At 41.3% G+C, this 248,566-nt stretch overlaps 1 protein-coding gene and 1 pseudogene across 2 annotated transcripts; one reads left to right on the forward strand and one right to left on the reverse strand.

Annotated features, from left to right (window-relative positions):
- The first annotated feature begins 248 nt into the window (after window positions 1-248).
- TTC27 (tetratricopeptide repeat domain 27) lies at window positions 249-197,026 on the forward strand. Of its 2 annotated transcripts, XM_030557129.1 has the most exons (20): window positions 249-500; window positions 3,677-3,857; window positions 8,943-9,072; window positions 30,327-30,467; window positions 42,136-42,238; window positions 52,262-52,426; window positions 55,567-55,703; window positions 60,023-60,135; window positions 75,686-75,752; window positions 113,836-113,949; window positions 137,553-137,648; window positions 141,334-141,456; window positions 151,968-152,195; window positions 167,217-167,315; window positions 169,172-169,224; window positions 170,393-170,558; window positions 176,682-176,879; window positions 182,076-182,187; window positions 192,515-192,615; window positions 196,342-197,026. In XM_030557129.1, exons 1-20 carry the CDS (start codon window positions 413-415, stop codon window positions 196,462-196,464), a joined length of 2,538 nt encoding a protein of 845 aa, XP_030412989.1. In that variant the 5' UTR covers window positions 249-412; the 3' UTR covers window positions 196,465-197,026. The 2 variants fall into 2 exon arrangements, with proteins under 2 accessions (XP_030412989.1, XP_030412990.1); XM_030557130.1 differs by lacking the exon at window positions 196,342-197,026 and having other exon boundaries at window positions 192,463-192,609.
- LOC115649532 lies at window positions 106,835-106,953 on the reverse strand (annotated as a pseudogene).
- Window positions 197,027-248,566: the final 51,540 nt, after the last annotated feature.

A 248,566-nucleotide genomic window follows, 5' to 3' on the forward strand; every position in this document is an offset into this window, starting at 1 on the left:
CCTCTCCGTGAGGCGGTTCGATCTCCGCGCGCGAGCGGAGCGAGACCCACGGCATTCTAAACGAGGTGCGCATGCGCCACTCTCCCGCGCCGGGGAAGTGGCAGAAGGAAGAAGACGCCTCGCGCGGCATCTCACAGTGACACTCCCTCGACTGCTCAGCAATATGGCGCGCGTGCGCACTCCATCGCCCCCTCAGTGCGCGAGCTAGAAGCAGTTGGGTCCACTGCGCGTGCGCCAACGCTCTCCGCCCAACGTGCTTCGCGACGCTGTCATGGCGGCTTCCTGAGGCCGGTCGCAGCACATGGGTTGGGAGCTCGGTGTCTGCGGTCAGTGAGGGAGCAGCGCCGCAGTCTGGCTGGTGGGGGGCCAAAGAGTGAGTGCGAGGCGGCGACAGCAGCAGCAGCAGTAGAGGATGTGGGCGCTGGAGCGGGCGCTCCTGAGGGGCTTCCCCAGCGCCGCGGAGTCCCAGTGGGGGAAGCAGAGCGAGTTGGCCGCGGCAGGTGAGAGGCTGGGCCGGGGTCCCCGAGGCTGCGGCGAAGCCGGCCCAGTGAGACGTGCAGATGGTGCCGCCTGTTGGGGATGCTGTAACTGCTCGCTCTGCGGAGTGAACCCGGCCCCAGGTGCTCACCGGGCCGCTTTAGGGCGCCGTGCAGGGGACCGGGGGTTGTTACTTGTAACAACTCAACATACATCTGAGCAGGGCGTTACCAGTGGGGAATGGCACCTTGTTGCCCTCGAACAGAAGGGTCAGGTAGCATCGCGTCACAGAGTCTGTCTACTGCCACACGGTGCGCGCTCAGCTCGGGTTCCGTGGCTGTGAAGACAGCTGCCTTGGTTAGTAGCTGTAGTTAAGCCTACAGGGCTGCGTCTGCACGGCAAAGTGAAAGTATGATTGTAGCCGGGGCAAACATATTTGTGTTAGCCTTAATTTAGCTAGCATGGGTATCTATAGGAGTGTAGACATGGTGGCACAGCCTAGCAACCTGAGTATGTTCCCAGGGACCCTGGAGGGCTTGTGCTCTGATTGCTAGCTCGGGTTGAAGCCTGTGCTGGTATGGCTTTGCTACTGTTCTTATCCGTGGTAGTAGACTAGAGTTAGCATAGGTATGTCTGTTTCTGCTACAATCACAGGTTCACTTTGCACTGTAGATGTCTCCTAGAAGGAGTTTGTGGTTGAACTTGAACAACTAACTGGAGTTAACAAGCTGAGTTGCTGTGTCTTCACTGCTATTTTAATCCAAGTATGGTAGCTTGAGTTAGAGCACTTCTTTTTTTGCCATGCTGACATACCCAACATGACATAATTTAGCTTGTGTCAACCAGGGCTGACTGTACTTGATGCTACAATTACTACTAAGATAGAGAGTGTGTCTACGTTACAATTAAACACCATTGGCTGGCCTGTCTTAACTGATGGGTTTGCATGGCTATAAAGCTGCATCATAGACAGCCTGGCTCAGTCTGAAGCCTTGGCTTTGAGACCCTCCTGAGCCCGCCTGCAGTTTTAAAGCCTTTCAGCCCAAGCCTTGCAAGTCCAACTCAGCTGACACGGGCTAGCCAGGCATGTTTAATTGCAGTGTAGAGGTACTCAGCCATTGAGGATATTGGGGATTTACTGATTATTGTTTAACTGCACTAAAAATTCTTGGTTTGACTTTAACATGACAAGTTACTGGCATTGGCAAATTGAAATTGGTAATAACATGAAACTCTTTTTTATTGCAGGGAAGGAGAGCAAAACATTGGTACATGCTAGTTATTCCATATTTTTATCAGTCATGTAACTAATTGCAATAAAAGGTACTTTTCTTGAGAGGGTCTGATGAGGCTGTAAGTGACCATTTTTCTTCTAACACACTCAATGGCTTTTTAAATGCAATCTTTCATTCTTCGTGAGGAGACTCTTCTGTATTTCAAGCACAAACAAGCATTTGCCCTCTCAAGCCAGTCATCCACCTATTGAAATACTTAAGTGTCAGTGGGGAGAGAGACTTTTGAGCTTTGACTAACAGGTGGTGGATTTTGAAAGAGAATGATACTGATCCAGATGACCCTTGTCTGTTTTACTCAAAGAATGTTCTTATACCAATTCCATCACAGTAATATCCAAGCACCTTCCAGTTTTTTATTCAGTGATGTGACCAAAATCTGTCATGTGATTTCTCTATTATCTTCTCTCTGGTGAGAGAATTGTGTGAGAGAATGCTGCTGTGTTTGTTTTGTAGAGACAGTAATGTTGAAGTGCACCTTGTATGTGGAACAGAAGGTGGGAAAGTTTGTAATGGTACTTAGTTCCTGGGGGAGTTCATTTTTACCTTCAAACTAGCCATTGAGAAAGCTCTGTCTGTTGCACATTTGTGCTTCACCCTTACTGTAGAGAGTCCTGTGGTGTTTCAGGAGTGGAGTTGTCAACCATGGTCTTCACCCTGGAGCTTTATGTGATCTTTTAGATATGCTGGGTCCAGTCCATTGAGCACCTTGAAGATAAGGTCCAAGATCTTGAACTTGATTTGCTTTTATATAATAATTCAGTTTATAGAATGAAGGAGAGGTTTGATGTACTCACAGTAGTAGCTTATGTTATTGAAACGGATGTATCCAGGATGGGTTTCTTCATTGTTGGTCACACTATCACATTCCTTCCTTAAACAAGGGATAGGCTGTTCTGGTGAGTGGCAACAGTTGCTCACGACCCTTTCATCAGCCAGGAAGTACATGGGTCAAATTCACAAATCTTGGGTCAAGACAGAGTACTTACAGAGGTCCAGCGCTTCTTGAGGATTGAATGTACTGACCTGCAGGAAAACACGCATGCTATTTGTTGTCCATCATAAGGGAAATAGACCCATGCTGTTTGAGAAGCCTTCCTACTTTTCAGCAATGTAGGATGATAGCTTTTTGCAGTGCTTCACTGGGAATAGAATTAAGCCTAGCCTGAACATTTCTGAAAATCCCATTCCGTGTACAAACTTCTTGATAAGTGGTAAAGTTACCATGCTAAATAATTTCCTTATCTATATAAGAATTTATCTTGCTCATTCCTTGTGAATATCTTTGGCAGCTACAGGAAAGGGTGTGTGACATAGGCTGTTAGATGGAAACTTATTCTTTGAACTCCTTTTATAAGAGTGTGTTGAACTAATCCTTTCTCATTCCTTGTCAGAAAATTTTCTCATGATCTCTGAAAAGGTCTTCTAGCCTGTGATATGGAGCTAGTGTCTCAGTGAGTTACCTATGGCATTTAAGACATTTTTGCACTACAAGTGCTGGTCTCACTTAAGACCATTAAGATCTTTCTATTTATTTTTAATGTGTACATCCTGTACATGTAAAATATTTTCAGGTCTTTTGCCTGAAACTTGAGGTTTCCTTAGTGGTGGTGAAAAATATGATTGTTTATGCTTGAACTCCATAGAGCAGTTCATATTTTCATTGGAAAAGGTAGCACTGATTTGTAAAATTCAGCTTGAACATTAAGATCTCAGCCTGCCGGGAGTGTTCTGTTTTGAAGAGGGTGTATTTGCATTTAATGTCAGGTGAATAGAGATTCTTTTTTCCTAGGATGAATAGGGAATGTTTAAAGTTTTGGTTTGGATCAGTCTTATGTGCCTTAAAACATCTATTGTTTTCTATCTTGCTGTCATCGCACTCTGATTTTTATTTTTTTTAATTCCAGGAAGTGAATCCTTGCTGCAATTGCATTTCGAAGGGAACTATGAGGCCATTTTATTAAGTGAAGTGATCCAGGATGTTTTCACTACACTCACGATGACAGAGGAGAATATTGACACCTACTTGGAGAAGCTGGTAGTAGCATACCTGGACTGTTCTGTTGCAGATGCTGATAACGTGGAAAGGTGGTAATCATTCATTTATTATATGTGAGGCTAGAAGAGGTTGTTAGTTTTATTAGAGGTCATTTTATCTTCTATAAAAGTTGACTGTATGGGACCTCTAAAATTTTTGTTCCAGGAGGACAGATGTCAGAGATGAAACCCAAGAAATCTATTTAGAAACAGAAAAATAAATAATGAGTTAATTTCTTTCATTATATTATATTTCAACATAGTGGGTTCAGGTGGTGTTGTTTTTTTGAAGTCACATCCATTGTTGGCAGCGTTTTTGTCTGAAGCTACTGGAGTCAAGAAGTTAATCAGTTTTAAATTAATCTCACCTTTTCTCTGCGTCCACAAACAATTGATCATTCTTTGTAATTCTGTAAACATCAGATTACATACATGTCAATAATTAAAGTTCCGCAAAACATGACATAACACAGTGTTTACATTATGCAGTGTGAGTCACACTGTGAAAATATTTTTATCCTTTTAAAATGACAGATCTTAACTCAAGGACTATTTCCTATGAGTAAGAACTATTTTCTCCTCCTGACTTTCTATAAAGCATTTACAGCACTTCCACTGTACAGTACTTTCAAGTCCTCTTTCTAACACTAGATGTTAATATGTCTGGATTTAATGTTTGCAGTTCGTCACATAAATAATATATAGTTTAAGGATTTCTAATTGAATGGAGTTGTGAAAGTGGGGCTTTTTTTTTGCTGTTCGTTTGTTTTAGTTTGTTTTTTTAGAGAAAGTGGTAGCAAGGAGAGCAGACCCAGCCCAGTTGGTGTGGTGGGGAGTAGGGGCAGGGTAGGAACCATCTATATTTATAATGTGTACAATAGATAAGGTTAAGATTTTGTCGTTATTTTTAGTAAAAATCACGGACAGGTCACAGGCAATAAACAAAAATGCACCTAAGGCCATGACCTGTCTGTGACTTCTAAAAATTATGGGGGGAAATGCGGGTATGAGAGCCCATGCCCCACTATGGGTAGGGCCCTACCAAATTCATGGCCATGGAAAACATATCATGGACCACGAAATCTGATCTCTCTCACGCACACGTATGCATGCACCTGGTCTTGTGTGCTTTTACCCTATACACCTCTACCCCGATATAACACGGTCTTCGGGAGACAAAAAAATCTCACCGTGTTATAGGTAAGACTGCATTACATCAAACTTGCTTTCCCCCCTCGTTCCTTTTTCCCTGACCGGCCCCTCCAGTGACCCCCAGGATCCCTCCCCCATCCAACCCCCCTGTCCCCTGACTGCTCTGACCCTATCCACCCCTCCCCGCCCCCTGACAGGCACTCACTGGCAGTGGCGGGAAGCGGAGCAGCCCCTCCCCAGTCCGCTCCACCCTGCCAGCTCCCAGCCACAGCGCTCCGCTTTCTGCCGTCGGTGAGTGCGGAGAGGTTGGGGAAAGGATGCCCCCCCTGCACTCACCTGCAGCGAGAAGCGGAAAGACGTGGCCCCAGCCTGCTCTGCTTTCCTTGCCCTGGCCTCAGCCGTGTCGCTGGTGGGTGGCTGAGGAAAGATCCTGCACTCATCTGCGGCGGGAAGCGGATCACCACGGCTGGCAGCTGGTGGAGTGGAGCTGGCTAAGGCTGGGCTGCTCCGCTTCCTGCCACCGGTGAGTGTGGGGAGGTTGGGGAAAGGACGCCCTCTGCACTCACCGGTGGCAGCACAGGGGCACCAACATGAGAGCTGCACTGACAACGGAGAAGCAAGTTGTGATTGCACTATAGAAGCTTGTGATGCCAGATTGATTTCTGACTGACTGGTAATAATTTGGAGTCAGAAAATCCACCATGGCAGTTGGCATGCAAGTGTGCAGGGCTGTTAATTGCCTCCTAATACACAGGACTGTGACTCTGTGAAATGTGCAGGATATAGTGGATAGTTTTGCCGTAATGGGGTTTCCAAACTGCAATGTGGCAATAAATGGCATGCATATCCCTATTTTAGCACCAGACCACAAAGTACACAAACAGAACTACTCTTCTATGGTAATGCAAGTGTTAATAGGTTACCAGGGACACTTTACCAATATCAATGTGGGCTGATCAGGGAAGGTGCATCATACGCACATCTTTAAGAACACAAGACTGTTCAGAAAGCTTCAAGCAGTGATTTTCTTTCCTGACCAGCAGATTATAATTGGTAATGTTGAAATGTGACGACTGCAGTACATGTAGGAATATAATATTTTCAGCGCACCTATTAATTTTGTTTGAGACTGATTTCATTAGTTGTGTGACACTGCAGTAGCGGGTAATTGGTTCCTTTCAGAACTGCTGAGCACTTGGCCACATATGTTGTGAATTAATAAAGATTAATTATGTTCTAAATAATAGAATTTTATTCTGTAACAAAATCAGTGCAAAAAAACCCCATGTAATTTTAAAACATTAAAAGCTTAAGTTCTTTTCTATGAATGTGTTAAGGGGAAAGAACATTCATGTCCATTTCAGCCACGTATACACCAACCTTAGCTTTCACAGGTTAATGTATGTGAAGCTGTGATTGTCTTTAATGTCCCTCAGCGTAGAGTGGTAGGGATACTGCGTGACCTCCAATGCCACATGGAATGTTGAGGTGGGATATTGTGTTCTCAATGGGCTGTGAGGGAGGTGAGCCTGAGACTGACTGTTTGAACCTTTACAGGTCCACCAGAGTCTGCAGCATCTGTGTTTGCTGCCTGCGAAACCCTATTATGTCCTCGTGCATTTCCCTCTCCTTTTCCTTCTGGGACTTCTGGCCTTTTTCCTCTCCACTCTTCCCTTCTCCAGGCTATCTGCGATATTCACCTTCCATGCCCTGTGTTCACAGTCCAGTGTAGCACTGGTTCGCAGATTCTTATTGAACATGTCATCCCGAGTCCTCTTCTTTCACCTCCTTATTTGGCATAGGCATTCTGAGGGTGTGGAGGGGGAGACCCTGAAGTCCACGATGGCAGGAGCTGCAGATAAAATACACAGAGATACCATTGTAATTGTACAATGCCAGAAAGAGAAATGTAAGATGCTGAACTCTCTCTGCTTACTCTGTTAAAGTTTTAAGCATTACCATTTCACTTCTGCTTGGGATTCCTTGTGCAGCACAGTCACAGCAACAGCCATCGTGAGTATGGCCTGCGGGTGGTTAAGAAAATGAGGAGGGAATTGCTCAGTTGCATGAATTTCATTGTATAGGACAACGCCACTGAATATTGGCACCATTTTCCTCAGGCAGTGGTGATTTTTGCTGATATCTCACTCCTGAGAGTAACAGGGAGCAAGCATAGTTACTGCTGGCGTCCCAAAGTCACCCCAGCCCATATGCTGCTAGTCTGCGTACTGCAATGGTGCCTGCCGAAGTTATCGCTGAGCAGCTTGGGAAAGTGTCCTACTGCAGAGGACAAAATAAGGCAACCCTCTCTAGAAACCTTTTGCAGAGGATTGCAGGGTACTTCCGTGAAAGTGTCATCAAGCTCTCTCAGGAGGATTCAAGGGATATCCCTGTGTACATAAACAAATTGCTTTGCATGGACTCTCACAGCGAACTCTATAGGGGAATGAAAAACAGATCGCAACTCTGCCTCTCTTGGTTGTACCATTTCTTCTTCTAGGACAAGTAAATGAATGAAAAGTAAAAAGTTGTTCCCTGCTATTTTGGGAGTGCCACTCCTGTAACTGAAACTTTATCTACACACTTACCCTGCATTGGGCTTGGCTGTGTTGGACCAGCCGAACTGAAGTGGAGTCAAAAACAGGTCCTGGCTTGCTGCCCTGCTGAGTCCTTCGGTCATCTGTTCCCCCATACTCCTCCTCCTTATTCCTCTTCCACATCCTCCTTCTTGCTGTTCACGGCAGGGGCCTGTGACTTGGGCTTCTTGGAGATATCCATGGTGTGTGTGTGTGTGTGTGTGTGGGGCGAGTATCTCCACTGAATATGGCATGCAGCTCATTGTAAAAGCAACAAGCCTGTGGCTCAGCACCAGATTAACTGTTAGCCTGCCAGGCATTCTTGTATGCCTGCCACAGCTCCTTGGCTCTCACAGGACACTGCTCTTGGTCCCTGTTGTATCCCTTCTCCTGCTTCCCCCAAGGAATCTGTTCATAGATGTTGACGTTTCTAAGGCTGATTCAGAGCTGTGCCTACACAGCCACTTCTCCCTGCAGGCCCAGGAGATGCAAAAATCTATCTCCTCCAGGCAGGAGCGCATTAGGAGCATGTAGGTGGCATGGTCAGCTGGCCAGCTGCATTCAACAATGGAGAGCTGCTAAATGCACTTGTCAAGCGGGGCAATCTGGAATAGGCATTTCAAAAATGTGTGTGATTTTTAAAGGTGAGGAGTGACGACTCTGGTCTACATGACCCTTTGGCAGTGGAGTACAGAAGGGTGACCAGAGTGGTCAGCATGGGACACTGTGGGACAGCTTCTGAAGAATAGTGAGGTTTGATGTAAGTAACACGGTGTCTGCACCATGCTGCTTTGACCTAAGTACATTGGTCATGGCTCTGTGTCACTGAGGGAGGTGGTGTTCGTCTGTTGGCATAATGGGGCTCTTACATCAATGGGAAATACATTTAAGTGTAGACATACTCACAACCAGGTCAACATAACTTTGTGGTGTAGACCAGCCCATAAGAATGGCCATACTGGATCACACCCAAGGTCTATGTAGTCTAGTTTTCTGTCTCTGTGTGGCAAGTACCAAATGCTACAGAGGAAGGTGTAAGATCCTGTAGTGTGCAGATGTGGATTAATCTGCTCTCCACAGTAGGCCTTACCCTGGTCTCTGATAATTAGAAATTGGCTTAAGCAACGAAGCACAGGACTTAATATTGCTTCTAAAATACTTTGGTATTAATTATGACAACTCTGAATATTCTTGATATCCCTATAATATCCATATTCTTATTATTTTCCCCACACAGCTCTACAGTCTTGGATACTGAACTTCTTCATCTTTGTTTTTCTTTCAGTAAGAAATAGCAAATTTTAAGGCTTCAAAGTTTTTTTTTAATTGGTATGAGACTAAATCTGTTCTAATATGTTGTTTGATGAAAAATATCATCAGTTAATTGCTTTGATTATCTGTCTTGCAGACAAAGGTTGATATTTCTGCTTGGTGTGGGCAGCTTGCAGCTCTTTGTTCAGAGCAATTGGACTGGACCTCCTGTTCACTTACAGCCTCAGGACTTTTTGCCATCTTCATTATTACACCAGTTCTGTGAGGTATGGTTACATTTCAAAAAGCTGTATTTTGGTTAATTATTGTCACTTCTATTCACTGATCGCACATCTCCTGAAACAAGCATACACAGGTGTCCTAAACAAATACAGGCAATGTGAATTAATAGAAATTTACTATCTGTAAGTGGACTTCTGAAACTGAAGCAATTCCCCAAATTCTGTTGCTGCAGCTAGGGTAAATGTGAGAGTGTCATGGGGTTTTCTCATTTCTCTGCATGAGCGTCTTCCAAGTATAGTCTTAAGAGAGTATTTCAGAGTGGACACTTCATTGTCTGGCAAATATGAGGTACAGAAATGTTGCATTCAAAGAACCTGTGGCAACTTATGCCTTGCAAACTCCCGAGAATCGGACTTCAGTTTCTCTGAGATTGTGGCTTTCTGCAAAGATCTGATATATTTCCAAAGCATTCGTATTTTCTGTATTAAAACATTCTTCTTAACCTTTTTAACTCCCAGGTAATCCCAGCGATTCTCCACAAGCACCTATTTTAGTGGGCTTCCATGGCCATGCATTAGACTAAGGCACTGGCTTCAAAAGTGCAGTCATAAACTTTGGGAAAGGGGTAATGTCACTTTTGAGCACCTTCAAAGCTGCCATCTGGTGTTCTCACACAGAATAGCATGGGATTTCCCCTCCCCAATTCATAATATTCTATTCCAAACATCTCAAACTGGTCAGACTGCAGAACAAAATGTTACCTAAAAAAAAAATCAGTTTCAACAGAACAGCCAGAGGCAGTGTCTAGGGCAGGGGTGACCAAACTTACTGACCCTCTGAGCCACATACTATAATCTTCAGAAGTTCTCAGGGCTTCAGCCCGCCGGGACTTGTAGCTTAAGCCCCACTCCTGCTGAAGCCCCAAGCCCCGACAGGCATCTCCTGCGGGGCTGAAGCCGCAAGAGCCCCCTGCCCTAGTCTGGTAGGTGGAGGATGGAGGGCTCTATGAACTGTACTTTAAGTGCAAATGAGCCACATGCAGCTCGCGAGCTGTGTTTGGCCACCCCTGGTCTAGGTCATCTCTCTAATTTATTTGGGATGTGGCAGAGGCTTTAATTGCAATATAGTATATTCGTAATTGCTGTGAGAGTATTTAGCCTACAGTGTTTTGATCCGGTTAAAATGATTAACAAAGAAGCTGTTTCTCAAGGACTGTCAACAAGATTGTCCAACAGAAGGGAAACGGAATGCTTGATGTTCCTGAAACATGCTGAGCATCTATAGCTGAGGTGGATTTCAACAGTTGTGGATGCTCAGCACCTTTTCAGGACCAAACCCTTAAAACATAGGGTTATCATTAAGCATTTTTATATTACTGAGACAAATGGATTTTTAAAGTTAGAACTGGTCGATAATTCTATTTACTTTAGAATCTTTTTCTTCATATACAACAAAGTAATAACTTTTTGAAGTATTATATTTTAGACGTATGTAGTTAGACTGAAGTGTAATTGCCACTTTCTCACCAAGACTTCTCTATATCTCTCTTCTTGTACTAATAGAAGTTAGTGTCTGCAAAGATCTCCTTATAGGAATACAATAGCTGATGCTGTTAGTTAAATCTTGGACAAATAAAAATATACATCATCATAGTATTTTGTGGCTCTTACAGCAGCTGACGTAACCATTGCTTAAAACAGATCAGGGAGCTGCTTTGTTTGCACTACTTTGTGATATCAGTTCTTGCATGGAGAAAACAGAACTTGGGACAAGAATAGTTGTATTATAGCTAGTGTAATTATAGACACTATTCTTAGTGTGTGACAAATACTTATCCTAGTGAGTCATTGTGTGTGTCTGTCCCTAATGAATAGGAATGGGCCAGTGCTGGCTGCTCATCTTCTTAGCTCTTGCTTCTGGCAGGATCACAGCAAAGAGGAGCAGTGCAGCCAGCACTAATGAGTGCTTCTGTATCTGTGGTTCAGCATAGTTTCTTTAGTATTAACTCTGTCCTAGAATATTGGACTCAAAGCAACAGAGAGACGCTAACTTCTTCACCCTCTCAGTGGCCTTCAGGGAAGGGTCTAGAGGATTCACATCTTAGTGCTCCCTGTGGTCTTGACTGGAAGTGGGACAAAACGTGTTTGCTTTTGCTTAGATTTTCTCCTTCCCCACTTTCAACAACAGGACTACAGTGTGAGAATGAATGAAGATAGGGGTGGAGTTGTGGGCCGACTAAAGAAGGAGAAGAAGCTGACTACTGACAGCCTCCTAACTAGTCAAAAACAATGTTAAAATTTGGCTCTTCTCCCCTTCTCCAAAAAATGGTCCAGGGACCTTACGCTGTCAGGCAACTCAGCACACAATGGACCCAAAAGCCAAGAAGGGAATCCATGCTGGACTTGTAACTTAGCCTGTATGAAGCTGGAGAGCTCCCACCAACCACTGCCAGCTTAAGCTGTCTTCTAGACAGTAGGTGCTCTAACTTTTTCTCCCCAAGGCATAATTCCTTTCAGTAACTGAGAGGGTTAGCAGAGTTTTCACCTTAGTAGCGCAATATTATATCTGCTTGTGCCTTTGCTGCAACAGCGTGTTAGGCGTTAGTTGCTATTTTGTAAGTTATGTTTAGCAACTTGTTGAGACATTAAGGAACTAAAAGTGGACATCATGGTTACTGTGTACCCTCAGGCAGCCACAACCATACAAGAATAACATTAAGAGTAAGACACATGGTCTGAAAGTACTGATAAATGTACTTAAGCCAGTGTTTATTCAAACCATGGGTTGCAACCCAGTACTGGGTCACGGCATGTAAGGCACTGGGTTGCCTTGCTCTGTTCAGCGCTGCTGACTGGGATGTTAAAAGTCCCGTCAGCGGTGCTGCCCAGCTAAGGCAGGCTAATGCCTACCTTTTCCGACACTGTGCTGTGCCCTGGAAGTGGCCAGCAGCAGGTCCTGCTTCTAGGCGGGAGACCACGGGGCTCCATGCACAGCCCCTGCCCCGAGCACCAACTCTGCACTCCCATTGGCCGGGGACTGATCAACGAGAACAGGGGGCGGGCGGTGCCTGCGGGTGAGACTCGCGCAAAGCCACTTGCATGCCTCCGCCTAGGAGCTGGACCTGTTGCTGGCCGCTTCTGGGGAGCAGCGCGGTCTGCGGTGCCAGGACAGGCAGGAAGCCTGCCTCTGCACCCCGGCTGCACCGCTGACTGGGAGCTACCCAAGGTAAGACTGCTCCCCAGCCCTGAGCCCAAACCCAGAGCCTTTCCTGTACCCCAAACCTCTCATCCCTGGCCCCAGCCCAGAGCCCTGATTCCCTCCCGCACCCCTGCCCCAGCCCTGAGTCCAAACTTGGAGCCCCACCCCCACCCTGAATCCCTCATCCCTGGCCCCACCCTGAAGCCTTCACCTCCACACCCCAACCCTCTGGCCCAGCCCTGAGCCCCTCCCGCACCCCAGACTCCTTATTTCCAGCTCCTTTGGGTTGTGGGGATCAACAACTTTCTTCAGCTGGGTTCCCAGAAAAAAAATTTGAAAATCACTGTACTAAGCTACTTATTTGAGAAAATAATGAAACATAACAAATAGCAAGACTTGACTGAATTTAAAACGTGCAATATCTGCACTGAGAGCCTCCTGGAATAAAACTGAATTAACTTTATCTTTTGAAGGAATGCTCTTTGCTTCTGACAAATCCTCACTGTTACCCATGGTTTTAATTAGACTTAATTGAAACTCTGATATTAGTGGGCTGAGTGATTTATCAAATTGGACTTTTCACCACCACAAGGTCCATTTCTATTTAAGTATTGTCTGCTAATTTTACATCCATACCTGACTTGCTTTGGATATAGAATTATATTATGAAAAAGATTAAAGCAATATAAATAACTGTGATTAAAAACTACAGTATCAAGGAGATGATTTAATGAGCATGATGAAAATAGAATATTAGAAAAATATACGTACAAGATTGTGTAATTTAAAAAAATCATTCTTTACTTCATGTTCTACTGGGAAGCTAATTACATTTGCGTGGTGAGGTTAGCCTGTTATAGTGTAGTCTGCTGGTATGTATTTCTAAGTATATTTAAATTCAAGTATGGTATTTTTATATTAAAAGCAGACCTATTATTTTGGAGTATGTTAAAGGTGACCTGACCCTCGCCACAAAAAAAAATTTTGTTTTTGCGTTTTTTCAGTTTGCTGATCTCCAATATATAAAGAGAGCCTGAAATTTCCTGACTGTATTTAACATTAGAAGTTCAGATCTTGTTTGGGGTTCAAGAGACCACAGTGAAATTAGGAGGATTATGACTTTGGAAGCTGAGGACGTGAAAACTTATTGAGAGAGGAAAGGATGTTCAAAGTATTTAAAACTAATTCATTTCGACATTTTTGCCATTTGTAAGAGACTATTTTAGGCTGCCTTTATACATCAAAAAGAAGGCACAAACTGCTCCTTTTTTTTTTTTTTTAAACCTTTTTGGCTTCAGTAAACTTGATTTGATATCTTAATATAAATTCTAAGAGTTAGTACATATGGGCACTATTGTGTAAGATGGATTTTAACAACTGATTTAGCATCCAGCAGCAACTAATATTGATTTGCCTTTGTCCGCTTCTTAGAGTACGGTATATACTCGATCATAAGCTTGTTCGTTTATAAGCTTACCACCCCAGATGGATAAGTAAAAATGGAACATTTTTATAACCTGTTCATAAGTCGATCCTATAATTCACGAGTCAGCAAACTTTGGCTCCCAGGCCATCAGGCTAAGCCGCTGGTGGGCCAACATGGTTTGTTTATCTTGAGCGTCTGCAGGCAAGGAGGTAAACCTAAGTAAACAAAGTGTCTTGGTACGCCAGCTGCTTATCCTGATGGACCGAAACAACAAATGGTGGGGAAATATTTTTTTTGGGGAGAAACACATGACCCCACCCCTAGCCTAGGACCCATACTCTCTCCCCATCCCATCCCTTCCCACCTTATCTGGGGAGGATGACTCTGGCATGGCCGCAGCGTGCTCCAGCGGTCTGGGCCGGCATGGTCGCAGCCTGCTCTGAGGGGCGGGGCCAAGGGGCATGGTTGCAGCCTGCTAGCCCCGGAGCTGCAGCTGCTTTGGAGACTGGGGGGAGAGCATCGTGGCCAGAAGCGGAGAGACTCTGGCTCTCCCTCTTCTCTTCTGGCTGTGCTGCCTCTTCTTGCTCCTTCTGTTGGGGGGAGGGGCTATGTCCCGTCTCTCCCCCTCTATACCCATTCATAAGCTGACCCCCTTCTCTGGTGCTTCCCTTTTTTATTAAAAAAATTCGGCTTATGAACCAATATATACAGTACTTTTTTAACCTCCTTGGAAGGATTGTAAAGTCCAGCATTTGTGTCATAGATCAACTAATACAGAGGTCTCCAAACTGGGGGCATGCTCGCTAAGGGGGTGTGGCTTGGTTCTGGGCCAGCCCCCATGAGGGATGGAAAGGGAGTGCTAGCCAGCACCTCCCCCAGCCTCAACCCCCTTACCTCTGTCCATTTCCCCCACTCCCGGAGCCTAGACAGTTTAAATACAAAACAAAAACTTCCGATTTCTATTCTTTTTTTCTCAGTATTCTTAAACTTTCTAACCTATCCAGATATTAGTAGTTAATTGTCCTGTTATAGATTACAACAAGAAATATGAGGGAAAACAGAAGAAATACTCTATCAATTAACAAAATAAAAGCCCAATTGAGATGTTTTGTTTCTCTCTGAATCCATTGTTTTTCCACCCTGAATATGCAAACTCAGAGAGAGATCAATAAAGAATGCTGCTGATTTTCTCTGTCTGTGCTAAGAAACCGTAGCCCATGCTTCCTTCACCTACCACTATAACTGCTGCAATGCTTTCTCCTACACCACTTCAAGTCCGAACTTTCCATACTTAAATGTGCTGCTGCCTGTTTCAAGAATAAAGAAACATAATCATGTCATGTTATCTTAAATACCATAATAGGCCTTCCTTTTCCCCACCTCTGCATCTCATTCATTTCAGAAGCATGTTCAAAACTACCCTTCTTGTTTTCAAAGCTCTATGTGAGCTTGGTCTTAACTTTATGCTGTTTGGTTTATGCCTACTCCTAGCCAGCAGCAACCTCTCAAGGTATTTCTAATTATAATTGTACTATGAATGCGCTGATAACTGAGTCTGACCATAATTATTTCTGTCCCGTGATAAATCAGGTGAAAGAACAAATTGTGAATACTCCTTTTTAGATTAGCTACAGGTCCTTACAGATGCCTTGCATGAGCAGTGCGTTCATGAGGGTGCATACATTTATTCTTCCCCTCTGAATTAATCCAATTCCCACTTAGATTATAGGTAAATTAAAGAATAATCCTGTGGGATCTTTAACAGAATTGAATTATGGTTTGATGCTTATGAGTATAGTTATTGAGATGGTTTATAACTTCCAAATGGAGGAACAGCTGACAGTTTAGTAGTAGGTATGTGTTCCATTTCCCTGAAGTGATCTCAGAATGCACAACAACCATTAAGGAACTTGAATGCTTAAATAATCTTCCCAATATTGCCTCAGGTTTTGTATGCGAAATAGTGAAAACTGACAAATAATGACTCTGAATAAAAAAAAACAGGAAAAAAAAGCACATCTAAATTTTTGAACTGAACTTTCTGGGATCAAAAACTTTGGGTGGGGGAAAGAGGTGGCCTCTATGGTAAAAAGTTTTCAATCTGTGGCCCTGATCCTGCAAAGACTTAACCTGTAGTGTAGAAAAGCTCTATATCTGTGTAAGTTATATCACTCCGTGGTGTAAATAAGCCACTGCCCTGAGTGACATAAATTGCACCAACTGAAGCATCAGTGTGGACATTGCTATGTCAGTGGCAGAGCTTCTCCCGCCAATCTAGCTACCGCCTCTCGCAGAATTAGTTTTAATATCCTGACAGGAGAGCTCTTGCCTGTTGGCTTGGAGCGTCTTCGTCAGATGCGCTGCAGCGACACAGCTACATTGGTGCAGCTGCGCCACTGTAGTGCTTGTAGTGTAGATTAGTGCTTAGTCCACATAAACTGTTAATTTAGTTAAAATTAGCGGACCGGTGAAAGGCTAGGAGGAATTATTTATTTTAAACACCCTGGGGCTTAGACGATCAGTTAGTTTGCAGCAAGCTAGGGTGTAAAACTAGGCTGGTGCTAGCCTTCTTTGAAATGGAAGTATGTTAAAGAGCACTTTTAGAGAACTTTTAGTGTGAGCAATAAGGTCTATATGGCCATTTGGATTTACACCTCCACTTGCCACGAACTAAGTATTCTTGTAGACAAGCCATAGGGCAGTGGTCCCCAACCTTTTCGTCTGGCGGGTACCAGACGAAGGACCGTGGTGGCGGTGGAGCATCCGCCGAAATGCCGCCGAATTTCTGTGGCGTTTCAGCGGCGACGCCTCTCGATGACGTCGCCTGTCGGCAGCAAGTGGCATCATCGAGAGGCGTTGCCGCCGAAATACCACAGAAATTCGGCAGCATTTCGGCAGATGCTCGACCGCCGGCCAGGACGCGGGCGCATTTAGATGCCGGCGCCCGCGGGCCCCGCGGTGGGGACCCCTGCCATAGGGTGTTTAAAACAAATAACAATTCCTGCTGGCTTTTCTCCTGTCAGTTCATTTTTATATCACTTTTAAATTAACGAGAAACTCTCTTTTAGCTAATGGGACTTTCATAAAAGCTTTGGGAATCCCTATCCTCACACATTCAAATTGGCACTTCCTTTCTTGAATCCTTTTATACATCGTCAGACTGTTCCCTTTGCTGGAAAGTATTAGTATAATTTCACTAAGAGACCAATGAATCAATTCATAAGTCCTGTGAAAAAATGCTAGTGTACCTCACAACACGATGACCCCAAATGCCACATTAGGGACCCCCTTCCATGGCATTATTAATTCAGTCTATTGTTATATAATAAGCTTCATTCTCTTCCCACGCCACATGCAAGCTTATTTCCATCAGGTTTGAGTTAGTCTAATCCAGTGGTTCCCAAACTTTAACAACCCATGAACCCCTTTCACTAAAATGTCAAGTCTCATGAACCCCCTCCTAAAAATAAATGTTTCCAGGGATTTTCTCCTTTACCTGAGTAAATTATAAAAGCAGTGATCTTGGAAATGTAAAATTTGTTCTTATGACATGCTAATTACTCACTTATTAATTATTTATCATTACAGTATTTCTATTACATTATGAAAACGGCAACACTGTTCCAAGATCTCACTTTCGTAGCTTTTATCACTTTGAATAAGCCTGTTGTAAGACGAGGCTCCTATATTTCATCAAGGAGTATCAGATTTGAAACAGCATGAAGGTATTTAAGAAGCCAACTCAGTGTTCCTCCTCCACTAACTTTCAGATCTTGAGCAGTCCAGGCAAACAACGCGCATTACAACAAAACTTGTTCTTCATAATTTAAAAAACAATAATAGCTGCATATTTAATTTTAAAAACAGCAAAAAATATCCACCTCCCTTTCCTATAAGGAGTCTTGGTGTTTAAATCTCTTTAGTGTGATAGATATGCTTGCTTTGATCTGCTTAGCTCTTGGAAGTCCAGGGGCTCTGGGCTGCTGGTTTCCTGTGGCCCTGGGGTCCCTATGGACAGCTCTGTCAGCCATGACGGATTTTTTCCCTGAGAACTCCTTGTAACATTTCTTGAACCTCCAGGATTCACGAACTCCAGTTTGAGAACCATTGGTCAAACCTATCCAGAAAGTACAGGGAGTCAGAAGTATGGCCAAGTCAACTGAGCTGCCTGGAGAATTTCATGGAACCCAGTGTTCTGAAAGTTGAACCCCTGAAATTGTTATAACTACCTCTCCTGTTCAGGCAGATGTGGGGAAGTAGGTGTTAAGCCAGGCTGCCTTGAGAGCACTGCAGGAGGCAAAACATCTGCTGAAGCTGGCTACAAGCTCCCTTTTTGCTATGCATGTTCAGGAGGAAGGAGGCTCTTAGTAGGGCTCTCTGAAGAATATTGCTGCAGACAATGACTGGGTAGCTAGAGAGTGAAGTTAGGCCTCCTAGAGAACTTGACAAAATATTAATTATCAAAAATGTCCATATGTGAAGTGTTCCAGGCAGCCCAGCAAACCAGCATATAATTTTAGCTCACCCTCTGTTCCCTGGCTGTAACCTAGACTCCACTGCTGACTCCCTTACCTTGGCTGTTTGGCTCCAGAGGAGCACAATGTAAGGAGCATATGCTATAATACAATTAACTCTTTTTTTCAGGAACTACAATAGGCATAGGAAGTAGTGTCCAGCCTGAATTTGATCTTAGTTACAGAAAGACTACTAATTTATGGCTTGTAGAAATGAATGCATAATCAGCTGTGCTTCAGAGATTTTTTTTTTTTTTTAATATTTAGAATGCCTTCTGAAGTATACTTTGTTTTTCCACTTGTGAGTTCATGAATTGTTGAATGGAGCTATTAGTAGGGAGTTTTGTGCTTAGCAGAGAGTTTTTTGAGCAAGTCACTGAAAGTACTCTCCAGTATGTGTTTCAGTTTCTGTATTCTAGCAAATTGCTTGTCATCAGTACAGTCCTTTTAGGTTTTGGTTGCGGGTCTATTGGAAACTAAAAAACAAACAGTAAAAATTGGGGCAAAAAACAATGTGCAGAGGGAAAGCACAAGAGTGTGTTGGTGGAGGGAAAAAGGTAAAAGGGAGAAAGACGCATACTGCTCTTGCATGCCTTTTAGGTCTAATAAATCTAGACTACAACCTTGAGGATTTTTAAAGTAGTAAAAAATAAAACTATTTTGCTTTGAGTTCTGTAACCAAAATCATAGTGTACTTATTATATTTTGGTGGGGATTTGACTCTTTGCCCCCCACCCCCACCCCCCAGGTCACTCAGACAAGATTTTTTTTCTCTGTGTGTGAGATGACTGGGATGTGTGTGTGTTTGCTTCCTTTCCAAAGGCTGTGGAAGGGAGCTAGTAAGGAGCTGACATGAGATAGGAATTGCCAAATGGCATCAGTCCATTGTTTCATCTACTCCAGTGTCTTGCATCTGACAGTGGCCAGTTCCAGATGCTTTACAGGAAGTGCAAAAAACATTACAGAAGGCAATTTGTACAGTAATCTGCTATGGGGTCTTGCTAGTCTCCATCAGTTAGTTGCAGCCGTGGCCTGCAAGTTTATTATTCCTTAACCCTATCTACTGTAGATTGTTATCCATAGTTAGGGCCCTGCCAAATTCACGGACATGAAAAATGCATCACGGACTGTGAAAGTTGGTCTCCCCCTGTGAAAGCTGGTCTTTTTTGTGCTTTTACCCTATACCAGGAGTGGGCAACCTATGGCATGGGTGCCAGAGGCGGCACACAAACTGATTTTCAGTGGCACTGTCACTGCCCGGGTCCTAGCCACCAGTCTGGGGGGCTCTGCATTTTAAGTCAATTTTAAATGAAGCTTCTTAAACATTTTAAAAGCCTTATTTGCTTTATATACAACAATAGTTTAGTTATGTATTATAGACTTATAGAAAGAGACCTTCTGAAAAGGTTAAAATGTATTACTGGCACATGAAACCTTAAATTAGAGTGAAGAAATGAAGACTCGGTACACCACTTCTGAAAGGTTGCCGACCCCTGCCTTATACTATACAGGGTGGATTTGATTTAATCAAATTGATTTAAATCACTAGTCAGGAAAATTCAATTTAATCATGGATTTCTAAATAAAAGTGCGTTCTTGTTGGTGATTATAACCTTAATATATATTCTTCACAACTCAGAGATAGATGTAGGTTTCATTTTTAGAAGGTACACACTATACATTTTTAAAGTGAGATTTATTTTGAGAACTTTTCAGATTAGTTTTACAGCTGTATCAGAAAATGAATAATAGTTTGGTTACTTCATTTACCAAAGGTAATTGAAGCAGATATTTATGAAGTCATTGGGAGGTGAGCTATCTCCAGTTCAACAGGTTAATCATTAAGATTGTATTTGGAGGATTTTCTTGCCATGCAGTATTAGTAGGAGAACATCACCAGACAGACATTTAAATTGTTTTATTTAACTGAACAACATTCTGTTTTCTGGATTTTTTTCTTCAACAGCAAACATATAATATTTTAACAAAACAAGCATATGAATTTTTGAATTTAGTTAAACATTCAGTTTTTTAAAATCAGGTTTGTTTTTGTTAAAATTGTTTTTAACTAAAATAGTTAAATGAAATATTTAAAAAAAAAATTAAATAGACTATGTCAGCCAGGTCAACATGAGAAACTTAAAATATTGGCCTCTGCAGCTAACTCAATCGTCTTCACCTTCATTTTCCTGTTTGTTCATAATCTGGGGAAAAAAACAAAAAAACAAGCTTTCCTGCTTTTTCAGGTTCCAAATGATTTCTCAATTTGGAATGAATTAGTCCAAAGGAAGAAAATATTCTTTCTACACTAACAGAAGAAGCTACTGCTGTTAAAAGTGAGATTATCACTTCAGCGATCTGTGAATCCAAGTGCTTAAGTGACTTCCACCAGTTCACTGGTGTGACTTTCTTTAAAACATCATCAGCAAACATATATTTCTTGAATGGTTCACCCTTAGCTTTGAAGTTCATTATAGTTGGCATTATGGAGGGATGATTGCTGGGTGCCCATGTCATAGCCAACTCCTCTTCTTCAGCAGTTCAAGTTTGACCCAGCTACTGAGTATTGAGAATATTTGCAAGAAAATGAGCTGAAGATAATGCTTGTAATTTAACTCTGTCATTGAATGTTTTTCTCTTTTAAGATCTCACTCAGTTCCTTCCAAATGTCAACAGCGTCAGCAGTAAAACAGCAATTTCCCTGCATTTTGTTCCAGGCTACAGAAATAGGCTTCAGGGTACTCAGCATGTTTTCAGCATTTCTCTTAAACCCTTGTGTTGAGAACTTTGGCTGTGATAGTGCCATCTATTTTTTCATGATTTTGCTTACAAACTGTCACCAGATTAGGTCAGTTCTTGATATAGTGCTCAAAACAGTCCACTACTGAGTTCCATTGCACGTCTTGTGGGAGAGTTAGCTTGGTTCCTCCCCACATTTTTCAGAGCAGCTGCTGCAAAGTGGTTGTTATGGAAGCATTTTGCAATTTCGAAAACATTAGCCTTTATTTCTGGAACGCGGAAGTCTTTGGCTAGGAAGTGCATCAAATGAGCACTGCAACTGTATGGTATTAGCTTGGGACTCTCTGCTAAATAATTTTTTCTCATCTTGGATATATTTGCAGCATTGTCTGTGACTAAGCTGCATACTAGACATTTGAATTTTTTCCCCTACAGTTTGTTATAGCTTTCACTGCTACTTCTTGTAAGTATTCTGCTGTGTGTGCATTTCTTGATGTATTAATTGTTTCTGTAAGGAAGACATTCCCTTCTCCTGTTGTCACACAAGCACATACAACAGGATCATTGTGGACATTGCTCCACCCGTCAAGACTCAGGTTAACAATTTCACCCTCTAGACCTTTTGCACACTGCTCGATTTCTCTTTCATACACTTTATCCAGCAATTTGCCTGCATCATCTGCTCTGTTAGATGGACTTTATCCTGGTTTTAATGACTGAACCATGTTAATGAAGTGTGCGTTCTCAGTCATACGGAAAGGAGAGTTTGTTGCATAAACAAACCTGGCAATTTTTCCATCAATTCTCTCTTTTTGTAATCTGCTGGTTCTTTTCACAAACATATCTATGATTGTTTCTGGATGACAGAGATTTTTTTTTTTCTTTTTGCTACAGGTGATATACTGTGGCTGTGTGATATACATGATGTGACTGAAACACTGATTGGCAGATAACTCTGAAACTATAGAAAATTATGGTGATTTTGAAGATGGATAGTCTTCAGAATCCTGTATGTTGAGGATGGAGTCTCCTAAACAAAATAAGTCAATGCAGTTATTTAATTATTATTACCGTATTGCTCATTTAGTATTACTCATTGCATTCACTGACACTCAGTACTACTTTAAAGGTGAAATTGTAAAAGGAAGATCTGTCTATTTCAGCTATTTATTTTTTATCACAACTGCATAGAGTAACAACTATATTTTTTGCTCAAACATGAGAATTCAAATATAGTCCAGAAGGAAGAAGTATGAAATAAAAAAGTTTACCAAGCTGAAGATCCTGCATTTTCAGACATGTTCCTTTCATCATCTTCAATGAAACTTCCTCCTAAGCAGGAACACTTCTCACAAAGTTGTTTCATTTGGGCAACCAGGCCTTGCATTTCTTTGCTGCACTGTTTGCATTTTGCACGCATGCCTGTCTTACTAACAGGTCGAGGAACTTGATTAAAATATTCCCAAACTTGGTCTATTTTACAGCCTGTTGCCATTATAGGTTTTCCTTTCTAGTCAGAGAATGGTATGGTAGATCTCAAATCAATGAAGACTACACTCAAAAAGACCTCAAGACTTCTGGAATATGCTGCTCAAACAGTTTCACTTTTGTTTCTACTGCCCGTGCCTCCCTTCTCACATTTATCTCCAGACTTCTCCTTGTCCAGATCTATTCAGCCCCCAACAATCTTCTATTCCTTGAACTTTTTGAAACTTGGCACTTTTAGAGAGAGATAAGGGATTGACTCTGTGTACACAAATTTGCAGAGGGACAATAAGGTTGAGGTCTGTTGTTTCTCACCTCTATTTATTTATTTATTTATTTATGTATTAATTTATTTATTTATTTGTGTATGTATTTATAACATTTTTGCTATTAACAAGAATGTTATCTCTGGAGACACAAACCCCCAGTTTGATTACTGCAAAACTAACCATCTCTGATGGTATCTTCTAGTCTGAGCACTGAGTCCCATTGGTAGATAGAAAGGTTAACCTAAATAATGTATACAGAAGCCCCTTGAACCCCTAAGAGTGAGTCCCTAATCCATGAACTATTGGAACTCATTTACAAAACTTTTTTTAAACATTACATGAATATATTGTCTCATACTATAGAATTAGAATTTATAATCCCTATTCCATTATGAGATATCTGAGCTATCATGTATCTTAATTAAAACGATCTTAGGTTTTTTCCTCAAAAAGCATTTTATCAAAAACAGATTTAAATAAAATCCATTTTTTTAAAATCATTGATTTTTATCCACCCTGTACTATACAGATTTCACAGAGGAGACCAGTGTCTCTCAGATTGGGGGTCCTGGACCCAAAGGAAGTTGCAGGGGGATCGCAGGGTTATTTTAGGAGGGGTCAGGTATTGCCACCCTTACTTCTGTGCTGCCTTCAGAGTTGGTGGCTGGAATGTGGCAGCTATTGGCCAGGTGCTCAGCTCTGAAGGCTGCGCCCCTCCATCAGGCAGCAGCACAGAAGGAAGAGTGGCAATACCATACCATGCCATCCTTCTGCGCTGCTGCTGGCGGCAGCTCTGCCTTCAGAGCTAGGCTCCTGGCCAACAGCCACCGCTCTCCAGCTGCCCAGCTCTGAAGGCAGCGCTGGCACCAGCAGCAGCACAGAAGTAGGAGTAGCAGTACCGCAACTTCCCCTACAGTAACTTTGCGACCACCCCACCACCGCAACTCGTTTTTGGATCAGGATCCCTATAGTTAAAACACTGTGAAATTGACCAAAATGGACACTGACACTAGCAGTTCTTATGCTGGCTTTTTTTTATATTTGATGTGTTTTCTGAAACCCCCTCCTGCTGTAGATTAAAGCTTTAAAATGCAATCTCTAATGGCTCAAACACTAGAAGGCAAATAAAAACTCAAAATATATATATATATATTTTTAAAACCTCATGATTTCTAGCCAAATCTTAAGATGGAGGAGGGGGGGGTGAGGGACGCTTGAGTCATTACTTTTGAATGCTTGATGTTGGTATGGAGATTAATGGAAGGAGGAGGCACACATCAGAGCCCTAGGGGGGCTCCTGTTAGGGCCTTAGTGGGCTCTAGGTGATCGCTACTTCCTACCACCCAACACAGATGTAATGAGGTTGAATAGTGTCTGCAAAAGAGAAACTAACAACTAATTATTCCTTAAGAAAGATTTTTAATGACTTATGACTATAAAGGCAGCACAGACAGAATGTGCCTGATGACTTTGTGCCTAATGACTTTGTGTACTGTAACCATCCCCAACGAACACAAGTTCATATGCAATACTAATACATTGATCAACTTTATTTTAGTAACCTTAACCTGTTTATAACTTTAATCAATTTATAAACTTTTATTGACTTCTATGATAACTTGATGGTATCTTATACTGAAGACAGGCACAGCAGCTTGCAAAGCTACTATGATTTATAAACTACTAACTTTACCAACGCTGTACCTGTTTCCAGCAAGGCACAAAACATATACAGTTACTATATATTGATTAAACCTATAGTATTAATACAGACTTAAGATTAACCAGCTCGAGCATCACCAGACTGTTTTAGTTCATATCTCACCCTGCGTTCGTTCAAAGATATGTTACCTTTCAGTTGACCATTTCCTGCGCTGGCCAGGCACAAATAGTCAGTGAAGCACAAGTCCCTTCGGTTCAGGGGGTGTATGTGAGCCTCACAAAGAGCGGTTTCTTTTAGGTCAACACACACACACACACACACACACACACACGCGCCTCTGCATCTTATTTATACGGTATTTGCTGGCCGTGCTTCAAAACAAGTCAACCAGTCAAGGTGGCCAAATATTCCAGGGTGGCATTTGTGGTTATTTTGAACTTATGAACTGTGCACCAGTGCTCAGCTCATCTCATCTCTTCTCTATGCGGCTAATAGTGGTTAATTTGCTAGACTTAAAAATGCTTGAATCAGCTTAAAGAGGTATTTGGTTGCAGAGCATAGTAACCACAAGTCTGTATTTACCTTGACAGTATTTCCTTTTTAGTCTGTAAAGCTTCCTAGATAGATTTTGCTTATGCTTGCAGGATTTTACTGTACTCTCTTCTTACTGCTTCCGGAAGTTTGAGACCTAACAGTACTTAGCCTGAGACTACTTGACAAAGCTTATGCACATTAATCAGAGTTGGCAGTATTGTAAATATCTAACCTTTTTTTGTATCTTACTAAGCTCTCATCCTCATTGATATCTTGTAGCAGTAACTTCTGTTGGTTTGGGTTTTATTCCTAAACGCAGTCTGGAGAGCAGGTTTAGAGGATCAGCTGTTGGCTTAGGTTTCTGGACATGAAAAAATGGACTCTCCATGTGGTGGTGGTTGCATGGAGGAGGGCATGACATTCTGAGAGCAACTTAAAAAGAAAAATTGCTATGGCTTTCTGGAAATTGCTATGGCTTTCTAGACCCAACTCTAAGTGTGGGACAGCATTACCACCCATCTCTACCCCTCTTGGTTGTCCTTGTGACACTGCTTTAACTGGGCAGATGTGTCTTTTATTGTGCTAGTGGCTTTGAAATGTGAACTTGTGCCTAATGGATTGCTGCAGCAAATAATTGTACTGTAGATTGCTGCGACATATCAAGGGTCAGAGAACTTGTCTTTATCAAAATAGACGTCTGGTTTGCTGATAGAAGGTGGGTATGCTGTGTGCTTCTTAGTACTTTATTTTATTGTATCTTTAAGCATAGGAAAAATTTAAAAAAGAAAAAAAAAGTTTAAAATCAGCACTGAATTTGTGGGTGTATGCATAAATTAGTTTCCTAATGAATCCCTGGTGCTACTCTTTAGCACAATGGTCCCCAAACTTTTCAGAGTTGCACCCCCCCCTTATCGCTGTCTTTGCCCCCCCAACTGGGGCCAGGAGCAGAGTCAAGGCTCCAGGGGGAGGGGAGCGTAGACAGAGGTAAATGTTCCGAGGATGGGGCCACAGCTGGGGTGCAGGAGTGGCACCAGGAGCCAGAGCCCCGGACATGGGACTGGCAGACAAGGCTAGGAGCAGAGCTGCGTGGCGCTCCCTCCCCAGCCTCCATGGTGGGTTGTCATGCGGCCCCAGCCATGCCCCCGAATGATCCTCTGCGCCCCCCTACGAGGGTATGCCCCAAAGTTTGGGGACCTCTGCTTTAGCATATTACCTTTTTCATAAAATGAGATCAGTTACGGATGTTGGTAAAGTTCTTCCTTTGAGTGGGCCTGGGGTTAGGTTTTTGGTGCAGGTCTTAACTTATTTCCTTTACTGTTTTACTCACAAGTGGTTCATCAGATCATCATAGACTTCATTTTCATGAATGAATTGAAACCACTATGCTGATGTCATGTAAAAATTCCTCTCGGTATCAAACAGTTTGATAACCTGCAGCAGTGGCTGCAGGATACAAGGCTAAATTATCTAAATATATATAAATGAATTACAGCACTATCCAGAAAAATCAGGGAGGGAAAAAAGCAAGCTTTATTATGGCAAGGATTTGACTCCACTAAAAAGTGAACAACTTCAGTTAGCAAGTTTTTTCTTGAGTGAAAATTGACAGTCAAGGCGTTGATTATTGTTTAGATGCAGATAACTTTACTTCATTTGGGAACAAATTAATATTTAAACAGCCATATATATTGCTCAGCTAATATTGCATCAGGGCTTGAATAATGCCCACTCACCCAAGATGGCTAAGAATCTTTCTCAGATGAGAGATTCTCCAGAGGTTGAAGGCAAAGCTATTACTTTTGGGGGAAAAAAAGTACATAACTTTTGTTTGCTAAAGAAAGCTTCCAAACATAAAGCAAGAGTAAACTGATGGAGTGACATGAAGACAGATATCTCCAGCTGCCTTTGTAAAGGGAGAAGGCTGTCATTAGTTGGAGGGATGCATGGACTCTGGGTTAAGAGCAGGATGCATTGTGGGGGACGGCACTCATAGCCCATTAAGCAGAGGAGACATTCTGGAGGGCAGTCCCTTTAGCGGGAGCCATAGAACATAATTTTCCAAGTAGAGGGTTCTGCATGTGCATGAGGGACTGTGCTGACACTATCCCCATGAGAGGACTCTGTGTTGGGGGAGGGAGGAGATAACATGCACTAACTATTAGAGAAACACCCAGCATTAAGTTATTTGGACAATGTAAGGATACACTAAATTGACTTATTTGGGTGACTATAAGGTGACTTAATTAAATTATTGGAGGCAATTTTGGTTAGTTTGTTTGGTGGGCAGCATCGTTAATTGACATGGGATTTATGTGCTGTTAATTGGAGATGCAGACTTTACCCAGAAGTGAACTGGAGTCTTTAAGCCCAATCTAGCAGGGATACCCAATCAGCAGGAGATGAAGCAAGAAGGGGCAGGCCTTGGGGTGGGGTTGTGGCTTGAGAGTGTACGTCAGCCTGGTGAGCAGACTTTATCCTCTGGTCAGTGTGATATTCCCCTCTGGTGTTGTCTGGACCAGTGATCTGCTAGGCCACTCCAATCCTTGACTCTGGGAGCCAGCCTTACCCTGCTTTGCTGTGAGAACCCACATTCCTGGGCTGTTCACGCACAGCCTCTGGCATGTAACCTGCTCCCAGCTGCTTGCAACCGAATGATGCTAGCCCAGGGGTCAGCAACCTATGGCAAGCGTGCCAAAGACGGCACACGAGCCAATTTTTAATGGCACGCTGGAGCCTGCCGGGACTCCAGCATGCCACTAAAAATCCTGCGCAGCCCGGCGCGCTCTCCTCTGCCCTCCACTTCCCCTGCAGGGGCAGGGAGCAGAAGCATAGCTGTGTGCACAGGGTGGGCAAATGGCCCCACTCTCCCGGCACGGCAAGCTGCGGGGTCCGCGCTCCCGGGCCGGAACGCAGAGGCGAGCGCAGCAAGCTGCTGGCCCCTCCCCCACCTTCTCTCCTCCCCTGGAGCCCTGCCGCCGCGCGCAGCGCTCTGGGGATTGGGGCTGCGCGCTCCCGCGGGGCAGCGTTTGGCTCCGCGAGGAGGCAGATACACTCCCTGCTCAACCAGTAGGGTGGGGCTGTGTGCTCCCACAGAGCAGCTTATCTAGCTCTGTGTGGAGCCTCATGGTAAGGGGCCCAGGGCTGGGGGGGTTGGATAAGGGGTGGGGGCAGTTAGGGGACAGGGAGCAGGGTGGGTTGGATGGGGGGGTGGGATCCCGGGGGGTGGTTGGGGCGGGGAGGGTTGGATGGAGCATAGGAGTCCCGGGGTTTGTGAGGGGGCAGGGGGTGAATTAGGAGTCAGGGCAGGCAGGGGACTGGGAGCAAGGAGGGTGGGAGGTCTCTGTAGGGGGTGGTCAAGGGACGAGCTCGGGGGGTTGTATGAGTTGGGAGTTCTGGGCTCCTGTCAGGAGGCAGGGGTGTGGAAAGGGGTTGAGGCAGGCAGGGAGTGGGGGGGTTGGATGGGTCGGGAGTTCTGGGAGTCCTGTCAGGAGACAGGGAGTGGTTGGATAGGCATGGGAGTCCCGGGGGTCTGGCTGGGGTTGGGGGTATGGAAGAGGGTCGGGGCAGTCAGGGGACAGGTAGGAGGTAGAGTCCAGTCTGGGGACAAGGAACAGGGAGGCTTAGATAGAGGGTGGGGTCCTGGGGGGCAGTTGGGGACAGGGGTCCCAGGAGAGGGTAGTCAGGAGACAAGGAGCAGTGGGGTTGAGAGTTTTTAGGGGGGCAGTCACCCAGCACTCTCCCCTGAGTCCTGATCCTCGACCCCCCCCACACACACACACCACGCCCTGAGCCCCGCACCCTCCCAGGCCCCTGCTCTGAGCCCTGTACCTCCCTCATACGTGCTCAGCCCTCTACTTGACTCCTTCATCCCCTCCCCCCCACCCGCAGCCCTAGCCCTGATTCTGGCACCCCCACCCATACCCAGCGCCCCCTCTGCCCTGACATCTACACCCCCTCACATACCCAGCCCTGACTCCAGCCCTCTGCCCCCGGCTCTCTGGGTCCTGGCCGCCAGCCCCGCACAGCCCACTGCTGGTCTGGGGTTCTGGCTGACGGACCCTTGCCAGCCGAGGTCCCGGCCGCAGAACCCGCTCAGCCCGCTGCCAGCCTAGGTGAACAGAACCCCAGACCAGCAGCGGGCTGAGCGAGCCGGCAGCATAAGATCAACATTTTAATTTCATTTTAAATGAAGCGTCTTAAACATTTTGAAAACCCTGTTTATTTTACAATACAACACTAGTTTAGTTATATAATATATAGACTTATAGAGAGAGACCTTGTAAAAAACGTTAAAATGTATTACCGGCATGAGAAACCTTAAATTAGAGTGAATAAATGAAGACTTGACACACCGCTTCTGAAAGGTTGCCTACCCCTGTGCTAGCCAATAACCGAATGACGCTAGCTCTGGTCCCAGACACAAGCCTAGGAACCTCTGTCTTGCAGTGTCCAGTTATACTTGCTGAATGCTGTAAGCTTATATAAGTTTGTCAATTTAACAAAGAAATTGATATGTACCAGGCTTGTTATCCCAAGGAGAGTCTCTGATCCACTTCAAACCAAATATGCTGCTTTAGGTAGAAGAAACAAATTGATTTATTAACTATAAAGGCAGATTTTAAGTGATTATAAGTCAAAGCATAATGAGTCAGATTTGGTCAAATGAAATAAAAGCAAAACACATTCTAAGCTGATCTTAACACTTTCAGTGTCTTTAAAAACTTAAATGCTTCTCACCACAGGCTGGCTGGTTACTTTTCAGTCAGGCTCTCCCCTTTGATCAGTGTTTCAGTTGCTTGGTGGTGGTGTTTGTAGATGTAAGTGGAAGAGAGAGAGAGCATGGCAAAATGTCTCTCCCTTTTATCATGTCCTTTCTTTCCTCTTGGCTTTGCCCTCCTTACCCCTCCCCCCCTTCAGAGTCAGGTGAGCATTACCTCATTGCAATTCCAAACTGCCCAAAGGAAGGAGTGACTCCCAAGAGGGTCCAACAGATTCTTTTGTTGCTGCCTAAGCCAGTGTCCATTGTTCCTATGAGGCTGGGATGGGTTTGTCCTATCCATGCCCTGACAAGGTGTGAACTGCGTCTCTGTTCTTGGAGAGTTTTTGCATGGGTGTGCTTTAAGGCTTAAGCCATGAGGATACATTTTCAGCCTCATAATTGTATACATGAAATTATAACCTATAACCTTACTATAACATTACTGTAACAGTTACTATAACATTACTATAACAACCATGCTCAGTGCATTATGAGCCTTCCGAAGACACCCAACATGGCAAACTTTGCATTGGATACCACACAGTTATTTTATAAAAATGAACATGGGAATGTAGGCTGTTCCCCCGAGGTACAGAGCATCACAGTGAGGTGCTGAGTAATCGTTTTACAGCCCTGTAATACATTATTTTCTATTTAAGTGCTTTAATATTGTCTGGTGCTGATATTATTATTTGTTCTTTCTTTTTTCAGCCCAAAGCATTGTGTACAGCTGTTCTGAGTATGCTGGTTCTGGATGGTGAATCAGTCTATAATCTGACTTCTCTTCCTATCTTGTTGATGTTAGCCAGAGTGATTCTTGTGCATTCGAGACATAAACTTGCTGCTATTCAGGTATGAAATACGTGGAAAGAGTTATGGTGGTTGCCAGACATGGATTGGTTCTCATTTTTCTTCCAGTGTCTCGTTCTGTCTACTATTTTCTTCTCTTCCATTTCGTTTGTCTTCCCTCTTTTTTATTGCCTGTTCTGCTTTCAGAGATGACTTACTCTAAAAGAACAGTTCTACAAAACAAAGCAGTGACTACAATAGTGAGGGAATTAAAATCAAGGTTTATCTTTTCTAAAAGATAAGTTATGTACATTGAATTTCTAATAGCTAAGCCAGAGAAATGACTACTGGGGCTTTTTCCCTTGTGAGGGATGAAGGCAGCTCTTTTTCATGAAGATAATTTCAGTGTTAGAATTTGCTCTTTTTCTTACATATGTAATTAGAATAACATGAGTGTAAATGTACAGTAGTATGTATAGTTCTAACATACTGTAACCTTTGTTTCTCAAACTTTTACATACTGTAAAGTTATTTTAAAAACTGCTAATCTTTGTAAGCCAGTGCAGCACATTCTCTGGCTGTTCCCATTTTAGAAAGGATAAGAAATTCCTCTCCTTGAGTTCTGAATTTTCAGCTAGATCCTCACCCTGCCAGCACATTAGGAGTACTAAACAACTATGGGGACCATATCCCTATCCGCTCCCCTTTCTGATTTAACATGAAAGACAGAGAGGTTTCCCTGAGTTCCTCCTTAAAAAAAAGTTTTCTGACTATTTTGCTCCTTTGCGTTAGCTTAAAAGCAGTCTGATTGGCAGAGGGCAATTCTGGAGCCGAGGAGACCCTTAGCAGCAGTGACTTCCCTCCAATGCATTGCAGTTGAGCAGGCCCTGGCTTGAGGTCAGAAGGCTTCCTTAGTCCATCTTGGTGCTTGCGCAGGCAAACCCCTACTTCCAGCTGAATCTTCATAGGGGCCTGAGTTAAACAGTGTGAGAGATGTTCCTGGTTGTTTTGAACTTCTGGAAGCCAGGCTCTCTCTTGTTTTTCCTCTCTCACTCCGGATGAATGCTGTTCAGCTCCAGCAATTAGGTCAGCCAGAAGGGGAGAAAATGTACCTGGTGTACAAACAGGCGCAGTGAGGGACCTCCTCCTGTCCAAAGGCTTGTTTACACTATTAAAAGTGATAAAACCAAGTTTTAATGCTAGTTCAGGAGCAGCAGCTGCTGAAAACCATTTTCTGCAAGTTTCCTAATGTGACCCAGCCATTCTTTCTCATGTAAGTTTAAATCCAATGAAAAACTCTCAATATTTCAGTTCTATAATATTCATGTAAATAGGCTTAGAATTGGATAAAATTCTGAGAAATCTACCTTTTAAAACATTAATATAGCCCTGTTTTTCACAAATTCTACATGAAAGACTAAATACTTGTCAAATTTTAAAATAATTCAAAAGAAAATCCTGAAACCATCCCCCCAAAATTAAACGTAATAAAATAAGTGCCATGCACAGCTCAACTGACTTATCTGAAATTTTTACAAAAATGTTCTTTTCGACTCTGAGACCTCTGTGTGGCAAACTGTAGGCCAGAGGAAATTTTTATCACTGAGCTTATAAACCCCAGATATATCCTCAGCTACAGGGTTGTGAATAGAATAGTATTCATTTCCTAACACAGTCATGTTTAAATTGCCTTTGGGTTTCTAAACAAAGTGATTGCGGGGGAGGAGGGGAAGGATTTGACCTCTTTTACAAGGTCTCCTGTTTGTGAGCCATTGCTTTGTTCAGCTTGATATCATAAGTCATATTTCATTGCAGTTTAAAATAGACAGTATTTTGTACACTTTGATGGCTCCTCTCAAGGCAGATTATAATCAACTGCATGGAAATTGGTTTAGATTTTTTTCCCTAGACGCTGTGTGTGTAGTCCTTTTAGGTTGATGTACACTTACGTGTGAACAGAAGTGTGTATATATAAATACTTTCTTGGCATTTATAGACAGTAGCATATTATAACAGTTGCTTACACACACACACACACACACACACACACACACACACACACACACACACACACACACACACACACACACACACACACACACACACACACACGGTGAAATAACCAAAATTAACAAATCTGGAAAACATTAAGGGCTTAGTGCCATTCTGTATAGAGATTCATATATATTTATGGATAGTAACCTTACTGTTATATCTTATTTGCAAAATTACACTACTTGTGAACTCTAGCATGCACATTCTACCAGTGCAAGCGGAGTGGGGTAAGTTAAATTGGGGTAGATTTTTGTATTGCTTATATGTGCACAACTTTAATCAGTTATAATTCTCCTTTGAGCTATGGTCTGAGATAGCCGTAGAACCTTGTCCATCCCTTGTATTACAATTTTGTTTGCCTCAGTTAGGTTTCGAAAGCAAATACTTCATCTTTGTCAGCTGTTCTTTATTATAAAGAAAGCCATTCATGCTTCCTTTCTGTGGCTTCCAAAAAGCTTCTAAAGCCTCATCCAGATTCCATTAAAGTCAGTGGAAAGGCCTCTGCTGAAATCAGTGAGAGTTGGATAGCTCAGAGAGAGAACTGCTTCCTGCTACACATAATGGTAAACCATAATTGAATTTGCATGTATGTGTTCATTTGTATAAAAATTCCTCAGGTTTATTTAAAAAAAGATGCTATGCACACAACATGCATACCTAACTCCAAATCACAAATACAATGAAATGAAAAGCTAAGACGCAATCAGTATGTACCCTCTACTCCTCCACCCACAAACATACCTTACCACTATTGCACCTGTTGTACACTACAGTCGTCAACCTTAATTCTGCTCCTGTTAGGGATGCTAGCTTCCGACCTCAGTATTCTGCAATATATATGCAGATAGGCGTGGCAGATCTTTGTTTGTTTGTTTATTTTATTTAAATGTTTATTTTATTTTTTCCCTAAATTTAACAATTTTTATCTGTTAAAAAAATCTATTTGTAAGTATTTTTATTTTTTTTCAGTTGGGGGGTAGTTTTGACAGTGGGGCTGCAGGGGGCTTCCTGCAGTGCATTGTGGCACTTGACACTGAATCCTTGCAGGCACAAGGTGAGAGGAAGGCTGTGGTCCTGGCAGAGAAGACAACACCCCCATTCTCCCCACATGCCCTCCCAGCTAGGGCCATGAGGAGGACGACGACAAGCTTCTGGCCGGGAAGGAAGCCACTCCATTGCTGAATGGCTCTTACTGGAAAAGGAGCCATTCAACAGAGGGGTTGCCTCCTCCGCAGCCAAGGATGATGATGACAGATCATTGCAGTTCTGCCTGGAGGTCTCTGCTCGGCCAGGACTCCCATCTTCCCCGTACCTTGTGTCTGCAGGGATCCAGTGTCACGGGCCCCACTCACCAGTCAGGTGTGTGTGAGCGCCATCCTTGGCCAGGAACTGTTCGGAAGGAGAGTGTCCTTCCCTGGAGCCAGGGGCTTGTTACCCTCCTTGCAGTTCTGGCTGGGGGTCTCTGCTCTGCCCTGCCAGGTCCACAGGCTCCCCACACACCTTGTGCCTGCGCAGATTGGGTATCACAGGCCTGAGATACACAGGGAGTCCTCTGCAGCTCCACTGTCAGGACCTGCTCAGTCTCTGCTGTGACAGCAGGGCTGCAGGGGGCTCCCTGCACAGCCACAGGGCTGCGGACACCCAGTCCCTGTCGGTGCACTGATTATTACCAAGTGATATTTTGTGTCAGCTGAAATTGACACTTACTCGTATGATCAGCAGGAAGGGCCAATGCAGTGATGTCCTCCTGATCTGGCCCCAACTTCTTTGTGCCCTTCCTTCCCATCCATATAAACTTCCTCCTTCTCCCCACCAGTTAAAAGGGAGCCCTTAAAGAGGCAACACACCTTTTCTTCCAGCTGGCCAGGCACAGCCCTCCCTTCTCTCTCCCCACATGAAGATTGTGGTGAGCACAGTTTTGGGGAAAACATAAACCAGACGCATAGACACAAAAAGCTTTACTTCACACTACCAGTCCAGATGCTGATTATTGTTCACTGGAATTAATCCATAAATTCTCACTGTCCTCCTACCTTCCACAGAAGAAAACTGTGTTGTCAAATTTTGATTTCAGATAATAAATAAGACTTTAGAGGAGCTGAACTGTAAAGAAACAAAGACCCAATTTTCATGATTTTTTTGAATGCTCGAGTTTGTCAATATTGCACAGAATCATAGAATAATATTTTTGACTACAAATCAGATACTTTTTTTTTGCAGTGAATTTCGTATGTAGATTTACAGAGCAAACCAGACACTTACCTTTATATTTTGTGGGCTTGTTTTAGATGATATACTGAAGATATTAAAATCTACCCAATTGTTGTAGGTTGTGCCTGATGACTCTTATAAGTAAATGAAATTATTTCTTTAAAAGCTACTCTATTTCTCGTAGTGCAAAAAGCTGCATTAATATATCATTGTGGTTGAAAAGAAGAAAATTCAGTTATGACTCCTACAGCAACCGTAACTGCTTCCATATATACGTACAGTAGCACCTCAGAGTTGCGAACACCAGAGTTAAGAACTGACCAGTCGACAACACACATTTGGAACCAGAAGTACACAATCAGACAGCAGCAGAGACCAAAAAAAAAGCAAGTACAGTATAGTACTGCATTAAATGTAAACTATTAAAAAAGTAAAGGGAAAGAAGCATTATTCTTCTGCATAGTAAAGTTTCAAAGCTGTATTAAGTCAGTGTTCAGTTGTAAACTTTGCAAAGAACAATCATAAGATTTTGTTCAGAGTTGCAAACAAGCATTTTCGAGGTTTCGTAACTCTGAGGTTCTACTGTAGTACATTTTGTCTGTCTCAAATTCAAGATTGCTTTAATATTTCTTTGTATTGATTTTATAAAACTATTAACAAGTGTGCTTAGTCTCACAACTCACGATGTAATTCAGTATGCAATGTGACTTATAAATGTTGCAAGTTTTTAATGTTCACACGTTTATATGCTCATACATTGAAATAAACTTTTTAATGTGCAGAGTTCAAAATATACAGAAGCTGGCCTTGCTTTTTCTCCTAGGTGATGCACATTCTTTGTTAACTTGAAATTTATTTCAAACACATTTAATTTTAAACTGAATTTCTCTGAATATGTCAAAGATACTTGGCCTTATTATTGAGGATAAACTTCATAAACTGGTCTGAAGTTTTAAAAATAGGCTGTGTCAAAGTTATCTGTGCACAGTAAAAATGCAAAGCTGCTTGGCACAAAAAAACATGATCTCTTCATGTTCTGGAGACTTGAAAGCAAAGAATTAAAATTAAAGTTTGCTTGTCCTTACTAACCTCAGGCATTTAAACATGGTCAGCCTGCGCCGCTCCGCCCCACCCCCAAACAAAAATAAAAATAAAAAAATTGCTAGTTTGAGTTAAAAATAATATTTTCAAAAATAATACATTTTGGGTTCTTTGTATTTACCTTCTGGCTTCTTAGTGTGCACTCACTTCACATTTTCAAGCTAAGGCAGGAAACCTTTTTTTAAAAAGCAAAAGGTGAGATTCTCATGTAAATGCCTGATTCCATGACCCGAGGTTCTAAGAGAAACACCAAATACAACCTGTGATAAAACTGCACTGTAATTTGCAGAGAAAAATGTGGAGTTTAGGTAACAAGAATGTTTGTTTGTTTCAGTTTTACAAGTATCTCATATTATTGACTACAAGTGAAAATGCAGTGTTGTAGCTGTGTTGGTCCCAGGATATTAGAGAGATGAGGTGAGTGAGGTAATATCTTTTATTGGACCAACTTCTATTGGTGGGAAAGAGAAGCTTTCCAGCTACTCAGAACTCTTCCTCAGGTCTGGGAAAGATGCATAGAATGTCACAGTTAACTACAAGATCAGACAGATAGATAGTTTAACATAAGTAGTTAGCACATATTCTAGGGGACCATTCAAGGTGATGTGGCTGATTAACACCCACCCCCCCCACCCCAAAACAAAAAATGAGTTACGGATTGTTGTTGTAATAAGCCCTAAATACAGTGTCTTTATTAAGACCATGATTTATAAATTTAAATTCCCATGCTTGTCTTTTGAAAGTGTTGCGTAGGTTTCCTCTGAGAATGAGGAAATGATAGGTCAGATCTAGAATGATCACTTTGGGAAAAGTGTTCACACACAGGTGGTGTAGTTTTTTGTTTTTTTTTTTCTTCTTTCCTGTGAGAGTTCATTCAAGAGCTCATGACTTTTCTGGTTTCACCCATATAGTTGTTGTGGCATTTAGTGCTCTGGATATGTTATAATAGGCATGTGAAAATGTCTCACATGCTATCTCTCATCTTTCCTTCATAGGAATGTATTGAAGTCTCAGAGTTTGGCTACACTTGCAGGTGTGCAGCGCTGGGAGTTACAGCTGTCTTCGTACAGCTGTGTAGGGAAAGCGCTGGAGTGTGGCCACACTGACAGCTACCAGCACTGCAGTGTGGCCACATTTGCAGCATTTGCAGCGGTGTTGGGAGTGCTGCGTTATGGGCAGCTATCCCACAGAGCACCTCGTCCCATTTTAGCGCCACTTTGGCGTTGTGGGAAGGGGGCGGAGGAGGCAGGTCATTCTGCTTCCTGTACCAACGCCCCATGATGCATCACTTCACATCCCAGCAATCTCTGTTTTTCCTTCCACGTTTGGCGCCATCTTGATTCTCTCAACGGTTTCTGTGCAGCGCGATTTCTGTGGGAAATGGAGCTTGAACTGCTGAGGAGTATGCTGACGAGTCTCGCCAGCACATCACTTTTGGCAGTTGAGCTATTCCTTAGGATACAAAGTGATGAGGAGTCTGACAATGATAGCAAGTTGCCTGACGCGTATGACACTAAATTGCTTCTGGCATTCATGGAAATGCTCAGCACCGTGGAAAGTCGCTTTTGGACTCGGGAAACAAGCGCTGAGTGGTGGAATCACATCGTCATGGAAGTCTGGAATGGGAGCAGTGGCTGCAGAACTTTCAGATGAGAAAAGCCACTTTCATGGGACTGTGTGCTGAACTTGCCCCCACCCTGCGGCGCAAGGACATGAGATTGAGAGCTGCCCTGACGGTGGAGAAGCGGGTGGCTATTGCAATCTGGAAGCTGGCAACTCCAGACAGCTACCAATCGGTCGGGAACCAGTTTGGAGTGGGAAAGTCGACTGTTGGAATCGTGTTGATGCAAGTTTGCAGGGCCATTAATCACACCCTGCTAAGAAGAACCGTGACTCTGGGGAACATGCAGGACATTGTGGATGGTTTTGCACAAATGGGTTTCCCTAACTGTGGAGGGGCAATAGATGGGACGCATATTCCTATTCTGGCACCACCCCACCTAGCATCCGAGTACGTTAATCGGAAGGGGTATTTCTCTATGGTTCTCCCGGCGCTTGTGGAACACTGTGGGCGTTTCACTGACATTAACGCAGGCTGGCCCAGAAAGGTGCATGATGCATGCATCTTTCGAACACTGGCCTGTTCAGGAAGCTGCAGGCCGGGACTTTTTTCCCAGACCAGAAGATCACAGGAGGGGACGCTGAAATGCCCATTGTGATCCTTGGAGCTCCCTCACCCGTTAATGCCTTGGCTCATGAAACCGTATACAGGGAAACTTGTCAGGAGCAAGGACTGGTTCAACTATAGGCTGAGCCAGTGCCGAATGACTGTGGAGTGTGCTTTTGGCCGTTTAAAGGGGCGTTGGTGATCTCTGTATGGGAAGCTAGACTTGGGGGAATCAGCATTCCCCCGGTTATATCCGCGTGCTGTACTCTCCATAATATTTGTGACAGGAAGGGTGAAAGATTCAGTCAGGCATGGACCTCCGAGGTTCAACGCCTGGAGGCTGAATTTGCACAGCCAGAGAGCAGGGCTACTAGAGAGGCCCAGCACAGGGCTTCAAGGATTAGGGATGCCTTGAGGGAGGAATTTGAGGCTGAAAACCAATAGTAATGTTTGGTGCCTTACATGAGAGCAAAGTGCAGTGGTTACAATGTTAGTAGGAATCTGTTTTTCCTAAGCTGATTTGCAGTGCCTGTTTCTTTCCTGGGCTAAAATATCTTTGTCTTTTTGCAATAATAAAGACTGTTTTCAAAGCCAAGAATTCATTTACTGAAAAGAAAATAACTTTATTGACAGACACCCAACATTTTGGGAACCTAAAAGGGCAGGGGGGTTGGGTAGGATGGGGAACTGTACAGTCACAGGTTTGAATATGTCCTGTCTGGAGTGCTGTGCAATGACTGCTGCACTTCAGGATGCTTATACTGCCTGGTGATGGGGGTTGAGTGCAGAGGGTAAGGGTCGTAGTTCTCAGGGCTGGTTGGTGAATGTACAGGTGTTGGAGGCAGCTGGTGGTAGTAAGAACCTGGATGCTGGGAAAGGGGGTTTAGAGCTGACATTGGGGCACAAGGGAAAGAGCTTTGGGACGGGGGGAGGGGCCGGCGCGGTAGTGCTCTGCCTGCATGGCTACGAGCGCCTGGATAGAGTCCGCTTGGCACGCCAGGATGCTTATCAGCTGCTTTGTGCTTTTCTTCCTGGCCGCTGCGTTTTTCTGGCGGATCCTGCTTTCCCTTTCCCTCTAGTCCTGCACTTTTTGATTCTCTGTGGCAGAGTGCTCCATAACTGCTTGCAGCAGGTCTTCTTTGCTTTTTCTCGGCTTCTTCCGGAGGTTTTGGAGTCTTTGAGCTGTTGATAACACGGGCAGCCAAGAACTCAAAGTTGCTTGTGGAAAGGCAAAAAAGGCAACACTTAACAGAGGCAGCATTGTTTATATCTCAGACAGTTATTCCCACATAGTGAAGGAGTAACATTCTTCACAGTAGCATGATTTTCCCATACCAAAGAGAGCACACATAACCCACGGGAGCCCTGAAATGGTGAGTATGGGGGACTGATTGCTTCAGGGCTGTACTGTCCTCGGGGTTTCTGTGCGTTGGGGAAAGCAAACAGCTGCAGGGGGCACCTACACTGAACACTCTCCCAACATTTTCCACAGGAGTTGATCCTGGAACATATCTCATTGCTGCGGGTCAGCTGGGAAGAGCGGGAGGGTCCTCTACAGCAATGCGGATTCCACCCTGGCCCCTATGCAGCTTTCCTGTGTGCAGCCATGGTCCCCCCACCCCTCACAGCACAATGGCACGGACGCATTAGCCTGACTGGGTCAAGGACCACGGTGGCTCTCCCAATAAACTTGCACAAGCGCATTGCCCACGCTCTGGCTGAAACTTGAAGAGATTACCGAGGCCGATTACTGCGACGTGATAGACCACATCAATGCGCTATTCCACATCTAGACATGCTTGCAGAACCCTCCCTCCTCTCCCCCAAAATTTTCATCCTGAAAATAAAAGCCGCTTGCTGGGAACCCGCTCCTCTGTTTGTCCTCTACCACTTCCTCCTGACTTGAGAAGAGCTTCTGGCTGCATGCCACCAGGGACTCCGGGGTGTCTCCCCCCACCCCAGTACCCTCACTCTCGGTTTCGTCCTCTCCCACTCTTCTCCCCGCCCCCCCCCCACTCTGAAGTGTCCATCATGGTCCTTGGATTGGTGGTGGGGTCACCCCCAAGTATCGCGTCCAGCTCTTTGTAAAAACGGCAGGTCATGGGGGCAGCGCCGGAGCGGCGGTTTCCCTCGTGGGCTTTGCAATAGGCACTCCACAGCTCCTTCACTTTAACCCTGCACTGCAGCGTGTCCCGTTTATGGCCCCTTTCCAGCATGGCCTTTGATACCTGCCCAAAGGTATCGTAATTCCTACGGCTGGAGCGCAGCTGGGACTGCACAGCTTTCTCCTCGCAAACACTGATGAGGTCCAGCAACTCGCCATTGCTCCATGCTGGGGCTCATTTGGTGTGTGGAGGCATAGTCACCTGGAAAGATTCACTGATTGCACTCCACACCTGGCTGAGCAAACAGGAAGGGGATTTTTAAAATTCTCGGGGCATTTAAAGGGCGGGTCACCTGAGGCCAGGGCAGTAGAGTTCGAACTGATGAGCAGAGTGGCTGAAGAGGCATTCTGGGGTACCTCCGAATACCTCTGAAGGCCAATAACAGCGCTTTTGGTGGCCACACTGGCGGAGCAGTGCTGCATCACCAGCGCTGCAGTTACTCCCCAGGCCAAAGTGGAGTACATGAAGCGCTGTAGCCAGGGAGATGCAGCACTGTATGTGCCTTGCAAGTGTGGATGGTGAGTGAGTTGCAGCGCTGTAAAGCCACCACTAGTGCTGCAACTCTTCAGTATAGCCAAGCCCTCAGTATTTTTTAGTGTAGGTGTAACGACAGCCAGTATGTGTAGAGTAGATAAGGGTATGGCTACACTTGACATTTCAAAGCGCTGCCGCGGCAGCGCTGTGGGAGCACTGCGGCGGCAGCGCTTTGAAGTGTGAGTGTAGTCGGAGCGCCAGCGCTGGGAGAGAGCTCTTCCAGCGCTGCACGTAAACCACAACTCTTATGGGTGTAGCTTGCAGCGCTGGGAGCCGCGCTTCCAGCGCTGCAGCACTGATTACACTGAGGCTTTACAGCGCTGTATCTTGCAGCGCTCAGGGGGGTGTTTTTTCACACCCCTGAGTGTGAAAGTTGCAGCGTTGTAAAGTGCCAGTGTAGCCATGGCCTAAGACAACGTTGTTTGTCTGGCTTGTATCTGTAGGATTGAGATCTAGCCCGTGTGTTTGATGTAGATTGGATTTTCTGACTCACGTTGGCCTGCCAGAGCCTGGATTTAATTACTCTCAGGATAGGCTTCAAAGATTAGAATGTGGTTTATTTGTTGCAGCGTAGAAAGAAGTACACATGGTTTTCTGTTACTGGACAACCTCAGGAGAGAATTCCTTTATCTCCCTTCCGTATATTAATGGTTATCTATTTATGAATACTAAACTGCACTTTCAGCCATATTAAATTAGCTTGTCTTTTGTTGAGTGTGCTCAGAATGATCTTAATATGAAATCCTAAAATGTCTGATTCTGACAGTTCCTTTACGTATGTGGTGGTGAGATGTGCATGTTCCTTGAATCAAGGAATAGATATCTTGTCAAGGTGTGCTTTAAGTTCTAACATGTAGAAGAAGAAAAACCTTCACTGCCAGTCTTCAACCTGTTGGTTCAGAGCTGTGTCCGAAGAGACAAATGGTTGAAATTTTAAACTACAACCCTTAAAACAGCAAGGAGAAAGAGAGGCAAGGCTGTAGGGAATTCAAATGACAACTAATTGAATTCTCCCTTTTTATTGGGTGACACCTTTTCTCCATTTTATATCAAAAAGCTGTGCGGCATTTGTATTGAACTAGAAATCTGTCATAAAGATACAGTGATAATTGTGTTATCTGTGAGACAGCTTCAAACTTTTAGCACTCCCCTTTTCAGAAGAAAGGAGAAAATGTTTGGAAAGGAGCATTGTTGATTGAAGCCATCATCTGAGGGGAATACGAGAGGGAAAAATTATTAACTGTTAAGTGACTGAGCACCCATCTATATAGTAAGACTTTTTTTTTCTTTTGACTCTTTATTCAGCCTTGATATAATTTGAATCTACACTTTAGGAAACTTCCTACCTTAATCTAATCTCAAATAGATCAGATTTGGTATTGAATTTTTATAAAGCAACTGTATTTGTGTTTTTGAAATTATTTTTTAAAAATCTGTTTATAAAAGAAAATCAGTTGTATTTATCATTCATTTCAAATATTCTTATTCCCCATTTTAGACATTGCCTTGGTGGACTTTGCGATATGTGAATATTCACCAGCAATTGCTAGAGGAGCGATCACCTGAGCTCTTTGTTCTTGCCAAGAGTTGTGTAGAACAAGGTAAGTTTCAAATTATTTGATTATGTTCGCATATAAAACCAATCATTTATCAGAAGAGTTTTGTAGATGTGTCACAGTTTGCAGCATTGTGCCTATCAGGTGCTTTTGTAACTGCAGAAGGTAGAAAGGCACTTCTTAAATTTACGTTGGTTTAACAATTACTTCTTGTTGGTGGATGCTCTGTTGGTTAAGGCTCTGTAATCCTGAATACACTCTATCTGCTTGGAAACAAAAAAAAAACGTGTTTCAGTGGTATGCCACTGTTAATATGTATCAAATTGACTTGCAAGCGTTACGCCTGTCTTGTCTCTTATTTAACAAGGCTCATTTGAGTTTCAAATGTGAATTCTGGTTTTGTGCAGCTTTGTAAGAGACACTGAGCAATTTTCTACTGCTCCTCCTCACCGAATGTCAGAATTCTTATCAACTTGAACCAGAAATATTCGGTACATGGTGTCCAATTCCAAAGATGTGCTAGGTTATGTTGCAGAAAAAGGGCATTATTTTTAAATTGAATTTTGAAGTGAATATTGATGCTGAGGAAAGCAGACAAATAGTCTTAGAATTAAACATAAATAAAATACCATTGATTTTTAAGACATTGAGTTTATTTGTTAGCTAAAGATTTTTTGCTGTAACTGTGAAAGCCTAAAATTACATTTTCAACAGTGTTTAAGACATTTTTCTTTCCCACTTAGACATGCACTGGCATGTATAGATTTTACCCTTGCCAAAAAAGGTACAGACAATTTTAAATTCCCTATTTTACAGGATGGACTTTTTTTTGTTTGTAATGAAAGGTTATTTCCTGGGGTTTGAACCTGCTGTAGGATCAAGGCATGACAGTGATGCCCAGAATACCAAATAGTAGTTTGGTGCCTTGCAAAATCACCATATGAATAGCAAAAACTTGTAAAATACAATGGTAAGATTGAGCATAGAATTATATTGGGCCCAATCCTGTGAATTGGTGAGTGATCTCCACTGCCATTGGGCTGCTCCACCATTGGGTCCATCTACTAAATTCTGTAATGTTTATCTTTCTCTGTTCAAGAGCTTTAAACAAATTTCCACACAGTTGTATTGTATGAGTGTGGGAAAACTTCATTTATGGACTATAAACCATTTAACTTCAGTAATTTAGATGTTTAATTGACCAAGTGTCTTTAATCCATAACATTGGGAAACTTGCTATGTAATCACACTCTTCAGAAGAAAGGAATTCTAGGACACCTTTACTTTCATCACATGAAATTAAATTAGCTGACATGCTGACATACAGGCCAAGGAAATCTTGGACATTAACTGACATCAAGATAAACAACTCTGATTTGAGCTCCTAATATCCTAATTAGCAAATGTATAATCATTTTAGCAAATTCTATTTTTAAGGTAAAAATCAGATGTACTGATCAGTGTCGTAATTGAGCACTTCAGAAAAAAAATTAAACCTAATCAACCTGTTGCTTAAAAAAATTCTATAAAATCAGACCTTTGACATGTGCTGCAAAGCCAGTCTTTCTCTCTCCACTCCACCACCCCACCCCGCCTTCTTCAAAGGGAAGAATTGTGAAGATGGTGGATTGTTGGAGAGAGTTGTTTTGCCTGATTTGCTGGTGAGAGGGGAGTGGGGTGGACTAGATTAAATGAAAATGTTGCTACTTAGTTATAAAGGACTGGGGTTTTGCTATTTCTTTTTTTTATCTTCAGGACTCCTAGTTTGGATGGATAGCTGCTTCTTAAAAACTCTGTATAAAATTGACTAAATGTCAGACAGGTGGCTGCTGATGTTTGTTGTTCAGGTTAGGAAGGGGAAGGTGGAGGGATTCCAAAAGCTTTTTCATTATTATAGAGAATGCAAATGACCCATTTGTAATACTCTGCAGTGATTGTTGCTTTGAATACAAGAGCTGTATAGATGACTAATCAGTGAGAGGAAACAGTGTCAGCATCAGTCTATATGCCAACAGTTATTCAGTTGCACTTGAGACTGTAGTTTATCATTTATTTGGCTGAACATTTCTATGATGACTTCGCTGGAGAGTACAAAGAACGTTAAAAATAAAGTATTCTTGCTTGTCTGAAACTCTTACTCAAAGAATCAAGGTAGCAGGAAAAACAAAACCTTGTAATATGGAGTATTTTGTCAGACAGCGATTTTGAGTACAAATGTCCCCCGACTTACGCAATCATTCTGTTCTGGAAAGCCTTGCATAACTCAAATTTTGCCTAAGTTGGAAACATATACCCATACATTACGCAAAAATTTCTGCAACTTGAAAATCCTATTTCTGGCTTATGGAACATTTTCCATAAGTGCGAATTTGCGTAAGTTGAGTCTTGCCTAACCTGGGCAGCATCTGTAGTTAGCATATGTGTTGCCTTAGAAATTCTTAAAAATAAGATTTTAGAGCAAACCTAAAAATAGGATGCTATGATTGAGGCACACTAAGGTTGTATCTGCACTGGTGTGCATACACTAGTATGGGTTGTGTTCATGCAGGCTTGAGCAAGCAAAACCCACACCAAAAGTCTACATTTGCTCTGCTAGATATGCATATAATGCTGTGTACCCATGTGCATCCACACTGCTGCTCTGGGTACACAAGTTTAGAGCTTTTTCAGGGACGGTATGCGAAGTTTCTTGGAATCACATGGAGACACTGTAGGAACCAGTTTTGGGTGTGTTGTTGGTACTATGTTGCAGTCCTTCTTGGACCCATATGTGGAACACATTTCTGCCTTGCCTTCACACATATGCTGATAACAGTTCTGGATCATGTTGCCCTTACTTCTGTTTCTGCAAAACTGGGTTGTAGTCATGGATCTATTGGATAAGCTGTTCCTATTCCTTATTGCAGGTCAAATGTTTATGCAGTGGAGTAGGTGCTTGGCAAGATGCTGGATGGCATTTCATCATTTTTTGCCGAAATCAAAGACAGATGCTTGTAATAACAATTCATTTTTGGCACAGTGGACAGATATGCTGAATGCCACTGTTGCCTTTGGTGTACCATCATTTCTGGTGCAGGAGAACTAGCACAGTGTGGTGGGATTGCATCATCCTGCAAGCTTGGAAGCAGCTGCAGTAGCTTCAGAGCTTCCACATGAGGAAACAGACCTTCATGGAGCTGTGTGAGACTCTTGCACAACCCTCCAGCACCAGGACACTTGATTGAAGGAAGCCATATTGGTACAGAAGCAGGTTGTTATTGCCCTGTGGAAGTTGGCCGTCCCAGACGGCTACATGTCCATTGGAGTTGGAAAGTTCACTGCAAGGCTTGTGAGGTGATTAACACTGTGGTTTACCTACTGGTGGTTGGCATAAGAAACGATTCAGAAATAATAGCTAGTTTTCAAAGGATGGGGTCCCCAAACTGTATTGAGGCCATCAATAGCACTCGTGTATCCATCGTTTGTCACAAGGAACAAGTGAATATGTGAACCACAAGGTTACTATTCCATCATTATGCAAGGTTTGGTGTACTACAGAGGCAGGTGCATGATTACTAACCTGTGGAAAACTCAGGAAAGTTTCATGATGCTAGGGTGCCGAGATCTCTCTTGTACTTTAAGGGGGAAACGGGGACTTTGTTCCCCAGAAATGATATTGTTATAAGCAGTGTATCTGTGCCACTTGTTGGTTTTGGGGGAACCCCACATACCACTTCTGCTAGGATTCATGAATCTGTACCCTGACATCAGGAATCCTGGAGAAAAAGAAATTAAATTTAAAGCTCTGTAGGTGCAGGATGCTCATGGAGTGAGCATTTGATAGGCTGAAGGCTCATTAGTGCTGTGTATGAATCTGCCTGGATGACAGTGTGGCCTGCTTCACACTGCACCACAGTTACGAGGCTAAAGGCACATATTTCTGCACCAAGTGAACTCAGGATGCTTCGGTTTGCAAACTCAATACAGTCAGCAGCATCGTATACCTGTGCATACTGATGCTGGGTCCAGGCATGCAAGGGAAAATAGGGACGCCATGTGTGTATACATCCTGGCAGCGCAGGGAAACAAAGGATGACATGGAACTTTTGCTGCTGCTAAGGGCTACCTTTATAGCCTTCCTGTAAAGCTGCTTTAACATAAGAACAGCCATACTGGGTCAGACCAGTGGTCCATCTAGCCCAGTATCCTGTTTTCTGACAGTGGCCAATGCCAGGTGCCTCAGAGGGAGTGAACAGAATAGGTAATTCTCAAGTGATCCATCCCCTGTTGCCCATTTCCAGCTTCTGGCAAACACAGGCTAGGGACACTTCAGAGCATGGTTTTGCATCCCTGCCCATCCTGGCTAATAGCCACTGATAGACCTATCCTCCATTTACTTATCTATTTCTTTTTTGAACCCTTGACCTTTACAACATCCCCTGGAAAAGAGTTACACAAGTTGACTGTACAATAACTCCTCACTTAACTACAACGTTATGTTCCTGAAAAATATGACTTCATACAAAATGATGTTAAGCAAATCTAATTTCCCCTTAAGAATTAATGTAAATGGAGGGAGTTAGGTTCTAGGGAAATTTTTTTCATCAGACAAAAGACATTATATACATATACAGTATACATTTTAAACAAACAGTTTAATATTGTACACAGCAATGAATGATTGTGAAGCTTGGTTGAGGTCCTGGAGTAAGAGGGTAAAATATTTCCCAAGGAATGCCTTGCTGCTAAATGATGAACTAGCACTCGGCTGAGCCCTCAAGGGTTAATACACTGTTAATGTTGCCTCACACTCTACAAGGCAGCATGGACTCAGGCAGGAGGTAAGAAACACACAAGATGCAGGGCAGTAGCTGCAAACACTTCCCTGCAAAAACTGAACATCATGATGAGCCCACGCTATCCAGCTGGAGCGCACCACTCCCTCCTCCTGACAGCACATGTATGGCTGCACAGGTGCTGACTTTCCAAAGTGTTGGGGGTGTGTGTGCATGAGTGCGAAAGAGAGACACGTGCATTGCCCCTCTAAGTACGTTGACCCCACTTCAAGTACGTTGCCGTTTTAAGCAGATCAGACAGGAAACAACAGTTTCCAGCAAGCGCCCTCCTTTCTGTCCCTGAGCCCTGTCCCCCTCCTGTGGAGAGGGGGTAAGGAGTGTGGGTGGGGGGCAGGAGCAGGGGGACATCCTGATATCAGCACCCCTCTGCTCCCCTCCCCCAGCAAGCAGGAGGCTCCCGGGAGCAGCTCCAAGACAGAGGGCAGGGCAGGAGGAGCACAGCAGTGGGGGGAGAGACAGTTGAACTGCTGCTGGGCAGCTGCAGAGCCAAGTACCTTGCAGGAAATTTATAGTAGCTGATGGGGGGGACCTGGTGGCCCCCCCCCGGTTTTAATCCCCACAAGGAGGGGCTGCTCTTCCAGAGAATCCTGCAAGCAGTGGACAAAGCAGGCAGCTGCCAAACAAGGCTATAAGGGAGCATTGCACAGCTTTAAATGAGCTTGTTCCCTAATAGATCAGCAACGAAACAATGTTAACTGGGACAGCTTTAAGTTAGGAGTTACTATATATCCTGCAAAGCAATACTTCCTTAAACCTTACATGATGCACATGCCAAGCTCAGAGTGTGGTGCAAAAGTTTTTCTTAAGGGTTTTGTGTTCAACTGATTATCACTTGCTGAAGTTTTTACTTTGTGCTTTTACCGATGCACATGTGTGTGAAACCCATCATTACAGGTTACTTTTAATGCATTTACAGTTTGGGATGCAGGTTGTGCTGGGGGCAGTTAAGATAGTGGTGTGACGCATTCCTTTTTCACCGTGCATGTGCTTCTCACTGTCCATATCTGTATGTAACCCATCTTAACAACTTTGCTCTGATGTGTTTACATCTTAGGGTGGGTCTGTTTCTGGCAACAATTACAGCCATTGTTGCTTTGTATTGCTTTTCAGTTTGTATGTGCAACTTGGAACAGTGTGGGGAGCCCATAGTTACAAGATTTCCACAATGTTTTATGGTTCAGTTTGCAGCTGCTGCTGGGGATTGTTGCAGTCTTTTTGAGACTAATTGGGTTTTGAATGTCCCTACTGAATAGTACTATTTATATCTGCAACTTTACTAAGTTTCCCAGGACCCACAACTGCACTAGACATCTCTCTCTTAAACTGCTTTAAAGCTATGCTGGACTGTGCTGTGTTTTCCCCAGACCAGACCACCCACCCCCTTTGCTCTGTGTGGCCCCAGAAGACTGCATGTATCCTGTAGATAGGCCTGGCCTGGCATTCCAGCAAAGAAAAGGAAGTTCAGAGAGAGACACTTCATTAAGTTAGCTTGGTCCCACAGCTTCACCAGAAACCTCTCTTTCAGCCAAATGCAAACCTATCATGAACTCTTCTGTGTTTCCCCCTGAGACCAGACTTCCCACTCCATGCTTTCCCACAACATTCCCTGCCTACCAGGCAGTCAGGAAAGACAGAGGCATGCTGATTTTTACCTTCCCAAGTTTCTATGGAATGTGGTCTGCACCTTAACTCATGCTCCCTGTGATCGTAGATCTTTGGAAAACAGTCAACTTAATGTTCAAGATCTTTTCCCCCCAGTAGGTCCATTTGAGGGTTGGGAATAGCAGAGGCTGGTTGCAGGGGGAAAGATAGAGGAGGTGGTATGGAGATGGGCCATGACAGTGGCATGGCTTCAGCATTATTCCTCGCACACAGTAACACACAGGGCAATGCTTGGCATATTATCGAGGGAAGAAAAATAATTGCACATAATTTAAAATATCCTTGATTTTAAAAGTGCAAACTTTGCACTACAAAAAGGGAGGAATATTTTGGAGGGAAGGAGTGGCTTGCATTATTAACTTATCAGCCTGGGGTTCTGCACCTTGCCGAGGCACCAGTCCATCTTCAGGGTCCTCCATAAGGGCTTCTGCAGCCTAATCCTCCTCCTTCCTGACTGCTTCTGGGTCTTCAGGGTTATCCTTGATATTTCTAGCTGCATCAGCACCCTTGTCACTGTCCCATTGAATTATGAGAATTGAAGGCAGGTATCAGGGGGTAGCCGTGTTAGTCTGTATCCGCAAAAACAACAAGGAGTCCGGTGGCACCTTAAAGACTGATTTATTTGGGCATAAGCTTTTGTGGATTAAAAAACCTCACTTCTTCAGACGCATGGAGTGAAAGTTACGGATGCAGGCACTATATAATGACACATGAAGAGAAAGGAGTACCACACAAGTGGAGAACCAGTGATGACAGGGCCAATTCGATCAGGGTGCATGTAGTCCACTCCCAATAATAGATGAGGAGGTCTCAATTCCAGAAGAGGCAAAGCTGCTTTTGTAATGAGACAACCACACAATCAGGGGCTCATTCACCTGCACACCTACTAATGTGATATATGCCATCATGTGCCAGCAATGCCCCGCTGCCAGGTACATTGCCAAACTGGACAGTCCCTACGTAAAAGAATAAATGGACACAAATTGGACATCAGGAATGGTAACGTACAAAAGCCAGTAGGTTAACACTTCAATCTCCCTGGTCATTCTATAACAGATTTAAAGTAACTATTCTTGAACAAAAAAAACTTCAGAAACAGACTTCAAAGAGAAACAGCAGAACTAAAATTCATTTGCAAATTTAAGTTGGGTTTAAATAGGAACTGGTTGGAAAGAGGTTAATGAATGATGGCCAACATCTCCAAAAATGGGTGTCTGAAGTTAGGTTCCTACGTCCTTAACACCTGAATAATGACCAGACTTTCAAAAGTGTTTCATTGGGTGCTGCTGAATACTGAGCACTTTTGAAAATCAGGCTATTTAAGTGTTTAAATTTATGCATACTTTTTGAAAACCTTCGCCCAAGTATCTTAAAACCCAGTGTATTCCTTTGCAATTATGCTACATAAACTCTTCTGTATAATCCTGGGCAATGTCTACAACTTCAGTTTTAAGGAAATTGTACACCACTGCTAGCAATGGTTGGGTGCTAGTGTGTACTAGCCTCTGGCGTTACCTTTGTGATCCGCACCTACAATGCCAGATGGACACTATGATTTAAAAAAAAAAATGTAAACAAGGTCATGGTAGTAGTAGTTCACAGTCCCCGTATCAGCAGGCAAACTGCAGTGTAAACGTGTTGTATTTTGGTAAAGAATCTGTTTTTGTACTAACCTTCTTGTGTTAGTACAAATGCTATTTCAAAATAAAAATATTAAAAAAACATATTGCTGCTTTTTCTGTTTACCTAGGAAATTAAAATTTCTGACATACTTTTCTTATATGAGGACCTTCATTTATAATGTGATAGGAAATTGGACTGCAAAGCCTACACTGACTAATACATTTTAAAGAACCAATTACTTGTACCATGTTTCTCATGATTTTGTATTTCAGTTGCTTAGCTGAAGAACAAACTTGGGAATTCTTAATTCATTTTAATAACCAGAATAGAATGTTTAGTGAGAGAACAAGTAATCATGGTATATAAAATAAAGATGATTACTAATAGGGTTGATTACTAAGCTTACTAATAGGGCTTAGCAAATTTAAAAGAAGGAATTTAACTTGGGGTGTTACAGCTTATCAGAAGATAGCAAATCAAGTCACAATAACAGTAAATATCTTTAGCTTACATCTTGAAGCCTCTTCATCTCTCTGACAGCTGTCATTTTCTTGTGATCACAAGTTCTGTGCCATTTCTAGACTGTGTTTGCTTTGGACACTTGATTTCTCTCAGCTGTTGTTAGGAAAGTCGTTTTCCTGTCATAGGTAGTGTTATGCTGAGTTAGGGTATGTCTTCACTACCGGCCGTATCGGTAGGTAGCAATCGACTTCTTGGGGATCGATATATTGCTTCTCATCTAGATGCGATCTATCGATCTCCGAACGCGCTCCTGTCGACTCCGGAACGGCACCAACGCTAACAGCGGTAGCGGAGTCAACAGGGGGAGCCGCGGACGTCGATCCCGCGCCATGAGGACAGTAGGTAACTCTATCTAAGATACTTCAACTTCAGCTACATTATTCACGTAGCTGAAGTTGGCTGTCTTAGATCGATCCCCTCCCCTAATGTCGACCAGTTCTGAGTCTCATCACTCTTAATGTATTGGCTTAGCAATTATTTCTAGACAACTAGCATTAAACTTGTTAATGAAACACAAGTATATGATATACACTTGTCATTCACAGTATCCTCAATTCAGGTGTGCAGTTACTGAGAAGTATTTAAATTAAAATAACCAAGTATTTATTTTAGTAAAGTGAAATAAGTAACAAAAGATTCTGTACGCTTATCCGTTGGAACTGGTGTGAAGGTGGACTCTCCAGTTCAGCTGGACAGTCTGCAATGACTGACTTCTTGAGATACTTGGAACTGAAGTTCCTAAGTAATTTTCATTCAAGGTGGCATGACAGATGTATTCTTACTCTTCTCCATTATTGCCATGGTCACCCCAGTGACTAAAAGAGAGTTAACAAGATGGTTGTTTATGAAAAGACTGTACTTGTTATCCTCAGTGACCATCCGGGGGCTCCAGTTCAGTGTCTGTTTACGTTCTGAAAACATCACATCCGTTCTAAATCAAGCCGAGCTCATTCCCCAAACACATTTCCCATGACACTGTAAATTGGAGAATGAATCTGATTACAAAAAGATAACATTAAATAGGCTTGTCTCTTTCACCAAGAGGATGTCAACTGATTGTCTATGAATAAGATACCAGTCCTGTGTAGCTTTGCTGTCAAATATAAAAGAGGAAGTTTGAACTGTCCTTCATTTTTCTTATAGCTGATAAAAAAAAAAATTTGTGTTGCTGTCCTCGCAGAGGAAAACTTTAAGAAATTTCTTAAATAAAAAATATATATCTTTTTAAAAGTTCTGATTAGATTCAGGTAACATATTAACAACCACTTCCAAACTTTTAAATTTGTGGAGATATAGTGGATGATGGGCCCACTGTAAGTTTCACAAACTTTCCTTTTTGGGATTATCAGTCAGTGTTTTTTCTTAGAACTTCATTCCCCTGAGGGTGTTCTAACGTCTTTTTTTCTTCTTGGTTTTTATTTTGCAGTGACAAACTTAGAGACTTTGTTCACAGATGATGAATGTTGGCATTTGGCAGTTCAGTTCCATCTTGAATGTGCCTATACGTTTTTGAATTACTATGAGTATAAAAATGCTAAAAAGCATTTCAATGCAGCTAAGGACATAACTAAACTACAGATTAATTTGACAGGTAAGTTTTGTTTACAAATATTATGAAAATGTGCTTTAACTAGCCTTGTATCGCTTTAGATTTTTTTAATGGCCACAAAAAAATAGATGTGGTAGTGTTTGGGAAATGCTTGCTTGTTAAGGGCAACTGTTCATTTTAAGTGGCTTGGGGGTGGGGGAAGAGATTGATTCTTGAATTTGTAGCATATTCTGAATTTATATTGGTATCTGTGCAGTTATAGTTTGTGCTTCTGTTCTCTTGTAAATAGTGCTGAGAGGTGCAGAAGAAAAATTAGAATCAACACATCTACTAAGATACATAGTGTTGTATTGTGATTTCATTTCTAAAAGCACCACTTCCTGAAAAACTGCAGAATAGTAGGCAGTCATTGTTTGTTTGTGAAACATCATTCTAATTCCTGGAAGTACTCGTGTACAACATGGAAAATGAAGAGTGTGTACGCAGACTGTGAATAGTAGTAACAAATGGCACAAACGGAACGTCACTAAACCCTCTTGCTGTTAGAAAATTAACCTTCTTTTCTGTGTCCTGTATTCTAGAGCAAGTGCAATGGATTTTATTACATGTTTTTTTTTCTTCTGGGTATCAAAAGTTTATTCATGATTTATGAAAGAAGATGTAATGGTAACTCCAGAAATACTATAGAGGAAATGGAGAGGACGGGAATAGAGAGAAAATTCCCCAAACTTTTAAAAATGTCATCTCTACCAAGATGGGACAAGATCTTAAAAATATCTGTCTCAACATCAAATTGACCAAGAAAATTATATACTCTACAGTATTCATAGTAACCTTAGTTTCAAGCTTTTAACATGTGGTTTTCTTGGTCAAAACTAGAATACCATATCCAATATATGAAATCTAAAAAGTGGATCAAGTGATGTCATTCGCCAGGAAGGAAAAAGATTTTATTCTGGTTTCTTTGTGTGGTGGATGGTAATCTTTTAAAATCAGCTTTCCACCATCTGAGGAACTGCTTCATGTATTACTGCACTAGGACACATCCTGATATTTTTCTAGTATTCAAGCAAATTCTTAATGTCAGTTAGTCTCCAGACTTGGCTGATGGCATGCTTCAAAATTTTGGACATAAGAATTGAAACCAGTTAACTGTTGGATAGTCTATAATAATAAAACAAGAATGCATGGAGTCTGAATGGCTCAGAGGATTGGTAATTTGATTCAGTCTCATCTCTGTGGCACTGCATTGAGTCTAGTCTATTTCAGTAGTATGCAAAAGTAGTTCTGAAGATTGTTCAGTGCTTATATGGTGGCATCAGTCCAATTCATAATGAACAGGTGTTGACATCACAGAAGATACTATCCTGTGTTTTGGCAATGTTGACAGACAGGACAAGAACTGATTGGCTGTAGAAAGATGGAAATTGAATTGATTCCTCAGAGCAAGGCTTGGGCTTACTGGCTGGGCTGTACAGAGAATCTTGAACTTCTGTTGCCTCTGTTTATGCCCCATGCCATAAATATAGGATTTCCCAACTGTAAATAGGGCACTTTTTGTGACCACTGAGTTTACTTATAAGTCTTTTAAAATGTCTCAGAATGTAAACAAAAAAAATGTTGAATCTAATTTACACCTTCATATTTCATTCATATCTGGACCCATATGGAAAATCATGTATAATTGTTAAACGAATTGTAAATATGGTGTTTAAACTTTAGAACCTGGCTTCCTCCCATTTTTCTTCAAGCAGTGTATTCACATAAATGTTTTTCCTCTTAACTTAATTTTAGTAATCCTGTAATAAAAACATTGTGTGCATATTGAATGTCCTTGTGCAACATTCACGATGGCTTTCACTATTATGAAAGCCATAATGTGAACTCATTGCGGAAAATAATTGCTAAAATCATAGGAAGACTTTCCGCATAAATTGGAATTAATTCCCCAACTTTCTAACTGGCTCCACGCTTTCTTCATTATTCTCTGTTTTAAGGGATCAGTAATTTCCTAATTGGTCTTTGATACAAATTGAATAGCATATTCTCCTTTTAGAGAGCCCTAGTACTTTAAGGATTAAGTGGTACATGGTTACAGAGCTGGTTGCAATAGATTTTGAATGTCTAAAAATGTAATATAAGAAATTGATGCTACAGCCAAGACATGACATTCTGTTATGTTTTGAATTAAGTGGATGTTAACATTCTAGTATGGAATGTACTACAAACTTGATATTCTAAGGTGGTTTTGTTAAAGTTAATTCAAATTGTTTTCTGTTCATGTATTTTTAAAAAAATCAGTGTCATATGGCAGAGAATCAGAACATAAAAGTTTAACAAGCTAAGGGACAAAAAAAAACATAGCAATGACAGTTGACTTTTGTCAACTGTTGCTTGATTTTACCTAAAACAGCTATAACTATTTTTTCTTAATAAGGGGCTTTAGGGAAATTGCTCATTCAAATGTAAAGATTTAATCTATAAAAGCTATTGTTAAATGGAGAAAAATAGTTTGCTGCACTCGATATATATGTGTTTTCGATTACTACTTTGGCCAGAGGTTGGGACAGCCCTAGAAATGAATTGTGGTGATCATGCATTTCTCTCAACTAAACTTGTTGTAGCGAGACTCCTAAAAGTATTGTGGTTTCTCTCAGTAAATCTGTCAGAAGGGTTACGAAGATGTCTAATGTGAAGGCAAATAAAATGAACATGTGGGGATTGTTGGCATTCTAGACAAACTTGCTTTGACATTCATGTTTTGGCTAGATAGTAGGAATGTTACATCAAAAAAAATTCTGGGTTAATATGAAACATGCAGTCTTCCAGGAAATATAATTGTAAAGCTTTTAAAGAAGTATTTCATTTTAAAAAAATGAAATATCTAATTATTTAATGACTATAGTCTTTATTCACTGAACATTTTTTCATCATGAACATATATAATTTTTTAAAGAAAAAGTGATAGTCCCCAGACAGAGTTCAGTAGTGAGCTCTGAATTTTTAAAATCCAATATTTTAAGAACCAGGGTTAGAAAGAAATACAAAAATACTCCTGGATTTTGTGGGTTAGTTCTCATTTTGTTTTTATTTTACATGAAATTTGTAAGTAAATACATTTTCCAGGAGGTGTTGGAGATCCTGAATCCTCTTAATAGTCAATAAATCTTAATTTTCTGTAGGTGCTTTGGGAAAAAGGACACGATTTCAGGAAAAGCATGTAGCACAGCTTATACTTGATGTCCAAAGGAAAGATGATGTCTTGCTTTCTCACCGTGAGCTAAGCCCAGCACCTACTGCTCTAGAAAATTTAACAAAGGTATGCACTGGAAAGAAATTTTGTTCTTTAGTAGTTCACAATTTTTAAAACCCATTTTAACACACAGAAAAGCTTCTTTTCTGGAACATTTGTGGAAAGGGGTCGGGATGTGAGTAGGATGGACTTATTCATTATTCTGAAAGAGTTTTGATTATGATTTCGGGACTATTAGTAGTGGATTTACTTGGTTTAATTTGTTTGTTGTGAATTTTGAGTTTTGTATGGGAAGCTGGACAGGTACTTCTATTATCTTTTATAAATCTAAATAAATTACAAATAAATGTATATAAATCCCTAAAATGGGTTGTATGGCTTTAGTGACTGTCTTATTCTATTTGATGCACAGCGATTTTCATGTGTAGATCATATCCAAATGTTGTGATCATACATTCACTTGGCACACATTTTCCTCTTAAACATGTATAATGCACAGATAAAGAAGACTGTTGTTTAATTTAATAACTTTTTAAAGAAAGTACACCTATTTAATCAGGCCTCTGTCCCTGCCCTTATTTCCATCTCCCTGAGAGAGACACTTTGGACCCTTTCATAGCCCAAAATGGAACTATTGAAGTTCACCTGGTCATCAGAGATAACACTACATTACCATGTAGGTTTCTAGCACCTGATGCCCTGTCTCTCGCAGTTTAGAGTAAAACTAGCATTAAAGGGCTAGGAGCTAAATCTTTAGAGGTGCAGAGCAATTTCCACCGACGTCCAAAAATCATTCTGGAGTGCAGTCTGGACCAGTGAGCCTGGGCCAGTTGTGTCAGTGCTGGCGGCTTAGAAGGCTTTGCTGCAGTTGTTCACAACCATCCAACCAGCATGTAGGTCACACCTTGAGTGTCTGTGTGTAGCTGCAGGCCCTGGTTCAGCAGCTCTGACTCCAGCAGCTTGCCAGCAACACACCAGTCACACGCTGGCTTCCTTGTTTACTACTTGCAGGCTGACCCCAACACACTCCTACTCTGAGATTTTTTCACTAAAACGTGCTTTGCAATGTCTAGCCCTCTCCTGGACAGTTCGTATATTAAAGTTCATTATCTCTGCAAGGAATCGGTATTCAATAGTTTGTTACTTTAACTTGAGTTATCAAAAAGTTCAGTTTAAACACAGCACTGGATTGGTTTAGTGTAAAAATAAAACAAGTTTATTAACAAAAGAAAATAAGATTTTAAGTGAATTCACATATAAGAGATAAAGTTAAAAATTATTGTAAGCAAATAAAAAAGAAACATGTCTGAAAGTCTAAAACTTAATCTAGTAAATTTTGGTTTGAGACTCAGGGCTGGGGCAGGAGGTTGGGGGGCAGGAGGGGATGTGGCGTGTGGGCTCCGGGCAGCACTTACCTTAGGCAGCTCCTGGGAAGCAATGTCATGTCTCTTCAGCTCCTGGGCAGAGGCGCAGTCAGGAGGCTCTGTGTGCTGCCCCTGCCTCACAGGTGCCACTCCCACAGCTCCCATTGGCCGTGGTTCCTGGTTAATGGGAGCTACGGGGGCAGTGCATGGAGCCCCTGTGGCTGCCCCTCTGCCTAGGAGTCAGAGAGACATGTCATCCACTTCCGGGAGCACGGCAGGGAGCCTTTCATCCCTGCTGCACCGACAGTGCCACCAAACTGGACACCTGGCAACCTTATCCCCTCCCCCTGCTGTCTTGATGACTCTGTTTCCTACTTTTACAGTAATTCCTCACTTAAAGTCATCCCAGTTAACGTTAATGTTGTTACGTTGCTGATCAATTAGAGAACATGGTCATTTAACTTGCGCAATGCTCCCTTATAACGTTGTTTGGCAGCCTCCTGCTTTGTCCACTGCTTGCAGAAAGAGCAGCCCTTTGCAGCTAGCTGGTGGGGGCTTGGAACCAGGGTGGACCAGCAGCCCCCCATCCGCTCCCCTAAGTTCCCTGTATGGCAGCCGCCCAGCAGGCTATCAATTGCTGGCAATTCAGCTGTCCCTCCCCCCATTGCCATGTGCTGCTCCTGCCCTCTGCCCTAGAACTGATCCCAGGAACCTCCTACTTGCTGTACAGGGGAGAGGGGAAGAGGGAGGCTAATGTCAGGGTGTTCCCCTCCCCCCTGCTCAGGCGCAAAATTTGCTTGCCTGTCCTTTCATCACTTTTATCTTACGGTTATCATTCTGGCATTTGACTCACCCATCAAGTAAGATGACTTGCATGTCCAAAAAAACTTGTTCCAGGAGTGTGGGAAAGTAGAATTTCTTAGTGCGGAGAGAATTAAATACTGTATCAGAATGTATAAAAGTGGGACAGTTAAGGCTGTTTGTAACTTCTAAATCTGGCATTTGCTGATTTTTTTTTTTTTTGAGTGCATCCTTCAATTCCTCTGTGTTCTGTGGAATATGGAAAAGTCCACTTGACAAAAAACCTATTCATTGCAATATATGGTGAATAATAATTGTACAAAACAAAGCCATTATAGCCATCTGACTTTGTGCTTGACTAGATGGAATCAAGCTGACATAGGTACTCTCTCATGCCATCTGGTGCTGGCGAGCTTTAGGCGGCTACTTCACTGTGAGCTAGGGGTGTGATTGCCCTGCTCACATACACATACTTGTGCTAACTCTCATTGAACTAGTGAGAGTATAAATTGCAGTATAGCAGAAGTAGTGTGGGTAGCAGCAGCAGAAACTCATTCACTGGTTTTCATGTGCGCTTAGCAACGGCAAGCTGTGCCTCTGCAGCTGTTATCCATTCTACCATGAGTGCACTATTTGTTAGGTCTGTGAAAGCCAGCATGATTATATGTATTCAGATCACACCCTTAGTTCGTAGTGTAGAGGTAGCCTTAGTGTGTTTGATTGCACCACAAGAAAACATATTTTATATCTCAGAACAAACAGTTTCAAACTTCCTTTTTGTTGCAGGAAGGTAGAAGAATAGAGCTGCGGGATGGTAAATTTCAGAGGCCTTGTCTATAGTCAGACTTACACGGGTTAAACTAAATCTCTTAAAATCATGCCTTTTAGTTAAGTAGGTGCAAGATTGTGTGGAGACAAGGCCTGAGATGTGGGGTGTTAGTTTAGGACTCTTAATGCAATTCAGGTGTGTTGAATGTTCTTGGATTAGTCTAAATTGATATCTGAAAACACAGTCCTGATCAGCTTCTTTGTTTTTGCATGTAGTTTGTCAGCTTGGATTGTAAAAACATGTGTAAGACATGATCTAATCTCAGTATAACATATTTCAATTGACCGTCTTACATAAGTAAGTTAATGCGAACTAAACCTGTTCAGTCAGCCTAATGACTGCTGTAAGAAAATTTCTCTGTCTTGTAGACTAGAACTTGGAAACTGCTTATTGATGATCTTATAATGCCTTAATGTAACTTCAGTTATCTCTGATGAAGTAGAATCAGCTGCTCTCTTCTTAAGTGGCTGGCTCATATTGGAAGAGGATATAGCAATACATAGAAACTGTGGTGAATACCAACATACTCTTGAAATGTACTTTCAGTATACTTTAAAAACAGAACAGAGATGAGTATTTTCACATTAAAAACCCTGTTTATAGACTAATAGGTCAGAAGGGACCAATCTGATCATCTAGTCTGACCTCCTGCACAAGGCAGGCCACCGAACCCCACCCATCCAATTTTATAACAACCCCTATCCCAGGATCGAGTTATTGAAATCTTCAAAACTGGTTTGAAGACCTCAAGCTGCAGAGAAAGGAGGAAGGAGATGAATAGATCTTCTTTGTTCTATTTGACATATTGTTTTAGTTCTAAGAATTTTGTACTACCACCAGATTCAAGCTTTTTGGCCTCATGATTAAACTTCAAATTATTGACCATATAGATTATTTTTAGGGCTTAACATTAACTTCACCATTTACAGGGTCAGTAATCATAAAACATTGCATGCTCAGTGAGCACTGAAACATAAGGTAATTACTGAGAATCACTGTAAAATCTATCTTGTGTGATAAACCATAAAAACTGGGAAAAAAATCAGTGAAGATAGTCATAGTTGTTGCCCTTCTCTCTCTTGCAGACAGTATTCACTTTTCTATTAGAGCACTGAAAATGCCCCTAATGTCACATCTTTGACATTCTGCAGCATGACGACTATCATTCTGGCAAAAAAGGACTGGATGATGCTCCTTTCCACTGTTCAGTAAGCTGGAGGGGTTGCTGCTAAAGAATTATAAAAGCTGATTTTCAGTTCAGTTATTTTATAAAATATCTGTTATGACATTCAGACAGTTAAATATGTTCTCTTGTGATATTGGGGCAACAAAATAAGCTCAAGGTATTACTGTAATATTTTGTCATTTACTTTAAAATGTTTTTTCAACAGAATTATGATTTAAATGATGAGACAGTGCTAAATGAGATAAAATTAGCAGATGCTGATCAGTACCAGTTGCCTGACCTGTGTGCAGAAGAACTTGCTGTTATCCTTGGAGTTTGGTAAGTTTATTGGTATCTTTGTTCCTTTTGTAAAATCTCCCTGGGAATTTTGGACCACCCATATACATAAAAATACTTTTATGTTAAGTTAAGACAATCCAATACATTAAATTAGGTATATTTGTTCGTTAATAAATTAGTCTGTAAATGCAAGGCTGTCCCTCTAAGTGAGGCAGTGTAGTAAAAGATACGTGTGCATTTGTGTACATCAATACTTGAGTCCTACAAAAAGGTGCCAGAATTCCCTAGACTTGGCTCCCTGCTCTGGAAGGAGAAATGTCTCGGAAACCTGATCCACTCAGGTTACTCTGCCTCCACCTCTCCTTCCAGAGTGGGGAGCCAGGTCAGAAGTACTTTTTCTTTTCTCTGTCCCCCCCCCCACCCATTGTCCCATCCACCAGTGTTAACCCCAATATTTACCAGGCAATTGTGAAGAAAAATTTTTTGCACTGATTGTCACTAATTTCTGTAATAAACATCCATAAGTTCCTGGTAATAGTAAACAAAGGGCCTTGGCTTAGGCTGTATTTACAGTAACATTTACACTCGGATTGTCCACATGTCACCTCTAAATTGTGGATTCTTTCCCTGGAGATCAAGATCATACAATCCAGGAGGGAAGGATGAATTGTACTTGATAACATTTGTTCTTCCCCTTGTTAGATGCATTGACTTGTCAAAAACATGCATTTACTATTGTAGCAAAATAAAGAGGGTAAACCAATAAATAAATTGAAATAATGATTTGAGATGAGAACCTAGAGATGGAAGAGCCACTGCCAATACACTTATATTCACTGCTCACATAATGCTTCCCCCTGGAGAGAAGATGAAACAACAAACTACAGTAACCCCTCACTTAAAGTCATCCCGGTTAACGTTTCATTGCTGATCAGTTAGAGAACATGCTTGTTTAAAGTTGCGCAGTGCTCCCTTATAATGTTGTTTGCCAACCGCCTGCTTTGTCCAGTGCTTGCAGAAAGAGCAGGCCATTGGAGCTAGCTGGTGGGGGCTTGGTAGTCCCCTATCAGCTCCCCCAATCAGCTTCCCATTCCCCTAAGTTCTCTGTGCAGCACCCTTCCCGCACCGCCGTGTGCTATTCCTGCTCTCTGCCTTGGCGCTGGTCCCAGGAGCCTCCTGCTTGATGTGCAGGGCAGGAGAAGAGGGTGGCTAATGTCAGGGTGTTGTCCTCTCCCCTGCTCCTGCCCCTTGCTTACCCTATCTCCATAGAGCAGGGTGGGGGACACGGCAGGCTCAGGATGGAAGCATCTGCTGTATCAACTTGCTGGTCTACATAAAAAGGCAGTGTACTTAAGAGTGCGGTCAGCATACTTAAAGGGGCAATGCACATCTCTCTCTCACACACAGGGTATGTGTCTGTCTGCCATGCTATCTCCCCTCCCTCTATTTGTGCTGCCTTGTAGAGTGTGAGGCTACATTAACAACGTGTTAACCCTTGAGGTCTCAGCCGAGTGCTGGATCATTTAGCAGGAAGACATTCCCTGGGAAATATCCCACCCTCTTCCACTCTCTGACTTCACCATCTCAAACAGGCTTCACAATCATCATTGCTGTGTACAGTATTAAATTGTTTGTTTAAAACTTATACTGTATGCATGTGTTTTATATATATATAAATAGTCTTTTGTCTAGTGAAAAAAATTTCTCTGGAATCTCCCCCCCCCCCCCCCCCGTTTACATTAATTCTTATGGGGAAATTGGATTAGCTTAACATCATTTCGCTTCAAGTCACATTTTTCAGGAACATAATTACAACGTTAAGCGAGGAGTTACTGTACGCTGACTATGGTTAGTCATATTGCTAGTGTGTTGCAGGACAGTGCGCTGACACTAAGGTGGTGGTGTGATATATAGAAAAGATTACCTCGGTACTGAGTTGATGGCAAGTACATTTGAACTTGATGGTTAACAGCAGACTCTCAAGATTTGTTGAAAGGAAGGATTCTCTAAACTTAGGTGAGCTTTCTTTTGTGTTGCAAAGCATGTACCTGCCCAACTCCAGGGTGAACCCACAGGCTTTGGCTCTCAGCTCCTATGTGGTTTTGATTATTGGTAGACGAGTGATGCTTTTGAGTAACTGCCCTTGGCACATTGTCATGATAAAGGATGTAATATGTTGCAGGAGGAGTTAATAGAGTAATTTCCTAGCTCAAGGCTCAAGAGTCCTTAGTTTTGCACCCCAAAGGATCTGCAGTTTCATTAGCTTTCAATTTCCAAATCATTTCTGAAATTATGCAGACCTTGCTTTGTTCTAGTTTGTTCTTGTAATTAGTGTTCAGTACCACTTAAATGGCATACATTGCTAACTCCCATTCTTAGCAATGAATTTTTTTTCCAAATGTAAGTAAGACTTTGGGTTATGGAAATCCCATTGAAATCAATGAGAGCTTTGCCATGGCTAAGAGATATTCAGGATCTGGTCCCATGTCTGTAGCAATACTTGGGGAGAGCAGTGCAAGTTAAGTATTATTTCAGCTATTCAGAAAGTATTTAACCACAAATACATAGGATGCAATTGAATTCATAGAACACAGAATGTGTCCTCCTGCAAAAATTCTTAGATTCAAACTGGTTAAAATGCTTACGTAATGAAACAAAATACTATTGCAAATGTTTTCCCTCTAATAAAATTTTGAGAGGATATTAAATGTTTTTAAAAGTCTTAATACCTCATAGCAGATGTCTGCATAAAAATCCAAGAAACACCTCATGCAGTATGTTTGAGCCAGTATGGAATTAATGTGTTTCAACTCAAACCAATTCATTTTTTTACCTTATGGTACAGTAACTTCTCACTTAACGTTGTAGTTATGTTTCTGAAAAATGCAACTTTAAGCGAAACGATGTTAAACAAATCCAATTTCCCCATAAGAATGAACGCAAATGAGGGGAGGTTCCAGGGAATTTTTTTTCACTAGACAAAAGACTATATTTTATTTTTATATAAAATATATATACACACACACACACACAATGTAAGTTTTAAACAAACGATTTAATACTGGTACACAGTGATAATGATTGTAAAGTTTGGTTGAAGTGGATGAATCAGAAGGTGGGATATTTCCCAGGAAATGCCTTACTGCTAAATGATGAACTAGCAATTGGCTGAGCCCTCAAGGGTTAACTCTCACACTCTACAAGGCAGCAGGAATGGAGGGAGGGGAGACAGCATTGCAGACAGAGACACTTACCTGTGTGTGAGAGAGAGAGAGAGAGATGCGCATTTCCCCTTTAAGTACACTGCCTTGTTAATTAGATCAGCTTGCTGAGACTGCAGCTGCTGCCAGCAAGCTCCCTCCATCCTGAGTCCAGTCGTGTTTCCCCCCTGCTCTATGGAAGATGGGATAAGCGGGGTGCAGGGGGGAGGGGGACACTCTGACATTAGCCCCCTTTTTCCTCCCTTCCCCCCCCGCACAGGAAGCAGGAGTCTCGGGGAGCAGCTCCAAGGCAGAGGGCAGGAGCAGCACATGGCAGTGCGGGGAGGGACAGCTGCAATTGCTAGCCTGCTGGGCAGCTGCTGCACAGGGAACTTAGGGGAGCAGGGAGCTGATGGGGGGCTGCCGGTCCACCCTGGTTCCAAGCCGCACCAACTAGCTGCAATGGACTGCTCTTCCTGTAAGCAGTGAAGAAAGCAGGCAGCTGCCAAATGACGTTAGAAGGGAGCATTGCACAACTTTAAACGAGCATGTTCCCTGATTGATCAGCAATGTAACAATGAAACAACGTTAATCGGGATGACTTTAAGGGTATATCTACACTACAGTATTATTCCTATTTTACAGAAACCGATTTTTGGAAACAGATTGTATAAAGTTGAGGGCACGTGGCCACACTAAGCACATTAATTTGGCAGCTTGCGTCCATGTACCAAGGCTAGCATCGACTTCCGGAGCATTGCACTATGAGTAGCTATCCCATAGTTCCCGCAGTCTCCCCCGCCCATTGGAATTCTGGGTTGAGATCCCAATGCCTGATGGGGCTAAAAATTTGTCACGAGTGGTTATGGGTAAATGTCGTCAGTCAATCCTCCCTCCATGGAAGCAACGGCAGACAATCATTTCGCGCCCTTTTCCCTGTATTGCCCGGGCAGACACCATAGCACGGCAACCATGGAGCCCATTCAGCCTTTTTTCACTCTCACCGTATGTCTACTGGATGCCGCTAACAGATGCAGTACTGCAGTGCTACACGGCAGCATCCCCTTGCCTTTGCAAGTTAGCAAAGATGGTTACCAGCTCTACTGTACCGTCAACTTGCAAAGCAGCAGACAAAGACGGTTACCAGTCATACTGTACTGTCTCCTGCTGTCATGGGTGCTCCTGGCCGGCCTCGGTGAACTCAGTTGGTGGCGCCTGGACAAAAATGGGAATGACTTGTCAGGTCATTCTCTTAAGTTTTGTCTAATGGAGAGTCAGTCCTGCCTAGAGTCAGGGAAGCCTACTAAAGAACCAGAGAGGCAAACGGCTGCTCCAGGTCAGAGCCCCAGACATCCTGCAGAAATGATGAGCTGCATGCCATTCTAGGGAGTGCCCCTGCAACAACCCCACTCGTTGCTACCCTCCTCCCCCATCCCTCCTGGGCTACCATGACAGTTATCCCCCCATTTTTGTAATGAAGTAATAAAGAATGCATGAATAAGAAACAACGCTGACTTTATTGCCTCTGCAAGCAGAGATCAAAGCGGGGAGGGGAGGGCGGTTGGCTTACAGCAAAGTAGAGTGAACCACCATTCTGTACTTACTCAGCCTATAGCTGAAAATGGGAATCTGTGACAAGCACTAGGATAGAAGCACAGGCAGGACTGAATCTCCATTTGTGTGTGGGCCTTTGGTTGACATTGGTAAAATACAAAATGTCCTAGGATATGTATGTTAGGGGACAGTTCTAAATGGCAGCTTAATTTTTTTATTTGCAGCAAAATGTAGAGGTCTAAATATCTGATTGTGATCCCTGGTAGCATGGGTTAGGCATGACCGCACAGTGCTGCTGACTGGGGAGAGCAGCCGGAGGCGCAAGCCTCCAGCTGCCATGATATTCCAGGCAGGACTGAATCTCCATTAGACAAAACTTAAAGAAGAGAATGACTTGGAGTCATTCTCATTTTTGTCCAGGCGCCCCCAACCGACTTCACCGAGGCCGGCCAGGAGCACCCACGGGATGATGATGATGGATATCAGTCATACTATACCGTCTGCTGTCTGCAAGGCAAGGGAATGGGATGCTGCTGTGTAGCGCTGCAGCACCGCATCTGCCGGCAGCATCCAGTAGACATAGACATATGCTGACATTGAAAAAAGGCAAGAAATGATTTTTTTTCCCTTTGCTTTCACCGGGAGGGGAGGGCTGACATATACCCTAAACCACCCATGACAGTGTTTTTGACCCTTCAGGCTTTGGGAGCTCAGCCAAGAATTCAAATAGTTTTCGGAGAGTGCAGAAACTGTGGGATAGCTACAGTCGTCAGTTGCCCCTCCCTCCGTGAGTGTCCATTTGATTCTTTCGCTTTCTGGTACGCTTATCTCAGCTTAAGTTACATGCAGCACTGTGTCGAGTCCCTGTTGTGGCCTCTGTCCATTATAGCCTTGGAGATTTTTTCAAATGTTTTGGCATTTCATCTATTGGAACGGAGTTCTGATAGAACAGATTCATCTCCCCATACAGAGACCAGATTCAGTATCTCCCGTACGATCCATGCTGCAGCTTTTTTGATACTGGGACTGCATGGTCACCTGTGCTGATCAGCTCTCCACGCTGTGCAAACAGGAAATTAAATCCAAAAGTTCGCGGGGCTTTTCCTGTCTACCTGGCCAGTGCATCCAAGTTCAGATTGCTGTACAGAGCAGTCACAATGGCGCACTGTGGTATAGCTCCCAGAGGCCAATACTGTCAAATTGCGGCCACACTAACCCTAATTTGAAATGGCAATACCGATTTCAGCGCTACTCCCCTCATCGGGGAGGAGTAGAGATATTGGTATTAAGAGCCCTTTATATCGAAGTAAAGGGCTTTGTTGTGTAGATAGGTGCAGGGTTAATTCAGTTTAACACTCCTAATTCGAGATAAACTCAGTGTAGACCAGGCCTTTGTGAGGAGTTACTGTACTCTTACACCAGTATGGCAGGGGAAGAAGGGAGAGAAACCCATTGATAGTAGTTTGGTGTAGCATATTTAATTTTCCCTTTATATATGACATGTTACTATGTGCATTGTCTCCAGCCACTTTTCTGTGGCTCCTTTTGTCTTTGCTATGGCACCTTTCATCTTAAATTTGTTGATTTTTAGTTATCTTTTCAATCAGTCTTCATTTGGGTGACTACAGTATTTGGTAGTTTTTAAAATGCCCAGCTGTGGTTTGCTCTGCCTCAGCATGGACATGCTTTTTCTCCTCTGCATCACTTTCTTTGACGCTAAAGATAACTACTTTAAAGCCCCTCTCCTCTGCTTATTCAGTTTGATTCCAACTTCAATCATCACAGTGCACAGGATGGTGATCAGAATAGTGTCTAGCCACCCCTCTTTCTTCTCACATTCTTTTTCCCAAAAAATCCATAATGTCCAGAGAAGCTTTAGTCTAAGGAAAAATAACTTAATACATGCCTCCTGTGGTTTTGAAACAACTGCTGAATTGAGCAACGAAAGGCAAACTCACTTTTCTTAGCTCACACAAAGGTGGCAAGCACTGCAGCTCCTAGCCTTCATGGTATCCAGTGGCCCTGCCTGTATATGAGACCTCTCCAGGCCTCCCTTCTGTCAATATGGGTTCAGTGTCCCTATGCAATCTGATTACCTCACCACAGCAGTAACCCAGTCCCTGAGGTGGGGGAGCAAATACAGAAACCTGATTAAGGGAAAACGTCTAATGGGCAAAATCAGATCCCTCCATCTTTTTGTCTGGGAAATTAGTCCTCCCTGGAATGCAGAGGAAGCATCAGTTTGCTGGAACTGTGGGCAGTTGGCAGTGTTATGAGACACTTAGTGACCTGCATGATTGTCACTTCTTTCATGATGTAGATCAACAATTGCACCACTGTAGCTTATGTAAACAAAGGAGGATGGGATTTGCTGCTGAGAAAAGAAGCTCTCTAAATTCTCCTTTGGGTCGAAAAATGCAGAAACTGACAATCTTGGTCTTCTAAGGGAAAACTCAAAATTTATGTTGATTGACTGAGTCACCCAAACTTGTCCATAGAAGAGCAGGAACTGCACAACAAAGTATTTTAGCTATTCTCCCTGGGATGGTGGTACCACTAGATTGATTTAACTACATTAAATGGGTACTAAATAGTTGGACCTCTTCTGTTCCAGATTTTGGGAGAAAAAGACAGATAACTTGTCATTCAGTTAATCAGACTATCAACTATGTCTTTCTCCAACAAAGCTCTGGTGACCAGGAAAACTGTAGAGGACAAAGTCATCATCCTATTGATAGTGCTGAATTGGACTTTCAGATCCTGGTTGTCCCAGCTGATGGAAATGTCTCTTTGTCCCCCATGAGAGTTACCCCATATTGAAGACCACTGATACAGGAGCTGATCTGTTGTCCGTATCAGGGCAGTTTGGAAGTGGTGACCTGTATCTTATGGAGAATACGTCCTCGGAAACTTGGTTACCCTAATCTATTGGTTGATGTCCTCCTTCAGTCTAGGAACGATTCCACTTCCAAAACCTATTTGGCACGTTCTCATCTCCTACAGATGGGACTCAATTTAAATCAGCATCTAATAAATCTGTCTCCACTTTGATGGATTCATTGAAGGGTTGAACATTTGTATATTAAGTTTCCATGTGGGTGCATGTTAGAAACTTTCTGTGGGAAGTATCCACATGGGAAAAAGTCTTGCATTACAAACTCACGTTTCCATACTGATAAAAGCAGTGGGAAAGCTTCATCCTCTTATAATATATTAACATCATCTGGAGGTTCTATGACAATTGAAAGGGCATCTCTTTGAGCATATGGCTACAACATCATTGTTTTTCTTACTCACAAAAAGCCACTTTAATGGATATTGCAAGAAGAATCAATTGCTTTATTATCTTGTCAGTCAAGAGAGTCTCTTCAGCAGTTCTTTTCTAGACCAAGTGGTACTTCAAACAGCTGAATTTTTACCTAGAATTGGCTCTCCCTACCCCTTAAATGAAGGCCTTACTCTTATTCTTCCTTTGTTCAGCCCCAATTCTTCTATTTCCTAAAGAAGTTTAAATGACAGCACCTAGTTGTCTGTAGAGCTTTTAAACTCTTTTTGGACAAGACAGAGTCTTTCAGGAAAACCAGTGCTTTCTCTGTCTGATATTGGAAAGAAAAAGACTTTAAGCCTCTAGTCTAAAGCAACCATAATCTGGCAGCAATAGCTGAATTGTGTAGGAAAGCTGGTAAAACTCCTCCGCCTGGTCCTAGACCTTATTTGACAAAATCTATTTCCACTTCTTGGCCAGAGAGAAATAGAAGCTTTCAATAAGGAAATTTGCAAAGCAGCAACATGAACATTTTTGTCACTCATTCAAAGAGGATTATGTGATGTGTAGATCTCCTTACCTCAGATGCAGCCTTCACTTGTTGGGTCCTGCAGTCTACCTTTTTTCTTTGATGCCTATGTTTCAGATGCTCTCTTCCTCTCTTCCCTTTTCTGGATTCTGGATTGCTGATAGTATATTCCAGACTGTTGTGTCGCCTGTATATGATGATACAAGTTTGTTCTTACATGTAAATTTGTTCTTCTGTAAGTCTGTATATTACCAGACTTACAGTTCAAATTTTAAGCATGGGAAGTTATCTAATGGGGTTGCGTATGTTTATTTTATATTTAGGGTGCTAAAAATTCTGATTCCGCAATGCCTGTTGTAAAAAGACAAACCCACAGGTCAGATCAACATTTTCTTAATGACCAAGACTGCCAAGGGGAGGCACAGCAGGCGGCCTGGTGGATAATCTGGCAATAAGAATCCCCTATCCTAGTGCCATCACCACCTTCCGCAGGAGCCAGTATTGCACCCAGACTGAAGTGCCTTAGATTGTCTGGCTTGATTCAAGACAGGCCACTTCTAAAGGATACCGGCATCTCTGGTAGGGTATCCAAGCCACTGATGCACCCATGAAAAAGAGAACCTCTTTTACTTACTAATTTAACACTTTTTCAGGTAATGTAAAAGTCATCAGGGTTATGGAAATATTTATTAAGCCATATCTATAGTGATATATAAAAGACACCTCTTGTAATGAAGTTTCTCTCTTTATAAGCAGACACCACATCCTATAGAAACTGCACTGTTGAAACACATAATACCTGTATCCATGCTTGAAAAATATATCAGACAACATAATAATCAAAGGTTAATACAAAAAAGAGAGAACCACAGAGATATTATGGGATAGCACACTAATGATAAGCCCAGTATGCTGCCCCTTCAACTTGGCACTCTGGCTGGTATGTTAGGGTTTCCACCAATGAGCGTCTCCTTAAGCGTCCGTTACTATTGATAGACACTTAAGCTTAGTTCAGATAATTTTGGAGCGCTCACCCAACTCCAGCACAGAAATGCTGGAAGGGAAGGGGATGCTTTCTTTCTCCCACATCTCCTGGTGGTCTCATCTCCTGGATTTTTATGGCTGCTATAGCGTCATTAGTGAAATTGACCCTTTTTTGAATATTGTATTCTGTTGCTCCTGCTGGGGAAGCCCTATGTGCAAGAATAGCAGATGCAGGCTATGACCTTCACTGCTTTGTGTGTTCTGTGCGGGGAAATGGCAGAAAAAGAGAGAGAGGCGATAAATGATTGATTTCTTCTTTCACTGTTCCCTCCCTCATAGTTTCTTCAGTAACAGCGGAGATTTGCTGGCATTGTAGAATGAAATTTCCAAAAGAAGTCCGCTTCACCTCACCTAATGTGCATATCAAACAAGATGATTTGTAAGAGTTAAACTCTGTTGTTTGAGAAGAACTGTGGGCTGAAGGCGTACTATATCATTGCAAGCCTGTGTGACTAGGAAAGTACTTTCTCTTCCAAGCTGTGGAGTACTATGTGTAACCCACACACCTTCAGGGTGTGGTGTTCTGTCCCATATAGTAGCACCAAGACCACTTAGAGCAGGAGTCTCAAACTCAATTTACCTTAGGGCAAGTGCCAGTCCTCAAATTGTCCCAGCAAGCCAATAATGTCACTGAAGATGGTGTTCAGAAAAGATAACGTTTATATTGTATTTATTTTGAATTTCTTAAAAATAATAAAACTGTCATACAACTTCATACAATTCTTCACCTGCCAGAGAGTTTTTGATATTTGCCAGACACTTGGCAACACTTCAGTTCTGTCAGTTTGTTGATGTTTGGCTTCAGTGACTGAGCAGTTGAAACCTTCAGGATTGCAGCAAGGTGTACATGAGATAGTTGTGTTTTGGTATTTTGACCTGTTTATATTTGTAGAAAAAAGTGACACTGCCTCCATGGCTGACTCTGCCCGGCAACTAATGATGCTGCCTCCATGGCTGCCTCTGCCTGGTGACTAGTAATGGTATCTCTGTCCCTCTCCCCCAGCTAATGGGAGCTGCAGGGGGCGGCGCCTGTAGCAGACAGACCCACGGGGGTGGCTGCATGCATCTCTCCTCTGTGGGCTGCAGTGGGGTGGTTCTTGGGCCACAGATGGCCCGCAGGCTGGGACTTTGAGACCTCTGACTTAGAGAGAGATTAATGAGTTTGCTCTACAGCCTTAGCTAAAAGCCTACTAACTGTTAGCTAAGTCTGTAGAGCGGACTTATAATATCTCTTTCAGTGGTCTCAGTGCCACTATATGGGACAGAACACCACACCCAGATGATGTGTGGGTTACATACTTTGCCTAGCTGAGGAAGCGCATTCCAGTTGAAATCCTGGACGAGCCCCCACTTGTAATGCTGACAGACTCCGGTTGGCGGCGGACGGGATTGAACCTGGGACTTCAGTGCATGAACCTCTACCGCATGAGCTAAAAGCCAGCTGCCTGTTAGCTAAGGCTGTAGAGCAGATTCATTTTTTCTCTCTCTCTAAGTGGTCTCAGTGCCACTAGATGGGACAGAACACCACACCCAGAAGGTGTGTGGGTTACATGTGCACAAGTGACTTTGGAAGTCCAGACCTTGTACTAGTTATTTTAGTATAAGGCTTTGTCTACACTGCACAGCTTCTGAAAGGTATGCAGTGTAGCCGTTTTTTGTTGGCAGGAGAGATCTCTCCTGGCGACAAAATAAAACCACCCCCAATGAAGTGCAATAGCTTTGTTGGTGGGAGCGCATGTACTGCTGACACAGCGCTATCCATACCAGCACTTTTCGTTGGTAAAACTTTTGGTCGGGGGGGTGTTTTTTCACACCCTCAAGTGACAAAAGTTTTAGCGACGGAAGTGCAGTGTAGACATAGCTGAAGAGTAGAAGTCATGCAATAAAATTTCTGTTTATAGGTAGGCAGTGTTTAAAGGTGGTGAAGAGCACTAATAAATATTTGTTGGCAATATGACTCAACTTTAAATTCAGCTCATGGGTATACATTTTTGAGAACAAGCCAGTTAGAAAGTGGTGTCAGACATCTTGCCATGGTCAGTTGGTAATATATTTTTTTAAATTCTAAAATACATTGCTGTACACCAGTAACCACAGCTGTGTTAAGAGAGTCCATTCAGGAAATCATCTTCCTGTCTTGCCATTCAGAACTACTCACATAATGAATTTGTTCATGAATCTGAAGTGTCTATCATAGAAATTATAGCTCTACAAGACTAAATGAATCATCTTGTCCATCTCCCTGTAATTGCAGATTTCCATTTAAACATATATACTCTGTTTAATTTGGCTTCAGATGACTTGAGAAATGAAGCTTCCACTACTTACCTGGGAACATTTTCCTGCAGCATTATAGACCCCATTCTAAGGGTATTTTTTCCTGGTATCAGCATAATTTTATTAATTTAGTCCTTTTATTTCTCCGTCTACTTCATTGGAACACCCATGATACCTGGTCTCTGTTGTTTGTATTGTACATCTACTGACACACTATTATAACCCCTCTTAATTGTTTGGCCAAGGTGTACATAGAAGTATTTATCAATTACAGCAACCCCCTCATCCTTTTGATTGGTTTCTTTTTGAGTGCCGTGCAAGATAGGACACTTTCTTGTATTCCTTTTTTTAGCCTGTTATTCACTGTAGTCATTCTATATGAATTACAGGTTGCTTTTTATTCTTTGAAAAGTACATTTGTCGTGCAAATATATTTTCTTGGGATGAAAAGGGAAGGGTAACTGCACATTTTGATTAATAGTTTTTGTGCTTTGTGTAGCATGCAGAAGTGGAACCAGGAAGATTCAATTTTATCAAAATTTGAACTCATCTGTGCTTGCCCTTATTTTTTCTAGATCTGCTGTTAATTCATCTAAAATAATTATGGTTATTAAGAGACTTTTTCTGATTTTTATCTATTTTTGGGGATGTTGGGCATATTTTTAGTAGAAATAGAAAATTGACCATCTGCTCCTGTTAATATTCCATACATAAAGTCACAGTCCTATTTGTGAGTCCATTGTTGGTTGCAGTGGAGATGGCTGTAGTGTTCCCCTTAACAGCTGATTTCAGGTAAGGGAAGAAGCAGCTGAAGCAGAGAAAATCTTAAGTTACCAAGTTTCTATTTTCATGAAAACTGCTGTGGTAAATTTTTTTAAAGGAAGGAAAAAAACAGACTGTGACACAGAGGCAAATTTGTTTCCAAATATAGTGTTCTCCAAAGATTTCCATGAAGCATCGGTATCATTTTAAAGAAACATACATCTTCAGGTGGTAAGAGGAAAGGGATGTTTGTTATTGAAGTATGGAAGTAGGTTGTATTTAGCCACATACGTATAATAGCTAATATACAAACCCTTTAGTAGTTGTTAAAAAATATATTGTATTATTCCCTTGGTTACAGTAGTTTTGAGTGTTTTATCTTTAGCTTGAAGGCTGGTATCCCTTTACATGCTTTACTAGATAGTTTACACTTCATATTTGAATGTTACTACTTCAACGAAAAAAAATGAACCAATAAGACAGTAAAATACTGGAAGAGAGATAGCAGCTCTTGTAGTAAGAATACCTCACACTTTCTATTATAACTCCTTGCCGCTTGTAACTTTGAGAAACTTTAACTATCCAGACTGACACTTTTCATGCTTTGTCTTTGCCTCATATTGATGTTATTTGGAAAGTTTCAGTAAAAGGTATGAACTGCTTCAACGAAGGGAGCCAAATAGAGTTGATCATGTCTGTACAAGCAGCAGGATAGGCTCGCTGCCCCAAGGATGTACACATCTGAGCCTCAAGGCATGTACTTGGAGCCGATAGCACCTCATGTTGTTGCAGCTACACTCTATTTTTAGTTCACTAGCTTGATGAGAGCTGGCGTGAGTATAGTTCCTTGACCTAGGAATTACCACCAGCTCCAAATGTAGATGTATCCAACATTACTTTTTTTTCTGTCTTGCTCACTTAGACTGTAAGCTCTCTGAGGCAGAGGAAATGTCTATCTGTTTATCCAGCACCTAGAATGATAAGGCGTTTAGGCACTATTGGAATACAAATAAAAATTATTGTATTTCTCATCCTCCTTTTTCCCTACTGTGCCCTCTCTGAGACCCCATCATCTTTTTTATCTATGACTGAGTTCTTGAGTCAAATGTAGAGCTCTAGATAAAGTTCCTTGGACAAGGTATCTCTTTCCTTTGTTCTGCAAAACCTATGGTATGCTTCTCGGGTGCTGTGTACATATTATATTTGTTACTCTGGAGGAAGCAAAATGGTATTCAATCATTTTTTTTAAATGGGATTAATAAAATCCCATGAGCCGTGAAAATTCCTTCCCAACTCTGAATTAGGTAGTTTTGGTGGATTAGGAGAATGTTCAGTGTGGTGAGAGCAAAGAAAACAAAATGTAGATATATTAAGTACAATACTATATAAAATTTTCAAGTTAAACTTTCTCTATAGATAGACTTCAGTGAGGGAATACATTCTGTACTGAAATTATGTTCTGCTGTGATATTAATGAAACATAAGGTTGAAAAATATAAATGGGCAAAATTCGGGAAATGAAAATGTTCTCATTTAATATGCAACTTTAACTGTGTCCATTGTGCTTATGAATTGTGACAGTCTTTAACTACATAGTTGCATATTATGGCTATAATGCAACTATACAATATATGCACAAAGTATAATTATTATTAAAGTTGGAGGATAATTGGATTGGAGACACAAAATTTCTCCCATTTGAAGGGTATAGAATTAAAGAGCATAATCACTTTTCATGTTCCGTGGCTCCCATGAGAATCTTTGCAACTTTACCTGAAGAACATTACCACAGCATTCTTTGTATTTTGCAATGTCAGGTACTTGGAAAAAGCAGTTATAAAGTTTCAGTGGTGATCATTATTTGTTTATAGTGTGATTTAGGCCTTAATATAATTTGATGTTTCACATGGGGCTGGAATTATAACCCTGTCGTCCCCCTTTGTACCATTTGATGGACTTCATATATCACTTGTAGTACATTACAGGATTTGGTGAGCTGTTTTGAGTTGTTTGTGTAAGAAGTATCCAATTATTTGGAGTTGTGTACCCATTTCCTTTTTTGGCTTTACAGATACATCCTACTGTGATTAATATCCTTGCCATCTCTCATCTTCTGCTCTGTTTTTGGCTTTTCCCTTGCGTTTGCTTACTACAGCCTGCTGGCAGCTTACTGGGAGAGGAGCCTCTGTCAGTGCTCCTTGACAGATTGAAAGGAGGTTGCATGTTTGAGAAATCTTTTACCTTTCAGTACTTCTCCTTAAAGGTTATGGACTTTTTCTCTTTGAAGAAGATTGAGACCAATTGCCCATTGATCAGTAATCCTAACACAAACAAGTTTCTGGAAAGACAGAAAATGGATTTAAAATACTAGCTTAATGTATCTCAATTTACACTGCCGATAAGCTTAAACTAGATAAGGTATCTTGGCTTGTTTACAGAAAGAGAGTGGATAAAAAAAACTAAACACATAACATTCTTTGAAACTAATCCCTTTCTCTGACCACTCTGCTTCTCTGTGTCCCCCTTGACACGCTTATTAAATCCTTCCTCTAGTTCTCCCAGTTTTCTGAAGGCAAAGAGCTATAATAGAAGTTCATAAAACAGTTTTGCTCTCCACTCTCTAGAAGATGGCACTAAGGAAGAGAAAACAATGATTTAATGCCACTTTGAAGGGTCTTTAACAACCTGTCTTGGGTATCATCTTTTGAAAACCTCCTTGACCAGATGTAGCTTACCCAAATGTGGGGTTTTTTTTTTCAATGTTCTGTGATTTATGGACAAAGGCTCAAACCCTCTTTCACGTAAATAATAAAACATTTTTTATTCATAAAAAATGCATTGTTTTCTATAAGGTGTTTTTAGCTTTTTGCAAATTTGAGAAGCATGCTTTATATATATAGATTGTATTGATTGAACTGAAATTATTTTGTATGTACTGAAATAATTCTTGTTTTACAGCATTGATTTCCAAAAGAACAGCCCAATACACAAGCTAACTGAAGAGGAGCTTTTAGCATTTACATCAGTAAGTAACTTATCTCTGTGTTGTTTGTTTGTTTGTTTGTTTTTACTATATTTATATCTTCCTTGAACATCTTTAAGTGAAGTACTAAGCTGTGATCCATCAACTATTTTGGTGAAATTATTTTTGAATAAAATATAATCTAGTTTTGGTCTGTTGCTTCCACAATTATGAAAAAGCTGAAATTCAGCCTTGTTTGCATCACCAGCTCTGCACTATAAAGTTTACATTTAAAAAACCACACATACTATTTTCATTTCAATGTCTTTTACAAATGTTTAATAAGAGAATTTCTGACTATTTTAGATTCTTATTCCCTATTGGGAGTTGAAATTTAATGATACAGGTCAGGCCCTTACAACAAATTCTTCACACTGATTTAGTGCTGAAAGTACTTTCCTACCTTGTGAACATATAATTCTCAAGAGTCTTTTTTAAATTAAATAGAATAGTGCAGTCAGAAACAGTATTTTGATCCTTGTGAAGCCTTAAACACAAGAGCATACATATTCTTTTTTGGGAGTAAACTGAACTAAAGTAATTGAAAGCTAAATGTGTATTGTTTACACATTTCTTTAGCATGGTTTCTATCTGTTATATTTGACTTATGCTGAAAGTGAAGGATTTTGTAGTGTGCTTTAGAGTGGCCCACTAAATCCAGGTTTTAGCATTAATACTGTATGAACTTGTTCTGTGTTCCATTGTCAAGGTTCATCAACATATCTGTCATGAAGAAAAGAAATTTGTGGTGGGATGAGGAGACTTCATTGAAGTATTCAAAATTATAATAGTGTTGTGAAAATTTATTAATCAATAGTAACCCAATAGTTGTCTAGTAGTTCAAGAATAAGTGTGTCAGAGAGTGGCCTAAATGCCTGTTAATTGAAGCATTTGTTGTTGGACAAAGAGAAAAAAAATCAGAGGAAGATGATATGGAACTTGCTTACCAATGTGGGAGTGTTAACAGATCAACATTTTAGGGTCTCTGAATCTGGAGTGGCAAAAGCTGACTGGTCTGTAGTTCCCCGGATTCTCTCTCTTCCCTTTTTTAAAGATGGGTACGATATTTGCCTTTTTGCAATTGTCCTGGACCTCCCCAGGCTGCCACAAGTTTTCAAAGATAATGGCCAATGACTCTGCAGTCACATCAGCCAACTCCCTCAGCCCCCTCGGATGCATTAATTCCAGACCCATGGACTTGTGCATGTCCAGCATTTCTAAATAGTCCATAACCTGTTCTTTCACCACTGAGGGCTGCTTACCTCTTCCCCATACTGTGCTGCCCAGTGCGGCCGTAGGGAGCTGACCTTGTCTGTGAAGACCGAGGCAAAAAAAACATTGAGTACTTTAGCTTTTTGCACATCTGTCACTAGGTTGCCTCCCCCATTCAATAAGGGGCCCAAATTTTCCCTGACCACCTTCTTATTGCTAACATACCTGTAGAAACCCTTCTTGTTACCCTTCATATCTCTTGCTGGTTGCAACTCCAGTTATGCGTTGACCTTCCTGATTACACCCCTGCATGCTCAAGCAATATTTTTACACTCCTCCCTAGTCATCTGTCCAAGTTTCCACTTCTTGTAAGCTTCTTTTTTGTGTTTAAGCTCACCAAAGATTTCTCTGTTAAGCCAAGCTGGTCACCTGCCATATTTACTATCCTTTCTGCACATCGGGATGGTTTGTTGCTGTGCCCTCAATAAGGCTTCATTAGAATACAGCCAGCTCTCCTGGACTCCTTTCCTCCTCATATTAGCCTCCCTGGGGATCCTGCCAATTAGTTCCCTAAGGGAGTTAAAGTCTGCTTTTCTGAAGTCCAGGGTCCGTATTCTGCTGCTCTCCTTTCTTCCTTTTGTCAGGATCCTGAAATCGATCATCTCATGGTCACTGCTGCCCAGGTTGCCACCCAATTCTACTTCCCCTACCAATTCTTCCCTGCTTGTGAGCAGCAGATCAAGAGGAGCACGGCCCCTAGTTGGTTCCTCCAGCACTTGCATCAGGAAGTTGTCCCCAACACTCTCCAAAAACTTCCTGGATTGTCTGTGCACTGCTTTATTGCTCTCCCAGCAGATGTCAAGGTGATTTGAAGTCCTCCATGAGAACCAGGGCCTGTGATCTGGAAACTTCTGTTAGTTGACCAGAGAGAGCCTCGTCTACCTCATCCTCCTGGTCTGGTGGTCTATAGCAGATGTCCACCACAACATCACCCTTGTTGATCTCGCCTCTAAACTTAAGGCTGTTGAGAGTCTTTGGGTTTTCTCCATTTTCATACTGGAGCCCAGAGCAATCACACTGTTCTATTACATACAGTGCAACTCCTCTACCTTTTCTCAGCATGACCACTGTCGCTTGAACTAAATTAACTTCAGTGTAGATAACTCAAGTTAATTCTGAAGTGAAGGTTAATCTTATTAGAAGGTAAAAGGACACTGTTAGAAAATAGGTTGGAGGAAACTAACATCCCTGTGAATCGAGTTGTTCAGGGACACAGCCATAAAGTTGATGGTGATGTCTAGTTACATCTTCTGTTCTGGTCTGATCAGAGCATTTTGGAAGATGGGGGCGGTGGGGGGAAGAATTTCTGGGACTCTCCCATCTCACAAGGTCACAGAGCTCCAGCGCTAGCCCAAATGCCTATAATGCAATTTTTATAGCCCTGCAGTCTGAGCCTGAGTCAGCTAATACAGGCCAGTCCCAGTTGTTTTATTGAGGTGTAGACATACCCTGAGTTACTGTAAAGGAGTGTGGTGAAGAGGTCACAACTCCTCTCTGGTTACCTCAGACTCGCTCTTTGGGTTGTCTTCCTCCTAGTATATCTTTAGAATCTGCCTTTGTGGTGCTCATATCTGTCCTCAGCAGCAGCATGATATTGACATTCTTGATACTGTAGTTTCATTGCTACCCAAAGATTCTAGATAGCAGCCGTGAAACTAACCAGAATCTTCTAAAATTCCCTGAGTCATGAACAGAGGCGAGGAGATGGAGTTGTCTGCAAAGTCAAGAAGACAATGCTGCATCGTTCTGTTCATGTACAGTATGGTTGCAAAGAAAATTTTAAGGCTAGAGATTTCTGCTTTTTTTAATGAAGTCTTGCATTCTGTAGAAATTCATAGCTTAGTTTTCCATGCTCAGCAGGCAAAGAGTGAATTTTTCATGCCCTGTCTATAATTTTAGAGAATACTTAAAACTGAAAAGCTAGATTTGTAAGGAGTTCTGGCTGTTGGAGTGCAGTTAAGACTATGATGAGATGATAAATATGTAGTCTGATTTATTTTTAAGCTCTGAGACTATTAAATATTCAATCTTCCTGGGAAGAAAGCATTTAAATATTCAAGTGGGGAAAATTTCCTAGTTTTTACTGAATTACCTCTAGTGATTTGAGACACTGATCTTTTGTCACAGAATTAAGTATTGAACCAAAAACATCTTTTGTCATGATAAACCAGTTTCAAGTGCACTTGATGTTAGACCCCATATTTCTGAGGCCCCTTCTTGAAGTCTCTTCCAGTGAGTATCTTCTTTTAGTTAGAGGAATAAGAAAAAGGAAGCAGAAGTAGACGTTCAATAAGGATATGCATTTAGAAATTCACTTTTATGTCTGATACCACTGAAAGGCAGTAAAATTACATTGAACCAGTAAATTGTTTTCCCTTTCCTCATCCCCTGCATTACTGTTAAAAATGATGGCTTTCCACACTTCTAATACTAGCCACTGATGACTCCTTTACTTGTCTTTTGTTCTTCCCTGGAGCAGCATCACATTGTCCCATCTCATGTTTTTTTTCCCTTGTGGAAAAGCAGTGGACTACGATGAAAACAGCAGAATGACATATTTGGAGCTCTTTCAAATCTAGTGTCAGGATAAATGGGGAAATCCACAAATCTGTTTTTATCTAGAGTTGGGCAAATGCTGAAAATTCATGGGCATTAACTCAGGTAAAAACCATGAATTTACATTGATTTTTGTTCATTTTCCATGATAGTCCTATGAATTCTATTTTCTACAAGAAAGTTTGTTATAAGAAATCTCATAAATATCCATACAAGTATGTTCACGAAGATTTGCTCTGATTTATTGTGACCTAAGTTGTTATTCTGATACCACATCTAATAATTAGTTGAAGATAAAATGTAGGTGAATCATTTGCAAACAGTGCAGAGGTTGAGAAGTTTGCATAGGATGTTTGAACAATTCTGAAGAACAAGCTAGCAAAGATCAGTCTGCTCTTGGATAATTCACAAACCAATAAAAGGGCTGATGTTGTCAAATTCTCATGGTTTATAGCTCTGTTTGTACCTGCGTGATGGGACACAGGACTCTGGGTTGCAGCACTTGAAAAAGATCTAGGTTTGAGGTATCAAATCTCTCTCTGAATACAGGTATCCAGCTGGTGATCAGATCTTGATTTGAAAAAGTTCCAAAAATGCAAGTCAGCAAGATTTAACCATCAGATTGTTAAACCTAATGGTTCAGGCTACATTTCTGGAATATCTATAATTTCGAGAGTAGGACTGTGAGAGTATCTTAAAAAATCCATAGCAGATTACAAATTGCAGATATGTTTTGTTCCTCAGCACTGCAATCATAATATGTTGTTCTAGAAAGATACCTGCCACCTGAGGAAATAAATTAGGATTAAGTACTAAGGGTAAAATCCTGACCTCACTGAAGATGGTGAGAAAACTCCCATTGATTTTAATAGGGGCAGGATTTTGCCCTGTAAATTTACAGTTAAGTAATGATTAAAAACAGAGGTTAACTACACTGAACTCTTACCAATCTTTATACTAGATACAAGAAATCAGACTATGAAATACAAAGGTAATATTTCTGCAACAAATATAAATTTAACATCAGTTGGCCAGCCTTGAAGTGGGGGTGGATGTCAGCATTGTGTTAATGTGAAGTCTGTTTTAATCTTTTGCACTTCTTTAATGCTTTCCTTGAGAATCTTAAAGCATTTTACAAACATTCAAGGAAGTTTTATATCTTCACTGAAAGACTTTTACAGATGGCTAAACAAGCAGAGTGATTTGCTTTGAAGGTCATACAGCAAGTCAGCAGCACTGGAAATAATTTTTCTCCTTGGCTTGCGGAGCTCCATATGACAACATAATATGTATAGGTGCTTGTAAGTAAATGGTTCAGGAAGCTGAGTGTATCACTATATAAATTACTCACATTTGTTTACATAAGCTTTTCAACCTTGTACTAGCAGATGATTTAAAATTAGCATTGCTGTGATAGATATATTAAGCCTAGTGATGTACAAGTATTTTTTAGTTTACACACTGACAGCTGTTGTTTGGGTTTGAATTAATACTTTTAAAGGGGAAAGGGGATTGAAAAAGAGTTGGGAAGGAGAAAGATGAATGGTGAAATAAGGGGAAAGGAGAAAGAGTTAAGGTATGAGGGAAGAGGAGAGAATGAGGCTTTACAAGATAATTCCAGAATGAAGGAATAAAAATATTTGAAGAAACGTTAAATAGGGACTAAAAATACAAGAGCGGAGGGAGAGTATTAAAACACACAGTCAGAATAGAAAAGAGAATTAATGAATTTAGAGAAAAATACGTTTAAACTTAGAAACATTAACCTAAAGGAAAATACATGAGGGTGAGGGGAGAAGATACAAAAAGATATACACTATTAGGAAACAAGAATGTATAAAAGGGAAAAAACAAAAATAAGATTATCAAGTTTAAATTAAATTTTATATTATAAAAAGTTTGCTAGAATGTTACCATTATTCTTTGAGTGATGGTCCCTGTTGTATTCCACTGAGGTCTATATGCATGCGCCATGCATCCCCATGTTTTCCTGTAGGTTCCATAATTTTCATAACAAGTGTCTCTGTCTCACTTGCTTTGCTGGAAAACAGTAGATATTGCTAATTATTATTCGGTGTACTCTTGTGGAAACTCCAAAGTCCTCTTACCCTATTTTAAGTTCTCCATTGCTCTATCAAATTTCCTAGGATCTTCATGTTTTCAATTTCCTGCTCTTCATATCTTTGCTACTTCCTGCACAACTTAATGATGGATGAAATACAGCAACAATCTCTAATTAAATTACTAATTTAAATCATAGAACCACAGAATATCAGGGTTGGAAGGGACCTCAGGAGGTCATCTAGTTCAATCCCCTGCTCAAAGCAGGACCAATCCCTAACTTAATCATCCCAGACAGGGCTTTGTCAAGCCTGACCTTAAAAATCTCTAAGGAAGGAGATTCCACCACCTCCCTAGGTAACCCATTCCAGTGCTTCATCACCCTCCTAGTGAAAAAGTTTTTCCTAATATACAACCTAAACCTCCCCGACTGCAACTTGAGATCATTACTCTTTGTTCTGTCACCTGGAACCACCGAGAACAGTCTAGATCCATCCTTTTTGGAACCCCCTTTCAGGTAATTGAAAGCAGCTATCAAATACCCCCTCATTCTTCTCTTCTGCAGACTAAACAATTCCAGTTCCCTCAGCTTCTCCTCATAAATCATGTGCTCCAGCCCCCTAATCATTTTTGTTGCCCTCCACTGGACTCTTTCCAATTTTTCCACATCCTTCTTGTAGTGTGGGGCCCAAAACTGGACACAATACTCCAGATGAGACCTCACCAATGTTGAACAGTGATCACATCCCTTGATCTGCTGGCAATGCCCCTACTTATACAGTCCAAAATGCTGTTAGCCTTCTTGGCAATACGGTCACACTGTTGACTCATATCCAGCTTCTCGTCCAGTGTAACCGCTGGGTCCTTTTCTGCAGAACTTCTGCCTAGCCATTCGGTCCCTAGTCTGTAGCAGTGCATGGGATTCTTCCGTCCTAAGTGCAGGACTCTGCCCTTGCCCTTGTTGAACCTCATCAGATTTCTTTTGGCCCAATCCTCTAAGTTGTCTATATAATCCTTTTAATGTTAAATTCCATCATTTAAAAACTATAATTACTAAAAGACAAAAACAGGACTGCCCTCACATGTAAGATATGTACTTATAAATGACCAAAGTTTGGACTGAGACCTACCTTTATAACTTTCTCTTCAAGAATATAAATACTTTTGCTCAGGTGTTAAAACAGGAGACATGAAACCGACATAGCATGTGGGCTATGCAATAAAAGTAAAAGTCTTATGATCGCTTATGTGATATTGCTTAGGAAATCATACTAACTGATATTTGTGAAATGGCAGAGGCCCATCTTTTGGGTGAATTCTTCTTATAGAGCAGGCCTGCACAACGTGCGGCCCGCAGAGGCTCACTGTGCAGCCCGCGGCGGGATTCAAAAGGCTCTGGGCTGCCTGCAGCGGCAGGGAGCCCAGAGCTCTTTAAATCTCAGCCGCGGCTGGGATTCAAAAGGCTCTGCGCTGCCCACAGCCGCGGGAGCCCAGAGCCATTTAAATTTCAGCCGCGGCCGGGATTCATAGGGCTCTGGGCTGACGACAGCGGCAGGGAGCTCAGAGCCATTTAAATCTCAGCCGTGGCGGCGATTCAAAAGGCTCTGAGCTGCAGGCAGCCACGAGCTCAGAGCTCTTTAAATCTCAGGCGCAGCCGGGATTCAAAGGGCTCTGGGCTGCCCGCAGCCGCAGAGAGCCCAGAGCCCTTTAAATCTCAGCCTGCAGGGTCGGATTTAGGCCAATTCAACCAATTCCCCTGAATCAGCCCGCCCCTAGGAGGACCACATGCCCAAGCCCCAGTACGGTGTACCGGCAAAAGCCAGTGCGCTATAGCGGGGTGGCCCAGCTTCCCTAGGGGGCAATTTAAAAGGCCTGTGGCTCCCAGGCCTTTTAAATTGCCACCAGAGCTCCACTGTTGGAGCCCTGGGGTAGGGCTGTGAGGCTCTGGGGGCTATTTAAAAAGTCCGGGGTTCCCATCACTTCTAGCGCCCTGGCCCTTTAAATAGCCACTGGAGCCCCACCACTTCCCCAGGGTTCCTGTGGTTATTTAAAGGGCCGGGGCGGTAGAAGAAGGGGAGCCCTGGGCCCTTTAAATACTCCCAGAGCCCTGGGGTAGTGGGGGGCTCTGGGGGCTATTTAAAGGGCCGGGGCTCCAGCTGCATCTACCGCACCGGTCCTCAAATAGTCGCTGAAGCCACACCACTTCCCCAGGGCTCCTGCAGCTATTTACAGGGCTGGGACAGTGGAAGCAGGGGAGCCCCAGGCCCTTTAAATAGCTCCTGAGCTACAGGCTGCTACTGCTACCCTGGTGGGGGAGGCAGGAGGAGTGGGCACTCACCATACAGGATGGGCTGTACCCCATGTTCCTGCACCAGTTGCCCGCAGTCAACCCCTGCCGCACCTCCTGCCCTGCCTGCACCAATTCCTGTCTGCAGCCAGCCCTGCACCCCCTTCCCTGTCTCTAGCCAACCCCTGCCGCACCCCCCTGCCTGAAACCAGCCAGTCCTGCACTCCTTTGTCTCCAGCCCTGCCAACCCATGTCGCACCCCCCCTGTGGCCCTGCCTGAAACCAGCAAGCCCATCCCACATGCCGTCTCCAGCCTGCCCCACACCCCTTGCCCAGCCTGCAGCCAGACCCTACCTCCAGCCACCTCCCCCCCACCTCCAGCCAGCCCCATGTCCACTGGTGCCCTGTAGTTCCCAGGGAAGTAATCCTGCACACCTGCTTCAATGAGGTGGGCAGGGAGCAGCTGGGACCCACATGTGCACCCTAGCACACCCTCAGGGAGTGGCGGAGCTCATTTCTAGTTCAGACACATCTTTTTAAAAAAGAACTTTAGGTAGGTTTAACATACATCTGTACTTTCCCGGACATGTCAGGCTTTTTGGATATTAAATTTCCATCCAGGAGGAAAATATGGACGTATGGTAACCCTATTGGTACAAAAAATACATACGGTGGCAGAACTTTTTATAGGGAACCGGTTGCTAAGAAATGAGAGGCTTTTTTTTTTTTTTTACATTTTTTTTTCTTTCAAGTCATCCCTGCCGAGGCCCCGCCAAAAATGTTTGAATTGGACCCCCACACTTCCTAAAGTCGGCCCTGCCAGCTGCGGACGGGATTCAAAGGCTCTGGGCTCCCCACAGCTGAGATTTAAAGGGCTCAGCACTCCCCGCCGCCATGGGCAGCCCAGAGCCCTTTGAATCCTGGCGGTGGCTCCAGCGGATGTGCTGGGGCTGGGATTTAAAGGGCTCGGGCTCCCCTCAGCAGCAGGAGCTCTGGGCCCTTTAAATTCCTGCCCCAGCCCCACAAAGCTCCGAGTTCCTGCAGCCGCCGGAGCCCCGGGCCCTTTAATTTGACCCTGAGGGCTCCCAGCCAGCTCTTCAGCTGGGAGCCCCTGGTTAATTTAAAATCAAGTATCACCTCCCACCCCCAACCTTCCTTTTTGGCCCACAGCTGTTTTGGTGGGGTGGCACTGGGAAAGGAGGGTTTGTTTCTGCAGAGCTGGGCGGTGCTGGGGCGGAGTGTTTCCGCTGGGCCGGGGGGGGTGGTGTTTCCGCGGGGCTGAGGGGGTTTCGGCCCTCAGCTGTTTTCTTTGGAGTAATGTGGCCCTCGCCGTTTTACGAATTAGAGAAGAAAAATAGAATAGCTTTATCATGCCATCTAGTGGCCAACTATTAGAAAATCATGGTGGTTTTTACTTGTACTCCCTTCTCAGTATTAGTGTCCCTACCCTCTGTTTGTCAGAGGGTGGAGATGGATGGCAGAAGAGAGATCACTTGATCATTACCTGTTAGGTTCACACTCTCTGGGGTACTTGGCATTGGCTACTGTCAGTAGACAGGATACTGGGCTGGATGGACCTTTGGTCTGACCCAGTATGGCCGTTGTTTTGTTCTTAGACTAAAACACTTTGAAGCACTTGCCTAGGACCACATAGTTAACTGCGCACAGTGACCCTAATCCAGATCTTCATTTCATCTTTTGAGCTAGTTGATCCATGGCCGCCTTATTGTAACATCATAAATCCAAGTAAAAATATGTGTGGCTTATAACCACACAATCCTAAATCTTGCCTGGAATCAAAAGGCACAGATTAGACTCTAGCCTTCATATGGTACTTTATATCAACAAAGGCTCTCTTTGGTTTATGCTTTAACCTGAAATTGTATGTAGTTAGGAAAGGGTCTTGTGGAAGAATCCCAAGTAAAATCTCTGACCTACCCTGCAACTGAGAGAATGAGTCCCATCATAACCTGACTAGGCAAGCCAAATTACATCTTCTGACCTTACAGTGGTTTAAAAAAAAAAAAAAAATGGGGAGAGTTGGTGCATCAAGGGCTCCTAAAGCATGTATTAATGAAGACTTTTAACGGGCACTGCATGTGCTTATTTGCTTAGCAGTTGTTTTTCTGTAAATTAATCAGTTGCAATTAATTTAAGCTACTTCAAAGCACCTTTTAAGCATATAAACAATAACTATACAATGAAATTGGGCAAAAAATCCATATAATAATGCTGCCCTTAGTTCCTCTAGCATTATTTAAACTGCTGTGTGTATGTGTGAGCAGGCATCTTTTCAGCCTACATGTGGATTCCTAAATCTGCAGGCTGGTTAGATGGTTGTCATACGTTCATCTGATATCTGCTGAAATGTGTCTTTCCTGGAAAAAGGAATGCCTTTCAAGATATCTTAGGAAACATCAGAAATCTTAAATCACTTTAATAAGGCAGTGGATCATCATGAGACCCCTTTACTGTGGGCACCTTTAATCAGGAGAGGTACTTGTGGCCTGCAGTTCCCTTTTAATGGATGTAGTTAAATCATAGTTAAAATAAAGGTAGTATAGTAGGGAACATTAACAAAATAAGATCACACTAATGGCCTGATTCTGCCAGGTACCCAGCACCTCTTGGAAGGTTCAGAGTGCTCTGAACACTGAGTGAAGTCTATTTGAGTTGAAGATCTTGGTATCTATCAAGTTCAGGTCCTTAACTGAATTTTTGTATCAATGTTGATTGTAGTCCTAAAATATTGAGAGCTACAGTGGGAACATGAATCATGCTACAAGAATACTGTAGTTGAAAGACATGATTGAACTTGACAGGGAGTTTTGGTATTGCCCTAACAGTACTGATCATTAATTAATAAGTACTAATTAATAGGTACTGTTAATACTATTGAAGCGTTGACTGCAATGGGCCTACATCTGAGTAGGGCAATCTAGATTTAATGTATAGAGTTTTTTGCTCAAACTCTTTAATCAAACATTGCATACACAAATATTTTAATAGCATGTCTTCTTTATATAGTAATTTATAGCTGAAATTAAAGAATCACAATACATAGTAAATTAACTTTAATTTAAATTACATTTTGGGTGTACATAGGACTTTTATCTTTGAATTTAATAGCCTTGGCTGTGCGCAGCTATATGGTAATCTTCAAGATTTTTACAAAAGTACCAGATTGGACACTAAAATTATAACTCTTTTCTGGTGTAGTCATTCCTGGAGCTATCACATTCTTGTGATTAAATTGTTAACTAGATGTCTTCATGGTCAAGGTTTTGGCTCCTATACAAATTATAGTCATCACAAAATGAGTATTTGGATTTAGGTGCGGCTAAAATAGTGATTCCATAATTTACCTGTGTGTTTAAGGATTTAAGGACACACTTTTCTTTAAAGGATTATTTTATCTTATTTCTGTTGTGATAGCACGTGGGGAACCCAAAAGGGAATTAGGGCCCCATTGTGCTAAACATTGCACCATCAAGTAGAGTCCCTGCTCATGGTTAGGCATGTATCATTTTTTCAGACCTTTTGTGTTGTCTTGTTGAATAGCACATAAAACCCAGTAATTTTCAAAAGGGAAAAAATGCCAAGAATTATGACAACAAATGTGCTGTCACCTCTCTTTGGTGCTACTTACACTTCTCTGTCATTATCATCTCTTCAGAATTTGCATTTGTTTCTTAGAACTTTTATGTAGAAAGTGGAAAATACTTAGGTCAAGAAAACAAAGGGGAAGCTAATTCAGAACCTTTCCAGATACTGATTTTATATTGTTTGGGTACTCCCAACTCTGCAAAGATTTAAAATCCCCAAAAATGTATATCAAGTTACCCTTTTTTTGTTGTCAATGGATTTTCTTAGTTTACGGCTAAGAAATTACAGTTGTAGCAGTTACTGGTTTGGTGTAATATTGGGCAGTATTTTTTCCCTACAAGTTCACAAATATGTAAATAGACCACCTCATGTTTGTGCCATTAATATTTGTATTGGCGTAAAATTCCTTCCTGTGAATCAACAAAAGTGAGTCCTTAAAAACCAAAATGCCCTTTCTCTGTTAAATTTTTGCTCATTTCATTTGTTTACTCTGAATTTCTTTGATCTGGTTAGCGCATTCACTACAGTATGTTTGAGAGGAACAAGTGAACAAGATAACTGTATGATGTACATGAGACTTCAGAATATTTTGAAAATTAAAAATTGTTAAAAATGTAACATTAAAATATCTATTAAATATGGCTTGTGTGTATACAGTGACCTGTAGGGCAGGAAAGTTCATTATACTGTTACTGGAATGTAAAGTAGTATTATAGTACTTCTGTTGCTTTCTGTAACAGACTGTAGTTATGGCTTCATTTTGTTAAATTCTAGGTTCTTCTCACTCCTTGTTGACATAATCTCCTCCCCAATTTCATGGATTCTATTCAGAAATGATAGACATTTCTGTGAAAAAGGGAGATGCTGGGGACAGGGTTGGGCCGAGCTTTGCCACACCAGTTCAGTGCTATGAGATCCTTTAGATCTCAGGCCAGGGGCATGGGTTAGAGCAGCACAGGGAGGAGTGTTCATTCTTTACACTCCTGGTATATACAATGATCAAAGGACTCTAGCTTCAATAGTGGTACTAGGAACACAATAGTGGGGAGGGAGAGCAAATACAAATGGTGCAGGGGAAACTGTCACTATGTGCACCCCACCTTTTCTTGATTTCATTCTCTATCTCGATTTGCCTGTGGAGTGATGAGGAGGAGAAGAGAGGACAAGAAAAGGTGTACTGCATTAATTCACTGTACTTTTAAGATTTCTGTGATTTATGGAGAGTGGAGCAGCTTGGTGCCTTTATTATGATGCATAAAATTGGGCAGGGAAGATTAGCTGTTGTCTCCCTTCAGACATCTTCAATCTGCAAGAGATCTTTTTCTTACCATTTAAAGGGAGAACAAATTTTACATAATAGTTATCCGCCTTACTGTTCTCTTCGTGTTGATCTGACTACAAAAGTTGAACATTCAACCTTCTCTTGCCAAGGAAAATATAGGAATAAGTTAGAAAAATCAGATGAAACACATTGAAAAAACAAGGTATGATTGAGAGGGGGTAGAGGAATCTGTCCAAACCAAAGGAACCAAAAATGGACCAAATGGTAATGCTAGCCATTCTTCCTGTTCCTTGGTTTTCCACTGTGCTGATCCATAATTCCATAAGACTATTTTTACTACGGAATTTGATCTTGAGGTTGGCCTGATTTTTTCAAAGGAGGTGGGCATCCACTGAAGTCAGTAGGATCCAAAGATGCTTAGCCCCTTTTTAAATCAGGCAATACATTTTGGTAAACATTTTATTAAATGTATATGCATTGAGATTTTTCTCCCTTTAATTGTATGCATTTTTCCCCTTTGTTCTTTTCAACCTCTATATTTCATTTGAGATATTAAAGGAAAACTAGGTACTGGTCAAATCAAGGCACATGACATTTTCAATGTCAAATTGTTAGTAATATCTCTGTAAAAGTAACGTGGCAATTCGGTTTATAAAAACTGCTTCTTTTGGCTTAAATAAAAGCAGTTCATTTTTGTCTCTGCTGAGAAGAGGGGTGAAGTATCTTTGTTTTTTTATAACCAGAAAAAATTCTGAGATTCTCATTAAGAATGATCTCCTGTTGGAACTTTTGTGGCTCTATAAAAAGTCTTTCACCTTCTCTTCTGATCAGCATAGCCAGAAATGACAGATTCTGTCAGTTACAAGATTATAACACTGCAAAGACTTTCTCACAGCAGAACTGTACTAGTGCCAATAAATGTAAGAGGGTAAATGATTTCAAGACCATTCTACTCTCTTTTTTCCCTCTTCTCTAAGGGGCACTAGTGAAAGGAGTGAATCACTTTCTAGGAATGTCAAGATGCAAAATTTTACTGCTAATTTAATGTATGTATGCTTTCTGGTCCAACTTGCATTGCTGGGAAATCGGATTGCTGCCTCTTGAGTACAGTAGAATCTGAAGCTGCCTCTTCATGCTGATGAGTTGTCATGCACAATGGCTCAAACCGTTTCTGGGGTTCTTGTTCACAAAGTTTTTAGTATGTATGTTTATAAGGTATTATGAGTAGGATTAGCAAAGAATTCTTAATGATTTCTGCTGTTACTATTTTCATTGTGTTTGTGATTTCAGGTTAAAAAAATTAAATGCTGTAGTTCATGTGTTGCAGGGAACAAGTTTGCATTCCATTCCAAGACTGAGATTAAGTAATGGTCAGTTTGAAGTTGCTTTATTTTATAGAACATCGTATTTATACATAACTGGCACTTTTTTTTTCCATGTCCTTAAACTCTATTCCCGTCTCTGGTCTGTCTTCAGTGAGTCCACCTGACTGACAGCACTGCTTATAGGAGAGGACTTATAGGAGAGCACTGCTTTAGTAGTGTGGTTTGAGAGCAAGAATCTGAAAGAAGGGAGGTTTCAGACACACTTCCTTCTTTGGATGGTTTGTTGTTTGGTACAGTCTGCAAGGAATTACCCAAGCAACAGACTTCAGAGGTCTCATTAAACAATATTTATTAGGAAAAGAACAAGAAAACCACATTAAAACAAAAGAAATGGTTTGGTAGTCTTGTGCTCTGAAAAGTTAAGAAAACTAAATTTGATGACAATAACTAACAGATTTTCTTCTCTGCCTTTTTATTTCAGCTGCTCACTTTTTCCCTTAGCCAGCCTGGTTGCTGTGTCCCAGGATTCCCCATCCCACCCCTATCAATTTTTTTGGTCAAGTTGTAACTACTATAATTGATTTCAGCTGAAAGATTTTAGAGTTCATTATAAAAACAGGAAGAAGTTACATCCACATTTCAACAAAGTGCTGTTTGATGTGGTGTATCTACTGGGGGTTGATGAAATAGTCTCTGTTCTCCGTACGCTGGTTAGTGTCCCTTCTTTATGCTAACATTCCCCTTACTCTCATTTCCACCTCATGGCCTAGTTCTGCAGTTGTCCCCCAACTTCCTGATTCTCAGTCAAGTGTTTTAAAGGTGGTTTTGACCTTCCTTGCTCCATAACTATCCAAAAAAATCCAGAATTCTGATTTGCATGTTAAATTGTTTCTGGTATTTGACTAAATTAGCTCAGTCTGTACTGTTTCTGTATATTGAACATTTCAGAAGAAATTATTTTCTTCCTGCTAATTCCCTCATATCAGTCATTCTGTATTGTTAAATAGGAATTATTGACAAATGCCGGATCCTTTGTCACAGTCCTATATGACTGGTTATATTTTAAAACTGCAATTAAGTACAATCATTTGGTACTTTTCATTCTGCCTAATCGACTGTGCTATTGGGAAATATTTTCATACCTTGAATTCATATATTATCACTAAAGAAATCAATGCTAGAAGAGCTTCAATTGGTGAGGTCAATTTATTCTACTCATCTACCTGTTTGAAAAAATAAAATTAATTAGATGAGGACGAACCCAGCTTGAGTCTTCCTTTTAAATGAGAGTTGAGGTGGTTTCTTAATGTAAACATTTAATGTTTTAGTGCAGTTGGAGGTAGAATTGCATGTAAAATTTAATTAGCTCCAGAATTTTAGGTAAGCATCCAAACTTTTATGCATTTTCCCAATTGGATTGTACTTTTGGGGATTCATCAATTAAGACTCTTGTTCAAAATATTTCAGTCCATAAGCTGCTGGACAGAGAAGGAAGAGGCACAAAGGAGGAAGGTTTTTTTTTATTTTTTATATATTGTTTTTTAGTTAATTTAAGGTTTATGGCTTTGATTCTGTGAAGTGTCCAAGCATATGCTTAAGTATTTTCTAAAGTGCTTTGCTGAATCAGGTCCTGTAAAAACACTGGCTTGAGCCAAGTATAATGTGGGAACACAAACAGTAAAGATTCTGTGTTCAGACTTTTAGACTTTGCTGTATTTTCTCCTCTTGTCTCTTAGTAGAGAGTATTTTATTGAATAGTGGAAAAAAATCCGTTGTAAACATTACTGACTAGAGGTTAAAGCTAAGAATAAACTGAATTTGAATAGCATTTAAATACAGCAGCAGCTACACAAGTATGTTTTATATCCTGAGACTGAATATTGATTGCTCTGAGAGATTCTATATTTAGGGGAAAGGAAGGAACAGTATATCTGGCAGGTTGTTTTGATTTTATTTTCAAGATCATCTCAGAGATTCAAAACAGTTCAAAGATTTGGAGCGTTAATCGTAATCCTGTGGGATATGGAATAGCAGTGGACAGAAAGCAAATATGGCAGTTAAAGTTGTGTGATTAAAGGCTATAATTTACATAGTCCTGCAGTTTATTTCATGGTTATCACTACCATTGCAGTGGGTATATTATGTATTTCTGTCCACTGGACACTGCAAAAATCATGTGATTTTTAAAAGTAATATCACATTGTTTCACCTTCCTCCAATTTCTTTTTCACTACTTGCCCACCCCCAGTTCAGGTAAAAATCCAACCATGAATATACCCTTGCTGTTCACTCCATAAAGAGGATTCCACTTGCCATCTCCTCCCAAGGGTGAGGATAACTGCTATTCTCTTCCTCTCTATCCTAGTATTGCCAGCCACATGTGTTCCAAAATCATGAGTCCAGTGCCAAGAAATCATGACTTTAAAAGGTTCCTTGATTTGCCTTCTGGTTTTTGAGTTTTAAGTTACACTGAATTCATGTTCTCAAGCTTTTCTTCATAGACACAAGAGCTAGAACTGTTTGTTTTAACAAATGTTGAGAATCTCTCCTAATTATAATGCCTCAAAAAGCTGAGACTTCAGTTAGCCACCTCCTCCCCACTTTCATCTGCTTGCCATAATTTCTGGCCCTCTTTCCTAACACATCCTCCTCTTGCTGCCCTCAGTCTCTTTTGTTTCTGCTTCCTAGCCCTCACATAGAAATTGAAGAGGCCACCATCTTCACTGAGGGCCACGTGGCTTTAGGCCCATTGGAAAACACTGGAATGTAAAGGCCATTTTTGCTGGGCCTGGAGGCAGTCTTACTTTCACCTGTAAAGATTAAAGGGACTTGCTGTTGCTGGGGACAGTCTTTGTCTCATTGATAGTAATGGGAGATGGTAACAATTTTGGGAAAGGGGTAAATTTTGCAAGACCTGAAGGTAGAAATCAGAAATTCATGAGAAACCTTAACCCAAATACTGTGATTGCGGTAATAAAATTGTGAGTTGGTAACATGAGACTTGAAGAGTGTTCTGGAAGGTTGTTGTGACAATCCCAGAATTTCCCCTATAATTGTCAATACCTTCATGAGACCGAAGATGTAGCCCACCAAGTGGCAGCTGAGGTGTATGTGCATCTTTCACTCAGCAAGTCACATGTGTGGGCGAATTTCTAGTGGTACAACATATAGGAGACTGAACATGTGAGACAGTGGTGGACAGAATTTCTCTGGTGAAAGCTGGCTTCAAAACTGGGTAAGCCAGGTATGCTAAACTCCCAGTAACATCTTGCTTGGAACTGTGGATGCTGCCCTGGTGTGCCTGACCAGTCTGGAAATGTTTTGGTTTTCCCTTGGACTTAACATCACACACCTTAACAGCCTTAATTTTATTATGGCGTTGCTTGATAGTACATTTAGTGCCAAGTCAGTCATAAGATAGGGTTCTCCCCACCTCCAAACTGTCCCTGTGTGAGGGGCTGCAGGTAGGGAGCCATAGGATCCAAGTACACCAGTTCTACACTTGCTTGGGACTCCCCCAGGCCAGGGGAATCCACAGCAGGAGGCTTGGGAGGGATTTCATTTCTCGTGTGTTAATCTGAATGGAACAGGGCAGAGACTCTGCCACAAAGTATTTATTGATTATGCTCCCCTGACGTTCTTTAAAATGGTGTCTTTTACCCTGAAGTTGAAATGATTGGAAATCACCAATGTACACATATTGTTTCCTACAGTGGAGACACTTCATTGTCTACATAAGTGGTTTTCAAACTACGGGTCATGGTCCAGTACTATAAGGCACTGGGTTGCGACGGCTCTGTTGAGCACTGCCAACTGGGCTGTTAAAAGTTCCATCGGTGGTGCTGCCCAGCTAAGGCAGGCTAGTTCCTACCTGTTCTGACACTGTGCTGCGCCCGGATGCAGCCAGCAGCAGGTCCGGCTCTGAGGTGCGAGGGGCCACAGGGCTCCATGTGCTGTCCAAGCACCAGCTCCGCACTTCCATTGGCCTGGGAGCTGAGGGGGCGGTGCTTATGCGCTTCCGCCTGGAAGTCAGATCTTCTGGCCGTTTCTGGGGTGCAGCGTGGTCTGCAGTGCCAGGACAGGCAGGAAGCTTGCCTTAGCATGCCAGCTGTGCTGCTGACCAGGAGCCGCCCTAGGTAAGCCCGTGCCCCCAACCCTGTGCCCCAATCACCTGCCCCATCCCTGCACCCCCCCAACACAGAGCCCCTTCCTGCACCCCAGAGCCTGCACCTCCAGCCCAAAGCCCTGACCCACTGCCACACCCCAACCCCGTGCCCCATTCCAGAGTCATTTTTACACACACTCACACTCACAATCTGAACCCCTCATTCCCAGTCCAACCCTGCAGCCCTCACTCCTATCCCTCAACCCCAGCTCCACTGGGTCGTGGGTATCAACAATTTTCTTCAACTGGATCACCAGAAAAAAAGTTTGAAAACCACTGTTTTACAACATATAAATTAAATCATTCTATATCACGTCCTAAGAAAATCTTGCATTAGTTGCAGGAGTTGAACTACTTAGCAAAACTTAAATTGAACTCAGTTTGTAAATTGTAATACTGAATGAGTTTATTGAAAAACTGAAATTTGTGTACACTAAAGTTCTCGAGCACATGCTGCATTTACATCCTTGGCATTGAGTCTGGAATTTCTGATGCTCAACAATTATGAGACATGCATTATTGTTTAATGTCTAGGGAAATCCTTATCAGTGGTCTCAAAGAGTTAATTTCTTCTCATTTGAATCCAAGTGCCTGATTTATTGCTGTTAAGATTGGACTTTAGGAAATAAATGCAGTACTGTGATGTGGTGTGGAAGTCTGCCCTTACGCTATTTCAGGAACAAATCCAAACCCCAAACCTGAAAAAAGACAATGCTACTACAGTCAAACCTGACTGAAGTGGTTTTCAGCATAACACAGAATAAGTTATATGTTTGGCCAAGTAGAGTATGTCAGTAATATGGCTTGATTCCACTCTTTAAGTGAAAATAGAAGACATATCTTATGTGGTTTCACCCTTCACTGGTCATTGAAAACAAATTTCTTTAAATAAAATAGTATCCTTTTTCTTTGTGACATTTCCTTGTCTTCAATTTTTTTCTTCTCCTGAAGAAAGTTGATTGTAAGTACCTATGAAGAAAGTTTTTATTTTAGTGGTGAAATATGTTCCTTAAAACTCTCTATCAAAAAATTCCAGTTAAAGCAATAACAGCACCGAAAATCATCTCCTATCCTTTACAAATATAGGAAGGTTAAATGTATGTACTTCGTAGTATATTTGGAGAGCGGTGAGCTCTTAAAAGCTAAACAGGTACCATTCTACTTATATCTGTTCTGATAGAATATTCAAATAATGAAAGTTTTAACATCGAGTGGATTCTGCAATTTGCAGGGATAAAGTATTGGTGTCAACACTTGTTTGATATACCTATAATATCTTTAGAAAGTGAATCCTAGACTACACCTCTACCTCGATATAACGCTGTGCTAGGGAGCCAAAAATCTTATCGCGTTATATTGAACTTGCATTGATCCACCGGAGTGGGCAGCCCTCCCCTCTCCACACCCCCCCAGAGCACTGCCTTACCGCATTATATCTGAATTTGTGTTATATCAGGTTGGATTATATCGATGTAGAGGTGTAGTTATTGTAGAAAGTCACACATCTGTGAAAACATTTAGTCACTGAGCCTGATTTAAATATTTGTTAAGGATGGGATTTTCAGAAGTGCCTAAGTGATTTGGAATCAGATTTGTGCCCCTTCCTAAGCCACGTAAGGCATATGTACACCACCCTGCAGTTTGGACTACTAGGGTGTGAATAGCAATACACAACACAGTGCTGTGATGTAACAGCCCTGTTTGGACACTATTGGTGCAAACTAAAGGGTTCCTAGTTCACATTAATAAATCCTTTTCAAGCAAGATTATTACTAATGCAAACTAGGAATCTTTTAGTTCATTCCCACAGCCTCCATATGGTAGTCCAAAGTACAGGGCAGTGTAGACAAGCCCTTAGTTATCTTTGAAAATTCCACCCTAAATTTAACAGCTAAAGAGTGGACTGCATTATGCATAAATATTGAATCATGCTCTTGGCTGTGTATGTAAGTAATATGTCTGTCCTTGTTACTATTTTTATTCTTCTCCTTTGAGACAAATTAGTCTGATTTTGCTTTTTGGTGTCCCTGTGATATTCAAGTCCAAATCAAGACTTTTTATCTTTTGCTGTCCCATATTAGAAACTCTTCATTGCATCCAATATATTCATCTCCTGCATACTTTCACTTAGACATTAATTCCATATGTGTGCTCTCCACCATGAGCTGCACATCTTATTCACTCTTCCATCCACCTGTCCATCCACTGAGACTGATATTCCTCCAACACTCACTTCCCCTTTAACTTCCTTTCCTCTTATACAATGTGCATTGCAAGAGACACTGTACAGCACTCCCATGTGTGCTTCTATCCCCAGAGAAGGCAGGGTAGACTCCTTTTGCCTGGTCGCCTGCTGAATGAGAAATGAAAGTTCTGCCGCCCATTACTCGCAGTTCACTAAAAAGAAATTGGGTCATCTCGTGGTTGGATTTTTTTCTACTCATGACAGGATGTCGGGTTCCAGTATATATAGCTAGAACAGATGGGTTTCTTTTGCTCCATAAAGTGTAGACATATTTTGTGTCAGTGTGAGACAGGAGATCTTGCAAGAAAAACAGGAAAACCAGCCAGCTTAAATGCGAAGTCATGAAATGATTGATGTTTGTTGTTCTGAAGGAGTTGTTAAAAGCAGGGTGGAGGTATGGGGATGAGCTTTGGACAGGAATACTTGGTGTGTATTCTGTATGAGCATTGTGTAGTCTCACCCTATTCATCACTACCTCACTAAAGAGCAGTTAAAGTAGTCAGAAATGAGATGGTCTTCTTGACTAACTCTTCTCCTTCCCTTTGTGTGTAAAATGAGAATTGGAAGGGAATGACAGCTTCTTTTGGACAATTCTTTCTCTTCCCCTCGTGGATATCTGAAGAGAAGTGGGAGCTGGAAACGTCTTGTCTTGTCTTCTCATTCTCTTCCATCCATTTCCTGAAAACTCCAGAAAACCCACTGAAGAGAAGTGCTGGGCAAGAGATGGCTTGCTGCAGCCCAGGGCCGCCCAGAGGATTCAGGGGCCTGGGGTCTTCAGAGGCGGCAGGTCCCGCTTCGGCGGTAATTCGGCGGCGGGGGGGTCCTTCCGCTCCAGGACCCGCTGCTGAAGTGCCCCGAAGACCTGCGGCAGGGGCCCCACGCCACCAAATTACTGCAGAAGCGGGACCTGCCGCTGAAGTGCCGGGTCTTCAGCGGTAATTCGGTGGCCCCTGAGCAGAAGGACCCTCCGCTGCCGAATTGACGACGACGACCCAGAGTGGAAGAAGCTCTGGGGGCCCGGGCCCTGGGACCCGCGAGAGTTTTCCGGGGCCCCGGAGCGAGTGAAGAATCCCGCTCCATGGGCCCCAAAAAACTCTCATGGGGGCCCCTGCGGGGCCCAGAACAAATTGCCCCACTTGCCCCCCGCCCCCGGGCGGCCCTGCTCCAGCCTCCAAACCTATGTCCTCTAGCCAGAACTGAAGAAAAAGGGGACTTTCCTGGCTCATAATACTCTTGCTGGAGCAGAGACTCTGCTTAGGGCAGCCTTGCATGGCTTTAACCACCACCACCTCCACCAGCGAAGGAAAGATTAAAGAGAGGTGGTCTATCAGGCCCAACTCGTGTTTTCCTCTATTGGACATGGATCTTTTTTCACTAATGGTCCTTCAGCTTTGTTTTTAGTTGAGCCCAAATACCACACAGAAATTAATATGAATAAGGAAAAGGGTAGTAGATAGGAATTACCCTTATTTAATTATTTGTAAGACAGAGAAACTACTTTTTAGAGCAAATAGAAGAAATACATAGAAAAGAGTAAAAATGTATGAAGAGCTCTAATGAGGAGAGTGGCATAATATTTTGGAGCCAAGATCTAAGATATTCTTTGCAACATTGTGTTGAAGTTGAAACAGACCCTTCACTAATAAGTAGCGGATACATTTAAGTGATTTAAAATCCAGTACTGATTAGCACTATTCAATATTGTATCCTAAATATTTTATACTAAAAGGGGAAAATTTGTAGCCTTTTAAATGTAAATTATTATTCCTTATCTGTTTTTCAAAGTGTTAGGTACAGAATGTAACTATTTGCCTTTTACAATATAGAAGCAACTAGGAGTTTTCACTTCTTTATTTAGAAGGGTAAGGACTTGTCTACTTGGAGGAAAAAGCCTGGAATAGCTAGTACATTTTAAGTTCACACCATACTTGCTTTGCACTAACTTCCCCATGAATTCCCCATGTGGACAAGCCCTAACTCTAATATATGTGATTCTTATGCCTTTTTAAAGAGAGGTTCAGTTTTTATAGCTGATTTCTGTAAGAACATTACAGTCATTTCTGCAGCCTTCCATCTGCTTTCCAGCACACAGCTGGGTATCTGAACAAGTGCCTAAACTGATATAACATACTCAGCAAATTTATCTATGTCTCAATAGTTCACTTAACACTGGGTGGGTAGCCATAATAGGATGCAAGGCAACCCGTGATCTCTCATTAAGTCAGCAATTTTTGAAGTAAATAAAGCTTCATTTAAGTTTTTTTTCTCCCACCAGAGACAGAGGAATAAAATTACAAAGCTGTATCTTCATGTCTGTTAAGAGTTGAGGAATCAAGTGTGAGCCAAGATTGGAAAATTTATTTTCTCATGAACAAAATGATTGTTGCCAGTCCTCCAAACAGGTTACTATGTCATACAGCTTTGCAGGAGGCTGAAGTACAGTGTGACTCATATACATTACAGAAATGGATAAAAGGGACAGCTTGGTTTTTGTGCCACCTACATGTGAGCTAATAAAGAAAATAGCATTGTCAGCTGCCCAAAGATGATAGCGTATGATCAGCATTGCAAGATGCTGGTAAAGAGCAGTCATCTTGCAATGTGTCTTCCTATAAGCAGAGTGATAGGGGAAGAATATATTCAAGCTGAATAGAGCCTTGTCTACACTACCGCAATAAGTCAACCTAAGTTATACTACTCCAATTACATAAATAATGTAACTGGAGTTGATGTAGGTTAGATCGACTTACTGCAGTATCTCTTGACTTACCTTACTCTTCTTGTTCCGATGAAGTACCAGAGTCAACCAGAGAATGCTCTGCGATCAGTTTAGTGGGTCTTCACTAGACCTGCTAAATCAACACCTGCTGCAGCACCAATCTGCCAATAAATGTAGACATGACCTTGGTGTGGAGGTAAAAAGTGAACCAAAGAACCCCACTGGGTTCAATCTCGATGTAGAAGGGAGAGCTGCTCTGTTATGGCAGTGCAGGACTTGTGAGAGGGAGTGGAAAGTACACTTTTAAAATAGCCTTTTCTGTCTTACACATTGTAATAGAATACCTTCTAAATGTTGTGAGAGGAAAGTGTTTTTCCTTCTAACCTCCTGTAGTGTCACACAGCTTGATTATGCTTAGCACCTTCTTGGGGATGCTTAGCATAACTTCAGTTTCTCTCAAATCCAGTGGGAACTGAAGGCATTCAGCCTCCTGCAGATTCAAGGGTAATTAAAGATATTTAGGAAGTTTAAATCTCTATTTTAGATGAGTGCAGTCCAACAGCTACAGGGCTTTGGGATATCATTTGGGACTATGCCAAAGCCCTAGTATAAGGACTGTTCTACATCAGAAAATTAGATTGACCCCACCTATATTGCTCAGGGGGCATGAAAAATCCTCACACCTGAGTGACTTAGTTAAACTGACCTAAATCCCGTGAAGACAGTGCTTGGTAGATGAAGGAATTCATCTGTTGATCTGCCTACCATCTATTGGGGACGTGGTTTTACTACAGCAATGGGAGAACTCTTCCTATCACTGCATTAAGTGTCTACATTAAGTGTCTACTGAAGCCCTGTGGCAGCGCAGCTGCAGCACTACAGCTGTGCCATTTTAGCATTTAAGTGTAGACATAGCTTAGGGAACAGTACGATTAGCTGTTAAAGGCAAACATTTGGAACAGTGCTCTGACTTTCCTGCTGGGAAAATATGCTTGCTGATGTGGTAACTGATGGGTTGGGGGAGAAAGGGAGGAGAGAAAACTTGTAATAAAATCCTAACGGGGAAAAAGCAATACCTGGGTGTATGCAACAAAAAATTTTTACTATTGTTTTGAGGTGAAAATTCTAGTACAATTATATCCAGCTGTAGCTAATTGTGAAACAACTTATTCGAATAAGCTTATTTCACATGAATTAAAATGTAAAAGAACCCAAATATGTGTTTCACTTTTAAATTACTTTGAAATTTGAAATGGGCAAGTTAAAACCGAAAGTGTAAGCTATTTTTATAATTACGTAATGTTATAACTTTAGTGCATAGGATACTAGACAAGACTAGACAAAGCAAATTTTAAGAATACTTTTCTAATTAAACTGTCCCTTGGTGCAGATCACTGTGTGTGTCTTGGCCTTGCTCTTGATTTTAACACCAGAAGAGTTATTTCTAATGGCTGTGGTTAAGAGCTTTAAACCCAGCCCTGCTGATGTTCAGCTAACACCTGTTGTGGTGAAATGCTATTTTAGTTGTACATTCCCAGGATTAGTTTTTATGGACTGAAATAAACCCTTGTCATATGCTTGAATGAGCAGCTCTAGTCTCTGGAAAAGACATACTGAATGTGTGGTCTAAACCAACTGAAAAATATATGGGATATTAGATTAATAGTGGAAAATGGCACTAGCTGCGTGTGCTGATCTCCCAAGCCAATTCAAGAGAGTAAATCTCTCTTGCCCTGTCATTCTGATAATTTTAAGATTTCTGTTTTTTTCTCTGTCACTTCAGGTGAACAATAATCAACGCTTTTTAAAACAGATAGTGAATTAACTGAATGCTCCAATTCAAGTGTTCAAATAACAATGTGAAGAGATGTGAAAAATGACACCAGTGAAGTGATAATGGGGATATTTTCCTCCTTTTAACAGAAATTTTGTAAAAAGTTATGGCTTGGCAGAGCATCTGATCATACATCAAAAAAACACCTACTAAGCTGTTTTAAAAAGCAACACCTGGCAGTATCTCTTGCAGAATTAGTTCTTGTGCAGTATTTCTGAACTCTTTACCTTATTTCAAGTCCAAAAGGAGGCAGTTAAAATTTTGATTTAAGTGGGACCAGAAAATATGTAAGACATAACCAAGATAATGCCACTTTTTTCCTACATAACATTGAAGGAGTCACATGAATAGGCAACTTGGAATACTAATCTGATATTTTGGGTAGTAGAGCAATTGGATGTTTTTTCACTTGCCCTGTGTATATATTTTTCTTTGTGAAATATCAACTAAAGTAGCTACAGTCACCTTGAATCAGTTGATTCAAGTTGATTATACTGAAAGAATCCCTTTTTTACTAAATGATTACTGGAAAGATATTAAATTATATTTTCAGAGAAAGGAATGTAAACTGAGGGAGAGACGCATTCAGGGTCTGTTAGCTTCACCACATAGGTTTCTGGGGCCACTGGTTTTAAAAACTGAGAGTGCTGTTACAAATATCTGGAATGTAATTCATTTTGACCACACAACACAAATCATGAATTTTTCACTAGAAATAGTGTTTTAATACTGTTGCTCCAATACAAAAGTTAATTCCCTTTGCAGGCTTTATCGGCAAAGATTTATGGGTATTTTTCTAAAATGTTTAAATCTAAGTGAAAAAATGTACAGTCAATTTTCTGCTAAAAGTACTACAAGCACAAAATATAGAAAAATATAGGAATTTTTAATAACAAATTGCTTTTAATACCCTACTAAAAATTTATTTTCTAGATTTGTAGCTGAAGTATTGGGTTATCATCCAAAATCATTTTAATTTTTTTCTTTTAAGATCTGAATTAAGTTTAGTGCTTCTGGAAGTGAGACATTAACAGATGTGTTGAGTGCAGCTTCTGACAGCTACACGCAAAGTGTCTGCAGTTTGTTTCAGTTTTCTCCCTGTTCAGCATTCTTCTGTCTGTGAGATGTGGAGCAAGTAGGAGATGAGGCTACTGACCACTACAAGATTTTCACTTGTTCCCTAAATGAAGATTTAGAACCTGTTTTTTTTTTAATGTGGAAAGCTAATGTACTAACTGTAGCAACTGTACTGAAATGTACTGAAGAAATAAATATATTAACACAACACAACCACGGTACATTATAGGTGCTACAAGGCTCAGCTTAGAAATGCTGTAGTATTAGGGATTCATCTTTTTGAACTGGACCTGATGTACTTGACGCTCACTATTAAGGGGTGTGTACGTAGTTATCTTTCAGTAAATGAGAAGTGGCAGTGCTACATCACAGAACTTTCTATCACCAGTTTGCTGAACAGTAAATCTAGGGAGTAAAGGAAAAGGCATAATAGCATGCAAGAGACTTGACTGCATCCATAGAAAATTGGAGGCAACTTCTTCTGAGATGGACTTCTCACAGTAGAGAAGCCATTTGTCTGAGTACAAGGCTATGTTCTCAAAGGGATCAATGAAAATCAAAACTTTCTGCATAAAGTGGATGTGATGGAAACTAAGGCCCAAATAGTCTCAAAATTGTGAGAGTGCTAGAGAAGCTGGAGCAAAAGCCGTTCCATGTCTAGTCTTTCTTAAATGGATTATAAACCTCTGAGACAGAATCTCTTCAAGTCATCAAATTTCATTTCTGCCTAGAGACTGCTTCTCTCTGTCAAGACTGCACTTATGTCCTTTTAAATTATCCTTATAAGAAACATAATTCTTATAACAGCTATATTTGCAGGGCATTTAAATTTTCAATATATGAGGGGATTTACAATGCCTATATAGTATATCTCTTCAAGGAGATAACACTCTTAAATGTTGAAAGTCAGCTATGCCGAATAGGATTAGAATTTGTAATAGTGTATCTAGAATAACATGCAGTGAAATTCTACTGGAATAATCTTCTTCACAACTGTAGAAGATATGAAAGTTTTATAGCAAATAAGATGTGATTAGTGAATATGGATGTTTACAACTTCTACTCAGATTGTTTTATACACAAAGTGACCTTATTCCTGTAAGTAATCAGCTTACTTCTGTTCAAGACGGCGAATCCTTAGAGATACTCAATTTTTTTCATATTAGTATGTATCATTCTGATATTGATACATGAAATGAAGTATTAACTGCATCCCTTGTGCAGTACTTATGAGGATGAGGAATTAATAGGTGCTCAAAGTACCACATTGAGTGGTGTAAATTCCCAAATAGTTATTTGGAAATACTATATGTCATATTAGTGTACTGTAGTACAATCTCTTTATCACAAAAGTTGAACTTACAAATGTAGAATTATGTACCAAAAAAACTGTTTTATTTTTTAATGCAATGTAAAACTTCAGCGCGTACAAGTCCACTCAGTCCTACTTCTTGTTCAGTCAGTCGCTCAGACAAACATTTGTTTACATTTGCAGAAAATAATGCTGCCGACTTCTTGTTTACAATCTCACCTGAAAGTGAGAACAAGTATTTGCATGGCACTGTTGTAGTCAGTGTTGCAAGGTATTTTATGTGCCAGATATGCTAAACATGTATATGCCTCTTCATGCTTTGATTTGTAGGCTCTCAAGTTTTACATTGTTTTGGTTTTGAGTGGTTATGTAAAAAAATTCTACATTTGTAAGTTATGTATAAAAATACAGCGTATCCTCCTCAAAGTCACAGCACTTATTCTTTAACTGTCAAATGAATTAACAGAGAATTTATGAGTAAATCTCTTAATTAGTTTAGGAGTGACAGTTATTTTAAAACGTGTAACATAGTGAGAGAATAGTTAAAGTGTTAAGTATCTTTTAATTCAGTTTCATCTGGTCTGGAAGGACTACAAACATTAAAGCTACTTAGTCATAATCATATAAATGTTGCAAAGTAATGCAGGGCAGAGTTAAGGTTGTATAGGTGCCCAGATTGTGCATTTTCATACCTTAACATGTTTGGATTTAAGTTTAAACTCTCCCTTTCCTGCGAAAGAGAGAGAATTGAAGTTCTATGACAAACAATTGGTTAATCCATGGCCAAATTCCATAACACTAAATACATACACTGTTAAACTAAGCTAGCTATTGGAAAGATTTAATAAAAATAGGATCACCCATGAGAATGCTGAAGATATGTACTGGGATAATTCTGTAAAATTAAGCTATTGATGTAAGTAGAGCTAAAAATTAATAGATTTCTTGTGAATTGCCAGATGTGCTTGTAATTAATGTATTACTTTCCACAAAAATTTTAGTCGCTAAGCAACAAAATATTTTGATTGTATTTAAATCTCTGTTTAAATGATTTTCTGCTCTTAAATAGAACAGTGCTATAAACTGGAATGGCAAACACTCTTTTTGTTGGGTTTATAAAGAATCTTAAATACAGTTAGTGTAACTTAATGGTGTTCTATTAAAAATATATTTGGTAATATACTGTATAGTTGTATGAATTATTTTAGACTTTCTTAGTACCTTCAGCCCAACGAAAGTTTGGTGAACAATAGAGTGATGTGATAGAAACTTGATAATAAGTAAAAGAGCCCATCCTTCAAAATGCAAATGGAATATGAACGGTGTTAGTTTTTTAATTAGAATGTTTATGTTGACTGGTGATTATCTGTGGAGAGATGTGCTGTTTTGATTTTTTGTTTTGTATATATTTTAATAAGAAGGATACATACAGCCTAGATAGGCATTTGTCTATGTTGTATTTTAAACCAAAGTCAGTAAATAACCTCTGTTTGTCAAACCAGAGATTTACAAGTTCGCATACAAAATAGCTGAACAAAAAATGTTAATATAAACTGACTTGCTGTGTTATGGACAGGACAGGAATCTGCTGTCAAAACCAAATTTGTGGTTACAATTAAATCTTTCTCTAAGACTCCCTGATATATATCTTTGATCCTTCTCATTCAACCACTCAGATGGATTTTGCATTTGAAACTGTTTGTGTAGCAGTTTGGGTGTTTCACTGCTGTGTGCATGTGTGCCTTGAGAGATCCAGTATGCTTCACTTCAGCACTCAGTTCTGTGAGTTGTTGTGTTAGTAGCAGTGCACAGGGGTGGTCTTGCCATGTTGATTGTCAGCAGTGAGATGGGATATGAGTGGACTGTGGGTTTAATCATGAGTAAGTGAAAGTATAGAATTAGTTGTCATAGTGGGCATAAGGGTGAAGTGATTGTAAAATTTAGCAGATGTGATCATATTTCTGTGTGTGTTTCTAAGTGTGTGTATAAAGCAGGTGTAAATTTCTCCTGTTCAGTACAGTTCTTGCTTTGTGTTCTGAAAGTTCCACTGTCTACAAAGGTAGAGTGTGCATGTCCCATTGAGCCACTTAATTCCTGTGACAATATACTGCCTTTAAAATCCTTTACCTAATCTTGCTGCACATACATGTGTCAATCTCTTTTGTGGTTTAGATTGTTGTGTACCATTCTAAAGAGCCAAACTTGTCTTTCAATAAACAGCATTTCCAATAACGCTTCCCCAAAGGGGAAGTAGGTATGGCACAGTAGCTGCGATCAACATTGTAACTGAATAAATCAATTGGGGGACAATCAGAACCATAGTTTGAGCCCCACATGTGCACAAAAAATAAGAACTTAATCATGTAAAATTCGGGGGGAGGGAAAGCCTTGCTCAAATGACCTCAAATTTGAACCACGAACCGTATCCAGAACTCGGCAAAGCATGGCAAATTTCAAGTGAGCAAGTGGGTTTTAGAGCAGCCTTGTCAAGCTTAACTACAGCAGAGCTGATGCCCTGCTATGATATTTTCTTTCAGCTGAAATGAAGAATATCAAAAAGCCTTAGCAAATCAGTGGAAAACATTTCACAGTCAGAAGGTTCTATATTCTGAATATTATCTCCTTGATCCTGGCTGTGAGGGTGCTGCTGTCCAGTTCACCATCTACATGCAGCCTCAGAGAGTTGGTAAGATGTCATGGGCTCATGTGCCAGCAATTTAAATATTGAGGCCCATTGCTTTGATGAAATCAGCCCCTGGATGAAGAACAGCAGATTGAAGCTGAATCTTAGCAAAATGCTGGTGGTCAGAGATAAGCACTTTGAGGAGGCTGTAACCACAATATGGTTTCCTTTGGTTAAAGGGCACACACCCAAAACTGGTGAATTCAGTCCATTGCTTAGGTGTTCTCCTGGATTCCTCCCTGAAGCTAAGCAATTATATAAGTGTTTTGAGTAACAGCTAACCAGAGACAGTAGAAAGTAAGAGATTATATCCCATCTTGGTGGATGATGAGGTGCCTCAGTTGCACATGCCTTCAACGCCTCCCAGCTGGACAACAGCAATGCAATACACTAATGCATGAATCCATCAACTGCTAGGCTATTCCAACTAGTTTAGCATATGCCAATGTATTTCCTCAATAACATGCACTTTTATCAAACCTGGCCTCAGTCCTCTGAAACTCTCTTCCAATAGAATATTGAGTCAAGTTCAAGGTTTCAGTCCTTAATTTTTTAGTGCTCAGTGGCTGGAGCCCAAGATAAATGAGAAATATATTAAAATTACAAACAAGACAAAAACACAAGAAAATTGTCTTTATTTTAACCAGAATATTTTCCCAGAGGGAAATGCACCATTCCTGGAAACACTGAAATACCAGGTTGATGCATGGAGTGGATGGAGCAAGCTCCTCTTCCACTTCCCTTCTTCAAAAATCCATTTAATATAAAGTTCTCAAAGATAGGCTCTGAAACTCTAGAAACAGGACTGTAGTCAACATTGTAAGTCTTTCCATTGACTTCAGTGCACGCTGCATCAGGCCCATAAACCTTCAGGCTAAGCCTGTCATTTTGGCCAAGGCAGCCAAGTACTAAACTAGAGCTCAGATTTTATTGGCTTCTAAATGTTTTTGTTCTTATTAACGAAGGTGGAAAAGTCAAGGTGCCGCAAATTCCTCCCACTCTTTTTGGACAGGTTTTTCTTTAAAAATTTGCTTTTTAACTAAGCAGACTTGGAGCTCTGTTTTAACTTTTAAGTTAAACTCTTCAACAGTTTTCTCATTAAATGGATTTTAGAGGTCTTTAATGTCTTAGAGGGACGCTGTGTCAGTTTATGGAGCAAGGCCCAGATCTTGCAAAGATATGCTTGAGTAACAATGCAAATGAGGTAGTTGCGTTGAGATCACTGTATCTACTTACTTGTGCATAGTTGGTTGCAGGATTGGGCCACTTTTAACAAGATACATTGTTACTAATACTTTACATTAACGCCAAAAGGCTCTTTAAGTGAACTTTTCACAATTAATGCTGGTGGTTTCCCTTTAGCCTTCATTCATTCCATTGTATGAAAAGAATTTAGTCTTTCATGTCTGTTTCTAGTTAATTTTGCTTTCAACATCAGTACTTCAGTTTTGGGTTACAGATACTGTGTCAGAATATATAAATGCAACCACGCTTCTTCTAAAGGAAACACTTATGATCAAGTTTCATAAAATCTTTTACCAGATTTAAATTTTGGGTCTAGACCTCTCTGAAAGTGTGCTTTTAAGACCAAATCATATTTTCCCTAATTTCATTTTCTTCTTCTGGTCCTCAGGATCATGTTCCAAGTTGTTTTTTTGCTTCTAAAATGTAGAAAGACCCTTTCTGAGACACTTAAAAATAAATTAACTGTACAGTAGATGTAAAAAATGACACCCACCAGAAGTGAAGTAACAGGTGTGTGTGTGCTACCCAGCTGAAAAATAACCAAGAATTTTGTTCACTTGAGCCCAGCATATACTCCCCCACAGGTCTTATTAACCTATATATATATATAAAATTTTTTTACACAATGCCTGCCTTATAAAGAGAGGTCATGGTGTGACTTGATTTCTTTTTACAAACATGAAAATACCTCTCTGCCACAAGTGGAATAACTTACAAAAGTTTTCACTTTGCTTTTGTTTGTGTTGATATAGTATTCCAGTATAAATTACCTGGATGAATTAGTGAAACAGTTTCATAATTAGTCACTCATGGGGATAGTGCTCTACTTCATTTGTATATGAGGTTTATTTTTTAAAAAAGAAGTGCTTTATGTCTGGTGATTTAACATGGCAGAGCTTTAGAAACCCTCTCAAAGTAAAAATTTTGCCTGGGCAAGTAGCCTGAGTGGGACCAGGGAACAAGTGGCTCTTTCACTTGAGGTCACAAGAGGAAAAAAGTAGCAGAACAACCTCAAGTTTCCCAGTTACTTAAGGATCCAAATGTCCTGTTCTTTTAAAAGGGATGAGGAGGAAAGCACAAAATAGCCTAGACACTACTATTCTTCAGGACGATTCTAGGGGTGTGTGAGCAAGGCAGTTGCCTTAGGTACCAACTTCAAGAAAACACCATACTTCTGTGACACTCAGGGTTTTTTGGCGAGTGGCGGTTAGGTGTTTTTTGTTTGTATGCCTGACCGCTGGAGCAGCAATTAACTTTTTTTCACCCTGGCTGGTAAAATTGCTTCAGGCTGCTCCTGATTCTTCTCTAGGAGGAGAAGCGCAAGATTGTAGAATGGAACAGATGCTACATCTCCTTAAAAAGATGGAGGAGCAGGGTTGCTGGAACTGCTGCTGTTCATTTAGTGGAGTGGTGTCAAGAAGCCAGACCACTCCATGTGGAGAAGAGCTCCTGGGAGGCTGAGGGTGTCTTGCAGGGCCGTCCTTAGGATTTATGGTGCCATAGGCGGGATTATTATACTGGTGCCCCTGTGCCTGTCTTGCTTTTAGCAACACAAACGTAAGCTGACACTATTGGAAAACTTGCCACATGCATGTTATTAAAACCAGTTTAACTTAATTAAGCACACTGTAATGCTGATGGACGAGTGCTAAAGAAGTAGCACTATAGAAAAAATTCTGATTTGACAGAATGATGCAAATAATATATTTTTTAAAATTTATCAACATTTTATTGGAAGTTTATATTAAGAGGTATTGAAACAAGGATTTGTTTTTAATTAAAAGCAATCTTTCTGGATTTTTTGGCTGCAAAATCAGTAATAATGTCATTGTATGACAAAGAAAAAATGATGTCTTGTTCAATTGAAAGAATAGCAAGACCAGTCAAGTGTTCTTGACTCATTGTAGAGCGGAGATAGTTTTTAAAGAGCTTTAGTTTTGAGAAACTCCGTTCTCCTGATGCTACTGTTTACAGGAATTGTCAGTAGAATACGAGTGGCAGTATACACATTAGGATATATGTCAACAAGTTTGCTGGTATGAATAAACTGTACAATCTCCATCATCGATTTTGCATGTGGCAACAACTTAATTCTTCATACAGTTCAAGTCCATTTAAATCAAAATGATCACTGTGCTTCAGGAGGCTCTTTAGGTCAGGGGTCACCAACATGGTGCCAGCGGGTGCCATGGTGCCTGCAGGGGCCTCTCAGTGCACCCGCGTACTGGCCAGAGGATGAGCATCTGCTGAAATGCCTCCGAAATTCGGCGGCATTTCGGTGCTGACGCCTCTGGGTGACACCATTTGCCGCCGAAAGCAGTGTCATCCAGAGATGTTGCCACCGAAATGCCACCGAATTTCGGCAGCATTTCAGTGGATGCTTGTCCGCCACCACGGTCCTTTGTCTGACACCTGCCAGGCGAAAAAGGTTGGGGACCACTGGTCTAGGTTCTTGCACTTTGTCATTAGTTGCTCTTGTTTTCCTATTTCATTGAATTTAGTCCTGCTCAGCCCGCCTATCAGCTGAGTGAATGGAACCCCAGGCTGACAGCGGGTTGAGTGGCTCAGCTGGAGTCTAAGCCGCCGCTCTACTCAGCCCGCTGCCAGCCTGGTGTTCCATAGGGGTCCCCAGGCCAGCAGTGGGAGCTGAGTGGAGCTGGCGGCCAGGACCCCGGATGGCAATGGGGCAGCAGCCAGAACCCCACATCAGTGGTAGACTGTGCTGCTCAGCCCGCCACTGCATGCCATCCAAAATCAGCTCACATGCCACCTTTTGCACATGTGCCATTAGTTGCTGACCCCTGCTCTATACACTAGTAAGGAGATGAGCATATTACAATTGTTGGAGGGCTCTATTTAGCAGTAACAGGGCTATAGGTAAGTCAGTCAACATTTTTTGTTTCTCTGATGAAAACTGGCCCACTCCCTTCCCCATGCCAAACTTGTCACAAATAATTGTGAACAACTTAATTTTCTGTTTTTGGCTAAGATATTGATTATTTTTTAAAAAAAAATTTAAAATTTAATTCAGGATTGTTAGCAAGCATTTTTGGCAAACAAATTTGTTAAATGACAATCTAAATGGCAACACAGCACTGCTTTCATGCTTGGCTCATCCCCTAGCCTGCTGGTCCAACAGCTGCAGTAGAGGAGGAGATAGGTGGAAAACTGCAGGACCCCAAAATCCACCTCTTAGGGTGCAGAATGGCAACAGCAGCAGCAAACCCTCAGGTCCAATCACACGCCAGTGGGCACCACCACCAGGCCAATGGACCATGGTGAAGTTATCACAGCATCTGACCTCAGGGACGGGGCACCCATGGAGCCACAGCAGCTCACCCTGCCCTGTGCAGCTCCCTCCGGATGAGATGGATCACTACTAGCCCTGGGAAGAGACACGCTCCCCAGCTAGGGTGACCAGATGTCCTGATTTTATAGGTCCAGTCCCGATATTTGGGGCTTTGTCTTATATAGGCACCAATTACCCTCACCTATCGTGACCAGACAGCAAGTGTGAAAAATCAGGACGGGGGATGGGGGAAAATAGGAACCTATATAAGAAAAAGGCCCCAAAATTGGGGCTGTCCCTGTAAAAGTGGGACATCTGCTCACCCTACCCCAACCCCCTGTTCTGATTTTTCACACATGCTATCTTGCTATCCCCAGCCCAGCCCTGTGTGACATTCCAATCCTGGCTGCCTGCCGAGGAAGTGAGTTACTTTCACTTTCATTCCTCAGCAGGCAGCCAGACAGCCCCCTCCCAGCACCTCATCCAACCGATCCCTGACAGAGGGGAGGGGGAGAGAGAGGTGCTTCGTGTGGGGGAGGGAGAAAGGGAGGTGCTCCGTGGGGCAGAAGGGAGAAGAATGGACATTATGGTGGACAACAAAGGATAATGGTGCCAGAGCCACCGAGCCTGCCTCACTTCACGCAGGAGGAAAGAGTCACACTCACAGGTGAGTTCCTTCCCCCACTTCTTCCCAGAGACCTCAGCAGCCAGTCCCCTCTCTCAGGCTGTGCTGCATTTGGCTCTCTCTAGGACCCAGCAGCCCTGTTCTTACATGCTCCACTGCTTCCCATGATCATGATATCTCCCCTGCCAGGTATGTCTGTCCAGGTTCCCGGCAGAGTGGTGTCCCGAGACCTAGTGGCACCCTAGGTGGCTGCCTGTTCTGCCTATGGCTGAGGACGGCCCTGGTCTCTTGCATGTCTAGGAGGGCTTGTTGTTTATTTGGGGCAAGGTGGGAGTCCTAGACCTGTTTAATGGGGTTGATACAAAGTATGCTAGCCTTGTGGAAGATTACTTGCGTTAGTATGCTCCATTCCCGAAAGCTGCTGCTTTATTAGTTCTCATGTCTTCCCTACTCCCAAATAGTAATTGCTGTACTATTTCTGACTGGAAATCATCTTATCCATTATTTATACTGTGTAATCTAAACCAAAGTGCCACATTGTCTGTTGCTGAGAATGTGTTTATCTGCTGTATTAGTACTCTATTTTTCATTTTATAAATATGGAAGAAAAAATTTATCAAGGTCCCTTGTTGGTTGGAGAAGAGTTCTCTTTGCTGGGGAGAACTGAAGCAGTGAATTTTCCCATTTCAAAATGTTCTATTTTGTGTACAAAAAGTTGCATAACTTCGTTGGTCTTTCCATTTTTTCTGTCCTTCCAACAGCTGATCCCCTTATTTTTTTCTTTTCTGTGTTTAATTTCTAAAATGAACATAATGAAGACTTCTTGTGAAGATTCTTTTTCAATGAGCAGATTTATTTCTGAAATTGTTTTATTAAGCAGTTTTCTTAATTTATAGTAAGCACAGTACATTAAAGTACGTTATGCATGGTTTTTTTTCCAAGTTTGATTTATTTTTTTATTGTTCCCAGGTATATTATTTTAAAATATAGTGATGTGTATTAATGTCTGGTTTTAGCCACAGGTAGAACTATAAAGCCTTAAGTCGACCTACCCCGGTAGTGAAGACAAGCGCATAAAGTCTCAGTCTAGGCCTAGGTGAAGTCATAACTATTGCTGTTTCTAAAGTAGTAATAGTTGACTGACAGGGAGAGAGATGGTTTTATACCACTGAAGAAGATATATTCGTGTCTATTTATTGTTTTGTCTGCAAATTACTGTTGCAGTCTATGAAATGAAGTGTTGCCCTTGTCCAGATTTTAGTGCCTGAAAGTGTACTTAGGAATGTTCAGTTGCTTAATCATTTTGGGTTGTGGGGTTTGTGTTTATATTCCCACATTTGGGAACCTTGGATGTAGCTGAAATACCTTTCACTGAGAGATTTATATTGGCATCTACTTGCAACTAGTTAAAACTTTTTTTTTTCATTTAGTAAAAATAAAATGCAAACACAGATAATGGTAGCATATCCACGTCTCATACCAGAATGGGAGGGACTAAAGAGAGCCATCTATATGGAATCAAGTGTGTTGAGACCACTCTGGCTACCACTTTCTTAATGACCTCCTTTGATGAAGTGGCTCCCCTAAAAATTGTCGGTTAGAGATTGGATGATAACTGGTGAGGTTGCTGGCATCAAGAGAGGGCTTTCTGAGTAATGACGTCACGCTGTTTCTTTAAGGGCAGCTGTCACTCAGCTTCAATATGGAGGAAAGTAGGATGAACTAAAAACTCAGCACTAACCTACAGCTATGAGTTAAGTTTGTAGCTGTAATGTTTGACCATCATGCCCTTAACACATGTAGCATAAACCTCAGTGAAAGAAAGTGGACAATACCTCACCGTTGAAGGTGGCACACGTATATAATCTCCTGCTTAGATTCATCTCCCATGGTGCTAAACAAATCAGCCCATGGAAGATGGATATTTTCAGCTAACAAGTAGAAAACTCCACAGAGCAAGAAACTGCATAGAACAAAACAAGTAAAATTCACTAGATTACCAACAAGTCTGATAAATTCTGCTGAGCACAACTTTGTTTATACTGTATCACCAAATAACTACTCTTTTGCTTGTATCAGAGCCACTATTTAGGGAAATAAATAAGAAACCCTCCTTCCTGTAATCACCTTCCATGTGTTTTTTCACCATTTGTTCTCAGTCTTGCTTCCTTGTTGATTCACTAGTCACAAGTTCTATTCTGTGTGCGTGCGCGCTCTCTCACACTCACACACTCTTTTTCTCTCTATGAGATGAACTTTATTCAGATGAAATGGCATAGCAATAAATCTTTTATCCAGTCATTTTTGGTCCATGGTTATCTAATAGACCAGCAAATGCATACATGTAATGTCTTCAATTTACCAATAAGATACCATGACAGAAAATGTGAATTTCAGAATAGACTGCAGTTTAGGCATACCTGCTTGAGCAAGTGAGATATGTTGAAAATTACAATCAAATCTCTCTTTTTAACCTTTTTTTTTCCTTTCATCCCTTCGTTAGTGTTTACTTTCACAACCTAAATTCTGGGCCATTCAAACTTCAGCCTTACTTCTCCGGACAAAGCTTGAGAAAGGAAGCACTCGTCGAGTGGAACGGGCAATGAGGCAGACTCAGGTAGGTCTTCCATTGTTACTGCTTCCAATCCTCATACATATTCTCTTACAAGCATTTAGACAGCCAGCTTTGAAAGAAAGCTAGCATTTTTTCAAAGTATTTAATTTTGTAAATAAAAACACTTTTTTACATTAATCCTTTGGAAGGTTGAAACCCAGAATCTGGTTCCTTAACTTTTCTTCTTTCTGTGACATTCAAATGGTTATTTTGTACTGGTTTGTGAATGCAAAACCTATTAGCTAACAAAATCCACAAAACATTTCAATTGTGAGGTATGTTCCCTTATCTATAATTCTATAGAACTTAATAGGGAAATTTAATTTTTCTGTGGAACATTTTTTAAAATAGTCTGTCATCTTTACAAATTTAAAGTTGGTTCATGTCAGTGGTCAGCAGGCATTTCCCATGCATCTGTTTTGTCCTTAATAGCTCACGCATGTAAATTTCATGAGTTGAGGGCTGCGTGGATAAATCCTGAGGAACTGTTGTTTCACCAGAAACCTTTATTAGTTAAATGTGTGGTGAATCTGCACTGGGGCAAATATGTTGCTGCTTTTTTCTTCTAGATCAGGAGGATAGTGGGCTGCTAGCAGGGGAAGATCCCTTGGCAGTTAAGAAGAAGGGTGTCCAAAGCCTTGGGATAAGTGTCACATTTGAAGGCAGTTAGAAGAGGGCCCATCAAGTGCTAGAGCCGTAGAGTCTTATCAGCTGAAGTGCCTACAGTATTTGCCTCAGCCATAGTACACCGGGCATGTTAACAGAGACTGTCGATACAAAATTGGTAATGTAGCGTGCTAGAATCATCACTAGCTTTATAAACTACCACTTTCAGTGCTCAGGAAAGTAGTTTAACTAGTAGTTACCTGAAAGTGAGGAGAGATTGCTCTTTCTTGGGTTTTTTTTCTGGATACTTTTGGCTGTCCTGATCAAATTTCTGCATAATGAAGTCTGGATCCATGAAAATAAGGTTAGAGTGAGTTTTCATCCAGTATTTTTCAGGAAGTACTAGATGAAAAAACAGGAAACAGCAATCAAGAGCTAAAACAGAAAGCTCTACTTGAATGTGTTTAAAGATGACCTCGATAATATTAGTGTCTAAATGGGACCAATGATTGTCCAAAGATACATTTTAGTTGGCATTGTGTGCTTTTTTTAATGGTGATACTCCTGAGCGTAAACTCCCTATACCCTTGATTAAAGGGGTTGAATGAAAATGAACAGACAGTATGGATGCAGTAGGGTGAAGAGAGGAAAAGTGGGAGAGGAGCTGGAGGAGAAAAGTGATAGCTTTTAATAGCTCTCTCCCCACAAATGGTAGCTGCCATTTCAGCAGCAGTTTTTGGACCTCAGCCCATTTTCTGTTGTACAAAAATAAAGTGGGAACCGTTAATAATGGAAGGTGAGTTAGAATAAGTTGTTGAACCACAGAATGTTACCAAAAGTGCATCTGAAGCTTTAATGATAGAATTAGAAAGAAGAGGTTCAAATAGTCCAGGAAACTTGTTTGTTTTAAAAGAGAAGAAGAAGAAAAAAAGGTGGTTGAGTGGGGAAAGAATAAAAAAAGATCTGTTTTTTAAATATTTGAATAAAGACAGGGCTATAACTTACTACTGCAGGGGTCGGCAACTTGTGGCTCGTGGGCTGATTTCTAGTGGCACGCTGCTGCCAGCTGGGGTCCCGGCCACCGGCCCCTCTCAGCCTGCTGCTGGCCTGGGTCGGCAGAGGGCTGAGCGGGGCTGGTGGCCGGACCTTGGCTGGCAAGGGGCTGGTGACTGGGACCCCAGACTGGAAGTGGGCTGAGCGGCTCATCCTGTCTGGGGTCCCGGCTGCCGGCCCCACTCAGCCCGCTGCCAGTCTAGGGTTCCATCTGCCACCTGCGCTGCTGGTCTGGCATATGAAACCTTTTACTGGCACGCGAAACCTTAAATTAATGAAGACTTAGCACACCACTTCCCAAAGGTTGCCAGCACCTGTACTACTGTGTCTGATGCATATGTGGCATAAGTATACTTCACCATCACATTGCTTCTTACAAAAAATTTTTTTCTAAAGAAAAGGAAATTGATTCTTACCCAGTAAGCCACTTCAAGGAGTGTACAAAGCAGCTACTTGTAGATTACTTGGGCAGTTGAAGGAGTGAGACCAAAGTCATCCTGCTTCACAGTACACACAAGGCCTGGTATCAGTAACCTGTTAATGCTCTCTATTGTGGTTTGATCTTTATGGTTACAGTGGATACCTATACACTCAGAACTTTTGTCAGTTAGTCAGATTCCTGCTTTCCTAATCATGTTCTCTAGCTTGTTAGCTGCACCTTGTGGTAGCACATTTCTTTGTCAGTCATTTCACATGATTCTCCCAATATTGCTAAGATATAGGGGGCGAGGGGGTGTATACACACACACATAGCTGTATCTCTTGCTTTCCTTTCCTTGGCAGCCTAGGAATTTGCCTGTTAGCAGGAATGAAATGTCTTTGGAAAAAAATGTTTTTAATAAGAGTTTAGTAGAGCTGGGAGTGGAGTGGCAATCTATGGGCTAATCATTGTCTAAGATTGAAAGGTCACATGAAATCTTGTTTTATGTCTCTGAGTCATACACAGATGTATGTGGTTGAGAATTTGGTCCCAGCTGCTGTGTAATTTTCACTTACAGAACTTTGGAGTGTCATTTTCTGCAAGCAACTGAAGTTTTTCTGCATGTATCAAAAAGAGAGGAAATGATTTCTTGGTTCTAATTATTTCTTACTAGAAGGGCACTAGACATTTTCTTTTCTGCAGTTAGTATTTAATTCTTTCTAATTATAAAAAAGTGTTTAGTGTGTGGTTATGGAAAGAATAGAGAAATTTCACCCTTATTCCTAGTTCAGATCCCTTTTTCAGGAGAAAGGTCTCTGAACAACAGGATATTCCAGCAGATAACCAGGTTCCTTAGAACACTAGAGAGTCCTCACTTATTCAGCAGGCAATTGCACAGTTGCAAACTGCTGCATCAAGGAGAGTGACAGCTTCTGATCAGAGCTGTGGATTCACAGTATTGAGTCTGTTATACCCTGAAGAGCCAACATACTATTGTAGACCAAACAAGACAAGACACACATAATTTTGATAGCACTTTACTGACTCACAGGTCCTTGGGTTTTCCATTTAAATCACATAGTGCTTGGCACCATCTTTGTTCCTTTTAGTAAGCAACTACATTCTTTTTCAAAGATCTGCTTCCACTAAAATCTAGGAAAAATGAACCTGGCAGTGTGACACTGAACAGGATGCTCTGCAGAAAGTATGATATTCAGAAGAAGTCATCCAGACACTTCTCACAGCCTAGAAACCTTCTACCACACAGCTATGTTCTGCACATTGGAATAGGTACATTATTTTGTGTATAGAAACAATTAACAACCAGCTGTCTATCCTACAGTTTCTGTGGAATATTTCAGCCAATATTTTTAAGGGACAAGCCTCTGCACTTATTTTGGCATTATACTCATAAACATTTTCTCAAAGCAGCTGAAAAAGTTAAGCCTCCTAGGTTTTTTTCAAATGCTTCATTTAGACCCTTAACTCAGTTTTGAAGGTACTTAGCTCTCTTCCTTTAGAGCTTTTCCATTCGGTGTCACTATATTTCATGATGGTCTTAGTAGTCAGTCTCAGCTTGGAGACTCTCTGAGCAGGAAGTCCTCTTAGTGGAAAACAGTATTGCACTTTCTGCACTTACAAAGTGGTATCAAAAGTAATTACAAAGAAGAATACAATTATCCATAAATCCCAAGCACATAGTGCACTTTTTTTTTTGTCCACACCCTAGGGTGAAAGAACAGATGATACTACCTTGATTTTAACAGAACTGAACTGTTGAGAAAATCCAGATCCCTGTTCTTTATACAGTCAACCGAGCTGCAGGGTATGGAAAGCTTATAAATATCATCCCCTAGATCTAAAATTGAGTAGAAAAATTCTATGCAGCCTGAAAATGCCTTAATGCCCCCTAAGAATCTGCGCATTAAGTCTCTGTTTGGACAAACCCTTGATCTGAAAAAGCCTATGCATTGGCAGAAGAAATCGATAAAGCAACCATGCTGTCCAACATATATGCCTGTGCTGGATGCTACAAAATGGAGACTCTCAGTTGGCAGTCGATGCAGCTTTTGGCAGGAGGATACTTCACACTGAAACTGTTACTGTGCTCAAATCAGTAGTGATCATTGGTCATGCCCCCTCTTTTCCTTCTCTTCTCCCCACTTTTCTTTGGCTACTGCTGGCTACCCCATGAGTAAGGGTCAGTGGGCAGGCTAACTCAGGGCAGAAAGATTGTCTGAACTATAATTTCTCTTTCCCTAAGAAAGGCAGGTCCAGTGACCTGAAATGCACACACAGACACACCAAATGAGCTAACCTAACTTTGGGCTCCTTTTGCATATATAATACTTACGTGTTCAGTTCATGATAATAGCTGGGATCAATAACTTACCTTTTCCAAGACTTATTTCTGGTCAGGAAGCAAAGGGGCCAGTTTTAAACACATCCTTAGTACTTTAATTGACAGCTTTGGGTGCTCCAAAGACTGCAGAGAAAGTATCTGACCCATAAGTAAAATTTGTGGACATGATTTTCTCAGAATAAAAATTAACAGTGAGACACACATTTTTTTCTTTAAAAAGAAAAATTATCCAACAAGCCACCTCTTCCCTACAGGTTAGTTAAGGGGAATTTAGATGTTTTTAATTATGCTCAGATTATAATTTATATCTGCAAAATATATTGTTAAAGCAGACTTAAGAAGTATCTACCATGAGCAGATTCATCCTACATGAAGTCTTCAATGACTTTTAACATGGAAAAGTATACACTGAGCATTGATTATCAGTGAGCATCATGCTCAACTTGTCCAGAACAGGAAACTTGTTGTTATATTATTATTCTCATAGTCTGGAAAGGAAGTCAAAGTGACTTCTTTATAATAACACACTTCATCAGGGTGATAACTATTGATGATAGTGCTACAGATCCAAATGATAATAGTATGGGAAGTGCTGTGTGTATCCTCTTCTATTGTTTCCCTCTCAGCTAGAAATGGAAAGGAAAAACTACGTCAGATGTTCACGAGTGAATTGTGTGCCACTAGTGACTGTGACCTATTCTGTGTTAATTTGATAACTAATGCTTTAGATTTTATGTGGCATTAATTGTTGAAATCAGTTCCTACTGTCTGCTTTCTTCTCTGCCTCCTCTTCAAAAAAAAGCTTTTTTTAGTAAAAAAGACACTGACAGCCTAAATTAATATTATAGTGGTGCCACAGCGCCTCTGTAGTTTAGGTTGCATCACAACTTCTGTTTAAAGGTTAACCTTTCTAAGTCCTCTAAAATTGATGTGCTTAGTCAGATTCCTTTGAAATCTGATGTTCTCCAGAAGGGTGCAGAATAGGGTTAGTGACCCAAACATGGGATCATTTGAGGTAAGGGTTATGAGTTTCAGGGTTAAGCACAAGTAGCAAGTAAGAACAATATGCATTTAAAACATATACCACTGATTTGGCATTAATGTCACCACACAGTCCTGAACTAAATAAGCAGCGGGCACTCAGGTTTTTGAATAAGCTTTCAGAGTAGCAGCTGTGTTAGTCTGTATCCGCAAAAAGAACAGGAGTACTTGTGGCACCTTAGAGACTAACACATTTATTTGAGCATAAGCTTTCGTGGAAGTGGGCTGTAGCCCATGAAAGCTTATGTTCAAATAAATTTGAAAAAGCTGTTATTCTTTGTCTTGTGGTTATCTGCTGCAATTAGTAAAAGCAGGCCTGTGGGCATCAGCCCTCAGGGCAGAGATCTTCACCTCCCCTGTGGTATGGTTGTCTCCCTCTAGGTCTGGCTGAATTAACTGACGAGTTTGGCATCTTTTTTTTTCCTTTATACTAGGGGATGGAATTGGTCTCCACCATTGGAGATTCCCTGCTAAGCATGCTGCATGGGCTCGTGAACTTTTTTCATTTTTGTTTACCTGGTAGTCCCAGGCTAGCTGGAGTCAGGGGACAGCTGCTTCACTCTTCTGGCAAATAAACAAAAAAACCCACTGAGTACTGCTATTTAAAAGGAGCAGCAACAGAAGCATGGGGTACGTGAGCACAGGGATGAGCTGCATGTATGTACCTTCAGGATCCAGTATGCATAGTTTAGTGGAGAATTTTATATGTTGTATAATTAGCAGGACACAGGTTTTATTATAAAGGATATTGTCAATAATAAGCTGGAGTATGAGAGCCTTCTACGCATTTATTATCTGCATGCAGTCTAGGTAAAGTGAGAATGATTGGAGTCAGGTATAGCTGTACCAAATAGTGGAGACAGTAATTAGCTCTGCTTGTTACGTGTATGTTTGCAAGGTCTGTGAATTACTTTGAGGTTGTGTGACAGAGCTGTGATCATGATTTGGGGAGATTTGTGTTTTCCATCCTTTTGTCTAATGAAGACCCGCTAAATCAATGGCAGAGTGCTCTCCGGTTGACCCCAGTACTCCAGCTCCCCGGGAAGATTAAGTCAAGTCAGCGGAAGAGCATCTACCGTAGACATGGTGCAGTGAAGCCACTGGGGTAAGTTAACCTAAGCTACATTGACTCCAGCTACGTTATTCACGTAACTGGAGTAGCATAACTTACGTCGACTTACCCCTGTAGTAATGACAAGCCCTGTATATTTCCTGGCTTTCAGAAGTTTGAGTTTTGCTCAACTCAAAGTTCTGCAAGGGGACAACATACTATCAAGCAACCTTATCTCTGGGCGTTAATATAGTTTTTTGTCATTGGACTTTTAATTAGTTTGCTAATGTTAGAAATTTAAAAATGAGATTTGTTTGCACAGACTTGTGGTCTGACAAACAAAAAATATTCAAGGCTTAGACTCTATCACATCAATCTTCCTAAAAAAGTATGTGACTTGGGGCATTCCTTCACGTCCGAAACCACCATATCTTCCAATACTGTCCTAATCAGCAACCCCTGGACCAACATATTCTAATTGCCAGTATGTTCCTGTATTTCAAAGGTTTGATACAGTGTGAATTCATGCAGGCAAACTCCAGAAATTTTAGAGCCAGCACAACTGTGCGGCTGCTACTTTTAGCTGTCATCTTTATCTAAATACCTTAAGAATTCTTAACCTTCCGTCCCCCCTCAATGTAGCAGGCTACTGTAGATAGGATACCTTAGTGGGAGTTAGGAGAGGTAGGTGCTTTGTTCCTGCCTGTGTTACTGATTCTGCTGTGTGATCTTGAACAGAAGACTTACTTCTCTGGTTCTCTGTTTTCCTCACCTGTTAATGGAGGCCAATAATAATAATAATATTATTATTATTATTATTATTATATTCCAACTTTGTAAAGCACTTTGAAAATACTGATGAAAAGTGCTATATAATTGTGCTAATGTTTCTGATTACTTATTAATGTTTGAGCAGCTTCTCAGGAATTAGCAACAATAGACTCTTACAGCCACCCAGCCTTAAAATTTAATCTATTCTGAGGAGGAATTCCTGGCACCTGCCCCTGCAAGGAGAATCCCATTGAATAACACCTTTAAAAAAGATGCTCCTTTCCTTCAGGACTTTGGGAGTTTAAGGATGTAGATGATGATGGAGGATTTTATAGTCTAAAAACATAGGAAGTACCTGGGTTCTGTGAAGGAGAAATGTAAAGAGGAATTGTAATTTGGTCAAATAAGTGGAGGATAAATTACCAGAGTTAAAAAAGGAGAGATGGATACATAGATGTTACAAACATTGTACTTATAGCTGTCTGGCATTTTCTATCATTTAAAACAGTAGTTCTCAAAGCCAGTCCGCCCCTTGTTTACCTGCCGCCAGTTTGTTTACCTGCTGCGTCTGCAAGTTCAGCTGATTGCGGCTCCCATTGTCCATGGTTCGCCGCTGCAGGAAGTGGCGTGGGCCGAGGGATGTGCTGGCCGCCCTTCCTGCAGCCCCCACTGGCCTGGAGCTGTGAACCGCGCCAGTAAACAAACTGGCCCAGCCTGCCAGGAGCTTTCCCTGAACAAGAGGCGGACCGGCTTTAAGAACCACTAATTTAAAATATATCAGAATCAGAAAGTTATATTACTAGGACAGCACTGTGCCAGAAAAGTGAGGACTGTGAAAGACACATCAGAGTAAAGGTGAATGTATGAATTGCCTACTTGTCTATTCAATTAAAGAGGTATGAGACTTGATGCTTTAATGAATTTTTAAATGGTCCAGTTTTCTGAAATAAGGATCATATTAAATGTAATAGATTCTCGGTGTTTGTTAAAACAAGAAAGAGTCAGGAAAAACTGACTAAAGCTTATAAAGTTGGCATAATGGCAATATACCTTTATGTTGAGTTTAACATAAAATTTTAATCCCATTGTGGATGAATAAATAGTTGTCCACTGCAAGTAAAAACAGAGGTTAAGAAGTAGACTGAACAAATCATGAATGCATAGAAGTACCTCAATGTGTTTCAGTTTCACCATAAATAGATATGCAAATACACATTTATAAGATCAGGTTATTTTTTTTAAAAGAGGATCTGTTTTATAATCATTCCATAAAATAACTGCTTAGTAGCTAAATTAAAATAAATAGACAAAATATATCTTACATTTTGAATTTTATTTATGTAGTTGTCAAGAAAAATGTAAAACATCCCTATGTAAAGTTATAGGTTCCCTAATAAAAAAAAATTAACTTACAATTGCATAATTTACCTCCAAGCAGTAATAAATAATCATACAGTAGAATATTAACTCAGACACCCAATATACCAAAGCATCAAAAAAAGCCCCTTTTGCACCATCCACTCCTCTCCCAAAGTAACCATCTTACCCCCAAAGCCTGTCAAATAAATGGCTTTTGCAGCATGCCCAGAAGTTTCCAAGTGTAGGCGATTTTAGATCAAAGCAAGTTTGAGAATCACAGAGCCAACCCCCTTGGTCCAGCTCAGGCATAATACTTGAGTAATTTTTTAAAAAGTTAGTTTAGTACATATTGGAAAGGTTTCAGCTTTGTTCTGAATATTTCTTCCAGTAGGTGGTTTGTTGATAGTTATTATTGTGCTGTTTTTTCCATTGCAGGAAATAAGATGCTGATCTGATTTTAATTTTAGGAGTATTTAAAGTCCAAGAATCTGAAAATAGATGTGGGTAGAATAAATTGTAGTGTATAGAAGTTGAAATAGGTAAGAATATGTTTGTAATTAATTGACCATGTAACTCTCCATTATTAGAGCCCTGCAGATCTGTAGATATGACGGACCATATTTGCGGAGCAAATGTAGATACAAATTGTGTATCTCGGCAAGGCTCTAACCATTATTAATCCTCAGTCTATCTTGATATACATGCTAATTTGTTTCCATTACTGTATAAATATAGTATCAGTTGGGTTTTTAATACAGAAAATATTTGTCTTTCTTTCCATCTTCCCACCGTGCTCTAAATATAACACAGTGTGTTAGGTGTGGTTCTAATTCAGAAGCTTCCTTACTATTAGAAATGATGCATCTCAGCAGGAATAGTAGCTGTAATTTCACATAAACCATGATGTGGAAAAAGAATTCCATCGCATTTGCTTCAAGTATAGTAACAAAAGCTGAAAGAAATTGTACTCAAGTTTGGAGAATAGAGGAAAATTAGAGTACAGTCTTAGACCATTATATTAGAAACATTTTTTTATTATGTAGGTCAGCACCACAGACAACAACATGAAAATCTTGAGCAGATTTATTTCTTAAATGTCAGTTAAGAATTTGATTTGATTTGATTAGACCAGATTTAGCAATAAAATTAGAACTGTGTGATATAAGCCTCCCAGATTTTTATGCCTAGACTCAAAGGGTATTGGTTCAGAATTACTGGGGTGGAATGAAGTGTGGAATGTTGTAAGAAAGGTATTAAAACCAGCGACAAACCTTGTTAATGGAGAAATAATGAAGAAAAGTGAGGATCATTTGTTTGTAGATAAAAGTCCAGAAATTAAAGAAGGAATGGAATGTACAGTAACAATGTAATTACTGAGGGGAAAATGATTTTCCTTTTTTCTGGCTTGATGACAATACAAGTATAGAAACTGAATCTAAAAATGAAAATACCACCGCTAGAAATGTATCTGTAAATGAGATACTGGAGGAGCAAGTTGTAAATGCTCTTCCCAACAGGTCCTCCAACAAAAACAATCTCCAACATTCCAAAAACCAAAATCTATGATTTATAAATTTACAAGGGAGGGGAGTGTGTGTGAAGCTAAATGTTGGTGACTGTGTGTGCTTGCTGCATCTCTGATGTCTGGAATGCACATTTAACAGACTTGTCAGTTGGAAGCAGCTGCTCTGGAGTCTGAACCCAAGAGCAAAGGGGGCTGGATGTAACTTGTGAATAAGGACTCACATGGTGGGCTAACTCAACTTATTTCATTGTTTTATTTTTTCCTTGTCTTTCCAATCCAATTACAGTTATGAAATCAAAATACTTACTTACTTTAGAGGATCCCAAACTGATCTGTTGAGCAGTTTGTATTGCTTAATGGAGAGCTGGATGGTCACTGGTTCTCTTCATTGTTTTCACTTTCTTTAACAGTTATCTAGTGTAACTATGCTGCCTCTGGCAGGACACAACTGAGAGCATCAGTTCAGGACAAACTGCTTAGAGCAGGGCAGTTACAGCCCAATGCTGGGTTTCCTTTATCATTAAGGCACACCAAACCAGTCAAAGAGAGAGGACTTCGGTCTCACCCCACTGGCTAACCATAAGTCATACAAGCAATTCCCTTAGACACTCCAGTTTCCTAGTATCACCACCAGTGCCACTTGTTATGGGGACGAATGGTTATGAAAACCAATACCCCAGTAAAAGAAAAAAGGTTCTCTCGATTCCAAAGGACCAAGCCCCAGACCCAGGTCAATATACAAGTCAGATATTACCCACAAGTCACGCTGTTGCTAATCCTTTAGAATCTAAAATCTAAAGGTTTATTTGTAAAAGAAAGAAATATAGATGAGAGCTAGAATTGGTTAAGTGGAATCAATTACGTACAGCAATAGTAAAGTTCTTGGTTCAGGCTTGTAGCAATGATAGAATAAACTGCAGGCTCAAATCAAGTCTCTGGAGTATATCCACAGCTTGGATGGGTCATTCAGTCCTTTGTTCAGCGCATCAGTGTAGCAAGGTTCCTCCAGAGGTAAGAAGCAGGATTGAAGACAAAATGGAGGGGTTTCCAGAGCCTTTTATATTCTTTCTCTTCTGGGTGGAAACCCCTTTGTTCTCCAGTGCAAAATCCAGCAACAAGATGGAATTTTTAGCCACCTTGGCAAATCACATGTCCATGCATGACTCAGTTTGCAGGCAGCAGCCATTGCTGACATGCTAGTTTGAACTTTCCCAGGAAGACTTCTCATGTGGATTGGAATCTCCCAAGGTCCATTGTTAGTTAAGTGTTTCCTGATTGGGCACTTAATCTGCAAATTTCTTTCTCAAGAAGCTGACCAAAAGCTTCACTAATACTACTTAAAATCAAACACATTGAGATACAAGTACATAGCCAATATTCATAACTTCAGCTACAAAATTGATACATGCATGGAGATAGGTTATGATCGGCTGGTTATAATTATGCTTTCCATAGACACCTTACTGGATCTCCTTTGTACAAGATTTGGTGCAACTATATGACCTTGGTTGCAACAATGATCTATACGGTACCAGTTCATGTCAATAACATCACATCTAGTCCAGGGGTTCTCAGACTTCATTGTGCCATGGCCCCCTTCTCACAACAAAAATTACTACACATCCCTAGGAGAGGGAACCAAAGCCTGAGCTGTAGACACTGTGTAAGTCAATGTAAGTTATGTCAACTTAAGTAATGTAACTCATGTAATTTAACTAGTGTAACTTAAATCAACATACAGCATTAGTGTAGACAAGGCCTCAAAACTGTCAACTTTGACATTACTAGCTGGGAAGATGCAGCTAATAGTCTATGCTGGGGGGCTGCTCTGGAACAGGGAGCCAGAGGCACAGGAAAGGTGGCTGAGAGAGGGTAAAATGAAGAAAGCAAAGAGGAAAGCACAGCAGGCCTCAGGTGCTAATAGTGTGCTCTCTTCATCTTATGGCACTGTGCTTTACACCTGTATTAACTATGGCAAGCACCTTCACTCAAAAATTGGACTCTTCAGTCACTCATGATGCTGTAGCATGACACAGTAATTGAATTGTTTTGGTGCTTACACAACCATTTCTCAAGCTGGAAGGGTGCCATTATATTACCATATATTGTGTGTTTGTCGGGTCAGGCCCAGCCGTTGAAAGAGTGTTTTGTGCAAAGTGGTTTCTTAACAAAAGTTAACTAAATATCTCTCATGTTTTCATGTTAGTTAGGGCAGTCATGTTTGGGAAAGAATGAAATATTGTGAAGAGGAAAAATAGTAAGAATCTGACTATTCTGAAACAGTTTAATCAAAGGCAGGAGTAAAGAGACCGAACTTGTTTTTCCTGTTCTGCCTCCACTGCCACCCTCCAAGTCAAATTAACAAAAGATGTGTTGTAATTTGTAATTGATTGAGAAGAGTAAAAATGCAGACCCAAAAGAGCTTTTTTTGGGTCAAATACATTCCCACCATCTTCTGACACTTGTCACCATAAGAAGGAACTGTTATTGTTAAAGCTTAGGTTAACTGAATGTCTGTGGTTTAGAAGCTTATACTCAGATGGACTAATTAGATAAGAGTAGATGTAAATGTTTTCTCCACTTTGTGGGCTCTTCAGGAAAAAAAAGTAATATTATTGGTAACATGAAGCAGTCATCCAGTTTCAGCTCATGTGGTAGGTCAGAATTGAAATACCTGGAAGATGGAACATTTCATTCATTTTCTACATTTTTACCTCTGTAAAAGAATAGGGTACGGTTAACAACTAAGTCTCTATTTACAAAGAGAGAAAGAAGCAGGAAATGAATAATTTGTGACTGATAACCATGTCTTAGAGACTTTTCACTAATATCCTTTTTCTTTTGTAATTGTTTGTTGAATGGAGTTGTCTTTTTTTAAATATAATAATCAAATTCTTAGGGTTTTCTAATATATGTATTTTTAAATTATAACAGCTATTTTGCAATCTCACAAGCATTTATCAGTGCAGAATCTTAATTTTATGAAATCAAGTTGAGATTAGGCTTTTTCTAATTGCTTACATAAAGAATGCATTAATATTTTTATGTATTCTTCATAAACATACCATGAGTTAGTTAAATGCACTGGAGGTACATAAGATTAGTTCAACTTAAACCATATAGTAATAGAAAATTTGCAAGATGATTCTTTCGGAATGTTCTCTTCTGGACAGTGTAAACACAGTTAACAAGTGAAAAGGATCATAAGGAGACATGACTTTATTCAAACAGCATACATGTATAAGCAATGAAGTACAGTACTTAAATATTTTTAAAAAAGATTGATTAGGTCATCTCATTGTGTTTGTCTTTGAGGATGAACTCAGTCTCTTAAAGAATGCAGCTGTTATGCCGTTAGCCCAAGTTTTTGACATAATTTTTTCAGCACATCTCTTATTGTAATGCCTGACTTGGGAAAAAGGTTGCCGTAAAAAGCAATAAACGATATCTAATTTCTTTTTTCTGTCCAAAATATAGATACTGCCCTTGATACAATGATTCTTTGCCCATGGTCTTTTCTTAAAGGAGATATCAATGGAAACTTCGGAGGCATTGAATTTGCAAATGTTGAAAAATCCCTACATATAAACAGTGATGGGGAAATATCCTATATTCTGTTTAGGGTGATGCTAAGAATCTGTAGAGCTAAATAAGCTGGCTAATACCTAGAGCGATATCCCACTCACCAAAGGCTGGCCTGAAGAAGCTCATACTAGCATTCTTGTAAGTCCAGGGAGACGAGAAAGGGCTGACTACCTCTCTTGAGTTTAAAGAACGAGGAGTACTTGTGGCACCTTAGAGACTAAGGTCTCTTAGGTCTCTAAGGTGCCCTAAGTACTCTTTGTTCTTTTTGCTGATACAGACTAACACAGCTACTACTCTGAAACCTGTCTCTTGGGTTTGACCTTCCTCAGCCCGCCTCATAAATGTCCTTGTCCTCAGTTTTCTCTCAGTCCTGCTGATACGTCCTCTGGTAGTGCTGAACAGTCCTTTCGTATCACAGATACTCTATCAGCATTAACAACAGAGGAGCCAGAAATGTTGCAGTGAAATATGCCGCAGCACTTCTGCCTGCCTAATGTGCCCAGAAAGACATTATACTGGTTGAGTGCAGAGACCAAGTATGGACTGAGAGAAAGGAATGATGGGGAGAACATACTATGTTCTCTGCTGACACATGCTCAGATTCAGCAAGGTGTTTAAACATATGCATAACTTTAAACTTGTAATTCCATTGGCTTGAAAGACTACTTGTGCTTAAAGGTGTTCAGTCAGAGCCATAGTTATGACACAGGATATGCCTGACCAGTACATTAATGTATGAAAGAGGTCAGAGTCTTTCACCATTGTTTGAAGGTAAATTCTACTATTAATTAAAATCATTTCTTAGAAACCTGTGTAAAAACTACTAACGTTAGTTTTCTGTTCACATTGTTGTAAGAGAAACATTAAACTACCGAACGTGTACATTGTCTACACAAATTGTTCGAGTGCATAACAGTATTTACCTCTCAAATCTATGGAAGATACATTTTTACACATGCATAAAAACAGCAGAACCTTAAAACTTGCAACTTGCATGTTGGTACTCTTCATTGTGGAATAGTTAGTGTCAGGTTTTTTGGTGTTTGGGGGAACAAATAACTCCCATAAAAATAACATTTATAAGTGACTTTAAATATGGATAAAGTTCACTCCCATTAATATGAAATTTCTGTTAAGTTTGTCATTGTATAGTTGCTGGTGGAATTATCAGTTGGGGTTTCAACACTCTTCAAAGGCAGGAGTAGGTCATAAAACAGAATATAAATTCATCCCCCATAAATACTTCCAATTTCTTGTCACTTTTTATAAAGGTTTCTTTCCAGACTTTTTGTTTCGAAGCATTGAGATCTAATTAAAAGTGATTTTTTGGTGGCAAGTTTGGGGATTGGTTTGGCCAATTTTAAGTTATCAGCATATGAAAAAATTACTTCAATGCAAAAACAGTTAAAATAACTAATGCAAAGCTGCAGTTTAAAGCGAATTTAAAGAAAAAAATAGTACGTTTCACATTATTTAAAAAAACAGTATGTTAAAATGAAATTAAAGTCATAAAACAAATGCTCAGAGGGGCAGAATTAAGATTTTGCATTTATGCACTGTTTCTGTTCTCATTTGGAATCTTGCTGAAGGAAACTGTCCTGTTGTTTCCATCCGGGTAAGGCTACAGGAAGTTGGGACTAGATCAGATTTTGGGAGGATGATGACCCCAAACTCTAGAGATCAGGTGGCAGTGCCCTTTACAGCCTTAATGTAGTTATTGACATGTTATATTTGATACAATAATCAAGAGGTTCTTGTTAAGAATACCTGATTGAATGGTTCATAAACCATTCATAATACAGTCATTTAGGTTTGGAAACTTCCACCTTGCCAGAAACCCGCCAATTGGAATATTTTTCAACTAAGCCTGATTTTAAGTCTGAGATTGTTTTCTAGCACTAATGAAATTGCTGTGGCCAACCAATCTTTTGCTTTTGCTTTTCCAAACTGCTCTGTCATTAGCTTTATGGCATAGATGGCCTGTGCTATTAGACTTACTAGTTTATTTTAACAGACTTTAAAGCTGCTCTCATACCATCTAATCTTATAGCGATATGTGACAGACCACTCCAGATCTTAAAGAATACTATTTTTGACCTTTGAAGTAAGCTCATAACCTACTGGCAAGGATAGAAACATGAAAGAAGGACTATAAGGGACATAACAGGACTCCCGGGCAACCCTCTGCTCCCTGGCAATATATACACCTGCCCAAAAAAGAAAATACTACAGGCAGTCCTACAAACCTAGACTGGTGACTCAACAGTTTTATCATTAGCCATCTTATGATTCTCCTAGTAAGAGACCAAGGGTACTAAGTCTCATTTCACTACACCTTCCACATCTACAGTACTGTCTTAACCCCATCCCCCAGATAAAAGATATTTTTGTCAGAAGTTCGAGAGCTGCAAACCATCAGGGATGCCAGCACTATCCAATCCCTGCATCTCCTTTCAGGGTCATTCAATACTTTTTTTCCCCCTCACAAAAAGTTACCCTGTTCACCAAACTCCACCTATGCTGCTTTCAGGCCTGGCTCCAAACACTGTATTCCCCAATCAAACATAACATAAATAGCATGATTACAATTCCTTCCAGAGTAACCTCACCTTTAATGTGGTAGAAGTATCTCCATCAAATATGTGTGGGCATAACTTCCTATCCCCTTCACTGGACAAGACGATCATCACAAATGTCTCTCTCTTTGGCTGGGGAGCCTGCATAGACGGCCACACAGCACAGGGTGCTTGGATGCCCTGAAAGGTCAGGATTCATATGCACCTTTTGGAACTTCAGGTACTTGGAGAAACTTGCAAAACTTTTTTTTTTTTTGGCAGTTTAACTAGTCCCGCTATTTTCATATATCAGACAACGTAATGATTATCTTTTACTCAACAAACTGGGATGGGTGAGATCCATTCCCCTGTGTATAGAAGTGATCACCTTATGAGATTAGTGTATCAAGAATATAATCCCTCTGTTGGCATCTTACTCCTGGGAACTTAGAATGTGTTGGCGGACCCCCCCTTAGCAGGCATTTTGTCATTGATCACAAGTGGGAGGTGCGCAACAGTGTCTTTGCTCAGCAGGGGAATCCCACTTGTGATCTGTTTGCCTCCCAAATGAACAGGAAATGCAGCATTTACTATTCCAGAGGAACTCTAGGTCTATATTCTCAGGGCAATGCCTCCATCTCCCCTGTCAGACCATCTGAGTTTTGTCTTTCCTCCCTTATTGATCCTACCTTGGGTCTTATGGAAGATTTTTCAGGACAGGGCATGAGTCAACCTCATTACCCCCAATTGGCCCAGACAGTTTAGGTTCCCAAATCTTCTACAAATGTCATCTCGTCCTCCAGTATCTGGTCCTTTCCCGATCACTTGACCCAGGAGACGGGCAGGATCAAGCATCTCAACCTCAAAGCACTTCATCTCAAGGCTTGGTTTTGGATGGGTATCAGCCCTAGAATGTTCCTGCTCTGAAGCCATCCAAACCATCCTCAATAATAGCAGAAAAGATTGGAAGTGTTTTGTCATCTGGACACAACAGAAATATGTATCTGTTGAGTACACTGATAGTCCCAAATAAGGGAAATATCTTCTTTCTCTCAAAATGGCTGGGCTCTCATAGAGTTCTCTAAGAGTCTACCTGTCAGTAGTCAGTGCATGCTGTACACCATCAGATGATTATTCAATTTTTACTCACCTGTTAGCTAACAGATTCTTGAAAGACCTAATAAGAACCTTCCCAACAGAAAGGAAACCTACTCTTCATTCAGACTTAAACCTTGTATTTTTGGCACTCACTTAAGCCTCTGTTTGAACCACTAAGTTACATGTTCCATGTTTCACCTGTCAATTAAAGTTCCATTCCTTATGGCCATCAGCTCAGCCAGAAGGGGTACATGAACTTGGAGCCTTAATGGCAGCCCCGCCATATGCTAAATTTCATAAACCAGTTAATCTACTTACCTATGTATTTCCCCAAATCTCCTGCATCTGAGGAAGAGAGGGGATTTCATTCCCTCCATGCGCAACTCACTGTGGCCCTGTATCTACAAAGAACAAAACCAATCAGAAGATCGCCTAGTCTGTTTCTCATTGTAGAAAAATGAATCCGAGGTCAAGCTATATTCTCCCAGATAACCTCTAAATAGATCTCTAGCTGTACCCTGCTCTGTTACCAGTTGGTACTCAGGATCTGAGAGTTCAATCTACAAGAGCACAAACAGTCTCAGTGGCAGCGTTTCAGGATGTACCTCTACTTGACATTTGCAGGCAGCTACGTGGAGTTCCATCCACACGTTCATGAAATATTATACTCCTAGTACAGAACTCGTCCACTGATACATCCTTTGGGGCAGTGGTTGTACAAGCAACTGCATCCTATATCCTCACACACTCCCCCTCTTTGCTGACTGCTTGTACGCCACCCAAAGTGGAATATGCAGAGGTTATGTCTGCACAGGGATAAAAGACACGTCCTCCCCAGCCCGGACTAGCAGCTGAGCCTGGCACAGAGTAGGAGCCACCAGCTGGGTCTTCTCCAGTTCTGCCTTCTGCCCCACAGTGATTTACCTCTCTGCCGGCTGCCCTGTGCACCCAAAACATAGTGCTGGGGTTGATCGGATGACCGCTCTTGTGGCTTCCCTTTGCTTCCCCATCACAAAGTCATTTTTCTGCAGGGGACGTAAATTCTGTGCATGTGCAGTCGCGCAGAATTCCCCCAAGAGTATGAAATAGAAACTGGCCCACTGAACTCAGATTCCCTGTTAGCTGTCCAATTTGATGTTAGTCAGCAAGGCAAATTGTCCAGAGGGACTTCAACATCTGGGTATGTTGAAAAATCTTTCTGTTTACACAGGCTTTTCCCGAAGGCAGTGATTAAGTAGGGAGGATTTTTTTGGAGTGGGATGGGGGGGGGCAGGTTGAGTGTGTGAGAGAATTGCTCATTTAGTTTTGTTGACTTTTTAAGTTTTATTGATTTATAGTTGTATGGTTTATTTTCAGCTATGGAGTAAGGGTAGGATTCTCCCTCCCTACACGCTAGCCACATTTTAAATTTTCAAGCATCATTTAGAAACATATAGTTCAATACTCTCTCAGTGATCTATTATCCACAGATCATTGGCATACTCAACCATAACAGCTCCCTGTTCTTAAAACATACTTGGGAGCGCTTAAATCTATGAATTATAAGAAATGCTGTGGTCTGTTGCATTTTTTCTTATCTAGGGAGCTTTTAATCTTCAGATGCTTTCATGTGTAGTAATTTGGAACTGCAGACAGAGTACAGTCATTACTTTCTGTTGGATGGGGGTGAGGAGTCTTTTTTTTTTTTTTAAATAAATATCCATATTCTAATACAGCATTTTATTTACATTAAGCTGTTTCCAAGCATCCAGCAGAGCAGATGGAGTTAGTTGGGCATTTTCTGATGAATCCTTTTGCTTCCAGAAAATGCTGTTGCTTCAAAATTAAAGCTTTCTGCAGGAATCCATGTCAATTTCAATGAAATTACAGTTTAAATAAAACAAAGCATTTTGCTATCGTTGAAAAGGAATATGAGACATTGGACCCCATAATGCTTTATAGAAATATGCTTATGAGTGTAAATATGACATAACTGGAATATGTTTTATTCTAGATATGTCATGTAACATATCTTTGCAAAGGTTATGTTCTACTGAATATATTCAAGCTATTCGTATGCATGTATCATTTTTATATCTGAAGTTATGAGTGTTGGCTCTGCCTGTATTTAAAGTGTTTGCTGTAGGAAGCACATAAGGCAGATTTGGTCCACCTAGTGTGAAGGGGTTATTCATGTAATTGGGAGTACTTCGCTGACAATAGACCTTGAGAGATGCCGATCAACATCTGAGCTTTCCTGAGAACTTTGAAACTAGCATGTAGACAGTGGTGTTGGCCTATAAAGAACTGAGTCATGCATGGACATGTGACTCCAAAACTCCATCTTGTAACTGTTATTCTGCACAGAAGAACACAAGGGGTTTTCACCCACAAGAGAGAGACCATATAAGCCCTTGGAAACCCCTCCATTTGGTCTTCAGCTGGCTCAGAAGATAGTCTCTCCACCCCAAAGAGATGCCTGAAAGAAACTGGAACAAAGGGCAGTAACTACAGGGGTGTGAGTGATTGCTGGACCTTCATTCTGTCTGTTATTACTTGGAACCACCTAAATCCTACTTTTTATAGTTAATAAAATCACTTTTTACTCATTAATTAACCCAGAGGAAGTATTAATACCTGGGGGTGAGGGTGGGGATGCAAACAGCTGTGCATATCTCTCTATCAGTGTTATAGAGGGTGAACAATTTACGAGTTTACCCTCTATAAGCTTTATACAGAGTAAAATGGGTTTATTTGGGTTGGATCCCATTGTGAACTGGGTATCTGAGTGTTGGAGACAGGAGCACTTTTTAAGCTGTTTTCAGTTAAGCCTGCAGCTTTTGAGGGACGTGGTTCAGACCTGGGTCTGTTTGTAGCAGGCTAGTGTCTGGCACAACCAGGCAAGGTACTGAAGTCCCAAGCTGCCAGGAAAAACGGACTTAGAGATAATCTCGGCATCTCAGGTGGCAGTCCCAAGGGGTTTTCTGTGACCCAACCTGTCACAGAATTTTTTTGAATGTCTTTGTTTCAAAATTACTTAATATAAAATAAATTTTGAAATTATAATATACCCTATAATATATAAAACAAAAAAAAGTCTAAATCAAACAAAACATTTAGATTTTAATGAATTGGAGCACTTGACCCCAAACTAGTCTTTTCCAGAACATTTTGAAATTTTTTTTTTGTTTTGTTTCAATTTGGAGTGAAACCAAACCTGCAAAATCATAGAATTTCCCACCAAATAGAAATCCTGATTCCTACACAGCTCTTGTAAAATAAATAACACACACCTAATGAACTGGACAGTTTTACTGTTATCTTTTGCTTTACTGGAATGTGTATAGAGAAATGGAGCCTACACTTCTAAGTGATGTCAGAATACAGTTTGCAACTATAGACTGTGGTCAATTAACTTCTTTATTTAAATCATCTTGTTTTTCACAGCATATTAAAAAATGGTTTGAATCCCTCCTTGGACTACATAGAATGATGCGTAAGAATGTGACATTACTAGTCTGTTTCTTTGTGGTTTGATGGAAGATACCGTACATACACCTCAGCCAGACGCCTGAGGTAGATTCTGATTAATCTCTGAGACTAGGGCTCCATAGAAACAATTTAATGGGAGAGAATTTAAACAAAGGCCAAGGTTTTAAAAAATAAGTGTTTAAAACCAGGCTTGTAATCCACAGTCAGGCTCCTAAATCACTGGCTTGATTTTCAAAAGTGCAAAGCACCCAATAGCATCCACTGAAGTCACCATAGATCCTGGAACTAGGCCCCTGGGCTTAGTGGTTTCTATTATATATAGGGTTTACAGTTTGGTTCAATGGCTCTCAGCACACACCCCCCCCCAACCTATAAAAATTGTTTCAGCACTGCTGGAAATCACTGATATTTCCAAGTTGCTCAGTAATTTTAAAATCATATCACTGAGATTGCTAACATTAGGCACTTATTTTTGAAATTCTTGAGCTAGCTTAGTAAATCAATAGCTAGTTTTCAAAATGTATTGCCCCCACAGTTCACAACCCAACTTCTCCACTTCTTCGGAGTATTTGCATTTTTTCCCCTAGTGGACAAGAATTGAGAGAGAAAGGACCAGACATGTCTCTAACTTGTCTCTGTGCTGAACTGTGTACACATAGTGGCAAGAGGAGCCCTTTTAGGGTTCTGCTTTAAGTGGTTGAGTTCAATATGAGATTTGATGGTCAGACTAATTATGTGAAAGCAAATAACCTATCTCTGGCCTTACCTGCGCTTCCATTTTAAATATGTGGATTTATTGGTACAGCCATCTGAAGGAGATTCTTTCTTTAAAATTCATAATCTACTTTCTAGTTGTAAATAATTCACACTGTTTTTTTCTTATCCTGCTAGCTCTGTTGAATTTCCATATGTTGACTTGAGACAGGTTTACTGTGCAAAACTAACTTAGAGATAGACGGGAGACAAGAACATACATTTTTCTCTCATAAATTCACATTTGTCCTGAAGAAAAACATGAATTGAGTTGTCTTCCCAATTAGACCAGTGTAGTCTATGTTAGAGGTGTGGTTATGAAAGTCTGACTTGGAGAACAGTGGGCTTGACTTTGGTGTGTTTTTTCCCTACAGACTTCAGACTTAAGGTTATTCAGTGTTCTCTCTCTCAGAAAAAGCTAAGTAGGCACTGAAATATATAAGCTGATATCACCTTAACTCCAGTCATCTTATCTTTTGTCAAATATTCTTACATAACAGCATTTATTCAACATATGCATAATGGCAGGGTTTTTATTATTTGGGTTTTTTAAATTGCTAAACTGTTTGGGTGGGAATTAGAAATTTGATTCTTTCTTGTTCTTGCTTTATGCAATGTAAGGTTCTATTGTATTTGATAAGGTTTGTATGCTCTTGGAAGTTCAATTTTATGTATGTTTTAGTATATAATGGAGGGTTTAAATTTGATTAATTGTCTTGTATGTAAGTATAGCTCATCTCCTTGATAAAAATGTCTTTTTTTTTAATCTCATTATAGCATCGCATAAGGAGGGCAGAATTAAGCTTTTGTGTGCCTGGCTCCAAACATATTTGTGGGCCCCCATGCAGGCAATGGAGCATGGCATGGGGAGGTCAGTCTCCAGAGCGAGGGGCCAGCCAGGGGCAATGGGGTATGGCATGGCAGGGGCCTCCCTGCTCCGCCTAGCAGTTGCCAGATGCACAGTGGCCTGCCCGGCTCTGTGGTGCCAGCGTGCCCCTTCCTCTCGGGGCAGACCCATGCCGTGCCACACAGCCCCCACACCCAACACAAACACACACACCGAATCCCTATGGCCTTAAATCTCCCCCCCCCCTCCCCTGGACCCATTATGCCCAGGGCCCCTCCAGACTCCCTCCACAAAGGCACGACACCCTGCACCAACACCACCTCTGCCCAGTGCCCCCCTGCATACAGCCCCACTACAACTGCCCAGAAGCCCCATTCCCTAGTGCCCCAACACAAACATCTTCCCCACCCCCTCACAGCCCAGCACCCCCCCCCCCAAGTGCCCCAGAAACCCACTCCCCCACGCCCTGCCTCCCATCTGCACTCACCGGCCCTGCTGGGAAGTGACTATGTTTGCCAGGCTGATCTGGCAGTGCAGCCAGGGCTAGTCCAGGGGCCGGGAATCACTCTGGTCCCTCAGGAGTGGCGTGATCAGCCCGGCCAGGGCCTGACCTGGCTGCACTCCCTCAGGATCCACTTGCCTAGAGGGGCCCAGCCAAGCCCCCTACATTGTCCCACCTGTCCCCAAACTGACCAGAACTGGCCAGGCTTCTGCACCAGTCCCAGGTGACTCAGCTCTGGGAGACAGGCAGGACCCCGCAGGTAGTGGGAAGCAAAGACTGCCCGGAGCTGGAGGTGCACTGGGGTCCGGCAAAGGGGCAGATAGGAGCCAGTGGCTGGGACCAGGGGGCAGAGAGGAGCCCTTGGCTGGGCTGGCAGGGTCTTGGGGGTAGTGCAAGCAGAGCAGGCTGGGGCCCCTTCTGAGCATGGGCAAGGCTCCATGGTGCCACTAGCGCCATTGTAAACCCGGTACTGCTAAGTTAGACTTGAATACCTGATACTGTTATAGCTGCTATCTTATAGCTTATATCAAGGGCACCTACAGTCTCAGGCACCTTTTTATACTTAAATAAATCTAAATAATAAATGAATATGCTTTGTACTTGTAGGCACTTGCAGATCAGTTTGAAGACAAGAAAACAGTGGTATCTGAACGACTGAAGATTTTCTATAGTTGTCAGGTGCCTCCACACTGGGCCATAGAGGTACAAGCTAACAATATGACATTTACTCTAGATACCATCAAATTATATTTGATATTGCATGCTATTTTGTGAAGTACCATGTCCTGGAAGCTGCAGTAGAAACCCACTGTCTGCTGCATGTTACCATATCTAAATAGGAAAACTTGTTGAAAAAATTGGATTAACCTAACAATATTGGAATATGTAGTGTTTTGTTTTGTTTTTTAAGAAATCAAATTCTAGAACATGTGCAGCATTTTTATATACATTTCTGTCATACACAGAATTGACTGCTTGCTTCAAGATGTTTGCTTGCAAAACAGCTTTTCTGTATGGTCTTTTCCTTTTTTGCTTTAATGGAAAACAGAATAATAATTCTTCAAAATTAGAAGGAGCAAATATAGTTAGTGTGTTCTACGGTTACCAAAATACCATAAATGAGAAGAGATGGTTGCCATTCTTAGGGATCTGCTTCCTGTTTCTCCACCTACCCATTAATGAGGTAGACTAGGTCTTGTAGGAGGTGGGTCATGGTCAGAGTACTCTGGGTCAGTGGGTGTTTCCATTTTGTTTGTTTCCATTTTCCACATAAGCCTGAAGTCCTTGTATACCTCAGTAAGGTTCTGCCTCCTAGATGTTGGCCTTTTACTTTGGTCCAGGCCCACTCCCCTTCTCCACTATGTGATGGATTTTCTTAAGAAATCCCTCTTTTCCCCTGTGGAATCTGATACCTCATCCCACAAGAGGACTGCCAAAGCTGAAGCACTCTTATTTTCTAGTCATGCACCTTCTTTTTTCGTAGGATGAAGAGGGCATTTTTTTCCAGCTATATTTTAATTTTAAGTGGAAGGTCATGCTATTCTAAAAATTTCAGACTGTGTGTGCATAGTCTTATCTGGTATTATTATATTTAACCCTAAACTTGAAAACTATTTAAATAAGGTTCAAGACTTTGAGGCCAAAAGGTTTCCCTAAATCATGCATTTTACTTATTTTTAAATGTTTCTGTTTTATGAGAGTTTTTCCTCTTTTGATACTATAGACTCATAGACTCTAGGACTGGAAGGGACCTCGAGAGGTCATCGAGTCCAGTCCCCTGTCCTCATGGCAGGACTAAATACTGTCTAGACCATCCCTAATAGACATTTATCTAACCTACTCTTAAATATCTCCAGAGATGGAGATTCCACAACTTCCCTGGGCAATCTATTCCAGTGTTTAACTACCCTGACAGTTAGGAACTTTTTCCTAGTGTCCAACCTAAATCTCCCTTGCTGCAGTTTAAGCCTATTGCTTCTTGTTCTCTCATTGGAGGCTAAGGTGAACAAGTTTTCTCCCTCCTCCTGATGACACCCTTTTAGATACCTGAAAACTGCTATCATGTCCCCTCTCAGTCTTCTCTTTTCCAAACTAAACAAACCCAATTCCTTCAGCCTTCCTTCATAGATCATGTTCTCAAGACCTTTAATCATTCTCGTTGCTCTTCTCTGGACCCTCTCCAATTTCTCCACATCTTTTTTGAAATGCGGTGCCCAGAACTGGACACAATACTCTAGTTGAGGCCTAACCAGCGCAGAGTAGAGCGGAAGAATGACTTCTCGTGTCTTGTTTACAACACACCTGTTAATGCATCCCAGAATCACATTTGCTTTTTTGGCAACAGTATCACACTGTTGACTCATATTAAGCTTGTGGTCCACTATGACCCCTAGATCTCTTTCTGCCATACTCCTTCCTAGACAACTATGCATACTGTCTTAACCAATGGTCATTTCTTCCAGTGTTCCCCAAATTATTCCACATATAATCTTTCAACAAACACTTCAAATAAACACAATCAAACCTAATTTTCATTTCCAGTTTTCAGAGTAAGTGTGGCACTTTTCAGTCCAAGTCAATTTTCTAAGTCAATGTTAGAAATGCTAAAATAGAAGTGTACTTTGTAAAGTGTGGCAGTCTTAACTATAGTCATTACCTCTCTCTAAATTTTACCAAATTTGACCCAGAGAGTAAATTAAATTTTAAATTTTCCTGTATGTGGAATTAAATATTTTCCCTGAATAGACTCATAGCCTTTAAGGTCAGAAGGGACTATTATGATCATCTAGTCTGACCTCTTGCACAATGCAGGCCACAGAATCTCACCCACCCACTCCTGTTACAAACCCCTAACCTATGTCTGAGTTATTAAAGTCCTCAAATTGTGGTTTAAAGACTTCAAGGTGCAGAGAATCCTCCAACAAGTGACCTGTGCCCCACATTGCAGAGGAAGGCGAAAAACCTCCAGGGCCTCTGCCGATCTTCCCTGGAGGAACGTTCCTTCCCGACCCCAAATATGGCAATCAGTTAAACTTTGAGGATGTGGGCAAGACTCACCAGCCAGCACCAGTGAAGAATTCTCTGTAGTATCTCAGATCCCATCCCATCTAACATCCCATCACAGACCACTGGGCATATTTACCTGCTAATAATCAAAGATGAATTAATTGCCAAAATTAGGCTATCCCATCATATCATCCCATACCATCAAAGTCTAGAAAACGCAGCTTAATACAGGGGTGGGCAAACTTTTTGGCCCGAGGGCCACATCTGGATATGGAAGTTGTATGGCGGGCTATGAATGCTCACGAAATTGGGGGTTGGGGTGCGGGAGGGGATGAGGCCCCTGGCTGGGGTTCTGGGCTCTGGGGTGGGTCTGGGCAGGAGGGGCTGAGGATACAGGAGGGTGATCCGGGCTGGGGCCAAGGAGTTCGGAGCGCAGGAGGGGGATCAGGGGTGGGGCAAGGGATTGGGGTATAGGGGAATCCAGGGGTGCAGGCTCCGGGTGGTACTTACCTCAAGCAGCTCTCGGAAGCAGCGGCATGTTCCCCCTCCACCTCCTACACGGAGGCACGGCCAGGTGGCTCTGCACACTGCCCCATCCACAGGCGCCATGGTTCCTGGCCAATGGGAGCTGTGGCGGCAGCGGTTGGGGCAGGAGCAGCATACGGAGCCCTCTGGCTGCCCCTACGTGTAGGAGTTTGAGGGGGGACATACTGCTGCTTGTAGGAGCCGCGCGGAGCGGGGCAAGCCCTCGACATTGCTCCCCAGCTGGAGTGCCAGAGTGGGGCAAGCCCTAGGCCACGCTCCCCAGCAGGAGCTTGAGGGCCAGATTAAAAACATCTCAAGGGCTGGATGTGGCCCCGGGCCATAATTTGCCCATCCCTGGCTTAATAAATTAGTTTAAAATGGAATTACTCATTTGTAAAAGTTAAATAAATATTGTATTGCAAAGCATCTGCTCTCAAATCTTTGTCTTACCTTTAGGTCAGATTTGTGTGGCTGCTCAAACTGGACTGATGTGCCTTCTGGAAGTAGCTCTCAATTTTTCCAATTTTTTTTACATAAAAAATTATTTATGGAGACTGTTATATTATGTGGACAAGTTTACTTTAACTATATTTGAAACAATACAGAGGAATTTTTATTAGGATGATTTGTCAGTGATGAACAATTTAGACGTTTGATTGGGATTAATCACCCAGAAGTTGTACCTTATCCAAACTTTATCCCAACTTCATTAGTCTTCAGAGTTAGGATACAAATCTCAGGAGAACTGTTTCTCGTATTTTTTGTGTGTTTTCTGTTCAGGCCAGAAATACCTGTAACATCTTTTCTAAAAATGATAATGAACGTGCATCTAACTTTTTTCTATTTTGACTTTCAGCGACAACTTGCAAACTTACTCTTTGAACTGGGGTGCACAAATTCAGCTCTACAGATCTTTGAGAAGCTGGAAATGTGGGAAGCTGTAGTAATCTGCTATGAAAGAGCAGGACAGCATGGGAAGGTGAGAGAGTCTTATTATCTGAGCTGAGTTTCTTGGATTTTGTTATTTATATTACAGTAGCACCTAGAAATCCTGTTGTGCTACACACTGTATACATGTGTACACATACAAATACAGAGGTGTTAGGTAGTAATATAAATAGATATCAAATCACCCAACTTTTTTCTATTTAGCAGTTCAAACAGTGGCTGATTTATTCTCGGTGTCATGGCAGAAGTGAGTCTGGAGAAGGTATTTGAACTGGGAGAGTGTAGTAAAGGTCAGCCTACGGTCAGCATCCGTGCACAAGGAGAAGTGTGTGAAGAAAATATTGGTGGGAAAAGAGAACAAGCAGCAAATGAGTTTAGCATCATTGGTAGAACTGAGAGGACCTGTGGTTGGGGACACGGTGGGAGAGGATTGAGTGAGTGAGAAGTGGCTTTGGAGGTGAGAGCAAGAAGTTTGAACTTGGGGTGTGTGTGAGAGAGAGCAAGAAGTTTGAAGTGCGTGTGTGTGTGTGTGGTGTGTGTGTGTGTGATGTGGTCCTGGCTATGGACAGAGAAGATTGTTTTGTATGGCGGGGTACAATGTGAGTGTTACAGATGAGGAGGTTTAAATAATCAAAATGGGGAGTTGCTGAGGGCCAGGACAAGAATTCTGACTGTGAGAAGAGGTAATCCACAGTCAGGTAATCCCTACTTAACTTTAGTTCTCTTTTAACTGTAGCTCAAACAGACATATGCTGTACATTTTGTTTTAAAAAAGTATAGTTTTAGAACATCATTAAGATAAAGAAAACAAATAATCAGGAAATGCAGTTTTAAGACTGGAAGTTCCACTTTACCTCTGCCTCCTTGGTTGTTTCTCTGCTGAAGTTTCTCTGAACTTCTCTCCATTGACCTAGCACTTGTGGCCAGCAGTGGAAGCACTAGTGCAGGCTAGCCAGTTGACATTTACTGCTGTCATTGTCCATAGACAGGACCACATTTCCCCTCTCTCTCTCTCTCTCTCACTCACACTCACACTCTAGCAAGTTCATCAAGGAATATGCTGATGACACAGTAGTATAAAGCTGCTGGTGACTAGTCTGTACTAGCTCTATGCGTTGCTCACGCCAGTGAAAATGAACGAGTGCTAAAGCACTGATGGAAGGAATTAAAGAAAATGCTTACTGGATATGTTGCCTGCTGCCAGTCTGGGGTTCCGTCTGCCAGCGCCTGTAAATGTAAAATGTATTACTAGCACCCGAAACCTTAAATTACAGTAAATAAATGAAGACTTGGCACACCACTTCTCAAAGGTTGCCAACCCCTGCTGGTACATGGAAAGATTGGGCTTACATTGAGTTAAGGTTGCAGAGGCAGTTGTAAGCCTTTTTATACAGAATTGTAACTTGTCAATTAAAACAAATAACCTAGAATTTCTTATAATGCCTTATGTAACTTTTTCCAATTATACTAGGCCAATATGTAGATCTTGGTAATTATAAACTGACAGATCTGTGTTTCACTGCCAACTGCCATGTCACATTATGCATGCCTTGGGGATACTGTGCTACTATGAGGACTCTTTCAATACAGTAGAGAAATAAAGGTCAATATTTCCCATTTCCTGGAAACACATTCTGTTCTAGTTAAATTCACCAACTGCCCGTAGGGAGTTATGAAAATGGCATTCAGACAGAGTATCTGACACAGGAAACTGCTTTCAAAATTGATGTTTGTAAAGCACTTTGAAAATATAAAATGCTATATAAGTGCTAAGTAGCAAGAGTACTGAAAACAAGGTTAGATCTGGAGCAAAACGACAAAAAATACAAACATTTAACTGTAAGACAAGGAGTGAGTACATTTATGCTCATTATCAAGAGAGCTTTATTAATGTGAAATATTCCTGTTAAAATCACACCGTAACTAGACTTGTGGAAATGTATGAGAATCTGGTAGTGCAAAATATTGTCAGTGGACGGAACAGCCTCAGAGCAAGCTGTGTTAGACAAGGCTTTGTACCTGATTTTCAAGATTGCTATTGTAAAACAAGAGTAGTGAAAAGCTGAAAAAACTTACAAAATGGTCAAACTTTAGAGAATATTAAGGGGGAATACTAAGCACTAGAGTCACATCATGCTCCTTATTTCTACTTTTGAATACTTGGTTGACAAAAAAGTTACAAACATCAACAATGCAGATACAGAAGTGAATAAGTAAAGTAGTGCCACAACAAATATTGCAGCACATATTAGATTCATGTATTAGATCTAATATGCTTGAGAAAAGCCTAAATGATAACTGAGGGAGTGCATATAGCAGCATAAAAATTGCTAAAAACAAGAGGTTACTAAAGTTTACTAAACTGTTTTCTGGTTGTTGTTGTGTTTTTTATGATTATTGGATATGATTCTACTTGTTTATTTAGTAATATGAATATAATTAGTGGAATCTGGTATCATACATAAAGTGAGCCAGAAAAAGAGCAACACTGTTCCAAGCAAGGCGCAAAACTGGACACTTACACAAAGAGAGCAGTTTAAGATGTGAACACACAGTGTGTTGATAGTTACTGATGTTGTCATTCCAATTTTTTTACTTGTTGCATTCCTCCATTAGACCTATTGAAGAGCACATGCCAGTCTTCATGGATGTGGTGAAAAAAGTAGGCTGAGGACAGGGGCCTGAGCCTGTCAGTATTACTGAAAACTAAAGAGAAGCATTTGTACCAAGTGGTAATGTTACTGGGAGCAAAAATGTGGGGGAGGGGGCCATGGCTATAGAAGCTAAGATGGTCCCTTGACCTTGGAACCTCGAATAAGGCATCTGGTTTAAAAATATCCCCCTACCCTCCAGCGCCTGCCCTGCGCCCACTCTTCCCCTTCCTCTCCCCTTAGCCAGAGAACTGCATGTTTTGCCAGCTGGCTAGTAGACCTACACCCATTACTTCATATCTGCTTTGCCTCCTCCATGCTGCTTGGTCTGTGTCAAAGGGGTAAATGAAGAGTTGTTAGGAGCAGAGTTCCCTCCTCAGCTTCTCCTGCATTAGTTCCAGCCATTGAACGCACTGTGGTTCATTAGGGTCAGGTAAGACATCAGAAGAGTGGGCTGCTAGCTTGGTTCTTAAGACATCTTCAGGACAAGACACTCTTCCTTCTGTCATCAAGGAGGCTTGGTGGGAAATTGTTCCTTACCCTAATTTGGGGGTAAGGTGCCTGCCCAGCTCCTCACCCACCTTCCCTAGCCTTTGATTTACCTGTGAATTTCCACATTGACAAGTGCCAGTGTAACAAGCCAGTAGATGCTTGTGAGATGGACACTGCTTTGGAGGAGGGGAATTGCTCCCCCTAGGACTGAGGTATTTGGGGACAGAGTTGTGGGGAGCCTGCATAGGGGTTGGCCCCCCTGCCCATTTTCCGTGTTAGGGAGAGAGCAGGAATGTGATGAGAGGGAGGAAGCAGAGGTGTTAAGGATATTAGAATATGAAAAGTTCCTGGAATGGGGTGGGGACTCCCTCATGTGCAGGAGCCCTAAAACGCTGCTTCCCCTTCTTCCTCAGGTGGGAAAAGCCAAGAACAGAGCCCAGCTTTGCAGCTGCAAAGGCAGCAATCCATATGTCAGTGATCATCCTTGTCACCACAGGAGAAGTCTGTGAATGCAAAACCACAAAACATTACAAATGTTACTTCATGCACGGGAACAGCAATAGGAAGAGCTGTGTCCTAGTGTAAGCTGGGACCAACATGCCTACAACACTGCCTGTGCAATTTGTGGCAGAAAAGGAGTATCATGAGGTGCTGTGGAGCACAGGAACATGGGAAGGGGAAAGACAGGACAATTTAGATGGAATATCAGGAAAAGCTTCCTCAAAGCAAGATCAAACCTAGTATATAAATTAATAAATTAATACTTTACATGATGCTTTGAAAATGTAACTACTACCATTAAATTTACAACAGGCTTGTGCGATAAGGGGGGAGGGATAGCTCAGTGGTTTGAGCATTGGCCTGCTAAACCCAAGGTTGTGAGTTCAATTCTTGAGGGGGCCATTTGGGGAACTAGGGTAAAAATCTGGGGATTGGTCCTGCTTTGAGCAGGGGGTTAGACTAGATGACCTCCTGAGGTCCCTTCCAACCCTGATATTCTAGGCTTCTAAGTAAGTATTCCCTATATGTATATGAGAAAATTGAGACAGACTATTCAATGAGTAAGTTCCAAAGCAGGAATTAGAATTTGGGAGTTTCTCTCTCCCACCCTCATGCTCAACCCATTCTGTCATACTACTGCTCTAGTAGACTGTCAAATACAGTCCCATTTTTAAAAGAACAGTCCCATATTTAAGCCCTCCTACGTGTCCCAACTTTTTCTTAAAAATGGGCAAATTATCCTCTATTTTGTGTCCCCCTCCTCCCCCTCTGTCCTGTTTCTCTCCTCCCCTGAATCAGTACTGGTGGGTTCTGCTGCTGGCCGGATCCCTGCTTGCCAGCTGCCTGCCCACCAATGGAGAGTAGGAGGATCCAGTGGCTGACAATGGGGGTGGTTGTGCAAGGCTGGTGGCAGGGCAAAGCTGCAGCCCACCGGGCCAGCCACTCCCCCTGCTGGTCCATCAGCACAACCCCCTCTGCGTACTGGCTGTCGACCAGCAGAGCCTCACCCCAATCCCGTTTCTAGTCAGCACTGGCTGTGTTCCATAGTGGTTAGTGAGACAGCACCCAGTTCTGCGTTGCCTCTGCTGCCCACCCCATTGGCCCATTACATGTTCCCCCCTCTCGTCGTCCTCTCCCTGCTTTGCCCCTTGACCCCCGCCCCCAGCCCCACTGCTTCTCCTCCATATCCCCTTGGACAGGGCATATCCTGCTCTCAGCACTGTGCGGAGCACCAGCCCCTCTGGTCCGAACACTCAGCTCATCAACAGCCTGGCCAGCAAGCTCCTGCCTTCCCCTACTGCCTCTGGCTGGGCCGGTGCCCGAGGAAGACTCAAGACCCTCTGGCCCGTGCATTGGCCAGGAGGAGACAAGCCCTGCATATACCAAAGCCCCACACAGTGCTGGCCTCTCCACCCCTCAGGTAAGCGTGGAGTGGCGAGGGGGAAGCGATTGCCAGCCTGTTCGTGTCCTGACCCTGAAGGCTCCACAGCAGCTCCCCGGGCAGCGGCTTAGCAACCTCTTCACCCACCCTTCTCTGCTCTGTTACCTAGGCACCCTCTGCTGTTGAGGCACCTTTCTGGCTAGGTTCACTGAAGCCCCTACAGTCAGGTTCCCTGGGCCTTGGTGCACAATGCATCTTTACGGCTTAACCTCTTCTTGCCCGCACTGTAGCCAGAGGACAGGAGGTGGCTGGGTTATGTCAGTGGCCATCAGCAGTCTGGAAGTATTAGCTGCCTTTCAACACTGTGTGGGCAGGAAGGGGCAAGCTACTTCCAGCCACTGGAGGGTGAAAGGGGTGGGGTGGGGTGGAGAAGGAGAGATGAGCTCTGCAAAAACACAGGCCAGGTCGTTCCTCCCCCCTCCCCGCACAGCTGGAAACAGCCCCTCCCGGCCCCTCCCTCCCTCACAGTGCCGAAAGGCTGCTACTGGCCATGTTCTGGTGTGAACCCTGGCAGAAATTGGGAGGGGGGGGATGTGATCCTGTGCCCACCCCCCATGTGTTTCCTCAGGAAGACACTACACCAGGTACCAGGAGAGGCGGATCCGTCCTGGGGGCCCAGCTAGGCATGGAGGGCGGAGAGTGCTGGAAGGGGAGGGTCGGTCACACACACACACACGCGCACATACACACACATACCGTGTACGGGGTGAACCCTCATGAACCCTAAAGTCTTAAAGATAAGAAGGTAAATAAAAAGAATCCAACTACGCAGTATTTCTTTTTAACGAGCTCAGTCAACTTGATGTTAATTTGGACATTTGTACTGCATAGTTGAACTTGCCGGTGAACTTGCTTGAATATGAGCAATTTTGCCAGGTGTCCTGTATTCAACATAGGGAAATATGGTCACTCGCCCAAGGGAAATGATGAAAATTTCATTTTAGGATATATTTAAAATTAGATAGTCCAAAGCACAAAAATATACAGCATTTAAGACTGTAGTATAATGAGTGAGTGACGGAGACTCATGAATGGAAAGAAAATAGGATCTATAAAAGGGAAAGAGCAGATGAGTAGACACACTGATGGACATTTTTGAGGCTGAGAAGCCTATTTCTGGGGCAGTGTTAAGCTTGGTACATGGGAGTCTGCAATGAGGATCAAAAAGGAATTATCCCACTTGTGCATTTCTAGCTACCAGCACATTCTTTGTTGTTCTCTCTCTGCATGCTTAATACTCTGTTTTCGTTGCTGTATCCCAACACATCATGTGCATGCTCTTATATCTTACTTCGTGTTTTAAATAAGTGTCTAGTGAACTGAGCTCTTGCTTTCATTCCAGTTCAGCTTGGGCACTCCTGTCCAAACCATTTAATTGTAACCAAATCTTGTTTAAATCAGCAATATTTATTAAACTGTAAGTTTAGCTTTTATTTACCACGTTAAATTTCACCTTTTTCTAAAGTTAAATTTAAGAAGTTTTGTGAAGATTAAGAAAAATAGCTTGTTCTATGGCTTGGGGACATGCTCAAAATATATTTTTCAAAAGTTCATTTTATTTAGATTGCATTGCTAATTATGTAACATTTCAAGTTTTTAAAATTTTAGTTAATGATTAAGAATTATGAAATGAATCTCTCACATAGTGATTACACTTCATTTATCTAAATTATGGTCTTACCAAGAGAAAATCACCACTCAGATCCACATGAAGGATTTTGCTTCCAATATTTTTCCTTCCACAGAACCAGAATTCCCATCAAAGAGCAGGATACCAGTTTTTGCTCTTAACAAAAATGCACAGCATAATGGGAAATCTTGATTTAAAGCATTATCCAGATTTGTATGAGCAAACAGACTAATCATTTTTTTAAATCCAGATAAATTTGTGACTTTGTGATAAGAATCATTTGCATTAGTTCTGTGAAGATTAGAGGAACAAAGAGAAGATGAAAATCCAACTGCATAATATATATGGGAGGTGAACAGCCAAAGTATATTTAAGTATATTTAATTATTCTGTTTTATCTCCAAGCTGGAATATTTAAGTTGGCAATGAATCCCTGCAAATTCAGGCCAAAACATACTGGTTTTGCGCACTTACATGTAAAATGTAATCAGTGAATGGCTGGGCTGTTCGTGTAGTCTATAACAGTACTAGGCAAGACCATACAGAGACCTGGGTTTGGGAGTGACGTACACAGGATGAGGTAAAGGAGCAGCATGCAAGGCCTTTTTCACCTCATAGCTGCTGTTCACAGCAGAATTTCAGTCTTGTTTTAAAAAAAAAAAAAAAAAAAAAGCCTGTACTTTCAGATGCTGCCTGCTATGACTGCAACTATTTTAACTGTGTGGTTCTCTCTGTTCTAGAACCATTAATCTTTGAGATCAGCTGTCAATATTTATTCATTTAATCATAGTCATAGATAGGATGACCAGAGGGCAAGTGTGAAAAATTGGGACGGGGGTGGGGGGTGATAGGTGCCTATATAAGAAAAAAATAAAATAAAATCGGGATTCTCCCTATAAAATCAGGACACCTGGTCACCCTAGTCATAGAAATTAGAGGTGGGAGGAAACATTGTTTATCTAGTCCTTCCCTCTGTCAGTTCAGGGTTCTTTGTGAAGGTACGTTTTTCTCATCCTTTTCCCAGTCTAATAATAAATGTCTCAAGTAATAGAGACTTCACAGCTTCATTTAGAAAACTGTTCCACTGCTTAAGAACTCTTACTGGTTAGCAATTTTTCCTGAGACTCAGCCTACAATTTTCTGCTTCTTAATTTGGTACCATATTTTCCAATTATGTTCCTATACAACCCTAAACAATTCCCCTCCCTTCTTGATGTTTATGCCCTTGCAATATTTGCGAACTGTTATGTTTCATCTAAATCTTCACTTACTATAGATGACAGCGAGAATATCTTGTTAATATATTAGAGACGAAAAAATTCGCAACAAAGTGAAACCCTTGAAAGGGCTCTTTCTTTCTGAAGATTTCTGAATGGGCTCTTTGAACTTTATCAATAGTCCAAAATTAACCTGAATGCCCAAGATTCAGGAAGGGGCAGTAGAAGACTGCACACACATCAGCCTTTTTTTCTGACTGAATTCCCTAGGGATTATGCAAATATGAGGAAGGAAAATAGTTTTCATTAGAACAGGAGAGAGAAGAATCATTCCTACATGAAGATCAACAGTGCAGTTGCCTTAGGTAGATGGAGTGGCACACTGCAGGGGGGGGTGTGATTAATAATAAACTGTTCAAACTTGGCTCTGTGGCAGGATTTGTTGGATTTAGCTGTAATCTCGTGGTTCAAACTGATCCTTTCAAATAGAGAGCATACACTGAGTTGAATTCTGTATGATGCTGCTAATATCTGTGTATGTTATGTGTTGAGGTTACATTTGGGAGGGGGGATATTTATTTATTTATTGGTGAGACTAAGGAGAGGAAAGTATCTTTTTGAAACTTTGAAGTTAGAGAGAGAGTGGAACCTGGCACTGAGGAGAGTAAGGCAGAGTTATAAAGGGTATTGTAGGCAGCTCAATTTTAAAAGGTCTTGTGGGAACTCCAGCGTGTATCCTCTCTTCCAAAAGTCTGCAAAACCTCTGAAGCTTGCTTTTTAAATGCTTACTTATTTCAGAGCATATTTTTATTTCCTACATTTAGACCAAAATATAGCTTTTATTTGTATGTTTTGTAGAACAGTAGCAGTCGCAGCGAAGAGGGAGTGAAGAGAGAGGTAACATAAAACATGTTGGAAGCATTGCCTCCAGAGGGGACAAATTAGAGATCAGAAAACGGAATAAACATTGAGTATACTTAATGAGGTGATTCAAATGAAGAATAAAAGCAGGCAGGGTCTGTCAGTAGCCTAATAGTAGTGGCAGTGCACTACCATGTAGGAGATACAGACTGGATTTCTAGGGTTGGTATTTGCTCATTGGGCAAAAGATACAGTTGAGGCATGAAATGGGAAACAGCTATTTGCAGCTTTAACATAGTGACTCTTTTCTCAGTACAAAGAAGTAAAGGTTAATCCCATTTTGAACTGAGGTGCTCCCAGGTTGTACCATATTTCAAAATTTTACTGGGGAAGAATTCTCCTTTTCACGTAGTCATCCTGTGCTTTATCTCCAAATAGTCCTCTGCCTGAAAATGTAAGAGTTCTTTGACTTCTTTGAAAAACAGTTTGAAAAAATTTCATCTCTGAAATGACTTAATTTTACCACACTAGAGTTGCAATGAAAATGAATATGGCTTTAGGATTTAACATAAGTAAATTATGCCTTAAGGTTCATGTAGACATGAACAGAATTTTAACAGCAGCACTTAAATGTTAGTCTTTGGGCTTTACAAGATGTAAAAACTTATGGAGCATTTTTTTCACAGAGTTATCTCTGACACAGACTTTGTTCAAGATACTGTTTTGTTTTTCAGATTTCTTGACTTTTCTTAGATTATGTAAAAAACTGCTACGGTGTAAAATCTGAGTGACAATGGTAGTATATGGTTAGATTGACCATGGATTCTCCTATTAAGGGGCTCTGTAGAGAGGGTTTGTTGGGGTTTGTCCCTCTCTGGGGCGGTGAGGACCCACACCTTCTCCCTTGGTCCTGGCCCAGCCCCTTGGGGAATCAGGCCACAGGAGTCCTGGCTCACGCCATCCAGCAGGGGGCTGAGCACACACAGATAACAATTAACAGATAACTAGCCCAGGCCCTGGGTCAGGGCTGGGGAGTAAAGAGTCCAAGGCTCAGGCCCTCAGGCAGGGGCTTAGCAAACACAGGTAAATAGCACACCCAGGCTCCAAGCAGCCTGGGAAAGGGGGAGACTGCCACCCATGCATTGGGTGGCGGGGAGTGGGGGACATAGGCCTTCCCACTCCACTGCGTCCCAACCCAATTGCCCTAGCAGTGGCCAAAGGCCCACTGCTGTGTCTGTGGGGATCTTGGCCGCAACTCGCTGACATGAGTTCCAGCTGTGCTGCAGCCAGATTCGGGTTGGCTGCCCCCAGGCTACTTCCCAACTCTCCCTCTGGAGGTATCTGGGTCAAGGTGGTGTCCTCAGGGGGGTCGATCACCACTGGATCCTCAGGGTAGGGTCAGCGACTCTTCGGGGTAGCTGGCGAGAAGTAGGCTCAGTTACTCTCTGACACATAGGTCTGTGTCAAGTGGCGGCCAGTCAGGCCAGTATCCAGGTCTGCTGCTGGTTGCTGGAGTCTCTCTGGTGGGAGCTGGGCCGGAGGTGTCTGGCCTCTCCAGCAGCTGCCTCCTGAGTGAGCTCTGGGATTGAGCTCTTATACTTCCTGTCCAGCCTCTGACCCTCTGGGGGGTGGGCTTGGAGTGCTCTGGCTCCGCCCACCCTGGTGTTTGGTGGAGCTTGTCCCTCTCTGGGGTACCAGGGAACCACACCGCCTCCCTGCAGTCTCATTTCCTTTTTGTTTTTATAATAGGCGGAAGAAGTCTTGAGGCAAGAGCTAGAAAAAAAGGAAACACCAGGATTATATTGCTTGCTTGGCGATGTTCTTAAAGATCACCAATACTATGACAAGGCTTGGGAGTTATCTAAGCATCGCAGTGCCCGGGCCCAGCGCTCCAAAGGCCTCCTCTATCTTCGCAACAAAGAGTTCAGAGAATGCGTGGAGTGCTTCGAACGTTCGGTGAAGATTAACCCCATGCAGGTTGGGAAAGAAAAACAAATATGGTTTTTAAAGTTAGGATGTTTACTTTTTAATTGTTGTGTTTTTAATGTTTAATGTTTTTCAAAATTTAAAAACAGGTTAACTGTGTTCACAAATGGTCAGAGTATCAGTCTTAACTTTATTAATTTATTAATGTGGTAAATATTGATGATCTTTAAGATGAGAGACTAAGAGCTCTGTCTAGAAGCAGCATAATAAGGGAATGGACATGTACAAGCTTTCCTATGCAGGCTTTCTGCCAAAATTGCGACTTGGCTTGTTGCATTCCGACTGTCCCCAAAATGACAAGACACTCCCTCCTTTTCCGCTGGCAAAAGATTTTTAAACACTAATATATTTATAAATTTCATTGACTGTCTTGTATCCTAGTTAAAGAAAATAGACCATATAGATTTTTCAGTAGAAAATCCTGTGAAAGAGAGTGGTAGGAACTAAATCAAGGGAAAATCTAGAAACTGGAGTTGTCTTTATACCATTATGGATTGATGGGATTACACAGCAGAGCTGATGACACAAACCTCTCTGGAAGATCCTGGCTAATTGCACTAAAAATGCAGCTGATACACTAATGAGTTGTTGTGTATTAATGAATTTGTGTAATAATTAATTAAGTCTCAGTATTGACTAGGGACCCGGAAGTGTTTACCTACTGAGAAAACAGCTTCTGCTGCAGTGTACAACTGTTTTGGATAGTGACAGGCTTATGGGTGCTGCTGAATCCGTTCAGATTTAGAAACATTTATGTTGATGTTTCAGTTTAGGGCTGAATTGTGTCTTACAGCTAATGCCTTGTATTGGGAATGGATTAGAGCTACCACTTCCCAGCAGGTACAGTGCTTCATAGATGACTCCTAGAGCTCCTTAACAAACCTGGGGAACACACCCACTGCTCACACCCCATAAGACCTTCCTTGGACTCATTTCTTCTGCACATCCCTTGGCTGGGTAGTGATTCTTGACCAACAAAGTTTTTCCTCTTGGATGAGTTTGAGGATTTTTGGCTATGAATAGGCTTGCATGAACAGCACAAGCCAAGAATGGAGTCTTATGGCCTATGCCTCCCTCTGTGCAGTAGCTAACCCCATTCTGGTCCTTTATGAAGAGATCTGCAAACCAAACAAATAAGCTGAAAAGGTCTGGGAAAGCAAAAAAGATCCATCTCTTGGTTCAAGGAGATTGAAGTAAGTTTGGGATCTTCTCACAAAGCCAACCACAAGGAATAAGGGAAGAGTGAGCACCATGAAAAAGGCCTTGATTTGCTGTGAGAATAAGGGGATCCTGCAGTTGGAGAAAAGAGGGTACTAACGGGTACAAGCAGTAAAGTAGCCTTATCCTTTAAATTTTTCAGATTATGATTTCTGGTACCTCTGTCATCGTGTAACCAAAAGCTTTAAAAGAAGATGCCAAAGAACATGAGAGAGAGAGGTTGGGAAAAGGGTACATTTGGGAGAAATTTGGTCATGTGGATAGACAGAATTCACCTAAGGGGAATGCCATGCAAGAAGAGCCGTGGAGATAATACCACATCTGAGTTTGAAAAAAAAAAAGGAGGTGGGGGGTGGACTTCATCACTCAGGGGTGAAAGCGAGGAAGAGGAAAACACTCCAGAGCCAGTGTCTGTATGTGTGACTGACTTGAGCCATCTCTGTGAGTTGGCAAGAACTTTCATAAATTGAGATGATGATGAGGCTGTTAACTGAGGCAGGAGAGAAACATAGTAGAGCTGCATTAGAAGGTTTTTGAAAATTAGAAATTTGAGGTACATCGAGCATGTAGGAAATAAAAAAAATGACTTTGAAAATGTTGCTAGCACAATAAAGGAAAGCACAGAGAAAGGTGCAACATTCCAAAGAGTTGATTGAGAACCTTGAAGAAAAAGATTAATAGACCCTGATTATTTTATCCACAAGCTAATTAGCAATCTGTAGTAAACAAAGCACTTAACTGTTTATGCCAAACTAGGTTTCTGATTGAGTGTTCACCTTATTTTCTGAAAAAGTTAAGTGAAAATAAAAAGAAAGGAATGTATTAGTGCAGTGGTTCCCAAACTGGGGTTCACAAAATGTTACAGGGGGTTCTTGGGGGGAAAAAAATCTCTAATGGCAGACAGAGCTGTCCCTAGGGATCCCAGGCATCACAGGGCCAGCAGCTCAGAGCTCCAGGGACTTCCAAGAGCTATGCAGATCAAAGCAAGCATATCTGTCACACTCAGAAGATTTAAACTTCAAGACGCCTTATAAGAAATTGAAAGGGAGGTGGATTTTTTTTTTGCTGTTTTTAAAATTAAATAGGCTGCTGGTATTGTTTTTTAAATTATTATGAAGAACAAGTTTAAGCTTTGTGTAACGTGCGTCGTTTGCCTGGACTGCTCAAGACCTGAATGTTGTGTAGGAAGAACTCATTGAATTAGCTTCTTAAATATCTTCATGCTGTTTCACATCTGATACTCCTTGATGAAACATAGGAGCCTTGTCTTATAACAAGCTTAATCAAAGGGATACAAGCTACAAAAGTGAGATCTTGGAAGAGTGTTGCCGTTTTCATAATGTAATATAATACTGTAATGATAAAAACAAATTTTATACTTCCAAGATCATTGCTTTTGTACTTCATCCTCAGGTAAGGGAGAAAATCCCTGGAAACATTCATTTTTAGGAGGGGGTTCAGGAGACTTGACATTTTAGTGAAAGGGGTTCACGGGTTGTTAAAGTTTGGGAACCACTGTTTTAGTGTCATTGTGCCAAGAAATAAAAGTATAAAAACCTGCAAGCAAATTTAAAAGTCTGAGTAAAAGCACACTTCTGTAGTTAGAATGGAGATAGTAATGTTAAATAGTTTACTTTCCAGCCTGAGACCTTCAGAGACGCTAGAAATTCATTGTTAAAATTGAACCTGCAGCTCACTTGGAAAGGTTTGTTGTGCTAAAGTATTCTGGGCAGTTCACTCCAGCTATTCTGTAGTAATTTGGCTGAAAGTAGGTTAGTGAACAATGTTACCTGGCATCCAAAGAAAAATAGTAAATTATTAGTAAAGAGCTCCTGTACTACAACAGGAGAATTAATTGAGGTTTTCAGAAATTTAATGATAAGCTTCTTTAAATATGGCTAGTTTTCTTTTTAACACCCCTCTCACCCCCTCTGTCCCCCGTCCCTCCACAAAAATAGAAAGCATCTGTTTCCCCTGCTCTGAGATTTGTATTCCTGCTCCATAGCATGTTTGTTTTCTCTCTTGACTTAGCAGGGAAAATGAAAACAATACACTGCCAGTGGCAGTTGCTCTTCCTTAAACTTTATTACATGTGGTGACAATTGTTTGATGAGATAAAAACTTGTATTTCAACAGAAATTGTTTTTTTTTACAAGACTAAAGTAAACTGAATAATTTCCACTGAAGTTATTTTTCAACTAAATCTTCACATTTGTTTGTCTCACAGTATACTGAAAGCATTCTTGATGTATCAGTAATTCTGCATTTTTGGTGTTGAAATCTATAAATGCTTGAGCATAACTCTCAAGCATTATAAGGTAATGCACGGAACACATTTCACCTGCTTATTTTGGCAATACCAAAAGCTTGTTCTAATGCAGATTATATGGAAGATTGTTGATTAAGATCTTCCCACTGTCACAGAGACAGCTGTGCTAGAGAGAGTTCTGGAGCCATCTATAAGAAATAAAACCAGTAATTCAGCATCTGTGACCTTAAGCTACCTTCATCTGTGAAGCAGCTGGCAGCCTTACTGTTCCATTTTACAGTCTGCCTTCTAAAGTCTTTCTTCAGTTTGTAACAATTTTCTCTGATGGGGAGGAAATTTGAATAAAACTGGTCTTCTGCACTGTTATGTCCAACTTCTAATACATATAGAAACAATTTAATCTTCCTACAGCAATCTCTGCGAAGTGAACTACAGTGTCTTCGTCTCTGTCTGCCTTTAGAGTTACTCATGATTAAGGTTAAGTGTCTGTCACAGGTATTTTTACTAAAAGTCAGGAACAGGTTGTGGGCAATAAACAAAGATTTACGGAAGCCTGTGACCTGTCCCTAACTTTTACTAAAAAATATCTGGGAGGTAGGGGGCTAATAGTGGGAGCGGTGCAGGGGCTAACCTCCAGCAGCTGCTCCAGCTGCCCCATGGATGGCCCCAGGCCACTGCTCTGGCGTCCCTATGGAATGTTGCTCCGGCAGCCCTGGGGCCAATTCTCTTCTCCCCCCCCCCCCCCCCACCACCGCATTTCTTCAGGCCGGGCCTCTTCTCCAGCGTCTGTGGGATTGACAGCTGCTTCAGCCTTGCTGATGCAGAAGTAGTCATGGAGGTCCTGGAAAGTCATGGAACCAGTGGCCTCCATGACAGAATTGTACCCTTACTCATGATCACTACTGTGCTTGTGGTGGTGGTGGTAATTTGCATTAGAGTAGAACCTAAAGGCCTCATTCAAGATGAGGTCACTGTTGTGCTAGGCACTGAATGAACATATAGTTTACAATCTGAATAGACAAGACAGAACAGGTTGGCAGAAAGAAAGTGATATTATCCACATTGTATAGAGAGAAAAGTGAAGCACAGATATTAAATTACCTGCCTGTGGTCAGCAGAAAAGTCTGTGCAGAGCCAGAAATTGAGCCCAGATCTCTTGCATGCCTCGACTGCAACACTATCTTTCATATCAGTTTTGAGTAGTTTGACAGTTCTTCTCCAGCCTCACCTTTCCAAATATTGTGGTAATTAGTTTCTCTTACTCCTCTATTTTTGGGTGCGACTGACATTCATAGAACTATTTTCCTATTTCTCTGCATACCAGAATTTCTGTCTGCAATTAATGCAACTCAGGACTTCTGCTTTTCTTTCCAAAAGCGAGTGGCTTGTCAGATCCCACCCACATTTACCCCGCTGTATACAGAGGTACATTTTCTCTAGCATCAGTTTTTTGGCTACTATTATGTGTGATGCCTACTCCAGTAATGTCTGTCCTTTAAAGGATGTAGATATTTTAAATACGCTTTCCCCTCCTCGATGTCTGTATATTGAGCTTCTCATAACTGTTTCCCAGGTTCATGAGAAGATGGCATAAAATTCCTCCCCCTCCAAATCTCCTGTCTTTCCACAGAATCGTACCAAAACCACCACTGCTAATTGTAGTTCTACACAAACAAATCACCCTTCTTCCTGTAGGAAAATATTTCCCTGAAGCATTAAGAATTTTGATCCTGAAGTGATTCAGTGCTTAAATGACATGTTTGATTCCAGTGAGTCAGAGCTTGATTCCGATTTATGCAAGGACTCAAGGTCACTGAAACTATATACACATTAGAAGCTAAAAAAGGAAGAAAGATCCATTCTTGTCTTCCTGTCCCTGTCTCCCACAGGAAATGCAAAGGGAAAAAAACCATTTCAGGTCAAATTCAGTTGGTATTATTCAGGCAAAATTCTCACTTAAGGCACAAGGAGTTTTGGTTAATAAAGGGCAGCAGGTTTCATTCCTTAAAGAGTAAAATTAACAAGCATTCTGCTGAGAGGTGCTCTTCATTTTTTGTGTTCCATCCAAAAAAAGCTTTTAAATGAAAGCCAATCCAAGAAAAATAAAAATGAGCAGCTTTCCTCCATATAGGAGAGAGAAATTTCCTGTTCCTCAGGATGCTCTACCTAAGATTTAGAGGCAAATTGTTTGAGACAAGTTGGACAAAGTGATATATCTTCTCTTCGCCCCCCCCACCCCCCCCGAATACTGAAGATTTTCATACTCCATTGCCTTCTAAAGATCTGCCTAAAATATATCCTTCCAGAAGTTAATTCTCTGTTCCAGAATATCTTGGAAGAAATGTAGATTCCTCCCAAAAATTATGAATGATTCAACTACATAAATGATACATTCTCTGTTGCTAAGAATCTATTCTTCCTTTCTAGCATTGATCAAAAACTTCCTGATTTCTGTGGACAGAGTCCAGTGTTCCCAAAGATTTCTTAGATAAAGAAATTGACTATTCTTTCTAAACAGGTTTTTGAGACTGAGGTTAGAAATGGCTTACGTTTCCACAGCCAGAGTCTTGCTACAATGGGTTGTGGCCATTCCAGTGACAATTGGCAGCCAAGTAATCTGCCAATGAGAACTCTTGATACATATACAATCCCATTCATGCTACTGCTTCACTTCACCAATAAAATTACAGTATATGAATTAGAAGGCGAGGAGAGGTGATAGTTGAGATAACTTGAGAAGCCTTGAGAAGTTCTGATCTCCCATGTTTAAGAAGGATGAATTCAAACTGGAACAGGTTCAGAGATGGGCTACTAGGATGATCCGAGGAATGGAAAACCTGTCTTATGAAAGGAGACTCAAAGAGCTTGGTTGGTTTAGCCTAACCAAAAGAAGGTTGGGGGGGATATGCTTGCTCTTTATAAATATATCAGTGGGATTAATATTAGAAAGGGAGAGGAATTATTTAAGCTTAGTACCAATGTAGATACAAGAACAAATGGGTATAAACTGGACACTAGGAAGTTTAGACTTGAAATTAGACGAAGGTTTCTAACCATTAGAGGAGTGAAGTTCTGGAACAGCCTTCCTAGTGGGGGCAAAAGACATATCTGGCTTTAAGACTAAGCTTGATAAGTTTATGGAAGGGATGGTATGATGGGATAGCTTAATTTTGGCAATTGATCTTTGATTATCAGCAGGTAAGTATGCCCACTGGTCTGTGATGGGATGTTAGATGGGATGAGATCTGAGTTACTGCAGAGAATTCTTTCCTGAGTGCTGGCTGGTGAGTCTTGCCCACATGCTCAGGGTTTAGCTGATTGCCATATTTGGGGTCGGGAAGGAATTTTTCTCTGGGGCAGATTGGCAGAGGCCCTGGAGGTTTTTTGCCTTCCTCTGCAGCGTGGGGCATGGGTCACTTGCTAGTGGATTCTCCGCAGCTTGAGGTCTTCAAACCACAATTTGAAGACTTCAGTAACTCAGACATAGGTTAGGAGTTTGTTATAGAAGTGGATGGTAGGATTCTGTGGCCTGCTTTGTGCAGGAGGTCAGACTAGATGATCATATTGGTCCCTTCTGACCCTAAAGTCTATGAGTCTATAAGACTTCTTCCACCTATTGAGTTAACACCTTTATTTAGCTGTGACACTTGAGTACCTTTCCCAGAGCTGAAGAAGAGCTCCATGGAGCTCAAAGGGCTCTCTTGCACTAATAGAAGTTGGTCCAATAAAATATATTACCTCACTCATCTTGTTCCTCTACTATCTTGGGACCACCATGGCTATAACAACACTGCAGGCACTTTTCTGGAAGTGGCAGACTAAAGCATGTGGCTGATATAACTTATCATGCTAGCCTGCATGGATTTGAGAGAGCCTGCAGATAGGTCACATATCAATATCTCTCTGGAAGTCAGCTTGCCATAGACTGCAACTGGATTTCAAAGCTTCAAACAAAGCAGTAAAAGTCTTACTCTCAGGAATCTCCCTTTGAAAATCAGCCAGCCTTGTAGCGAGTGGCAGTGGGCAAAGGTAACTTATGTAATCAAACAGGGTGGAACTTTTATTCTAAACTTGCCTTGGATTTCCTGGGTATAACACAGATCTGAGCCTAAATTATCATCATATGATGGTATCTGCCCTCAATTGAGTCTTAACAGTTCACTCTTATCTCTGTTTTTCTAATCAGTGGAGAGTTGGACCTCAAGCCAACAAACTAGTGCCAAAAAGGAACTTTAATCTAGTTTTACAAGCCTTGACAAAATTATTTTTTGAACCTCTGACAAAGTTTGCCTTATGCTACTTTTCAGTCACTTTCTTCAGAGCAATTATTACATCAGCCAGCAGAGTACTCCGATTTGATGCCCTGCCCAATAAAATGGAATTCTTATTCTTTCTGCACAGAATATTGCCAAATGTGTCTCTAAACTAGCAACTTGTTCACTTTTCATCTTAGTAAAAAATGTCATTACTCACCTTAGAAACACCCAGAGAAGGTACATGTACTCTTTCTAGATGTTCAAAGGACAGATAAATGTTACCTCAGTACAGCAGAGGATCGAAGGAAATTTATTCATTGATTGGTTTTGATGGGGGTCACAAAAGAGGCATAAAAACTTCAAAGGCTGCTTCCTGTAGTAGTCAGAATGGCCATTACTAAAGCCTATGGACTTGATTCTGAGGAGCACCTAAGGTAGGTAGGTCCTAAGCTTTTTAGAACTTACAGGTCAACACCAACTCCTTAATGGGAGATTTTCAAAGATGTATATAGAAATCAAGCATCTAATTTGCATTGAAAGTTTGTCTTTTGAAAATCTGCCTTTTAAATTCCACATAGAAACCCACAAGCAGCGAGTGCAAATCATAGAGCACTGATCTCTTATGCTCTCGGTGAAATACTTAATTTACCAGGGATTATTTTAAGATATAGCCCCAGAGTATTTTTTAATACTCTAATCTAGAAGTGACACAGAAGTATGGATAATAGTCACAAGGTCTGTATCTGAAAGGAACAGTTGCAACCTCCTGGAGATTCTTAAATCGACCCAGATACTGAGTATGCTCATTGGCTGCTTTGCCCAGATACAATGAAATGGAGTGCATCATCATCACCCGGAAAACACTGCAGGCCATGTCTCCTTAATTTACCCAGCATAGAGGCTGAACAACGTATTTATTAGGTGCTTTAAGTTTCTGTCCTTTCAAATAGCTCTTCTCAGTTTATATATAATCACGCACAAACTATGTTAAAAACATGAAGGTCTCTTATTTACTGGGCAGCTATTCAGTATTTTGTTTTCTCCTTGTTCAGTGTGTGGCTCAGTGCCTTATTTATTGTACACTATTCAACCCCTGCTATTGAGACAGAATTAATTTCCTCATGGTGTTTTCTATGACGCTCATCACTATATAGTATCTGACTGTTTCATAAATGATTTATTATTTTTTCCACAGTACCCTGGTGAAATAAGGGCGTATTACCCCCATTTTACAAAGAGGGAACTGAGGCACAGAAATTAAGGTCAAAATTTCCAGCTAAGTTTGGGTGCCGAAATTGAGACTCCTAGGACCTGGTTTTTCAAAGTATGTAGTATTTAAATCATTCAAAGCACATTTCCCATTGACTTCAGCTCCAGTTGTGAGTGCTCACCAGTTCTTTAAAACAGACCCCACAGGGTGTCAAGTTGGGTACCCAGAAAATGAGGAATGCACAGTTAGTGATGCCTATAGAAAGTTTGGTGTCAGTGACGTACTAGCATCATATTGGAACTCTGTGGCATGGAGAGAATCCAGTTTTCTAGGGCAGCATTCAACTGTCTTAATCATGAGACTGTCCTTTCTTTACATGAATCTGCTGCCTCATTCACTATACAACTTCCAGATTCTGCAACAAATGAAGCAGACAATAGTCTCCTTCCTTACATAAGCCTGTGAAATAGCATGAGATTGGAATGGAACATATTGCCAGTGGGTTTCACAGATATTTGTGTACAGCAAAGGAATATTGAGACTCTTGAATCTTGTGTTCCACTCCAGGCTCTTGAGAGGACTGTGCTCTAGTAGGCACTGATTCTTCTGCCTGTTTTCCCCAACCTTGACCATTCTGTCTCTTCCCCCACCTCCCTTACAACCTGTCGCTGTCTTTGTCCCACCCCTGACTCCTCACCCCGTCTCACTTTCCTCACTTATCCAGTCCCACTCTCCACTCCTCAGGCTTTTCATCCAAGCCATAGTCTCACTGCTCAGCAAGCCTAGCTCCACCATCCTGGCTCCTTGTTGGATCTGTCTGTTTCTTTCTTGGCCTGTGACCACCCCTGTGCTCACATTCCCTGTCTCCATTGGCTTCTGGTCCCAGCCTCCCTCTCAGATCTCCTCAACTAATCAGAGTACTCCCAATTTCCATTCCCAGCCAGTTCCAGTTCTCCTCTCGGTATCTAGTTCCTCATCAGATCTCTCTCATTTCTCTCTCCATCTCCTTGCTCCTGTCCCAGTCTTCTTGCCCAGTGAGTCCCATATTAGGGGAAACTATGTCAGTTTCTCTCTCCTTCCACTTCCAGCCTCCAGTCCCAGTCTTCTCCCCCTAGGCTCCTTATACCAGTCTACTCCCTCCCCAACCCAAGGTCCAGCTCTTATCCCCTCTGGATTGAACATGGGAAAACAGCATAGTTTCCCCTAACCTCTGTTTCAGAAATGGCTGAACAGTGTTGGCTGAAATTTTTCTAAAAAGATTCCGCTGGAGGAGACACCCAGCCTCAAAAATTTCAGCCAAAATAGTTAATGTTGTAAAGTTCTAAGCAACTGAAAAATGGGTCTTACAACAGGAAGTATTGGGCAACCTTGATAGTAGTAGTGCCAAACCTTTCTTCTGCAATGATTTTTATAAATGTATTTTAAAAGCACCGATAATCGTTTTCCAGAATCTAAGCTTTCATTGTTTTAAAAACCAAGTTTGTAGACTGGCTCCAATGATTGCCTTAAAATGTGAACTAAATATAAACCGATGTAATAATGTCTGCCTAAGTCTGCAGAGAGCCTGAAAGGTTTGAATTTCTCTTTTCGTCTCCCAGGGATGTTAACTCAGAAACCTAACAATACTTTCAGTGTCAGCATAGCTAAGTATTTCATGGATGATCGCTTTAGCAGAAAGATCAAGCTAATGTACTACTTTTATTGTTAGGTGTTCCTGCATATGTTGGGCAGGGTTGGGTGGTTCTTCCTAATAAGGTTTCCTGGGATGAGGAGTGAAGAATTCAAGTCTTACTATGTCCCACATCTAGAGTCACCTTCTATCCTGCCAAAAATGTAGAGAGTGGGATAAAGCAAATGCAGCCCCTCCCCAATACCAAAAGCCTCGACTGCTTTGTGGGTGTCAAAAACAACTCCCATACAGTCCTGAATGCCAAAAGCCTCACCTGTCAGCTGTCAAACCCACATTCCTTCCATGACTTGTAGAAGGCCTGTGTTTCTTTTCAATACAGATATCTTCAGCCCAGTGAAAACTGAAAATTTTGAAAGAATAAAATCAATTAATTTTAATATTAATAAACAACAGGGAATTACTGGTCTGGTTGGACTGGTGTGGGGCCAATGAACTGAAAGTAGGAGACTAGTGTGGATAGAAATGTACATCATAATGAACTTCCTGATGCAACGCTCATTTGAGCTACCAGCTTTTGGTCACTAACCTTGTCTGTGCCCTGAATTGCAAATGGTAACGCTTTGTATGTACAAATAACTTTTATACTTGCATAATGAGAGCCTAGGTTAATGTCAGAACTGCTTGCTACAAGACCAGCAGAAAATGGACCTGTTAATTTTGTTACAACAAGGTCATTTGTGATACCTTTACCTACATAAAAACCTTCCTCCACAAGTAGTGATGTTGAAATCAAAAGAACAGTGTGTGGAATAAGATACTGCTACACAGTATGAATTAAGGATAACTTAATCTGACACAATTTTTTTTCCTTCCTAGAAAAATAGTGACCTTTTCTTTCATTGTTCTTATCCTGGCACTTTGAATGATGGAGGCTTTTTACGCTAGATATTAGAATCTGGAACAATTCCCCAGCTGATTATGAAATGTTGAAATCCAGTTTGATTTTTTTTTTTTTTTTTGTGGAAGTGTTTAACCAGCAAGGACCTCAGAAAATGTTTTATCAATGTATTTAGGACTCAGTATCTAAACCAGATTACTTGTTCTGAAATATAATAAAGTTTATCTTAAGTTGCTGCTTTTGGAAAAGTTACTGTTTGACCAACTCAGACATTAGCAAGAGCATTCACTTCTTTGGCTTTTCAAGACTAAATCTATACTGCACACCTCTTGTGATGGCATATAGGGTATGGGTAGTTGCATGCCACAGTGAAAATCATACTGCGACCACACTGTGGTGTGTAGCTACCTGTCAGTGAAAGGATCTGGCAGTGGGGTGGTATTGGGGGAGCGTTTCCCTGCTGCTGAAGTCTTTCCCTGTGCCAGGGAAAGACTCAGACAGCAGGTTGCTGAAAGAGTTTTCCCACTGCTGGAACCTTTCTCTGCGATGGGGAAAGCTTCAGCAGCAGGACACTACACTGATAAAAATAGCAGTATAGACAAGGGAGAGACACAGCTTGGTGAGTAGAGGCCCCTGTAGGGTACATACCCGCATACATACTCTCAGGGTTCAGGAGTGTCTTTACTCGCTTAAGCAGTACCTTAACATCTAATTATTGCACAAAAAAGGATTAGAGGTGTGTTTGTAGGTAATGCTAGTTGAAGCTTATCAACACAAGTTTGCTGCATTCAAAACAAGAAAACTAAACACATTAGTTGGGCAGTTTTCTCTCTCTAAAAATGTTAGGGTTTTTAAAAAAATTGTAATTAGTGGGAAAATTTAATATTGTAACATCATAGCTTTTGCAGCTATAAATCATTTTTAATTATCCAAAATTTTAATGTAGAAAATGTAATTTTGTACTGCAAAACACATTTTCTACCATTAACAATGATATTTATAGCCAGGACCCAAAAATGAACATAATTTTCTCACAAAATACAACAAAAGATGCAAACCTTTTTGAGTGTTGTTCACTTGCTTTTCTAAATGAGTGTGCATTGGTGCTGTTCACTGTAAGTGCAAACCTTGTGTGGAGAATGAAGCATTTCTCACATATTTTATACTTTTGTATATCCATAATCGTTAAAAAAAAAAAAAACTTTGGACAAAAACTGCTCCATATTTTGTTTGGAAGATATTACTTATAGTAATACAAAGTTGTATATGAATATCTAAATATCATCTAGACAGAGTCCCCACCTGATCCCAGCTCTTCTGAGAGCATGTCATGTGGAAAGGGAGGATAGTGGCCCTCCTGCAGCCCCTGGAAATAGTGTGTAACCTTCTTCCATCCACAGACCCCTATAAATGTTGAGCACCCCCTCCTCTGCCGGGCACCCCCCACCCACTGTACCTAGAGAATACCAGACACCCCATATCTGTCAGGTACCTCCTGCCCACTGGTCCTCCAAGAAAATTAGTCACCCCTCACCTACCATCTGTTCTCTCTGTGATAGCAATCCATTTTAGTTGCTGGAGTAGGCCTTTTCTGAGACACAGTTGAATTTCTCTGTCCTGTGTACTTAAATTGTGTGCAGAGAAGGCCTCATTTAAGCATCAGTTCACAGTGTGAACTGCTTCCACTTTTCATTGATCAAAATCGAAAAACTACATCTCGACTTTTTCAGAATATAAAAAAAAACCCATCCGTTTTAAAAAAGAAACAGAACAGGAGTGAGTTTGAATGTTTGCACTGTCCATGTTGTGCCATAGAAGTTGGCACCTGGGCTCACCAGATTAAAGAACATTTGGAAAGTAAACTACATTTAAGGCTAAGAGATGAAAGCAAAAACAGAAGTAAATGTACGTTGGAAGCAATATTCACATAGGCACGGAAGAAAAATCAAGATTGACATGACGTAATGAGAGAATTTCTCTGCGCCCTGTGCTTCTCAGGGCAATAGTTAGGCCTTGGTGATGGTGATGGTCTTTTGGGAGATTCTGTGTGAAAGTTCTGCCTGGCTGTGAAAATCCCTGCCAAATTCAATCAACCTGACCAAGTCATATTTGCTCTGCTCTGCCTCTTACTGCGTGAAAGTAACACAGGAAGTAAAGCTGAATGAAAAACCTGAATTGCTTTGTTTGTCTTGCCAAGGTCATCTACTGTGCATTGCTCTCTCATGCAGTAGGTATTCCAGAAATGGCTAATTTAAGGAGGTTAATAATTGAAGCGAGTGCTATTTTTTGGTATTCCAGTAAAATGAAAAATATCTTCTGTGATGTCTGGAAAGAGAACAAATTTGAATGCAGCCTTCCAATTGCCGTGGTACTGAAAAGATGGTGTAGTTGGTAGTTAGTTGTACAGAGTGTTCAGAAGGCATGGAGTATCCTCATTCAGCTGTAAGATTATGAAGAGTTCAGCAGTGCAAAAGCTGAAAATTCAAGCAGCTACTCAAGAAACTAGGCAAATCCTTTGCACAAAACTCAAATTTTGATGAAAACCCTTCAGTCATTGTATGAAATATAAAAGAAATTGGAATCTTGTTCTTCAGCAGACACAACGTTCTCTAAGACAGAAGCGTATGGCACTCTGGTCAACAGTGTCACTGCAGAACTTTGCACAAAAGCACATCTGGGGAGATTCTAGAAAAAAATAAATTTTCATGTCCATTTTCTCAGTCAGGGAGCAATAGTGAGAAAGGCTTTCCACAATTTTCATGCAGAACTATGTCACTCGTGTCCCCTGAGGCTTTTAAGAACGAATTAGCGTTCTGGAAAATTATTGTGCTGTTTGACCATCATTGTAGTAGTGTGGTCTCTGATAATATATTTAATGAAGAAAGGGCTAACCTGAAAAGCAAGCTCCATACTTACATGGTGATGCCTTCTCCAGCCAATGGTGGCACCACTCCATTTTGAATTCTGAAAAAATCACCACACCAACTTTCCAGATTTGAGCTATATTGCTTTCCTCATCCTCAGTGTCCTGCCTAGCTCAGATGACGTGGAAGGAATATTGTTCTAAATTCTGGTACATCCAAGACTGCAAGAGAACGAACTTTTGAACAGACATTTTGAAAAAAAAGCTGAAAACCTATTCTACCCAGAACTTTTGGAATTTACCCTGACACCCTTTATCTCAAGCATAACAACTGTAAATTGTTTTAAAAGAAAAAAATTAATCGTATCAGTAAACTTCTTTTGCTTTCACTACTTAGTTTTCTGTTTTTTCCCTCTCCCCTGTCCCCCAACGTTAACCCCAATAATTATCCAGAAAACTGAAGTTAATTTTCACCAATTTTTCAAATGCAATAAACACTAAAAAAAAAATTCTAAACAAAATAAAAACTGGAAGTGAAGGGCCTTACATATAGCGCAATCCCCTATAACACCAAGAAATGTATGGATTTGAGCATGGAGGAATCTTAACTAATTTCTTTTGGGCAGAACATACATACTGAATTCCCTTTCTCTTTGTTTTCTTTTCAGTTGGGTGTGTGGTTTTCTTTGGGCTGTGCCTATTTAGCTTTGGAAGGCTATGACGGTGCTGCCAAAGCATTTCAGCGCTGTGTGATGTTGGAACCTGAAGTATGTACAATTTATTGAAGATTTATTTTCGCTCATTTAATAGTTTGTGAAAGCAACCAGTAAACTCCCCCCCCAAAAAAAATGTGGTTCATGCCTTAGTTCTAATTGTTCAATTTTTACCCTATTCATAAAGGATGCATTTTCTCATTAAGCATCACAAAAATATTTGCTTGATACTTGACTTTTCTATTTTATACATATACATTCACACATCCACACATGGTAAAGTCCTTTATGGTGTCATATAACATTAAAATAAAGCAGATAATGCACAAGTTCTTTTTGATTAAAAAAATTTGACATGAAGGAGCATATTATTAAACAGATAATTTGTTAAAATGCTTAGTCCACTCTAGACTTTAAAAGAGCCTCCTGCATTCTTCAGTCAGCTGTGCTGCTTAATTAATCTTTCTGTGGAAGTGGCGAACTAATCTCAGTTAGAAACACTCACTAAAGAAATGGCAGATAATTGGCCTTTGGGACTAAATTTGAGATTGAACTCAGTCTCCCACAAACTGGGAGGTGTTTGGGATCCACCTTTACAGGTGTGCATCATGCAGGTGTGTGTCCACCATTGCCATGCTCACAGGATGCCAGCAGGATTATACTCCCTATGTTTTTTGTGTGTAAGTTATGTAGGGAAGAGTGCTTTGAGTTTGCACAAGGGTATGTTGGCCTGTACTGTTCTATCAGCAGGTCTGGCCTGAGGAGTAGAAACCTCTATCTCATCCTCCTTGCTTCAAGAGAAGTATCTTGATAGCATTCACTTATTTTTACTTTAAAAAAATAAATAAATAAATTTAAAAAACAAATTATCTCAGTGTAATCTGAAATATAACTCAGTCATGCATTTTTTTCTATCCATGAATATGAATTGTTAAACTGTAAATTAAAACCAACTTTTTATGGAAATCATTCCAACTTGTTTGGTACAGCTCAGTCCTGTCTGTATGCACAAGAATAGACCAGTTGATTTCCTAATGGCTTAAACGGAATTTATGCGAGTAGAGGATGCAGGATTGGGCTCTTAATCCTGGTCTACACCTAAAATTTAGGTTGACCTAGCTATGTTGTTCAGAGGTGTGAGAAATTTATATCCCCTGAGAGACTTAATTAGCTTGTTCTCAAGCCCCACTGTAGACACTGCTACGTCGATGGAAGAGTTCTTCTGTAGACCTAGATATCTCCACTCTGGTGGCTGATTTACTACAGCAACTGTAAAACCCTTTCCATATCTGTAGCAAGTGTCTTCAATACAATGCTACAACAGTGTAGCTGCAGCACTGCAGTTGTGCCACTATAGCACTTGTAGTGTAGACATACTCTTACTCACAGTAGGTGAAATTCACTCTGTGCAAAAGTCTATCACAAGGCCATTACACTAGTTAAGTCTAAACTAAGCCTGCAAAACACTGGGGCCTTCAGTGGTCCATAAGTCTGTTGCCCTCAGCCCCGAAGTTAATTTCGCTGAAATTTTCTGGTTCTGTTCTTGTTTTGGGTTTACACCATTGTCACTCCTCTGACTTCAGTGGAGTTACTCCAGGTTTTCATCAGTGTAAGTGAAAGCAGAATTAGACTCAATATGTTCAATGCCAGAACAGAATTAATTTAACCATTTCTCTTGTATTTCTGATTGTTGCTATCATTTTGTTTAGTTACCAGGCAAATTTTATATTTTTAATTAATGTTATTGCCACCTTAATATTTAATATGTATGTGCATTTATTAATGTATGTATATGATAAGGAAGATTGGTCATGTAAATCTATATTATTTTATGTTTTATTCAAATGATTTTTCCCAAATAAGTGGAATGTCTTTGATTTTGTTAAGTGCTTCCTCTGTTGTAATTGCAGAATGCTGAGGCCTGGAACAATTTATCAACTGCATATATCAGATTGAAACAGAAGTAAGTACTTCAAAAGGTTTAGAGAATACTGCTTCCAAAATAAATATTTCTGATTTCCTTTCTCCTAACACTGAGATATTATTCTCACAATGTGGTTTACTCATTAATGCTAGTCCTCTACCCTTCAGTCTAGTCTCCCTGTAGGTTTCCTACAGTGATACTAATTAGAAATTAATCATCTTTCAATTGGAGAAAAATATATTTAAATAGCTTTTTAAAGAGAGAAATAATTTGGAGCTGATATTTTCAAATTCATAATTCATCACTTATTATACACTAAGTACAAATGAATCAAAATTATTCATACTAGAAATGGAAATTAATTGGACTATGAAGCCAAAAAAGATGTGTCCATTTTAAAACAGAGGATATAGTAAACCTGTGTTGATTCATGCTATATTCAGCTCATGAGATCTGAAGGAACAAGAAGTAGTTTACTATTCATATCATAAAAGCAGATGGAGATTCATAATAGGCTGCTTGTTCTTTTCCCTCCAAAGTAACCATTAGTAGAGGAAACCCAGACTCAAAGCAGACTAATTTCTTATTTCTGTATTTTGACTTGTAATATTAAAGTTCCCTATAGATACCTTTTGGTAATATTCTTGCAAGGCCTTAATATTGAATAACAATTTAATTGAGATAATACTCTGTACTTGGACTGTGTCCCATTATATTTTCTACCAAAAAAGAATAACACTTTAGAATGAAAAGTAGAAGCATGAAAGTGTCAGTATATTGAAATTGCCAGGGTTTTGTTTTAAAAACTGACAGCGTGAACAATTTGTCGTTGCTGTCCCAGGGAGAAAGGATTTGAAAGTTGGCCAAAGACCACTGACTCAATATATATCACTAGAGCAATAATAGAGGAGGAATTATTGCAGGAAGGCCAACGACTCTGTCATCTTCACTAATGCCAACTGGTATCACTGAGAGAGAGAGAACGATATCTCAGAACACGTATGAGATAGTGAGCTATGTAATCAACTGGTTTGAGCAGAAGGGCATGAAAGAAAGGGATTCTCAGGCTGTCGTGTAAATTCTGAGCAACTAATCTTAACATTGCATCTGTTTTCAAAATATGTTCATGAATCATGTAGCCTTTAAGTAAATACAGAATGCTTTTAATATGTTATATGCTGAATCTTTTGTTTTTATTCTTAACTAGAATCCAAGCATTTCGCACTCTCCAAGAAGCTCTCAAGTGTAACTATGAACACTGGCAGATTTGGGAGAACTACCTTGTTACTAGTACAGACATTGGAGAGTTTTCAGAAGCAATTAAAGCTTATCATCGGCTCATGGATTTACAAGAAAAGTACAAAGATGTGCAGGTGGGACGGATTTCTTTTTGTGCTTTTTTACATGTTCATATATTTTCATTTTTCTTGTAGAAATTATTTGCATCAAGTACATTTCAATAACAGTAGCATACTTTACAGTGAAAGACATCCAGGCAAGTATGCTTCATTACGAGATTTTGATTGTAAAGAGAAATAATTTAAATTGGAGAGAAGACCAAAACAATACTCTGGATTCCAACATCCCCAGGCTTTGGGGAAGAATAAATTTAGAGTTTGCTGGTCAGGTCCTTCCCTTTATTGAACTGTTGAGGATTATTTCATTTTTCACACCCTTATGTATCTCACTGTAAACATTAATACAGATTGTTTTAAACCTTACAGCTGTAGTAAGGTTATGATTTTCCCCCATAAATTTGAAAATGTGTATCTTATACAACCAAACCTTTACAAATGAATTATATTTCATGTACTGAAAAATATGTAATTGCAGTATTAAACCTACATAATCCAGTACTATGAAAATATAATGGATGAACTTCATATGCCTTTCACTGTAGTAAATGAAAGCCAATATTTGTTTTTATGTATTAGATGTGCTTTATATCCCTGGCAAACTTTGAGTTTGATCAGGAGATATAAGAAATATACTGTACTATGACTGTCAAAGGCATCTCACTTGCTCTTTTTCTTTTTCAGTTTACTTTTTACTAAGAATGCCCAAGTATTAGTATTAATCACTTGTATAAAAACCACCATACACAAGGCAGCCTGTTGTTCCATATGAGCGAAATCAATCAAATTTGAGAGAGCTGAAATTGAAAAGGTTTTAAAGCTCTCTAGTATATTTCAATCACAAATCAATGTCTGTGGAAACATCTGTAGTTTTCCATGTGGTAAGAATTAGTCTATTGGCAGCTACAGTGCTGTCATTAGGAAGGAATCATGTTTATTCATGGGGACACAGTGTAGATTTTTCTGGTTAGGAAGTGCCTTTTTTAATTACTGATTCAAATAATAGTTACATTACACATTGCACTCCAGAAATGATCCTAATATCACTTTTGTTGGTCAGATTGTCATTAGCCTACAAGAAGTAAAATAACGTGAACAAATTTGCCTTTTCTGCTGTGACAGTTCACGTGTTCTGAGCTGGTATGTGCTCCTTTTATCATCAAGGGTGTTCTTTTAGGATTTTTTATTGGATATTCAGTTAAGCTTTTTGCATATTGCTTAGAATAATTTTCCACTTTTGTTGCATAATTCTCCTTTCTGTTCTATTTTTCCATACAGTTTTTAATCACACACTTTGTTTAGGACTGTATTGATGTTAAATGTCCTGAGTTTTTGTTTAAGATGTCCCGGTAGAGATGGACCTTAAAAAGCCTTCCAAGTTTCTGCATCTTCTCTTTAATATAGCTATATGCAATTAGAGGGATTTTCATACGTGGTTATGAATAAGCCCAAAATCAGATTAAGGATTCCAGGAAGGCTTGTATTAATAATTATTTAGGGAAGAACAGAATATTCTAGTAGCTAAAAATGAATAGATAAAACTAAACAGCTAAGTTATAGTTCTTAGATGAAACTCACCCTGTTCAATATTTCCAGAAAGTCAGTCCCCTAGACTATCTACCATCCCATCTTGCAGCCTGACTTCAGCATTAGTTCTTTTCCTTCCCTCTGATACTTCATCTCCCCTTCAATGGATTAGCAGCATACCTGATAATAGACACCTAAGTAAACCATACGCATGGCTAAGTGGAAGCTGATGTGTCTATCACGTGCCTCTTTCCATCCCAGTGCAACTTTATCTTCTTGCTAGATATATTCAGCAGCTCTGATGTTATTTTATTAACTGCTGAACTAGTTGACATGTCAAGAAAGAGAGGGGGAAGAACATAAAAACTTTGTTACCTAATACTGATTTAACCAATCTAAACTAAGAGGATGGATATACAAATAGTGCCCAACACATTAACAGTACAAGCCTTTGTGACTCATACATAAAAAATCACCCATCCTGTGCGTCATAGCCCATTGTTCTAGGATCCTCTGATACAAAAATAAATGTACCATATTAGTAGCATATAATGGAAGTAATTTAGAATATCCCTGGTTTTGTATGCTGGGGTCAGATTCTTAATATTATTTCACCATAGTATTCAAAGATGTTTTTAAACTAATACAATTTTATTAACTCTGTAAAGGAGTTTGTGATTGAATTATAATATGTTTTATATTTGTATGTTAGATCATTGCTTTTCTGTTTTGGATTGGTGACCACAAAATGTAATTGTGGAAAATTATGGTTCTGAGTTTATTCTAGTTATCTAATGATATCACAAACCCCTTCATGGCAGGAAATATGACAGGCGGTAGAATATTGTAAAGTTGAATGTATACACATATGGATGCTAGAGGAAAACTTCTAAAGGGAAAAGTATTAATAATCATTCTCATATACAGTAAAAATGATCTGAGGAAAAAACTGAGATGTGTCACGTTAACAATAATTGATCTTTGCATGGATCATGTGTCTAAGCTAACACTCTGGACTTTTTATGATGATGTTATTAAATAGATATATTGTTAAAAGTGAACAACACTGTCTTTTTATATCTAAGAAAACTCCCTCTCTTTCTCCTTAGCCTACAGATCCTTCTCAGCGTTGTGATATGAACACTTGCTTTAAAATGTAGACATTGTAAATGTATGTTAATCAGAAAAAAGTAGTTGGAACATATTGACGAGAGAGCCTGTGAAATCTGCATGATTGCTACCCAGACTATAACTTCTCTGTGGCTAAAAGGAGGGCTTCAGTCACTAGGCCTGTCAATCTTGGCACATAGATGTTAGATGATTGAAGGAAAAATATTGAAGGAGAGACTCCGGCAGCTTTTTAGAAGCCAATTGGCAAGTTTTTTAGGGTCATGCCTGTATGTGAGACAAACTACAGTTTAGCCAATATTATGTCACAATTCCCTTCCCCCCCCCCAAAAAAAAAAAAAAAAAAAAGACCTGGGAGCAGAATCTCAGCTGGTGTAAACTGTCTGTACACCGGCTGAGAATCTGCCTCCCTCCAATGATTTAACCTCTGGTGTGTATGGGAAAGTTATCCGGGGGCCTTCAAAAAGTGTTAATCACATAACTTTTTACAGAATGCAGATCACTGAAGCCAAGCAGTTGGTATTTATCTATAATGTTAATATGCTGAGGATAACAAAGACACTAGATGCTCCATTGATTGGTGGGATGTTTTGCAACATCGCTTTCAGAAGCAAAGCTACATACTGTACTGTTTGTGAATTCACTGTGCGCAGTTTAACGTGTATACAGGATCCCACACAGGAAACAGCGTAGAGTGAAGGTTCCTACTGCCTCTTCCCATTGTGTATTATCCTCATTTAACTGGCTCATGCTGCTAGAATGTTTTGTAATAAGAAGCAGAAGCAAAAGCTTTTTGTGCTTGTATTTCTGTAAGGACACTTTCCAACAGGGATTTTGAATGAGGAGGTGGGGGATTAACATTTTCAAGAGACATCTGTGCTCTCAAGCTGTTCATTAATGATCACTTCCTTGATTTTAAGCTTTAATTTGGGAAGGTATTTGCAGTGAGTGTATTTACAAAAAGCTGCCTTACAGAGTGCTGCCTTATTGTGAGAGGCCTGTTATCTGAAGGTTCTTTTCTCACTTGAGCTCTGTCAGCTTTGATTAGCATCAGTGCAGCTTTTGGACATGTTTTGACTAGTTGAATTTTTATATGAAAGGAGCTGTTGTACAACATAGTAATTGTGAAATGAGGTAAACTAACATCAGTTAAGATGTTTTAGGGTAGATTTTTTTTCTTGTGTTTTTGTTTTGTTTTTAATAAATTAGTGTGGGTCACAAAAAATAGATACAAGAAAGGAGGTGGAATCCTGGTATAGTGGAGCACAGTTAAACACACAGATGCTTTGTACAGTGGTCATATAAGGCATAGATTATTAAGCAGACATAATAAAATAAAAGCTGTTGCTTGCATAGGATCCTTTTTAACTTGACATCTATTGAATGTGGTGGAGTATTAGTGGATATGGTAATTTAACTTCCCTCAGAGGACATTTAAATAAAAGTTTAACCATTAAAATTGTGTTCTGAAAGTAGAAAGTTGTGTCTTGATTGCTAACCCTGTTTTGGTGTTTAGATACAATTAACTTGCAGTTCTAACAAAAATATTTTTAACAGGCAATATAACCAAGACATGATTATGTTTTAGCCCCTTTTCAAGTAGAACCTATTATATAGTAGTATAATGTATTATTTATCTGTTTTATACTATTGAGTACGATATAGCAATAGAATATAGTGTTTTTACATTACAGAATAGTTTGGTAGACCTATTTTGTATTACCCATTTTAATTTTACTGTGCTACTGACCAGGAATTTGAAATACATAATTGAGAATCACTTGATTGCTGTTTGCTTTGACCAAACAGTCTAATGCAATTATACTGTTGAGAAAAATATTTGTAATAGAAACATTTAGCTGTTTCATGAAAAATAACTGTTTTTTGTTTGCTAGCTTAAAGTAAAATTGTTTGGAATGTGTAATATTATTGATTCTTATAAATAAAACAATTATTATGAATAGCACAGAATGTGTTTTTAATATCCTGTACCCATCTCCATTTTTAAGGGTTATAAGCTTTTCATATTTTTAGCATGATAGTGGTACATCAGTGAATCATTCTGAGTAGTCATAAATGTAACTTTCTAGCAGGATTAATATCTTGTATCCTAACTACAGTACGGATTTTATTATCTAAAAAGTGTCTTATTGTTAGGTAATGCCAATTAGCATTATTTCTTTGATATTTATGCTAAATGATTTATTAATACTATACAGGGGAAAAAAACTTAAAGAATGTTATTAAAGGCTGAAATGCCAAGCAGTAAAAAGTCAGAAAAAACCAAAATTAAGGTTGTCTACACAACATGCTCCCCGCACCCCCAATCCCACCCTTTTTTCCTACCTCTCTCTCAGCCTCAGTCTTCATCCTGGTCTACTGGTCTCCACCTCCCTAGTCCAACTCTTGTCCCATCTACGTTCAAATGAGGCAGCACCCCAGGTGTCACACTCCTTGGTGTGTCAGTCCAGCAGGGTGGCATTAGCAGCACAGGAAAGACAGGGCCCTTGCTCTCAACTCCTATGCCTGGCCTCCGCTCAGACTGCAGCACCCTAGAGCTACAAATGCAGAGAAAATCCTGCTCAGCCCTAGGCTGGAGTATGCTCAGTGCAGACAGAATCTTCAGGGAATTAAGCTGCAAAGCTCTAGAAAGTATCTGCTGAGCATGTGCAAACGTTGATTTTTCTAAGATTTATAACTTGGACAAATTGACAAGTTTTCACAGGTTGGGCAAAAGACACATCCCTGACACGAAGGTCATCCCTTGCCAAATTTCAAATCCCTGCTCCAAAGCATGAAGACAGTAGAGATTCTCAAAGAAAAGTTTTCCAGAATTTTTTAACATGAGCATAACCATGTATTTTCCCCTAACTTTGTTCTTGGAAATGGCTGCCCTGAATTTATTGAAATTTTCCAGTAAATTCAGCCTGAGGCAGACATCCAGCTTAGAAAATTTCAGCCAAAATGGTTAAAGTTCAGTTAAGTTCAGTTAAGTTCCAAGTACTTAAAAGCAGGGTCTTACAATGAGACGTGTCAGGCAACCATAATAATAGGTGGTGATCCAACTCCCACTTGTAATCTAAAATTGTATTTCTCACATGCAGCATCCTGCTCCTGGACCACTCCTAAAGCCCCCCTTCACTCCAGCTTTTTTTGGGAAAGCACAAAATTTCCACCACTGCTCACTGGAGGGAGGACAGAAGCCTCCTGCATACTTGCTCCACCCATAAAACTCCTTTGCAAAAAGTCTAGATGATGTTTAAATGGGTGAATTTCACTCATAATATACTTGTTGGTATCCCACATAATTGTATAAGAATATTTATGTAAGATTATTTTGCCATGTTTCTGTTATAAAGTCTTTGTAATTTACTAAATTATCAGTGAATATATACTGGCGTCCAAATGTTGCAGAGATATCAAAAGCCAAAACTTGTTTGTGTTTATCAGAATATAAATGAAAGATCCCTCTGACTGCTTTCTAAGGTGCTGAATATTCTGGTCAGGGCAGTGATGGATGGAATGGCTGATCGCAATGGAGAGGTGGCAACGGGATTGAAGGGGAAATTGCTGGAACTGTTTGGCAGAGTGACTTCAAGAATGACAGGTGATGCGGAAATCTGGAGACTGTATGCCAGACTCTGTGGAAACGGACACAGTGATAACCCTGGAGATACTGAAAAGGTAAATGTTGAGATGGTTTTTTGTTTTGTTTTTGTTTTCTAAAATGTTAGTTTGTTATAGCAATAGAAGGCTGTTATCCTCTAGTGGACCAGCTACTGTAGCAAGATACAGCACACATGCCATGCCACTGTTCCTGCATTTTGCTGCACGCATTCTGTCCTTTGGGGTTTTTTCCCTCCGCATATATATTTTCTTTAGGGGGGAGGAAGATTTTTAAATTTTCCATCAGTTTGTTTTTTTAAATATGCATAATTCTATCATTCTAAACTTGGACATTAATTTGCTTCAGAAGAAGAAATTTCCTATTACAGCATCTGTTGGTTACACTAGGTTCATATTCTGAAGGTTTTCTTTGCAACTCTACTGGCTAGAGATTTAATTCTAACTCAAAGCTTAGATTCTGGCAATAAGGCTGCAACCTCCAGAAAACAGTGGCTCACTGAGTCATCGTAAGTTACTAAACTCAATTTTGGGATCATAGTGTGGAAGCATATTTAGGGCTTGTCTACATTGCATTAATTCAGGAACAGCTAATCCTGAAATACTCCATGTAGACACATTCCAGAATAAGAATGCCTTGCTTCTGTTTAGCTTAAAGTGGGTTTACTTCCTCCACTTAATTCTTAATCTGTTGAAGTGTCAAGGCCTATGTACAGTTCTCTGTCCTAATAGAATATTAGCCTCTAATCCTTATGTCGTCCCCTTTCCCTCAGCCTCTCAGATCACAAATTGCGGCAAGAGTGATTGCATTTCCAAAATAACTGCTATACACCTGGAGCGCTTACTTTGTTATTCATGCTGGATGGTGCTTTGCAGTTTGGTATTAAGTTTCCAAAATTCACATACCCATGCAAACTCCCAAAATAGCTCCGGGTTATCAGATCTTCACTGAACCTGAAAACATAAAATGTCAGCATTCAGTATGTGTTTTCTAATGGTACTCCTTGGCCAGGGCAGAAATTGCTCAATATTCTGTGATAAGTACATGATGCAGATTGTTGGGCTTGTGGTTCACACATCCATGGTGGTGTACTTCTGGTCACTTTGTCCTTCCTCATTCTGTTCTCTTCAAACTCTCCACTGTGGACTTGCATGCTTTAGCCCTCACTTGCTTTTCCTCTGACTTTGATTTGTCTGATTCTCCCTCTCTCCTTTACATTTTTTTCCTTTATAGATGAACAAGGAACATGATTTTACCCTTTTTGTATTCAGAAGCGCAGAAGTTGCAATATCATGTAATGCATCCCTAAATACTAATCAGACACACAAAGTAACTCAGAGCTTGTCTACACTATAAATGTAGTCATGTCAGGGAGCCGGGTTACATCATGGTCTTCCCATAACCCAGTTACAAATGTGGTTTCACTGTGTAGAGGAGACAGGACTTTAACTATGTGTCATAACCACACTGGTTATGAAACATGGTTAAAATCTAGTCTACCGTGCAAATTGGAACCATATTTGTAAAAGTTAGGGTCCACTTTTGTCAGTTCCCTGACATGGCTGTATTTTAGTGTGGAGGGAGCATGAAAGAGAACTGAGAAACTGAAGTCTCTACATGCATAACTTGAATTAATTTACAGTATCAATTTATAAAACTTTTATTGTACAAAATTTGAAAGGCCACCAGTAAGCATTTCATCTCCTCACTGCCAAGAAGGTTTTCCTGTGCCTATTGGGCATTAAATCAAATTAGCTGTCTATGGCAGTTATTCAAAACCCATATAGTGTGAAAGAAGCAAAGAACTTGACTAGAATATAAAATAATGTTTGCAGTTTTTATAGCATCATAGATTATAAAGATGGGAAAAGGCCTATTAGATCATTTTGTCCCTCTCCCTGCAAATGCACATCTGTCCCCTTTGAACACAACACTAGAAAATGTTCTAGTTGAGGTTTAAAAGACTCAAGCAATGATGCTGCCAACAGTTCCCTTGGGAGAATACTCCACAGCCTCATACATCTGGCTGCTGTTAAGATTTTCCTGGTATTCAGACTAAATTTTTCCTTTCCTAATTTTCTCTCTCTGTTCTGGTGCTGGCTGGTGTCCAAAATAGTTGCTGAGGCGGCAGGTAATAATCTACCACACTCTCCTTCATGTTAATCAGTGTTTCAAAGTGAAATATAGAGACACTGGTAAGGAAGCATATTTTGGGGGAAGAACGTGGTTGATGGGGAAGTGGGAAGTAAAAGGTGCCAGTCCTGTACTTTCAGAATGAAAAACTTTCAGAAGGAAATGGTGGTATGAGAGAAAATATTTATCCCTCAGTCACTCATTCATTGTTCTCTCCTACTTCCAACCTCCACCCCTCTGATCTAGCTTTCAACTCAGCAAGTACACTCTCTCTCACACACACACCAATCTATTCACAACCTCCTTCACCAATTCATTCAGTTTTCTCCTCTGCTTAACCCAGTGCATCCCTCTCACTTCAGAACCTTCTCAAGCCTTCACAATTCTTTCCAATCCAACACCAACTCACACTTGCCCACAAGGCCAAGAACTCTTCCCATTTCCAACTAAGCTCTCCATGGCTCAGTACCCTCTCTCCCCAGATTCATCCAGGCTCAGAAAATACACACACACGCACAACCCTCCAGCCTCAGATCTTCTTCCCTTCCTGCCTGACACCCACGTACTCAACTCCTATTTGTTGGGTCTGGAAAATGAGATTGCAGCAAGGAAGCATTTGCAGGCAGCCCTATACGCTGCCTCTCAGGGACTAGCCCCACAGAAACCTGCATCCCCCATTGTGTGCCTCCTCTGTCTACTACCTGCAGTGGTACTGCAGGGCCAGAATTCCCTGATGATAGCCAGACGTATTGGGTCCTTCAGAGACTGGTAAGTTCCAGCTCCATCAGAGGCCCCCAGTGGCAGCAGGCAGTACAGCAGGTGGGGCTTGGTCCCCTTGGCATTTGATGACCAATCTTTGCTGCATTGCTTCTAATATCCATAGAATCATAGAAATGTAGGGCTGGAAGGAACCTTGAGAAGTCATCAAGTCCAGCCCCTTGGCGCTGTGGCAGGACCAAGTAAACCTAGACCATCCCTGACAGGTGATTGTCCAACTTGTTTTTAAAAGCTTCTAATGATGAAATTTTATATGACTTCAGATTTTTCCTCTCTCTCCTGTTTAGACTCTTCAGATGGTAGTACAGATGTCCCTCTTAGTCCATCATTTAGTCAAGTGATAGAACTTTAGCATCTTCAATTTTTTCATACAAAGTGTTTAATTTTTGTTTCAGTAACACTCCAGCCCCTGTGGGAAGGAAAAAATAGTAAGCAATTGTTAATTTTCTCCTTTTTAAATTTCTCCCACTCACAGACGTGTATCTTTTTTAGATTATTTTTCACCAGATGTATGAGCCTCTGCATTGACAAAATGCATCTCATTTTGTTTTTTTCTTTTTTCAGTGTATCTAATCTCTCTCCATCCCTTGGTGTTATTTCTCTTTCCTAATTTGTGTTCATAGCTTACTTCCAGTCTGTCATCTGCAAATTTCATTAATGTGCTGTTTATTCCTGTGGTACACGAAGGGCGGGGGAGTAGCTCCCTTTGATGAACACCCAGCCTGTGGACTTTCTTTTACCTGTGGGCTTGTTAATCCTTCACAGGTAAAGCAAGCAGAGAAAAGACTAGGAGGGATTTTACAGCTAACTGGCTGGCTGGGTGTCCATAGTTCCCTTTGATGGATACCCAGCCAGCCAGTTAGCTGTCAAATCCCTCTTGGTCTGTTCTCTTCTTGTTAACCTTTTACAGGGATTTTACAGCTAACTGGCTAGTTGGGTGTCCATCAAAGAGAGCTACTCCTCCCAACACACACATACACATTTCATGTATCATAATTCCCTTTTCCAGATAGTGAAGATGTTGAATATGACTAGATTCTTTTAGTACAGAACTGGATTCCTATTCCCCAACTTATGTTCCCATTTGTCTGGCAATAAATGGTCTTCATAAACTCATAGTAATCAGTGCTTATGGTTCTGTTACAATTTAGATATTTTCTTTCCCTTTATTTGTTCCATTATTATACTAAGGACAGAAATTGTATTGAAAGGGTGATGTGGCAAATTGCCGGCATTATTATGATGGGTCTCGCGCTTTCTCTTCTTTCGGGGGGGTTCAGGGCGCCATTTCTTGCCCCTAAATTGGAATATTAATTGCCCCACTAGTGTCCTAGAGGAGGGGAGTGGAGAGGGAGGGACCTAGGCCCGCCCTCTACTCCATGTCCCACCCCAGGGACCCTGAGGATAGTGGTGAACCACTTGAACTGACAGTTCCTTCCCCTGGGCTACTTCCCTGTCCTGCCCTTCCTCTGCACAGGCAGGTGCCCCTTACCCAGGGTCTAGGACTTCTTAGCCCACCGCAGCACTTCTCCAAACTGTCCTCTGCTCCAACACCAATCCTTTGTTCTCCTACTCCTACACCGTCTGATTGAAGCATGGGTTTTTATCATATGACTGACTGCAGTTGCTCTAATTGGCTTCAGGTGCTCTAATTGGCGTCAGGTGCTCTAGTTAATCTATGGCAAACTTTCTTCCCCTTACAGGGAATAAGGCACCCTTCTAACCCTCTCCTGCTGCCCCCTGACCATGCTGTATCTCAGTGGTTATTGCCAGAATCACTCTTCTTTCTTTTATACATTTGTTTAATAAACTGGTATCACATTTGTTTTTCATTATAAGTTTCCTGCTTACAAAAATTCTTCCTTGATTACTGTTTACATTCATTTTATATACTTCTGTTTGGTTTTGGGAATAAATGCAGTATCAAAGCAATAACTCAGTCTGAGAAAAATAATACTGGTAATATTTTTGGAAAAAAGCCATGTAGTATTTAACTATATGTTCCTTAGGTCCAGAACTGCTGTTCAAATATTAAATATAAGTGTTTTTCCTTTTGGATATGCTTTTAATTATTTTGACCTGGCAAACATGGGTCACGTCCATCAGTCTAGACAAATTTTTAAAAAATAAAAATGGTCTTCAGACACATGTTGTTTTATGTGCCTGACATCCATGAGAGGCAATATCAGTGAACATCTGTGTTACAGCTGGCGCTAATGGTTGCAGAGAAGGGAACCCTTCTAACGCTCAGAAAATCTATCAGTTTTTTGGGAGGAGTGTTTAATATGTGCATAAAGCTAAACTGGAATTCTTTTATAATTTTGCATTAATTGATTGTTTTGCAGTCACTGCAGTATCTCACCAAGGCACATAAATGTGAAATGCAATCAGCAGACTGGGAGAAAGATATTTCGTCTTTTAAAGAATTGGTGAAAGGAGCCATAGAACTTGCCCGTGGTATGTTCACCCTGAAACGTTACATTTTATATTATTCATAAAGAAGAGAGAGAGTACTTAAGAAACTCACTAACAAAATATGTTCTTTCTTATCCTCAGATATTGGAACTGATATGGCACCTATTATTTGGGATATAATCTTGTTATTGCATGTGAAAAGTTTAGTCTGGGTGCAGTGAGCTAGAGTTCCTGAATACAAGATGAGGCAGCATTTAAAAGGCCTGTGAGCCAGCAAACACTGTGAGCAGCACGCAGTAGAGATCCCTGAAAGTTCCTGAGAAAATATGAGAGAAAATGATTCCTGTCTCAACCGTGAAAAGGGAGAGCACATTGGGGGAGAAATATTGTAGTGGTACTCTACAAAGCCTCCACAAAATAAGCTCAGCTGACTTGAGATACAAATTGAGGGGCAATTCTTGGTAGATTGTGTAGCTCTGGACTCTGACAGATTCTTTGCTGTTGGCTCCCTCTCAGTGCGATTCAGATAGATATACCGCCTATGATCTCTGTGTTCCTTGGCTTTCCTTCATTGGGGCTCAGATGTTCTTCTAGAGACCTTGGTCTTAATTAAGGGGAAAGGGGAGGAAATAAGTGGTAGTTCTCTGCCAAGCCCACCCACCCACAATGTCAAAATGAGATGCTGCTCAGAGTAGATTGTTCAAATCTTCATAATATACTTCCTTTTCTTACTTCACAGCTGAAAGAGTGAAAGATTTTAATGGTGAAATTTAAAGGACCAGTCTACTTGAAGGAAATTAGCACCAGTGTAACTACACTGAGGTATAGTGTAGTATAGTATACACTGGTGCAAACTCCTAGTATAGTTTCTCTGCAAGTGTGTAAAGTAGGGCTTAGACAATTTCATCCAGCAACAAACAGCAGTTGAGATCACTGGAAGAAACCAAGAACGCAAAATTAGGCTGAGCCACAAAGAAAGAACCCTTCTCAACAACTACTCCTTGACACAATGGATAAGCCAATAGTGGAGAGCAAGAAAGTAATAAGAGATTTGGCAATTAGAGTAATAAGAATAGCACAGGACAAACATCTGTTCAGGAGGATTAGGACGTTGTGCGGAAGCTAAATTATTTCTTCGTGTGATTCTTCGACACTTGAGGATGTTGGGCAGATGCCTGCACTATATTTACTCTTTGTTTTTTGAGTGATGGTCCCTGTTATATCCACTAAGGTTATACATAGGGCCCTACCAAATTCACAGCCATGAAAAACACGTCACAGACCGTGAAATCTGGTCTTTTGTGTACTTTTACCCTGTACTATACAGATTTCACAAGGGAGACCAGCATTTCTCAAATTGGGAGTCCTGACCCAAAAGAGGATTGGGGGGTGGTGGTATTGCCACCCTTACTTCTGCATTGCCTTCAGAGCTGGTGTCCAGAGAGCGGTTGCTACTGCCAGGTGCCCAGCTCTGAAGACTGCACGCTGCCAGTGACAATGCAGAAGAAAGGATGGGAATAGCATACCATGCCACCCTTCTTCTGTGATGCTGCGTTCAGAGTTGGATCACAACCCCTACAGTTATAACACAATGAAATTTCAGATTTAAATATCTGAAATCATGAAATTTACAATTTTTTTAATCCTACAACTATTAAATTGACCAAAATGGACCATGAGTTTAGTAGAGGTCTTGTTATACGCATGCGGCATGCATCTGGAGCAGAAGATTTTGAAAATAGTAGTGTCTGTTGGTCCACACACATGCCCTTGCTCCACCTCATGGTTTCGTCCGAGGCAATAAAAGGCAGAGCTGATCAATGGCGCCCTCAATTCTTTCTCACCACTGCATGGTCCAAGTCTGCACCTCCTGCCTTTGCTTGTTCTCAGTCAGTGGTGACAATCACCAACGCTACCTTTTCTGCTTGGGGGAAGCCCCACATTGAGGTGCAGTTTCTGCTTCTCCTTTCCAAGCCATACCCAGGAAGGCTGGGCCCTCTACCTCAAGAAGCATCTCATGGAGGTCACCGTCAGGCTACAGTCGGATCCAGGCTGAGGAACCTGCCCTGTACATTGGCCTGAGAAATCAAAGAGAATGCTTTCTACCATGGCGCTCCAGCCTAGTTCCACTGGTATTAGTGCTATGGACCCCATGCTGGGGCCTAGTTGTGATGCAAGAAAGCCTTTGCATAAGCATGACAGTAAGTCTTCCTCAAGGCCCAAGAAGGGCACTGCATCATCTACAAGTTTCAGACATGGAAAAGCAGCGTGTTTCACGGCTCACAAACACGACACGAAGTTGCACAAAACACTGGACCCGCTGTACTCCTTCCACTTATGCCTTCCGGATCAGCGCCACCAAGGTTGAGGGAACCTTCCGTTCCAAGACAATCCTCTGTTCTGGCTTTGGTTCTGACTACAGAGCATGTGCTGCTAACAATGGAGAGACTCAAGTCGGCACCTGGACCTCATGAACTCTTCGCCTTGGAAGAGGTGAGGTCTTCACATCTCCCAGTCCACTCACGCCCTAAGAGAATCCACCTCTCCTGCTTTGGACTTACCCTTTTTGAGTTGTGTTCCTGACCATTCCCCTACAACTTACACGGTTCCGATGGCACTGCCATTTATTTGATTAAGGTTCTGACTTCTTGGCATCGGAGGACTCAGAACGCACAATCTACGTCTCCTGTACCGTCGTGATGACTATTGAAAGTTCCTGCCATCTCAGTGGCAATACCCTCTCTTTCCTCAGCACAGGAGTCTTTGGTACCCTGCTACATGGGACCCTCTGCAGCAACCGCCAGATCTGCCTTGTTGGCATATTGGGGGTCTTGGCCCCAGTAGCCAGCTTTGGAGCCTTCCCGATCCACCTGAGAGGAGTCACTCATCTGATACCAGAGAAATTTCTCAAACTCCTTTTGTATCGCCGGCTTTCATTTTAAATAAGCCTGAGTCACTCTGCCATTACAAGCTGTAGGTTACAGAGCACAAAAACAGAATTGGCGGGAAAACCAAAGTAGGGGAAAGGTCAGCAAATTATAACTCTGAAGAAAACAACGGTTGCAGGCTAAAAATAGAACTGACCATTTGGAACGTTTGGAATGTTAGCATGCATCCAAGAAAGATCTGACCAATATTAGCAGAAGTGTCTAGAAAGTTCTGATAGTATAAAAGTCCGTGTGTCAGTGGGCAGAAGCTGGAGGGGGTCAGGAACTGACAGTAAAGAAGAACCTGCAGCAGAAAGCAGCACTAGAGGGAGCCCTGTCCTGCCACTGGAATGCAGAGACATAGACTGGGACACATAGGGAGGAAAGAAGAGAATGGTAGCAAAGAAGCAAGTGAGAAAGCAGCAGCCGCTGCAGAGGGAGTCCTGTGACTGGAGCAAAGTTATCAGACAGAATAGGCTTGTCAGTTAAAGTTATAGTCATACTGTAGGATGGCCTAGTGTTAGCGTGTACATGGGGGTAGGGTGGCAGGGGTAATAAAGATGTGTGTGTTGATTGTGGAGAGAATGTTTATATGTATGACCTAAAAAACTGTTCTCGGTTGCTGTCAGGAACCTACAGCAGACTGTCCATCTGAAGCAGGGCGCAGCCACTTAGGATAATTTCAAACTGCAAGGCAATATGGTTTAGGGTGCTCTTTCACTTGTTATAAAAGATTTATGTTTTTATCACATTAATATTGTTACTGTGTGTGGGATTGTTTGCACCAATTAAAAGGTGCCTTGCTTTGGAAAAGAATACTACTTGTGGCTGTCAGTCATTTATCAGAAGGCTGTGTCCATGTCCTCCAGGTATTTCCTTAGCCACCCTGGAGACCTATATCTTAGGAGGACAGATTGGTGATAGGTGAGCTATTTTGGGGGTACCTTAAATCTGTTTTTGGGGTAACAAATTGGCAAGCCAGCCAGAAGGAACTTAAGGAAAGAAGACAATTGACACAAGACAGTAGTGGTTATTTTGTGGTCAGGACTGCTAAATTATCCCGAGTGGTCATGACAACCAAGAAATAGTGGTTCTGTGAGCATTTTGTCTTGTCAGTAGCTGGATTCATCTTTGTCCATGATTTACGGTATAGGATTACAGACCAGTGGGTCTGAAAGGTGAAGGATCATAGACACAATCCCACAAGCAGGAAGATAGAAACTAGGGTCACAATCTGTTCCTGTCTATGTCCCTGTCATAGGGAACCTAGGACTCCAGTATTATTACCTTGCTGTGTGTGTCTAATAACATATAAATGGCAGCAAATAAAGGAGACTCAAGTACTGTAAAGGGTATGCTATTAGGAAAAGGGAGAATTTTGTTTTAACATATGGGAACGGTCCTTGGAAGCCTGGCACTTTTATTGGACCTAGTGCATATGAGCAGTTATGTAGGCAATGGAAGCTCCAAAGAAAAAGGCTGCTTTACAAGGTTTATTAATGGTAGCAATGGTTTTAGAAACAGAAGTACAGAAGTTAGTTGAGGAAAAGGGGAAAGACAAGGAACTGACTAACTTAAAAGCAGAAGTTGATATTCTGAGAACAGAGGCTGACACTTTTAAGATAGGGGTTGGCAACCTTTCAGAAGTGGTGTGCCGAGTCCTCAATTATACACTCTGATTTAAGGTTTCACATGCCAGTCATACATTTTAACATTTTTAGAAGGTCTCTTTCTATAAGTCTATAATATATAACTAAACTATTGTTGTACATAAAGTTAAATAAGGTTTTTAAAATGTTTAAGAAGCTTCATTTAAAATTAAATTAAAATGCAGAGCCCCCCGGACCGGTGGCCAGGACTAGGGCAGTGTGAGTGCTACTGAAAATCAGCTCATGTGCTGCCTTCAGCACACATGCCATAGGTTGCCTACCCCTGCTTTCAGCAATACTACTTTAATGCAGGAAGCTCATGCTGCAGCCACACAGAAGGAATTAGCTGATTCAAAGGTAGAGGCTGAAATTCTGAGAGCCACTGTGCTGGTATAGTGTCAGAGGGGTAGCCGTGTTAGTCTGGATCTGTAAAAAGCGACAAAGAGTCCTGTGGCACCTTATAGACTAACAGAAGTATTGGAGCATAAGCTTTTGTGCGTGAATACCCACTTCGATACTTCTGTTAGTCTATAAGGTGCCACAGGACTCTTCATTGCTTTTTGTGCTGATATAGTCTACCCAGATAGATATGTTGCAGAAGGAATTGAATAGTTAAGGAATACACAAGTTATAGGTCTCAGAAAGGCTGGGAGATTCCCTAGATCAGAATCAGCAGCTCCAGCAGCAACTGGATTATTGTTTTAGGGAGAAGGCTCAGCCTGAGGCTGAGAATTCCACAGTGCAGGTGAATACTTTAAAGGATGTCCTGCAGATTGAAAAGCTGTAGCACACTTATGATAAGCAATAGCAGAAAATTAAGCTATTAAAGGAGCAAGATTGTTGCTTCAGGGAAAACCATACTGCCACACAGGCAGCAGTAGCTGTAGTTCTGGATTCTCAGGACCAGCAGACCATGACTGATCATGCACATTGCCAAAAGACGGCTTGCGTGCAGAGGGAGATGCAGGCTTTGCAGATAGTTAATAGTGTGGCTTAGGAAAGTGGTGCTGCGATGATCATTGAGAAAGCTGTGCTCATAAGTTTGAAGGAAAGGAACAAGGTTAGCCCTGGTATTAGTCCAGTGAACTTTTCTGAATTCGCCTATGGAGGTAATGTGGTGAAGTCTTTCTTTCCAGGAGGGGATTCTGTGATGTTCTTTCTTGAAAAGAAACAACAGTTAAAGGCTGAAGGGACATTGGTTTTGGAATTAGGCATGGCAATGGAAGTAGTGGCGTCATCTAATAATTCAGGTGCTGCTGTGGATAATGTAGGAAAAACTGTATGTAAAATACAAAAGGAAGGATGGCCACCGCTGAGAAAGAAGATTGAAAAGGTATCGGTAGTGACCTTTTCTAATAGCGGTCCACAGGGAAAGAGATGACCAGCAAGGTAGACAGAATGGGGGGAAATGAAATAAAAAGGAAGGCAAAGGTAGAAATTTTAGTAGGAGACAGTGGAGACCCTCAGACTCACTGAGGAGTTGAGTTTGAAAGTGGCTATTGCAATATGAGAGCAGGGACCAAATTGACAGATTGCATACTGCAGAGCTGCTCAGAAAACTAGCGGACTACAAAGGAGCTGTACCCACATCTTCCCTGCCTTTCAAAAGTTCAGTATAGGGAAGCCAGGCACCCCCAATCTCCCCAGTTTCAGCACAAGATTCTGCTGGTTTAGGGGCACATTTAGATCAGAATACCTGGACAAGACATGACATTTAATAAGGGAGCATTTAAACAAGATATGCTGATACACGGGTGCCACTTACTCATTAATTAGTACTAAGAAATAAGACTTGTTTGGATCCCCAGTAACAATAAAAAGATTACAGGGAGTAGAACAGCAGAGCATAAATAATGCAACTATTTGGTCTGTCTTAAAAGCAGATAGAAAAACTTGGAGATTAAACAACTGATTTTAGACCACTTAACAAGATGATACTTATCACTGCTCCAGTAGTGGCAAAGTACCTGGAGGTCATGGCATCCATAGCTGGAGGAGCTCAATAGTTTACAGTCATTCTTCCCAACTGAAGCAATGGAAAAGAATTATTAATGTGTATAACTGTTTAGAAATGAGATTACCTAGTAACTAGAGATGTCAAGCAATTTAAAAAATAAATTGTCATTAATTGCGCTGTTAATAATAGAATATCATTTATTTAAATATTTTTGGACGTTTTCTACATTTTCAAATATATTGATTTCAGTTACAACACAGAGTACAAAGCGTACAGTGCTCACTTTATATTTATTTTTGATTACAAGTATTTGCACTGTAAAAAAACCCAAAAGAAATAGTATTTTTCAATTCACCTAATACAAGTACTGTAGTGCAATCTCTTTATCATGGAAGTTGAACTTAAAAATGTAGAATTATGTAAAAAACAAACAAACCGCAGCATTCAAAAATAAATTTTACCACCCACCTTCTGCACAACAGTTCAGAACTCCTCAGTCCTTTCATCAGCAACTCTACAAGCGTCCTCGTAAGCGTCAGAAGACCAGTGGTCCCATCCTCTTGGTCTGCCCATGTAGTCTTCCACACCACACACTCAGTCTTTGCATAAGTGATATTTGAGTGCATCTAGAGAGCCGTCAACTGCCTTGCATCCTATCATACGTGCAACCTGCCCCCTTTGGGGGACATCTAGCACTCTTTTTACCAGCTCGGAGTGCAATAACAATAGACAAGTGGGTCCTGGATGTCATTCGACATGGCCATCTGATCGAGTTCATGATGCTACCTCATCCACATGCCTCATCCAGGACTACTCTCATGACAGTATGCTTGCCCTAGAGGTAGACTCCCTGCTGCAAAGGGGATCGATAGAGCCTGTTCCTATGGCATTTCAAGGTGCAGGGTTCCATTCCACTTATTTCCTGGTGCCCAAGAAGAAGAGAGGATGGAAACCAATCTTAGATCTCTGTTGTCTCAGCCACTTCATACGTAAATGAAAGTTTCATATGGCAACCCTTGCAGCCATTATACTCTCAGTAGAAAGAGATATGTGGTTTATAGATCTTGGTATGCAAGACGCTTATTTCCATTTAGATATCCATCCTACCCACAGACAGTTCTTGATATTTACAGTAGGCCCACGACACTTCCAATACAGAGTTATACCATTCGGACTCACTACTGCTCTATGGGTCTTCACCGGTATCAAGGGATTCTTATATTCCCTTATCTCAATAACTGGCTGCTACAGTGTGATCCAGACAAGAGGCTCAAGCCTCAACCTCTTTGCTGCTCCTACTCCTTTCCTCCCTAGGCTGAGCATATCCCACACAGTCCGTATAGTACTTCAGGGCACATATTGATGTGGTCTATGCACATGGCTGCATACCAGAGGATAGATTTCAGGCCCTGCGAGCACTGATTACCACAGTGGCCGCTAGTACTTCTGTTCCAGCCAGAACTTGCCTGTCCCTTCTTGGCCACATGGCAGCATGCATGTACATCACTGCCTTCACTCATCTCCGCTTCTGATGCCTACAGCTGTTGCTCAAGAGAGCCTATTATCCCACACACCATTCTATAGACCACTTACTAACAGTTTCCCCCAAGGTTCTCTGTTCCCTTCAATGGTGGATGGATCCGGTTCAGGTTTTCACTGGGTTACCCTTTTTCCATCTTCTCCAAGCATAACAATCATCACAGATGCATTGCTCGACAGATGCGGTGCCCGTCTAGCCCCTGCTCCCTGGGGCAGAGTGCAGTGTAAAAGCCACTCATCATAGGCAAGGGGGTTCAGACCTGCTGCCTTCCTCTACCACCCAGTACCTCTATGGGCCTTGGACCAGGCCCTGCAGCCTGGGGAGTTGCCAGGCTGGCGCTCCCCTGCTCCTCTGGCTTTCCCCAGCCCTGCTTCACTCCCAGTACCCTTTCTGCCGGCAGCCAGGCCCTGCTCTCTCTCAGCCTGGAGAGAGACTCCTCTTGAGTCTCTGTCTCACATCCTTTTTATACAGGCCAGCTTTGGCCTGATTGGGGCATGGCTCAGCTGTGGCCACTTCCCCAATCAGCTGTCCCCAGCCACAGCCCTCTCCAGGGCTGCTTTCAACCCCTTCTAGGCAGGAGTGGGCGATCACCCCTCTCCAAGCCCCCATTTACCACATTCCATAAGGATAAAGTTTCCCTGCACTTGCATCCCCAGTTTCTGCCAAAGGTTGTATCTCATTTTCATCTCAACCAACCCACACACTTACTTGCTTTCTTTCTGAAGGCACACACCTCAGTGGAGGAACAGAGCCTTCATTCACTCAACGTCTGTGGGGCCCTGGCCTTCTGCTTGCAGAGGACGAGATCATTCAGGAAGTCCCCTAGACTTTTTATTGCTATAGCAGAAAGGATTAAGGGGCAAGCAATCTCTGCTCAAAGGATTTCTCAGTGGATTTCAGGATGCATTACACTCAGCTAGCTGATATTGGGACACACACACACACACACACACACATGGTGTATACCTTCTCTTCCCAGTACACCTTGGTGCAAGACTGCAATGGATGCCCTGTTCACCATGGCTGTTCTTCATTCCACAGTTCCATCATCTTCCTTCTCACTATGTGCCACTTGTTAATTGCTGTCAGTGGAATACAATAGGGACCATCACTCAAAGAAGATGATGAGGTTACTTACCTGTAATTGGAGGTTATTCAAGATATGTGGTCCCTATCCGTATTCCAGTCCCGCTTTCCTTCCCCTCTGCTGTGGATTTCTTGGTTCACAGTGGAGAAGGAACTGAGAGTGTGGTTGTTTCACCCTGCCCTTCATTGCCTTGGATGTAGTCATGAGGCAGAGTAAGGGCACATGTGCAGACCAGCAGACACTACTACTTTCAAAATCTCCAGCTCCAGATGTACGGCATATGCATATAAGCCTCAGCAGAATACAGATGGGGACCACATATCTTAAGGAACCTCTAGTTACAGGAAAGTAGCCTCCTCTTGTAAAGATGAGGAACTGAGATGTCAAAAGAAGAGGTGCTGGAATATATTGAAAAATTAAGGAGTATCAGTTGCCAATTAAGGATCATAGTGTACATACAAGAATTCTGAAGGAACTTAAGAATGAGGTGGTTGAGCTGTTAACAAAAATGTGCAATCTTATTAATATTAGCTTCTGTCCTGGAGTATAGTAAATGCATCTATTTTTAAAAGAGTACATGGGGTGATAGTGAGAATTATAGACCAATAAGCCTTACAACAGTACCGGTAATTACAAATTTAAAAAATAGAAATAGAATTATATAGCACCTGGATGATCTTGGTATGATGGGAACTAACCAACATGGCTTCTGCAAAGTAAAATCATGCCTCAGTAATCCCTCAGAATTCTCTGAATGTGCCCAAAAAATCAGCACACCCATCTAGACATCTGTGCGCCAGTGAAGTGTGTGGTGTGGTGTGTTTTCTCGTAGAGAAATATGAGGTCAGGGTTAAGGTTTTGCTTAATAGTGAAATCTTAAGGAATGTGGTGTATACGTAGTGTGTGTGTTGGCGGTATATGGGACTTTTTTTTTATAGAGTGGTAGGGTCTGTCAATACAAGTAGTGAGTATGACTTGTGAAGGTGAAGGAATCATAAAATATATCTTAACTGGACATATACTTGTTTACAGTTTTGTTTTCTCCTTAAGCAAACTTACCACTTTTAATCAAGTTTTCTGTTTGTGGGACATTATGTTCAAAATGTTTTATGACAGATCTTCAGTGTTCTGATTAACTGTTGGATTTATACTTACAGGCTATCATTATGGTGTTAAATGTTCCCCCCACCCCTTTGCTTTGACTTTTAGTGGCAATAAAGTGCAGTAAAAACAAATCTAATCACCAGGAAGCTTTGCAGATACTTTCTTCAGCTCGACTCAACCTGCGTGGCTTGTCATCCAAAGCAAAGGTGAGATTGGTTTAGAAATATCTCAAAGAATAAGTCTCTTTGACTTTATCCCCCAGCCCACCTCCTAAATAGAAGACATTTATAGATCAGATAATTCCCATGAATCACATTACACTATAGAGGGATGCTCATTTCTGCTTATTATAAGCCACATTTTTCTCTCCCTGGCTTTGCCTAAACCAAACCAATCATCCTGAAGTTTCCCAGGCAAATGCTTAGCCCAAGTTAGAATTTTATTGGAAAATGTCACAGAAACTGGCACAGGTGGTTTGGAGGGTTGGAAGGTTTCAGAAATTGAGTTATGTTTTATTTTCCATATGTGGACAGCATGAGAAGAATGCCAGGCAGGAAACCATTCTGGGAGCAGGGGTTGTAGGAGACCATCTGAAAAGCAATGAGCTCCAGCTATACATAGATTGTAAAATCTGCCAGAATTATTGCGACTCGGCATTATTAAATATTTTTTTAAAATTCCTAGACAAAATATTTTAAAATGTAGTTAGGTGTAAATAAACGTAACACTAAGCTTTTTTGAAAATGCCGTAAAAATGTGACAATTCAAAAATAAAATTGAAAATTTGTAGCTATGCAGTCATCGTTAATCCTGTCCCTGTACAACCATCAACATTCTGTCTTTCACTCTTCCTTCCCTTCACTGTATGGTGTAAGGTGTACTCATTTTTTAACTAAAGCCTGTTTCTGAATATATTTTTGTTGAATAAAAACTAATGTTCTTATCTGATTTTAAGATAGCTTCATCCTGTGTCTGTACTTAGGCAGCATGTGTAGAGTGTGAATTACAGAGCATAGGTTTTATATACATGTATATACATTACAAACTTGGCTAACTTAGTTCTCACCATTTAAATACTGTAATTTAAACATCTGGGCCTTGGAAAGTTGTATCTCTAGATATGTAAAAGCAGCGGAAAGTCCTGTGGCACCTTGTAGACTAACAGACGTATTGGAGCATGAGCTTTCGTGGGTGAATACCGATGCATCCGATGAAGTGGATATTCACCCACAAAAGCTCATGCTCCAATACGTCTGTAAGTCTATAAGGTGCCACAGGACTCTTTGCTGCTTTTACAGATCCAGACTAACACGGCTACTCCTCTGATACTCTCTAGATATGCTGACTTCATGACTAATGACACTTGTTTAAATACTGACTCCAGTACCTCTTGGGAATACTGGGAAATTATTGCCGTTTGTGTGTTCTGTTTTGATTCAGTAAATAGTAAAGGACTGTATGTCTATTCTTTAGACTGAGTATGACTCTTGAAAGGAGGCAGGAGTCCCTGGCATGAGTGATGTAAACACAAGTCCAGGTGGTTTAAATCATTCTGTATGGTGCAATCTTTGGAAGATTAAGAATTAGAGTCTAGTAAAATGTGTTCTTAATTCCAAAAGTTACTGATGAAATGAACTTGTCTGTTCCTGGCAGATACAGGTGTCTAAGTTTCTGGCGGTTCTAAGAGAAGTGAAATGGGCAGAGATTAAGTTGCTTGGGTGATCTGAATTGATTTTTCTATACGTTCCAATTTTTTGTCTTAAATTTTAAACTTCACAGTGTACTTCCAAAGTTTTTTGTGTGTTGTTTTTTGTTTAAATACTACCCCCTTCAAAAGTTTAGTGTTATACATGTCTGCTCAGCAGTAACTCCAATATAGCCATTTTTTCACCTGGTTCTTGTCTTTAGTTTGAGGACTCAGTGTTTGGGGAGCTTTTTGAACAAAGTACTGTTCTTTCAAGGTACTAAGAATGATCTTAGGTCTTAGACTAGTGACTTGTTCTTCAGAAGAAAAGAAAAAGCAGAGAAAATAATTAAAGATCAACTTCTAAAGCTTCCTCACCAGCAGAGATGATATGAACAAATCAGTACAGTTTCTATTAAAGTAATGTTGATTAGTCTAGTTCTTTAACAACGTTAAGAAAGTAGCAGATTAAAAAAAAAAGTCAGTGTAATGTAAGTAATGCTGAGCCAGTGTAAATTGACTAGCTGCATTACACAGAAAGGACCTAACTTGCCTGCCAAATTCCTAGTTTGAGTTTGCTGGGCTGAGTGTCCAAAAAAAATTGTATGTGTAGTTGTTAAAATGAACACATCTATATTTCTGTAAGAAGGAGTTCTTTGTTCAGTGACAGAGTGCTTGTGAAGCAAGTTGTTGACTCATGCTATGGAGATCCGAATAAACTTTTGTTTATATGTCCATCTTATTTTCATATATTTTGATAGTGGTGGTGACGTATAAATCCCATAGCAATCCTTATACCCTTCGTTGGTTTTTATCCTATCATAAATTTAGGCTTCACTCTGTCTTTTAGTCATTGAGTTTGATGAAGTGAATCACTCTATATATTTCCTTTGGATCAAAAACATGACATTTATGGCCAGATTTCCCTTTGATCAGAAGCATGACATTTATTCTGCCACCCATATTCATGCTAAGTGGTACCTCACTCCTCAAATAGTCCCATGCATTTCAATGAGACTAACTTGAGGAAAGCAACATGACTAAGGGTGGCAGAATCTGGCTGACGGGTAGCATTGCCTTTTAGTGGATAGTACAGAGGAGTGACTCAGTAAGTCTTGTGATCTAATCCCAGTTTTACTACTAACATGTTGTATGAATTTAATTCAGGGATCGGCAACCTTTGGCACGTAGCCCATCAGGAAAATCCGCTGGCAGGCCAGGACGGTTTCTTTACCTGCAGCGTCCGAAGGTTCAGACGATTGCAGCTCCCACTGGCAGTTCCCAATAGGGGCTGTGGGAAGCAGCGGCCAGCACATCCCTCAGCCCACATCACTTCCTGCAGCCCCCATTGACCTGGAACGGTGAACTGCAGCCAGTGGGAGTCGCGATCAGCCGAACCTGCGGATGCTGCAGGTAAACAAACTGTCCCGGCCCACTAGCAGATTTTCCTGACAGGCCGCGTGCCAAAGGTTGCCGATCCCTGCTTTAGGCAAATCATTTAACCCCTCTGCTTCACTTTTCCTATATGTAAAGGAAGGATTACAGTATTTTACAGGATTTATTGACAGTGAAATTTTAAAAATATAAATCACTGTATAAGTGCTTAGCATTATTATTACACTTCAGCTTCTTGTTTTCTGTTGATTGAGTTAATTATTGACAGATGCCTGCTGCCACCCACTCATGTTCTGACATCAAATGTGACAACATGTTTATTTTGGCAATCTGGAACAAATTATATACAGTATAACATACTAGGAAAAATTACCAAGTCAGTTAAAATTCAGAACGACTTCTACTTTACCAAACAGATCAGTCCACACAACAGTGTTTTGTGAACTTCACTGTGAAGGGAGGGTCTGATTCTGTTTACAGAGTTTAGTGGCAAAACTTGTTAGATTTTATTAGTGGGAGGAGTGGGCCTTAACAGAAGCCTGGCTTTCCTAGGCAGACTGGAGAACGTCAGGAGTACTGAAAAGGAAACACGCTCTGAGTCTGAGAAGAGAATGATAGTCATTCACTTCTATGTGTGCCTTCTGTTTGTTCACCACAAAGTGGCATTGGTGGATCAAGTTAAGATGAGAGAGACAACCATGGATGCAAAAAAAAAAAAAAAGAGAGAGAGAGAGAGAGATCAGAGGTCATGATATGCAAATTGGGGACTTTAATTCTGTTTGTAGGATGATCTCGCTGCATCTAGTTTAGATTATGACTGTAAATATAATTAAATATTGTTTTTGTTATGCAGCAACTTTTTGCCGATGCAACAAGCAGTGAGGTTTCCAGTGAATTAGTTGATGACGTAACAGCTATGGACAGCATGATTGCTGAACTGCAAGAAATGAGCAACCAGCTGAGGAATCAGTGCTGAGATAAAAATAAGATTTCCTAGAAGGAAGACAAGGATGACATGCTTTACTTGCTCCAGTTTCTGCTGATGAAATTGCAACAACTGTAACACATAACACAAATTTTTAATAAATGTTTTCCTGTACAATATTGATGTCTTTACAGTCAGATTCCCTAAGCTTCTAAACTGTTTTTAAGGTCATGTCTACTAAATCTCTTAAATTATGTGTCTGCTTCTGTGGGCCTGAGTTTTCTGGAATAAAACCAATTGTATTTATAAGGCATTTATTTAGGATTAGTTCTTCCTGAGTGCATTATATAATTGACTCCAGGATATAGCTGTACACTGCTGCAGAGTGGAGACAGTAAGAGATCCCAGTGATGATATAGCACAGGAGGAAATGCAAAATGATTTAAATCTTGTCTTAATTGGAAAAAGAGGAAAGGTGAGAAATAGGAAAAATTCTAGTTTGTTACATTTTTTTATTTTCTTTTATCTCAAGCAAATCATGTTGTCCAAGTAGCTGGGTACTTGCAAGGTGAATATTTAATGAAAAGTTATTAAATGAAAATATAGTGATGGACACAGCAGTATTCAACTTGCATCATTTAAAGTAGAGGCCGTGAGACACGCAGGGAGACTTAGGAATCTCAGCCACCAGTTGTTTTTTTTGTTTTGTATTTTTTTAAGAATATCTACCTTTTGGTACAATCTGGTTTATTTCAAAAGAAGAAAAAATGCTTTTTAGAATAATTTTTGAGCCCTAGCACTAAATCATCTCTGGAAGGAAAGTTTTACCATTATCAAGAGAGGTGTGAAATCCATGACAGGCAGGGGACCCTCCCAAGTTCTCCTTTCTACATGGTGGCAGATTTTAAACAAGAACCATCCCACCACCACCTTGGACACGTGTTTCTTAGATTCAGCAGTCTTGATTTTTCAAAATAAATAATAATGGCCACTGATTCTGGGTGGCATACACATTTTTAACAGAAAGTTGAAGATGTGCAGCATGAGCTCATTTAGCAATCTGGGAGTAAACCCTCATTATTTTCCACTTACACACATCTATCTACCCCACTATAAGTATTTCTTCACTTGATGTGGCCACATGTAAGGGTCCTACTCTCTTCTAATGCAGCCTGTAGTGTTCCATCCCCACCCCACTCACTTTGCAGACATCCTCCATTGCACAGAACATAGACAGCTTTGACTTTGACCCTGACTGATTCTGTGTCTGGCCACTTCTCTAATCATGGAAGACTTCACAGAGGTCATGGAAACTAAAGCTACCTTCACTCTGAGATATTTGACTTCTGTACTCCTCAATCCAGCAACATTTGACTCAGAATCTCAAGAGGAGACAGTTGCCAATTAGGGCAGAGGCAGCCCTATCACTGCAAGAACTTTGGTCTTCCCCCACCTCACAATGGAAAACTTCCTAGCACAGCATGAGGACTGCCATCCCCATCCAGACAGTCCTAAATTCCTAAATTTGTGTATTTTCACTGAAGCCTGCCCCTCACAAGCCCAAGACTGCTGCAACTTCATGGATTATTGGTGATTCTGTGACCCCAGAATCCTCTTGATGAGTAAATTATGGAAATTGGCAAGCTTCCTGGCACCAATGCTAACCTGTCTTTGACTGGATACTGAGCTGGCTGGGTATACTCCCATTTCCAGGATAGAAGGTGACTTTTAACATGAAGGAATACCAGCCTGCTCTGCTTTTAAACTCCTGCCTCTCCTCTTCTGTGATTCTGTTAGAGCATGATAAGGGAAAGCTCAGATAGCTTATCAGGACAGCTAACACTGACTGTCTTAGTACTCTAAATTTGGAAGAGACTTTTGTTCAATTCTTGATGAGCAGGAAAATTAATCCCATGTAAACAAATTATACTATCTCCCAAAGTGTGCTGGACACTTCCCAAGCAGGGGGATGACACTCACGGTGCTGAAAAGGTTAAAATGTAAAAAAAGACACACAAAGGGAATGAGAAATGGATAAAGAAGGAACCAGCAACAGTTGTCAGGACTGTGAGATATTTACTTATTGGTTTAATGTTTCTGTTTTTAAATATAAACTAATACCAGCTTCTTTGTAGTTATTACTAGTTCCTATTACAAACCTCAATTACTTTTCATTTTAAACATTTCTCTTTAAACCCAGCTCAGCTATCCCCTTGCCCACGACTTCCAATCCACACCAACCAGGCTGTGAATGCAATCTGTCAGACAGGGTCCTCTACAGCATCCTCCTAAGAATCTTCCCCCCACCTCTGCACAAATCCCCAATGTGCAGGGAGATGAGAATCCAAAACAGTCACTGCTGATCTAAAAAGATAGTGGAGGCCCCTCACGTCTGGCCTGCCAATTAGTACTTGTCATTAGTTGATCTCCTGGTGCAGAATGTAAATGATTCTTTTAAATCTATTGGCTGCCTGTAATACTAGTGATGGAACATGACTAGAGACCCTAGCAGCAGTGGGTGAAGTTGCTCCTTTCTAAAGATCCCAGTGGGTAGTTTTGGGCAGTTGCTCATCTGCCCAGAGGGTTCTGTCATGCAGGATTCCATAGAACTCCTCTGTTAACCCTCTTGTTCAAAAGGTTATATTGGGCTATTAGAAGTATTCATGAGAAATTTGGACTACAGCATGTGCCATATGCAAATAATTCTCTTCTCCCTATCCATCTCATCCAGCTGCTAGCTCAGTCAAGCAATTTACGAGAATATAATAGGAGATTGGTGCATAAGATGGGGAAAACAAGCAAGACATGAGTTTCTGGATGGCCAGATAAATGTGGAGCCATCGTTACTGCTTTCATTTGCACACAGCACAAAGTTGTGACCTTTCCTTTTGAATGTGGACCTTGGCACCCTTACCAGGTCTTTATCATCTCCAGGAAGGATAATGTCTATGTGAGTCTACACATTAAAACCATTTTGAAATTGTAGCTGGTGCAGAATTCACTGGCTCACTTGTTACACAGTGTTTCACACAAAAAGCACACTATGCCTGTAATCTGCACTAGCTGCCATTCGGTTCTGAGTGAGACTTAATATGTTGATTCTGATCCAGTCTGGGTTCCGGTTGTATTAGAGCCCCATCTCTATCCTTGTAGGATACCAGCACCGTTATTATCTGGTAGGTGATCAAGATAACAGCCACTAGTGGCAGGGCATTCTTGTGTCCTTGACTCTGGAACTCGCCTCTAACCTTGGTCTGCTATTGAACAGCTACTCTATTTTCTGAGGCTTTTTTTGGAAAGGGGGGATGACCTGCATAGAGTTATGAAGGGTCTGTGTGGTAGGGAGGGCAGTTTATCTGTCTTGATCAAGAATTTTTTTTTCAGGTAATTAACCTAATAAGGTTCAAAGCTACATTATTAAAGGTATGCTGTATTTGTAATCAATGATACCTAGATTCTAGAACAGGTTCTTTTATAACTTTAAGCAACTCTGTGCCTGTGTCTGTCTATAGAGAAAACAGTACAGTGTGGTGGTGGTCAGATTTTTTTTGGATAGATGCGTTACTCATGACTAGTGAGGAATCTATAAGGATGTGAAGCCACAAGTTAGTCAAGCAGGTCATCTCAAACAAATGCCACATCACATCATCTTACATTTTCTTTCTCCACCTTTTTTATCCCTCCACCCATAACACCAAGGTGCCTTAGTACCACATAGAGGCCTGGCGGGGAGAGGGGACTGGAATAATTAAGATCTAAAATGTATGGGGTTTGTATGATAATAATTAGGACACATTTATAAAATTAAATTAATAAAATATATGTGCTTGGGTTACAACAAGGGCTCTATTTTCAGAATGAAATGTATTGATTTTATCCTGTTCTGCATTACTTTTTCCCTGAGAACATATAAAGCATATTTTTTTCAGTCCCAGTCTCCACAGTGGATGTGAGATTGACTGAACCTACTGGTGGATGAGTGAAGCCAAGGAAACACAGATCATTTATAGGTTAATTTACATGTAAATTACATTCTTCTGAGTTTGTTTATCCAAATGTGAATAAAACTATGTCCCTTCAGGGCTAAATGCAAATAGAGCAGGAAAGAAAAAGCAGCTGGTGACATACAACTTGTGTTGTCTGAACTTAAAAATAAACTGGAGCATGGGTAGGAAAATCTTATTTTAAACAAGAAAACACTACTACCATGTGAATGGAATTGTTGTCAGTTGGATTACTCAGACTGGCTGCTGTGTGCTCCAAAAGCAATTTTTGAAAATAGATTTGGAGATGGAAAATGCTTTTTTTCTTTAAAATGTTTGTGTTTATGTCAGAGAGAGACAGGCTTGGTAGTCCTGGAGTTGTGAGGATAGCTGATCTTAAGGAGTGTAAATCCAGCAAAAAAAGCATTAAACCACAGTGGTTGGAACACATGCTGTCCTGACTTTTCTAGAGTGCTCATCGCCAGATCGATGACCTACATGTTTAAAAGTGATTTTGAGTGCCCAACTAGAGATAGCTTAAAGGAGCCTGGTTTTTACAGAGAGAGAGTGCTCAGCACGTCTGAAACATCAGATCCCTTCAAGATGTCTCAAGCTGAGCACCCAAAATCACTATTTACATCTGAAACTTTAGGCCAAAATGGACCATCTAAATCAGTTGTTAGAAGGCAGTGGATGGAGAATTAGAAAATATTAATTACAGTTCCACAAGAAGAATTTTGCCTCATGAGCTGGAAGGTCCCCGAAGCACAAAGTATGACTGCCTTAATTTTGAACTTCCTACTTTCTTTGTTTAGACGCTCAGTGTTTTCACATAGATTTTCTATTGGTTATCTCTTTTTTTTTTTAATTTTTTTAGCATACTAAAGCATTACAGTTGCTTTAATTTATATTTTTAAAAGTTAAATTTTCCACTGGTCTGAGTCCAAAGCTGCTTCACCTCACCTATGTAGCAACGATTATAATACAAACACTGATGCAGTTGACATATTCAATCTGAAGGACCTCTGAACAGGATGTAATGTTGTTAGGGGAAAAAAATGGAAGTCAGGGTTCAGCAGAACATGAGCTCCCAGTGCGATGCTGTGGCCCAAAGGATGTGATCCTTGGGTACATAAACAGGAGAATCTTGAGGCAGAGTAGAGAGGTATTGGTGCAGCCACTATGGAATTGTGTGTCCAGTTCCAGTATCCCAATTCAAGAAGGATGTTGATAAATTGGAGAGAGTTTGGAGAAGAGCCTCAAGAATGATTAAAGGATTAGAATATGCCTTATAGTGATAGACCAAGGAGCTCAATCTGTTTAGCTTAGCAAAGAGAAGTTTAAGGGGCAACTTGATTCCAGTCTATAAGTATCTATACGGGAACAAATGTTTGATAATGGACTTTTCAGTATAGCAGAAAAAGGTATGGCTAGAAGGCGAAGCTAGAAAAATTCAGACGAAATGAGGCATAATTTTTTAACAGAGTAATTAACCATTGGAACAATTTACCGAATGTCCTGGTGGCTTCTCCACTGACAATTTTTAAATCAAGACTGAATTTTTTCTAAAAGGTCTGCTCTAGGAATTATTTTGGGGAAGTTCTATGGCTGGTGCTATATAGGAGGTCAGACTAGATGATCACAATGATCCCTTCTGGCCTTAGAATCTGTGTATCTAGAAACCATTATGATTTTATCATAACATGTCTATGACCTTTGCATTATTTACTGCATAAGATAGTAGGTGGTTCAGTTTGTGCTTCTTTTAATATTCTCAAAAATTATCTGAGTTTGTCGCAAATGCAGGTAAACATTATTTTATGTATTTATAGTACTGCAGTCCCTACAATCCCCTCCTTCAAGTCAGACTCTGTCATGCTAGATGCTTGTTATTGACATTTACCTGTATTTTAGTTAGAGCTGTCAACCCATCTAAAAAGGGTCTTTCCTCATTAGAGCTCAAAAGTTTTAACTAAATTGACAACTTGTAAGAAAGCAAATTCTCCGTGTTTTATATGCTGAGGTCCAGAAAGAAAACTGAGAAATGAAGGCCACCTACAAACATTTTGTAATGAAAATGGCAATAAGCCATTGACTACTGTGGCTAAAGCCAAGCCATTCTAATACAGACAAGTTTTTTGCAACATTCAGAAGTGCTTATAAATAGATAGATTTCAATCGACAAGTAGCTTATTCAGGCATGTGCTCAAATATAGTAGCTGCATTCGTTAGACAAACATTTCTACTAATCCCTGAGCTATACTAATAAAAGAGTAATCCCTTATAGGCTGAATGTAGTTCTGGTTTTCTTTTAACTATTAATGTCATTCAAAGACCAAAGTCTAATAATAATTGTATCTGTATTTGGTTTTCAGCAAGTGAGCTTAAAAATTAAGATAATCCAGGCATTGTGCTGTGAGAACTGTTTATTGGACAAAGAGTGACTTTCAGACTTGGGAACAGTTTAAAATATATCCTATTTATTAAATGGATTTGTTTCATTTAAAAAAAAACACCTTTGCTCTTTTTGCTAATTATAAAAGGAATCTGTGTTTTTTAAGGAGTTTCTTTTCTTGGTTACCCATCTCTTTCACTTTCTTGATCCTATTGTGAAGGCAATAATATTACATTTGTGACATTACAATCTGTGGCAACAAACTGATGTCACAAACAGCAGGTGCAGATTTAATTGATGGAGCATGGAGAGGGAGCTCTTATTCAAACAGATGCGGGCAGATGCTATTGTCTGCTAGGCTAGGGTAAGTAATGGAGTTATTACAGATATAAATGACTGCTTAATTCATATCAGAATCTAGTCTATGTATTGGCAGTAACAAGGTGGATAGGTATCAGAAAACTGCTACTTGTATAAAACATTATTTTCCAACTATGCCTGAGAAAGTCCCTTTGTAATTTCTGACCTGAATGCAATTAGCTTTCTATGCATACACCAAGAATTTTTACTTCCAGTGATGTCATGTATCCCTTACTCTCTATTTCCGTTTATTACAAATGCTATTGACCATCTCTTGGCCAAAAACTAACATACTGGTCTATGCAAAGGAATACCAGCCAAGAGCCATGAATGGAAAACCAGTATTAGCAGTTAGTTTTCAAATAAAATTGTATGTTAGCCTGTTAGTGACGTGACTACCAAAGAGAGAACCATTTGTGGTGGTTAGAAGGTAAACTTTGGAATGCTGCCATTTCCCAGACTGCCATTCCCAAATTAATACTATGTTGTTCAGCCTTAAATGCGATGACGCATCTGCCATAGTGCCTCTTGCCCCTCACTTTCCCTTGTCTTTTGGCTTCCACCATCATACAGACACTCCCATTTGCTAACATGGATACTCTTCCAACTTTATGTTCACCGTGAACAGTATTTTTCTCTCTTTCTCGCTGAGTTTATCTTCCTCCACATCACCCATGTTGCTCCTCTGCTTTGTAAGGCCCTGCCACATTTTTTATGACCTCTGCTGCATTGATCAACTGGTAGATTTTTGCTGTTGCCTTGATGTTCTCCTATCTGACCATTTCATGTTGTCCACCTACAACCACACACTCCTCAATCATCAGAGCCATTCCTCCTCACTCCCATCACCTTGTCTGCTTCTCTAGCTCCTAAACCTGCTAGGGTAATTCAGTGTGGAGAGGGAGTCAGGAATGAGGCTTGTGAAGGGTTTGCCTAAAGAGGCCCAAGGAAGGCCTAGGAAAAGCCGGGAAGCCTAGGAAGTGACCCAAGGAAAAGTGAATCAAGGTGGGGTTTGAGTGAAAGGGACACTCTCTCTGGTTTAGCACCCCCAGGCCACTGCTTGGAGAAGAGGGAGGGCCTGTGTTCCCCTATACTTCAGTTGAGCCACCCGGAGGGGGCAAGCTTGATACGTCTGTGTATGAGGGGGAAAGTGTTGTAAGTCCCAGCCAGAAAGCTGTGGCTCTAATGAGTTGCCCAGGGAAAGTGAAGGTCTGTGTGAAGCCCCTGCACTGCGGAGAAAAGATTAGAGCTATTGATTCCATAGGAAGGGAAGGACTTTTGCCTTGATCCAAAGACCAATGCACTAACTCATCCAATTAAACTAACTACTCACCAGAGAGTGATTGGGAAACTGAGGCATTGAGGAGTGGATGCATCCAGACAGCAGATAGGTAAGCAACATCCTCACAACAGACCAAAGATTAAAGGAACCAGACTATAGTTGTCCATCGCTAATTCACTGTATGACTGTTAACAAACAGCCAATCTTAGTAATTCTGAATGCTGGGGCAGATTCCAAACATACAGAATTTTTTCTTTTGTTCATAGCTGCAACCCCTTCCACTGCTCAGGTTCTGCTATTGTCTATCATCTTGTATTTTTAGAAACATGTGATCTGATTGCAAATTATAGTGCAGGCCTAAAACTTTGTATAGTGAACATGGTTTCAACCAATTAACATTTTTTCCCCAAACTCAGGGAATGATAAGTGGGTGGATCTTAAGCTATGGATTTTGTTAGAACTGGGCGATTTTTGTACTCTTATGCAGTACCTGCAAAAGGAACTTTTTTAGGCAATAAGGACCAATGTAGCAATTTTTTTCAGCTGAGTCCTGTCTTACAGTTAGTCTGTATGTAGGACACAAGTTTTGACGTTATATCAAATCAGTGGCTAAAATGCTCTTGTACTTTCAATAATTAAGAAAAAATATGATGAGATGGTGCCCATGCCTGATTCCTGTATAAATGATAAGCGGTAGAAGGCACTAATCTATAAACACAGAACTAAAGAAACTGCCACTCGCAAATTAAATGTAAACAATGCAATAATGATAATACTCTGTACTTACATAGCATTTTGTATCCACGTATGTGATAGGCATTGATCTGGTGACTCCTGGTGATGGTGAGCAACACCACTGAAATACCTTTAGAAATAGTTCAACTTCTGAGTAGTTCCTGATGGTAACCTCAAATAATGAAAACTGTTACAGTTGTATTAATCAGGAACACGTCCACTGATGTCAGTGGAGATATTCCAGCATTAATTGGGTAACAGAGAGCAGTTGTGACTGCTAGTCACAAGTGACTAGTTCTTTGATTATCTAATCCCATCAACATCCTACATCTATTATATCCTTATGACTGCCCTGCTCTGTTGGGTATAATAAAGTGGCTTGTACCTTGGTTGGTGACACCAAATATCATGAATTTAAGATGGCTGCTATAATATAATTAACCTTCCAAAACTGCTCCTCCAACCCCAAAGTATAGTCAAGCAATGCATCTGTGACTGGCACCAAGAGAAAGCCAAGCTTTGCTGCAGCAGGGCAAAGGGTGTCAGCGCTATCAGGCTTGCACTCAAACTTTTAAAAGATTCCTCTTATCACCTCCAAACAGAGCAATAGGTTCTTGGGTTTTCCACGCCACAAGGTGATCTCTGCTTTGGCTAGAGAAGGTTCCTGACTCACCAGTTATTTGAGTGAGCTGATTTCAAATATGTTCTATCTTAGGGTTCTATACTGCCACATACCACTGTAATATCTAAGTGCCTTCCATATAAAATCAGTAGCAATAGAGGAGTCCCTAGTGGATGTTGTGGAGTCTGACACCTCTCGCTTCTTGGAGTCAAATCTCTGGTCAGCGTAGGGTTTCAGTTTTTGATTTTTTTTTAGATTTTGTTGCGTGGTAGGGGTTTATTGGGTAGAAGGAGTATCAATGGTATGAATGTCATTCTTATGAAGGAAAGACCTTTTCAAAGTGGAAGGTTTTGCAGTCTTTCTAAAGATAGTCAGACTCTAGTTTGCCTACTCTCTTCTGGAAGATTTTTCCATAACCAATCCCTTCAGGCGAGAATCCTTTGTCCCCAGTTCTCGTGCAGTTCTTTCTGGGCTTTATGATCAGCATTGTCCCACAGGACAACAGTGTCAGCACTGTCAATGGTGGCTCTTAAAATAAAAGTCAGTCTTTGATATAGCTGTGGCTTTGTCCAACACTTTAAAGTGGCATCAGAAGCTGTATGGGAGTCAATGGAGAGACTTGAGCGTGGATCTGATGGGCTCATGCCAGCCTAAGCCATGGAGGAAGAGGGCAGCCACATTCTGAACCAGTTGGATCCTGTGCATTGTCTTCAAATTCAGCTTCAGAAATAGAGAATTACTATAATTCAGCCTGGAGGTGACAAATGTATGGTTTACCGTGGCCAGGTCCTCTTATGGGAGGAAGGAATAAAGTTTTTTAGCAATTTGTAGGTGAAAGAAGGCATTTTTAGATACTGATGCCACTTGATCATCCAAGCTTAGTGAGGGTTTGAACTGAAGTGATTTATGCTGAATGAAATAAAAATGAAATGCGGTTGTGCTCAAATTAGCATACCTTGCACCTGAAAGATGAGGACATCAATGCATTGATCAGGATGCTGTCTATTTCACCAGCTTCTTTATATGTCTTCTGCAAATGCTATTAGTGTTTGGCATGAGACACATGCCATGTTATTTGTCATCTGACTGATCAATTGGGCCTTCAAAGATGGTCAACACCAGTGCACAACTGGGGCCTCATCACTAGAATAAGTGAAAATCCTCTACCCTTAATGTTGAATGAAATAAAAGTAAATGGAGGTGGGAGAGTACAAAGAGGAACAAAGGCAGTTTTATGCTTATAAGAAGCACACCGCATCTTTTTCAGGGGAAAAGGCAATACTCCGTGTTTATTGAAGATACAACAATTAGCATATGCATTCAATCACACACACACACACACACACATACTCTCTGTCCCGCCAGTCGATGTTATAGTTACCAGTCCAGAGTCCAGATCAATCTAGTGGCCAGTTAGGTTTATCACAGGTAGAGAGGAGCTGGGTTCTGTGGTCACGACACAATGCTCCAGGGAAGTCTTGGCAGGACGAACCCAAAGTTTCATGGCAAGGCACCCTGTTTATATATGATTTTCTTTCATTGGGACCAATGAGTTTTGCCCCATCATGCTGTAATCAATTGTTGTTTGATTGATGAGTGCATGTTTTCTTAAATTGTCCTTCCCATTCTTTATCTTGTTCTTTCATTAAGTCTCTCGGGGAGTTACCCCATGCTGGTTTTGATCACGGCTATGTTGTCCCCATTGATAGGTGCCTGTCTCATCTTTAGAATTGTCAGTCTGCCCTCTTTTGACATTTCAGTAGGGACCTGTTGTAATCTTCTGGCGCCCTTGTGTCTGTCCTCAGTTGCTCCCTAGAACATCTGGTTCGGTGAACATCTGGATCGGTTCATGCTGATCTTCTAACACACACATTCCTCATTCACACACAAAACAGAATTGATTTACACAATGTTTGAACAGGAACATCAAATTGCAATGCAAGAGAAAAATAATCATTGCATTCTTTTACTTATTTTAAAATGCTAAAGCTAAAACAAAATGGTGACCCTAAATGGTCTGTTACTGCCTTGAAATCAGCTCAGACACAGATTCCGGCTGATGCCTCTTTACCAGTGGTCCATTAGGGCATTCCTTTCTGCTTTCAGAAAGGGTGGCTGGCAGGATATGGTCAATTCATACACCAATACATTTAATACATGCTACATTATTATTCTTTATCCTTCAATTTAAATTATATAAAATACAAACATAAAATCCTACTACTATAGCAGTATATATATAGAGAGAGAGAGGCTGGAGAAGAAAATGTGACTCGACTCCAAGTGTTCTCACGCCACAAAAATGTCAGGCTTCCCATTCAGCAGCAAGTGGCCTTCCAGCCACTTTTCATCCACTTTTGAGTTTAAAGACACAGTGGGAACTGTTCAATATTCCAAATTTAGTTTGGATTTTAGAAAGGGAGTTGAAAGTGGCTGTTTCCTGATGCTGAAAGTACAAGCTGAGCTTCTGGGGAGATAAACTTGGGAACCATGGATGAAACTTAACTAAACTATAAATATATTTACTAGATGTTTATAACCTTTTCTCTGTTATTTTATCATATTCTTATACTAGGAATTATTTTGCACTCCAGACCCAAAGAATGGTTCTTTGTCCCCTTTTTTAAAAACTGAAATGCAAAACCACTAGGATGTGCTACTGATGCACATCCTGGATGACTGAAGACCCCACCCCCACCGTGTGAACCAATAGTATATAATGCAATTGATGCACCCCCAATGATGATTGATGCTATGACATTTCAAACATGAGACATTGCATAAATGAAGATTAATGAGTTCTATCTCAGTGGGAAGTTAGGTTGTTTGGGTAAAAACAGTTAAATTGACAGAACTGTCTATTTTAAGAAGACAGGCTTTTGATTTATTTTAATTGAAATGTAATTAGGGTATTTTCCCCTTTGACTGCCTGTGTCAGAATTTATAACACTGACAATGTGGTATTTCAATTTCAGAAATGATGCAGTGGTGCTATTGTGATCCATCAGTCCTGCCCTGAGAACTGACTGGGGACACCCACATTGACTTCAGTGGGACACTATATACAGGCACAGAGGTCTGCCTGTTCAGCTCCGGACTGGGGCCATAATGAGTATTTCCCAAATAGATGTACACACCAAGGCTCCCATCCTGCAATTACTTATGTGTGAGTAACTTCATTCATGTGAGCAGTCTCAATGACTTCAATGGAGAATACTCATCTGAGTAAAGTTAGTCATGAGCATATAGGTCTGTGAGAATGGGCTTCAAAACAGTAACAGACTGGAAAGATTCTAGCAGCATCAGGAAAGTAGCATCCCTTCGGAACTATCTAAACATAGTTTTAGCAAACATTGAATGTGCCTTTACACGAGCTTATATGCCTTTACAGGAGATTATTCTTTGTGACTGTGTCAGACTTTTTGGACAAATACATTTATTAAAAATATAGATTTACAGACAAAATACCAAACTGAAATAAGGAGAATAAGGAGAAGGAGTAAAAATACACATATTGGGTTAGAATTTTGAACACATTTTATATCTCCACAAATTTTGCCTTTTTTCATTTGGCAAATTGCTGTGTGTGTTTGTAAAGGGCAGCAATATTAACATGACTTTTTAATTTACTGCTGTGTTTGTGCTCAGTACCATCTGTGATTTCAGCACAGCTCTGTGAATAGTGTTGAACTGCTGTAGAATGATGACAAGAGCATAAATATTGTTTCTGTAGTTTCTGTAGAAGTCTCTCCTAAATACTGACCTTTTAAATATACTTCTGCCATCACATAAGCGGAGGGGGTTGTTTTGTTTTATTTTAAAGAAATTTGTTTGAAAGGTTTGTCAGCTCAACCCAGTGAATATATTAGGTGTTAGAAAGGGCAGTATCAGGCCAATTCTGTCCCAAAATTTTAGTTAAAGTAGATTTGAAATCCTTACTTGTCTCTGAGTTATTCTTCTGATTTTTGCCCTATTAAAAAATACAGCTAAAGGTATTTTTTTTAATGGGGGAAATAGTTAACAGTAACCCTAATCACCACCTTGACTCCCACCTGTCCCCTTGCCTAGGCCCAGCAGTAGCTTTTTCCCAACCTCACCATTCCCCTGGCTCATACTGCCCCAGGACCCACTCTCAGCTGTAGGGCCATACATGAAGGTAGAGCTTAGTATCCAGGGCAGATCTGTGCATTGACCATGTACCCAGCCCTGAAAATCATGTGATCAGAGGAACTTCTTGAGTCATAGCAACAGCTCTTCCTGGAAGCACCAAAATCCTGTGCCTCCGGATCAGATTGGGAGAGTTGGCAACATTGTAATATGGCTTCCTCTTAGGGTTGCCAAATGTAATCACACAAACCCAAACACCCTTGCCCCGCCCCTTCCCCAAGGCCCCTCCCCCAAGGCCCCTCCATCCCTGCTCTCTCTATCACTTGCTTTCCCCCACCCTCACTCACTTTCACTAGGCTAGGGCAGGGTGTGGGCTCTGGGCTGGGGGAAGGGGGCTCCAGGCTGAGCCTGGGGCAGGGTGTTGGGAAGCAGAAGAGGGTGCGGGTGCAAGCTCTGGGAGGGAGTTTGGGTGCAGAAGGGGGCTGGGGCAGAAGATTAGGGTGCAAGGGTGTGTGGGTGCAGGAGGGGGCTCCAGTCTGTGGCAGGAGGGGATGCAGGCTCTGGGAGGTAGTGTGGATGCAGGAGGGAACTCCAGGATGGGGCGGGGTTTGGGTTGCTGGTTCCAGGAGGGGGTTTGGGCTGGGGCAGGGAGTTGGGGCATGGGAGGGGTGTTGGCCCTGGCCAGGCGGTGCTTACCTCAGTTGGCTGCTGGTCAGCGGCACAGCATGACTAAGGCAGGCTCCCTGCCTGCCTTGGCCCCTCGCTGCTCCCTGTAGCTCCTGAGTGGAAGCCCAGGGGCTCCTTGTGCTGTGCCTGCCTGCAGGTACCGCCCCCGCAGCTCCCACTGGCTGCAGTTCCCAGCCAATGGGAGCTGTGGAGTCAGGGCTCAGGGCAGAGGCAGCACATAGAGACCCCCTCTGCCTCCACCCAGGAGCCACAGGGCCATGCCAGGCACTTCTGGGAGCGGCGTGAGGCCAGGGCAGGCAGGGAGCCTGTCTTAGCCCTGTTGAGTCACCAGACTTTTTGCAGCCTAAAATCTCCATCTTTGGCTTCAGTAGCCTCTGAGAGAGAGAGCCCAATTCCAGGAGACTCCCAGCAAAACCAGGAGGATTGGCAACCCTACTTCCTCTGGCTGCTCAGCAGGGATGTCCTTCTGGAGGAGCTGCCATTCTGTTCCCCGCACCTATCTCTATCCTCTGCATCCCCTCAGCCTCCCTGCAACCTCTAACTGTGCCTCCTGCTCTCCCCAGTGCCCTGTTCCCCCTCATTCTCCTCACCTATCTTTCACAGTGTCCCTGCTGCTCTTTACAGGCCCCGGGTCCTGTCCAGCCCTGGAACCATAGCGTGGCAGCAACTTTGGCTGTGGGTACAGCTTCAATGTAATTGAAAACAGTGGGAGGTGGCAGCCAACTTTATTAAGGGCAGCCTCACTTCCATGTGCAAACAGACTGCAGGGAAATGGTGGCTGGCTTGCTGGCTTTAGCCCCACTGACTAACAGGAACGGTGGCCATTCTGACTAAGGGAAAATTCATCAAGTCAACAAAACCCCCAAATCATTAAGGATGTGATAAAATCACCAGAGTTGGCAATTCTCCTTTCTGTTGTCAGCTAGTGTAACTCATGTGTCTAGTAAGGAGATATCTCTTTAAGAGACTCCTTGGGGAAAGGAGATAGGAGTTGTGTCTGGGTCCTTGTTGCTAGGCAGATTTAGAACACCCAGAAGTTTCTGAAACTAGGTGTGGCAGATTTGGGTATGCTCCAATAGGTACTCTGGTGCTGGGATCTGACTCTACATGAGGGCAAGCAGTCAGGGCAGTTGCTTTACAAAAGGCCATGTGCCCTGTGTGAGTTGGGAGAAGCTGAGCCCTCGAGTGCAAAACAGGCTGTTTCCTCAAAGTCTGAAGCATTCTGCAGCAGGTTAGTGATGCTGTTAACCCTCTAACAGGGAAGCATGGGCAATGTTAATGATAGAAAGGGGAAATTCGGAGGGAAAAATAATTTTAATTGTATACTTTGAATGTTGTTTGATTTAGCCAAACTTTTAATTAAATGTCTCAACTGGCATCATTCACCAACTTCTATTTAAATCTAGTAATGGGGAGTCACTTATATTTTACTACTCTCAGTTCTTGTATTTTCTTGTAACAAGGTTTGTTTTTTTAAATCTGTATACTTAATTGAGTGGTTGATAAATCAGTTAGCTGGCTGGCTAACAGTGAGTTCGGCTGAGGAAGAGTCTGCATGGATTCCAACTGAAGATACTTACAACCAAGTGGAGGGAAGATGTTGCTTTTGACTCAGCAGACTGTATGGATTTGGTGATCAAAGACTCTGAGACTCAGGTGAACTCAACCTATGTTTTTGGGAACTTTTGAGTTTCTTCTCACTGTGTTTCTGTGGGGACTGACCTATTTAGATTTAATTTGTTTTCTTTATGTTTATGTATAACTGTGAAGAGAATGTATGTGGATTATAAAATAGCCATGATACGCTGTAAAAATTAAATTATTTATTATGACTCTTTGTAATATTTTATAAAGTTATTTAGATTAATTCCTTTTGGGACTTGAATGTGGGGAGATTGACCCTATGCAATCCTTGCTGAAAATCCTGAGAGACTGAATTCTGGGCCTCCAGTTGCTTTTCTCTGGGAGTTGGGGTTTTTGGGCACTTGAGAAGAGCAATTTAGCAAACTCTAGCCCACCTGTCTTGCTGTTCCTTCCATCTCCGTTAATCACCACCCTTATTAAATTTCCCCTGTTATAACATCCCTCCTGCCACCTTGTCCCTCAAATTTTTTCTCGTGTGACCCCACAGAGTCCTCAGGAGGCCAATATCCCTTCATGGAGGCTGTGTGCCCCCTTGGCCCTCATTGCTTTTCCAGGTTCATTGGCTGCACAGCAGGGACCTTGCAGTTTAGCTCAGGATGGCTGTTCAATGCATAGGGGATCATATGTGAGGTAAGGTCACACAGGTAAGTGTGTGAAGCTGACAAACAGATAAACAAGGATTGCAGCATTGGCAGAGTGGACTGTGGAGGTGTGGAGCAACACAAAGCCTGACAAGGGAGTATAAGTAGGAAGGGGCAGAGTTATGTAGAGCCCTGAAGATGCTTGTAGTGGGGTGAACACCTGCTCCAGCCCGGAAGGGGCTGGAAAAACCCTGCAGAGGGCTGGGTCTGGGCAAGGGAGTAAAACCCTGGCTCATTTGGGGAAGTGGCTGCAGGTGGGGCCATGCCCCCAAACTAAGCAACTGGGCCTGATAAGGTGGCCAGGGAAGAGGGAGACAGACCTGGCTGCTGGGGAACTCACCCAGGGGACCTAGAGGGAGGCAGGGCTGGGGAAAGGCCTTAGGAGCTGGGACGCCTTAGGCCAGCAACTCCCCAGGCTGCAGGGTCTAGTTCTAGGCCTCCTAGGTATTAGGCTGCAGAGGGGCAGCCAGAGGGTTGGTAAAGACAGCCAGTCCAAACCCCTTGTTGCCTATGATGGTTGGCTGATAGACTGCAGTCTGCCCCAGGATGCAAGGTCTAAACAGAGACTGGCAGTAGCCACAACTGAGGCGATGTGGGGATAGGGGGTGGGGGTTCCCCTGGGGTGGGAAAACCCAGTCAGACTGTGGGGTACTGCAGGAGGCAGAACCCTGAGATAAGGGCACCGGGGTCCTGGGAGGGACACGGGAGCCAATGGCAAGCGGATCACCAGTCTGCAGATGGTGCTTCTGGGTCGAAGAGCTAATTCCCAAAGATGACCAGCAGGAGGCGCTGCAGGGGTGAGTCTGCGCTGTGCTACAATGCTCATAAACAATATGACAAGAAACAATAGGTTGAGAAAAACTAACAGAGGGTGGTGAGGACCAGGGAGAAGTGAAACAAATGATCGTATTTGCCACAGTAAGCAGGAGTCACTAAAGTTAATGGCTTTTCTTCCCCCAGAACAGGAGTTGTAACTTTGTCTCCTTTTAAACAGTTTCTGTGATTACTTTAATGCTTCTTTATATATAGCAGGGTTTTTTTCTGTGAATCATCTTTAACCTTAATACAGCAGACAGTATATCTGAAGCTGTGTAGTCTCTTGTAGTTACATGAGACTCTTAGTCTGAATATTCCTTTTTTTGAAACCATGTTATAGTTGCATTTGTGTAACTCTTAGAATGTTCTATTTTTCAGCATGCTTGTAATCTCAGAAATGCTATATTCTGCCAACAAACTCTGATACACACCGACACCCAGCATGGATGCAATATTACGCTAGTCTTCTCTACAATGGAGAGAGATCATTGTGAATTCAGCAACTGCTAGACTCTTCTTCCAGGTGAATGGTAAGATAAGTAAATTACATGGCTACATGACCACCATTTAAATCAGTTCCAGGTCCTCAAATTGAATAGAAGAGAATATTTCACCCTACAGATAAACAAAATATCTTTGACATCTGGTATAAACATTGATTATATGATATGGTAGGTTGTGTGCAATAAGCACCATCCCTTCCTTCAGCTGCCCTCCTCGCAACGCACTTTCAATGGCATTTGCAAGGTTTCCGTTTAACTGACCTTCATACTCAACTTATTTTTATGTCCTGGGTATTTTTAAGATGAGTTCATGGGAACTCCAAAATATTTTGCTGGTACTACTGGAAGAAACATTTGAGACAGTGCTGAGATTGCTGTTTGCTACCAATAGCTTGAAGTTTTTGGAAAGCCTCTAAGCGATATTTTCCACTTTATAGTATTTTCTAAATGTAGAAAGACTGCCCCATATGTTATGTTTGTTGCTAAATGGCTGAGAATGAGGGAAAGATAGTCATTCCAGGTTCTGTAGAATCCCACACACGCTCTTGGGAAAGCCAGGTACAGGCATGTAGATACCTGGCTGCACAGACAGTGGCTGTTAGTCATGCTTGCAAGGAGGTTATTCTGATAATTACAGGTTCAATCACAAGCTGTATAATGCACCTGTCTAGGGGAGTTAGGGGGCATTAGACACCCTCTTATTCCTCCCTGTGGGCTACTCTGAATGCCAGTCCCTATGTAATGCACAGGTGGGAGAAGAGTGAGCACAGCCTTGACTCCTCAACTCAAATGCATTGGTACATGCAGTTGAGCCAGTATGGAGGAGGAAGTACAGTGTGCCAGCAATAAAGCAGGCTCAGATTGTTTTCTCCTTGGAACAATAGGAGAAAAAGGGACCAAATTTGTCACTGTTCTCTAGGGGAGTGCAGTTGTGCTATGCCCCTTACTGGGAAAAGAATAGAGGGTGCTTATGCAGCTCATAAAAAGAATGGTCAAAGTGGTGAAAGGGCCAGAATGCAGGGTGATTGAGTAGCTTGTTCATGGAGGTACTAGCTACTGTGTGTGTATGTATGTGTTAAATATAATTGGACTGTATGGAATTGATTTTTTTATTTTGTGAACTGTTTTTAGATTAAGCAATGCTAAATCATACAGTATAAAGTAATTTATTTAAATATAAGGAGTGAAACTACTATACCACTGTGTTTATCATGATGCAAGACCTTTTATAACTTACATACATTACATACTGTTGGAAGGGTATAGATAACTTGGCATAAACAGTCCCATGCCAGATGGAGAGTGTTCAAATTAGGATTTTATTTACATAGACACAAGGGGGAAAAAACAATTCACAGGATCAAGGCCTCAGAAGTCAGAACGTTCAGTACTAAATATCTGCCTAGGAAAGCTAATTTTTTTCTCCTTGATCCTATTTCCCAGAATGCCTGGCTCTTAAAGGAGCATCTCCCTTTTCAATGGACATATGCCTACACGTAATTCAGCTTCCCGTTAAATCCCTTATTTGTGACACCCTTTAATAGACGTCCTAAAACTTGATTTCTTTATTTAATCAAATGAGAAAATCAGTGGATGTAATAGCCAGATTTTAGTAAAGCTTTTGATACAGTAGCTCACAAACTCTTATCTGAAAAACTTTCTTAAATTAGTTTGAATGTGAGAGTGTCACTTGGTTTAAAAACTGACTGAGGAACTGATGCACCAAAGAGTAATAATGGTAAGTGACATGCTACTGGAGATGGGAAGGGTGGCTAATTGGATGCCAGGACTGATAGTAATTACTACTTTAATTTTTTTTTAAATAGGAGATATATCTATCTCCTAGAACTAGAAGGGACCTTGAAAGGTTATCAAGTCCAGCCCCTTGCCTTCACTAGCAGGACCAAGTACTGATTTTTGTCCCAGATCCCTAAGTGGCCCCCTCAAGGACTGAACTCACAACCCTCGGTTTAGAGGGCCAATGCTCAAACCACTGAGCTATCCCTCCCCCCAATACAGAGCTATACCTATCTCATAGAGCTGAAAGGTCATCAAGTCCAGCCCCCTGCCTCCAGTAGCAGGACCAAGTACTGATTTTGCCCCAGATCCCTAAGCGGCCCCCTCAAGGATTGAACTCATAACCTTGGGTTTAGCAGGTCAGTGCTCTAGCCACTGCACTATCCCTCCCTTCCCACTTTAATGATCTGGAAGACTGAGGAAAGAAAAATGTTAATGAAATTAATGGATTATATTAAATTGAGAGAAAGGGGAACATCAGCGAAGACACAAAAATAATATGGAAAGTGCGCAGTCCTTTAGAGGGAGTAGAAACATAGAGGAGGAATAACATATTGAATATGGGGAAATGGAAACTACTAAATCTTGGAGTGAAGCTAATAAATAGATATTCAATGGGTGGGATTCCACTGGAAAGTAGTAATGGCACAAAAGACCTATGAGTGGTTGGATGTGAGTTTACAATATGATTTGGCAGGAAAAAAGGCCTATTTAACTTTCAGTACACAAAGATTATTATTTATTCTTTGTATCATCATGCAAAGTGACCGTGATTCCCGTGTCTGGTGTAGCCATAACTGGAATATTACATTTGTTTCTGAGTACTTCAATTACAGGAAGATCTCATCTGTCTAGGTATTAATACTGAAAGGACTAGTTTTGTGGCTGTGCATTTACTGGTAGGCACAGACTAATAATTTTTATTGCTTTTCTTTGAACGTCTTCTGATTAAAGTGTTGTCACAGCAATAACAAATTTCCAAATCTGAAAACACCTTAATGATTTAAATATGATTTTTTTTTCAAAAAATGTAAATGAGCTATTTAAACTCTTCTTTAGATTAACTTTCACTTTTCTTGACCTTAAACTCTGTCCTCACTGAGGATCTGAATGTGTCTGGGTAGCTGTTGATGATACCTGAGCAAGAGCCAGCAGTAGTTGCTGAAAGGTCACAACAAAAAACAGAAGTCTTAATGCTCCCTAGTCTCTCATAAAATGGCCTACTGATACTTCAGTGAGGAACTGAACAATGCACTGATGTCCAGGACTAGAGCTGTCCAGAGGACAATTTTATTACTTGGCAAATTTTTTGAAACTAAACTTTGACATTTGATTTTGTTGTGTACTGGAAGGAAAACAAGACCTTTTTGAACATTTTCACAAAACCAGAATTGCTGAAATCTCCATTTTCGAATTGAAACCTGAGTTTCAGTTTGGGAAGAGGATGTGAATGTGGCCTACTATTAAAGGCACTGGCCTAGGATATGGGATATCCAAATTCAAGTCCCTGCTGTGCGTGATTCAAAGCAGAGTTTTTCTTCCCAGATCGTTCTGATTCCTAGCCCATGAACGATCTAGTATGAAAAACTCTGCTCTAAATCAGGCACAACTGGGACTTGAGTCTGGCAGTAGGCACAAGGGGGAGGACCAAGGTAGAGAGAGAGGGGGCATTTCTTTCACCAAAAGATATCTCCATCCCTTCTCTCCTCTCAGAAACATAAGCAATATTTGCTTCTGTTCTCCTGGCAACATTCTGTATCACTTCTTCACATACTGCTACTTCTCCTCAGTTGTGTGATAAAGTTGGAGAAGGGGAAGGATGGGTAAAAATAGGCCAAAAATGATGGTAAAATATTGAGAATAGTGTGGAACATAGCAACATGTTTTTGATTTTCAAGCCAGACTAAGTGGAAAAAAGTTTTGTAATTATTATTAGGGAAATAATGGATGGTGGTTGGACAGGGCAAAAGTTTGAAAAGGGGATCTACTGGAAAGAGGAAGTTCTGAGAAAACATTAGAAGGAAGGAAAAAACAGTGTTACTGAAGAGGGAAAAGGAAGGAGATAAATGGGTTAAGGTAAAAGGAGTTAAAGGAAATAATTATTTTAAACAACTTTTAATTCATAGAAATGCCCCCACCACTACCCACTAACAAGCAGACATATTGACAAGGAGCTAAACTAAACTGTTTGACTTTGTATATATTTGATTTATGATTTAGTACATATTTTTAATGTTTTCCTAATAGAAAAGAGGAAATTAAAAGGTGGGGAGGGACTGGGCAGAGTTCCAAAAGCTATGAGAGAGGAAAAGAATCTTTCAATCAACTGTTTTCCTGGCCAGAGGGTGGATGTCACACTATCACGAGTATTATTCCCACCAGAGTACTGCTATCCCTATCCTCCCTTTCTGGAGATCTTAACCAGAGCCCTGTGACGCCTGGGATGTTCATCCCCTGATCTGAGCGAACAAGAAACATAAAAGTGAATCCTGGGGAACTGAAAGTCTTTAGCCCTTTTCCTCGTGAAGCTAAATTTGAAAAACGTAAGACAATAAACAGATCACGAGGAAGGACAGGAATAAGCAGCTGCGCTCCATCTCTGCTGCACAAGGTTAAAGGGGAACCAAAAGATATCTTGCCCTCTTCCCCCACCACACAGAAGCCTCTTATGTAAAGTGAATAATGTCAGTTTGGGGTGTTTCCCCACCCCAAAGAATAATCTTGTTGATTATCCTCAAAATTCTTAGGCCAGTCTTGCTCATGTTGGTGTAATTGTAGTGGACAGGGATGTCTTACATTGATGTGACAGGCAACAAAAAAGAAAAAAAAAAGAGAAATATGTAGATCTGCCACAAAATACTAAGTCTTGAACTGCCTTAGCCCAGAATACTGGTATTCCCTCCCCCCCTCCCCCCGCCTAGTTTCCATCACCTGCAACTGGTACTCCTTAATAGGCAGACTATCCCAGATTGAAATTAGTATTTCAGAAGCAAGTAGTGTCCACAATATAGAAGTTTTTGTGTGCAAAAGTGTAGGTACAGATAGGTCGATGGAAAGATCCTTCCATCCACCTAGCTACTGCCTCTCAAGGCTTGACTGTGTTTACAGTGCTGCAGTGGCGCAGATGCACCAGTGCAGCTGTGCCACTGTAGTGCTTAGTGAAGATGCTACTACACCAACAGGAGAGCTTCTCATGTCAGTGTAGGTACTCCTCCTCCCTGAGAGGGAGTAGCTGTGTTGACAGGAGAACCCCTCCCGTTGACATACTGCTGTCTTCACCGAGGGGAGGAAGGGGATCGGTCAGTATAACTGCACTGTGCAGGGGTGTGGTGTGACGTTGAAGTCTATATGGTTTTATAAAAATATGCTAATGAGTGAATATAATGTAACTGGAATATGCTTCATGCAAAAGGTCTCTTGTAAGGTATGATTACAAAGCTTATAATCTACTGAGTGTGGTCATCCTATTTGTATCAATGTGTCACTCTTGTATCTGAAACTAGAAATATGAAATATAACTCTGAGGGCCTATTGTAATTATGCAAAGTGTGGGCCATTAATGGTGGTTTGGAATCTTGATGACTCCCATTAACCAGGACAATTGTCTGCAAATGGCTCTGTTTTACCTGCAAGTCTTCCTGTATACTTGTGTACTGGCAAGTGGGCAATGAAGTCTTGCAGTGACATGTGACCATGTCACCTGAACTGGAATCCATCTTTAACCTGGTGTCTTTCCATTGAGAAGGAGGGGGTGGGAACCCAGAGAGGGACAAAGAATTCCCGCCTTATACAAAAGATATACAAAGGGGTGGAAGAGAACAAAGGGAGGGAGGAGCCATCATGAAGAATCCCCTAGCTACCACCTGAGCTGGAACAAGAGCTATACCAGGGGAAAGAATTGTGCCCAGGCCTGGAAGTTGTCCAGTCTGAGTCAAAAACTTAGTGAAGCATCTCTGAGGGTGAGATTATCTGTAGTCAGTTTGATTAGACATAGATTTGTGCATTTTATTTTATTTTGCTTGGTGACTTACTTTGTTCTGTCTGTTTCTACTTGGAACTACTTTAAATCCTACTTTCTGTATTTAATAAAATCACTTTTTACTTATTAATTAACTCCGAGTATGTATTAATACCTGGGGGAGCAAACAACTGTGCATATCTCTCTCTCAATGTTATAAGGGGCGAACAATTTATGAGTTTACCATGTATAAGCTTTGTCCAGGGTAAACGGATTTATTTGGGGTTTAGACCGCATTGGATTGGGCATCTGAGTGTTAAAGACAGGAACACATCTGTTAGTTGCTTTCAGGTAAACCTGCAGCTTTGGGCCAAGTAATTCAGACCCTGGGTCTTTGTTGAAGCTGATGAGTGTTTCTGGCTCAGCAAGACAGGATGCTGGAGTCCTGAGCTGGCAGGGAAAGCAGGGGTAGAAGTAGTCTTGGCACATCAGGTGGCAGCTCCCAAGAGGGTTTATGTGATCCAACCTGTCACATGTGGATTGAGCAACGTAGTTATAACAACATAAGTTTGTAGTGTAGACCAAATGTCGAGAGATGGGATTACCTACATCTATTGGGAAAAAAAGTTAATGTAGGAAGCATCTACACTATAGGGATGCTACCGTGACACAGCTACAGCATCATAGCTTTGCCAGTGTAGCAGCTGTAGTGTAGACATACCATAAGCTTGTTGACTTTGAGTCTGTCAACACAGCAAAAAACCACATGCAGCACCAATTCCCAGAGCCTAGGTCAATTGACTTAGCCTCGTGGAGCTCAGGCTGCAGGGCTAAAAATAGTAGTGTATGCATTTGGACTCCATCTGGGGCTTTGGCACTGAGACCCTTTCCCCAGCCAGGTTTCAGAAACTAGGCTCCAGCCAAGCCCAAATGTCTACACTAGTATATTTAGCCTTGCAGCCTAAGTCCCGTGAGTCCAAGTCAATTGACCTGGGCTCCAAGACTCACCACCACAGGATTTTCTTTGCAGTGTAAACTTCCCATTGTGGATGGGCAATTTTCTATTGTTTACTCTTGGTTGCTCTAGGAAGACCTCTGTTATGTACATATTTCCCAGACGTTGAATTTTCCTGTTGTCTCACTTTTGTACTAATCTGATTGCTCTCTTTATTAATGACAATTTTTGTTTCTTGGTGGGTTAGGTACATAATTTATTGCTAATTGAAGAGGGATAGCTTAGTGACAAAACGAAATGCGGCTCACACTTGGATATGGCTTACAGTACAGTTAACTTCTCCAACAGAACTGGAGGAGTAATTCTGGGCACAGAAATGCAATGGAACTTTGCTTCCATTATAGTATTATATATTATGCTTATTTGCCCAAGATATAACAATATTATGTACTTTAAAAAACCCTTTAACAACTTTGCCACACTCTAGCACCTAGGTTTGAATGTTAACCCTGATTTTTAAAGTTATGTGCACGTGTGTAATATGCTTGTAAGATGGGTCTTGTGTTCCCCTATAGTGGCCAGTCCACACAAGATGATAACCTGCTACTGCTGCCAGCTAGTGGACTTACTCCTTTAAATCAGGTAGTGCAGATCTGTCCTTGGTGCAGAATATCTTGTTTTCAGCCATGCTATAAAAACCTGTAGTGGAGTTATCAAATGTGCATAGCTGACATGTACAATTTCCATAATTGTGCAGACATTCGTAATTATGCACATAAATGCCCAACAAATGCAAAATATGCATGCATAATACACTAAAAAATACATTTGTACAATACACTAAAAATTACATTAAGTGCTTAATGTGTGCTTGCATGTTAAAAGCAGATATAAAGAACCAAGGGTACAGGAATTCCTATATTAATTTCAATGAATTAAAACTCTACTGTGTTTTCATATTCTGTCCCCTGTGCTCCAAGAGGAAATGCACATTTTTAATGGTGCCTTTACAGTACTTTAGCTTTTGGCTGTGTTGAGATGCAGTTTTTAATCTTCTGTCTTTAATGTTTTGGGGATGTGGTGAATACACTATAACTACATTTTTCATATTGTGCACCATTGAGACTTCTTTTTAGTTTTTCTTTTGCATGTTTGGTGATTGTTAGTAATTCTCAAGTCCCTGAAGGGTTTGGGTGTGGTTAAGGATTCTTTCTCTTCCCATAAATTAGTCACAATAGTTGAGGTCAACTATGGTGCTTGAGCTAGATATCCTTATTTAAATATCTAGGATTTCTCAGTGGAAAGCCTTCAGTTTGGGAACTCACTTCCTCCCTTAGAGGACAGAGACTGGCCCAGGATATTTAAGATGATGAAAGTTTCCTGGTCGGTCTGCTAGATAGCCTGAATTTTTGCCTTGTTCGAGGGACCTGTGGCTGTCTTAAGACATTTCATAAACCTCCAAGGATATAAACTAATACTAATGATACCTAGAACTTTTTGTCAGCAAATCTCCAGGTGCTTTGCAAAGGAGGTTAATATCACTATGCCCATTTTATAGGTGGAAAAACTGAGGTGCAGAGGGGATGAGACTTTCTCAACATCACTCAGGAGGCCAGTGACAGAGATGGATATAGATTTGTGTCTCCTGAGTCCCAGATGAGTGCTCTGTCCATTAGGCAACACTGTCTTGCAGTGTTATGCACCATTAGAAATCTGGGACACCTAGCATTCCAATGGTATATAGTAGTATATTCTTGCCTTCAGAAATATAAACCATTTAGTTTTTATGGTTCAAAAATATACTTTAAAATTGGTAGACATTAACATCATGTCATTTTGATTGCCCTCTTCCCTACATTTTTCTCCGCACACGGACTTATTAAAATATTCACTACTAAATACATGCTGGAATTAAAGTAGGAGGAATAAAGCAAGATGCTCACACTTCAAGATGAAATCTTTTTTGACTTGATAAACACTTTAGGGACCAAACATTCAAAGCAATTCTCTTGGACCAATGACCAGAAAGATTCACTCCTTTCCTAAATTCCCAGCAACATCCATTTGCACTAGGCAGCCACAGCAGCAACCCCCAGCACCCAAAAGTAGCCCACAATGAGGATGCCAGCCTGCACTGGTGGGCTACAGAGGTGAAGGTGGATGCCTGTCTCAAATGGGAAGGAGGCAGGATGCTTCCTTTGTTTGTAGCATCCTGTTCTGTGGTGTAGCCAGTCCACATGATTCCCTCTCTGGTCTAATAGTACACAATTTTTAGAGTGTAGTGCAAGACCTACTTCTTTTCCTATGCATTTGCATGGGATTGGTGGTAGGGTTGGGGTGTTTGCTTTAGGAATTGTCTCCCCCCTCCCTCTTCCATTCTGTACAAATAGCTTGTGGTTTATTAAATAATATATGAGCCTTGTAATACACCTCTAGCCCGATATAACGTGACCCGATAAAACAAGAATTCGGATATAACGCGGTAAAGCAGTGCTCGGGAGGGTGGGGGGCAGGACTGCGCACTCTGGCGGATCAAAGCAAGTTTGATATAACATGGTTTCACCTATAACATGGTAAGATTTTTTTTGGCTCCTGAGAACAACCTTATATCGAGGTAGAGGTGTACATAGCTAAACACATTTTTAAAATAAAACTACGTGAAATATAATTTCATTCATGCTTGCCTGTCTGAATCTGGATGGGACAGACCACAATGTTTGATCTTTTGTCCTGGGTCACTCTGTAAACCAAAAGTTGTTGGAAATGAAAAATTATTTTGCTGCAGTTCTTGCATCCTATTGCTGCTGAGCTACAGAGGCTGCAGCTTCTGCTGTTCCTTCATTGCTCCTCCTACTGGCAAGGAGACAGCTAGCACCAATAGCTGCGTCAGCTCTTAGGAGGAGGAAGAGGGGAATGCATCATAAGAAGTGCGCAGTGGGGAAAGGGATGGAGCAATAAGCAGGGGATGTGCCCCACCTCCAACGAGATAAAAAAAAATCAGAATGGTGGTTTTGCTTAATTAGGTACATGAGAATTTGGCCCTGTATCATTTGAGGCCCTGATAACTAATATCTCTATTTTACAAATCCTGGAATTCACCATGCACCCAGCCCTTGGGTGATTCAGGCCACTCAGCCACTTATCTCTGGGCTTGTTTCTAATATTTTTCCCTTGTAAGGGGGGAAAAAGGCTTCTCAAATGTTGGCCACCATAATTTCAGTCAGCGATAATAGCAAAGGTGCCCTGAAAGCCTGTGCTGGCATGTTACCATTGTGACATGAAGCCTATAGTCTATCCTCTACATCAGGGATGTCCCTTGGAAGGGGACAGACAGTTGTAACAACTATTTTTTAAAAAGCGTTGTTGTACCGAGGTGGCAGTAATCTGAAGCTACAAATATAGGCTTCAACTTTGCAAGGGATTTAAGTGCACCTCCTGGGAAGTGAGCTAACTATGGTTGAGGTCAATTAGTGTTAAAGGTATTGAGCACATTATCATCTTCAGTTAGCTCTTATTCTGTAAGGTGCTAATTATTGGCCAGTTTGACTGTTTCTATTAAAAATGACCTGGCTGTAGGAAACTGACCTAGAAAGAAGAAGAAAACTAACCTTTTTAACAAGTCATCTCGAGAAGTGGGTGGAGTTTCAATATTCTCTGCAAAAAACAAAAAAAGGCTACTGAGCATGCTCATAGATGGTTTTTTTTCCATTACTATTTTTTTTATTATTCAGCTCAGAATGAGCACATGTTATATGCCAGATTTAAAAGCTGAGACATTTTTTGGTTGTGTAGGGGAAGAGTGGCAACTTTTTTACAGCAGGAAAAATATTTTCCCAGGCTCACATAACTCAAGAAACAGCTAGATATATTTGACTCAAAAAGTATCTTTCAGTTGTGAACAAGCATGAAAAATTTAACCTAAAGGAAGACAGTTTTCAGAAAGTTCTCAGTTAGGGGGAAAAAGGGGAGGAGGGGTTTACAACCAAAACTATTTTGCAACCCTAACAACTCTAGCATGCTTAACATGTGGACAGTGCATTTTGGATATCAGATGAATTGTCATTATTCATGCTTTGTATTACACTAGCATCCAGAGATTCTTGTCAGGATTAGACCCCCTGTGTGCTAGGCATTGTGCAAACAGGGTAAAAGGGATGGCCTCTGCCCTAAGAGCAAACAGCTAAAGACAGCACACCACACTTCAGCAGCCCCTTGGACCCAGAACTGTGCCTCTCTGTGGGAGGCACCTTGAATGATTTATAGGGCCCAATTTTGTGTCAAAACTCCAAAAATAGTCAGTTGACTGTGGTACAGGATCCTCACTGTCCTGTGTACATCAATTGTTTTATAAGCCAAATTATTTCACACTTATTTACTACAAAATACTATTTTTAAGTAGTTCAGCATTAAGCCACTAAGAACTGCAGAAACTGTGGTTTGGCTGAACCTTTTGTTTAATAATGCCAGTGACAGCCACACCCATGAGTTCTTAGTTAATTAAAAACACAGGGAAAGAGATTAAATTGGTGGTTTTACAGTGCTGCTGATTTAGTAACATTGCAGATGCTATCATAGATTTTAATTTCATAGTGATGGGTTGCAGTTCTTTAGTGATTAATAATGGACATATCCCATAACTTACTCTTGTCATGTGACTCATTTAGTAAGGCTACCTAATGTCAGGTTATTGTACCATAGCTAATCTAAGAATCCATGCAAAGCAACTTTGTAGCTGCTCTTGGTTGTTAATGAAAACCAGAATTGTTTCAGGAACTGAACAATAAAAGTGTTGGGAGTTTGTTTTTCTAGCTGAATTTCCAATGACAAAATATTTAAGGCATACAGTTAAGTTGGCTTTCCCTAGTAAGCCTTATTACTGAGATAAGATACATAATGCAGAAAGTATATTGCTTACGTTAGTGTTTATAAACAAATTATATTATGTAAGATGAGCTCTGTGTGTGTATGTACGGGGAGATGTTCCAGTCAAAACAAATATTTTGTCCTACATTTTTAGTGAGTCTGAGAATCTGATCTTCCTGCTCTTGTGTTTTAAATCTCTGTGGCTTGAACTTGATTTTCTAAGTTTCCACAGAACTGTCCAAATTGGTTAGCTACCCAGCCAGATTTTCAAATTTATTTTCAGTCTCTCTTGCAGTCTATCTAGTTTAGTATTAGTTCCAGGAAAAATCTTGACTTGTTGTTGGGTCACTTTCCTTTCAATTTAATATTTTTATTATGGATTTTTCAGAGATTCATAGATTCCAAGGCCAAAAGGGACCATTGTGATAATCTAATCTGACCTCCTGTTTAGGACAGGCCATAGAACTTCCCCCAAAATAATTCCCAGAGCAGATCTTTCAGAAAAACATCCATTCTTGATTTTAAAATTGTCAGTGATGGAAAATTGCCCATGACTTTTGATAAATTGTTCCAATGGCTAATTACTCTCATGATTCCAAATTTATTTATTTCTAGTCTGAATTTATTAACTTCAGCTTCTAGCCATTGCATTGTGTTATGACTTTCTCTGCTAGATTGAAGAGCCCATTATTAATATATTTCCCATGTAGTAAACTGTAAACAAGTATCCTCCTTAGCCTGCTCTTTGTTAAGATAAATAGATGGAGATCCTTGTATCTGTCACTAGAAGGCATGTTTTCTAAACCTTTAATCATTCTCAAGGTTCTTCTCTGAACCCTCTCCAATTTTTCAACATCCTTGAATTCTGGACACTGGAACCTACTGGACATAGTATTACAGCAGTGGTCACACCAAAGCCAAATACAGAGGCAAAATAACCTCTTTATTCCTGCTTGAGATTCCCTTGTTTATGCATCAAAGGGTATGCCTACACTACCCCCCGGATCGGCGGGTAGTGATCGATTTATTGGGGATCGATTTACCGCATCTGGTGTAGATGCAATAAAAGTGATCCCCGATCACTCTGCTGTTGACTCCAGAACTCCCCCGCTGCATGGGGGAGCAGCAGCAGTCGACTTGCCATTTGCTATGCTATGCTATGCTATTTGCGTAGCTGAAGTTGCTTATCTTAGGTCGACTGCCCCCCTAGTGTAGATCTAGCCCAAGTGTCATATTAGTCCTTTTGGCCACAACATTGACTGGCTCACTACAAAAGCAGCTTTGCCTCTCCTGGAATTGACACCTCCTCATCAGTTATTGGGAGTGAACTACATCCACCCTGATCAAATTGGCCCTGTCAACACTGGTTCTCCACTTGCTGAGGTAACTCCCTTCTCTTCACGTGTCAGTGTGTAATGCCTGCATCTGTAATTCTCACTCCATGCATCAGGAGAAGTGGATTTTTTACCACGAAAGCTTATGCCCAAATAAATCTGTTAGTTTTTGAGGTGTTACTGGACTCCTTGTTAACATTGACTGGGAGCTCATGTTCAGCTGATTATCCATCGTGGCACCCTATCTTTTTTAGAGTCACTGCTCCCCAGGACAGAGTCGCCCATTCTCTATGTGTGGTCTGCATTCATTATTCCTGGATGTATACATTTACATTGACATTAGCCATATTAAAACGCAGATTGTTTTCCTGCACCCAGTTTACCAAGCAATCCAGATCTCTCTGTATCAGTGATGTGTCCTCTTCGTTATTTTTGTGTCATCTGCAAACTTAATCAGTGATGATTTTATGTTTTCTTCCAGGACATTGATAAAAGTATTGAATAGCATAGGGCCAAGAACAGATCCCTGTGAGACCCACTCGATGATGATTCCCTGTTTATAGTTATGTTTTCAGATCTATCAGTTAGCCAGTTTTTAATTAATTTATTGTGTGCCATGTTAATTTTACATTGTTCTAGATTTTTAATCAAAATATCATGCAGTACCAAGTCAAATGCCATACAGAAGTATAACAATATTATGTCAACACCACTACCTTTATCAACCAAAGTTGTAATCTCATTAAAAAAAGATGTCAATTTAGTTCGACAGGGAGCATGCTGAAAAAGAATGTCCAGGTGATCTTCTCTGAGATCCTTCCTGTCTCAAGAGTGAAGGAAAATAGAACGCAAAAGATTCTGGAAGGGAACCACTGGCTGGGCAAGTGGTGTAGGATTTGGGTTTTGTGGAACATTCTCCCCATAGAAAGTGGACCAAAGGGCTGTATAATTTGGATGGTCTATATCTCCATAGAATGGGAACTAATCTCTTTGGGGACAAGCTGACTAGAGTAGCCAGGATGGCATTAAACCAATAACAAAATGGGAAGGTAAAAAGAGGGGAGATATGAGCTTTCAGCACAAAAATTAAGATGTTGAGAACAAAATTAATTAAGAAACTAAAGGACATTAAGAAAAGAAATTCTTTAATTGCCCATACATTACTGCTAGGAGCATGGATAATAAATGAGGAATTTGAATTGCTCGTTTATGAGCATAAATTTGATCTAGCTGTATTACTGAAACCTGGCGGGATGATTTACATAATTGGAATGTTAAAAAATCAATGGCTGTAACCTATTTCAGAGAGATTGAGAGGGCAACACCGTATGGGGGAGTATTGAATCCTCACAAGGATTCCTTTGCAGGTACTATCTAGTTAACTTTCTGTATTGTTTAGGATCTCATCTACCGTGAGAACTTTAAAATTATAGAAAATGTAGAACTGCCCCAACAGAAGAAATGCTGAAACCACAACCAAATGAAATAAAGCAAAACAAAATATTCCTGATGAGGAGGAGGGTGAAAATCTATGGCCTGTATTATTAGGAGGTCAGGACAGATAATCATAATGGTCCCTTTTGCCTTTATGATCTTATGAATCATTGCAAACAAAATAAAGCATGATTAAATTGAACAAAATGACATCTTGGGTGTTCTTGCACACCTGAGGTCCTGCTGAAACTTGGAGGGTTTATTTGCACTTCAGATTTGGTATGTTAATTATTCAATTTAAGGCATTTAAAGTGCACTCAAGTCCCATGGTGATGGACACTTTATAAATGTGTAATGCTTATTATTTATTTATTTATTTATTTATAGTACATTCCAGTAAAAACATACTTCACTGACTTCCATTTCTTAACATCATGTGATGTCTATAGGTTGGCAGGTCTTTAATCTGTATTTGATGTACATTTTTGGTCTGCAGTTGTCATGACTGCTGAAATCAAGAAACAACTTACTTAGCCCATATTGCATAGAACTCCTTTTCCTAATCCCTGCCTCTGAAGTTCCATTGTTTCATACATAAGTGCTCTGCATTATCTCACACTCCAAATCAAATATTGAATATTGGTGTGGGACGAGGCCTCCCTGTTTTATTGCTGAGCAAGGTGGTATTTCTAGTTGCTTGAAAGGAAGAGATGAACAGTACAAAATTGTTTATCACTCTCACCTGGCCCTTGTAGGCTTGAGTTCCTCTTACCATCAGTTTTTTTATATTGTTTAATTTGACAAAATAACATTGCACTGAATTAGTCAAATTAGCCCCGTGGCCAGAATGCGTCAGGCATATGTCTTCCCCTTCAAATATTAAGCTCCTCCCCCAATTCATCTATATTGCGCAAATTTGATTTAGCTATTTGTTTCCAAGTACTATTGACTGGGTTTGAAAGTGATAATATAGTACAGTTTTGATCCAGCTACACTATGATTAAAAAGGATTTTCTATGTCTCATTAAATGTATACGGTTAACAAACACTGACATTACTGCTCTTTATTTAATTAATGATAAGGTTGGGAAGTTAATGCCTGATTGGGCTGAGGCTTCAAAGTGTTATTCTGTGGGTTGGAAGAACAGGGAGAAGCCATGCCTGTGAATCACATGGGAGTTCATACAAGAGAGATGATAGGAGAATTGCAATTTCTTTAAAAGCTGTACACAACACAAGTTTCCCAACACCAGCTCTTCTATTCATCTTTTCTCATATTTCAGGAACAAGGGAGCATTCATTGAGCTTGAAAGGCAACATTTTTCCAATGGATGCAAATAAAAAATTCTATTAATAATACAAAGCACAACTAACCTGTGGAATTTATTGCCACAAGATATCACTGAGGCCAAGAGCTTAGAAGTTAAAAAATTATATGAATAACAGGAACCTTCAGAGTTACTTTAATAAAAATTCACAACATCAGCAATAAAAGTTTGTAACAATGTAAACTCCTCCTGCTTAAAGCTATTCACCAACTTCTGAGTGAGTTAGGAAGAAGCTTATTTTATGAAAAAGTTAGTCCCCAGTTGCCCACTCCTGGGTTTTATGCAGCAAATATTTATCATTGGCCCTCCCCTTCAGTATGTTTTGAATGTAGAATTATTAAATAATGTTCCTGAATGGCAAAAAGCTCTGGCAGAGCTAAAAAACAGACCAAAAAACAAGGAGGGGAAAAAAGCAAGAAACTCATTTTGGGGAGGGTAAATTGTGGGTGTGAGGGGTAATTGGTTTCAGAAGGCATTTTATGTCTCTGGTTAGCAAGGAAAAGGGGACTGTGTGTAATACTCACCACTCACATAACATTAAATCAGAGTTGAGGTATAGTTTGTTTTATTTAAGTGTACAATTGCTGGGCTATTACACTGAGCTCATTGTTATGTTCCTAAACAAAATAAAAAACTTGTCCTTAATTATTTTGAAACATTTTGGGAACTGGGCAGTTATACTCAGTGAAGCCTTCAATTGTGCATCAATTCCTTGATGGGACAGATCCAATAAAAAAAGAAAAGATAGGCAAGGAAACAGGTGTTGCAGGAACTTGTTCAGTCTCTCAAAGTGTAGGAAAGAATTGCACTTAGGGGAATTAGTTTAGATGTTTTATTTAGACCCTCAACATTTAAATACTAGAATAGATTTAAAATTAATTTCTAAGGCCACTGAGGTCAATGGGAGCTGTTTTAGGTACTCAGCACTCATAAAATTAAGGCGAGTGCCTAAATACGGATTTAGGAGACTATAGGCTACTATATTTTAAAATCTTGTCCTAAATCCTTAATGAAACAAGCAATGTTTGCAGAAATATTCAGATCATGCTCCATTGGAAGGCCCTTTTCAGGGGTGCCTGAGAAATTTCCCCCTGGTATGTACCATCAATACCCATGGAGTCTTCCCCGCAGCAGCTGCTGGCTCACCTGCAGAGTCTGCCCTATGCTCCTCCCTCACCTTCCAGCCTGGTCTTCCCCAGGGTGCAGTTTCACTCCCCATTCTTACGAGGGGATGCAGGCTGCTAGAAGTGGGGTGAGGATGAGGAAGGCCAAATTTTCTGTCATGATGCAGGGGCGATGGGGCGCACCTGATTGGACACACAAGGCAATGGGGTGGCCTCTTTGCTGCTGGGAGCTGGCTCCCGCATGACCTGAGTGGGAAGTGGAGTAGCCAGTGCTGCTGCTCCTCACCTCTATTGGAAATGTAACTGGCATATGGCCGCAGGTGCCACTGTACTATTTGATAGCTGGGATGGGACCCAGCAATCATCTTTGTGAAAAATGGATTGTTTGCTTCTCCAGGACAAAGACCAGCTTCCATCAGTTAAACATGACATTGTTTAACATGGTCAAATAAATAATAAAGGAGGTAAAAGTATTTAGGGTTCATCTGATAAGTACAGCCTCACTTTAAATGAAAAAGAAAGAGCTAGAAAAATTAAAACTGCGACAGAGGTCAGTAAGGCTGCAAGAGGTTCATAAAACCAGAGGCTAAAAAAAAAATCTGTCAATAAAAAAGTGTTAGGGGTATGGCTTCTCAGGAACTTTCAGTTGCTACTCAAATTTAGAGAGAAGTCTGAGAATTCATAATTTTTTTTTTTAAAGGCCAGAAAGGATCACTTTGATCAGTGGGTCTGGCCTCCTGCATAACACAGGCCAAATAATTTAAACTGGTAGTTCCTGCACTGAGACCAATAAACGTTGATTGAAGTAGATCATATCTTTTAGAAAGACATCCAGTCTTGATTGAAATACTTCAAGTCATGGAGAATTGACCACATCCCCAGTAAGCTTGTTTCAGTGTGTCATTATCCCCACAGTAAAAAAAAAAAGTTGCATCTTAATACCTGTTTGAATTTTATCTATCTTCAACTTCCAGCCACTGGATTTTGTTATACCTTTGTCTGCTAGATTTAAGTGCCCTCTAGTTATTAAAATGTATATAATGAAGTCTATAGCAAACTAGGTGTGACTGCTCAGTAAAATGTATTTTTTTCAAAGTCAGATCAGGATAACATTGACCTGAGCATAATGTATCTGTTTTTGTGAACACTTTTCTCTTCCCAAATTTGGAGTACTCTGTGAAATACTGAAAAGAGAAATCTGGGTTACATGCAGTTGGGGTCAGACAATTTTAGTATCAATTCATAATTTCCTTTGAGACATGTGCCACTCCTTGAGGGACTAGCCTATAAGAGGGGGTGATTTAATATAGCAGGAATAGCCAGGATTGGTATGTAAGGCAGCATTGCTACATCTCAGGAAAATAATACACACTCTGGTTCAACTGTTCGTCACTTAGCTGTACTAGAATGGAGCGCCTATTGTCTGACACATATGAGCTAAGCATTGATCTGATCACTTCTGATGTCCAAAAATGGCAAGCTGCCTTTTCTCTTGAGGCCATGAAGATAGCTAACATAATCCTGGCCTTTCAGTGTCTTGAAATAAATTTTGGAAACATGCTTAATATCTGGTTTGCTACCTTATTGGAATAGTACATAGGATCAGATGGCATAAATAAAAGGGTTTAGGGCATGCTATTTGGATGGAGATTATCCATCTGGAGAGAGGGCAGAAAATTTTCTCTTAAATCCTCTTTTATGGAAGTATTCATATATGGAAAGTTTAATATACCTAGGTCAGATATATTGCATGAATAATATCTAAATACTACATTTAAAGTTGTTTGGCAGGCACTTAGACAATTCGCTAATTTAATATGACGTTTATAGAGGCTGCAACCCAGGGGTGTCTCTTTACACCATTTTATTTTTATTATTTATACAGCACTACAGGAATGCATAGTACTTACGGGCTAATAAAATGACAGATTCTGTCTCCAAATAACTTAGTCTTGATAATTTCCATCATACTCCTACAGATGAGTTTGTAAGACTCTCTCAACTGAAAATAGTTTTATATTGACTAATCATTGTAGCATTTATTGAACACTGTTTTCAGAAATCTAGTTAACAACATGAACTTCAAATAACACTAAGCACTGGGTGAATAAGTATGCATTTTCAAAAGGCAAAACATTAATCCTGAATGCTGCTATACACGTCCTTTAATTGTATGTTTCTGCCTGTATTCTACCTCCCAGGAAGTGCATGTGATCTTTCCTCCTCTTGTGATCCAGCCTTTTTAATTAGTCTTTACAATATAACTACTGTACTTGTTTGGTCTTTTATACAGTGTGATGGGGCAAGGCCAGATGGCTACAGTAAAGTACTGAGGAACAGGTATGTTAGCCCCAGGCTAAACAAATCCCTAGTATCATGGTAACCAAATGGCAGTTGCTCCAGATTAATCAAGGCACCTGGGGCCAATTAAGATCTTTCTAGAAGGCAGTGGAGATAGCTACATTGATTAGAACACCTGCAGCCAATCAAGGCCGGCTAATCAGGGCACCTAGGTTTAAAAAGGAGCTCACTCCAGTCAGGCAGGGAGGAACCAGAGGAGAGGAGAGGAAGTGCATGTGAGGAGCTGGGAGCAAGAGGCGCAAGGAGCTGAGCCTGAGAGGGTGTGCTGCTGGAGGACTGAGGAATTATCAGACAATCAAGCATTATCAGACACCAGGAGGAACAGGGCCGGCTTTAGGCCAATTCACCCGATTCCTGGGAATCTGGCCCCGCGCCTAAGAGGGCCCCGCGCTTTAGGCATCTTTTAAATTTTTTTACTGACCCTGGCTGCGGTCTGCTCCGGGGTCTTCCATGGCCCTGCTCCACTGACCAATGTGCCAGCGGGAGCGCGGCTACCCCACAGCCCCGCTCTCTCAGCGGGAGCTCTGACCAGAGCGCCACAAGCCCCGCGGCCCCGGCTGGAGCTCTGGCCGGAGCGTGACAAGCCCCACACCCCGCTCACCTGGCTGGAGCTCTGGCCAGAGCGCCGCAAGACCCGTGGCCCCGGCTGGAGCTCTGGCCAGAGCGCGACAAGCCCCGCGGCCCCGTGGCCCCGGCTGGAGCTCTGGCCAGAGCGCGACAAGCCCCGCGGCCCCGCGGCCCCGGCTGGAGCTCTGGCCAGAGCGCCGCAAGCCCCGCAGCCCCGGCTGGAGCTCTGGCCAGAGCGCCGCAAGCCCCGCAGCCCCGGCTGGAGCTCTGGCCGGAGCGCTGCAAGCCCCGCGGCCCCGGCAGGAGCTCCGGGCCCTTTAATTAGCCCCCAGAGTCCTGAGGTAGCAGGGGGCTCTGGGAGCTATTTAAAGGGTCAGGGCTCCAGCTGCCTCTGCCACCCCGGTCCTTTAAATAGCTGCTGGAGCCCTGCCTCCCCCATGCATTCCCCAGGGCTCCCACAGCTATTTAAAAGGTCCAGGGCGGGGTAGAAGCAGGGGAGTCCTGGGCCCTTTAAATAGCCCCCAGAGCCCTGGGATAGCGGGGGGCTTGGGGGCTTTTTAAAGGCCGGGGCTCCAGCTGCCTATGCTACACCCCCTGCCCTGCCTGCACCAGCCCCACCCACTGCTGCCTGCAGCCAGCTCTGCACCCCCTGCCCACAGCCAGCCCCTACCAAACCCCCTGCCCTGTCTCCAGCCAATCTCTGCCACACACCCCTGCCCGCACCAGCCCTGCACTGCCTGCCCTGCCCTGTCTCCAGCCAACCCCTGCTGCACCCCCCTGCGTGAAGCCAGCCAGTCCCATACTCCTGTCTCCAGCCCTGCCAACTGCTGCTGCACCCCCCTGTGGCCCTGCCTGAAGCCAGCCTGCCCCGCACTCCCCTGTCTCCAGCCAGCCCCGCACCCCTTGCCCTGCCTGCAGCCAGACCCTACCTCCAGTCAGCCCCTGCCCTGCCTCGAACCAGCCCCATGTCCACTGCTGCCCCGCAGTTCCCAGGCCAGTAACCTGCACACCTGCTTCAATGAGGGAGGCAGGAAGCAGCGGGAACCCACACGTTGTCATAAACAGATAGCTAAGGGTTAATGTTCTTTTACCTGTAAAGGGTTAACACAGGGAACCAAACACCTGACCAGGGGACCAATCAGGAAACAAGACTTTTTCAAATCTGGGTGGAGGGAAGTTTTGGGTGTGAGTTCTTTGTTCTTTGTCTTGGGTCTGTGCCCTCTCGGCTCTGAGAGTGATTTTTCTATCTCCAGGTTTTCTAATCTTCTGTTTCCAAGTTGTAAGTACAAGGATAGTAAGACAATAGGTTTATATTGTTTTTTTGTATTTACATGTGTGTAGTTGCTGTAATGTTTTAAATTGTATTCTTTTTGGATAAGGCTGTTTATTCATTTTTTTCCTTTAAGCAATTGACCCTGTATATTGTCACCTTGATACAGAGCCTATTTTTAATGTCCTTTTTCTTTCTTTTTATATAAAGCTTTCTTTTTAAGACCTGTTGGAGTTTTTCTTTAGTGGGGACTCCAGGGAATTGAGTCTGCAGCTCACCAGGGAATTGGTGGGAGGAAGAAGTCAGGGGGAAAAATCTCTTTGTGTTAGATTTACTAAGCCTGACTTTGCATACCCTCTGGGTGAGGGGGAGAGAGATTAGATCTCTCGGTACTTGTGTTTCCAGGACTGGAAGCAGGGAATCTCCTATGGTCGTCCAGGGAGGGGAGCCTGGGAGGAAGTAACAAGGAAACAAGGGGAGGGGGTTATTTACCTTTGTTGTAAGACTCAAGGCATCTGAGTCTGGGGGTCCCCCAGGGAAGGTTTTGGGGAGACCACAGTGAGCTAGGCACTGTATAATCCCTAACTGGTGGCAGCGATACCAGGTCCAAGCTGGTAACTAAGCTTGGAGGTTTTCATGCTAACACCCATATTTTGGACGCTAAGGTCTAGATCTGGGAAAAAATGTTATGACACACGTGCACGCCCCTAGGGAGTGGCGGGGACCCACACATGTGAAACGGCAGTCATTAATAACCAATCAACAGCATATATGATGCAATGTACATAATATACAATTTTATTATTTATATAGTTATGGAAAGTAAATAATACATGGAAGAAATGGAAGGCTTTTTTTTTACACTTTTTTCTTTTTAAGTCATCCCTGCCAGGGCCCCGCCGAAAGTGTTCGAACTGGGCCGCGCACTTCCTAAAGCCGGCCCTGAGGAGGAAGGTCCTGTGGTGAGGATAAAGAAGGTGTTTGGAGGAGGCCATGGGGAAGTAACCCAGGGAGTTGTAACTGTCATGCACCTGTTACAGGAGGCACTATAGACAGCTGCAATCCACAGGGCCCTGGCTGGAACCCGGAGTAGAGGGTGGGCCTGGGTTCCCCCCAAACCTTGCAACTCCTGATCAGACACAGGAGAAGTTGACCCAGACTGTGGGTTCCACCAGAGGGGAAGATCACTGAGGTGAGCAAATCCGCCAATAAGGGCAGGACCCACCAAGGTAAAGGAGGAACTTTGTCACAACAGATAAAAAGAAATCAAGTACATACAGGGATTATTTAAGGATAAACTAATTCAATCTTATTTGTGGCTTTGAAAGTGCATTATACAGACTGCAGGCAATATTCCTTAAAATTCTGCTTTGATGTCTTTCTGGCTGTGGTCAAATTCCTTTTTTGTGACTGAGATCTATAGCACTTTGTTTCCTTTGAAGTGTAATAATAATTGGAGAATTGAAATGCTTAAAAAGCATTTTGAGAGAGAATTTCTGATTGGATTAAAGCACAAAAAATATGTTAACGTTACAAAATTAAGGTTAAACCGTGCAACTGTCATTCCCCCTACTTTGTGTGTAGGCTTAATGATACAAAGCCAGAATTTCAGGTTGGTTTGAATCAGTGCAGCTCCACTGAGCTCTATTTACATCAGGTGAAAATGGGATACTCCGCCTTTAATCATGTCATCATATTTTTTCTCAAATATCTTAGTGTAATATAATCCTACACAATTTTTCTACAATTTTAACTACACATGTAGTACTTCATACTATGTACTACTTCGTGTATACCAGGCAGTCCATGAAAGTAATGTAGGAGAGGAAACAGTATAAATGTCCAACATAACGTAGATAAAAACAAGTATAACAAGGAGATACAGGTAGTGAGTAGAGGAGTTGGCAGAAAAGCACTATGTGGTAGCACATGGAGGAATTTACAGTTAACTTGCAACTTAGTCCAGTTAACATTAAAGTTCCCAATATTAGCAAACAGTAAATGAATATTCAAACATCAAGGGCTAGATTCCACTGTACACTCGTGCTACTTTATCTCCCCGGTGATGCAAAGCAGCCATAAATCTAATCCTGTATCATAGATCTGATGGAAAGCTGAATTTTAATCTTGTGAAAATAGGATCAGAATTGAAAGTTGTGGTGTCTCCTATCGGGTGTACTACCACATCCATAATGACCAAACTGGGTTTATTCCAAACTTTATAGATTTTATCCTTCTGTTGTTGTTCAGTTGTAATGTGGAAAAGTTGCTTGTGGTTTGACAGGCAAAATGTTGTTTTTAAGCACTAGACATTTAAAAATGTTCATTTTTCTGCTCTAGTGGTTACATAAATTACAATAATCTGTTGGTATTTTCCCTGAGCTTTAGGATTGTCATTTAAATAGTGTACCTGGTATGTCTCTTTGATCATTACAGAAGTGCCAAGTGAAATACTATTTGGCAGCATCCATGTGGAATAAAAGGCCTGCTTTATTAAAAGGGAAAGCACCCTAGAATGGTGCAATGGGATCTGGCTACAAATGCTTTACATAGAATAGAACACGTTCTCATGAACTGATTTACTATCCCAACTGGGATTCAACTCCCAGGGAGAATTCCAGATTCATCACTTACTGGTTTATTTTCAGTGAAGGGAATGCTGGCTTCTTAGAAAAGGAGGGGGGAGAAGAAAACTGTCTCATTTATTTTATCCCTGTATTGGTGGGTCAGGATGAAGTTATTTGGGGGCAATTTTGTTGCATTCCCTTTGAGACATTCATGCCATAAGCGCTGAGCAGGGAACTTACTTTTTTGCTTAGGCCATGTAAAAATATCTATTGTATTTGTGATTAGATGATGCATTTCATATGAATCTTGTAAACTTTGCCATACAAGATCTTCATCACCTGCAATACTGTACTAGTGATGTTTGTCCTAGGTACCTCTGGGAAGCAACAGATGGGAATAATTTTCAGCTTAAAAAAAATTGTGTGGAAAAAGTAGCATAAGTTTTAGTCATATACTGCCTTTTTGTAAACGGATGATATTCCAAAGAGACATTGTGATTAGTTGTTTTTCTATTTTGTGCAGGCTTAAGGTGATCAGATATTTTCTTGGCAGCAAGATACAAATTTTCCAGTAACTGATTGTTATAATAAAACATCCTGGATCATTTTATTAGCTCTCTTGAGTCAGTTAACTGTTGTGCTTTTGGAAACTGACTCCTGAAGGTTCACAAAATGCAGTACTAACGGAGCAGTGTGTGACTTTGCCACAGATCTACAGAACAGCCTACACCAACAGGAGAACATTTGGAAATAAAGCAGAATGACATATGTGAATTTTAACTGGCAAACAATATAAGTTAGAGATAGGTGAGCACATCTGAAGGTAACCAGCAGAAATGAAATATGAGCATGGGTACGGGTAATACGTTCATAATTAGAAATCGTGAATCCTAATGACTGAAGATGGAAAAATCCACTGAGTCATTCCTATAACAGAAATTTTAAACATGTTAAAAAAGAGCAGTGCACATATATGTGTAAGTATGGGTGTGTGTAGTGCACTGCATCTATATGGGACAGAGAAAATGTCTTTCCTCTGATTTGAAACTCATATAAAGCCCGAGGAAATGCCAAATTCTAATTTAAATGTATATATAAAAAACCAACAACAATGAGGTTGTTTCAGTCTGTTAGAAATGGCTGAGTACTTTATTTCTTGATTGGCAATCCAACTATGTTGCAAATACTGTGAAAATTTCAAAACATGTTGCAACATTTTCTGAGAGATTGTCTCTTATCATGTGCTTAGAAAAATGCAGAGATTATTTCTGTTCACCGTCTCACACCACTAAAAATAATTTTCAGCCAGAACAAATGTGAGCTGCTTTAGTTCATTTCCGGACATGGCTAGCGAAGAGAGACAATACATATTTTATTGGCTTGCTTAAGTATCACTTATATCTGCAATCATCCATTCCCTTCTTAATGTGAATAATTAAGCATATGCGTAAGTGTTTGTAGGACTGGGGCTTAGACTGCACACCCTTCTCATTGGGGTCCACATCTTTGTGTGTGTGTGTGTGTGTGTGTGTGTGTGTGTGTGTGTGTGTGTGTGTGTGTGTGTACACAGAGCCCAACATAATGGAGCCCTCATTCAAACATGTCTTTGGCTTCATCCGCAATACAATCAAATAGTCACACCTCAGCAAAGTTATCTAGAAGCTCACTCAAGAAAAGTATCAATGTACTGGGACAGTTTCTGATTGTGTTACTTCATTTGAAAGAAGTCACTAACAAAATGAAGCTTGACTAATGGCATTTCACATACTGTATATTCTCTGCAAAAAGCTGTCGATCAGATTCTATCCCTCAGATCCATGCGTGGAGAGGACCTGCACAGAAAAAGGGTTTTGATATCTCAAAGTCACCATCCATTCCTGCTCTATGGGCCCTATAGAAGGCGCTGTGTGGCTGGAGGGTCAACGCCGGGGAAAAAAGTGGTGTCAGCCTCAGGACAATCTCGGAAGGGGACAGGACAGGCCGGGAGAAACTGCAATTCCTATTCCAGCTCTGTGGAATTTACCTGGAAAAGGTAATGCATGCCACGTCATATTAACTTTCCAATGAATTCCCTTTCAAGGGACATGAAGGCAGCTATGGCAAGAGATGTTCACGTGGACAGCCAGTTCCATTGAAACTGTGCTGGCAGAGGGTCAGTGAAGGAGGGGGCTGCCAGTGGCTATAGCTGAAGCACAGGGAGACAGGGCCTCTGCACAGGTGACCCTGGTTTCTCGTGTATTCCCCAATACCTATGTAGTTTCTGTCATGTTTAGGGCCATGTCCTGCGGGCTTTGCTTTGATGCCATAAACCACACCCCTCAAAGGTATGCTCTGGGGGAAATCATTTCAAGGAACCCCTCAGAAATATCTTCATAAAAAGTCCCTCCAAAGCTTTTCATATGGAAGGGGGTGCTCTGCCCCAGTGTTAAAGCAACATTAAGGCTGCACTGTTAAAATGATAGAAAGCAAGGAAATGCAAAAGTTAAGGTTCTTACAGCAATATTAATTTGCGCATGGAGTATTTTTGGGGGGAGGAGAGAGGGAGAGGATTATTAAATATGTAAATTAATACATTTTGTTTGTGGTGTTAAATATATAAAATAAAGAGAAATAAATAAATGAAATAGAGGGTATGCAATGCAATATAACAAAGGTAAAGTTATTGTGAGTTAACTTTTGCGGTTCCTCACTTTTTGTCATATTAACTGTGCAGGCATAAAAGAACACCACCATAGAATTTCCTTTATTTCATCTAAGAAAAATTGATTTCTGGTTCCTAGCTATGCTAGCATTTAAGACCCCAATTCAACAAGACATTTAGGCACCTGAGTTATCTCTCTTCAGCAGGACACTTAATGTGTGCATTTGAATTCAGTGAGATTTAAGTACATATTTCAGTGTGTTGCTAAATTAAGATTAACAGTTTATAAAGCCAGAAGGGACCTCTGGGATCATCTAGTCTGACCTCCTGCATAACGCAGTCCATAGAACTTTCTGGAATGAATTTCTGTTTGAAATAGAGCATATCTTTTATAAAAGAACAATCCATTCTTTATTTTAAAATTGCCAGTGATGGAAAATCTCCCATAACCTTTGATAAACTGTTCAACTAGTTAATTACCCTTATTGTTTAAAAAATTGCTCCTTATTTCCAGTATGAATTTGTTTCACTTCAGCGTCCATCCTTTGTATCTTGTTATGCCTTTCTTCTAGATTGAAGAGCTCATTATCGATTTTTTGTTTCCCCATGTAGTTGCTTACAGACTGTGATCAAGTCACTCTCTTTAACCTTGTATTTTTGATGATCAATAGATGGCGTTTCTTGAGTTGATCACTCTATGATATGTGTTCCAATATTTTAATCATTCTTGTAGCTCTTCTCTAACCCTCTCCAATTTGTGAACACCGGAACTGGACATAGTATTCCAATAGTCTGGTCGCACCAGTGCCAAATGCAGAGATAATACAACCGCTCTACTCCTACTTCAGATTCCCGCTTATACATCTAAGGATCACATTAGCCCTTTAGCAATAGTATTGACTGTGATCTCATGTTCAGTTGATTGTTCACCTTGATGTCCAAGTCATTTTCAGGGTCAGTCCTTCCCAGGATAGAGTCCCTCATCCTATAGTATGGGTTTAATCACATCCCTAAAGTTGAACATGTGTTCACTTCGTTGAATCAGAGTCTAAGTGATCACAAATTAGACTTGTATGCCCTTTTTTCATTGAGATGAAAGAGATAGGGCAGGAGTGGTTTCACATTTTTTCTGTTATTGCTTTTAGCCTGGAGACAGTTTGCCACAAGCGTGGGTTAACAGGGCAGCAGCAGACCGAATAATATTGTGATTGCATAATTTTGATAACTGAAAAAGACAAGCATTTTTTAAAGGGAAAGCTTAAAACTTGTAGCATACGTAGTATAGAATATGGCAAAAATTGTTGAGAGTTGTCTGCATTTTCACAAGTACATATTTCTCCTTTGTGATGCTTTTCGGGGGGAGGCAGTGGGGAGGGCAAGGTTCTGCTGTGGCCATCTGTGTGAGACTGGAGTCTTCTTCATGACAATTGTCCCTGCAGTATCGCTCATGCTTCACAGTGGGCAAGAAAATATGCATTAAGTCACAAGAGGAGTGGAGTTCATTGGGTTCTGCTAAAAACCTTAGCAGATGTCAAGTGAGCATACTCAGAATTGCTTATATCTTTATTTTTGTCCCACCTAGTCTGTATTCAAGCTTGGACATGTTCATAGTCCAAAATTAGTACTATTTACATGCCACATTTCAAAGTTCAGTTATTTTTGTATTATCTGTGTCAAAAAAAGTGTGGCTGGGTTTGTTTTTTTGGTTTTTTTGGTTTTTGTTTTGTTGTTTTTTCACAGTGGAAATAAGATGCTGATTTTCTTATTTTTTTTTTTTTAGGTCTAAATACAACAAATTACATTTTGTGCTTTGAGATTAAATATAGGAAAATTTGATCCACAAAAACAGATCCCATCCCCCCAAGTTGGGATTAGGTGGAACTAGTTTGTAAATGAAACAGCCTCTAAACTATAGAATTTGCAATTAAGCACATTCTGTATGATCGGTTTATTATGATTGTTTGTTTATTTATTGGTTCTCACACCTGGGAACTGTGCTGGTGGATTAGGGCCCCAGTGTTATACGTACAAAGAAGACAGTTCCTGCTCTAGAGAATTTATAATCTGAGACCCTGATCTGATTTGCATGTCTGGAGCTCTAGTGACTTCAATGGGTCTCCATGTGAGGGCACGCAGTTGTAGGATTTGGGTGCAGGTGACAGACAGGATGCAGCAGGTGAATGAGGCAGGGAGGAAGACAGGAGTAACAGTAAACTAGAATTTATCATAAAAGCAGAAGTCTTGGCTCACCACTTACCTAACCAATATTAAATTTATAAGCATTGCAGCAGAGAGGGGCTTTCAAGGAGGAAAGTTTTACACATTTTTACAGGGATTTTTGCCAACCGTAAGGGTTCGCATTGGAGACAGACAGGATTATGTGGAAAAAGCAGGCATCATTGGAGTGAAGCTAGTCTTCAGCTTTTTACATTTTTCATTTATTTCAAGTGAGGGTATGTGCAAAATAAATAAATGTTCAAAAAAATCTTTAAAATTGTTTCAGTGAAAAAATGTAGAACCTCCGTTCTTAGGAGCAGGAACTTGAAACCTGGCAGGGAGCTCACCTTACTGTGAAGGAATCCACAAAAATTTGGACATATGAGCCTCTGAAAAAATGTCATTTTACACATGCTTAGTAGAGACTCGTTAGAGTTTGGTAGCTAATTCTCTGAAGGGTAATCTGCACGGAGCATGATCCATCCCCTCACTGATCCTATGTTGGGACCAGACTGCGCAATGACCATCCTGATAGAGCAGCTGAGCCACAGGGGCTGAGCAGGATTTTCCCTGCAATTGCTGCTCTTGGCAGCCAGAGAGCCATTATGGCATTGGGCACAGGGGCTGAGGATGTGGACTCCATCTCTCCTGTGTTCTCAGTGTTCCCTATGCTTGTGCCCATGCAGTGAGGAGGAGAAGGAGGAAGCAGTGTGACTTGAATGCAGAAGGGTGAGGAATGCATTGGGAGGGGGAACAGCAGAGGCAGGAACTCAGGGAGAGGAGGAGGTTAGGAACAGGAGCTGGAATGCAGGGGGCAGGGGCTGGAAACCAGGATGGGGTTGTCATGGGTTGGATCACAGAAACCCCCTTGGGCTGCGAACTGATGTGCCAAGACTACTTCTGCCTCTGCCTTCCCTGCCAGCTTGGGACTCCAGAGCCCTGCCTGGCTGTGCCAGACACGCTTGCTGGCCACAAACATAGACCCAGCTCTGAACCACGTTCCACAAACTGCAGGCTTAACTGAAAGCAGGTTAAGAAGTGTTCCTATATCTGACACTCAGATGCCCAACTCCCAGTGGGGTCCAAACCCCAAATAAATCCGTTTTACCCTGTATAAAGCTTATACAGGGTAAACTCATAAATTGTTCACCCTCTATAACACTGATAGAGAAATATGCACAGCTGTTTGCCTCTGGGTTAAATAATAAGTAAAAAGTGATTTTATTAAATACAAAAAGGAGGATTTAAGTGGTTCCAAGTAGTAACAGACAGAACAAAGTGAATTACCAAGCAAAATAAAATAAAACACGCACGTCTGTGCCTAATACAGTAAGAAAATTGAATACAGATATACCTCACCCTCAGAGGTACTCCAGTAAGCTTCTTTTTACAGACTAGTCTCCTTCTTGTCTGGGTCCAGAAATCACTCACACCCCCTTTGACTACTCTCCTTTGTTCCAGTTTCTTTCAGGTATCCTTTGGGGTGGAGAGGCTCTCTCTTGAGCTAGCTGAAGACCAAATGGAGTGGTCTCCCACAGGCTTAAATAGACTTTCTCTTGTGGGTGGAGACTCTCTCCTATGCAAAGTCCAACTCCAAGATGGAGTCTTGGAGTCACCTGGGCAAGTTGCATGTCCATGCATGATTCAGTTTTTAACAGGCAGCAGCCATTGTTCACATGCTATCTTTAATGTCTCCAGGAAGACTTCTTATGTGGATTGGAGCCTTACAAGATCCATTGTTCATTAAGTGTTTCTTGACTGGGCACTTAATTTGCACATTCCTTTCTCAAGAAGCTGACCAAATGCCTTACTTAGGTCTGGTCTACACTGGAGGGGATCAATCTAAGATACACAATTTCAACTACGAGAACAGTGTAGCTGAAGTCGATGTATCTTAGGTCGACTTACTTCGCGTCCTCACAGCACGGGGTCGACTGCCGCCACTCCCCCGTTGACTCCACTTCCGCCTCTCATCACGGTGGAGTACAGGAGTCGACGGCAGAGCGATCAGTCTAGGTAGTGTAGACGTACCCTAAGGCTACTTAAAAATTAAGCAAGTACACAGCCAATATTCATAACTTCGAATACAAAAATGACACATGCATACAAATAGGATCAATAAATTCAGTAGATTATAACATTTACAGAGATATGTTACATGGCATATGTAAGCATATTCCAGTTATGTCATATATACATTCATAAACATATTTCCATAAAGCCTTATGGGGCGCACCGTCACAGGGTGATTATAGGAGCCGAGGAAGGAGGACAAAGGAAGGAGAGGAAAGGGGCACTGGCAGAAGCTGGGGGTGGGGTTTGTTAAGAAATGAGAGGAGATCTGAGCTGGGGTCAGAGCTGGAGAGAAATAACAGCAGGAAGAGGGGGCAAGGACAGGAGCTGGGGAAGAGGGATGAGAGCAGAACGGGACAGAAAGAGGCTGTTGGGGGCAAGGCAGAAGAGTCTGTAACCACTAACGTAGACTCTTCTATGGAGCCTGGAATTGAACAAAGGATTTCTGAGTCTCAGCATTTCTTTGCTGTGTAGCCAACAACTGGGAAACCCACTGGCAAAAATGCCTCCATCTCCTTCTAGTAACAGATCTACATGGAAGATAACAGCATTGTACTGCTACCTGTTAGCTCAAGTGGTTGAGGACTATGTTCAGGATCTAAAGATTTCAACCTTACTGATGACCCATATGGCAGGGAAATGGGGGCTGAAGGTTATGGGGGAATCAGTATGGTTCTGCATGGAGGACATTTTTTTTTTCAATTTAAGTTTTTTTTTTAAAATGTAGGAAATTGCATTAAAACTTATCTTAAAGGAATATTTTGGTCGCAAAGTCTAGCCACAACAACAAATGATTGTCCCATTTATGTCTATTCAGAACCACAGAAAATCCAATTTAACATGATTATGACTAACAAAAGCAGAATTAGAACCTAGATGATATTGGAAATCAGAATTACTTACTTTCTGGCAATTTGAGATGACACAAATGCTTCCCATTTGGAGTAGGGCATGATGGAACCCTTATTATTTACAGGCAGATTGAAAAGGGAACTTTTATTTGTTCAGCATGGCATTTTTGTAGAGACAACTGAGGCCTGTAGCTAACACTTTTAATTTCTAAATTATGCTCACTGTGTGTTTGGACCAATTAATTAGACAAATTACAATCCTTGACATTAAATCCTGGGTATGACTGGTATGTATAGGGATGAATAATTGTCCATCTCCATTTAACTGTTCTGTTTTTTCTTGTTTCTTTGGAGAATTGTTTAATAAAATGCAAGTTTGATTATGATCCAATATAGGATAAAGGAGATAAATGCATAATGAATACAAGAACATAGTTTAAAATTAACACTTTGCAATATATTTGTAAGCAGTCAGGATGAGCTCTATCCTGACATCTGGTGGTGAATTGTGGAGAGTTGTGGAAAAGAACTTCAGGGGCTGGTCTTGTTTGCATAGGCACACCCACCCTGCCTAGCATGAGCCCACCATGAGCAAATGGTCACTTTGGCTGCTGTGGGATCCCCAGTTTCTCTGTTATTGAGGCGGGAAGAATAAAGTATTGTTACCCTGATTATGTGAATCAAGGCCAGTGGAACTGTTTTATGACACAGGGACTCACCATCAACTAAGTAGCACTAGACAAGTGACATGGGTTCCAAAACCCAGTGAATTGAGAGAGGCTGGGGACAGGCAGTTGTGCCTGATGGTATGGGCCCCTTTTGAGGGCCTGAAACACTAATTGTACTGCCTCCTCGCTCCACTGTTGAATAGTAGAGCTAATTTTGATTCCATTTAAGAGTTTAATTACAGGTTGCTGTGCTGAATTCACTTTGGGCCAATGGTGCACCAGCACTGGAGCTCCCCTACTGCAAGCTGAAATCACTAAAGGGCTAAAATTACTAAGAGCTGAGATCACTGAGTGCTGTATTAACTAGTGGGGGAGCCTGAAGATATATTGCTAAGCAGCTGGCAGAGCGTAGCAGTTTGTGGGATGGTTGGAGCAGCCTATGGGACGGCATGTGGAGTGAAGCGGGGCAGAGTGGAGCAGTTCATGGGATGGCTGGAGCGGCTCACAGGATGGCTGGTGGAGTGGGGCGGCTTGTGGTGAAGGCTGCAGCAGAATCCCCTGGAGAGGTGGGGTAGTCAGCCTTGGACCATATAAGGTGCTCCTTAATACCCTGCATGCCCCTTTCCCCCCCCCCATTTTCACCCAGGGAGGGGGGAGGGGTGGTAAAATACTGCAGATAAACTTTTGAACTCTGGAGCTGGACTGACCAAGGACAGAGACTTTTGGGTTGTTGGACTTTTGGGTGATTTTTGGGTTGCTGGACTCAAGAGACTTTGGGGTGTTGGACTTTTAGGACTTTGGGGTGATCTTTTGGGTGGTTGGATTTAAGACCCTGAGGAGAGAAGGATACTGCCAAACTTACTCGGGGGTGGGTCTTTTGTTCATGGTTTGTGTTATGAATCCTGTTTGTAGTGTTTCCCCAACATAATGCTACATTGTTTCCCTCCTTTTAATAAAGTATTTTGCTACACTCAGACTCTGTGCTTGTGAGAGGGGAAGTATTGCCTCCTAGATGTGCCTGGGGAGTGGTATGTAATTGTTCCAGGTCACTGGGTGGGGGCTCGAGCCAGTTTTGCATTGCGTTATTGAAACAGAACCCCTAGATACTGAACCCAGCCCTTGTTGCTGCCAACTGTGATGGACAGAAGGGTTAGATATTTATTGATTTTTTTTAATTGTTACAATGTTATGTATCTGTATAATAAAGGCATAATATGCACAGACTGGCATAAAATGAGCACCAGTGTGTTTTCTACTTCTGTTTTGATTATAGATTCATATGTGCTATCCATGTTTAAGTGGAACTCCCCATTGAAACCAGTGAAGACTACTGTCTAAAAATCAGTGACATGACCTGTTCATAAGACCTTTCTTAGAAGGAAACAGTCAGTGTACAAATTTGTTTCAGGAATTACTAAAACCCGATTTAGAGGTCTCCACTGATTTTTGTGGTTTACCAATAATAATTTCCTACTTAACAATTTTTTTTCTTGACTTTTTTGCAGTGCTAAATATCCATCCTAAGAACAAAGGAAACTAACTGAGTGACTGACTACATAAGGGAAACAAAAAAAAAAGAACAGGAGTACTTGTGGCACCTTAGGCCTGGTCTACACTACGTATTTAAACCGAATTTAGCAGCGTTAAACTGATTTAACTGTACACCTGTCCACACAACGAGGCCCTTTGTATTGATATAAAAGACTCTTTAAACCGGTTTCTGTACTCCTCCCCAATGAGAGGAGTAGCGCTGAAATCGGTATTGCCATGTCAGATTTGGGTTAGTGTGGCCGCAAATCGACGGTATTGGCCTCCAGGCGGTATCCCACAGTGTACCACTGTGACTGCTCTGGAAAGCCATCTGAACTTGGATGCACTGGCCAGGTAGACAGGAAAAGCCCCGCAAACTTTTGAATTTCATTTCCTGTTTGCCCAGCCTGGAGCTCTGATCAGCACGGGTGGTGATGCAGTCCCAAATCCAAAAAGAGCTCCAGCATGGACCATACGGGAGATACTGGATCTGATAGCTGTATGGGGAGACAAATCTGTTCTATCAGAGCTCCGTTACAGAAGACAAAATGCCAAAGCATTTGAAAAAAATCTCCACACTATGATACAGAGTCCACAGTACAGTGCTTTGTGACAAGCATAACGGAAAGCCAAAGAATCAAATGGACACTCATGGAGGGAGGGAGGGGGTACCGAGGATTCCAACTACCCTACAGTCCTCACAGTCTCTGAAAAGCATTTGCATTCTTGGCTGAGCTCCCAATGCCTGTAGGGTCAAACACATTGTCCGGGGTGGTTCAGGGTATATCTGGTCAATTTACCCCCTCTCTCCCCCCGTGAAAGAAAAGGGGAAAAAATCAT

The sequence above is a fragment of the Gopherus evgoodei genome, chromosome 3 (assembly GCF_007399415.2).
Source record: "Gopherus evgoodei ecotype Sinaloan lineage chromosome 3, rGopEvg1_v1.p, whole genome shotgun sequence".
NCBI lineage: Eukaryota > Metazoa > Chordata > Testudines > Testudinidae > Gopherus > Gopherus evgoodei.

Excerpts from the sequence above, each read along its gene's own strand:
- TTC27 (XM_030557129.1), top strand. The coding sequence starts at position 413 with ATGTGGGCGCTGGAGCGGGCGCTCCTGAGGGGCTTCCCCAGCGCCGCG. Across the intron at positions 42,239-52,261 it reads CAAGAGTTGTGTAGAACAAG|TGACAAACTTAGAGACTTTG; the intron begins GTAAGTTTCAAA and ends TTTATTTTGCAG. Across the intron at positions 152,196-167,216 it reads TGAAGATTAACCCCATGCAG|TTGGGTGTGTGGTTTTCTTT; the intron begins GTTGGGAAAGAA and ends TTTTCTTTTCAG.